Source organism: Ranitomeya variabilis, chromosome 5 (assembly GCF_051348905.1).
Source record: "Ranitomeya variabilis isolate aRanVar5 chromosome 5, aRanVar5.hap1, whole genome shotgun sequence".
NCBI classification, from domain to species: domain Eukaryota; kingdom Metazoa; phylum Chordata; class Amphibia; order Anura; family Dendrobatidae; genus Ranitomeya; species Ranitomeya variabilis.
In genome coordinates this window covers 175,868,149-176,156,506 of record NC_135236.1, presented here as the reverse complement: position 1 = coordinate 176,156,506, position 288,358 = coordinate 175,868,149, and the positions used below count along the sequence as shown (strand labels likewise).

The window sequence follows — 288,358 nt, the reverse complement described above, 5'->3', positions numbered from 1 at the left end:
TTTTTTGGGCGGATTTTTATGGTTGGCAGCCATCACACACTAAAAGACGCTTTTTATTGCAAAAAATAGTTTTTGCATCACCACATTTTGAGAGCTATAATTTTTCCATATTTTGGTCCACAGAGTCATGTGATATCTTGTTTTTTGCGGGACGAGTTGACGTTTTTATTGGTACCATTTTCGGGAACATGACTTTTTTTATCGCTTTTTATTCCCATTTTTGGGAGGCAGAATGAACAAAAATCAGCAATTCCTGAAATTCTTTTAGGGGGGCGTTTATACCGTTCTGCGTTTGGAAAAAGGATAAAGCAGTTTTATTCTTCGGGTCAGTACGATTACAGCGATACCTCATTTATGTAATTTTTTTATGTTTTGGCGCTTTTACACAATAAAAACTATTTTATATAAAAAAATAATTGTTTTTGCATCGCTTTATTCTGAGAGCTATAACTTTTTTATTTTTCTGCTGATGATGCTGTATGGCGGCTTTTTGTTTTGCGGGACAAGATGACGTTTTCAGTGGTACCATGCTTATTTATATCCGTCTTTTTGATCGCGTGTTATTCCACTTTTTGTTTGGCGGTATGAGAATAAAGCGTTGTTTTTTGCCTCGTTTTTTTTTTGTTTTTTTTACGGTGTTCACTGAAGGGGTTAACTAGTGATATAGTTTTATAGGTGGGGTCGTTACGGACGCGGCGATACTAAATATGTGTACTTTTATTGTGTGATTTTTTTTATTTAAAGAAATGTATTAATGGGAATTTTTTTTTTTTTTCTTTATTCAGGAATTTATTTTTTTTTTTTTTTTACACATGTGGAAATTTGTTTTTTTTCTTTGTCCCAGGAGGGGACATCACAGATCGGTAATCTGACAGTGTGCGCAGCACTCTGTCAGATCATCGATCTGACAGGCACATTGCAGAGGCTTGCCGGCGCCTGCTATGAGGAATTCTCAGCAGACGCCGGCAAGCAGGGTCATCTCATGACCCGGAAGGAGTCCCGCGGCCATCTTGGATCCGGGGACTCCTTCCAGGTCACCGGAGCAGCGCGATCTCATCGCGTTGCTCCGGTGGGAGAGCGCAGGGAGCCCCCGTCCCTGCGCGATCCCCCTCTATGCCGCTGTCACTGCGGCTGTCAGTAATGCAGTGCCGGCAGCGCAGTACTAGTACGGCGCATGTCGGGAAGGGGTTAAAGGTATCAATTGGAGATTTGCTGTGGAAGACTGGAGAAGATGGAAGTCTGCAGAGACGGCTGTGGATGAGAAAACTCATCATGGGGTTTTGACAAGATGAAGACAAGAAGGAGAACAACTCCAGAGATGACATCATCTATAAGGTACCTGGATGTAAATATTATTTGTGATACTAACTAATTCTCATTTATTTTATTTATGTTAGGAGCATTAAAATTAATCTAGGTTTGTGATGAGTCTGCAGTCATTCTACGTGACTGCAGATTCTGAATTCTCACAGTGCTCACTGCACGCTGTTTCTCTTGTGCCGGTGATTTACATACATGCGGTCACGCATTGACTAGACATGTGTGGCCTCACTCAATGAAAATGAACTGAGAGAGGTCAGACACGTGTAGTTGGAATGTGGCCAGAAGCATAAAAATCGTATGCTTGTGCTGGCATGACCGTCCACTCTTGCCACCGGCAAGGGAGAATCCTAAAAGTGTGCAGTGCATTCGTTGTGACATTTCAGAAGCCTGCAATGTCAGGATTCAGCTCTAGAGGTTCCAGTAGTCATCACATGGACACTTCACTCATATGCAACTTTTATAGTTATGGTCCTGTGACACCGAGCCTCTCTTCCCGCTTCTCTCAGTTTTTCACTGAACGTTGAGAGCATTAGGGAGAGCAGCTCGTCGGTACGTGACTAAGTGTGCAAATTTCATATGTACTTGGGAAAGGGGAGGGGGCACCAAACTGAATTTTGCCCCTGGTGCCAACAAACTTAGATACACCTCTGCCTTTGGTGGAGGAGGGGCCTTCAGCCACTTCCTCCACCAATCAGCATGTGAAACAGCTGGCGCAATTATGTAATTTCATTGCGTCAGCTGTGTACTCCAGAGAGTCTGCGCACCGGAGGCAGGGAGAGAAGCAGAGCGCCAGGGAACTGGACTAAGGTGAGTATGTGGTGGTCTTTTTTTTTTATTCTTATGTGTATGGGCTGTTTGGGTGAGCATGGGGAGGTTAAGGTGACATGGTGTTGCACATGGTGCTGCACATGGGGAGGCTATGGGAGCGACATGCACATGGGGAGGCTGTGTGGGCTTCATACAGTGTGTATACAGAGGCTGTGTGGGTCTCATGCAGTGTATATAGGGAGACTGGGGCTCATGCCGTATATGGGGAGGCTGTGTGGGGCTCATGCTGTATTTGAGGAGGCTGTGTAGGGCTCATGATGCATATGGGGGAGGCTGTGTGGGGCTCATACGATATACAGAAGGGGCTGTATGATATATAGGGGGATGTCAGCATACTTAACTCTGCTCAATATTAAGTGATACAATGAACATTAATAAAATTATCAGTAATGTAATAAATATAATATATCGATATTAATATTGAGCAAAATTAATTTTGGCCTATTGGTTCAGCCCTCCACAACAATCACGGTCTCTCATGTGGCCCCTTGGGAAAATTAATTGCCCACCCCTGCCCTATCCCCATTTCCTCCATATGAGGTCTACCATTCGATCTGGGGCTATTGTCTGCAGCCTGTTTATAAAGGGAATGTTTGGGGACAGCATTTATATCTTTATAAGCCTGGGGACTGTTGTGAATTCTGTTTTTGGCTCCCTCTGGTGGCTACTGGTGGTACTGGCTTACTTTTGTCTTTTATTTCCAGTGCACCTGTTCCCATCAGGGTTTGGGAGTTTCCTATTTAGTTTGGCTTCTCAGTCATTCTAGTGCCGGCAATCAATGTTATCAGAGCACCTCTGTTGCTTGCTACCTGCTCCAAGCCTGCAATTCAGCTAAGTTGGATCTTTTGTATTTTTGTGTTTGTTTTGTCCAGCACGCATTTATACACTCTTGCTGCTGGAAGCTCTAGTGATCTGGAATTACTACTCCGGTGTCATGAGTTGATATCGGAGTTAAAGTAATTTCAGGATGGCTGATTAGGGTTTTGAGGTGACCGCGAAGTCCTCTTTTGTATTTTCTGCTATCTAGTCAGAGGGCCTCTCTTTGCTGAACCTATATTCATACTGCGTACGTGTTTTCCTCTTACCTAACCGTTATTATATGTGGGGGGCTACTATCACTTTTGGGGTTTCCCTGGAGGCAAGTCAGGTCTGTGTATTCCTCTACTAGGGGTAGCTAGATCTCCGGCTGGCGCGAGACGCCTAGGGATAAAAAACGTAGGCACACCCCCCGGCTACTGTTATTTGTGTGTTAGGTTCAGCATCGCGGTCATCTGAGTTACCATCTTCCTAGAGCTAGTCCGTTTTTTGCCTAAGTCCCTGCCATTGGGAATCATGACAGTATTGCCGGCCAAAATGTATTAAAGGTATTGGCTGAAGAAAGAGAGAAAAAAGAAGTTTCTGACCCTTTTTTTTTTTTTTACTCAGAAGTTCTGTCTAGCCATAATTTCAATCTGCTGTTTTTTTTTTTTCTCTCCTCTTAACCCCTGAATGGCTCAGATCTCAGCTGTTGAGAAATGGATATCCAGAGTTTAGCTTCAAACCTGAATACTCTTGCTTCTAAAGTTCAAAATATCCAAGACTTTGTTATACATGCTCCTATGTCTGAACCCAAGATTCCTATACCTGAGTTTTTTTCTGGAGATAGATCTCGTTTTTTGAATTTTAAGCACAATTGTAAATTGTATCTTTCTCTGAGATCTCGCTCCGCTGGAAACCCCGCTCAGCAGGTTAAAATTGTTATTTCCTTGTTGCGGGGTGACCCCCAGAATTGGGCATTTGCATTGGCACCAGGGGATCCTGCGCTGCTCAATGTGGATGCGTTTTTTCTGGCACTGGGGTTGCTCTATGAGGAACCTAATTTGGAGATTCAGGCTGAAAAAGCCTTGATAGCCCTCTCTCAAGGGCATGATGAAGCTGAAATATATTGTCAAAAATTTCGAAAATGGTCTGTGCTTACTCAGTGGAATGAGTGCGCCCTGGCGGCGAATTTCAGAGAAGGTCTCTCTGACGCCGTTAAAGATGTCATGGTGGGGTTTCCTACGCCCACAGGTCTGAATGAATCCATGGCTATGGCTATTCAGATTGATCGGCGTTTACGGGAGCGCAAACCTGTGGCTGTGTCTTCTGAGCAGGCACCGGAGAATATGCAATGTGATAGAATTCTGTCCAGAAGTGAACGGCAGAATTATAGACGTAAAAATGGGTTGTGCTTCTACTGTGGTGATTCTGCTCATGTTATATCAGCATGCTCTAAACGCACAAAAAAGGTTGATAAGTCTTTTGCAATTGGCACTTTACAGTCTAAGTTTATTTTGTCTGTAACTTTGATTTGTTCATTGTCATCTATTACCGTGGATGCCTATGTGGATTCTGGCGCTTCCTTGAGTCTTATGGATTGGTCCTTTGCCAGGCGCTGTGGGTTTGGCCTAGAGCCTTTGGAAGTTCCTATCCCTTTGAAGGGTATCGACTCCACACCATTGGCTAGGAATAAACCACAATACTGGACACAAGTGACTATGTGTATGACTCCTGACCATCGGGAGGTGATTCGCTTCCTTGTGTTGCATAACTTGCATGATGTCTTAGTGCTTGGATTGCCATGGTTGCAAACTCATAATCCAGCCCTTGACTGGAAAACAATGTCTGTGTTAAGCTGGGGATGTCAGGGGGCTCATGGGGAAGTACCTTTGGTTTCCATTGCTTCATCTACTCCCTCTGAAGTTCCGGCATTTTTGTCTGACTATTGTGATGTTTTTGAGGAGCCTAAACTTAGTTCTGTCCCCCCTCACAGGGATTGCGATTGTGCTATAGACTTAATTCCTGGCAGCAAGTTTCCTAAGGGTCGTTTGTTCAATCTGTCTGTGCCTGAGCATGCTGCTATGCGAGAGTATATTAAGGAGTCCTTGGAAAAGGGACATATCCGTCCATCCTCATCCCCTTTAGGAGCAGGTTTTTTTTTCGTGGGTAAAAAAGATGGCTCCCTGAGGCCCTGCATTGATTATCGCCTGTTGAATAAGATTACAGTCAAATACCAGTATCCTTTGCCACTATTGACTGATTTATTTGCTCGTATTAAAGGGGCAAGGTGGTTCTCTAACATTGATCTTCGGGGTGCGTATAATTTGGTGCGGATTAAACAGGGAGATGAGTGGAAAACTGCATTTAATACGCCCGAGGGCCATTTTGAGTATTTGGTAATGCCTTTTGGTCTTTCTAATGCCCCTTCAGTCTTTCAGTCCTTTATGCACGATATTTTCCGTAAATATCTGGATAAATTTATGATTGTGTATTTGGATGATATTTTGATTTTTTCGGATGACTGGGAGTCGCATGTTCAACAGGTTAGGAAGGTTTTTCAGGTTTTGTGGGCCAATTCTTTGTTTGTAAAGGGTTCAAAGTGTATTTTTGGGGTTCAGAAGATCTCTTTTTTGGGGTACATTTTTTTCCCCTTCTTCTATTGAGATGGATCCTGTCAAGGTTCGGGCCATTTGTGATTGGACGCAGCCTACTTCCCTGAAGAGTCTTCAGAAATTCTTGGGCTTTGCTAATTTCTATCGTCGATTTATAACTGGGTTTTCAAGTGTTGCTAAACCTCTGACTGATTTGACTAAGAAGGGTGCTGATGTTGCCAATTGGTCCTCTGCGGCTGTGGAGGCCTTTCGGGAGCTTAAGCGCCGCTTTTCTTCTGCCCCTGTGTTGCGCCAGCCTGATGTTTCGCTCCCTTTTCAGGTCGAGGTTGATGCTTCCGAGATTGGAGCGGGGGCGGTTTTGTCGCAGAGAAGTCCCGATTGCTCAGTGATGAGACCATGTGCATTCTTCTCTCGAAAGTTTTCGCCCGCCGAGCGAAATTATGATGTCGGTAATCGTGAGCTCTTGGCTATGAAGTGGGCATTTGAGGAGTGGCGTCATTGGCTTGAGGGGGCTAGACATCAGGTGGTGGTCTTGACTGATCACAAGAATCTGATTTACCTTGAGTCTGCCAGGCGTCTGAATCCTAGACAGGCGCGCTGGTCGCTGTTTTTCTCCCGGTTTAATTTTGTGGTTTCATACTTGCCGGGTTCGAAAAATGTTAAGGCAGATGCCCTTTCTAGGAGTTTTGAGCCTGACTCCTCTGGTGATTCTGAGCCTACGGGTATCCTTAAGGATGGGGTGATTTTGTCTGCTGTCTCCCCAGACTTGCGACGTGCTTTGCAGGAGTTTCAGACTGATAGGCCTGATCGTTGTCCGCCTGGGAGACTGTTTGTTCCAGATGAGTGGACCAGTAGAGTCATCTCGGAGGTTCATTCTTCTGTGTTGGCAGGCCACCCTGGAATCTTTGGTACCAGAGATTTGGTGGCCAGGTCCTTCTGGTGGCCTTCCCTGTCTCGGGATGTGCGTACTTTTGTACAGTCTTGTGATGTTTGTGCTCGGGCCAAGCCTTGCTGTTCTCGGGCTAGTGGATTGTTGTTGTCCTTGCCTATTCCGAAGAGGCCGTGGACGCACATCTCTATGGACTTTATCTCGGACCTCCCGGTTTCTCAGAAAATGTCCATCATTTGGGTGGTGTGTGACCGTTTTTCTAAGATGGTTCATTTGGTACCCTTGCCCAAATTGCCTTCTTCATCGGAGTTGGTTCCTTTGTTTTTTCAGAATGTGGTTCGTTTTCATGGTATCCCGGAAAACATCGTTTCTGACAGGGGATCTCAATTTGTGTCTAGGTTCTGGCGAGCGTTCTGTGCCAGGATGGGCATTGATTTATCTTTCTCGTCTGCTTTCCATCCTCAGACTAATGGCCAGATGGAGCGAACTAATCAGACCTTGGAGACTTATTTGAGGTGTTTTGTGTCTGCTGATCAGGATGATTGGGTCTCCTTTTTGCCGTTGGCAGAGTTTGCCCTTAATAATCGGGCCAGTTCTGCCACTCTGGTTTCTCCTTTCTTTTGCAATTCAGGGTTTCACCCTCGTTTTTCATCTGGTCAGGTGGAATCTTCGGATTGCCCTGGAGTGGACACTGTGGTGGATAGACTGCACCGGATTTGGAGTCATGTGGTGGACAATTTGAAGTTGTCTCAGGAGAAGACTCAGCAGTTTGCTAATCGTCATCGTCGTGTGGGTCATCGTCTTCGTGTTGGGGACTTGGTGTGGTTATCTTCTCGTTTTGTCCCTATGGAGGTCTCTTCTCCTAAGTTTAAACCTCGGTTCATAGGTCCTTATAAGATTTTGGAGATTCTTAATCCTGTATCTTTTCGTTTGGACCTACCAGCATCTTTCGCCATTCATAATGTCTTCCATCGGTCGTTGTTGCGGAGGTACGAGGTACCGGTTGTTCCTTCTGTTGAACCTCCTGCTCCTGTGCTGGTGGAGGGTGAATTGGAGTATGTTGTGGAAAAGATTTTGGACTCTCGTGTTTCCAGACGGAGACTTCAATATTTGGTTAAATGGAAGGGATACGGGCAGGAAGATAATTCTTGGGTGACTGCCTCTGATGTTCATGCCTCTGATTTGGTCCGCGCCTTTCATAGGGCGCATCCAGATCGCCCTGGTGGTTCTCATGAGGGTTCGGTGCCCCCTCCTTAAGGGGGGGGTACTGTTGTGAATTCTGTTTTTGGCTCCCTCTGGTGGCTACTGGTGGTACTGGCTTACTTTTGTCTTTTATTTCCAGTGCACCTGTTCCCATCAGGGTTTGGGAGTTTCCTATTTAGTTTGGCTTCTCAGTCATTCTAGTGCCGGCAATCAATGTTATCAGAGCACCTCTGTTGCTTGCTACCTGCTCCAAGTCTGCAATTCAGCTAAGTTGGATCTTTTGTATTTTTGTGTTTGTTTTGTCCAGCACGCATTTATACACTCTTGCTGCTGGAAGCTCTAGTGATCTGGAATTACTACTCCGGTGTCATGAGTTGATATCGGAGTTAAAGTAATTTCAGGATGGCTGATTAGGGTTTTGAGGTGACCGCGAAGTCCTCTTTTGTATTTTCTGCTATCTAGTCAGAGGGCCTCTCTTTGCTGAACCTATATTCATACTGCGTACGTGTTTTCCTCTTACCTAACCGTTATTATATGTGGGGGGCTACTATCACTTTTGGGGTTTCCCTGGAGGCAAGTCAGGTCTGTGTATTCCTCTACTAGGGGTAGCTAGATCTCCGGCTGGCGCGAGACGTCTAGGGATAAAAAACATAGGCACGCCCCCCGGCTACTGTTATTTGTGTGTTAGGTTCAGCATCGCGGTCATCTGAGTTACCATCTTCCTAGAGCTAGTCCGTTTTTTGCCTAAGTCCCTGCCATTGGGAATCATGACAGGGGACCACTTAATAGATATAAATCCTTAGACAGTATGCAGGGTACGATGTCAGTGGGCAGGGCCGCCATCAGGACATTACTGCCCTGACTGGCATATGGGGCCCGGTGGGCAGAAGGGCCCCCGTATCGGGTCCCATCTCTTCTGCTCATCAGGCCCAGGCCCCAGAGGCAGGATTCTGCCAATGCAGTAACCAAACCTGCATCCGAGATGCAGGTTCAGTTACTCTATTACCATGGGGGCTCGCACGACAATAGTTAAAGCCGCCAGGCAATCGGAGGCTGGCAGCTGACGTCAGCGCGCACGTCGCTGGCGTATGATGTCATTGTCATTCGCCGGCAAATGCACGCTTAAATCGCCGTGAGGGATCTTCACTGTAGGAGCACGGCAAGGTAAAGAGAAAGGTGTTATTTATTTATTGAAAGTGGCAAGCCGCAATATGTTTCTCCGGCAGGATGGAGACACATGGACTATGTGTCTCCATCCTGCCCGGCGCAGAATGGAGACAAGGGGCAGGATGGGAGACACGGGGGCAGCATGGGAGTGGGAGACACAGGGGCAGGAGTGGAGACACGGTGGCAGAATGGAGATATGGGGGCGGGATGGGAGACATGGAGGCTGGATGGAGACACGGGGCAGAATGGAGACAAGGGGCAGAATGGAGACAAGGAGGCAGGATGGGAGACACGGGAGCAGGATGGGAGATGTTTTGGCGGCTTAAAAAATCTTTTGGCCAAAACAAAAGTTGCTGGCTATATGTGTGATCTGGTGATGTAACTGTTAATGTGTGATTGGTGAGAAGTGGAGTTTTTCCAAGAGAGAGCGGTGGGGCTGTGGACCGTTCTAGGGGTGGAGGCAGGGCTGGTTTGGAGCCTGGGCGGAGTCTCAAGTGGGCCCCAAAAATTTTGCCAGTAAATTCCTAGTGGCAGCCCTGTCAGTGGGTCTCCCAAGACAATATATAGAAGTCAAAAGTCCTTGCATCAGAGGTTTGGCACACCAAGTTCTTTTACTGGAATCTCACCTTCTGGAAAGTTCTTAGTCCTGTATGTTATAAATTTACTTTGTTCTAGGTCCAGCTCATACCAATGTTTTAAGCTACCCATAAGATTTATCTGTTACCATGGACTCTCCACCCACCCCACAATCTGGACCGTAACCACATGGTTGCTGGTGAGGTTTCCTCGGTCACAACAGGCAGAATCAAAAGTCTCTTAGTGAAAACAGCTATAGTTGAATGTCCCATGTGGGGTTAGGGGCACTCAGCATGTTTGGGCAAGTGATGCAACTGCCATCAGCATGGTCCAAAGGGGCATGGTCATCATCTTTGCTTCTGCCAGGGTTTAGGACCTTTTCAGTGGCAGAGATGGACCCAAGTGTATTTGCCTTGGAGCTTGACAGAAGTGGCACTGGTCAGTAGTACTTGAAATGGCTGACTGTATCTGGGTTCCTGTGATCTCCTCATGTGTCTCTTGACCACGATCCAGTCTCCTAGTGCCAGTGTGTTTGTGCCACTTATGTAGGGGTCTGGGATGGAGGAAACAGCATGATTATGAGTAACAGTTAGATGTTTATGCAAGACATATTCAGTGAGGGAACTGTAGGAGGCCTGTAGTTGCGGTGGGAAATGCAACCCTGTTTGAGGGACACTATCAAACAGTATTTCATACAGGAACAGCTTCTCTCTACCCCTTTGGGCAGTCCTCACTGAATGCAATGGAAAGCAATCTACCCAGAACCATTGTGTTTCTTCCATGCACTTCTGGATTTTTATTTCAGAGTACTATTAACTCTGGGGCACACTAGTTTTGTAGCTCCACTGCACACATAACACCCTTTGCTCCGGGGAAATTGGAGGCAAATCCTGGTGTTTGCCTGCCATACCACTGACTCTGACCATACAGCACCCGCTTAGACCCATGCGCTCTGTACGTGTGGGGGGGCCTGGGTCTGGAAGACCTCCAGTAGTTCGCGATCAATGGCCACTGGGGACGGTGCAGTGACAGTTTCTTCTGACAATAGGGGGCTTCTAGCACTTTTTGTAACTGAGTCCCCAAGCTGGGCCATGTCTGCTATGGCCAGTTTTCCAGTCAGAGGTAGTCGCGCTGCTTCCTTAGCCACCTGGTCTCCAACCAAGTAGGTAGGAAATGAGGATCGGAGCATATACTGTCCAGGGCTGTAGTGTCAGGTAAAGGAGACTACACAGGGGGCCTTCTTCTATTGGGTAGTCATCTCAGGGCCATTTGGAGTGAATTATATGCAGGCTCCAATTTTCTTCAACATGTCTGTCCCTAACAAATTTAAAAAAATACATCAGTGGAAACTAAAACCTGGTCACAACTGAAATTGAATCAAGAAAATTCAGTCGGATGGGCTGTCACTTTTAGTAATTCCTTGGATATCTTTTTGCATCCCTTTCCTGTTTTATACAGTTTAACTACCTTTTCCCGTAGATCCATTGACAATACTTTTGCTTTCCTCATGACTCACAATCCAGAAACATCAGTGGCTGGATGAAAGATGCAGAAGTCTGTCTGGATCCCAAAAACTCACTCAGCTTTTATGCACACACACACGGATTACAAGCAAACAGGTCACAGATGAGGATGTTATTTTAATAGACATTCAAACCCATTTGTGTCAACTTCTGTGCATGTTACCAGGCCCAAATCACTAGGGTATGTGAACTTTTGATCAGAGTCATTTGGATGTTTTGGGATGTAATAATGATTTAACAAGAGAAAACACAGTAGTTTCACCCATCCTCTAACCATGAGTGGAGAAAAGGTTTTGGTGTTATTCATATTCTCTGAAAAAAGGCCAAGAAAGCTAAAATTTTGACGGGGTATGTAAACTTTTGAGCACAACTGTATATATCTAAAGACACATTGAAACATATTACAGACCACAAATGATTCATACAAAAATTCAAATACCGGCAAAGGTCCAACAGAGATTGTCTTGCTCAGACCACCAATTACCCGTCCCAGAGCCCTCTGGGTAGCACTGAATTTGTCAGTAACACAATGGGTTACTCATCGCGGCTCATTCAATGATTCCAAGAGGGTTCCTTGCTGTTGGGTCCAAAGGTGGTCAAGTTCTAACAATCTGGGTTTTCGGCACCATGTACTAATGTGGAAACTTGTATGGAAAGTTTTAGGAGAAACTCAAAAGGTTTCACACGTTTGCCAGTTTTTATCAAATCAGGAAGTCAATCGATCAGAGACAAGAGCACACAAGCAGGGTCTCTTGGTGTACTGGCCTGTCTGATCTCAGAAGCCCAGTCACAAGTTTTTATTACAAGCACAGAGATAAGAAAAGTGGGAATGGATTACATTACCTACGACAGAAGATACCGTATATACTCAAGTATAAGCCGAGATTTTCAGCCCATTTTTTTAGGCTGAAAGTGCCCCTCTCGGCATATACTCCAGTAATTCCCAGGGGGTCAGAGGGGGAGGAGAAGCGGCGGCTGTCACATCATACTCACCTGCTCCCGACGCAGTCCCTGCTTCTCCGATGCGATGGTCTCTGGGCGCCGGCAGCTCTTCCTGTATTCAGCGGTCACATGGTACCACTCATTAAAATAATGAATATGGACGCGACTCCACTCCCATAGGGGTGGAGCACATAGTTATTACTTTAATGAGCGGTACCAGTGACCGCTGAACACAGGAACAAGCTGCCGGCCCGGGACAATGGAGACGCAGGGACTGCGCTGGGAGGGTGAGTATAACGGGGGAGGGTGAGCAATGCGATATTCACCTGTCCCCGTTCCACCGCCAGGCTCCGTCTTCCACGTCCTCTGGCTGTGACGTTCAGGTCAGAGGGTGCAATGACATGTTCAGTGCGCCCCCTCTGCCTGAACAGTCACTGCAGAGGCCTGGAAGACAGAGTGGAGCGCGGCGGTGGAACAGGGACAAGTGAATATCCCAAGTGCCAGGGGCCTGAGTGACGAGAGGTGAGTATGTCATTTTTTTGTTCTCATCGCAGCTGCAGCAGCATATGGGGCATAATCTATGGAGCATCTTATGAGGCCATCAACCTTTGTGCAGCAGCATATGGGGCATAATCTATAGAGCATCTTATGGGGCCATCAACCTTTGTGCGGCATTATATGGGGCATAATATTCTATGGAGCATCTTATGGGGCCATCAACTTTTGTGCAGCATTATATGTGGCATAATCTATGGAGCATCTTAAGGGGCCATCATTAACATTTTGTGCAGCATTATATGGGGCATATTTTAATATATAGCATCTTATGGAGCCCATCATGAACTTTATGGAGCATTATATGGGGCGTATTTTGTATGGAGCATCTTATGGGGCCCATCATGAACTGTATGGAGCATTATGTGTGGCTCCTGATTCAATATGGATATTCAAAAACACTTAACCTACTGATGTCTCAATCAATTTTACTTTTATTGGTATCTATTTTTATTGTTGAAATTTTCCAGTAGCTGCTGCATTTCCCACCCTAGGCTTATACTCGAGTCAATAAGTTTTCCAAGTTTTTTGTGGCAAAATTAGGGATCTCGGCTTACACTCGGGTCTGCTTATACTCGAGTATATATGGTATTTAAGCTGGGAAAAACAAAATCATAAATTGTGGATTCTGTCTAAATTCTTTTCTAGCCAGTTCTAACCAGCTTACTATACTTTCAGAGACACCCCCAAGGGTGGCTTGCATGTTAATGACCGGGCCAATTTTTATAATTCTGATCACTGTCCATTTATGAGGTAATAATTCTGAAACGCATACATAGATCCTGGTGATTCTGACATTGTTTTCTAGTGACATACTTTACTTCACATTAGTGGTAAAATTTCTTTGATATGACTTGTGTTTATTTGTGAAAAAAACGAAATTTGGGAAAAATTTAGAAAATTGCGCAATTTTCCAACTTTGTATTTTCATGCCCAAAAATCACAGAGATATGTCACACAAAATATTTAATTTCCCACATGTCTACTTTACATCAGCACAATTTTGGAATCAAAATTTTTTTTTGTTAGGAAGTTATAAGGGTTAAGGGTTTTACAACACCATTTTTTTTAGAGACCACATCACATTTGAAGTCCCTTTGAGGGGTCTATATGATACAAAATTCCCAAAAGTGACACCATTCTATAATCTGCAGCCCTCAAGGTGCTCAAAACCACATTCAAGAAGTTTATTAACCCTTCAGGTGCATCACAGGAATTTTGGAATGTTTAAAAAAAATGAACATTTAACTTTTTTCAAATTTTTTTTACTTCAGATCCAATTTGTTTTATTTTACCAAGGGTAACAAGAGAAATTGGACCCCAAAAGTTGTTGTATAATTTCTCCTGAGTACACGAATACCCCATATGTGGGGTAAACCACTGTTTGGGCGCATGGCAGAGCTCAGAAGGTAAGGAGCGCCATTTGACTTTTCAAGCAAAATTGGCTGGAATTGAGATCGGACACCATGTCGCGTTTGGAGAGCCCCTGATGTGCCTAAACAGTGGAAACCCCCCACAAGTAGCACTATTTTGGAAAGTAGACCCCCTAACGAACTTACCTAGATGTGTGGTGAGCACTTTTAACCCCCAAGTGCTTCACAGAAGTTTATAATAACACAAATCTCATGGCAGGGTAAACACACAGAAATAATAAAAATATATATATAAGAACCAAAGAATTATTAAATAATAATTACTGTGTGTACCAATATGGACTAGGTACCGGACATCTCGGCAAAACAAACACAGAGAAAGAACAAAAACACCGATAACATGCCCAAATTAGAAAATAATACGTTTATTTGAAATGGGGATACACCAATTGGTGGGGGAGGGGAAGGGGAAGATACCAAAAAAGAGGGGCACTGAGCCAGGAGACGGAAACATATAACTATAAAATACTCCAGTGATTCACAGTACTGAAACATATAACACCATTAACAGAAATAAATAATAAATGAATAAATATATATGAGTGACCACAAGGAAAAGTGCAGCAGGTATATAGCTAGAGATACATTGTAGACACAGTAAGGTGCCAGTGCAAAAAGTGACTCAAAATGGTAGCCACCGCTAATAACTATTCAATGAATAAAGTGCCTACAGTGCTAACAATTCATATGTCATAATAGCAATGAAATTAAGGCCATATATTACCTGTAAATGGTGTGGAGACCGTCTCCTGGATGTGCCCGACCCCGACGCGCGTTTCGGCGTCAGCCTTCGTCAGGGGGTAGTGGGGAAGTTTATAATGTAGAGCCATAAAAATAAAAACTCATATTTTTTCCACAAAAATGATGTTTTTGCCCCCAATTTTTTATTTTCCCAAGGGTAGCAAGAGAAATTGGACCCCAAAAGTTGTTGTGCAATTTGTCCTGAGTATGCTGATACCCCACATGTGGGAGAAAACTACTGTTTGGGCACAAATCGGGGCTCGGAAGGGAAGTAGTGGTGTTTTGGAATGCAGACTTTGATGGAATGGTCTGCGGGCTTCATATTGCGTTTGCAGAGCCACTGATGTGCCTAAACAGTAGAAACCCCCCACAAGTGACCCTATTTTGGAAACTAGACCCCCAAGGAACTTATCTAGATGTGCTCTGACAACTATGAACCCCCAAGTGTTTCACTAAAGTTTATAATGCAGAGCCGTGAAAATAAAAAAAAATCCTTTTTTTTCCCACAAAAATGATTTTTTAGCACCCAGTTTTGTATTTTCCCAAGGGTAACCGGAGAAATTGGACCCCAAAAGTTGTTGTCCAATTTGTCCTGAGTACGCTGATACCCCATATGTGGGAGAAAACTACTGTTTAGGCACACGTCAGGGCTCGGAAGGGAAGTAGTGGCGTTTTCGAATGTAGACTTTGATGGAAAGGTCTGCGGGCGTCATGTTGCGTTTGCAGAGCCACTGATGTGCCTAAACAGTAGAAACCCCCCACAAGTGACCCCATTTTGGAAACTAGACCCCCAAGGAAATTATCTAGATGTGTTTTGAGAACTTTAAACCACCAAGCGTTTCACTAAAGTTTATAACGCAGAGCTGTGAAAATAAAAAAAAAATTTTTACACAAAAATTATCTTTTAGCCTCCAAATTATTATTTTCCCAAGGGTAACAGGAGAAATTGGACTGTAAAAGTTGATGTCCAATTTGTCTTGAGTACGCTGATACCCTATATGTGAGGGTAAACCACTGTTTGGGAGCACGAGAGAGCTTGGAAGTGAAGGAGCAACATTTTACTTTTTCAACTCAGAATTGGCTGGAATTGAGATCGGACACTATGTCGCGTTTGGAGAGCCCTTGATGTGCTTAAACAGCGGAACCCCCCCAATTCTAACTCCAACTCTAATCCAAACACACCCCTAAACCTAATACCAACCCTAGCCACACCCCTAACCCTAATCCCAACCCTAACCTCATCCCTAACCCCAACACACCCCTAACCCTAATCGCAACCCTAACCATAACCCTAACCACACCCCTAACCCTGACAAACCCCTAAACCTAATCCCAACCCTAACCCCAACCGTAAATGTAATTTAAACCCTAACCCCAACTCTAGCCACAACCCTTAGCCTAACGTTAGCCCCAACCCTAACTCTAACTTTAGCCCCAACCCTAACGGGAAAATGGAAATAAATACATTTTTTTTATTTTATTATTTTTCCCTAACTAAGGGGGCGATAAAGGTGGGTGTTGTGAATTCTATTTTTGGGCTCCCTCTAGTGGTCACAAGCGGTACTGTGTAGTGTTGTCTTTCTGCAGGTTGGCTGCATCAGCTGGTTCGTTATCCTTGGTTGGTTTCCTATTTAGCTCACCTGGAGACTCAGTTCCTTGCCTGCTATCAATGTATTCAGTGCTCTTCAGATTCCTTGTGTCTACCTTGCTCCCAGTCTCTCCAAGACAAGCTAAGTTTTTGTTTGATCATTTTTTGATTATCAGTGTTCATTATGTTTTTAGTCCAGCTCGCTAAAATGTGATTTCCTCGCTTGCTGGTTGCTCTAGGGGACTGAGTTTCTCCCCCCACACCGTTAGTTGGTGTGGGGGTTCTTGAAATCTCAGAGTGGATATTTTGTAAGGGTTTTTTACTGACCGCATAGATTCCCTTTTCTATTTTCTGCTATCTAGTATTAGTGGGCCTCATTTGCTGAATCTGCTTTCACCCCTGTGTATGTGCCTTCCTCTTACCTCACCGTTATTATCTGTTGGGGGCTTCTATATCTTTGGGGATTATTTCTCTGGAGGCAAGAGAGGTCTTTTCTTTCTCTCTAGGGGTAGTTAGTTCCTCAGGCTGGCTCGAGACGTCTAGGATTTTTAGGCACGTTCACCGGCTACTTCTAGTGTGTTTGGATAGGTTCAGATTTGCGGTCAGTCCAGTTTGCCACCTCCCTAGAGCTTGTCCTATGTTTGTTACTTAGCTGGAGTAATTTGTGATCCTCAACCACTAAGGATCATAACAGGTGGGTTTGATTTACTATTTATTGCAGGTTTTTATGTTTGGCAGCTGTCACACACTAAAAGATGCTTTTTATTGCAAAAAATAGTTTTTGCATCACCACATTTTGAGAGCTTTCATTTTTCCATATTTTGGCCCGCAAAGTCATGTGAGGTCTTGTTTTTTGCAGGACGAGTTAGCGTTTTATTGGTGTCATTTTTGGGCATTTGACATTTTTTTGATCGCTTTTTATTACGATTTTTGGGAGGCAGAATGAACAAGGCAGAATGAACAAACACCAGCAATTCATGAATTTCTTTTGGGTGGGGTTTTATACCGTTCCGCGTGTGGTAAAATTGATAAAGCAGTTTTATTCTTCGGATTAGTACGATTACAGCATTACCTCATTTATATCATTTTTTTATGTTTTGGCGCTTTTATACAATAAAAACTATTTTATATACAAAATAATTGTTTTTGCATCGCTTTATTCTGAGGGCTATAACTTTTTAATTTTTTTGCTCATAACGCTGTATCGCAGCTTGTTTTTTGCAGGACAAGATGATGTTTTTGGTGGTACAGTGTTTATTTATATCCGTCTTTTTGATCGCGTGTTGTTCCACTTTTTGTTCGGCGGTATGATGATAAAGCATTGTTTTTTGCTTTGTTTTTATTTTTTTTTACGGTGTTTTGTTCACTGAAGCGGTTAATTAGAGGGACAGTTTTATATGTCGGGTCGTTATGGACGCGGCGATACTAAATATGTGTACTTTTATTATTTTTTTTATTATTTACGTAAAGAAATTTATTTATTGGAACAATATTTTTTTTTTCTTTATTTAGGAATTTTAAAAAAAATATTTTTACACGGTATAATAATTTTTCTTTTTAACTTTTTTACATTGTCCCAGGGTGGGAAATCACGGTATAAAGTCAGATCGCTGATCTGACACTTTGCACAGCACTGTGTCAGATCAGCGATCTGACAGGCAATGAAGGAGGCTTCTCAGGTCCTGCTCTCACCAGGCACTGACAATCCACCTCCCTGCAGGACCCGGAAGGACCGCGCAGCCATCTTGGATCCGGGGGTCTGCAGGCAGGGAGTACCTCAGAACAACGCTATCACATCCTCTTGTTCTGAGGGTCTCAGGGAAGCACCCAGGGAGCCCCCTCCCTGCGCAATGCTTCTCTATGCCACCGGAACACTGCAATCTTGTTTGATTGTAGTGTTCCGGGGGTTAAGGTGCCGGGAGCAGTCCGTGACTGCTCCTGGCACTTAGTCCCGGGTGTCAGCTGTAATAATCAGCTGATACCCGGCCGCGATTGGCCGCGCTCCCCTCGTGAGCGCAGCTGATCGCATATGACGTACTATCCCGTTCATGAGAATTAAGTCCCAGGTCACATGGACTGGATAGTACGTTCGATGGCAGAAAGGGGTTAACACAGATGCCTCTATATCAGATACAACACCCTGTGTTATTGCTTTTATGAATAAAACTTATAAAGCTAATACGAAAACACAAATTATCGAAGATATGTAAGTAGATTCAATTGTCTAAATAATAATCAACGCAAGGTATAAATATTTACCATAACATTACGCAACTATTGAAGAACCCAATTGTCTAACCTCTATGGAAGAACACTTGCATGATCATGGTCAAGATGACCGTTCACCATTTTTTTCATGTTTAACTGGACACATGATGTAATTTTGGCTGCAGAGAAGAACTTTTATTTTATTTATTTTTTTAATTTTGCCTCTCTGCAGAGATACTAACAATCAAAGTCTTTTGCACCTAATGACTTAACACCCAAATGGGTGTTATCAGATAGTTTTTATTGGGGGCGTGTACTTCATCTCCCTGTGTGATGCTGACCAATCGTAATCAGCTAACAAATAGAAAAAGAACACTCCATCACAATAACGTAGAACAAGTTTTTTTAGCGTATGATCTACTGGTCTAACCTTTTGCCGGAGTAGTGCTGGAGTAGATAACAAATGACTAATATCTCTCAGACAAGGTCCCTGTGGGGAGAGAGGCAGCACAGCTGACTTTAGGCTACGTTCACATTTGCGGTCAGCGCCGCAGCGTCGGGCGCCGCAGCGTCGCTGCATGCGTCATGCGCCCCTATATTTAACATGGGGGCGCATGGACATGCGTTGTGCTGCGTTGTGCGCCGCATGGCCGCAAGCGTTGGACGCAAGAAACGCATCAAGTTGCATTTTTTTTTGCGTCCAACTTTCGGCCAAAAAGGACGCATGCGGCGCAAAACGCAGCGTTTTAGCGTGCGTTTTGCCGCGTTTTTGTTTGCGTTGTGCGCTGCGGCGCCGACGCTGCGGCGCACAACGCAAATGTGAACGTAGCCTTAGATATTTCTCATTACAAACCTATCAGCGCTCCTCTTCTCTTAGCATTTTCACCTTTGCTTTACTTTCCTTCCCCCGGCTGCCAGTCCAGAGATGTGTCTATAATCACACTTATGTCTGTTGTGCTGCAGTTGTACTCACTCTGAAGTGACATCAAGCAGGTTGTCATTATGTCTCACACCAAAGCAGTTTATTATGGGCTACTCCTTTGTAATCACAAATAGCTAAATTAATGATTTAATGACAACCCTGATCTAACTGCGGAGTGATTACAAGTTGCTTTAGCACAACAGAACAACAGTGTGATTGGTGATGATGAGGGATACCTATGAGGATGAATACATTTTTTTCCCTGCCAAATGCAAGGTGAAAGTGTGTTGCTCAAAAGCAATCCAACTGCTGTGACGGTCAACCTGGGTTCTGAAAATGGCAATACCTTCCAATGATACTGCTCTATAAAGACTGGTTAACAGTCAGTGCAACATGCAGAGACAATGTCCTGTGATTAATTAACATACTTTTGTTATAGCTAAATAAGGGTTTAAATTTGTAAACTATTGTATCAGAGTGCAGTGTTTCTGTATCTTTGCATAACATCCATTAATTTTAATGGTGAAATGTGGCAGGTGCACAGCCCCCTCTCCAGTGTAACCTTGGAACTCCTTGTTCATGATGTTATTATTTCAGATGGTAGAAGTATACTGATTTCTGTAAAAATGACCAATTCTGCAATGATTGTAAAGGACATTAATTTGGTAACTGCTTGTAAACGAGAGTTGTCTTGCAAAATAAATTAAGCAATGGAAATACTTCCCTTTTTAAATAAAGGGGAAGTCTGCATGCATCATTAGTATACTTGGTATCAGCCCATACAAACATGGGAAAAAATGTATAGCTTTCTTCCATTCTGCATTTGTATTAAAGCACCACTCAGCGTTTTTTTTTTTTTTATTGCACAGCTGAAGTAATTCTACTGTCTCATACTCACCTGCCACGGCCTTCATCAATTTCCAGCGTGGCTTCAGTCCATTAACAGTGAAAAGTGACCTGTCGGCAGCTCCAGTGTTTCAAGGATCTGCACCGAGGTCACTTTTCAATTCAAGTCTATGACAGCCTCATTCAGGCTCTTATAGACTTGCATTGAGAGCTTGTGATGTAGCTTCTGACTTCCAGACAGGCAGAAGCTGCGCTCACAAGATGGTATCGCGGAACTGGAGAAGCACGAAAAAACTTTGATGACGCCGGAGGGTGAATATATGACCAGGAGCAGGAGGTTTACATTTAAACCGCCACTCCTGCACTGAAAACAAAATGCTGAAGTGGTGCTTTAACATATGTTTCCCCTAAGCATCTATAAAGAAACAAGGTGACAAAATTACGGTAGACAAATTTCAATTTTAAAATAAAAAAGTTCAGTCTGTAATAAATCTATAGAAGATAGCAAAACATCTCAAAATGATTTCCAAAGTCTTCAAAACACATCTTTTCTTTCCCAGGAATGTTAATTTTTAATGTATTCTTTACAGATCAGATGACATTTCAGTGAAACACAAACATTAGATAATCATAAGTACATCTAGAATGGATCTGCCAATAATTCAATGTCTCTATAATAACTGGAAACTTTAGGCATTTTATCTATCAACACACATACGGTATTATGATTTTTGGGTAAATTCCCCATATTCTTATTTGTAGAACCTGTTTAAGAGTGCTGCCAAACTGGTCTAGGTATTTTTCTGAAGGCCCCAGTTATAGTCTTTATGGCACATATGCTATAATAGTTTATTATTTTTAGTTAGAGTTGGTGCTAATCAATTCCTACTTCCAATTCCCTCAGCTACAACATTGGTCTTTGGTTGTGGTATAGGAGTCACAGTCCATAGGCCATGATAGTGTCTGTGGCTGCTGGAAGGTAGAGGGAGTACCGCCTCTTGCCTGTGGGCATCTGCAGCTCTTCTTTTGATTAGCCTGTCTGGCAGGTCGTCATCATTGCTTTATGATGCACATGTTATGTTGCACCAGTCCAGCAAAACAAAAGAATAACCATGGATGCCATCAGACACTATGGTGGTCAATGAAATGGAACGTGCGAATAAATTCGCACAAACTATATTTTTAGTATTTAATTACAATTATAAAACTCAAATGTATAATGGAAATTCAAGAACATACTTGGCCCATATCCCCAAATTGTCATCAAGTTGACTTAACGACCTTAGTCATAAATACTTAGCCAGTAATGAAGGAAACGTGTCATTAGAAAATGATCTATCATTTAAATGAGATTTTTATGTTAGTTGTTTTGATAATATATATTTTTTATTTTTGTTTAAATCACAATATATGATAACTAGAGTTAGTGAGAATTATTTGCATGTCCCATTTTATCTCCCATGACAGTCTTCTGTAACATCTGGATAGGAAAGTGAGTACCCCTTATTACCTAGAAGCATCCTAGGCTCTTCTTTTGAATATCTGTCCTGGCACCATGTTACATGCATCACACCACATCAATGATGTTGTGCCAGGCCAGATAATCAAAAGAAGATCCTTGGATGCCACACATTTGCACCAACTTTAATATTAACCCTTTCAAGACCTCAAGACTCAAGCTATTTATTTTTTTTTTTCATTTTTGAAAGCCCATCCCAAAGGTGTGCTTTACAGGAAGACTAAGATGGCAGCCATGGAGACCTTAAACAGGCCCTTGGCTGTCATGTTAACCCATTAGATCACCAATTTAACTGATGCTTCTAGTGATTGACAGCAATATTTAACCCATACATGCTACACATGACTTGTGACAAAAATGTACATCACATGTCATGAAGGGTTAAAAAAAAGCTTTACAATTTTCAGACTAGCCCCTTAAGCCTAATCTTAAGGCACCTTCACACTCAGCGACGCTGCAGCGATATAGACAACGAGCCGATCTCTGCAGCGTCGCTGTTTAGGTCGCTGTAGAGATGTCAAACACAGCAGCTCCAGAAGGATGCAGGAGCGATCCTGTGATGTAACGGTGACTCATTTATCGTTCTCACAGGTCGTTAGCTCCATGTAAAACATTGCTGGTGGAGCGCCCCCACTGCCACAGGGCCGAGGGACACCCGGTACCGGGCCTCTGTGTCTTAGTTCTGGGGTGGTCACGGTGGCTAGACCCGGTCCGTGACCCTGCTGAGGGGCGTCCAGCGAAGATAGAACGTGATGATGTTGGGGTGTGGGGTGCGTTGAATAACGAGGACACAGAGTTGCAGTCTCTTTACTGAAGGTCTCGAGGTACTCAATCCAGAGCACTGTTAACAGGGCTGTCTGAGACCGGCCGGTCCGAAGGCACATCAGTAGTCCCCTTAACAGGTGGGAATCAGCGTCTACCTTCTAGCGCCTGTGTGTTGTAGTCCTTCCCTGCTGAGCACCCCGGGATAGTCCTCACAACTGATTCTGTCTGTCTCTGATGTTCGTTCTCTCCGTCCCACAGATGATATGGTTAGGACGCACCCGTATGACGGGTAGGCCTGGAGTTCTTCCGGGACCCTAGAGTCGCCCCTCTCCCACAGCTGCCTCCGTTGTCTGCTTAGGTGATTTGGGTGAGACAGCCAACCTATAATTGGCTATCCTGCCGTGGTTTGCAGTAATGCTTAGAGTCTCTTACTTGCTCGGCGTTCCGGCCACCGACTGTTTGCGCCTCAGGAGGATGTTGCCTCGATCTTACAGCACGACTCCTTCTGGTCCTATCGCCTCTTTGCTGTATTCCCGTTTTCTCACTTTTTGTCCTTTCTTAGGAATCTGTCAGGATCCCATCCATGACAGGTCCTCTCTCTAGCTCTTCCCTGTTACTTCTCCCTGTCTTCCTGTCCAACCCCCAGTTTTACCAGAGTGTGAGGAGTGGCCTACTAGATAGAACCACTCCCCCTGGTGGCCGGAGTGTGTAATGTAGTGTGTGTGTTACCTGGTCAGGTGAACTCCTTTAGTGCAATCAGACGTAACATCACTCCCCTTAGTGGCAGAGCGACGTTACTGCAGCGACCAGGACTCTGGGCCGCTGCACTGGCATTGTTGCTTTTGCTGTCAAACACGATGATTCACGCCGACCTGACGACCAAATAAAGTTCTGGACTTCTAGCTCCGACCAGCAATATCACAGCGGGATCCAGATCGCTGCTGCGTGTCAAACACAACGAGATCGCTAACCAGGACGCAGCAACGTCACGGATCGTTGTCGTTCTCGTTGTAAAGTTGCTGAGTGTGAAGGTACCTTAAGACTTATATCTCTTGGTCTGTACAGGAAAACACATGGACAAAGGCTTCAATAGCCTTCGACAGATACTTCCTAATGATAGTACAATTGTTTGGAATGTAGCAACGTTATTGGTATTTTAATAGTATTATTACTATTGATTGCAATTTCTGGGTAAATTTTTTTAATAATATTGTATTGTTTGATTATCCATTAATGGTCCTTTTTGATCAAGGATCTTTGAATGTAAAAGAATTAAATTAAAATAAGGTGTTTGAATTTTCATTTTAAAAACACACATTTGTGTGGCGCCCCAGAGGTCCAGTCGCCACAGAGGTACTGCACCTGGGTCAGAGGTGTGGTGCTTTGCTCTCAGTTAAGGAAGGGACACTACCCAGTAGCCACACACTTACATCCAACACCAGACCTCTCAGGGCCCGGGAGGAGCTAGGTAGAGGGTGTGGGTGGGAAAGGGGAGAGTGACAGTTAGAGGGGTTGTAATGGAAACAGTAGGAGGAGTTGGGAAAGGTCTAGAAAGTTAGTCAGTCTGTGGGGAGAAGTGAAGCAGAGCAGACGTGAGAGATAGTTGGAGCTGGGGACTGGAGCGATGAGGAGCTCGCCCCAGCACCAGAGTGAAGAGAAGTGAGAGAGGAAGAAGGGGTCCTTGGGGAACGGGTAGTGAGGAATCCACCCGTGGGGCCCGTATCAACGCCGACCGTAGTTGGGTGGAGGGACCAGGTCACAGTGGAGGAACCAGCCCTCAGACTAGTGGAGAACTACAAGGCTTAGCTAGCCAGCCGGAGGCTGTGACATCTGTACGTGCCACAGCCACAACCACATACACTTGCTGAAAAGACAGCCACATAGGGCCAAGGGGACCAAGAGGACATCGCCCGACAGGATCTGGGACTGCTGGCTTGGGACACTGTGTGTGAAGGCGCAGGGCAGGAGAGGCAGGAGCCAGCGCAGTGAGACGGCCAGGGAAGGAACATCTGAAGGGGGTTCTGACACGGTGTACCCCAAATTACCTGAGAGCTGACTGGACCACAGACCCGGAGGACACAGCAACCAGCTGGGACTGCATTTAAGAACTGTGAGTAAAAGTGTGAAAACTGCACCCTGCTGTGTCCTCTGAATTATTTGCCGCATCACCTGCCATGCACTACGACCACCACCATCACATTTAACACCATAAGTGCCCTGGGGCCTAGCTCTACCCATGGAGAGCTGTACCAACTCTGCTGCGTCACCAACTGCCCCAGTGGACCTGCACCGCAGTGTCTGCTATTCATTGTCGAACACCACGGGTGGCGTCACGAACAATCACCCCCATAAACTTTATTCCCCTTTTAATTGGACTTTTATTGGTCGCCCAGGGCCATGGACCGGGTCACTGCTGCCGTGACCACCCCTTTAAGAACCGTCTGACCCGGCCTGAGTACCCCACGGCCCTGGCGGGCACTCCATTTGTGATACATAATATGTCATTTTATTATTTAGTAATATATACCGCCTTCATAATTAGTAAGAGCTGAATCTGAGTTATAAGATAATTGTGTAGCTGGTGAACACTACTGTTTTGAATATCATGGGTTGTTTATTTTGGATCATGTTGCCATTTGTGTGTGAGTTAATTATTCTCTATGGAGAAATGTTATGCCAAAATCTGTCTGACAAACTGCAGTAACGCTGAAGTTCTCAATAGGGGTGCGAACAACAAGCCAGTGTTGACTCCATTGTATCTGCGGTATTAAAATAACACTCATACCAATTTAAATGCTGATTTCTTGGCTATTTCCTGCAGTTCCATTCATAAGTGCTTTGCAGAGACTAGTTCTTATGTCTGCAAGCTCAGACTGTGGGATCGCTGTGGGTCCCAGCTATTGGATCACAAGTAATCAGAAAGTTATTCCTTATAACTTCATATTTTGGGAATAAATCTTCATGTGATTATTGCATTGTTTAGCTCTGTTGTGAGTAAAAGCAGGGGTATACATAGAAATTGTAACAAATGGAAATGGAGGCACAGATGATGAAGTACACATTCGTTTATTGAAAATTTTGTGAAACCACGGGACCACTACCCAGGAGGCTCTAAAGGGGGCATGCCTAAGCGAACACTGGACTCCTGTAGTAAGCCACCTCAAACAGGGCCAGAATGGAAGTTCGGGAGACGCCGGATACTACCTCCAGTTAGACCCCGGGTACGTGGCAGCTGACTCGGCCGGACTGGAGGGCAGGCAGGTACTGCAAGTAGCGGAAAACCAGTCAGGAGATAAGTGGCTCAAGCGGGTAGTGGGCAACAGCTGGCACGGAGAGAAGCAGGGGGTGCAGGCGTAGTCCCGGAAGGCATGGGAAAGCTTGGTAGGTACACTGAGGAAACAAACCAGAATTAGCAAGGTGCAAGTAGAGAATAACATGCAGGCACAGGGAACCTGGGAACTGGCAACGGGAAACACTTGTTGCTCAGGCACCTCCCTAAGGGCAGAGGTGCCTGAAATAGTACAAGACACTCAGCCATTGGCTGAAACGTAACTTTAAAAATGGCACGATATCTCTTTAAGAGACTGGGAGTGCGCGAGCGCGCCCTTAGTGGCATGCTAGGAGACCTGCGGGACGTGCGCAGGGTACCGGAAGCAGCAGCAGGAGCAGGCAGCGCGGGACATGGGAGATGAGCCCCAGGAGACCGGCATCCCCGCCAGGCACCGCTCCCAAACGGCAGCCCCGAGTCAACAGTTGAGGACCGAAGAGCGGACCGGAAACGGAATGGGGCCGCTACAGAAATCATGGGGCCCCATAACAGAAGTTTCCTCATCCCCCCCAAAAAAATGGCCACCACACACTGTATAATGCCATATTATCATACATATATCATACAATCATATTATAATGCCCACACAGTTCCCCCACATACATTGAGACCCCCTCATTAACCCTGACAGTGACTACTATAGTATGATGGTAACACAGTACATTCCATAAGTAGAACCCTCCCATATTATAATGCCTCCACAGTTACCCCACACACAGTTTCCCCACACATATTATAAGGCCCCCACAGTTACGCCCCACAAAATATGATGCCTCGACAATGACCCCACCAAATACTGTGATGTCCCCACTATTCTCTTACTCACATTATAAGGTCACCACAGTTACTCTCCACATAATATATTACCTCAATAATGATCCCGCCACAGCCTGATACCCCCAGTTACCCCACACCCATTATAAGACACAACAGTGACTCCCTCCTATAGTATGAGGCTATCCCACTTTCCCCCTCATACGCACACATTGCAATATCCCCCCAAAGTGCATTCAGATGAATACAATAGTAGAGAGATTTTGTTCTAAATCAAATACATGTGACTATACCTCAAATGGTGGCTTAGAAGCTCACCCTGCAGTCCTCAGTATCTCCTTATATCTAGCCAGAGACTCTCACAATGGATTGTATTGGTTGTTCAACTGTTTCTGTGACTCTCATAGATTTAATTGTAGTTAGACAAGCACACATGGGACCACTTCTACAGTGATTCACTGATTTAAATGGTGAGGGAGACTCCTTTGAATTGGTGAACTGGAGTCGCAAGACCAGAGCCGATGGTATATAATGTATGTATGATAGGAATGCTACTTTCAAGGTTTTCCACTTTGAAAGTAGAAATCGCATTGCATAACGCATCGGGTATTCTAGAATATGTATGTAGTTTACAGCCACGTAGTGTATAGCACAGCCACGTAGTATATAGCACAGCCAAGCAGTATATAGCACAGCCACGTAGTATATTGCCCAGCCATGTAGTATATAGCACAGAGACGTAGTATATAACACAGGCCACGTAGTATAGAGCACAGCGATGTAGTATATTGCCCAGCCACGTAATATATACCACAGCCACGTAGTATATTGCACAGCCCACGCAGTATCTAACACAGCCCACGTAGTATATAGCAATGTGGGCACCATATCCCTGTTAAAAAAAGAATTAAAATAAAAAATAGTGATATACTCACCCTCCGTCGGCTCCCCGGATCCAGCCGAGGCGTTTACGGATGCTCCTCGCGACGCTCCAGTCCCAAGAGTGCATTGTGGTCTCGGGAGATGATGAAATAGCGGTCTCACGAGACCGCTACGTCATCATCTCTCGAGACCGCAATGCATAGACTGGTCACCGAAGCTTCGCGAGGGGCGGGAAAGGCCTCGGCAGGATCGGGGGCCCACGGAAGGTGAGTATATAATGATTTTTTATTTTTTTATTATTTTTAGCATTAGATCTTTTTACTATTGATGCTGCATAGGCAGCATCAATAATAAAAAGTTGGTCACACAGGGTTAATAGCAGCTTTAACGGAGTGCGTTACACCACGGCATAACGCGGTCCGTTAATGCTGCCATTAACCTTGTGTGAGCGCTGACTGGGGGGGAGCATGGAGCGGGCGCCGGGCACTGATGGCAGGGAAGTAGGGAGCGGCCATTTTTCTGCCGGACTGTGCCCGTCGCTGATTGGTCGTGGCCATTTTGCCACGACCAATCAGCGACTTGGGATTTCTGTGACAGACAGACAGAAGGACAGACAGAAAGACGGAAGTGACCATTAGACAATTATATAGTAGATTAATAAGATCTGGGGATGCCTAATGGTTCCAGCAAATAAGAAAAGACTGACTCTCACTTCCAAATAGTTTGCACCTGTACACACCAGTTTTCTAACAGTAGCCATCTCCATGTGTAACCAGAAAATAAAGTTGCACTCTGCAGCGCTATAGCATGTTAACATGGAATATATGAAATTTCAATTAATGCTCTAGATAATAAGAAAAAATGGAGATGCTTAACACATAATTTAGCCAATTCATGAGGGTCCAGCAGCCAAAGATAAGGTGATCTCCGGTTGCTGTCAACCAATCTAATGTGAATCCTCTCCTAGGCCAAAGCCTGCATTTATGAGTAGTTAGGACCTTGCTGCAATTAAAACCACCACAGTCTGGAGGGTGGAGTGCTCGGTTAGAGAGCCAATATACAAATAACAAAAGACTGACTGTCGCTAGTCACTTCTCATGACCAAGCAGTGAGTCTGGATAATCAAGGAGTCCAAGGTCAGAAGCCAAGTGGGTACGACTTAAACAGAAGGAACAAAGGTATAGTCAGGTAACAATTAGAGCAGAAGGGGTTTACAGACGGATGGTCAGAACAACTTCTAAGGTCAGGCAACGAAAGATCTATAAAAAGAACCCAAGGTACATTGAGAGAAAACACATAGTAGCTGAATGTGCATCTGGCAAGGGTCTGGGAGAAACAGTTCAGTTAAGAAGCCTGGCAATCACCTGAGATAATGAACATCTGGAGACAGCCAGAGCCTCCCAGCCTTAGATTGGACAGCCAAGCTGTCAATCAACACACTTAAAGCTCAACACGCTTCTGCACCATCACTAGTTACAAGACTTTTACAAAAAGTAAATCCCTGGAATACCCCTTTAAAGGGAACCTGTCACCAGAAATAATGCTGATAACCTGCAGCTATTGGGTTAATCTGCAGGTTAACAGCGCTATGATGCTGTTTCAAGCCTGCACACAGCCAAATGCAGCAGAGAGAAAATTATCTTATTCTCCCCTCTGCCATTCGGTATTCAGTCATGGGTGACGGCGCCAGCGCTGGTTCAGTCATGCTCTGAGTATACAGAGCAGCCACTGTAACCACGTCCCTCGCCCTGACTGACAGCCAGCCTCAGTGTAGAGCCAGTGTTAGTCAGGGGAAGGAGTGCAGTTACATAGGTTGAAAAAAGACCTAGGTCCATCAAGTTTAAACTGTATACTCAGAGCCTTGACTGAATTGGCGCCGCACCACCCCTATGACTGAATACGGAATGCTGGCGGGAGAAAAAAGATCATTTTCTCACAAATGCATTCAGTTGTGTGCAGGCCCTGAACAGGATTATAACGCTGTTAACCTGTAGATTAAGCGCATATCTGCAGGTTAACAACGTTATTTCTGGTGACATGTTCCCTTTAAAGGGGTATTCCAGGGATATTCTTTTTTTAAAAGCCTTATGACTAGTGAAGGGCGAATGTGCTTGGATAACGTCTTATCCGAGCATGCTCGGGTGTTATTAGAGTATTTTGGGCGTGCTCGAAAATTATGTTCGAGTCCCCGCAGCGGCATGATTTCCAGTTGTTTGACAGCCTGAACACGTGGAGATTCCCTAACAAACCGCTAATCCATGCTTATGTTCAGGCTAACTGCCTCAAATGATACAGCCACGTGGAAACTCGAACATAATATGCAAGCACGCCCAAGATACTCGGAGAACACCCGCACATGCTCAGATAAGATGTTATCCGAGTACACTACAGACCAAAAGTTTGGACACACCTTCTCATTTAAAGATTTTTCTGTATGTATGTGGAAATATATACTTAACAAAAAAGTGTGAAACAACTGAAATTACGTCTTGTATTCTAGGTTCTTCAAAGTAGCCACCTTTTGCTTTGATGACTGCTTTGCACACTCTTGGCATTCTCTTGATGAGCTTCAAGAGGTAGTCACCAGGAATGGTTTTCACTTCACAGGTGTGCCCTGTCAGGTTTAATAAGTGGGATTTCTTGCCTTATAAATGGGGTTGGGACCTTCAGTTGTGTTGTGCAGAAGTCTGGTGGATACACAGCTGATAGTCCTACTGAATAGACTATTAGAATTTGTATTATGGCAAGAAAAAAGCAGCTAAGTAAAGAAAAACAAGTGGCCATCATTACTTTAACCCCTTCCCGACCTTTGACTCCATGTGGGCGTCATGAAAGTCGGTGCCAATCCGACCTGTGACACCTATGTGGCGTCATGGAATGATCGCGTCCCTGCAGATCGGGTGAAAGGGTTAACTCCAATTTCACCCGATCTGCAGGGACAGGGGGAGTGGTACTTAAGCCCGGGGGGGTGGCTTCACCCCCCCGTGGCTACGATCGCTCTGATTGGCTGTTGAAAGTGAAACAGCCAATCAGAGCGATTTGTAATACTTCACCATGAAAACTGGTTAGGGTTAGAACTAGGGTTAGCGTTAGAATTAGGCTATGTGCACACGGTGCGGATTTGGCTGCGGATTTGGCTGCGGATCCGCAGCGAATTGGCCGCTGCGGATTCGTAGCAGTGTTCCATCAGGTTTAAATCCAGGCGCGGAAATGCTGCGTTGTATTTTCCGCAGTATGTTAATTCTTTGTGCGGATTCCGCAGCGTTTTACACCTGTTCCTCAATAGGAATCCGCAGGTGAAATCTGCATAAAAAACACTGGAAATCCGCTGTAAATCAGGCACATCAGGGGTCTCCAAACGCAACATGGCACCACCATTGATTCCAGCCAGTCTTGCGTTCAAAAAGTCAAATGGTGCTCCCTCCCTTCCGAGCCCTGACGTGCGCCCAAACAGTGGTTTACCTGCACATATGGGGTACCAGCATACTCAGGACAAACTGGGCAACAACGATTGGGGTCCAATTTCTCCTGTTACCCTTGCGAAAATAAAAAATTGCTTGCTAATACATAATTTTTGAGGAAAGAAAAATTATTTTTTATTTTCACGGCTCTGCGTTATAAACTTCTGTGAAGCACTTGGGGGTTCAAAGGGCTCACCACACATCTAGATAAGTTCCTTGGGGGGTCTAGTTTCCAAAATGGGGTCACTTGTGGGGGGTTTCTACTGTTTAGGCATATCAGGGGCTTTGCAAACGGAACATGATGCCCGCAGACCATTCCATCAAAGTCTGCATTCCAAAACGTCATTACTTTCCTTCCGAGCCCCGGCATGTGCCCAAACAGTGATTTACCCCAAATATGGGGTATCAGCGTACTCAGGAGAAACTGGACAACAACTTTTGGGGTCCAATTTCTCCTGTTACCCTTGGGAAAATAAAAAATTGTGGGCTAAAAAATCATTTTTGAGAAAAGAAAAATTATTTTTTATTTTCATGTCTCTGCGTTATAAACTTCTGTGAAGCACTTGGGGGTTCAAAGTGCTCACCACACATCTAGATTAGTTCCTTGGGAGGTCTAGTTTCCAAAATGGGGTCACTTGTGGGGGAGCTCCAATGTTTAGGCACACAGGGGCTCTCCAAACGTGACATGGTGTCCTGTCATGATCTCCATGGCCAGAGAACTAGCATAAGCCTCTATAGGAACAAGCTCTTGGAAGATGTAACTGTACTGACCATGAACTAAACCTACCGCATCATCTAGAAGTAGCCAGGTAGCATGTCCTACTTTTTATCCCTATATGCCCAGCGCCGGCCGGAGAACTAAATAATGCTAGCAGAGGGAAATATAAGACCTGACTCACCTCTAGAGAAATGCCCAAAAAAAGGAGACAGAGGCCCCCCACATATATTGGCGGTGATATGAGATGAAACAACAAACGCAGCAGGAAAATAGTTTTAGCAAATTTGAGGTCCGCTTTCTAGATAGCAGAAGACAGAAAGCATACTTTCATGGTCAGTAGAAAACCCTAACAAAACACATCCAGAAATTACTTTAGGACTCTGGCATTAACTCATAATACCAGAGTGGCAATTCCTGATCAACAAGAGCTTTCCAGACACAGTAACGAAACTGCAGCTGTGAACTGGAACCAAAATACAAAAACAAAACATGGACGAATGTCCAACTTATCTAGTAGATGTCTGGGAGCAGGAACAAGCACAGAGAGGCTTCTGATAACATTGTTGACCGGCAAGCATCTAACAGAGAAGCCAGGTTATATAGCGACACCCAGATCTAATCAGAACAGGTGAACAGGGAAGATGATGTCACAAGTTCAATTCCACCAGTAGCCACCGGGGGAGCCCAGAATCCAAATTCACAACAGTACCCCCCCCTCAAGGAGGGGGCACCGAACCCTCACCAGAACCACCAGGGCGATCAGGATGGGCCCTATGAAAGGCACGAACCAGATCAGAGGCATGAACATCAGATGCAGTGACCCAAGAATTATCCTCCTGGCCATATCCCTTCCACTTGACCAGATACTGGAGTCTCCGTCTGGAAACACGGGAGTCTAGGATTTTTTCCACAACGTACTCCAACTCACCCTCAACCAACACCGGAGCAGGAGGCTCAACGGAAGGCACAACCGGTGCCTCATACCTGCGCAATAACGACCGATGAAAAACGTTATGAATAGAAAAGGATGCAGGGAGGTCCAAACGGAAGGAAACAGGGTTAAGAATCTCCAATATTTTATACGGACCGATGAACCGAGGCTTAAACTTAGGAGATGAGACCCTCATAGGGACAAAACGAGAAGACAACCACACCAAATCTCCAACACAAAGCCGAGGACCAACACGACGGTGACGGTTGGCAAAAAGCTGAGTCTTCTCCTGGGACAACTTTAAATTGTCCATCACCTGCCCCCAGATATGATGCAATCTCTCCACCACCGCATCCACTCCAGGACAATCCGAGGATTCCATCTGACCGGAGGAAAATCGAGGATGGAACCCCGAATTACAGAAAAACGGGGAAACCAAGGTGGCAGAGCTGGCCCGATTATTGAGGGCGAACTCCGCCAATGGCAAAAAAGCAACCCAATCATCCTGGTCAGCAGACACAAAACACCTCAGATATGTCTCCAGGGTCTGATTAGTCCGCTCGGTCTGGCCATTAGTCTGAGGGTGAAAAGCAGACGAAAAAGACAAATCTATGCCCATCCTAGCACAAAATGCCCGCCAAAATCTAGACACAAATTGGGTTCCTCTGTCAGAAACGATATTCTCAGGAATACCATGCAAACGAACAACATTTTGAAAAAACAGGGGCACCAACTCGGAAGAAGAAGGCAATTTGGGCAGGGGAACCAAATGAACCATCTTAGAAAAACGGTCACACACCACCCAGATGACAGACATCTTCTGAGAAACAGGCAGATCTGAAATAAAATCCATCGAGATGTGTGTCCAAGGCCTCTTAGGAATAGGCAAGGGCAACAATAATCCACTAGCCCGAGAACAACAAGGCTTGGCCCGAGCACAAACGTCACAAGACTGCACAAAGCCTCGCACATCTCGTGACAGGGAAGGCCACCAGAAGGATCTTGCCACCAAATCCCTGGTACCAAAAATTCCAGGATGACCTGCCAACGCAGAAGAATGCACCTCAGAGATGACTTTACTGGTCCAATCATCAGGAACAAACAGCCTATCAGGCGGACAACGATCCGGTCTATCCGCCTGAAACTCCTGCAAGGCCCGCCGCAGGTCTGGAGAAACGGCTGACAAGATAACTCCCTCCTTAAGAATACCTGTGGGGTCAGAGTTGCCAGGTGAATCAGGCTCAAAACTCCTAGAAAGGGCATCCGCCTTAACATTCTTAGAACCTGGTAGGTACGATACCACAAAATTAAACCGAGAAAAAAATAATGACCAGCGCGCCTGTCTAGGATTCAGGCGCCTGGCGGTCTCAAGATAAATCAAATTTTTGTGGTCAGTCAATACCACCACCTGATGTCTGGCCCCCTCGAGCCAATGGCGCCACTCCTCAAACGCCCACTTCATGGCCAAAAGCTCCCGATTCCCAACATCATAATTCCGCTCAGCGGGCGAAAATTTACGGGAAAAGAAGGCACAAGGCCTCATCACGGCGCAGTCAGAACTTTTCTGCGACAACACTGCCCCAGCTCCGATCTCAGAAGCGTCGACCTCAACCTGAAAAGGAAGAGTCACATCAGGCTGACGCAACACAGGGGCAGAAGAAAAACAGCGCTTAAGCTCCTGAAAGGCCTCCACAGCATCAGGGGACCAATTAGCAACATCAGCACCCTGTCTAGTCAAATCGGTCAATGGCTTAACGACATCCGAAAAACCAGAAATAAATCGACGATAAAAGTTGGCAAAGCCCAAAAATTTCTGAAGACTTTTAAGAGAAGAGGGCTGCGTCCAATCACAAATAGCTTGAACCTTGACAGGATCCATCTCAATGGAAGAGGGAGAAAAAATATATCCCAAAAAGGAAATTCTCTGAACCCCAAAAACGCACTTAGAACCCTTGACACACAGAGAATTAGACCGCAAAACCTGAAAAACCCTCTTAACTTGCCGGACATGAGAGTCCCAGTCATCCGAAAAAATCAGAATATCATCCAGATACACTATCATAAATTTATCCAAAAAATCGCGGAAAATATCATGCATAAAGGACTGGAAGACTGAAGGGGCATTAGAAAGACCAAAAGGCATCACCAAATACTCAAAGTGGCCCTCGGGCGTATTAAATGCGGTTTTCCACTCATCCCCCTGCCTGATCCGCACCAAATTATACGCCCCACGGAGATCAATCTTAGAGAACCACTTGGCCCCCTTTATGCGAGCAAACAAATCAGTCAGCAACGGCAATGGGTATTGATATTTAACCGTGATTTTATTCAAAAGCCGATAATCAATACATGGTCTCAAAGAGCCGTCTTTTTTTGACACAAAGAAAAAACCGGCTCCTAAGGGAGATGACGATGGACGAATATGTCCCTTTTCCAAGGACTCCTTTATATATTCTCGCATAGCAGTATGTTCAGGCACAGACAGATTAAATAAACGACCCTTTGGGTATTTACTACCCGGAATTAAATCTATAGCACAATCGCACTCACGGTGCGGAGGTAGTGAACCCAGCTTGGGTTCTTCAAAGACGTCACGATAATCAGACAGGAACTCAGGGATTTCAGAGGGAATAGATGATGAAATGGACACCAAAGGTACGTCCCCATGAGTCCCCTTACATCCCCAGCTCAACACAGACATAGCTCTCCAGTCAAGGACTGGGTTGTGAGACTGCAGCCATGGCAATCCCAGCACCAAATCATCATGTAGATTATACAGCACCAGAAAACGAATAGTCTCCTGGTGATCCGGATTAATACACATAGTCACTTGTGTCCAGTATTGTGGTTTATTATTAGCCAATGGGGTGGAGTCAATCCCCTTCAGAGGAATAAGAGTTTCCAAAGGCTCTAAATCATACCCACAACGATTGGCAAAGGACCAATCCATAAGACTCAAAGCGGCGCCAGAGTCGATATAGGCGTCAGTAGTAATAGATGACAAAGAGCAAATCAGGGTCACAGACAAAATAAATTTAGACTGTAAAGTGCCAATGGAAACGGATTTATCAAGCTTTTTAGTACGCTTAGAGCATGCTGATATAACATGAGTAGAATCCCCACAATAGAAACACAACCCATTTTTCCGTCTAAAATTCTGCCGCTCGCTTCTGGACAGAATTCTATCACACTGCATGCTTTCTGGCGTCTTCTCAGTGGACACCGCCAGATGGTGCACTGGTTTGCGCTCCCGCAGACGCCTATCGATCTGAATGGCCATTGTCATGGACTCATTCAGACCCGCAGGCACAGGGAACCCCACCATAACATCCTTAATGGCATCAGAGAGACCCTCTCTGAAAGTAGCCGCCAAGGCACACTCATTCCACTGAGTAAGCACAGACCATTTACGGAATCTTTGGCAGTAATTTTCAGCTTCATCTTGCCCCTGCGATAGGGACATCAAAGTTTTTTCTGCCTGAAGTTCCAAATGAGGTTCCTCATACAGCAAGCCCAAGGCCAAAAAAAACGCATCCACATTGCGCAACGCAGGATCCCCTGGTGCCAATGCAAAAGCCCAGTCTTGAGGGTCGCCGCGGAGCAAGGAAATCACAATCCCAACCTGCTGTGCAGGGTCTCCAGCAGAACGAGATTTCAGGGACAAAAATAGCTTACAATTATTTCTAAAATTCTGAAAGCTAGATCTATTCCCTGAGAAGAATTCCGGCAAAGGAATTCTCGGCTCAGATACCGGAGCATGAATAATAAAATCTTGCAAATTTTGTACTTTCGTGGTGAGATTATTCAAACCTGCAGTTACACTCTGAAGATCCATTATTAACAGGTGAACACAAAGCCATTCAAAGATTATAAGGAGAGAGAAAAAAAAGAAAGACTGCAGCATAGACAGACTGGCAAGTGATCCAATTAAGAGCACAGAGAAAAAAAAAAAAAAAAAAAAAAAAAAACTCTCAGCAGACTTCTTATTTCTCTCCTTTCTCAGCCAAGGATTTTAACCCTTTAGTGGGCCGGTCAAACTGTCATGATCTCCATGGCCAGAGAACTAGCATAAGCCTCTATAGGAACAAGCTCTTGGAAGATGTAACTGTACTGACCATGAACTAAACCTACCGCATCATCTAGAAGTAGCCAGGTAGCATGTCCTACTTTTTATCCCTATATGCCCAGCGCCGGCCGGAGAACTAAATAATGCTAGCAGAGGGAAATATAAGACCTGACTCACCTCTAGAGAAATGCCCAAAAAAAGGAGACAGAGGCCCCCCACATATATTGGCGGTGATATGAGATGAAACAACAAACGCAGCAGGAAAATAGTTTTAGCAAATTTGAGGTCCGCTTTCTAGATAGCAGAAGACAGAAAGCATACTTTCATGGTCAGTAGAAAACCCTAACAAAACACATCCAGAAATTACTTTAGGACTCTGGCATTAACTCATAATACCAGAGTGGCAATTCCTGATCAACAAGAGCTTTCCAGACACAGTAACGAAACTGCAGCTGTGAACTGGAACCAAAATACAAAAACAAAACATGGACGAATGTCCAACTTATCTAGTAGATGTCTGGGAGCAGGAACAAGCACAGAGAGGCTTCTGATAACATTGTTGACCGGCAAGCATCTAACAGAGAAGCCAGGTTATATAGCGACACCCAGATCTAATCAGAACAGGTGAACAGGGAAGATGATGTCACAAGTTCAATTCCACCAGTAGCCACCGGGGGAGCCCAGAATCCAAATTCACAACAGTGTCCGCTAATGATTGGAGCTAATTTTCCATTCAAAAAGCCAAATGGCGTGCCTACCCTTCAGAGCCCTGCCGTGCGCCCAAACAGTGGTTTACCCCCACATATGGGGTATCAACGTACTCGTACTCAGGACAAACTGGACAACAACATTTGGGGTCCAATTTCTCCTGTTACCCTTGGGAAAATAAAAAATTCCAGGCTAAAAATCATTTTTGAGGAAAGAAAAATTATTTTTTATTTTCACGGCTCTGCGTTATAAACTTTTGTGAAGCACCTGGGGGTTTAAAGTGCTCACTATGCATCTAGATAAGTTCATTGGGGGTCTAGTTTCCAAAATGGGGTCACTTGTAGGGGAGCTCCAATGTTTAGGCACACGGGCTCTCCAAACGCGACATGGTGTCCGCTAACGATTGGAGCTAATTTTCCATTTAAAAAGTCAAATGGCACGCCTTCCCTTCCGAGCCTTACCATGTGTCCAAACAGTGGGTTACCCCCACATGTGAGGTATCGGTGTACTCAGGAGAAATTGCTCAACTAATTTTAGGATCCATTTTATCCTGTTGCCCATGTGAAAATGAAAAAATTGAGGCTAAAATAAATTTTGTGTGAAAAAAAAGTACTTTTTCATTTTTACGGATCAATTTGTGAAGCACCTGAGGGTTTAAAATGCTCACTATGCTTCTAGATAAGTTCCTTGGTGGGTCTAGTTTCCAAAATGGGGTCACTTGTGGGGGAGCTCCAATGTTTAGGCACACGGGGGCTCTCCAAACGCGACATGGTGTCCGCTAAAGATTGGAGCCAATTTTTCATTCAAAAAGTCAAACGGCGCGCCTTCCCTTCCGAGCCCCGCCATGCGCCCAAACAGTGGTTTACCCCCATATATGAGGTATCAGCGTACTCAGGACAAATTGGACAACAACGTTCGTGGTCCAGTTTCTCCTTTTACCCTTGGGAAAAAAAATTGTTGCTAAAAGTTCATTTTTGTGACTAAAAAGTTAAATGTTCATTTTTTCCTTCCATGTTGCTTCTGCTGCTGGGAAACACCTGAAGGGTTAATAAACTTCTTGAATGTGGTTTTGAGCACCTTGAGGGGTGCAGTTTTTAGAATGGTGTCACTTTTGGGTATTTTCAGTCATATAGAACCCTCAATCTGACTTCAAATGTGAGGTGGTCCCTAAAAAAAATGGTTTTGTAAATTTTGTTGTAAAAATGAGAAATCACTGGTCAAATTTTAACCCTTGTAACTTCCTAGCAAAAAAAAATTTTGTTTCCAAAATTGTGCTGATGTAAAGGAGACATGTGGGAAATGTTATTTATTAACTATTTTGTGTCACATAACTCTCTGGTTTAACACAATACAAATTCAAAAAGTGAAAATTGCGAAATTTTCAAAATTTTCGCCAAATTTCCATTTTTTTCACAAATAAACTCAGAAATTATCGACCTAAATTTACCACTAACATGAGGCCCAATATGTCACGAAAAAAAGAATCTCAGAACCGCTAGGATCCGTTGAAGCGTTCCTGAGTTATTACCTCATAAAGGGACACTGGTCAGAATTGCAAAAACCGGCCGGGTCATTAAGGTCAAAATAGGCTGGGTCATGAAGGGGTTAAGAAATGAAAGTCAGTCAGTCCGAAAATTTGGGAAAACTTTGAAAGTGTCCCCAAGTGCAGTGGCAAAAACCATCAAGTGCTACAAAGAAACTGGCTCACATGAGGACCGCCCCAGGAAAGGAAGACCAAGAGTCACCTCTGCTTCTGAGGACAAGTTTATCTGAGTCACCAGCCTCAGAAATCACAGGTTAACAGCAGCTCAGATTAGAGACCAGGTCAATGCCACACAGAGTTCTAGCAGCAGACACATCTCTACAACAACTGTTAAGAGGAGACTTTGTGCAGCAGGCCTTCATGGTAAAATAGCTGCTAGGAAACCACTGCTAAGGACAGGCAACAAGCAGAAGAGACTTGTTTGGGCTAAAGAACACAAGGAATGGGCATTAGACCAGTGGAAATCTGTGCTTTGGTCTAATGAGTCCAAATTTGAGATCTTTGGTTCCAACCACCGTGTCTTTGTGCAATGCAGAAAAGGTGAACGGATGGACTCTACATGCCTGGTTCCCACCGTGAAGCATGGAGGAGGAGAGGGATGGTGTGGGGGTGCATTGCTGGTGACACTGTTGGGGATTTATTCAAAATCGAAGGCATACTGAACCAGCATGGCTACCACAGCATCTTGCAGCGGCATGCTATTCCATCCGGTTTGCGTTTAGCTGGACCATCATTTATTTTTCGACAGGATAATGACCCCAAACACACCTCCAGGCTGTGTAAGGGCTATTTGACCAAGAAGGAGAGTGATGGGGTGCTACGCCAGATGACCTGGCCTCCACAGTCACCAGACCTGAACCCAATAGAGATGGTTTGGGGTGAGCTTGGCCGCAGAGTGAAGGCAAAAGGGCCAACCAGTGCTAAGCATCTCTGGGAACTCCTTCAAGATTGTTGGAAGACCATTCCCGGTAACTACCTCTTGAAGCTCATCAAGAGAATGCCAAGAGTGTGCAAAGCAGTCATCAAAGCAAAAGGTGGCTACTTTGAAGAACCTAGAATATGACATATTTTCAGTTGTTTCACACTTTTTTGTTAAAGGGCACCTGTCACCCCGTTTTTTCAGTATGAGATAAAAATACTGTTAAATAGGGCCTGAGCTGTGCATTACAACAGTGTATTTTGTGGACCCCGATTCCCCACCTATGCTGCCAAAATACGTTACCAAAGTAGCCGTTTTCGCCTGTCAATCAGGCTGGTCTGGTCAAAAGGGCGTGGTGTCTTCCCCCAGATCTTGCTTAGTTTTCCGTTGGTGGCGTAGTGGTTTGCGCATGCCCAAGGTCCCGAATCCACTGCACAGGGGAGTTAAAAGAGCGCGATGTGCACTATTTCATTGGTGATCGGTGGGGGCGGCCATCTTCCTTTGGCCGCGCGTGCGCAGAAGCGGCGCTCTGCTGGTCGCGGCTTCAGGAAAATGGCCGCGGGATGCCGCGCGTGCGCAGATGGAGATCGCGGCGGCCATTTTCCTGAAGCAGAGTTCGCATCTCGGCTTCAGGAAAATGGCCACCGCGATCTCCATCTGCGCACGCGCGGCATCCCGTGGCCATTTTCCTGAAGCCGCGGCCAGCAGAGCGCCGCTTCTGCGCACGCGCGGCCAAAGGAAGATGGCCGCCCCCACCGATCACCAATGAAATAATGCACATCGCGCTCTTTTAACTCCTCTGTGCAGTGGATTCGGGACCTTGGGCATGCGCAAACCACTACGCCACCAACGGAAAACTAAGCAAGATCTGGGGGAAGACACCACGCCCTTTTGACCAGACCAGCCTGATTGACAGGCGAAAACGGCTACTTTGGTAACGTATTTTGGCAGCATAGGTGGGCCACAAAATACACTGTTGTAATGCACAGCTCAGGCCCTATTTAACAGTATTTTTATCTCATACGGAAAAAACGGGGTGACAGGTGCCCTTTAAGTATATAATTCCACATGTGTTAATTCATAGTTTTGATGCCTTCAGTGTGAATGTACAATTTTCATAGTCATGAAAATACAGAAAAATCTTTAAATAAGAAGGTGTGTCCAAACCTGTGGTCTGTACTGTACGTTCGCATATTACTACTTGTGACCCATCCCAGTCAGTGATTTGCTAATTGGGATTTTCTGGAAATGTGTCTAGAACGGAAGCAGAAAGCAGAGATCAGCATGGACCAGGTGAGTGCTAGAATAGGACCTGTGGGTGATTCACGAGGATGAGGATTATCTTTATTATTATTTTAGAGCAAATTATGGGAATTTAATAAAAAAAATTATTGCTAAAAAACATTTAAACAACTAAATTGTTTCTTAGGCTACGTTCCCACAATGAGCTTTGGGTGAGTTTTTGATGTTGCAGATTTTCTGCACCATTTCTGCATCCATTAAGTAAAATAGGTTACTTGCATTTTTTCAAAAATATGCAGACTGAGGCCGGCGTCACACTAGGCGTATGAAAATACGGTCCGTTTTTTTACGGCCGTAATACGCAGAAATTTCCCCAAAATAGTGATCCGTATGTCATCCGTAGGCAGGGTGTGTCAGCGTATTTTGCGCATGTCATCCTCTGTATGTAATCCGTATGGCATCCGTACTGCGATATTAATGGATCTATGGGCTCAAATATTCGTTAAAACATATACAGTCTATATATATATATATATATATATATATATATATATATATATATATATATATATATATATATATATATATATATATATATATCAGTGAGACATATATATATATATATATATATATATATATATATATATATATATATATATACTGTATTTATATTTAATTCAGCACTAGATATCATAAAAGCCGGTAATTCAATTGCCGGTTTTTCCTATCTCCTTCACAAACCCGACATGATATGAGACATGGTTTACATACAGTAAACCATCTCATATCCCTTCTTTTATTACATATTCCTCTTTACTAATGTAACAAGTGTCTTTGTGTAAAATTTGGGGGCTCTAGCTATTAAATTAAGGGGTTAAATCCCGAAAAAAATTGGCGTGGGCTCCCGCGCAATTTTCTCCGCCAGAGTGGGAAAGCCAGTGACTGAGGGCAGATATTAAGAGCCTAGGGAGGTACCATGGTTATAGGACCCCCCCTGGCTAAAAACATCTGCCCCCAGCCACCCCAGAAAAGGCACATCTGTAAAATATTCTGAAAAGTTCCCAGGCTCGAGTTCATATGAGTTCATCCAGCAGGGAGCGCATCACCGCGACTCGAGGTAACTACAGTACATTCCCCTGCACTTCATTCATTCACCAAGTTTTACAGACAGGAGCACAGCTGCATTAGCAGAGCTCCTGGGTGTAAAATGATTTAACCCCTTCAGATGGATTTACAGCGTGGGACAAGACTGAATGATGGAAGGTATGGAATATTGTTGTTTGGTTTTTTTTAACTTTGTTCCAGGTGACAAGGGTCTTCAGGTGGATTAAGAGTATAATAAAATATTAAAACAACATGTCTTTATTTCATTAAAATACTTTTTAATAATGTGTGTGTGTTTTATTAACCATTTCGTACTATTGGATTAATAATGGATAGGTGTCATAATTGAAGCCTCTCCATTATTAACCTGGCTTAATGTCACCTTACAATAGCAAGGTGACATTAACCCTTCATTACCCCATATCCCACTGCTACACTGGAGTGGGAAGAGAGAGGCTAAGTGCCAGAATAGGCGCATCTTACAGATGTGCCTTTTCTGGGGTGGCTGGGGGCAGATGTTTTTAGCCGGGGGGGGGGGGGGGGTCCTATAACCATGGTACCTCCCTAGGCTCTTAATATCTGCCCTCAGTCACTGGCTTTCCCACTCTGGCGGAGAAAATTGCGCGGGAGCCCACGCCAATTTTTTCCTGGATTTAACCCATTAATTTAATAGCTAGAGCCCCCAAATTTTACACAGAGACACTTGTTACATTAGTAAAGAGGAACATGTAATAAAAGAAGGGATATGAGATGGTTTACTGTATGTAAACCATGTCTCATATCCTGTCGGGTTTGTGAAGGAGAGAGGAAAAGCCGGCAATTGAATTACCAGCTTTTCTGCTATCTAGAGCTGAATTAAATATAAATATATAGATATATATGTGTCTCACTGATATATATATATATATATATATATATATACATATATATATACCTATTCTATGTGTACACATTTATTCAACCTATTCTATTCTATTCTGTCAGTGTGATTTTACTGTACCCCGCACTGAATTGCCTGCTTTTCTATAGAACTCCGCTGCGTATTTCTCGCAAGTCACACGCATGGTCCGTGTGTAATCCATAATTTTCTCGCCCCCTGAGACTTTCATTGGCGTATTTTTTGCGCAATACGCTGGCAAACGCAGCATGCTGCGATTTTCTACGGCCGTACAAGACCGTATAATACGGATCCGTAAAATACGGCAGATAGGAGCTGGGCCATAGAGAATCATTGTACCGTATGCAATCCGTATTTTCTGTGCCTCTCATTCGTCCGTAAAACACGCCAGTGTGACGCCGGCCTAAGGGTATGTGTCCACGTTCAGGATTGCATCAGGATTTGGTCAGGATTTTACGCAGGTAAAATCTGCACCAAATCTGCACCTGAGGTCACTGGCAGGTCACCTGCGTTGTTCATGCGTTGTTTGAGCATTGTAAGGACATTCTGCGTTCTGAAAAGACGCGCCGCATGTCCTTTTCCGCGGGTCTGCCGCATGCGTCTTTTAATGCATAGTGGAGACGGGATTTCATGAAATTCCCTCCACTATGCTGTAACATCTGGACGCTGTGTGTTTGACGCTGCGGCTCTACGCAGCGTCAAACACGCAGCGTTTCCTGAACTTGGAAACATACCCTTAGGGTATGTGCACACGTTCAGGATTTTTCACGTTTTTTCGCTATAGAAACGCATACATATGCATCCTATCATTTAGAATGCATTCTGCAATTTTTGTGCACATGATGCATTTTTTTCCGCGAAAAAAATGCATCGCGGTAAAAAAAGCAGCATGTGCATTAATTTTGCGGATTTTTTGCGTTTTTCCCGCTATTTAATGCATTGGGAAAAAAACGCACAAACGCACAAAAAACGCGTAAAAAAGTGCAAAAAACGCGAAAAAACGCATGCGGATTTCTGGAAGAAATGTCCGGTTTTTGTCAGGAAATTTCTGCAAGAAATCCTGAACGTGTGCACATAGCCTAAAAATTTCAACAAAATCTCATTGTGGGAATATAGCCTTATCATTACTTTCAAACAGTGGTTGCAACATTTATCAAAATGTTTAAAAAGTAACTCGCAAGACACTTTTACAAACTTCCCATTACATAGTGAATACAAGTGTAAAACTTCAAACTTCAGATTAGGTGATGTTTATGCCTAGCCTACCTCCACTGTATCCAAGACTGACTATACGTCTGATGGTGATGCATTGAATAAATATCTCCTCTGTGTACTAATCTCTTCAAGAAACGATGAGAAAACATTTTCCGATTGGACTGCCATCAGATTTCATACTTCTGGCTGATCAATTGCACTGTTATAGAAGATTCCAAATTTATGTCTGATCACATGGGTGACATTACTTTCTTATGGAAAAAAACACATTGAAAAGCCGCCATTTATTTTTGGAGCCATGTGAAGTTGAATTTTGTGACTTTTGATGTTTTTATAGCAGTTTTGGGGCGCTCCGCCAAACTTTTAAAAAATGGCAGACATTTCTTACATCAGAAAGTTGCTAATTGGAGTATGATTTCTGGCAAGGAATATGTTATTGTGAAGATGTGCCTAATTCATTAAGTGGGGTGCGCGTCTTAATAAATTTGGCGCAATTTATTCTTGCATGCCTCCCATTAAGGCCTCTTTCACACTTCCGTCTTTTGTCGTCCGCTGCAATCCGTCGGTTTAGGCAAAAAACGGATCCTGCAAATGTGCTTGCACGATGCGTTTTTTGCCCATAGACTTGTATTAGCGACGGATGGCCACACGTCGCGTCCGTCGTGCGATGGATCCATCGTGTTTTGCCGGACGCGACGCACAAAAAAAGTTCAATGTAACTTTTTTTGTGCGTCGTGTCCGCCATTTTCGACCGCACATGCGCAGCCGAAACTCCGCCCCCTCCTCCCCGGACTGCAGAATGGGCAGCGGATGCGTTGAAAAACTCCATCTGCTGCTCACGTCGTGCAGTAATTTCACAATGTCCATCGGTACGTCGGCCCAACGCATTGTGAAATGTGAAAGTAGCCTAAGACTAAAATAAGAAATGCCAATCTTTCTGAATCGGGGCCCTAGTGTATTTAGCATCCGGATATATCTGCATATATAGGTAATTTATTTATTGTTGCTTTTCTAGTTGTGCTTATTTTAACCATTCACGACCTTGGACATACAGTCATGGCCAAAAGTATTCACACCCCTGCAATTCTGTCAGATAATACTCAGGTTCTTCCTGAAAATGATTGCAAACACAAATTCTTTGTTATTATTACCATCATTTAATTTGTCTTAAATGAAAAAACACAAAAGAGAATGAAGCAAAAACCAAAACATTGATCATTTCACACAAAACTCCAAAAATGGGCCAGACAAAAGTATTGGCACCCTCAGCCTAATACTTGGTTGCATAACCTTTAGCCAAAATAACTGCGAGCAACCGCTTCCGGTAACCATCAATGAGTTTCTTACAATGCTCTGCTGGAATTTTAGACCATTCTTCTTTGGCAAACTGCTCCAGGTCCCTAATATTTGAAGGGTGACTTCTCCAAACTGCCATTTTTAGATCTCTCCACAGGTGTTCTATGGGATTCAGGTCTGGACTCATTGCTGGCCACCTTAGAAGTCTCCAGTGCTTTCTCTCAAACCATTTTCTAGTGCTTTTTGAAGTGTGTTTTGGGTCATTGTCCTGCTGGAAGACCCATGACCTCTGAGGGAGACCCAGCTTTCTCACACTGGGCCCTACATTATGCTGCAAAATTTGTTGGTAGTCTTCAGACTTCACAATGCCATGCACACGGTCAAGCAGTCCAGTGCCAGAGGCAGCAAAGCAACCCCAAAACATCAGGGAACCTCCGCCATGTTGGACTGTAGGGACCGTGTTCTTTTCTTTGAATGCCTCTTTTTTTCTCCTGTAAACTCTATGTTGATGCCTTTGCCCAAAAAGCTCTACTTTTGTCTCATCTGACCAAAGAAGATTCTTCCAAAACGTTTTAGGCTTTTTCAGGTAAGTTTTGGCAAACTCCAGCCTGGCTTTTTTATGTCTCGGGGTAAGAAGTGGGGTCTTCCTGGGTCTCATACCATACAGTCCCTTTTCATTCAGACGCCGACGGATAGTACGGGTTGACACTGTTGTACCCTCGGACTGCAGGGCAGCTTGAACTTGTTTGGATGTTAGTCGAGGTTCTTTAACCAACATCTGCACAATCTTGCGTTGAAATCTCTTGTCAATTTTTTTTTTCCGTCCACATCTTGGGAGGTTAGCCACAGTGCCATGGGCTTTAAACTTCTTGATGACACTGCGCACGGTAGACACAGGAACATTCAGGTCTTTGGAGATGGACTTGTAGCCTTGAGATTGCTCATGCTTCCTCACAATTTGGTTTCTCAAGTCCTCAGACAGTTCTTTGGTCTTCTTTCTTTTCTCCATGCTCAATGTGGTACACACAGGACAGAGGTTGAGTCAACTTTAATCCATGTCAACTGGCTGCAAGTGTGATTTAGTTATTGCCAACACCTGTTAGGTGCCACAGGTAAGTTACAGGTGCTGTTAATTACACAAATTAGAGAAGCATCACATGATTTTTCCAACAGTGCCAATACTTTTGTCCACCCCCTTTTTAATGTTTGGTGTGGAATTATATCCAATTTGGCTTTAGGACAATTCTTTTTGTGTTTTTTCATTTAAGACAAATTAAATGGAGATAATAATAACAAAGAATTTGTGTTTGCAATCATTTTCAGGAAGAAACTGAGTATTATCTGACAGAATTGCAGGGGTGTGAATACTTTTGGCCATGACTGTATGGACACTTCCAAGGTTGTGTTCCTGCCTTTGATGCGGGCTACGGCGCTGATCCCGCATCTTTCCCTGCACATGGCAGCTGATCTGATCAGCTGTCATGTGCCTCTAACAGCTGCGGGTGGATTCGAGATTCATCCACAGCTGTTAACAAGTTAACATGTGCTAGCCGAAGAATGTCACAAGACCTGCCCATCAGTGCCCCTGTCACGTGATCACGGGGTGCCGATAGATTCTCATGACACCAGGGGTCTGCAGAAGACCACCGTGCCTGTCATTGTAAATCTCCTATGAACGTTGGCCCATGGCTGGTGTTCATAGGAGATCATCATTTACGCAACACACAGGGGACCATTGAAGCAAGTAAAAAGTTTAAAAAATATATATTTTTTATTTTATTTATATAAAAAAAAAACACAAAAATTCAACTCACCCTCCTTTTGCCCCATTTAAAATAAAACTATAAAAAATACACATATTTGGTATCACTGTGTTCAGAAATGTCCCATCTATCAAAATATAAAGTAAATTAATCTGATCAGTAAACATTGTAACGAAAAAAAAAAATCGAAACAACAGAACTACTTTTTTTTGGCTGTTACAACATTGCAATAAAATGCAATAAGAGGCGATCAAAACATCGTATGTACCCCAATATGGTATCAATATAAAACCATCGGATCGAATTGCAAAAAATAAGCCCTCACCCAGCCTCAGATCCAAAAAAATGTACGGTAGATGCTGCGGTTTTCAGAAAATGGTGGCTTTTTTTTACTTTACAGATTTCTGATTCTTTTTTCACCATTTAAATAAAACAGAACCTATACACACTTGGTATCTGCCTGCTCGTACTTACCTGGAGAATCACAGTGGCTGGCCAGTGTTAGCATTTAGTGAACATTGTAAATAAAAACCCCCAAAAACTATTGTGAAATCGCCCTCTTTTGCAGTTTCACTGCACTTGAAATTTTACTATATGTTAAAATCAATTATGTTATTCAAAAGTACAATTCGTCTGAAACAAAATGGATGCAATACGCGACAAATATATGTATGTGTATATATATATATATATATATATATATATATATATATATATATATATATATATATATATATATACAGTTGTAATACACAGGACATGCTTACAGCCCTATATACAGATAATATGGTGGACGTATTTCATGCACAATGTTTTTGAATACAGTTGAGTGAATTGAAGATTAGCAGCAGCACATAAGAGGCGCAAAATGGACCCAAATTAGGCCACGTGCACACGCTGATTATTTGGGGAGTTTTTTACCTCAGTTTTTTGCCTCAGTATTTGTAAGCCAAAACCACGAGGGAACAATCAGAAGAAAAGTATCATAGAAACATATGCACCACTTCTGTATTTATCACCCACTCCTGGTTTTGGCTTATGACACCGTATTGTAGATCCATAACACACAGATCCATAATGTCACTGCAGGAGCGAGGACAAGCCCACACCAGTATTAACCACTAATGTCGGGGAATTCCTAGCACTGCTGCCCCTGATCCCATAGTGTTGGCGCGCTGTTGCTTTTCCCCCTTCCTCTGATTTGCGGAGCTCACTATGTCCCGGTACAGGACATTCACTAGCCGTAGTTCCTCCTGGCACTGACAGGGTTACAGTGACACGAGGAGGCAGAGTCACAGGCAGGGTTAGTGGGAAGTGCTGCCGTGACATTGCCACTCATCACAGTAACTGTCAGCAGGAGCAGAGAGGAGGCAGCTCTGAGGGAGAAACTGCGCCCCGGACCCGAGCAGACGCCCCACAGCTGCCGCAACACAGGAGCACAGCTCTGAAGGACAAGGAATGTAACCAGCGCATATGGCTGGGAGCGGGCGCAGGGCATAGTGCCGGGCTGTGGACACAGGTAAGTCCTGGCATATAATGTGCAGTGTAAAGGGCAGAATGGCACACCTGGCGCCCGCAGCTAGGGGGCAGTATCGGCCACCCAGTACCCAGGCTGTCTCCTGCCCCTAGTGCTGCCCTCCCGGAAATGTACCAGGGCACAGAGCAGAGACCTGTGCATACATACACCTCTGCCTGCCGACACTATGGAGGGAAAGTGCCAGCCTGCCCAGAGCCTGCATGGGGCACAGGTGCCATAGTGTGGAGTGGCACTGTCTACCACAGAGGTCTCTACAACTGGGAGGGCAGGCTACAGACAGAAGACCACTGCCAGTAAGTGCCCGCTGCGGGTTATGGCAGATGGTCCTGGTCCAGTACAGCCATTGCTTAGGAGTAAGGGATGGACAGACGTGTGGGGCGTAATACAAAGAGTGGAGGCACCTCAGTTTTAGGGCTCATACCCATTTGCGAGAAAAAAAACAGTCCGTAATCTGGACCAAAAAAACGGACGAGTGTCATGCGAGTACAATGCGATTTTTCTCACATAGCATCCGTATGACATCCGTATGACGTGTATGTAATGCGTTTTTTTTCTCTGCTAGTATTTTTCTACACTCATTTGCAGGACCTTTTACAGTGTTCTATGCCACAGAATGGTAAGGTATCTGTAAAAAACGGACGGCATACAGATGGTCCATATGCCATGCGATTTTTTTCTCGCACCCATTGATTTTTTCTCAGTCCGATTTCAGCTGAGAAAAAAATCGCAGATGAGATGTCGCCCATTGAATAATATTGGTCCAAGTGCAATCCGATTTTTTATCGCATTGCACTCGTCCGTTTTTCTCGCCAATGAGTATGAGCCCTTAGGCTGAGTTCCCATGATGAGAATGTGGTGCATTTTTTTCTGCTGGGTATTTTTGTGCAGAAAACCTGCAGCGTTACAGTTCCAGCAATGCCTCTGAGGTTAAGTAAGTCTCATGCCCCCGTGCAGCTTTCTGAGGCAGTGGAAAGTGACCTGCGGTGCGTTTCTGACCTCTGCAGCGCGTCAATTTCTCTTGCCGTAATTCTACATTTTACCTTCAGACTTTCCCCATAGACTTGAATGATGTGCGAAAAATCCACAGATGAAAACCACGTAAATGTTTTCAGTACACTTCAGCACAGTGTCGGACGGAGGTGACAAGAGCCCACCAATAATGCTACGTTCAGATTTGCGTTGTGCAGCGCAGCGTCGGGCGCAGCTGCGGCGACGCATGCGTCATGCGCCCCTGTATTTAACATGGGGGCGCATGAACATGCGTTTTCTTGCGTTTTTTGACGCTTGCGTCTTTTTTGACGCATGCGTCAGGGCGCAGAGGACGCAGCAAGTTGCATTTTTTTTGAGTCAAAAATCACAACGCATGCGTCGCAAAACGCAGCGTTATGCATGCGTTATGTATGCGTTGCGCCGCCGACGCGCTGCACAACGCAAATGTGAACGTAGCGTAACATTGACTTGGGGGGGGGGGGCTCTTTTCACCTGCCTGCAAATATTATACTACCTTTGTTCACAAATTTACCTATATATATAATAATAAACTGGGCAGCATGGTTAATGAATGATGAGATGCTGCTTTATTCTGTACAGAGTGAATGAAGTGAATTATGCCAAGTACTGCCCAAACAGTGGGGTTGGGGGCAGTGGGGTTGGGGGCCCAGATCTACACAGGGGCCCATCGGGGGATTCCCCTGTTACCCTGTGGGCCAGTCTGAGCCTGCTTCCGCACCTGACTTTATCAAAAACATTTGACCAAAACTAGGTAACGCCGCAGACAGGAAGTTTCCAAATCAAACTTTTATTTAAAAACCCAATATATAGAGAAGAGACAAAAACTGCAGAGGAAAAATGCAGCGTGTAGAAAAACGCACTTAAAAGCAGACGTACCATAATCTCATTTTGGTAATTGTGCAGAAATGCTGCAGAAAATTTTCACCATCAAAAAAACCCATCAAATACTCATTGTGGGAACTTGGCCATAGAGAAATAGAGAACAAGGGACATAGAAATAAAACTTTGATTTATAGCTCTGTTCTCACTGCAAATTTGAGGTGCATCTATGATTCTGCCCAGGGGTCCATCTGAATCCATGAAGGATAGGATTCAGAAAGGAACCCCATGGAGACATACTGTACATTGTCAGTATTTTCTGGTAGTGTCCATTTTTTTAGATGGACATAGGACGGACGTCTTCAGAAAACAGCACTATTGGATTTCATTTTTAATCATTACACTCTGCTGTTCCTAGCTGGGGTTCCATATGAATCCTGTGTTTCGGAAACCCCAACTGAGTATTAACTGCTCTGCATAAACTCAGTGTGAACAGGTCCTAAGAGTCATGTTGGGACTAAATTGGTGCACACATCTACTGAATCCCGTGCACAATCAAAACCGCTGCCAAGTTCCTAAAACAAACCCATAGAGAAACATATACTGTATTACTCCCATCTGTTTCTATGGAATGGAAGGCTAGAGCAGAGATCCAAAATCATCACACCATTTTCTGTTTTATGTAGACATAGAGTACAAAGTCTGAAATGGGGAAAAAAAGGTAAAATTCCACTTCGACTTTATACAAAGGATCAGTTTTCTCAATAGTCATCAAAAGTTATTTTGTTTCCAACCTGTTGCTGCTGCTTAAAAATAAACATTTGTATCTCTTTCGGCTCTCCCCTGCAGTGGTGATGTCACCTCGACAGCGCACATCACCACTGCAGCTAATCACTGAGCTCAGCAAACTTATGTCATCTACATCAGCAGAGCCGCTGAGCTCAGTGATTGGCTGCATCGGTGATGTGAGCTGTCGATATGATGTCACTGCAGCAGCAGCGGAGAGCTGGACCCAGGGTGGGTGACTACTGCTCTGTTCTTTATGTTACATATATAATACCATTTGGGTTACACTTTTCTTAAGGTGGAAAACCAATTTAATGATCAAGAAAGTGAAAACATGACCACTTAGTACAAATGATCAGAGATCTCAAATACTGCAGGTATTCAATCATTGTAGTGAATCCATTCCGAGACATCATTCATACCTCTGCATTTTACAATTCATTTTGTTATTAGAAGAGCCCTTCCAGAATAAGATACCGTAATCAAAGGTTGTCACATTGTTGGGACCATCAACCTTCAGCTGAAGGGGAAATGTGGCTGCAATTGTGAATTTCATTGCAGTGCCTCTACAGGGGAACGGAAGCATTACACAGTTCTCATTTAAATCAACAGCCTGTGCATGTAATGTGGTCTTGTGCCATGTGGTCTTGGGTCTTATCCTCACAGAGGGTCACTCTTTGAAACTGCTTTAACTAATTGATGAGAGACCTAAACAAAGGTCTCCTCTCTTTAAACTCAGAATTTGGAATCTTATTAGTCTATATTCATATTATGTGTTGATTTGTTTAAACAAATCCTCCAATCCAGTACTAGTCTGGTATTGTTTATTTATAATAAATTATTGATCTGGTTTTGTCTATTTCTAATCCAGCTTTGATCTGGTTAAACAAATCTTCTAATCCAGTATTATGTAGTCTGTCAGTGTTCACCAACTCATGCATTGCGCTTGCTTGGTACTGAACTGATAAGTGAGGAGGACTATTTTGTTTAAGTTACGAACCCTGTGTACTTACGACAGTAATAACTTCCTATATATAATTTTTTTATCAGATCTAACATTGGTCTTTTATTGATTATCTGATTCTTTTTGCACTTAGGGAAATTGGGTGGTTTTTTAAGTCATAAATAAATATAGTTTTTAAGGGGTTTATGTACACACTTTTTGCTCCTCTCCTTATAATATTTTTCTATACTTCTTAATATATACTTACCTTGTAATGTCTTCACATCCTGTTCCGTCCAGATGTGTCCGGATCCCAGAATTCCAAACGGCGGAAGTTCACCGACCTCCATATTGGAACACCCAAGTGATGGATGTCTCAATATGGAAACTACTGGTAGTACCAGCCTCTTGCGCGGTACCACCAGCGGAACACTGTCGCACCACACACACACACACACTGTATACTCCATACGCACCACACACACACTGTATACACTGTACGCACCACACACACACACACACACACACACACTGTATACACCATACGCACCACACACACACTGTATACGCCATACGCACCACACACACACACTGTATACTCCATACGCACCACACACACATTGTATACGCTGTACGCACCACACACACACACACACACTGTATACTCCATACGCACCACACACACATTGTAAACGCTGTACGCACCACACACACACACTGTATACGCTGTATGCACCACACACACACACTGTATACACCATACGCACCACACGCACCACACACACACACACACACACACATACTGTATATGCCGTACGCAGCCTCTTGCGCAGTACCACCAGCGGAACACCGTTGCGAACACGCCACCGCCGAGATCAGCCGAATGATTCATTGCCGCTGCCATCTTTGTACAGGAGGAGCGCATGCGCAGTTTTAATGTGACCGCCGCTATCTGTCTACACAAAGATGGCAGCGGTCTGATTTACTGCGCCTGCGTGAATTCCGCCCAGGCGCAGTGAATCATTCGGCTGATCCTGGCGGCAGATGCGCGACATGTCTACAGGCAGAGGAGCCGGTCACATTAAAGGGGATTTCCCACTAACGAACGTTCATTTTAAAAATTGACTGTGTCTGACCATGTACGGAGCATACCACATCTCCTGGGCAGGGGAGGAAGCAAAAGACAATACTGACATTACAGCAGGGGATCACAGAGGATTCATTTTCTCAGGTAAAATATGTCACTGACTGTTTTTAAACAATATTTTACCTCACAAAATGTATCTTCTGCGATCTCCTGCTGTAATGTCAGTATTGTCTTTGAGGGGAGAACACAGCACAGGAAGGAGAGAGACAGCAGACAATGCATATAGCACATGCGGTAGAGAGGTCAAAGAAGAGAGCACAGACGGGAGAAGTCAGCACATGGGGAAAGAGAGTGGATAGGTGGGTGACCACATGGGGGAGATTCTCAACGCTGCAAAGCCTGCCCCCATCGTGACATTACCGCCCTCCCGATGCGATCGCATCGGGCCTCCATCTAGTATATTCATATTATGCTAATGCTCTGCGCTGATCATTCTGCCTCTGCCCCCATTGATTTAGAGTACCCCAAAGATGTAGTAATAATTATGTACCTGTTCCAACTCAGGTAATTTTTTTTTAGTTTTGTTTTTCGCTTTTGTTTTTCATTCCCGTCATCCATAAGTCATATTTTTCCACTGACATAGCTGTATTATGGCTTAGTTTTTGTGGGAAAAGTCAACGTTTTGAATGGCACATTTTTTGTTACTGTGTAATATACTGAATTGTGAGGAACAAGTCTTTGTGGGGCGTTAAGGCAAACAAAAACATTCTACCATATTCAGTTTTATATTTATGGCATTTACTTCTGTAAAGATTACATGTTAACTTTATTCTGTGGGTCGCTATGATTATGGGAAATAACTAATTTCTAAATATTTTATATTGCACTGTTTTTTATCAAATTATTTTTTTCTGATTTATAAATAATAACATGTTTTCATGTTTTTTTTCACATCTCTGGCATTAAAATGCCATTGTTCCAGAAGAACCAGGTCTTTGAAATAGAAATGTGCAACATCTATATGTATTTATAAAACAAATACAGTATATAAAATGTTTCAATGATGCTATTCTCAAATTGTTGTCTCAAATACAGTTGTTCAGTCCTGTAAAACACCCCCACCCTTTCCCACACTCACAATATAGAAATGTTTGTTTTTCCTGGTACGATTGCCTTGTGTACCATACTTTACCTTTGTCACTGCTGCTGACAGGTTATTATGGTGTACTGGTAGCATAGAATATCAAAACCTGTTTTTATAGTTTTATTATCTTTTTATAATTCATGTTAGGCCTCATGCAGTGATTTTTCTCATATCAATGAAAAGTACACATAGATCACATATGTGAAATATTGGTGTCTGAAGCGATTTTTTACACACTGATGTCCTTTGAAAAGCCGGCAATTCAGCAGCATCGTACAGTAAAATCACAGTGGGACTCGATGGGATAGAATAGATTACATACAGTTTATACAAGTAGAATAGATATACAGATATCAGTCACACATACAATTAGTACAGTGCATGTGCATACATGTATTTAATTATTAATAGATTATTTTTATGAAAACATTGGCGTGGGCTCCCACTTCATTTTCTTAACCAGCAGAGGGAAAGCCGATGGCTAGGGGCTGATATTTATAACCTGAGGGGTAATACCCATAGATCTTCCCAGACTATTAATATCAGCTCACAGCTGTATACTTAGCCTTTACTGGCTATTCAAATGGGGGACCCCCCCCCAAAAAAAAAAAAATGATGTAGGGTCCCCCTATAATTAATCACCTTCCCAGTACATACCTTATTTTTCAGACTATATTATGCACCGGACTATAAGATGCACCTAGGTTTTAGAACAGGAAAAAAAATTAACCCCTTTACCCCCAAGGGTGGTTTGCACGTTAATGACCGGGCCAATTTTTACAATTCTGACCACTGTCCCTTTATGAGGTTAGAACTCTGGAATTCTTCAACGGATCCCGGTGATTCTGACATTGTTTTTTCGTGACATATTGGGCTTTATGATAGTGGTAAAATTTCTTTGATACTACCTGCGTTTATTTGTGAAAAAAATGGAAATTTGGCAAAAATTTTGAAAATTTCACAATTTTCCAACTTTTAATTTTTATGCCCTTAAATCACAGAGATATGTCACACAAAATACTTAATAAGTAACATTTCCCACATGTCTACTTTACATCAGCACAATTTTGGAACCAACATTTTTTTTGTTAGGGAGTTATAAGGGTTAAAAGTTGACCAGCAATTTCTCATTTTTACAACACCATTTTTTTTTAGGGACCACATCACATTTGAAGTCATTTTGAGGGGTCTATATGATAAAAAAAATAACCAAGTGTGACACCATTCTAAAAACTGCACCCCTCAAGGTGCTCAAAACTGCATTCAAGAAGTTTATTAACCCTTCAGGTGTTTCACAGGAATTTTTGGAATGTTTAAAAAAAATGAACATTTAACTTTTTTTCACAAAAAATTTACTTCAGCTCCAATTTGTTTTATTTTACCAAGGGCAACAGGAGAAAATGGACCCCAAAAGTTGTTGTACAATTTGTCCTGAGTACGCCGATACCCGATATGTGGGGGTAAACCACTGTTTGGGTGCATGGCAGAGCTCGGAAGGGAAGGAGGGCAATTTGACTTTTCAATGCAAAATTGACTGGAATTGAGATGGGACGCCATGTTGCGTGTGGAGAGCCCCTGAAGTGCCTAAACATTGAAACCCCCCACAAGTGACACCCTTTTGGAAAGTAGACCCCCTAAGGAACTTATCTAGATGTGTGGTAAGCACTTTGACCAACCAATTGCTTCACAGAAGTTTATAATGCAGAGCTGTAAAAATAAAAAATCATTTTTTCACAAAAATGATCTTTTCGCCCCCAATTTTTTTATTTTCCCAAGGGTAAGAGAAGAAATTGGACCCCAAAATTTGTTGTACAAATTGTCCTGAGTACGCTGATACCCCATATGTGGGGGTAAACCACTGTTTGGGCACAAGGGAGAGCTCGGAAGGGAAGGAGCGCCATTTGACTTTTCAATGCAAAATTGACAGGAATTGAGATGAGACGCCATGTTGCGTTTGGAGAGCCACTGATGTGCCTAAACGTTAAAACCCCCCACAAGTGACACCATTTTGGAAAGTAGACCCCCTAAGGAACATATCTAGATGTGTGGTGAGCACTTTGACCCATTAAGTGATTCACAGAAGTTTATAATGCAGAGCCGTAAAAATAAAAAATCATATTTTTTCACATAAATGATCTTTTCGCCCCCAATTTTTTATTTTATTTTCCCAAGAGTAAGAGAAGAAATTGGACCACAAAAGTTGTTGTACAATTTGACCTGAGTACGCTGATACCCCATATGTGGGGGTAAACCACTGTTTGGGCGCAAGGGAGAGCTTGGAAAGGAAGGAGCGCCGTTTGACTTTTCAATGCAAAATTGACAGGAATTGAGATGGGACGCCATGTTGCGTTTGGAGAGCCACTGAAGTGCCCAAACATTGAAACCCCCCACAAGTGACACCATTTTGGAAAGTAGACTCCCTAACGAACTTATCTAGATGTGTGGTAAGCACTTTGACCCACCAAGTGCTTCACAGAAGTTTATAATGTAGAGCCATAAAAATAATTAAAAAAAAATTTTCCCACAAAAATTATTTTTTAGCCCCCAGTTTTGTATTTTCCCAAGGGTAACAGGAGAAATTGGACCCCAAAAGTTGTTGTACAATTTGTCCTGAGTACGCTGATACCCCATATGTGGGGGGAACCACTGTTTGGGCGCATGGGAGAGCTCGTAAGGGAAGGAGCGCCATTTGTAATGCAGACTTAGATGGATTAGTCTGCAGGCGTCACATTGCATTTGCAGAGCCCCTGATGTAACTAAACAGTAGAAACCCCCCACAAGTGAACCCCATATTGGAAACTAGACCCCCCAAGGAACTTATCTAGATGTGTTGTGAGAACTTTGAACCCCCAGATGTTTCACTAGAGTTTATAACGCAGAGCCGTGAAAATAAAAAATAAAAAATGTTCCACAAAAATTATTTTTTAGCCCCCAGTTTTGTATTTTCCCAAGGGTAACAGGCGAAATTGGACCCCAAAAGTGGTTGTACAAATTTGTCCTGAGTACGCGGATACCCTATATGTTGGGGTAAACCCCTGTTTGGGCACACGGGAGAGCTCAGAAGGGAAGGAGCACTGTTTTACTTTTTCAACGCAGAATTGGCTGGAATTGAGATTGGACGCCATATCGCGTTTGGAGAGCCCCTGATGTGCTTAAACAGTGGAAACCCCCCAATTATAACTGAAACCCTAATCCAAACACACCCCTAACCCTAATCTCAATGGTAACCCTAACCACACCCCTATCCCTGACACACCACTAACCCTAATCCCAACCCTATTCCCAACCGTAAATGTAATCCTAACTGTAACTAGCCCCAACCCTAACCCTAACTTTAGCCCCAACCCTAACTGTAGCCCTAACCCTAGCCCTAACCCCAACCCTAACCCTATCCCTAGCCCTAACCCTAGCCCTAACCCTAATGGGAAAATGGAAATAAATACATTTTTTAAATTTTTCGCTAACTAAGGAGGTGATGAAGGGGGGTTTGATTTACTTTTATACCGGGTTTTTTAGCGGATTTTTATGATTGGCAGCCGTCACACACTAAAAGATGCTTTTTATTGCAAAAAATATTTTTTGCGTTACCACATTTTGAGAGCTATAATTTTTCCATATTTTGGTCCACAGAGTCATGTGAGGTCTTGTTTTTTGCGGGACAAGTTGTCATTTTTATTGGTAACATTTTTGGGCACGTGACATTTTTTGATCGCTTTTTATTCCAATTTATGTGAGGCAGAATGACCAAAAGCCAGCTATTTATGAATTTCTTTTGGGGGGGATGTTTATACCGTTCCGCATTTGGTAAAATGGATAAAGCAGTTTTATTCTTCGGGTCAGTACGATTACAGCGATACCTCATTTATATCTTTTTTTATGTTTTGGCGCTTTTATACGATAATAACTATTTTATAGAAAAAAGAATTATTTTTGCATCGTTTTATTCTGAGGACTATAACTTTATTTTTTCGCTGATGATGCTGCATGGCGGCTCGTTTTTTGTGGGACAAGATGATGTTTTCAGCGGTACCATGGTTATTTATATTCATCTTTTTGATCGTGTGTTATTCCACTTTTTGTTCGGCGGTATGATAATAAAGCATTGTTTTTTGCCTTGTTTTTTTTTTTAAACGGTGTTCACTGAAGGGGTTATCTAGTGGGACCGTTTTATAGGTCGGGTCATTACGGACGCGGTGATACTAAATATGTGTACTTTTATTGTTTTTTTTTTTTTATTTAGATAAAGGAATGTATTTATTGGAACAATATTTTTTTATTATTATTATTATTATTATTATTATTTATTTAGGTTTTTTTTTTTCCACACATGTAATTTTTTTTTTTTACTTTTTTACTTTGCCCCAGGGGGAGACATCACAGTAAAGTGACAGATTGCTGATCTTACACTTTGCTGTGCACGGTGTCAGATCAGCGATCTGACTTGCACTGCTGGAGGCTTCCCGGCTCCTGCTCTGAGCAGGCGCTAGTAAGCCACCTCCCTGCAGGACCCGGATGCAGCCCCGTGGCCATTTTGGATCCGGGGACTGCAGGGAGGAGACGCTCGGTACAAGGTGAGCACATCGCCTTGTACCGATCGTCTCAGGGAAGCACGCAGGGAGCCCCCTCCCTGCGCGATGCTTCCCTATACCGCCGGCACACTGCGATCATGTTTGATCGCAGTGTGCCGGGGGCGGTCCGTGACTGCTCCTGGCACATAGTGCCGGATGTCAGCTGCGATAGTCAACTGACACCCGACCACGATCGGCCGCGCTCCCCCCGTGAGCGCGGCCGATCGCTCTGGACGTACTATTCCGTCCTTGGGAAGTAGGGCCCACCCCACATGGACGGAATAGTACCTCCAATGGCAGAAAGGGGTTAAACGTTATGTGGGGTTAGGGCTGCTAAATGTTATGGGGGGGAGCTGCTGCTGACACTGCTATAAGGGGAAATGTCGCCTATCCTGGTGTATATATATATGCCCACCATCCTGATATATATGTCCCCATCCAGGTATACATGGCTCCCCATCCAGGTATACATGGCCCCCTTCCTGTATTACATGGTCTCCCATCCTGGTATACCTGGTCATCATCCCCATCCTGGTATACATGGCCACCATCCCCACCCTGGTATACATGGCCACCTCATCTCCATCCTGGTATACATACCCCCACCATCCTGTTATCCATAGCCTCCATCCCCATCCTGGTATACATGGCCCTCTCAACCCCATCCTGGTATATATGGCCCCCTCATCCCCATCCTGTTATACTTGGCCCCCCCATACCGGTATACATGCTCACTCCATCTTGGTATACATGATTACCATCCTTGTATACATCTCCCCCATCCTAGTATACATGGCCCCCCCATCCTGGTGTACATGGCCCCCATCACACTGCATACAAAAAATAGACCAGTCTACTTACCTTTCCTCCTCTCCCTTGCAGCGGTGTCCTGTTTTGATTCCAGCAGCTGTCTGCAGCATTTTAGCAGTGCATTACATCACTGCAATTCACTCTCACACGCTGAGGTCAGCTGCTGGAATAGTTACTGCATCCACGCCTGGGCTATGGGCGTGGGGAGCAGTGAACATTCATTTTCTTTTATAGCAGGCACACTGTTAGCCGCAGCCACTGGCTTCTTGCAGCGGCTGGGCGATCACATGTGCCTGCTATTAAAGAGAATGAATCTTCACTGCTCTCCATCCCATTGGCGTGGGGAGCTATGAATATTAGTTTTTGTTAATAGCGGACACACATGATCGCCCAGTGGCTGTCAGAGTCGACGGCTGCTGCTAATAGTGTGTCCGCTATAAAAAAAAATTAATATTCATTGCTCGTCACACCCATTGTCCCTCCCACCTATTGGCACCGGCTTCAGTGCAAAGAGATGGGAGGGACTATGGGCGTGGGGAGCAGTAAATATTCATTTTCTTTAACAGCAGGCAGTGTTACCAGCTCTTGCCTCCTGTGACCCGCTCCTCTGCCACTGTAGCTCCTCTCCAATCTGCAGGGGATATATATATATATATATATATATATATATATATATATATATATATATATAATTATTTATTTATATAGCACCATTAATTTCATGGTGCTGTACATGAGAAAGGGGTTACATACAGGGTTATAGATATCATTTATAGTACACAAATTTACGATGACAGACTCGTACAGAGGGGAGAGGACCCTGTCCTTGTGGATTTACATTCTACGGGATATATATTACATCCAGATTATAAGATGCACCTACCCATTTTCCTCCAAAATTCGAGGAAAAAAGTGCATCTTATAGTACGGTATGTGTAAGGTACTTCACAGATACACAAAAATGAGAGGTAGTGGGTGTCTGCATAAAATGTTAATTAGAATGAAAAAAGGTGTGCACTCAGATAAGGGTATGTGCACACGTAGTATGGTCCACTGCAGATTTTTCCACAGTGGATTTGATTAGGCTAAGTTCACACTAGCGTTGTGCGCCGCTGCGTCGGCGACGCAACGCACAACGCACGCAAAAACGCGGCAAAACGCACGCAAAAACGCTGCGTTTTGCGACGCATGCGTCGGTTTTTGCCGAAAATCGGACGCAAGAAAAATGCAACTTGTTGCGTTTTCTTGGTCCGACGCTTGCGGCAAAAAAGACGCATGTGTGGCACAACGCAACAAAAAAAAACGCATGCGTCCCCCATGTTAAGTATAGGGGGCGCATGACGCATGCGTCGCCGCTGCGTCGCCGACGCAAACCCGACGCACATTAGCTTAACGCTAATGTGAACGTAGCCTAAATCTGCAGGGCAAAAACGCTGTGTTTTTGTTGCAGATTTATCGCGGATTTACCGCGTTTTTTTTGCGGATTTCACGCCAGTTTTACACCTGCAGTTTTCTATTGGAGCAGGTGTAAAACCGCTGCGGAAACCGCAGAAAGAAGTGATATGCTGCGGAATGTAAACCGCTGCGTTTCCGCTCGTTTTTTTCCGCAGCATGGGCACAGCGTTTTCTGTTTCCCATAGGTTTACATTGTAATGTAAACTCATGGGAAACTGCTGCGGACCCTCAGCTGCGGAAACGCGGATCCGCAGCAAAATTTGCATCTTGTGCACATGGCCTAAGAGGAGTCAGGTGCAGGCTGAACCTGGATGTGGTAAAGTTAAGTCATAAATAAGTAACACACAGCCGCACTCAAGATGTAGATTTTCAAATGCAAAAATTAAATTACATTTTATTGTATTCACCACAGTAGCATAAGGATGTTGAGGTAACGTTTCGACGTTTGCCTACTACGGTGCCTCTTCGCTTTTCCACTGTGATATGTCCTCTCTTTAATTGACTACACAACAAGTGAGGTTTCATAAAGGCCCATTACGGGGTCGAAACGTTACATCAACATCCTTATGCTACTGTGGTGAATACAATAAAATGTCATTTAAGTTTTGCATTTGAAAATCTACACCTTGAGTGCGGCCATTTGTTACTTATTTATGCATAAAATGTTATGCAGATAAGTGACCAGAACGCCTAGTTGCATAACAACAAAATGCGAAAGAGGCCCACACAAGCAAGAGTGAGCTTCATTGTTTAGGAATACACTGTTGTACACCTTTTCAAAAGTTGGCAAGTTCAGTTATGAAATGAGCCATACCTTAATGATTTTGACCACCTCGGTTCAAATCTGACAATGCAATTTTTAGTTGGCTCTTGTTTCTATGATATCAAAGAGTTTTTCTTTTACTGCTACATATAACTAATGCAGAATAGTGTCAGTGCTTTGAAACATTATTTTTGCAAATTTAAAGATGCAGAATATTTTGTTATGCCAATTTTCTGATATTTATTTAGAGGAATCTTAGCGACAATTCAAGTAACTAAGCATGACTAAACACTATTGCTAATTATAAACAGTTAATGAAATTGCAGTACAAAATTTGGTCCTCATTCCATGACAACTCTTTTTTTGCTTGTCTCTTGTACTCCTGCATCGGATCATCTCTTACAATTGTCCAACAGTAATCTGCAACCATTGATGGATTCCATTTACCTTGATATCTTTTTTTCATAGCCGCAGTATCTTGGTGAACAATTAATGTGTCATAATAGCAAATAAAGGAAAAAGGAAAATAAACAATGCAATGTTGTTTAGTATATGTTATTATAAATTAATGCAATTCATACAAATTGATATCAATTCTATTTACCTCTTTAAATGTCATATATTGTTCAAAATTTATATCATAGCCTGTTAAAAGCAAAAATATGAGATTATCAGAATATGAAGCCAATAAACAGACATAAATCAAATGCCCAAATCAACTTATTTTTAGATTTGGAGGCCAGCTTCTTTAGCAATGACCTTTTGTGGCTTACCCTCCTTGTGGGGTGTGTCAATGACTGCCTTCTGGACAGCTGTCAAGTCAGCAGTCTTCCCCATGATTGTGGAGCCTACTGAAACAGACTAAGGGACTTTTTTAAACACTTAGGAAGCCTTTGCAGGAGTCTTTGTTAATTATTCTAATTTATTGAGATAATGACATTTGGGTTTTTATTGGCTGTAAGCCATAATCATCAGCATAAACAGAAATAAACACTTTAATGCTATAGCATAACTCCCGAGGGGTTTATTTCCCCCCCCCCCTGAGTCCAATGAACTGCACAAATAAAAACAGGAGGACTCGTGCTAAAAATAAAAAAGTCTTACTTTTTTCCTGCCCTGAAGTCCATGCAGGCAGATATGCTGAAGAGATGTCAATAAATAAACTGGACTTTGTTGACATCTCTTCAGCATATCTGCCTGCATGGACTTCAGGGCAGGAAAAAAGTAAGGGTACTGTCACACTCTGCAACTTTCCAACGATCACGACCAGCGATACGACCTGGCCGTGATCGTTGGAAAGTCGTTGTGTGGTGGCTGGAGAGCTGTCACACAGACCGCTCTCCAGCGACCAACGATGCCGAAGGCCCCGGGTAACCAGGGTAAACATCGGGTTACTAAGCGCAGGGCCGCGCTCAATAACCCGATGTTTACCCTGGTTACCATCGTAAAAGTTAAAAAAAACAAACACTACATACTTACATTCCGGTGTCCGTCAGGTCCCTTGCAGTCTGCTTCCCGCTCTGACTGAGTGCCGCCATAAAGTGAAAGCAGATCACAGCGGTGACGTCACCGCTGTGCTCTGCTCTTACTTTCCGGCCGGCAGTCAGTTAGAGCGGGAAGCAGACTGCAAGGGACCTGACGGACACCGGAATGTGAGTATGTACTGTTTTTTTTTTTTTACTTTTACGATGGTAACCAGGGTAAACATCGGGTTACTAAGCGCGGCCCTGCGCTTAGTAACCCGATGTTTACCCTGGTTACAAGCGAACGCATCATTGGATCGGTGTCACACACACCGATTCAACGATGACAGCGGGAGATCCAGCGACGAAAGAAAGTTCCAAACGATCTGCTACGACGTACGATTCTCAGCAGGGTCCCTGATCGCTGCTGCGTGTCAGACACAGCGATATCGTATGGATATCGCTGGAACATCACGGATCGTACCGTTGTAGCGACAAAAGTGCCACTGTGAGACAGTACCCTAAGACTTTTTTATTTTTAGCACGAGTCCTCCTGTTTTTATTTGTGCAGTTCATTGGACTCAAGGGGGGGGGGAAATAAACCCCTCGGGAGTTATGCTATAGCATTTATTTGTTTGGCACATTACCGCTGTTTCCTCACATAAGGGCTAGAATCAGCGCGACTACTTATATGCTATTTTTTGCATATATATGTTGTTTAGCTCCGAGTAATACAATCCAAGGTGGTGATTGTTGTAGTCGCTGCAGTTTCAAATTAACCCTATAGTATTCAGCGCCACTCTCATTCTTATTTTTCTTAGAAATAAACACTTGAAATAGATCACTCTGTTTGTAATGACTCTATATAATATAAAGGTATCAACCACTGAGGACTCTCAATTCTAAATATTTTTCAATATAATATATGAATTTCACTTTTTGTATTGAAGAACTGAAATAAATTAACTTTTTGATGATATTCTAATTTTGTGAGAAGCACTTGTATACAATTGTGCTCAAAAGTTTGCATACCCCAGCAGAATTTTTGCTTTCTTGGCCTTTTTTAAGAGAATATGAATAATAACACCAACAAAGTTTTCCACTCATGGTTAGTGGTTGGGCCATTTATTGTCAAACTACTGTGTTTTCTCTTTTTTAAATCATAATGATAACCCAAAACATCCAAATGACCCTGACCAAAAGGTCACATACTCCATTTCTTAATACCGTGTATTGCCCCCTCTAACATCAATGACTGCTTGAAGTATTTTGTGGTAGTTGTGGATGAGGTTTTATATTTTCTCAGATGGTAACACTGCCCACTCTTCTTGGCAAAAAGCCTCCAGTTTCTGTAAATTCCAGGGCCTGAGCAGGTAATCATCTCTGTTTCTTTCTCTGTGACTTTTTTGAAAAATATTTGGAGGATTTTTAAGTCCTCTTTTTGTGTCGGTGAGCCTGAATTCCACGGCAGTCTAGCATGAACTGCACACTTGAGATCTCCCCAGAGTGGCTCAATGATATTGAGGTCAGGAGACTGAGATGGCCACTGCAGAACCTTCACTTTGCTCTGCTGTAGCCAATGACAGGTTAACTTTTGAGCATAACTGTACCTTTGGCATGTGATATCAAGGTGTAGAAGCTAGATATGTCCCAAGTTACAAAGATTACTTCATCTGGTAATTTGGCAAGATTTTTTATGCAAGTAAGAAAATATCCTGTGTTAAGGAGAAAAGAAGTACTCTGTTTAATAAGTGGGATTAAGACTCTATCTAATAGTATGGCCAGTGCTGATAATATTCAATCGGTTGAAGCGACTATAGGTCTTCCTGCAAGTTTATCGAGTCGTTTATGATTTTTGGGTAGAACATTAAAAACAAGGATGATTTGATTATTTTTTTTGCTAAAATGATGTTTTCTTATCAATGTTTTGTAGTGTAAAGCAGTGATCAATTACCCTTTTGATCTTATCCTCTGTACATTTGGAGGAATTACTTGGCAACCTACGATAAACCTCTGTATTAGATAATTCTGAAAAAAAATTCCCATATATGCTTGGTTTTGCCCATCATTGCCGTTGCTCCACCCTTATCTGCTGGTTTGATGACTAAATTTTTATCATCTATAAGGGTCTGTAGGAGGGACAATGTGGGTGACTTCTGTCTATGCTCTTCCTTAATTCTGCCATATCTTTCTCCATCAGAGCTATGAACGTCTCTACCGGGTGACTATTTGGCGGCATAAAAAGAGCTACTGTGTCTAAGTCACAAACTCTGAAGATTGATAGGTATCATGGGAAGTGAAGGGTCTATCATTCTGTCTTCTTGTGAGAATAGTTCTTTTAATCTGAGATTATGGTTAAATTGCTAAAAATCAATTTCCAATTGGAAAAATTTGAATTGATATGTCATAATTAATAGAGTGCTGGATTCCATTTTTTCCTGTATTTTAAAGGGTTGGCACCCTATGCATGCACCTACCAACTGAAAGGTGTGCCGTACTTCTTCCTATTTTTGTATTGTCCATTAATACGAACACCCGCAAGGTACAAGGTACAGGCGTTGCCAAACTACAGCAGCGCCATGCATGCTAGTCAGACTCACAGCTCACTGTCTATAGACTATGTACATACAGAGCCAGGTGTGGGCAGGGACAGCTGTGGTGTGGGTGTGGTTAGCTCTCTTATCTCTGCTTCATGCTAAATCTAAGACCTCTGAATGTGTCAGCACTGCTGCACCCAGTAAACTAAGTGATACACCACTTAGTTGTACAGAGGGCCTCTTTGCCTACAATATGCTGCTCTCACATGAAGTAGTAAAAACCTACTGACAGATTTCCTTTAAGTAGTTGAAAGTATTAAACATAAAGTTGGATCCTTACATTGTAACTCTCACCAGACCATACAAATAAACTGAAATCTTTCACTAATCTCTATTAATATATACATTTATATCCATTATGGATTATTAATCTTTTTCATTTTTCTTTATCAGAGTCTAAACATATTTCAAGCTTTCTCCTGTTAACCCTCTACTTTTGTAACGCAGGCAGAAAACCGTTATGTGCCGATAAATTGCTTTTTGTGTTTTCTCAGTTCAAACATTTGCCCTGCAGCAACCAATTCAATTCCCAACATAACTAACATAGTTTGGGAAACATTGCTGCTTAAAGTGGTTTATTGAAATGAAAAGAATTACAAGGCGTGCAGAGACCTGTGGATGGGAAGCTTGAAGAAAGCTGGTGCCATTAACGAAAATACAATAATATTACTGTTTGATTGTAAGCTTGCGTGCAGGGCTCTCAGTCCTAATGTAACTATTTAAACGGTCTTACCTTGTATTGAGTTTATTGTCTGTATATGCCACCGCTAAATTGTAAAGTGCTGTGGAATATGTTGGCACTATATAAATAACATTATTATTATGATGATTTACAAGCATGCACAGGTGCTTTTCACAAAATCAGAATATCATCAAAAAGTTAATTTATTTCAGTTCTTCAATACAAAAAGTGTAATTCATCTATTATATAGAGTCATTACAAACAGAGTGATCTATTTCAAGTTTTTATTTCTGTTATTGTTGATGATCATGGCTTACAGCCAATGAAAACTCAAGTCATTATCTCAGTAAATTAGAATACGTTATAACACCAGTTTGACAAGTGATTTTAAAATCCAAAATGTTGGTCTACTGAAATGTATGTTCAGTAAATGCACTCAATACTTGGTCGGGGCTCCTTTTGCATCAATTATTGCATCAATGCGGCGTGGAGGCGATCAGTCTGTGGCACTGCTGAGGTGTTATGGTTGCTTTAATAGCAGCCTTCAGCTTGTCTAAATTGTTGGGTCTGGTGTCTCTCATCTTCCTCTTGACAATACCCCATAGATTCTCTATGGGGTTAAGGTCAGGCGAGTTTGCTGGCCAATCAAGCACAGTGATACTGTTGTTTTTAAACCAGGCATTTCCATCTCCAAAATGCTTGTTGGCAGACGAAAGCATGAAGTGCTCTAAAATTTCCTGGTAGACGGCAGTGCTGACTTTGGTCTTAATAAAACACAGTGGACCTACACCAGCAGATGACATGGCTCCCCAAACCATCACTGATTGTGGAAACTTCACACTAGACCTCAAGCAGCTTGGATTGTGGCCTCTCCACTCTTCCTCCAGACTCTGGAACCTTGATTTCCAAATGAAATGCAAAATTTACTTTCATCTCAAAACAACACCTTGGACCACTGAGCAACAGTCCAGTTCTTTTTCTCCTTGGCCCAGGTAAGGCTTCTGGTGCTGTCTATTGGTCATGAGTGGCGTGACACAAGGAATGCGACACTTGTAGCCCATGTCCTGGATACATCTGTGTGGCGGCTCTTGAAGCAATGACTCCAGCAGCAGGCTACTCCTTGTGAATCTCCCCCAAATTTTCTTTAAATACTATAATCACCCATCATTCCCCATGAGATTGAATAAATGTCTGCTTCACGGCTAAGCTGTTTTTGCTACTAAACAACTACTGTTGTTACATGGTAACCGTAGAATGGAAGGAATTTAGCAAACTGACGTGTTAAAAAGTTGGTATCCTAAGTCCATTCTACATAAAAAGTAAAGATAGCAGATTATATTGTAACTGCTTAACTATTGGAACTATTGGAAATAATCCAGGTTATAGGATTTTATAAGGGTTGCACTAGCAATATATCATTTCTTACACAGTACTTGCAAAAGTTTTAGGCAGCTGTGGAAAAAATGGTCCAGAATATGAATTCTTTCAAAAATAGTGTTAATAGTTTTTTTTTTATCAAATAACAAAACTCAAAGTGAATAAACAAAAAAGAAATGAAAATCAAATCAATATTTGGTGTTACTGCCCTTTGCCTTCAAAACCGCATCAATTCTTCTAGTTCCACTTGTACACAGTTTTTGAAGGAACTCAACAGGTAGGTTGTTCCAAACATCTTGGAGAATGAACCACAGATCTCTGGATGTAGGCTTGCTTAAAGGGAATCTGTCACCCCAAAATTGACCTATAAACTAAGGCCACTGGCATTAAGGGCTTATCTACAGCATTCTGTAATGCTGTAGACAAGCCTGAAAGATAAGAAAAATAAGTTATATTATACTCACCCAGGGGCGGTCCCGGTGCGGTCCGGTCCGATGGGCGTCGGGCTCCGGGCCTCTCTGACCTTACCTGGCGCCTGCGCACTGCAGTACTTTGCTCTGCCCTCAACAGGGCAGATAAAGTACGCTTGCGCAGGAGCCGCAGCAGGAAGAAAGGAAGAGGACAACATCGTATGAAGATGGGAGGCGCCGGACCCGGATCGCGACACTCATCGGACCGGACCGCAACAGGACCGCCCCTGGGTGAGTATAATATAACTTATTTTTCTTATCTTTCAAGTTACATCGAGGGCTTATCTACAGCATTACAGAATGCTGTAGATAAGCCCCTGATGCCGATGGCCTTAGTTTATAGGCCAATTTTGGGGTGACAGATTCCCTTTAAATATTTCTGTCTCTTCATGTAATCACAGATATCAATTCCAGGACTCCTTTACAACATTTCTCCACATTTGCCGACAACATTTGTACCTTACTGTATATGTTGAAAATAATAATTTGGATTGTGAATGTCCAATTTGGAAGATGTGCCAATACATATGTTACAACAAAACCACAATCTTTCCCAATATTTATATGGTAACATTAAAAGGACAATTTTTAATTTGAACAAGAATCAGACATGCCATGCAGCTGTTGCAGCCCTTGCAAATACTTTGATTCACACTTTGCTTGCAAATCAGTGCAGGAAGCACATAAGATGACTTGTCTTGGACAAACTAAAAATGATTCAATGGTTGCTGCCATGATGTATAGAGATAAAAAAAAAAAAAAAAAGATTCCGCACCATCTCCAGTGTGTTAGTCCGTGAAAATCGGACTGCACTCAGATGTCATTTGAGTGTGGTCTGATTTTTTTTCACGGATCTGTACACTTGGAATGCCAATTTTGATCCAACACTCAGATCAAAATCAGACGTGTCTGATTTTTTTTTTTCTGCTGACCCCTCAGTCCAAAGGAAAAAATTGGACATGTTCACAGCCCATAGGATTTCAAAGATAGGAATACTATCCAAGAAACCCACAGATAACAATCGTATGAGAAAATCGGTCGAGTGCATGAGCCCAAACACTGAAGAGGAAAAAAAAGGAAACATTTTAAGAACATTTAGGGGAAAAATAAAATGTCACGTTTCACATCTACGCATAGATTGTGTCATTGCTTTGCATAATATGCTACAAAGAATTATGAAAATGCAAGTAATGGTTTCCTTCTGCATTTGTGTGGCACGTGAAAGGCATGAATTCCAGGAAGCCCACTCATCATCACCCATTACATTTCATAGTCTGCAGACACTTGCAAAGTGACTGTGCATTTGCCTTTGCTACAATAGGGAATTGTTTATGGGGTGTGCTGAATCTGGGAAGTAAGTATAAAACGTAGGAGTTTACAATTATTGGTTTAGTTAGAAATTTGTAGAAATTCAAGGATCAAAGTAACTAAAACATTTAGGGTATGTGCACACGTAGAATAGTCCTCTGCGGATTTTTCCGCAGCGGATTTGATAAATCTGCAGGGCAAAAACACTGCGTTTTTCCTGCAGATTTATAGCGGATTTACCTAGTTTTTTGTGCGGATTCCACTGCGGTTTTACACCTGCGGTTTTCTATTATTGAGCAGGTATAAAACCGCTGCGGATTCCGCACAAAGAATTGGCATGCTGCGGAATGTAAACCGCTGAGTTTCCGCTCGTTCTTTTCCGCAGCATGCGCACAGCGTTTTCGGTTTCCCATAGGTTTACGTTGTACTGTAAACTCATGGGAAACTGCTGCACCCGCAGCTGCGGATCCGCTGCGGATTCACAGCAAAATCCGCAACGTGTGCACATAGCCTTAGAGGGAACTTGTCATGTCTGCAAATTGAGATTCTGATTTGGCTTTTATAATAAGTCATATTGCAAGACTCGTTAAAGGGTCGACTGTTACAGGTGGTGCTGTAGAATACAAGTCCTCTTCCTCTTTGAAAAGGTAATTTGCACTTGTACAAAAATGCTTTTTACCTGCAGATTTGGGGTAAATCTGCTGGTAAATGGACTTATATCCTCCTGAGAGCCACTCATTTTCAGTCATAGGGGAAGGAAGAAGTGGTAACAAATATTGCTCACTATGCTGTGATCAGTCATTGTTATCACGCCCCAGCACTTTGATTGACAGCTCACTCTGCACACAGATGCTGCACATATTTTGCAGAACTGTCAATGCAAGTTCCAGGGAGTGATTACAGCTGCCACTCACAGTATAGTCAGTACTAACTTTAACCACTCTATGCACGCCCCTTTCACTGTATGCAAGAGGCTCTCAGGAGGATATAAGTTAATTCCCTCCCTGTAGGTGTGCTTTCAGTATGGTGGCCAACATGTTACTTCCTTCAGTCTTGGGTTAATTGGAGGACAGGGTATCAAAACCCAGCATTAGTGTGCCATAGCATAGGGACCCTGTTCTGGATGCTGCTGTAATTCCCTGAAAATTCTGTTATAGCTGCTTATCAGTGTCCCTGTCAATTGATGGCAGGATGCTGATGTGGTACCATGACATCAGAAGGTCTAATGAAAATCCCTATGCCTGTCATGACGGTACTCCTGTGGACCCTGGCTTCTGGCTGGGAATCATAGGACAATATTATTTGTAATACTGTATGAATTACTGTGATGTTGCTATATATAGTGAAAGTGATCGGATAATTGTAGGTTCAAGTCCCTTAGTAGACTAACAAATACAATAAAAAGTGGGAAAAAAGCGATTAAAAAATCATGGAAATTGATATCACCCTCTTTTTTCCCCCATTTAAAATAAGATTTTACCTTTTTTTAAATGCACATATGTGGTATCACTGCACATATCTATAAACATAAAATTAATTAACCCGATCAGTAAATGCTGTAAACACACAGTAAAAGAAAAGAAGGGACAGAAGTGCATTTTTTGTTCACCACAACTCTTCAAAACATGCAGTAAGAAGTGTTCAAAACGTTGTTCTAGTGTTGAGCATTCCGATACCGCAAGTATCGGGTATCGGCCGATATTTGCGGTATCGGAATTCCGATACCGAGATCCGATACTTTTGTGATATCGGGAATCGGTATCGGGATCGATATTAATGTGTAAAATAAAGAATAAAAATAAAAAATATTGATATACTCACCTCTCCGACGCAGCCTGGACCTTAGCGATGTAACCGGCAGCTTCCATTCCTAAGAATGAGCGCTTGAAAGACCTTAGATGACGTCGCGGCTTGTGATTGGTCGCGTGAGCGGTCACGTGACCGACACGCGACCAATCACGAGCCGCGACGTCATCTAAGGTCTTTCAAGCGCTCATTCTTAGGAACGGAAGCTGCCGGTTACATCGCTAAGGTCCAGGCTGCGTCGGAGAGGTGAGTATATCAATATTTTTTATTTTTATTCTTTATTTTACACATTAATATGGATCCCAGGGCCTGAAGGAGAGTTTCCTCTCCTTCAGACCTTGGGAATCATACAGGATACCTTCCGATACTTGGTGTCCCATTGACTTGTATTGGTATCGGGTATCGGTATCGGCGATATCCGATACTTTTCGGGTATCGGCCGATACTATCCGATACCGATACTTTCAAGGACCCTCATACAGCTATGGGTAGAAATATAAAAAAGTTATGGCTCTTGAGAGAAGGATAGGAAAAAAAAAGTGCAAAAACAAAAAATTGCCTGGCCATTATGGTATATTACCACAAGGTGCCATTGCTGTGGACTTTCCAGTTAGAAAATCTGCTTTGATTTAACTACCAGTGTCATGCATGAGATTTCTAGAAACCTTGCTGCACACGATATGGACAGTATCCGATGCGTAAATTGACCTGAGTCGTGGATGTCAAATGTCTGTGGAGAGGCTTGGTCCTGAAAGTTCTTGTGGGTGGCATTTAAAGGGAATGAAAATAAGGCGTGATGCCAAGCAGTGATGAGCGATTATACTCGTTGCTTGGGTGGTCTCCGAGTATTTGTGACTGCTCGGAGATTTAGTTTTCCTTGCCGCAGCTGCATGATTTGCGGCTGCTAGACAGCTTGAATACATGTACGGATTCCCTAGCAACCAGGCAACCCCTACATGTACTCAGGCTGGCTAGCAGCCGTAAATCATGCAGCTGCGGCAAGGAAAACTAAATCTCCGAGCAGTCACAAATACTCGGAGACCACCTGAGGGTGCTTGGGAAAACCCGAGCAACGAGTATTCTCACTCATCACTAGTGACAAGCTCTTGTTAGAAGTATGCTTGTGGCAAAGAGAAGAGTTCTCTGCTAGTTCCAGAAGTAAAGAAGACCCCTAAAGATAGGTGAGGGTTGGCTCCAGAATTATGTTCAATCAAAGTGATGTATATATGCTGCTCAACACTCACTGGTCTGCGCTGAAAAGGTTTATCCATGGATACCTTTGCTTTATTATTGTACATAATTCCAGAATTTCTAGCTTATTATTTTCTTCTTGTTTTTTTTTTCTTAACTATAGTATTTGTATTCTCTTATGTCTGTAATTAACCACAAGAGCTGGCATCTTTTCTATGTTCTACTAAAAATGTCATCGTAATCGGCACATTTTGGTTTTTTTTACACCACACATTTCCGTTAAGCTATTTGGAAATGTTGTGGTAATTTAACCTATTCTAGCACAGAAGTAAATTCTTTCGATGTCCAGGTCTGGTCAGTTGCGGAGTAGCACAGATCTGCTCCATCAGCTGTATAATGTCCACTGTGTACTGCACATCCACCCCGTATTTGAATCAATAGAAGGCAGATATGCAGTACCTGGCCGCGGGGCGCTGATCCAATCCATGACCTATCCTAAAGATAGGCAATAAATGTTAAAGTCCAGAGCATCCCCTGTAAACAGTAATTTAAGGGTGACGCAGACATCTTTCCTGAATTAGTCCATTGTCATCCCAGTTTCATGTGTTTACTAGACACAATGCATTGTAATAATTAGATGGTAGAGGCAAGTGGAGCAGAATAGGAGGTGAAATTAGTAAGTATGTTGCAAAGTTAAAAACTTTTTTATTTTCTAAATATTCATGGGGCTCTTAACTCTGTCCAGATTTCTGACATCAGCAAAGATAGGAAGACGGCACTCACTAAGACAATGTAGAGATGATGACAGATCTGTTTTCCAACATTATTTCATGCGTAACCTATGGATCAAGATGTAGAGTGAAATTCTAGAGCAGTTTCCTTCTGAAGATTTTGCCAATGATTAAACATTGCTTTTAGGATAGCTTTTTTTGTCTAGTTTTGCACCTTTTTTTGGTTTGCACCCAATTCATTGTTGTATTTCGAAATCTATTTTATACGTGGTCACCTGTTTTGATTTGTTTTTTGTTTTTTTGTTTTCCTCTTTGTGGGCTGAGTTTAGCGACTTCAGGTGTTTTCCACTGATTCATCACTTTTTAAAATGTTGCTAAATTTGACACAACTTCACTCCTTTCCCCTGTAGTGTATTTTTTAGTACACCCAAACTTTGGTGCAATTTTTGCGACATTTGGATCTAATATGCAAGTTTTGGCATCAAAAATCGCGAAAACAGTTCAAGACAGGAAAAAAAAAAAAGTCCCTTTTTAGACTTTGTGCCAAATTAATGAATCACGTGCACCATTTTGATGAATTTGGAACCAAATAGGCAACTAATACCACAAGACAAAAAAGGAAAAGTGATTTAAAAAAAACACAAATGATGAATCGGGGCCATTGTTTCAGGATCTCTATGTATCATCTACTTACTGTATATTTAAAAAATAGTTCTCCAATTCTTGAGTCCGACCAAAAAGTTGTCTTATCCTATCAGGATGAGTCATTGTGAGAGGAAACATACTTCTAATGATGGATGATGATCCCTTTCAGCCAAACTCATCATGTGCTAAAAACACAACATTAATGTGATCTGCCGTGAAGGTGGAATTCCCCAATCTGTACTCTGTACTTCTGATACACCCAGTGACTATACCTACAGCTGAGATCCAAGGCAAAGGTTCAGTCTATGCCTGCAGATTTAAGTAGGTGAGATGCTACTTTTAGCTCCTAGGAAACCTTCCCAGGCTGGTTACACTGCATTCCTTTAGTGTCAGTTGTCATAAGCTAATCAGTGATCATGCCATATTGCGGTAATGCCTTGTCTTATTGTGTTATTAGTGTAGAGTGCTGCAGAGGCTCAATTGTTGGTGAGGTGTGCTTGGAAAGTGGTTTTGACAGAAATAAGCATATATTATGCAGACATTTCTATAGTTGTACTATTATTCCCTACCAATAGGTAGGTAGTCTCAGTTTTGACAGTCCTCCTGTTACAAATCTGTCCCTTCTTCAGCGCCGGCCCTTTCTCGCTTTGCCTATGACCTTCTACCTTTTCTGTGGTCCACACCAGGTTTCACAGGTTGCACAACTATGTTATCGCCGAAGGCCTTTTAAGGACTGCTATCACACCCACACCTATGTCTGTCTGAGTATTGATTATTGTTCAAAATATTTTTATTCAGAAAGAAGGAGAAATATACAAACATTATAAACATTATATGGTAACCATTGATAACAATGTCAACGTTCTACACCCCTCTCCCCATCGGTAATTCCATTACCTCTGTGGTGATACCACAGCAGTATACACATCAGTTTGTAAACAATTTGAGAGGGTTAAAGCAGGTCACCCTTATATAAAAGAACAAACACAAATAACAAGATACCGTAAGAAAAAAGAAGAATAGAAAGAAAGATAGAGAGAAGAAAGAGAGAAAGAGCAGATATCGGTGCATGTATAACGATAGAACTCCACCATCTCACAACTGAGGGGCGAGGCAGTACACCCTGTGTCACCCATGTCTGAAAATGTGCTTCTTTAAATTGTATTCATGGGTACCACTTCGCATACCAATTGACACCCGACCTGTCATCAAAAGCCCCCATCTCCTCCATCCTGCACAGCACATCCAATGCCTCCACCCAATCTATCCTCCTCGACGCTACGGGTGACCTCCACAATCTGGGTATGATTTGGCGCATTGCATTCATGAAGTACAGCAACATACTCTTCTTGTTTTTGGACACAGAGCCCGGGAAAATTGACAATAAAGCTATTTCCGGCGTTGCCTCTACTTGTTTGTTTGTAATGTGATTTATATAAGGCAAATATGTCGTCCCAGAGGGGTCTGACACCACTGCAACTCCACCATATATGTAACATGGAACCCACCGCCCCTTTACACCTCCAACAGGTGTCCGATATTGCTGGATCAATTTTGTGTAACCTAACAGGTGTTCTATACCACTGTGTTATAATTTTATAATTCAGCTCCTGGGTTCTACAAGACACCGACAGCCGATGCGCGCACGTGAAGGCCCTCACCCACAACTCAGGCGCAATCTCCTTGTGTAATTCTCTTTGCCATTGTACTGTACATCTGAGAGGCCCGTCTCCGACCCCCCCGGACACTATCAAACCGTATATCAAGGAAATAGAATGTGTCGGGCCCTGAGACATAAGACACAGCTGCTCAAAAGGAGTGGACATGTGGTACGAGCCCCCCAACCCCAGAGAGCCAATATAACTCCGGAGTTGCAGATACTGCAGCCAGTGCCCCGGCATTTGCCTCCCTTCACCCAGTATCTCTCTCAATGACAAAATATCTGTCTGGCTGGTCACGTCTCTAATACGAGGAATAGCCCCCCGAGCACCAGAGAAAACTATGGATGTTGAATGTTGTAATTCAGGGGGGAGTCCAGGGTTACCAACCAAGGGGGTTAATGGTCCAGGAATAGTCGCTAGGTGGAAACGCTTTGAAAAACGCCTCCATGATCTCACAATAGTGTATAGTGTCGGAGATATATCCAATTTCCCTAGGTCGATACAGTATGGTAGCCAAAAGGCTCCCAAACACATGTCAGGGGATGATTCATATTCAATGTCCACCCAGAGTTTGGTTGTCCTATTATGGAATATATCCAGGACACAGTTTCCAATAGTCGCCGCATGGTATGCTCGCAGGTCAGGCAGGCCCGCACCCCCGTCTTCCCTACGTCGGACTAACTGGGCATGGCTAATACGAGAGCGCCCCCTATGCCATACAAATTTCCTCATTATTTTATGTAGACCCAGAAAAAAGGACCCCTCCACATCCCACGGTATGGTCTGGAAAATATATAATATTTTAGGCAAGATGTCCATCTTAAGGGCATTAATTCTCCCAAACCATGACAGAGGCAAACGATACCAAGACTTCGTCTCTTTCTCTATCAAACCCCGAAGTGGAAGGAAATTAAGATCGAATAATTTCTGGGGGTCATCTGGGATGTGGACACCCAGGTATTTAATGGAATGTTTATTCCAGCGAAAAGGGAAACTGGCCCTAAGTTGCTCCACCTCACTATCCTGGATATTTATGTTGAGTAGTTCTGTTTTCTGTAAGTTAACCTTGAAGTTACTCAGCCTCCCAAATATTTCAAACTCCTCCAAAACAGACGGTAAGCTGACTCTAGGTGAGGTCACATACAATAAAAGGTCATCCGCAAATAGAGCCAGCTTATGCTCTGTATGACCCACCTGAATCCCCTTAATCGACTGATTGTGTCTGAGAGCATTAGCCAACGTCTCCATTACCAGGATGTATAGGTATGGGGAAAGTGGACACCCCTGTCTTGTCCCGTTTTTAATTGAGAACGGTGTCGACAACTCGCCATTTATTCGCACTCTAGCTGATGGATCATGGTAAAGAGCCATAATCCAATTCCTCATCCTCTGTCGTATACCTATTGCCTCCAGTGTAGCCTCTAAAAATCCCCAGTGAACTCGATCAAAGGCCTTCTCGGCATCCACTGATAACAGACATAAAGGGATCCCCCTGGCTCTGGCCTTTGAAATCAAGGATATTGTCTTAATAGTATTATCCCTGGCTTCCCTGCCAGGGACAAAACCCACCTGCTCTCTATGTATCAAATGTGGGATAAATGGATTAAATCTAAGTGCTAACATTTTAGAGTATAGTTTAACGTCCACGTTAATTAAAGAAATCGGCCGATAGTTGGAGCATAGTGAATGATCTTTACCCTCTTTGGGAATTACAGTAATGAGAGCCTGCGTAGCATGAAACGGAAAGTGGCATGTTTGTGAGATACTATTAAATGCCTTCCCCATGAGCGGAGCACATATATCCTGACATGTTTTATAAAACCTAGGCGTAAACCCATCTGGTCCCGGGCATTTACCTATTTTTAGGTTCTGAATAGCCCCCTTTAATTCTATTTCTGAAAAGTCCTGTTCCAAATTGTCTAGTATTTCTTCCTGTAAGATCCCAGGTGAATGTTTCTCCAGATACTCTACCATATGTTGCTTTAATGTTGGGGCTTTATTCCCTTGCTGAGTTAGATTATATAAGTTAGAGTAGTATTTTCTAAATTCCTCTAATATCTCTGTCGTAGAATGTACCAAAGTTCCCACTGATGAATTTATACTGAAAATCGGGGTCTGTATAAGTCTAGGGTGTAGGGATCTTGCCAGTAACCGTCCACTCTTATCCCCATATTCAAAGTAATGCTTACGTATCCTATCCCTTATAAATAGGGATTTTTGTTCTAGTATTACTAGAGCCTGTTGCCTCAAAGCTGATATTTCAGTTCTGAGAGTGTCACTTGCAGACGCTTTGTTAGTCGTCTCCTTAATCCCCAACAATGACAATATATCCGACCGACAGTTTTTGGGTCCTCTCCCTTTTCAGTCTGGCCCCATGAGTTATGAAAATCCCCCTCAGTACACATTTAAGGGCTTCCCATTTGATAGGTTCCGGTGTGGGATCCTGAGCATGGTCTATCGGAAAGGACTTAATCGCCTCCTTAATAGCCAACATACATATTTCATCCTTCAGAAGGTTGTCATTAAGTCTCCATGAATAGCCCCTATGTCCTCCTTTCCTCTGTACCCCCAGTTCTCCAAATACTGGCGCGTGGTCAGACCATAAGATAGTATCTATTGAACAGCCAGGTTTACTGTCCAACAAGTCATGAGAAATAAATAAATGATCTAGTCTTGAGTAACTGTTATGGACCACCGAATAATAACTATAGTCTCTGACCTCGGGGTGAAGTACTCGCCACTTGTCCACTAACTTGAGGGCCAACAGTTCCTTCCTCAACCTACGCAGTGCCGGGAGAGAGATCGAGGACCTACCCGATGACGAGTCCACCTTAGGATCCATCGTGAGATTGAAGTCTCCACCCAGTATGATACGAGAACCATCCGCGAACTCCGCCAGTGAACGCAGAACCCCGGAGCCGAAGTTCACCTGCCCCTGATTTTGAAAATACACATTAGCCAACGTATACACAGAATCCTGTATGGCAACCTTTAGAAACATATATCGCCCCTCCGGGTCTGTCCTCATGTCTACAATCCCAGGCTGGAATGACCTATGTAAAGCTATGGATACCCCGCATGCCTTACGTGAGGGATGAGGACAATGAAACCAGGCCGGATAGAACTTAGACACACATTTGGGTGTATTGGTAGCCACAAAGTGTGTCTCCTGAAACATAATTATTTTTATTTTTTTCTTGTGGAAACGGTATAACACCTGTCTCCTTTTTTCGGGTTTGTTCAAGCCCCTAGTGTTATAGGTGCAAAATGTTAGTTCCGACATCCGAACAGTAGAACAAAGCACACGGATAGAATAGGTATAAAGACAAAGAAAGAAACAAAAGAAAGGCGGGGGAGATAACACGCACTAATAAAAAAACAAATATAAGGAGAAGAAAAAGAAAAAATAAAATAAACAGTAGGTTATCCCAGAATGATAACCTCAATGAGATTCCTAATATGGACTTAAGTCTAAAGCAGTACTAAACTGCAATCCCTAGGTGAGGTAACGAGGTTGCACATGACGGACGACGAGCTCCTTACTACCCGGCATATGAAAATGAGACCTCTCGGGTCTTTTAGTAACAGAGACTAAGGTCAATATAAACATCTTATAACATTCAACAGTTGTCATAAAACATAGATCAAATAGAGAACAATAATTATTCGGAGTAAACAGACCATGCCCCCCTGGCCCAAAGCACCAAGGCCCCTATCGAAGGCAAATCCCAGTCTAACTATCTCCAGAGCATCAAACCAAGGCTTCAGAGGATCAATATCACCAGACAAGGCAAAGATTTCCAAGTGATCCCTCTGTGTTCATGTGGTCGATGTCTGATAACCACTTCCTGCCCGCCTCTGTCTCGACGTGACCGACTGCCACTGTTCCATAGAAGGAAAAGGCTTCAGATTACTCATAGCTGGCCAGTCTGGTAGTTTAATCTTAGGTATTTCCATTATTTCAAGAAACTTTGAAAGGTCTCCCATATGACGAAAGATTTCTGTTTTCCCCTTTCTCTTGGCTATAAGTTGAAAGAGATAGCCCCAGCGGTACTGGATGTTATTGTCTATAAGCACTTTCAACAGGGGCTTCAGAGCCCTGCGAAGCTGTAGTGTTCTGCGGGACTGGTCTGGTAGCACAATAAGAGGAGAGTCTTTATATAACAGAGAGCCTTTATCCCTGATTCCTTTCAAGATTGCCTCTTTTTCCTTATAGAAATGGATTCTACAGATGACATCTCTAGGTCTAGCCGGGTCAGTGGGCTTTGGACCCAGAGCCCGGTGTATACGGTCTATTTCGATCTTATCTTTATTCTGTAAAATGTCTCCAAAAAATTTCTGGGCCCATTTTTCCAGGTGAGACGGCTCCACTTCTTCATTGAGGCCCCGTATGCGTAGATTATTTCGTCTATGCCTATTCTCAATGTCATCTAAATGGGTAAGAATATCATTTATCTGTAATGAATGGTCCTGCAGAACTTGATGATGAGAATGTAGCTGATGGTAAAACTGATCCTGCGTGACTTCTATATCTGCAATACGGTGGCCAATCTGTTTAATCTTCTCTTTAAGAGAGCCCATGTCCTGCTTATGAGACGCCTCTAGTTTACCCAGCAGAGCGTCCATTTCTTGCCTAGTTGGAATGGCTCTAATGTGTGCTTTCCAGTCCCAGTCCTCATCTGGCTGGGCCATCTCAGAGGGCATAACGCTCCCATGGGCAGCAGAGCGAGAGGACAGCGGCGGTGAATTACGCCTGTTTTGTTGCATAGGGCGCTGGGCTCCTTCTCCATGTCTGGGTGGAGTGATGTCCTGATTCATGTCCTCCGTTATGGCACCCATCCCCTTCTTCTGCCCGTTACCTGCCGCCCCTCTGCCGTGCCTGTCCTCCATCTCCGTCTCCTGCTGTGCGCGTGGAGCTCCAGCCGGCGCCATCTTGGATGGTGTCTCTCCGGGCTGTAGCCTCGTGGATTGACCCATATAACGGGTGATTTCGCCTCCCTCTCTGTTCAGAGGCGCCGAGGCCGACGACGACCGCCTCCCACGCACCATCCTGAGTTCTCCGGGGTCAGTATTGTGTCTCTGCGGTGAATAAGCCGGGATTACGCCGGAGCTCGGTCTCTCTGCGTCCTATCCCGCCATAGGCAAGCCACGCCCCCTTTCTGAGTATTGATTAAACTAGTATTGCTACCCTGTGTTTCCGCGGTGGCTTCAGAAATTCTCCCTAGTGGCTATTTTCTTCTCTGACTTGTGCAACCTGAGTCTATCTTCTGGCTCAGGCTCGATCAGTAACCCTTCGTCTGCTATAAGCTTAATAAACTGTTTTCTGGACTTGTTCATATTTAAATGTGGCTGCTTCAGAGGGTATCTTCTCCATTAAACAATTTTGTTCCTTCATCCCTGCTGCCAATGGGTATTCATTTGTTTGCTGATTAGCCCGTCATCTGCTGTATGTATAACAAACTGCCCTCTATAGTTGTTAACACTACAAACATTGCTGCAATTTCTGGAATTATAGCTATATGTACACTACTACACTACCGTTCAAAAGTTTAGGGTCACCCAGACAATTTTGTGTTTTCAATGAAAACTCACTTTTATTAATCAAATGAGTTGCCAAATGAATTTAAAATCTAGTCCAGACATTGACAAGGTTCGAAAAAAAATATTTTTATCTGAAATAATAATTTTTTCCTTCAAACTTTGCTTTTGTCAAAGAGTGCTCCCTTTGCAGCAATTACAGCATTGCAGACCTTTAGCATTCTAGCAGTTAATTTTCTGAGGTAATCTGGAGAAATTTTACTCCATGCTTTCAGAAGCCCCTCCCACAAGTTGGTTTGGCTTGATGGGCACTTTTTGCCTACCATACGGTCAAGCTGCTCCCAGAACAGCTCAATGGGGTTGAGATCTGGTGACTGCGCTGGCCACTCCATTACAGATAGAATTGTTGTGAATTCTGCTTTTGGGTTCCCTCCGGTGGTAGTAGGTGGTAATGCAGTTGTCCCTGGGTTGCAGTCCTGGTCAGGTGTGTCTGCTGATTGCAGTTCTGACTGGGGTATTTAGGTGTGCAGGATTCATTAGTCCTTGCCAGTTGTCAATTGTTGTTGGGAGGTGTTGGACCTCTGCCTGGTTCTTCCTGCCTTTCTGCCAAATCAGCAAAGATAAGTGTCTGGGTTTTTTTTACTGTGGCACACATGCTGTGTGCTTCACAATTCAGTGCTCTTCTTTGTGTTTTCTTGTCCAGCTTAGACTGTGTCAGTATTTTCTCAGTCTTGCTGGATTCTCTGGAGTGGCAGATATACATTCCATGTCTTTAGTTAGATTGTGGAACTTTTTGTATTATCTGCTGTGGATATTTTTGGAAGGGTTTTAATACTGACCGCCTAGTAATCTGTCCTATCCTTTCCTATTTAGTTAGAGTGGCCTCTTTTGCTAAATCCTGTTTTCTATCTGCGTGTGTCTATTCTTCTCCTACTCACAGTCATTATTTGTGGGGGGCTGCCTATCCTTTGGGGGTCTGCTCTGAGGCAAGATAGCATTCCTATTTCCATCTATAGGGGTATTTAGTCCTCCGGCTGTGTCGAGGTGTCTAGGGTTTGTTAGGCACACCCCACGGCTACTTCTAGTTGCGGTGTTAGTTCAGGATTTGCGGTCAGTACAGGTTCCACCGACTCCAGAGAAAGTTTTCATGCGGCTCCAAGGTCACCAGATCATAACAGTACAACTGGCCAGTAATGAGTTAAATGCATCTCAGAAGAAGGGAAGAAAGGTGTTGAGCCATTTTTTTTTTCTGCAGTCTGTTTTGTCTTTTCTTCCCTCTTTATTTATGGGTGGCTGAGGAGTCTTGTGCCAGCATGGATGTTCAGGAATTAGCGTCTCGTGTAGACCAGCTTGCTGCTAGGGTACAGGGTATTTCTGATTATATTGTTCAGACTCCTGCTTTAGAGCCGAAGATTCCTACTCCTGATTTGTTTTTTGGTGATAGGTCCAAATTTTTGGGTTTTAAAAACAATTGTAAACTGTTTTTTGCTCTGAGACCGCGATCCTCCGGTGATTCCATTCAGCAGGTTAAAATTGTCATCTCCCTGCTGCGTGGCGATCCACAGGATTGGGCATTTTCCCTGGAATCTGGGAATCCGGCCTTGCTTAATGTAGATTCCTTTTTTCAGGCTTTAGGATTATTATATGATGAACCGAATTCTGTGGATCAAGCAGAGAAAACCTTGTTGGCCCTGTCTCAGGGTCAAGAGGCGGCAGAATTGTATTGTCAGAAATTCAGAAAATGGTCTGTGTTGACTAAATGGAATGATGATGCTTTGGCGCCAATTTTCAGAAAGGGTCTTTCTGAATCCGTTAAAGATGTTATGGTGGGGTTTCCCACGCCTTCCGGTCTGAGTGATTCTATGTCTCTGGCCATTCAGATTGATCGGCGCTTGCGGGAGCGTCAAACTGTGCGCGCTGTGGCGTCGTCCTTAGAGCAAAGTCCTGAGCCAATGCAGTGTGATAGGATTTTGTCTAGAACGGAACGACAAGGATTCAGACGTCAGAATAGGTTGTGTTATTATTGTGGCGACGCTTCTCATGTCATTTCAGACTGCCCTAAGCGGACAAAAAGGATCGCTAGTTCATTTACTATCAGTACTGTACAACCTAAATTTCTGTTATCGGTGTCCTTGATCTGCTCATTGTCATCATTTTCTGTCATGGCGTTTGTGGATTCAGGCGCCGCCTTGAACTTAATGGATTTTGAGTTTGCCAGGCGTTGTGGTTTTCCCTTGCAGCCTTTGCAGAACCCTATTCCTTTAAGGGGGATTTATGCTTCACCTTTGGCTAAACATAAGCCCCAGTTTTGGACACAGGTGACCATGCACATGGTGCCAGCCCATCAGGAAGATTGTCGATTTCTGGTGTTGCATAATTTGCATGATGTTATCGTGCCGGGTTTTCCGTGGTTGCAGGTACATAATCCTGTGTTGGATTGGAAATCTATGTCTGTGACTAGTTGGGATTGTCAGGGGGGTTCATAATGATGTTCCTTTGATGTCAATCTCCTCTTCTTCCTCTTCTGAAATTCCAGAGTTTTTGTCTGATTTTCAGGATGTATTCGATGAGCCCAAGTCCAGTTCCCTTCCACCGCACAGGGACTGTGATTGTGCTATTGACTTGATTCCAGGCAGTAAGTTCCCTAAGGGCCGACTTGTCAACCTGTCTGTGCCTGAACATACCGCCATGCGGAGTTATGTTAAGGAGTCTTTGGAGAAAGGGCATATTCGGCCATCTTCTTCACCGTTGGGAGCAGGTTTTTTTTTTTTTGTTGCTAAGAAGGATGGCTCCTTGAGACCTTGTATTGATTATCGCCTCTTGAATAAGATCACGGTCAAGTTTCAATACCCTTTACCTTTGCTTTCCGATTTGTTTGCTAGGATTAAGGGGGCTAGTTGGTTTACGAAGATTGATCTTCGGGGGGCATATAATTTGGTTCGTATTAAGCAGGGTGATGAATGGAAAACTGCGTTTAATACGCCCGAAGGCCATTTTGAATACCTTGTGATGCCATTCGGGCTCACTAACGCTCCATCTGTTTTTCAATCCTTCATGCATGATATCTTCCAGACTTATATTGATAAATTCTTGATTGTATATTTGGATGATATTTTGATTTTTTCCGATTATTGGAAGTCTCATGTGGAACAGGTCAGGATGGTATTTCAGATCCTTCGTGACAATGCTTTGTTTGTGAAGGGGTCTAAGTGTCTCTTTGGGGTGCAGAAGGTTTCTTTTTTGGGCTTTATTTTTTCTCCCTCATCTATGGAGATGGATCCGGTTAAGGTTCAGGCCATTCATGATTGGATTCAACCCACATCCGTGAAGAGCCTTCAGAAATTTTTGGGTTTTGCAAATTTTTATCGCCGGTTCATTGCTAACTTCTCCAGCGTGGTTAAACCCTTGACTGATTTGACGAAAAAAGGCGCTGATGTGGCGAATTGGTCCTCTGCGGCTGTCTCTGCCTTTCAGGAGCTTAAACGCCGATTTACTTCTGCTCCGGTGTTGCGCCAACCAGATGTTTCTCTTCCGTTTCAGGTCGATATTGATGCTTCTGAGATTGGGGCAGGGGCTGTTTTGTCTCAGAGGGATTCTGTTGGTTCTTTGATGAAACCGTGTGCCTTCTTCTCCCGCAAGTTTTCGCCTGCTGAACGCAATTATGATGTCGGCAATCGGGAGTTGTTGGCTATGAAGTGGGCGTTTGAGGAGTGGCGACATTGGCTTGAGGGAGCTAAGCACCGTATTGTGGTCCTGACCGATCATAAGAATTTGATTTACCTCGAGTCTGCCAAACGGCTGAGTCCTAGACAGGCTCGATGGTCCTTGTTTTTTTCCCGTTTTGATTTCGTGGTTTCGTATCTTCCTGGTTCTAAGAATATTAAGGCTTATGCCCTTTCTAGGAGTTTTTTGCCTGATTCTCCTGAGGTCCTTGAACCGGTCGGCATTCTGAAAGAAGGGGTGGTCCTTTCTGCCATTTCCCCTGATTTACGGCGGGTTCTTTAGGAATTTCAGGCTGATAGACCTGACCGCTGTCCTGTGGGGAAATTGTTTGTTCCTGACAGATGGACTAGTAGAGTGATTTCTGAGGTTCACTGTTCTGTGTTAGCTGGTCATCCTGGTATTTTTGGTACCAGAGATTTGGTTGGTAGGTCCTTTTGGTGGCCTTCGATGTCACGTGATGTGCGTTCTTTTGTGCAGTCCTGTGGGACTTGTGCGCGGGCCAAGCCTTGTTGTTCCCGTGCTAGTGGGTTACTTTTGCCATTGCCGGTCCCTGAGAGGCCCTGGACGCATATTTCTATGGATTTTATTTCTGATCTTCCGGTTTCCCAGAGGATGTCGGTTATCTGGGTTGTTTGTGACCGGTTTTCTAAGATGGTTCATTTGGTGCCTTTGCCTAAATTGCCTTCCTCTTCAGAGTTGGTTCCGTTGTTTTTTCAGCATGTGGTTCGTTTGCATGGTATTCCGGAGAATATTGTGTCCGACAGAGGTTCCCAGTTTGTTTCTAGGTTTTGGCGGGCCTTTTGTGCTAGGCTGGGCATTGATTTGTCTTTTTATTCTGCATTTCATCCTCAGACAAATGGCCAGACCGAGCGAACTAATCAGACTTTGGAGACTTATTTGAGATGCTTTGTGTCTGCTGATCAGGATGATTGGGTGGCCTTTTTGCCATTGGCCGAGTTTGCCCTTAATAATCGAGCTAGTTCGGCTACTTTGGTTTCGCCTTTTTTTTTGTAATTTTGGTTTTCATCCTCGTTTTTCTTCTGGGCAGGTTGAGCCTTCTGACTGTCCTGGTGTGGATTCTGTGGTTGAGAGGTTGCAGCAGATTTGGGCTCATGTGGTGGACAATTTGGTGTTGTCTCAGGAGGAGGCTCAACGTTTTGCTAACCGTCGTCGGTGTGTTGGTTCCCGGCTTCGGGTTGGGGATTTGGTTTGGTTGTCTTCCCGTCATGTTCCTATGAAGGTCTCTTCCCCTAAGTTTAAGCCTCGGTTTATTGGTCCTTATAGGATTTCTGAGATTATTAATCCGGTGTCTTTTCGATTGGCGCTTCCGGCCTCTTTTGCTATCCATAATGTCTTCCATAGATCTTTATTGCGGAAATATGTGGTGCCCGTTGTTCCCTCTGTTGATCCTCCGGCCCCTGTTTTGGTTGATGGGGAGTTGGAGTATGTGGTTGAGAAGATTTTGGATTCTCGTTTTTCGAGGCGGAGGCTTCAGTACCTTGTCAAATGGAAGGGTTATGGCCAGGAGGATAATTCTTGGGTTTTTGCTTCTGATGTCCATGCTGCTGATCTGGTCCGTGCCTTTCATCTGGCTCGTCCTGATCGGCCTGGGGGCGCTGGTGAGGGTTCGGTGACCCCTCCTCAAGGGGAGGGTACTGTTGTGAATTCTGCTTCTGGGTTCCCTCCGGTGGTAGTAGGTGGTAATGCAGTTGTCCCTGGGTTGCAGTCCTGGTCAGGTATGTCTGCTGATTGCAGTTCTGACTGGGGTATTTAGGTGTGCAGGATTCATTAGTCCTTGCCAGTTGTCAATTGTTGTTGGGAGGTGTTGGACCTCTGCCTGGTTCCTCCTGCCTTTCTGCCAAATCAGCAAAGATAAGTGTCTGTTTTTTTTTTTCCTGTGGCACACATGCTGTGTGCTTCACAATTCAGTGCTCTTCTTTGTGTTTTCTTGTCCAGCTTAGACTGTGTCAGTATTTTCTCAGTCTTGTTGGATTCTCTGGAGTGGCAGATATACATTCCATGTCTTTAGTTAGATTGTGGAACTTTTTGTATTATCTGCTGTGGATATTTTTGGAAGGGTTTTAATACTGACCGCCTAGTAATCTGTCCTATCCTTTCCTATTTAGCTAGAGTGGCCTCTTTTGCTAAATCCTGTTTTCTACCTGCGTGTGTCTATTCTTCTCCTACTCACAGTCATTATTCGTGGGGGGCTGCTTATCCTTTGGGGGTCTGCTCTGAGGCAAGATAGCATTCCTATTTCCATCTATAGGGGTATTTAGTCCTCCGGCTGTGTCGAGGTGTCTAGGGTTTGTTAGGCTCACCCCACGGCTACTTCTAGTTGCGGTGTTAGTTCAGGATTTGCGGTCAGTACAGGTTCCACCGACTCCAGAGAAAGTTTTCATGCGGCTCCAAGGTCACCAGATCGTAACATAGAATACCAGCTGCCTGCTTCTTCCCTAAATAGTTCTTGCATAATTTGGAGGTGTGCTTTGGGTCATTGTCCTGTTGCAGGATGAAATTGGCTCCAATAAGGCGCTGTCCAGAGGGTATGGCATGGCGTTGCAAAATGGAATGATAGCCTTCCTTATTCAATATCCCTTTTACCTTGTACAAATCTCCCACTTTACCAGCACCAAAGCATCCCCAGACCATCACATTACCGCCACCATGCTTGACAGATGGCGTCAGACGCTCTTCCAGCATCTTTTCAGTTGTTCTGCATCTCACAAATGTTCTTCTGTGTGATCCAAACACCTCAAACTTGGATTCGTCTGTCCATAACACTTTTTTCCAATCTTCCTCTGTCCAATGTCTGTGTTCTTTTGCCCATATTAATCTTTTCCTTTTATTAGCCAGTCTCAGATATGGCTTTTTCTTTGCCATGCTGCCCTGAAGGCCAGCATCCCGGAGTCGCCTCTTCACTGTAGATGTTGACACTGGCGTTTTGCGTGTACTATTTAATGAAGCTGCCAGTTGAGGACCTGTGAGACGTCGATTTCTCAAACTACAGACTCTAATCTACTTGTCGTGTTGCTCAGTTTTGCAGCGGAGCCTCCCACTTCTCTTTCTACTCTGGTTAGAGCCTGTTTGTGCTCTCCTCTGAAGGGAGTAGTACACACCGTTGTAGGAAATCTTTAGTTTCTTGGCAATTTCTCTCATGGAATAGCCTTCATTTCTAAGAACAAGAATAGACTGTCGAGTTTCACATGAAAGTTCTTTTTTTCTGTCTGGACCAAATGTAATGCTCTAGATTTTCAACTAGCTCAAAGGAAGGTCAGGTTTATAGGTTCTCTAATCAGCCAACCTGTTTTCAGCTGTGCTAACATACTTGCACAAGGGTTTTCAAGGGTGTTCTAACCATTCATTAGCCTTCTTACACAGTTAGAAAACACAAAGTACCATAAGAACACTGGAGTGATGGTTGTTGGAAATAGGCCTCTGTACACCTATCAAGATATTGCATTACAAACCAGACGTTTGCAGCTAGAATAGTCATTTACCACATTAGCAATGTATAGAGTGTATTTTTAAATCATTTAAAGTTAACTTCATTGGAAAAAACTGCTTTTCTTTCAAAAATAAGGAAATTTCTAAGTGACCCTAAACTTTTGAACGGTAGTGTATATTCTGTTCCTATGTTTGCATACAAACCTGGCTCTTTGTATTCTGGTGTGTCTTGCTTCACTAGTCTGTCTGCCATCCAGCTTATCTCGTTGTCCTGGTTCTCACTGTTCTACTTGTGCAAGTCCCGCTCACTGTGCCATTGCCTTTGATTTGTGAGTGCACCCTGACCTGCAGCTTAGTGAAGCCCTCACACCTCTACTTCCCCAGGATAGTACCAATTCTTACCCCTGGGCCACTCACAAATACACTGAAAAAAAACGGTCTTTCTTAGTCTCCCTTAATCAAGACATTTGGTGAAGAAGATGATGACATTCATTGGCCATTGAACATTGCCATATGAACAGAAAGATAAAAAGTTTTCACCTCTGTATTTTTCTAAACTATAGTCTGGAGCTGCCAAGTGGACTTTGCATTTGCATACATCATTCTTTGGGGAGTCAAAACGTACAATTTCCACTGATTTTACCACCGTTAACATTTTGTAATATCATAATCAATAAAACATTATATAACCCATGGATCTGCCATATATATTAATAGTGGTAAAACTGCTTTAAGGGTTGGAATATTTCTGTGCTTTATGCAATAATAATATAATATACAGTAGGTGTATTAAATGTAGATGAGTTTTTATAAATGTTTGTTACACTAGCTGGTGGGGAATATGTACCATATCTGTAGGACTTGTGTGTAGGCTGTGCTTCATCCTGGCAAACGCTGTCTGTCACAGATGGCTTCTCCTAAGCAAAATATTTCTTTTTGTACAAGTCTCTGGCAAAGATTGTCATACAGATGATAGTTTTTTTTGGAAGGTCTATAACTTTGTAACTTCTTTGCTTCTTCTGATTATAGAATGCTATGTTATACTTTGTTGCCTTATCAATAGAGGATATTATAGTTTCTACCATTGTAGCAAGGTTTGACCATGAATGATTGTAAACCATTCAGCTGTATGTACCATTTATAAGGGTATATATTTTCTTCACTTCCTGAGACCACCTTCTTTTTTTTACAGAGAAGCCGTGAACTTGACAGCGTGCAAAAAAGTGATCATCTTAATTTATAATTATGGGGTTTGCAACTGAATTTAGTTGTCCCAATGGACACAATTCTTTGCTTCGCCTGCAAGATTCTGAACTGAAATTGATGGAGTGTATGAGAAAGTGGATGATACAGCGTTCAAAGAGTGACAAAGAGTATGGCTCACAGCTTCACCAGATGTTCACGCTGATAGAGAAGCTGGATCAGTCATCAGTCTCTGGTTTGTCAGAGTACTCAAGTCCACTGAGTCAGGTAACATTTACTGTATTATTATGGAGAATGACCCTTGAGTGAAACTCTAAAGAAGAATTATCAGCTCTCCTGATATGTCAATTTTTAGCAAGTATTTGTATTTTTTATTAAATAAATAAAAGCTGGAGCATCTTTCCATAGAACTGAGTGTTGTGCTATTCTTCTGTTATTCTTTCAAGAAATGTAAAAAATAAACTGGGAGTAACAATTATCCTTGTCAAAGGGGTGTGTCACTTAACAGACTGAAACTGTCTGCATTGATTGGACAAGAGACACACAACCCACAATTGGTAACATCCAGTTGTCAATTTATTGATTTGTTTGTAGGAGGAATATCGGAAGAACAGCACATGCTGGAGTCCTAAGACGTAATGTGTCAAGATTGGAATATTATAAGGAATATAATTATTTACGAACTCAGACATGTCCCTTGTCAAATTATAATAAGATACTAATGTCAGTGGTGGCAAGGCGTGTAGTTTTATAGGAACCTGCAATCAAAGATTTCCCAAAGTAGTACAGCGTGTGTTATTACCTTTTTACATATGCACTTGCTGCAATTACTGGTGTGACTGGATGCCCTCTTTAGATATTAGTCATCTCCAAGCATGGAACTGTCACGTCTGTATTTAGTGTCTGGGCTGTAATGATGCCCACTGTTCCTTTAAGAGGTATTCCCATCTTGATCATTCATTATGTATAGTAGATGCTGGTTCCATCACTGGGACCCTCATCTGTCTTGAGAGTGGGGGTCCCTCTGTCAGAGGGGTGGTTGTCGGAATTGCCATACAAATGAATGGAGAGAACCACACATGTGTATGGGAATTTCAACCACCTCTCCACTGATAGCGGCACACATTAGACTTGTTCTGGAGATTCTGCAAATCCCTTATATTGCTATATATTCCATAAATGTACAAAATGGGAAATTTACACCACAGACCTCAATCAAGGAACAGTGGGTGGCAATTCATCCAAGACACTGAATACAGCATTGAACTATTGGTTAAAATCATATTTAGTGCAATTTCTTTATAGTGTTTATAATATGTATGTTATAAGGGTGCAAAGTAACATTCCAGAGAGTTGCCGCATTATTGCAGTTCAACTAATTGTCATCATCTTGATTTATATGTGATTCTACTGTAAAGTTTGCAGTGGTACAGACACAGTGCAGCTCGTTCTCACATCATTCTGTTCATTAAAAATACACACTTAAAATTAAGTAGTAATTTTTATAGTAGGATGGCATACCCTATATCTCCATTGCCACGTTATAGTATTTATGTTTAAATCACTTACATCCGGAGGAACTGAGCGCTGCTGCTCTCTTTCGGATTTATGTGGTACATTCGGAGCTTGGGAGAGTGAAATGGCGGCTGACTGGCTGCAGGAATCACATGACATAACAAAGTCATGTGATCCCCAGGAGACACAGTGCTGGCACTGCTGAAACAGCAACGTCACCGAAAGTGATTATACGTGTTATTTTACTGAGGGAAACATATGGATTGAGAAAGGATTGTGCGAATAGTGGACAACTCCTTTAAAGCAAGTATTGTCTGTACAGACAATGCTGCAGGGTGTGGTGTGCTTTATAAGAGCTGCAATGAATGGGAGCTAATGTGCAGAGAAATGTCATAGATTCTCATCATCTCAAGGAAGGGGTTACTGCCCCCTTAAACAGATTCTAGGGAGTGACTGCAGATGCAAACATCACCCTATCTTAGTTCATAGTGTGTAATGTTTCCATTCTGCTTTCACTTGGGATGCAGCAATACAATAGAGCTCTGTTGATATTGTTCCAGGCTACACAGCAAAGCTGTCGAGTGAAGTGCAGATGGCAGGAAAAATCTACACATTGTGTCTGCTCTAGTGGCCACTGAAAAAACTGAAATAGTCACTTAAAAACACTAATCCCCAGAAATATTTTTACTAATTTATATTTATAATATAAAGAAATTATGTGAGAAGTATGATATTTTCTGATGCTACATTGCCTTTAACCTTTACACAAAAACAAATCATATGGTCTAAAGCAACAATTCATAAATTACTTTTAATTTTCTAAACTGCATTGAATAAAATGGAGCCATGATTTTGACCTGTAGCAAAGACCAACATGGGCCCTTTTCAAGGCAGTTTGACAAATATGCCATGCTGACCATTTGTGAAAATGTGTTTATACGCATCCACCCACATACACAAAGCATGGTTGCCAATTGACAATTTTTTTTTTCTGGAAGGTGTATCAAAAAATCACAGACGGACAATGTTTTCTACAGACACATTGGAAAAGGACAATAATCATTATGAAGTGATCCATACCTACAACCCATAATTCTGATATGAAGCCATCAGCTGCCTTCACTGTAAACTGTAAAATTAAGACAATTACAGTCAAAATAATCTGTAAAAGTTTCTTCAGCCTCAAAAAAACATCACTGACGTCGCAAATATTTTTCACAGATAAAGCAAAAAAGTGCCCTATTTTTACGGACTGACCAGGAATTTCTGGCTGTTTGGCAACCCTGACACAAACCCATCTACTAATGTGTAGAGCGATATATTTGTACATGTTAGGGTACCGTCACACAGTACCATTTTAATCGCTACGACGGCACGATTCGTGACGTCGCAGCGATCGTATGATTATCGCTCCAGCGTCGTAGACTGCGGTCACACGTTGCAATCACGGCGCTGGAGCGATGCCGAAGTCCCCGGGTAACCAGGGTAAACATCGGGTAACTAAGCGCAGGGCCGCGCTTAGTAACCCGATGTTTACCGTGGTTACCAGCGTAAAAGTAAAAAAAAAACAAACCGTACATACTCACTATCTGATGTCCGTCAGGTCCCTTGCCGTCTGCTTCCCGCTGTGACTGTCTGCCGGCCGGAAAGTGAGAGCAGATCATAGCGGTGACGTCACTGCTGTGCTGCGCTCTCACTGTACGGCCGGATCTCAGTCAGAGCAGGAAGCAGACGGCAAAGGGACCTGACGGACATCAGATGGTGAGTATGTACGTTTTTTTTTTTACTTTTACGCTGGTAACCACGGTAAACATCGGGTTACTAAGCGCGGCCCTGCGCTTAGTTACCCGATGTTTACCCTGGTTACCAGCGAACGCATCACTGGATCGCTGTCACACACAACGATCCAGCGATGACAGCGGGAGATCCAGCGACGAAAGAAAGTTTCAAACGATGTGCTACGACGTACGATTCTCAGCTGGGTGCCTGATCGCAGTAGCGTGTCAGACACTGCGAGATCGTAACGATATCGCTACAACGTCACGAATCGTGCCGTCGTAGCGATAAAAATGCCACTGTGTGACGGTACCCTAACTCAGATATGTGTGTCACCTTCACTATAAAGGACAGATTTATTTACACAACATTGTGTTTTCCTGGCCGCTTGCCCTGCCTGAGTGCAAAGCAAACACCTGAGCAGCTTAGGGTAATAGTATATAAAACATACGGTAATTGCTTTTGTTATTACTCAACTGCACTTTATCCATAACGGAAGTGATAATCAGGGTTGGCAGCTGTCCAGAAATACTTGGATAGTCTGTAAAAAGGGGCGCTTTTTTGTCCCTGACCGTAAAGAAATTCAGATGTATCCGTGAAACTTGAGAAACTTGTACAGATTCTTAAGAATGTAGTTATCATCACTTTATAGTTTACTGTGACTGCAGCTAATATTTTCATATCCAAAATTTGTACAGATATCACGTAAAATATTACTGATTTACCCATATACTCGAGTATAAGCCGACCCGAGCATAAGCCGAGACCCCTAATTTTGCCACAAAAAAACTGGGAAAACTTAATGACTCGAGTATAAGCCTAGGGTGGAAAATGCAGCAGCTACCGGTAAATATCAAAAATAAAAATAGATACCAATACAAATAAAATTAATTGACACATCAGTAGTGTTTTTGAATATCCATATTGAATCAGGAGCTCCATATAATGCCCCATACAGTTCATGATGGGCCCCATAAGATGCTCCATATAATGCTGCACAAATGTTGATTATGGCCCCATAAGATGCTCCATAGACACATTTGCCCCATATAATGCTGCACAAATGCTGATTATGGCCCCATAAGATGCTCCATTCAGACAATTGCCCCATACAATGCTGCACAAATGCTGATTATGGCCTCAGAAGATGCTCCATACAGACATTTGCCCCATATAATGCTGCACAAATGCTGATTATGGCCCCATAAGATGCTCCATACAGACATTTGTCCCATATAATGCTGCACAAATGCTGGTTTTGGCCCCATAATATGCTCCATAGACACATTTGCCCCATATAATGGTGCACAAATGCTGATTATGGCCCCATAAGATGCTTCATACAGACATTTGCCCCATATAATGCTGCACCAATGCTGATTATGGCCCCATAAGATGCTCCATAGACACATTTGCCCCATATAATGCTGCACAAATGCTGATTATGGCCCCATAAGATGCTCCATACAGACATTTGCCCCGTATAATGCTGCACAAATGCTGATTATGGCCCCAGAAGATGCTCCATACAAACATTTGCCCCATATAATGCTCCACAAATGCTGATTATGGCCCCATAAAATGCTCCATAGACACATTTGCCCCATATAATGCTGCACAAATGCTGATTATGGCCCCATAAGATGCTCCATACAGACATTTGCCCCGTATAATGCTGCACAAATGCTGATTATGGCCCCATAAGATGCTCCATACAGACATTTGCCTTTGTGGAACCAGGAGAGGTGAATATCGCGCAATGCCCCCGTTATACTCACCTGCTCCTGGCATGGTTTCTGGACGTCTCTGGTTCTCCAGGTGCCGGCAGCTTCTTCCTTTGTTGAGCGGTCACATGGTACCGCTCATTACAGTAATGAATATGTGGCCCCACCCTATGGGAGTGGAGTCGGGTCCATATTTATTACTGTAATGAGCGTTACCACGTGACCGCTCAACGCTGGAAGAAGCTGCCGGCGCCCGGAGAACCTGGAACGTGCAGGGACCACACCAAGAGCAGGTGAGTATGATTAGACAGCTGCCACTCCCCCTCCTCCGCCGACCCCTGGGAATGACTCGAGTATAAGCTGAGAGGGGCAATTTCAGCCTAAAAAAATGGGCTGAAATTCTCGGCTTATACTCATGTATATATGGTACTTAGTTTTTAAATGTGTCGGTAAACATGTTGGCTGTCCATGATTTTTTTAGATCTGTCCAGAAGAAGAATTGAAGAATCAAGTTAGCAACTCTGTTGACAATATCCCCAGCACCCTTAGCCGCGAGGTCATAATTCATATATAATTTACTGGTTTTAAATGGATGTTGTAGTTTCTAGTAAATATATCTCAATACGTACAAGTCTAAAAATGATTAAGGTTGTGTTTTCTACAATTTAACATTTTTTCAGTTTAATATGTCATAGCGGGACTGATCACCAGTACTTCACCAATGGGCTAGAACAGGGGTCACAGGTTCTTTGTTTGGGGTGGGAAGTTGCCCGTTCACTGTCTTTTATTTGAGATACAGAATCCTAGTGCAATGAAGCAAACGTAAGGCGTAAGCAAAGAAAATCTTGACTTGCATTTCACTTGCGCACCAGCACTGTCATTCGGTGTAGGAGGGTATATAAACACTCCTTGAAAATTTAAATTGCAACACCAGAAGGAAGTAAATAACAGGATCTATAATCTTTAATGATATGCAAATGCTGAAAATGTAAGCAAAATTTTCAAAACATCCAGTTTATTCAGTACCGAGCATGATCTCCACAGGCAAAAATACACATCTTGGCATGTTATCGGTGAGGTTATTAATGGTTCTCTGAGAAATGTTCTGCCATGCTGAATGCTCTTGGGCATGCAAATCATGAAGATCGGCTGCTGAACAGCTCCCTTTGCAATTGCCAACTTTTGATGGACCAGATGTGCTCAATGGGATGCAAGTCCGAAGACTCTACAGACCATAGTAGCACAAGCCACGTGAGTCCTGGTGTTGTCATGTTAAAAAGTAGCTGTTGGGACACTTTACTTTCCCTCATGAAGGACTCTTCATGGTGTTTTCCACGTGATCTACAGACATATTTCTGCCTATCAAGACAAAATCAGAACTCATCGCTAGATGACCCCCATTCCAGTCTAACATAGTAACATAGTAACATAATTAGCAAGGCCGAAAAAAGACATTTGTCCATCCAGTTCAGCCTATATTCCGTCAGAATAAATCCCCAGATCTACGTCCTTCTAAAAAACCTAATAACTGTAAGATACAATATTGTTACGGTCCAGGAAGACATCCAGGCCTCTCTTGAACCGCTCGACTGAGTTCGCCATCACCACCTCCTCAGGCAAGGAATTCCAGGTTCTCGCTGCCCTAACAGTAAAGAATACTCTTCCATGTTGGTGGAAAAACCTCTCCTTCAGATGCAGAGAATGCCCCCTTGTGACTGTCACATTCCTTGGTATAAACAGATCCTCGGAAAGATATTTGTATTGTCCCCTTATATGCTTATACATGGTTATTTTATGGCCCCTCAGTCGTCTTTTTTCTAGACTAAATTATCCTTATTTTGATAATCTCTCTGGGCATTGTAGTTCCCTCATCCCCTTTATTAATTTTGTTGTCCTCATTTGTACTTGCTCTAGTTCCATTATATCCTTCCTGAGCACCGGTGCCCAAAACTGTACACAGTACTCCATGTGCAGTCTAACCAGGGTTTTGTACAGAGGTAGTATAATGCTCTCATCATGTGTATCCAGACCTTTTTTAATGCACCCCTTGATCCTGTTTGCCTTGGCAGCCGTTGCCTGGCACTGGCTGCTCCAGGTAAGTTTATCATTAACTAGGATCCCCAAGTCCTTCTCCATGTCAGATTTACCCAGTGGTTTCCCAATCAGTGTGTAATGGTGATATTGATTCCTTCTTCCCATGTGTATTTTACATTTATCATTGTTAAACCGCATCGGCCACCATTCGGCCCATGTTTCCAACTTATCCAGATCCATCTGTAGCAGAATGCTATCTTCTCTTGTATTGACTGCTTTACATAGTTATGTATCATCTGCAAATATCTATATTTTACTGTGTAAACCTTCTACCAGATTAATAATAAATTAATTATAAATATGTTGAAGAGAATAGGTCCTAACACTGACCCCCTGCGGTACCCCACTGGTCACAGTGACCCAGTTAGAAAATATACCATTTATAAACCACCCTCTGCTTTCCATCACTAAGCCAGTTACTTACCCATTTACACACATTTTCTCCCAGACCTACCAGTCTCATTTTGTGTACCAACCTCTTGTGTGGCACGTTATCAAACGCTTTGGAAAAATCAAGATATACCACATCCAATGACTCACCTTGGTCCAGTCTATAGCTTACCTCTTCATAAAAACTGATTAGATTGGTTTGACAGGAGCGATTCCTCATAAACCCATGCTGATATGGAGGTAAACAGTTATTCTCATTGAGATAATCCAGACTAACATCCCTCAGAAACCCTTCAAATATTTTACCAACGATAGAGGTTAGACTTACTGGCCTATAATTTCTAGGTTCACTTTTAGAGCCCTTTTTGAATATTGGTACCACATCTGCTATGCGCCAGTCCTGTGGAACAGATCCCATCACTGTAGAATCCCTAAATATAAGAAATAATGGTTTGTCAATTACATTACTTAGTTCTCTTAGTACTCGTGGGTGTATGCCATCCGGACCCGGAGATTTATCTATTTTCATCTTACTTAACTGGTTTCGCACCTCTTCTTGGGTTAGATTGGTGACCCTTAATATAGGGTTTTCTTTGTCTCCTGGCATTTCACCTAGCATTTCATTTTCCGCTGTGAATACCGTGCAGAAGAAGGTGTTTAATATATTAGCTTTTTCCTCGTCATCTACAATCATTCTTTTCTCATAATATTTTTAAGGGGCCTACACGTTCACTGTTGATTCTTTTACTATTGATATAGTTGAAGAACAGTTTGGGATTAGTTTTACTCTTCTTAGCAATGTGCTTTGCTGTTTACTTTTTGGCAGCTTTAATTAGTTTTTTAGATAAAGTATTTTTCTTCCTATAGTTTTTTAGAGCTTCAACGGTGCCATCCTGCTTTAGTAGTTTAAATGCTTTCTTTTTACTGTTAACTGCCCCTCTATATTGCCATCTTGCTTTGTACCCTTAAGAGTGTCAATGGAACACCTGTAGCCGGACGTCTGGCTCATAGCCCAATGTCATACAAACATCTTGTGTAGACACTTATGCCTTAGGCTTGATATGTGATGTCTAATGTCACTTTCAGTGCAGAATGGATCACTACTTGCCATTCCGCAAATCTGATGAAACCATGTGGGGAACACCATGAAGAGGCCTACGCAAGGCAACATCTCACTGCTCCTTCTCTCTGGATTATGGTGTGAGGTGGCATGATGTACGTTAGCCAGACCCATCTAGTATTCATTCCAGGTACACTGTCAGCTCAGTATTACATTGATTTCGTTTTGGAAATAGTGGTATGGCCAAATTTCCAAAGTGTGTCAGGAGCCATTTTTCAATATAACACCAGGCCGCATGTTGCTCATACTAGTGAGACCAGCCTGCATGGTCTAAATGTGCTACAGACCTTCAGCATCTCCAGAACTTTTCTCCCCTCAAGCACATCTGGGACGTCATTAGTCGGCAATTGCAAAGTGAGCTGCCAGCAGCGAATCTTGATTATTTGCTTAAGTACCTTCAATGATGGCAAAACATTCCTCAGACAACCATTAATGACCTCACTGATCGCAGCCAAGGTGTGTAAGTGGCACTCCTACTTGACAATGAGTAAATCAAGATATTCTGAAAATTTGGTTTCCATTTTTGCAATATTAGCATATCATTAACATGTGTATCCATCCTGTGATTTCAAGAAATCCAAGACTTTTACTTCCTTGTGTTATGATTTAAATGTTATGGCGTGTATACCGTATATCAAATCTTGTTCACTTCTGGTTTCTCTTCACTTCAGGGCACCAGATAAAAGCCCCTGGTGCCAGGCAATGTTAGGACTATGTGTGTGATGCCAAACACAGTGTCTTGATGGTAGCCAGCATCAGAAACTTTTTTACTGGGGACTTAAAATGATGCATGTGTAAAAATAATTGGCTTTATGACTGACAGTGTTATAGAGCATTGCAACTGATGCAATTATACAGTACTGAAAAATTATATTTTGAGTTTGTGATGAATAGGTGTTCTATTTATTTATGTATTTGTTTGTTAAGATTGGAGAATATGTATGCTCTGTTTTTTTAATTGAGTCTTCAAAATAAGATAATTTCAAAGGAGGTGGGAATACATTCATGAAGTTATCCCATGAGTTTTACTGATACCCAGGCATTTATTAGGCTTAAAGGGAACCTGTCACCTGAATTTGGCGGGACCAGTTTTGGGTCATATGGGCGGGGTTTTCGGGTGTTTGATTCACCTTTTCCTTACCCGCTGGCTGCATGCTGGCCGCAAAATTGGATTGAAGTTCATTCTCTGTCCTCCGGAGTACACGCCTGCGCAAGGCAATATTGCTGAACTTCAATCCAATATTGCGGCCAGCATGCAGCCAGCGGGTAAGGAAAGGGTGAATCAAACACCCGAAAACCCCGCCCATATGACCCAAAACTGGTCCCGCCAAATTCAGGTGACAGGTTCCCTTTAAGCCTTTCCAAATGTTACATGGATGAGTCCTATTCATCTTATCAATGTTGTAGAATAAATTACTCACAAAGTCCTGTATTTCAACCTGTAGCAAATGTAAAGAATTAATCAGCATGTTCAGAACTCATAAGTTAAAACATCATCTTACAAACATGACATAGTTTACCAATCTATTTATACAGATGGATGAGAAATCTGTAAATGATGAAGATGAGAAATCTGTATATGGTGGAGATGATGTTTTTTATACATTTATATATAGATGATATAATAGATTAAAAAGGTTTTTTATTATATTTGTTGTCATATAGAAGATGGAAGAATGCTGCTATTCTAAAAGACGTCATACTTAACTTAGAAAAATTAATCATGAATATGACATTAAACATTTATTACACTTGTTAAGTCACTATTAATATAACTTTCTGATAAAGCAATCCATATAATCTTACCTGATTGAACATTTCTAATTTCCATGGATTTGTGTATTTACTGTGTTTTTCAATGCCTTATGCTTTTTGAGGTTTGGCACTAGTTCTCTTTTTTTTCCACAATTCAATGAAATTGATGCTGTGTTAGTATACCTTAAATGCTTCTTATGCTGACATTGCAGCTTATATATTTATGAAATGTCATGGTTATACGAACGCTTATTTCTTAATTCACGTCTTAGATGAGGTTACAGCATAGTTCCTCTATTTTTAGAAAAATTCTGTTCAGCTAAAAAAGTCAGGTCACGTTAAGGGAGCAGTGGAGCACTTGAATTGTTCAGCAAACTTATCAGCAAAATCAATTGGACAGTAACACTTGAAAAAGGGGGTACAGCTGAAACAGGTTCCAACTACTAAATGTAAAGTTATATTGGCTCATAAGATCATTCAAGCTATTTACCAGTGACCTTGAGCAGAGTTAAAATATTGAGGCGTTATGAGGAAGCCAGTGTGCTTTGTTCAAACATTTCAAGAATAGAAGAAAAATGAGTGGCACTCACCACTGGCACATTATTTTGTGCTTGTTTATTCCAAGGTCATATGGGAATTGTCACGCACAGTGTAGGACAGACAAAGTGCAACACAAATGGATAAGGGGAAGGGGGACCCAACACTAGGGAAATGGAGAGTGGAGACCCCTAGGCAGATCTGACATCACCTTCTCTGCCCTAAGAGACCCTAAATAGGTTCCGCACCTATCACCGAGCAGGATACCTAGTCCCTGTCACACCCTAGCGGCAAGCTCTGCTTTGGGAAAGAAGGGGTGTATGCTGGTCGAACCCCACTAACACTAAAGAGAGCTAGGATATACAAACAAGGTGGAACACTTAGTTTGAGTGGACTCAGAGAGAAACACCGTCATCCTTCAAACTCCAAAGAGGACGCTAGATCACTGCTGCAGCTCCAAGCGTCAACAGGGAAGTTCAAATAGAAAATATCACCCGCAACTCCCAGGAAGTTGGGAGTGTTAAACAACCAGATCCAGGTGTGATCATTAGAGCCGGGGGAGGTGGCAAATGGGTCCTAGCATCAGAAGGACAAGGCAGAAGTCTGCAAAGCAAACTGCTGAGACCTTCTTCTTACAGATGAAGTGCAACGGTCTGCAGCCTCTGACACATCCGTGACAGGAATACAGAGTGAAGACACACAGACTGGGCTACAGCTGTTTTGCCTCACCCTTCCGCTGACTTGCCATGATAAGGACATCTGTGATTTCAGAACTTCCAGGGCAGACTAACACACCTGTGGCATGCACAGAGAGGAGGTAACGACAAGCTTAGGAAGATGACAGTCTATTGAGGTACAAGTCCAATGGACTGGAGGGTCACAACCTGGCTTCTCTGAACATCTTCATGGAGCCAGGTGACCCATGGGTCCCATTCCTGGCTTTCCCAAATGTATCCATGGGACTCAGGTGACCGGTGGATCCAAATCCTCACTACCCCAAATGTATCCACGGTTCAGTGATGATCTACGAAGCAGATGTGTATTTTGTCAGCTGGGGCCGTAGTCCCCTAAGATGACATCCTGTAGAATGGCATGCCTGTGTCCTTCGTGATGGAGCCATGATGTCTTGGCTGCTGTTTTGTTATAGGTCTCTGGTTCTTTGGATGTTTGGATGTCTGCATGTATATCTGTCTATGGAGGTATATGTTACAACTGTCCTTCAAGCCAGCATCCAGAGGTAAAGGGGAAGAATGGTGAGGAGATCAACTCGCATTGTATAATTATTTCATCTATTTGCATAGTTTTTCCTCCTCTAGTCAAAAAATGGCTTGCATGGACAATGTGTAATCAACATATCAGCAAATATTATTGTTCAATGACCCTGAATCACTAGTCACCCGATAATAGCACAATGTATTACAACAGTTTGTCAACTTACAAGTCAGTATTACAGGCTTATACAAACAAAAGTCTGTGTTTTCTTGACCAACCAGAAAGAATCACAAAAATTCAAAAGTCATCATATAGATAACAGTCTATTCCTCCTGACTTGCTGAAAATATACTTCTGGTTAATTAAGATAAAATTCTGTATCATCCCACTTGCATTTTACTAATTGAAATCCCTGGTGTTTGTATGCATATCAGTCTTTTCCATTCTCCCCTGCCCAGGAGATGTGGTATGATTAGTGATGAGCGAGTATACTCGTTACTCGAGATTTCCCGAGCATGCTCGGGTGGTCTCTCCGAGTATTTTGGCGTGCTCGGAGATTTAGTTTTCGTGCCGCAGCTACATGATTTGCGACTGCTAGACAGCCTGAATACATGTGGGGGTTGCCTGTATTTTATGGAATTCCCACATGTATTCAACCTGTCTAGCAGCCGCAAATCATGCAGCAGCGGCGATGAAACCTAAATCTCCAAGCACGCCAAACTATTTGGAGACCATCCGAGCTTGCTCGGGGAAATCCGAGTAACGAGTATACTCGCTCATTACTAGGTATGATCAGACCATGTTCCTGCATGGTAAGGCTGCTTTCACACTAGCGTCGGTACGGGGCCGTCGTGCTGCGTCGGCCCGACGTACCGACGCATACTGTGCAAAAAATGCCCTACGTGGGCAGCGGAAGCAGTCTTAGGACGCTTCCGCTGCCCCATTGCAAGATGTAGGGAGGAGGGGGCGGAGTTTCGGCCGTGCATGCGCGGTCGAAAATGGCGGTCTCGAGGCACAAAAAAAGTTACATGTAACTTTTTTTGTGGCGGCGGTGCACCAAAACATGACGCAACAGTCGCACGACGGTTGCGACGTGTGGCGATACGTCGCAATGCGTCGGTAATGTAAGTCTGGGGAAAAAAACGCATCCTGCAGACAACTTTGCAGGATGCGTTTTTTCTCCTAAACTACGCATTGCGACGTCCGCCGAAAAACGCTAGTGTGAAAGTAGCCTAAGACACGGCCACTACACAATACAAAGCTGGGGCACATTTATAAGATTATTTCAGCACAGGAACACTGTTTTATACACATCCAATTGTGCAACTTATTTTTATTCCAAGATCTATTGATTAAAATGCACATAAAATAGTCGCTGTGCTAAGTCAGTGCTGCGGCCCCTTCATTTCAGGACAAGTGTTCTATCACAGCAATCACAAAGTTATAAAAGAGCCTGGCAATATGCTATATTTTAAGGGGACTGTCCTTGACTTTAAAATTGATGGCTTATGCTTAGGATAGGTCATCAAAATCTGATTGCTGGAGGTGCGACACCCAGCACCTCCGTTGGTCAGCTGTTCCCGATGTCAGCCAGAACTGCTCAGTTATGAAGCTTTACGGCACAGCTCTGTCACCTGCATAGTGTCCGCACCTGGATACTGCTTATCTACCCCTTATTGATTTCAATAGGGGGTGGATGTGCAGTACCCAACCACAGTTACTATGCTGGCGACAGAGCTGTGCTTTGAAGCTTCGCAACTGAGCAATTCCAGCCAACATCGGGAACAGCTGATAAGCGGGGACGCCAAGTGTCACACCCCCGCCGATCAGGCATTGATGACCTATCCTAAGGATAACATTGATAGCTTAACATCTGGGACAACTTCTTTAATGAGATTGGAATAACTCTTCAAGAGCAGGAACAATTTCACTTCAGCTAATGGCATCCTGTAGGAATTCCTTTATATAACATATTTCCTTCTATTGGAAGTTATTTGTAATCCCCTATTACTCATTGAGTAAAATAGCTCTAACATTACTGATGAGCTGGTCTTGCCAGTTTTGTAGTGTGACTTTGAATCTTGAATTTCACTTCACAAATGCCTTCTACGCCTATTCCCATGTCTGTCTTTGTTCTCATGTGCTACAGAGGCTAAACTGTTACTGTCATTGAAGAGATTGGAGTAAATTAACAATTATGAGATCAGATGGCAAGATAAGCATGCAGATTTTTTATTTTCTCCCCCTCTTCTGATCCAATAACAATTCCAAGTACTTGATGACTATTAAATAGCATTGTCTATGGGAACACAAGCAAATCGCTGCCAGTGGATTCTGACTCACAAGCTCTTGGCACATGTATTCAGCATGAGTTACTACAGACTCATTTATAACTCTGTCAATGCTACAGTTTTTATTTTCAAGTTTATATCTCTCATTTTGCATAAATTGATATGTGTTTCCTGCTGAGTAAATATCATGAGCTCTTCTGGTAAAGAATGAGTGTTTCATAGATTTTTAGAGATAGTTCACTGAACCTTTCAGAACTTATTAAAAACAGAAAGTTCTGAAGTAAAAGTAAAACATGGTGTAATGATTCAATCTTGTAGTTCCTTCAAAGTGATTACTGACTTCCCCATGGCTTCTTTCACAAGTCTCCTTGGTTTCTTCTGGGAGTTTTGAAGAACAACGTTTTCTAGACTTTTGGTGGTTTGATGTGTAAGATGTCCAAACAACATAGTCGTGGGCGAGCTTCTGTTACCACTTGCTTTGGTATCCTACAGACAACATGTGTACATTTTCATACATATACACATCATGAGTTGCCATACAGGTGGAATGCCATCCTCTACTCTCTCACACATCCAGAATTTAGTCAGTATTTTACATCAAACTTCAAAGAGACCAGTAGCGCCAATCAACAACTACCTGAAGATATCGCACAGTCCAGTTGGCGATAAAGCGGCACCCTCTACAGAGCTGCACAAAAGATTCTACGGTAACGCTACAGATCCTTAAGGTAACTGTGCCTTATTTGTATATTATCCATACCGGACTTACGTACCTGAACCCTGAATGAAAGATTACGTTCCGGGACAGACTCCAATTTGAAGGGATTATTCAGCGCGGGTATTCTATTATTAATTATTATTTAGTATTTTACATCAGTATTTGTAAGCCAAAACCAGGAGTGGTTGAAAACTGAAGACGTGGTGACGTGTTTCTTTTATACTTTTCCTCTGATTGTTCCACTCCTGTCTTTGGCTTAAAAATAACGATGTAAAATACTGACCAAATACTGAACGTGTGAATGTGGCATTCGCAAGAAACTATGAAGGACAATCTTAATAAACTTGAAAATAATATCATCCAAATAAATAAGAAGAAATTCTAGAGAGACACTTTAGATTATAAAAATAATAATTGGAAAGAGAGAAAAACAATTATTCAACACCCAAATCTATTTCTAGATGTAATGACAATAGCAAATTATGGACAAGGGAATAAACATGTAAATTTTTCCACCACCGATTGTAACTCTACGGATTCCAACATGGATATTTCTGACATTAGCGAAGTTTCCTTCATGCATTAGCCCAATCAGAAAACGGAAAAGGAGAAGGGCTGGGAAGTGAGCCAGAAAAAAAATAGTCTTAAAGATATCAGGTCAGAGATAGAGGATGATGCAGCATGCCTCTCAAAATTAATGGATAGTGTTTTAGTTTTGAAACTTGCAGTATTGTCGATGGAGCAGATCGAGGTCCATGCTATGGGTCTTAATTTTGTCCCTAGCCACAACTTTAATCTGTTCCATACTATCTTGGATGTGAATAAATTTGTCTGTTCACTTTGGTGAGTATGTCGCATCTGCACCAGGGGAGGACACTATGTATTCAGTGATTAACTAATTTGAAGGTTCTTCATTTCCAGAACAGAATGTGATTATCACATTGAACCAACTCAAGTGTGAACAGTCAGTTTTGACTTTCGGTCTAATTAAGGAATACAATGTATACCCACTCAATGTCGGACTGGGGTGCAAAGGGCCCACCAGTAACCAACTTCAGGGGCCTACTTTTCAAATGTGACATAATCGTTGTTGGTGTTTTACAGCCGTCTGCACCCTAAGTGAGTGTAAGGATTCTGGACTTTCCTGGTGCCTGTTTGCCCTGATCCAAGATGGCGTCTTGGATCTCGCCCTGTCATGGAACTTCCTGTCTGTTCTGATTATTTAAGTCCGGGTCATGTGTTCTAAGGTGCCTGAGTATTTTGTGCTGCTGGCTCCTGAGCTTCTGCCGGTTTGCTGGTGAACTCTCTGCTTCTGCTCACTACTCGATGGTCTGCCTTTCTTTATTCAGCTACCTCTCGCCTCTGGAACTTCTGCGATGAGCTGCGCACCAGTGGAAGTGTCTTCTTTGTTTGCAAAACTTTTCCCAGTGTTGTGCCTCTTTGCACAACCACACCAGGTGAGCAAGACTCAAGTTGTGCTTGTCTCATCCAGAAATATTTACTCATCTGCTACGCTTAGATAGCGCTCTCCCTCTTTTCCTCTCGTCCTCTCTTTCCCAGGACTGCATTCACACAACGCATCATCTGTGAATTATTGGACTTCTACTAACAAGTACTGGCACATGTGTGATCAAGTTTTGCTAGACTTCCTCATTTTAAGTACTGTGTGCATTCGCACTATAACCTTATTGGACTTCCTTGTTTAAATATCTGTTCGCCTCTAAGCCTGCTGTTATTTACTTTATTGTGCTGAGACCTTGTTACTACTGCAGGAATATCTGCATGATGCTCTGTTTGCTATTTACTATATAGAGCTGAAGACCTCGTTACAATTGCAGAAATATCTGTGTCAATTCTGTTTACATTTCTTTTTCGAGTAAAACATTCTTTGCTGCAACTTTGTTCTCGGACTGGCTTTATCCCATGCTATTAGATTCCGTAGTACCCATATAATTATTACAGTGAGATACCCAGTGCCTGGGTAGATGAACTTGTTCAGCCATTAACCCATAAAATCCAGGTATTTCTCAAGGTTAGTGCCACATTGTTAAAAGCATTTCAGATGGCTCAGTGATTGTTTCTTTGTCACGTGTGATATGATTAACATTTTTACCATCATCCGCATGACAAGGCAATGATTGTACTGCAATAGCACCTGAGCCATTAAATTATTTCTAGCCAGGAACTAAACAATTTGTACTCACTGCAACTGAATATTTGTTGAAACACAACTTTATGTTCAACACGGAACATTTTTTACAAATGAAGGGCGCCCCTATTGGGTCATGCTTCTCACAGTCCCTAGCAATTCAGTTTGTGACATGCTGGGAAGAAGATTATATTTTTTTTCAGATAAAAATTAATTTTCTGCTGTGATGGCTTGTTGTGGATGATAGACTTTCAGTACTGTCAGGGTCATACTGATCTTCATACGGTATTTAAACACTGATTATTTAAATTTGCAGTTTACATGTATATTGCATTTTTGGATATACGGTACATCTGTACAGTCTTATGACTTCCAGTACCATCTATATGCCGATGACACTCAGATCTACCTCTCTGGCCTAGGTGTTACCTCTCTGCTGTCCAGAATCCCAGAGTGCAGAGCCCCAGAGTCCTGGTCGTTGCAGTAATGTCGCTCTGCCACTAAGGGGAGTGATGTTACGTCTGATTGTAGTAAAGGAGTTCACCTGACCAGGTATCACAGTCACACACCACACTTCACACTCCGGCCACCAGGGGGAGCAAAGGGTTCTATGTATAGGCCACTCCTCACACTCGGGTAAAACTGGGGGTTGGATAGGAAGTTAGAGGAGAACGCTACTGGGTGAGACCCAGGAAAGACCTCTCAGGCAGACAGGGAGAGAAGGAGGAACATCTGAGCTGCAGACAGAGGTCCCTGTCAGGGGTGGGATCCTGGCAGAGACTGAGCGAGAGATAGAACGTTACGGAGCTGCGCCTGCATCTCATTGCGGCAGCATCCTAAGAAAGGACAAGAAGCGGAGTATATTGTGGAGAAGTGAGAAACGAGATCACAGCACAAGGAGACAATACCGGGAGGAGTTCTGCCTTAAGAACGGCAACATCCTTCTGAGGCGCGTAGCCGGTGGCCGGAACACCGAGGGAGTAATAGGCTCTACGCATTACTTCAAACTACGGCAGGGCAGTTAATTCCAAGTTGGCTGTCCAACCTTTAACCTAATGAAGACAACGGAGGCAAATTGTTGGAGAGGGGCGTCTCTGGGGTCCCTATAAAATAGCTCCAGGCCTACCCCGTCATACGGGTCGTCCTATCCATATCATCTGGGGGACGTAGAAGAGAATATCAGAAACATACACGACAGTTGTGAGGACTATCCCGTGGTGCTCAGCAGGGAAGTACTACAACACACAGGCGCAAGTAGGAAGGCTACTTATTTCCACCTGTAAAGGGAACTCTGGATGTGCCTTCGGACCGGCCGGATTCAGCCAGCCCTGATAGCAGTGCTCTGGATTGTGGATGCTGAAGTCTACAGTAAAAGGTAAAGAGACTGCAACCCTGTGTCCTCGTTATTTACTGCGACCTACACCATCATCGTCTACCTTACTGGGAAGCCCTGGGGACATACTTCACCTGTGGGAAGGTATTCCATCTAGCTGCCATAACATCACCCCAGCGGACCCCTAAGCAGCGTCGGTCACCCTGACCGAACACCACAGGTGGTGTCACGAACACTTGACAAACTTCTTCACCCCTTTAATTGGACGCCCCTTAGCAGGGCCACGGACCGGGTCGGGCCACCATGACATCCCCAGAACAGAGACAATAGGGACCCGGTACCGAGTACCCCACTGCCCTGCGCCTGGGGGCGATCCAACTTTGGCGTCACAAACAGGATCTACTTAAGCCTGAAAATCAGGTCATGTGTGCCTAAGAACTGTGTCTGAATTGTGCTTGAACTGTGATTTATTGCAAAGACTGTGTATTGCCACTTGCCGCCAAAAATTCTCACCAAAACCACTGCCATTACAGCGCCACGAGGAGCGCAGGAGAAGAAGGGCTTGGAGTTGTGGGCGTGAACAAACTGAGAAGCGCGAAGAACAATGGCCGCCTAGTCTAAATATAACTGTATCTTGAGGACATGTCCGTCAGCGGCCGAGATCCGCCTCCTGATCCTCCATTGGGGGCAGAGGCCTGAGAGACGGGGCCGCCCTCGGAAGAGAGTGCGGGAAAAAGACCGAGAGGAGGGGACGAACATGGCGACCCCCAGGCAGCCACAAGGGGACATTCCGGCCCGACGTGGGGCTTCATCACCAGAGACGGACTCGGATCCGCCATTACCGAGGGGACTGACCTTTGCAGAGCTGCCCATGGGGAGGCCCAGCAGCCAGTCGCCAGATGACTGGGTGGCCGCGGCTGAAGCCCGGCAACTGCCGTTCTGTCGAGAGGCCCACCCTCATGTGGGTTCTCGGCTTGGCCACCCTGCGGAGATCCGCCTGTCCCCCGTTTCCCCCTCTTCACCCGCTCCGGACTTGGAGGACCCAAGGACCCCACCACCGGATCGTGAGTCGCGGAAACGGGATCTGAAGATTCTGCCCTGGATGGAACACCGGCGGCGCCTGGTGGCTGCGTGGAAAAAGGAGGCCCGACAGACGGCCTCGATCGACCTGAAGGACAACTTGAACGACTCCTCGCCGAGATGGGGAGTCTTTGTGGCCTTCAATCCCCGGGAAGGAAGGGGATTGATACAAGAAATTGGACTACCCGTGAGGGTCCAAGTCAACCGAGACGAAGTGGAACCCTGCCACACAGAGGATGACGCGGACCGCGATCTGCGCCCTGGAGATGCCGTGACCTATGATCGGTATCAGAAGCGGGGTAGCTGGTGGGCTCGGGACGTTCAGCGGTGCGCCACTCTCCTAGCGACGCCGGAAGCCCCGGAGACCGGGCCTGCAACAGAAGTGACCGCTGTTCCCGACCAAGCTGTGCGGACCCCTGTGCGGAACTCGGACTCCACCCTTTCCCGGCCAGGGAGGATGGTGTGCAGGGTAAGGCCTATGCTGTTACCCAAGTAAACCTCAGAAATCCGAAATGTATATAGTTAACTGTTTGTTTTTCTGTTTTGCTGCTAAACCCGTCTAGGGTTAATTCTTAAAGGGATCCCTTTGTTGACCCGGGATGCCTATTGTTTCAAGTTTGCACCAAGTTCATCACTGTTTGCAAAAGAACATTTGAATCATGAACTGCGCATGATTACAAACTGCCTGTACATAGTTTGCACCTTCTTAAAGGTGCCTTCTACTGGTTTTACAAAAAGAAGAGCTTTTTGAAGAGACTGTTCCTGATTACAGCGCGGAAGTTCTTACTTTAAACAGACTTGCAAATTGATGGTTTGCACTACCTCAAGAGACTTGGTTCCCCCTTAAAGGGAATGTGACTTGGTTCCCCCTTAAAGGGAATGTTCAATTGTTGCACTTAGCTTAAAACATGATATTGTTGCCTTAAATAGATAGATAAGTAATAATGTTCTTACATAGTAATAGTATGTAGTTAGTAAAGATAGTGATAATGAAAAGAAATGTTGATAATGTTCTTTGAATAAAACTAGAGTTAAAGTAATATTAGAATTTTATGAGAGAAAAGCTGAGGAAAGATGCAGTAGGCCCGGAGGGGTAGACAGATAGTCCTGCATATGTGAAAGTAATAGAGAAAAATAAAGAAAATGTTAATTTGTACTTGTGAGTTTTATAGCATGCCTTTAGTGGGGTATACGCCCTTAAAGGAAAAGTTTGCACTTAGTAGATAGTATGCCCGGCTGGGTAATAATAGTTATTTATAGCTAGTTATTTAATAAGTGTTATTTAAAATCTTAAGCACAATGTAAATATGTTTTTGGTTTGTAACGTTCAAGTGTTCTCACCTCCCATAAAGGGAAGCACTGTTATATTTAATTGTTTACAGCATTCCAAAATTTTGTATGTCTTTTGCTAACATGTATTGTTGTTGTTCTTTTCCCAGTTCGGGAGTACTGGATTTAACGGGGGGGGGGGGGGGGGGAGTGCAGCACCCCAGAGTCCTGGTCGTTGCAGTAATGTCGCTCTGCCACTAAGGGGAGCGATGTTACGTCTGATTGTACTAAAGGAGTTCACCTGACCAGGTATCACAGTCACACATTACACTTCACACTCCGGCCACCAGGGGGAGCAAAGGGTTCTATGTATTAGGCCACTCCTCACACTCGGGTAAAACTGGGGGTTGGATAGGAAGTTAGAGGAGAACGCTACTGGGTGAGACCCAGGAAAGACCTCTCAGGCAGACAGGGAGAGAAGGAGGAACATCTGAGCTGCAGACAGAGGTCCCTGTCAGGGGTGGGATCCTGGCAGAGACTGAGCGAGAGATAGAACGTTACGGAGCTGCGCCTGCATCTCATTGCGGCAGCATCCTAAGTAGGAAGGCTACTGATTTCCACCTGCAAAGGGAACTCTGGATGTGCCTTCGGACCGGCCGGATTCAGCCAGCCCTGTTAGCAGTGCTCTGGATTGTGGATGCTGAAGTCTACAGTAAAAGGTAAAGAGACTGCAACCCTGTGTCCTCGTTATTTACTGCGACCTACACCATCATCATCATCATCTACCTTACTGGGATGCCCTGGGGACATACTTCACCTGTGGGAAGGTATTCCATCTAGCTGCCATAACATCACCCCAGCGGACCCCTAAGCAGCGTCGGTCACCCTGACCGAACACCACAGGTGGCGTCACGAACACTTGACAAACTTCTTCACCCCTTTAATTGGACGCCCCTTAGCAGGGCCACGGACCGGGTCGGGCCACCGTGACATCCCCAGAACTGAGACAGAAGGGACCCGTTACCGAGTACCCCACTGCCCTGCGCCTGGGGGTGATCCAACTCTATCAGCCATATCCTCCTTCTTCTCCTCTTGCTTCCTCAAACTCAATGTGGACGAAACCGAACTAATTATCTTTCCTCCATCTCACACATCTTCCCTACCTAATCTATCTATCACAATAAATGAATTTACACTTTCCCCCGTACCGGTAATCCGCTGCCTCGGAGTAACTCTCCAAGCTCTCGCCACCTCTTGTCGCCTCCAGCTCAAAAATATTTCCAGAATCCGTCCTTTCCTCAACCCTCACTCTACCAAAATGCTTGTGCGTGCCCTCATCATCTCTCGCCTCGACTACTGCAACATCCTCCTTTGTGGCCTCCCTGCTAACACCAATGAACCTCTCCAGTCCGTCCTTAACTCTGCTTCCCGACTAATTAATCTCTCTCCTCGTTACACTCCTGCTTCCCCTCTTTGCAAATCCCTTCACTGGCTCCCAATTTCCCAGCGCATCCAGTTTAAACTACTAAAACTGACCTATAAAGCCATCCATAACCTTTCTCCCCCGTATATTTCTGTACTAATCTCTCAGTATCTTCCCTCACGTAATCTTCGGTCCTCCCAAGACCTCCTTCTGTCCTCCACGCTTATTCGCTCCTCACCCAATCGCCTCCAAGACTTATCCCGAATATCCTCCATCCTCTGGAATTCTGTGCCCCAACACGTCCAGCTATCCACCACATTTGAATCCTTCAAACAGAACCTGAAAACCCATCTCTTCAAATAAGCTTACAACCTGTAATGACCACACGGCCACTTCAACACCATCAGAGCTACTGCAACTCCCCGACCTACTGTCTCCTTCCCCATAATCCTGTAGAATGTAAGCTCGCAAAGGCAGGGTCCTCTCCCCTCTGTATCAGTCTGTCATTGTTAGTTTGTTTACTGTATGTGATATTTGTATTTTGATGTAACCCCGTCTCATGTACAGCACCATGGAATTAATGGTGCTATATAAATAAATAATAATAATTTGTATGAAGAACATACAGAGAAAACTACTATTTTTTGAGAAAAGATCTTGGACAACACATTTATGCCAAAAGTTGTCATCATACACACACTAAAATCGGTACCTCATGGAAAAATGTTAAGAAAAATAAGATCCTCTGATAATAAATTGTGTAAACATGAACAGTGAATATTCAACAAAAGATTATTGAAAGTATAGTAAACCTGTCTTTGATATGGTTATAGCAAAAGTCAATGGTAAATCATGAGACTCACTACTAAACTCTGTAGTTACCAATAGCAACAAAGAAAATGTTCAAATGAGTGTTCAGCACTCCTTATAGCACATAGTTAAATCAAAGTCCTTGTTTTCAGGTATCTGCTTGTCCTCTACAAGGATGATACTCTGAAACATACTTACTAATGGTGTCAAATGGTTCCAACAATGGGGCAAATCTTTAGAATTTTATCTCCCATCCTTTTTGTAGATAATTTGCTGAAAAAACATGGCTCAGTCTACATGGTTTCTAAAAGTGAAGGGGCAATAGAAGCAACGTTTGCAGCCATTTGATTACAACATTGGAGGTGCAGATGCCCCATGATGTGGTTGGTTGTATTAACAGCTCTATTAACTGCGCCCACCATGTTATCTGTTGAGTAACATTCCTTACGTGCAGTATCTGTTATGTAGTATGTACTATCAGGAAACATAAGAAAAGAATTGCAGAACATTTATCTTACATCTCCAAAAAATATACCAGTTATTAAGGGGTTACTAAACATTTTCTACAGATGCACGGTGGTGAACTCAGCTGTGGCAAGTAACAGGTGTGGGCAATATGAAAATTACACCTGAAACCAGATAGAAAGGGGAGAAGTTGACTCAATCTTTGTATTGTGTGTCTGTGTGTACCACACTAAGACATGGATAACAGAAAAAGAAGAGAACTATCTGAGGTCTTAAGAACTAAAATTGTGAAAAAATATAAATGATCTCAAGGCTACAAGTTCATCTCTAGATATCTTGATATTCCTATGTCCACAATGTGCAATATAATCAAGAAGTTTAGAAGCTATGGCACTGTAGCTAATCTCCCTGGATGTGGCCGCAGCGAATTGATGAAAGCTTACAACCCAGGATATCCGAATGGTGGATAAGCAGCCCCAATCAAGTTTAAAAAAAATTCCAGCTGTCCTACAGGCTCAAGGTGCATCAGTGACAGTGTGAACGAACCATCAATATTTGAATGAAATGAAACGTTATGGCAAGAGACCCAGGAGGTCCCTACTGCTGACACATAGACAGTATAAAGCTAGACTGCAGTTTGCCAAAATGTACTTGAGTAAGCCAAAATCCTTCTGGGAAAGAATCTTTAGGATAATTCAGAACAAGGCGCTTTTTGATAAAGCACATCATTACACTGTTTGCCAAAAACAGAATTAGGCCTACAAAGAAAAGAACTCAGTACCTACAGTCAATTATGGAGGTTCATATATGTTTTGGGGTTGTTTTGCTGCCTTTGGCACTGGATGACTTGAACTTGTACAAGGCATCATCAAATCTGAAGATTATCAAGGGATTTTGGATCGCAATGTAGTGCCCAGTGTCAGAAAGCAGAGTTTGCATCCTAGGTCATGGGTCTTCCAGCAGGACAATGACCCCAAATATATTTTAAGAAACACCCATAAATGGATGGAAACAAAGAACTGGAGAGTTCTGAAGTGACCAGTAATGAGCCCGGATCTAAATCCAATTGAATACCTCTCGAAAGATCTTAAAATTGCTGCTGGGAGAAGTAGCCCGCCAAACATGAGACCTGCAGCAGTTTGCAAAAGAACAATGGTTCAAAATTCCACTTGATATGTGCAAGAAGATTGTTGTTGGCTATAGGAAGAGATTGATTGCAGTTATTTATTTCAAAGGTTGTGCAACTAAATATTAAGTTGAGGGTGCCGACAATTTTGTCCAGCCCATTTTTGGGGTATTGTGTGAAATGATGTCCAATTTGCCTTTTATGCTCTGTTTTTTTTTTGTGTTGTTCCACTAAACATAAAGGAAATAAATGTGTGTATAACAAAACATGTAATTGCAATAATTTTCTGGGAGAAATACTTTATTTTCTGGAATAATTTCAATAGTGCCAACACTTTTGACCATGAATGACTCTGCAAAATATATGCATGCTAATATGCATGCATGTTAATATATGCTTTATTATATGTATTGAATAGTGTTAGTTTTAAATAGTTTACTATGGTTCAATATATTAGACTATGACCAAGGTCGCTGTGTACGCCAGAAACATGTAAGTCCGTAACCAATGGTGATTACATTTTTTATACACTTTAAAATTAATTTCTAATAAAGAAGGAGCAAGGCTTTTTGTATTTTCAGCAGTTGTGCCATAAACTACTTTTTTTCCAATTGTTATATGTCGAAAACAACCAATGTGCAATATAAGGCGACCTACAATTCTCTTATAAGTGATGATAAATCTAAATGGTTTTCCTCTGAGCTAGTTTATTTCTTCATGAACACTTTGAGTTCCCTATGGAGCTGTCCCCTAAAGTGCCTTCTAGGTATTATAGATGAGTTTATTGATGGGTCCTACAATAGAGTCTCTTTTAGATTTCTGTTTTTCTGCTCCAGGAAAATTGTAATGACATGGAAATGCGTGGAAAACCAAAGTATGCCCAATTGGCTGCCATTGGTCAATAAATATATTCCACTATATGAAGTCCTTTATACGAATAGGAGATGTATCTACAAATTTGATAAGGTATGGGGAAGGTGGTTAGTAATAGAAGACACTGCTCTATAGTATTACCAGGAGAGCTCTCTGCATATTTAGTTCTATCATATGTCTGTATAAGGTGTTGCTTAATGATATATCGGGGAAGTGGGATGGATGAACACCTGTAAGATATGGTGTTGTGTATGTGGTTGTATGTGTTGACTATTTGAATATCTGATTTTTTAGCTGTTAAATGTTTTCTGCGCTACTGCACAATATTCATCTAGAGCAGACCTGGGCAAAGTGCGGCCCGCGTGCCACATCCGGCCCTCTGGCTGTCTCAGTCCAGCCCGCAGACCGAGACAGCCGTGGGGCTGAAAACCTGAGGTCAGCGGGCCGTACCGTGCCCACCTGCTCGCTCGCTGTCTTCCGCAGTCAGCATTGGTGGAGGAGGGGCCTCCAGCCACTTCCTCCACGAATCAGCATGTGAAACAGCTAAGAGGTAAAGCACTGCTGCAATGTATGCACACCACACAAATATGAAGGATTATATACAAAACATATTTATTGCAAACATGAACACATCACTACAAATGAAATATCATTAAAACCAGAACATACACAATTGCAGCTTCCCTGACGAAGCTCCACTTGCTGGAGTGATACGCGTGGGTCATTTCTTCCACCCCTCTTGGACTTAGATTTGTGGTCCTCTGCCCTCGTTATACGCCACACGTCGGGTAATATAACTTTGTATCGATCACAGCCGATATCGGGTTTATTGTTGGCCTATTTTGATACGCTTGGGATTCTCCATGAGCTACCTCATGTGGTTTATCTCTTATATCCCTTATCATATGTGTTCTTGTGGTTTGGACCATGTGGGACATTTTTTCCTTATTTAGGGCTGTTTATATTGCCTCATGAGCCAATAGGTTTTAGGCTTTGTATATGTCTCTGTTATATCAGACATGTATTACACGTCCTGAAGGGTTGCAATTGTGTATGTTCTGGTTTTAATGATGTTTTATTTGTAGTGATGTGTTCATGTTTGTAATAAATATGTTTTGTATATAATCCTTCATATATGTGTGGTGTGCATACATTGCAGTAGTGCTTTCCCTCTTTTTTTGTATGTTTTCATTACTGCTGACATTTCACCCCTAGTTTGTTTATGATCTATATACATGGTTGTGTGCTTAGTCTTTTATGTACGTGTGAAACAGCTGACACGATGATGTCATGTCATCGCATCAGCTGTGTACCGCCAGAGAGTCAGCGCATCGGAGACAGCAACAGAAACAAAAGCAGGGCGCCTGGGAACGGGACAGAGGTGAGTATGTGGTGTTTTTTTTCATGTGTATGAACATGGGGATTCTATGTGAGTGAACATGGGGATTCTATGGGGTGAACATGGGGATTCTATGTGAGCGAACATGGGGATTCTATGGGGTGAACATGGGGCTTCTGTGGGGTGAACATGGGAATTCTATGGCGAGAACATGGGGATTCTATGGGGGTGAACATGGGTATTCTATGGGGGTGACATGCTGAACATAGGGAGGCTATGCGGGTGTAATGCTGCACATGGGGAGGCTATGGGGGTGTCATGCTGCACACGGGGAGGCTATGGGGGTGTCATGCTGCACATGGGGAGGTTATGGGAAGGCTGTATACTGTCATGCAATATATGGGGAGGCTGTGTGGGGCTCAATCAGTATATGGGGAGGCTGTGGGGGCTTCATGCAGTATATGGGAGGCTGTGTGGAGCCTCATTCAGTATGTGGAGAGACTATGGGGCTCATGCTGTATATAAGAAGGCTCTGTGGGGCTCATGCAATTTTTACGGGGAGGCTGTGTGGGGCCTCATGCAGTATATGGGGAAACTGGGGCTCATGTAGTACATGGGGAGGCTGTGTGGGGCTCATGCGGTACATGGGGAGGCTTTGGGGGGCTCAATCAGTATATGGGGAGGCTGTGGGGGCTTCATGCAGTATATGGGAGGCTGTGTGGAGCCTCATTCAGTATGTGGAGAGACTATGGGGCTCATGCTGTATATAAGAAGGCTCTGTGGGGCTCATGCAATTTTTACGGGGAGGCTGTGTGGGGCCTCATGCAGTATATGGGGAAACTGGGGCTCATGTAGTACATGGGGAGGCTGTGTGGGGCTCATGCGGTACATGGGGAGGCTTTGGGGGGCTCATGCTATACATGGGGAGGCTGTATGGGGCTCATACTGTACATGGGGAGGCAGTGCTTTGGCTCATGCTGTACATGGGGAGGCTTTGGGGGGCTCTTGCTGTACATGGGGAGGCTGTGTGGGGCTCATGCTGTACATGGGGAGGCTGTGTGGGGCTCATGCTGTACCTTGGGAGGCTGTGTGGGGCTCATGCTGCATATAAGAAGGCTGTGTGGGGCTCATGCAGTTTATGGGGAAACTGGGGCTCATGTAGTCATGTAGTGCATGGGGAGGCTGTGTGGGGCTCATGCTGTACATGAGGAGGCTTTGGGGGGCTCATGCTGTACATGGGGAGGCTGTGTGGGGCTCATGCAGTATATGGGGAAACTGGGGCTCATGTAGTACATGGGGAGGCTGTGTGGGGCTCATGCTGTACATGGGGAGGCTGTGTGGGGCTCATGCTGTACATGGGGAGGCTGTGTGGGGCTCATGCTGTACATGGGGAGTCTGTGTGGGGCTCATGTCGTATATAGGGAGGCTGTGTGGGGCTCATGTCGTATATAGGGAGGCTGTGTGGGGCTCATGCCGTATATAGGGAGGCTGTGTGTTGCTCATGCCGTATATAGGGAGGCTGTGTGGGCCTCATGCCGCATATGTAGTAGGCTGTGTGAGGCTCATGCTGTATATAAGGGGCTGTGGGGGGGTTCAAAGATATATAGGGGGAGTCAGCATACTTAATTATGCTCAATATTAAGTGATACAATTAATATTAATAAATTAATATTGAGTAGAATTAATTTCAAGCTATTAGTTCGACCCTCCACAACAGTCATGGTCTCTCATGTGGTCTCTCTGGAAAATTAATTGCCCACCCCTGATCTAGAGTCAGAACGTTGTTATTGACAAATTATTATTATACTAAGGTCTTGAAGTGTTTAAATGATATCCCATTAAATTGATGTGGCTTTAATGGACATTGACAATACTTATTACATCATTTGTATGATTCTAATGGCTGCTGTATATTGTTTTAAAATATGGAAAAAGCCTTTAAAAAAATAAAACAAGCATTACTTACCTGATGAAGCCTCTTGCACTCCAGCGTAATTTATCTGCTGGCAGCCAGACCCCAACAATTTAAAATGTGATGACATTTTTAACACTATTTAAATTGGGATCATTAAGCCCCACCCCTGGGCTCACTCCAAACTATGTACCTTTGGGTGGAATTTAAATAAGCTGCACCCATTTATGCAGACCGATTCCGAGGATTGTCCTGGCAAAATACAGAAATATTGTCAAGTAAACGGTAGAGCACATGAGTCTGACACTCACCAGACTAGAAAGTATTGCGTGGTTGCAGTGGACCACTGCAATATATCACATGATCCCTCAGGGCATTGTGACAGTGCAAGTCAGGTAGCTACTACATACACTTCTTGGGAATTAACTCACATAAATACTATCTAATTAATATTGCCATTTACCAAAGTGACATATTGTCTTCAAAATCTTTAGAACAGATTGTGAATAGTTTACAACAGTCACATATGATGTTTAAGAGTAAAAAAAGATTAGTTGTGATAGGAAGTTAAGATACTTTTGAATTTGAGGTTGTACTTGTGAGTTTAGAGAGTTCAGACTTTGCATATCATTTTGGTCAACAGTTCAGGCAAGTGTTCTTTGGTGTGGAGTCCCTGAGTCTTCCCCCCCCCCCCCCCCCGTTAAAATAAAAGCACTTATACTCACCTCCTGTGGCGGCATTTGCTTTCCCGGGCCTCAGGTTAAGTTGTTGTGTCATGTGAGCCTTGCACCCAATCGGTGCAGAAGTCACTGTACCCGCCTTCAGATGTTTCCATATATAGGAGGAAGTGAACAACCAGCCGCAGATCTCACTACCTCTTAATTACTTATGCATCTGAAGGTGGGGACAGTATCGCCAGCGCTGTTTGGGCGCAGGGCTCACATTGTATAACAACCTACTCACAGTAGCCCCAGGAACACAAGTGCCAATGCCGCTAGAAAGGTGTTGGCACGGGAGGTGAGTATAAGTGTTTTTATTTTAATGTGGGAAAACATTAAGATTGAGAAGGGGTTGTTCTAGTAGTGGACAACCTCTTGATTTATTATGTCTGATCATATGGCTATTCTCTTCTCTCTTTCTCCTCCCTACATACATCTCTATGATCACCACATATAGAACGTAAGACGCTGAGGAATTACTATTCAACTTCTTGTTACAATCAGAACAATGCTGGAGCCTACAGAGGGAAGTAACCCACTGGACCCCAATATTAAAGCAAACCTGTCAGCAGGATTTTGCTAAGTAAGCTACAAACACTGTCAGGTTGACACTGTTAATTTGACTAAATGATACCTGAGATGAAAAAATTCGTGCTCGTGCTCCTGGGTGGGACTGTAGGCAGAGTCTTATCTTCTGCTCTAAGCCAAATAAACCAAGAAGAGACTTGCCCAGAGACCGCCCTGAAGCACAAACATGCTCCTCATCAGAGAGAGAGATACAGACTGTGCTTCTCTGTGCTTCTCTGGCTTAGAGCAGGAAGATAAGACTCTGCCTCCAGTCCTGCCCTGGAGCATAGGCATATCATTAGCTGAAAACATCTGACACTAAGGCCATGTGCACACGTTCAGTATTTTTCGCGTTTTTTTCACGTTTTTTCGCTATAAAAACGTGATAAAAACGCGAAAAAAAAAAACGCTTACATATGCCTCCTATTATTTTAAGTGTATTCCGCATTTTTTGTGCAAATGTAGCCTTTTTTTCCGCGAAAAAATCGCATCGCGGAAAAAAAAGCAACATGTTCATTAAAATGCGGAATTGCAGGGGATTCCGCACACCTAGGGGTCCATTGATCTGCTTACTTCCCGCACGGGGCTGTGCACACCATGCGGGAAGTAAGCAGATTATGTGCGGTTGGTACCCAGGGTGGAGGAGAGGAGACTCTCCTCCACGCACTGGGCACCATATAAGTGGTCCAAAAATAAGAATTAAAATAAAAAACAGTCCTATACTCACCCTCGATGTCTTCCCGCCTCCACTGCACGCTGCCGTTCGGTTCCTGTAGCTGGTGTGCGGCGAAAGACCTGCCGATGACGTCACTGTCCTGTGATTGGTCGTGAGCGGTCATGTGACCGCTCACGTGACCGTGACGTCACGGAAGGTCCTGTGCGCACAGACCAGCTATAGGAAGAGGAGCCGGACGCCGGTGAGGAGATGTCTGGGTGAGTATAAGCATTTTTTTATTTTTTTTATTATTTTTAAACATTCTATCTTTTACTATAGATGCTGCATAAGCTGCATCTATAGTAAAAAGTTGGTCACACTTGTCAAACGCTATGTTTGACAAGTGTGACCAACCTGTCAGTCAGTTTTCCAAGCGATGCTACAGATCGCTTGGAAAACTTTAGCATTCTGCAAGCTAATTACGCTTGCAGAATGCTAAAAAAACGCGAAAAAAACGGAAAAAAAACGCAAAAAAAAAATGCGGATTTCTTGCAGAAAATTTCCGGTTTTCTTCAGGAAATTTCTGCAAGAAATCCTGAACGTGTGCACATACCCTAATTACACAAGGACCACAGGACGGATGTTTTCACCCCAGGTATCATTTTAATCAGTTTAACACAGCCAACCTGACAGTGTCTGTAGTTTACTTAGAAAAATCCTGCTGACAGGTTCACTTTAAGCATTAATCCTTTCACTACCCTCTATGGGGAATCCTTATATTAACTCCTAAACCAATCTAGACTACCAGGAAGACTGTAAATAACCATTTTTTGCCCAGCCACCAAGAAGGCATATATGATACTATAAATGTCTAAGATGAGAAAATCCTTTAGGGAATGTTCACATGGAGCAATTTTTTTCTATACTCTTTTTGCAACCATACATTTGAAATGTGTTATTTCTGCAGCATGTAGATGGTTTACTGCAAATTCCATTAATAATATTGGTACAGTCACAGGTTTTGTGCAACAAAATCAGCCATATGTGAGTACGGTATGTCGAAAATGTTCCAGTTATTAGTACATTTCTAGCCATTAATAATAGACTGACTGTTAATTATGAGAAATTATCTGATTGACCATGATGCTCATGAACAATGACATAGTATAAGGTGAAACAATTGTTTACCGAGAAAAAAAATCACTTAATTAAAGGTGTTGTCTTCCCAGAGACAAACTCTTTAATGTGAAGTCCTGAAGCCCTGGAAACAGCTGATGCCTTCAGGGTAAAATTCAGCCATCCATGTGGTATGTTGATCGTGAGATTTGGGATGTCGTCTGTCTACATATACTATAGCATATGGACAATAATTATCCTGATGGGACAACCAATTATCCAGTAACCTGAAATTGAAGAATACTTTATTTTCATGCCAGAGACCAACTGAGTTGTTTTTTGAAGGGTATGCTATCAGGAAGCATAGAAAAATGTATGTCCCAAGTTTTTTTTTTTACATAATATATACCCTATATGAACAGTATAAGTCATGGGGAGCCATGTAAGACAGTACAGTTCTTGGGACTTTTGAATTAAGATGTTAGAAATAAGAGACTGCACCGTTAGTAGCATGGTAAAACTTGAGCTATACCAATGTTTGAGAATGAATTTGCCTCTATTACATGTGGCTACAATTTGATCCTTTAGTTAAAACAAGTAAATTAGACCTGAATTCAAGAAACTCTCTCCATTTTGTCACCTTTTCCACATTCTTTTGCATTTACAGGCCTGGTCTACAGTGGTAACCCAGACAGAGAACCTGAGTCACATATTACGGAACCATTCCGACACTTTAAATTCCGGCCCTCTGAAGAAGCTCACTGATCTGATTAGGGAAAAACAGCAGCTGAAAAAGTCATATACTGAACAGTGGCAACTTCTCAACCAGGACTATTTGAAGGTAACTTATTCCATGTGCTTGGAAATTCGGGTTAGTGTACTGTATTGTTATTATTATTTGACAGGAGAATGAATTTCCATTGTGTGAATAAAGGGCTGGCACTATAGTAGTTTAATGTTCTGGCACAGGGAAAGGTCTGATCCTCTTTCCAGAAGCTGAAATTCCAAAAATGTTCCCTCTTTAAGAGTGTATCACAAGTCCTATATACTTAATGTCTGCAGTGTCACTAATCATACAGCCTGGATTTTCAGAAATGGTAAGGAGACAGAGTAGCAGTGGAACCAGACAGATACTTGTTTCATAATAATTCCACATTATGTTTTAATTAATTTCTGACCTTTGGTGTAAAGCTGTATTATTCATTAATTGTAGCTTGGTATGATAGCTACAAGTATTGGAGCAGACGTGCCTACCTGCTTGATTAATTTCTAACTATATAAGGCCATTGTATTTCAAAAGCACTGTACAAAGAATGCTTTCATGAACACCAATAATTGAATTCTTCCCTTAGTCAGTCGTGGATGTGTTTCTTAGTAATCTAATGAACGTTTTTTCCTTTGGACAAAAAAGACTATTTATAGATATGTTGTACGTCTAATAGCCTATGTTCAGTTGCAGGACCCATTATTTAAATGGGTTTTTAATTTCATAAATTGTCATCCATTTGCATTTGATCCGTCTGCTATATGCTTTGCCTGGATAAAAAAAACCAAGAAACAACTAGTCCGTACAAGTTCTTTTTCCAGCTAAATAAACGGATAACAGACAAAATACACACTTGCGTTTTATTTTTGAACTTTAAAGTCTATGGGAAACAGATCATTTGGCTTTCCATTTTAAGCAATGTGCGTGCCAAAAACCAGAGACCCGTCTTGAATGGAGCAAAGATGGGCATTCTCATTCTTAACTCATTTCATGGTCTATAGGACTGAAGGAGAAAGCGGAGCACATCGCTTATCTAACCATGGATTTTTCATTGGCAATTAACGGAGAGGACACTGAGGATGTGCACCACCGTATCACTCAAGACAGGGTTCTGCAGAGCTTGTTCTCAGGATCCATGTGGTCCAAGTTGTCAGACCTCCAGTGATAAGCACGTTTTCACAAATCTCCTTGGATAAGGGGTGTGAAGAATATTGGAGATATAATTTCATGTCAATCATTTATATCCTATTTGGCAGGGGATCATAAAACCTCCTTCCCATGTGCAGCTGTAACAGGACACATAGCTCAGCAGGGGGGTTAAGCCTCAAAAGGCAGTTAAGGCCCCGTCTCACATAGCGATTTACCAACGATCACGACCAGCGATACGACCTGGCCGTGATCGTTGGTAAGTCGTTGTGTGGTCGCTGGGGAGCTGTCACACAGACAGCTCTCTCCAGCGACCAACGATCAGGGGAACGACTTCGGCATCGTTGAAACTGTCTTCAACGATGCCGAAGTCCCCCTGCAGCACCCGGGTAACCAGGGTAAACATCGGGTTACTAAGCGCAGGGCCGCGCTTAGTAACCCGATGTTTACCCTGGTTACCAAAAAAAACAAACAGTACATACTCACCATCTGATGTCCGTCAGGTCCCTTGCCGTCTGCTTCCCGCTCTGACTGAGTGCCGCCGTACAGTGAGAGCAGAGCGCAGCGGTGACGTCACTGCTGTGCTGTGCTTTCACTTTACGGCCGGCAGTCAGTCAGAGCAGGAAGCAGACGGCAAGGGACCTGACGGACATCAGATGGTGAGTATGTACTATTTGTTTTTTTTTACATTTACGCTGGTAACCAGGGTAAACATCGGGTTACTAAACGCGGCCCTGCGCTTAGTAACCCGATGTTTACCCTGGTTACCAGTGAAGACATCGCTGGATCGGTGTCACACACACCGATTCAGCGATGTCAGCGGGACCTCAACGACCAAAAAATGGTCCAGGCCATTCCGACACGACCAGCGATCTCGCAGCAGGGGCCTGGTCGCTGGTACGTGTCACACATAGCGAGATCGCTACTGAGGTCGCTGTTGCGTCACAAAACTTGTGACTCAGCAGCGATCTCGCTAGCGATCTCGCTATGTGAGACGGGGCCTTAAGTGACAGAGTTCACACCTTGAGCCAGCTAAGATCAGAGCAAATGGCTTGATTGCAAAATAGATACCATGTGGCCTAACTGCTTTGCTGCATCAGCTATGATTTCAAAAGGAGAATATGGACTTATCGAGCATCCTGGTCACACACCGGTTACATTTTTGAGTTCTCTGGACTGACTCGAATGCCTTCCAGGGTCTTAATCCTTTCTAACACCACAGGGTGGGGAGATACTTAGAATGTTTGGCAGCAGCCAGGTAGCAAAGCTGTGTTTGGTCTCAGCGCACAGCAGGGGCCCAGAAAGATCCGATGGCGCCAAAACCGACTCCCAAACACCGTCCATTAAAGACTTATGACTCATCTTCTGTTTTGGAGATTTTAGCTGCTGGAGGCAAGGGGATTTAGGGGGGGTTTAGCCCAGAGGGAAGTGACCCAAAGGGGATAAAGGCTATTGTCATGCAATATGGCCTCTCTCTGTTATGCCTGCGGTTCACTTCGAAGGTGGAGGCCATGTCGAGTAACGTGCTGTGAAGGACCTAGGGACCAGTTATCAGCACATGCCCCCTGTGGACCAGCACACACATGGTCGAACATCAACCCGGTAATTGATATGATCCATCTGCTTATATCTTTTGTACTACCACTGTTTGTATTTCAATCAAAAGTAGGCAATATGTCTAAGCACACTATGACAATCCTAACTAACATGATACAACATCAGTAGAGACTCCCCAAAAGAAGGCATTAGCGCGGAAATTTGCATTGGGGACTGGGCAGTCACCTCTTATATCGGTAATAAAGATGTAACATGTGTTACTTTGCCTATTGATCTGTACTCTTCTAATGTTGTATCATGTTATTTAGGATTGTCAGACTTATTCCCACTTTGTCTACAATTTCATTTTGATAATCACACTGTCTTTTTAATCCTATATATTGTTATTCATCAGGGTTACTTTCTATATACGCGTGTAATGTAAATTATTCATTCTCCATTTTGGAGTGTGTTGCCACCTTTTACTATGGCTTAACTGTGTGTTTTATATCCATTTTAATATATCCCCTTTAAAGAGTTTTTGCTTTACATTTATTGTCATTTTGGTCTTAATTGCATCTTTTTGTATATGATTCACTGTTTGTATTTGCATATCTGACCACTGTATATGTATTACCTTTGTGTATATAGTGAATTGTCTAGTGTGCCCTTTAGGTGATTAAATATATAATTTAACCTTGAGCTGCTCTTTTATTTCGATCCACCAATCCACACTTCCGTTTCTCGGTTTAACTTTCCATGCTACCGGGGCTGGTTTCTGGCCCAATATAATCCCGTTAACGGACTGAGCTTATATCTAACAAGGAACTGGTGTCAGTCCTACCAGTCTGGCAGCACTCTGTTTCACTGGTGCTAGTGAAAAAGGCCTCTCAGCCTGTCAGGGTTGTGAGCAAGAGTTGTGCCATGTCAGTGACTGCATGGGCCACATCCTCTCACTACCCGTATCTCCCCACATTACGTGATCATTCTGATGTAATAGTGATGTCAGGCAGGGTGGCAAGGTGCTGGTTCATCAAACGGGATATACTAATATCTTGGGAATTATCCTTTAATGTTACAATGTGAGGATCTGAATTTGGGTTTGAGTTCAGTGTTATTAGTAGGCCTTATTCTAGGTCCTGGTGTAAAACAGTCGTGTGCTTGGAGATCATTGCTTGTTTGCACATGTTGGTGTGTGACTATGTTTTACATTGCTAGTGTAAGGGTACGACAGTGACTGTTGTGTTCCTGCTCCTAAAGACAATAATTGTGAAGTGTGAATACAGTCATGCATTTTTACTTCGTTTTATGGTGTCATGTAAAATGTATAGAGTGTAATGTAACTAATGTATAGTGCAATAGTTACTGATGTTGCTGTCTGTACTGCAAAGGTAATATCTAAGGTAACTGTTACACTCAGTTCAGGTATAAGGAAAGTATAGGATATAGTTTAGTGCTTAGGATAGAGATAGACAGTTACAGTGGGGCAAGATAAAAGTTAATATTTTTGGAATAGCTGAGATTGGGAAGGGATAGGGTAAGTATAAAAGGCAACTATTTCATGGTTTAGTGAGATAGTAAGAGCTAAAGTGTTTGTGAGAGACAAGGCCAATTTCAAGATGCTGTGGGCTGAAGGCACGTGAAGTACATATTGTTCTGGTGCTATGAGGTTGTACCGAATTTCATGCGGGCATTCCTGCAACGTTCAGGGCAAACAGCCCAAACTAGGCACTGAGGAGAGTGCCTTATTCCCTACCATATGGGGAAAGCTGCACGGGGAACCACGTGAGGGAAATGTAGTGTGTCTAGGGAATACTGCAGTGCCATTCGGGGAATCTCTAGGGCTAACAGGATGTGTTTGAAGTTTGAAAAAACTACATTGCAATAACTTGATACTGACAAAGTCATTTTCAATTTAAAATGTGCTGAATATCAACTATTGAAAATCAGACGTTACTTTTGAATTTTGGTTCAACAGAAAATCTAAAAAAAAATAATGAAAGTGGCCTGGGTAAAAATGATGGTACCCTTAAGTTAATATCTTGTTGCACAACCCTTTAACCCCTTAATGACCATTAATATGTCCTTTTTACTGACCTGAGATATAAGAGAATAGCACCCCCATACAGGTGACAATCCAGCTGCTGTTGACTGTACACTATAGCTGACAACTTGCTGCACCAGCCAGGATCAGTGTTGTCACCGCCCATATCTGTTTAAACCCTTAGATGCTGCTGTCAATAATGACTATATCATATAAATGGTTAAAAGAGTGTGGGGGGCTTCCTTTTTATCCCCATTGGCACCCTAATATCATGATTGTGTGGTCCTGGTGTTTGCCATGGCAATTCATGGCCAAATAGCGGCCTTAGAGTCTGCCGGCTACAGTGACCTGTTCAAAAGTTAGCGACATTTAGTTGGTAAAAATACACTTTTTCATTCCTATCATGCCACTTTGTATTAATTCCTGAAAAGCACCTGAAGGGTTAGTAAGCTACCTGACAGCAGTTTTCAACATGTCAGTGGGTGTTGTTTTTAAAATGGTATTAGTTTTCCAATATATAGGACCCCTAAAGTCGCTTCAAACCAGGATAGGTCCCTAAAAAACATTTTGTACATTTCCACGAAAAAATGAAAAAGTACTGCTACATTTTTAAACCTACTAAAATGCTAACAAAATAAACATAACATTTTACAAATGGTGCTGATTTAAAGCAGGCACGAGGGAAATTTTATTTATTAATGTTTTTGTGTAGTATGACTATCTGGATTAAAGGGATAATCATTCAAAGTTTGAAAATTGTTAATTTTTTTCCATTTTTGACAAATTTCTTAGATTTTTCATAAAATTTTCAAACTTTGTTGAAGCATTCCAGAGTTATTACTACATAAAGTGACACTGGACAGATTTAAAAAATTTGGCCTGGTCACTAAGGGGGTAAGGCAATTACTGCAAACAAACAATTTCTGTAACTCTCAATGAGACCTCTTCACCTGTCCACAGGTATTTTTGGCCACCTGCTCTTGAGAAAACTTCTCCAGCTGTCTCAGATGTGAAGGCAGTTTTTCTAGACTAAATTTTTCAGAACCTTCATCAGACGTTCAATAGCATTTAGTTCTCTCATTAGGGTATGTGCACACGTTGCGGATTCTCTGCGGATCCGCAGCGTTTTTTGCAGTGCAGAAACGCTGCAGATCCGCAATTGATTTACAGTACAATGTAAATCAATGAGAAAAAAAAAATGCTGTGCACACTTTGCGGAAAATCCGCTGCGGAAACGCTGCGGATTAAAGGAAGTAGCATGTCACTTCTTTTTTGTGAATCTGCAGCGTTTTTGTACCCATTCCATTATAGAAAACCACAGGGGTAAAAAACGCAGCAAATCCGCAAGAAAACCGCAGCAAAAACCCACAAAAAAACGCTGCAGAACCGCACAAAAAAACGCATGTGCATTTTCTGCCAGGAGAGGCAGAATCCGCACCAGAAATTCCTAAGCCTAATCCGCAACGTGTGCACATAGCCTAAAAGACCACTTCAGATTAGTCCAATGCTTTGCTTTTAGACATTTTTGGATGTTTTAGCTGTGTGGTTTGGGTCATTGCAATATTAGAGGACCCATGACCTGCGACTCAAACCAAGCTATCCGACACTTGGCAGCACATTTCGCTCTAGAATGCCCTGATAGTCTTGAGATTTTGTACTCTGCACAGATTCTAGACACCCTGTGCCAGAGGCAGCAAAGCAGCACCAAAATATATCCAAACCTACACCATTTTTCACAGTAGGTACAATGTTCTTTGTATGCTTAATTTTTGGGTCTGTGAAAATAGAGCTGATGTGACTTTTTCCAAAGCGTTCCAATTTTGTCTTATCTGTCGAAAGGACATTTTCTTAGAAACTTTGTGGTTTGTTAATAAGCATTTTTGGCATATTCCAGTCTTGCATTTTTATTATTTGCTTTCAACAGTGGTTTCCTCCTTATTCATCTTCCATGAAGTTCACTTTGGCCAAGACAGCAATGGATGGTGCAATCTGAGACTGATGCACCTTGACCTTGGAGTTCACCTCTAATCTCTTTGGAAGTTGTTTTGGGCTCTTTTGTTACCATACATAGTATCCATCTCTTCAATTCATCATCAATTTTCCTCTTGTGGCCACGTCAGTGCTATATACAATAAATGTCTGAATAATGTGTGCAACTGTAGTAACCGGAACATCAAGCTGTTTAGAGATGATCTTATAGCCTTTACCTTTAACATGTGTATGTATAATTTTCTTTATAATCTCCTGAGAAAACTCTCTACTTAGCTTTCTTTGGTCTATGTTCAGTGTGGTACACACTATGATACCAAACAGCTCAGTGACTACTTTTCACCTTTTAAATAGACAGACTAATTGATTAAAAGTTTGAAAGAAAAAAAAACCTGTGATGCTAATTACAGGACACACCATAATTTAACATGTCCCTATGGTCACATTATTTTCAATCTTATCTAGAGGTACCGTCATTTTTGTCCAGGCCAATTTCATCAGTTTACTTTACATTTTTCTGTTGAACCACAATATTAAACCTATGTTTGATTTTCCTTATGTGATATTTAGTAAATTTAAATTGAAAATTACTTTTTGTCAGTTTCAAGTTATGTCAGTATTTTCTGGTTCGCTGTTTACTGAATTTAATTTTCCTCAGTTCCATTGGTGACAATCCATACTTCCTGACTTTTCTGGTATGTCTGCTGCTTCCCTGCTATGTAATAGCAAAGTTTTGTATTCATTCCTGTCTGTTAATTTTTTACTATTTCTCTAATCTTACATGCATCACTGTTGCTCCTCCCCTCTGGTCTCACCTGGCCTTTGCTTACAGCATTGTCAAATGTTCAGCAGAAATATACTAGAAATGTCCCAGAAGTGACCAGAAGGTAAGAGCTACAACTGTTTATTAACTGTGCTTACCTCTTTATCTTCCACATTTACTTTTCACCACGCTTAATTATGCCCTTATAGTTTTTGTTCTACTAATCCTTACTCTACTTTGCTATCCCCAAACCTCAGCAGCTTCAAACTAATAACTATCTCACCTTCCCTCCCACCCCCGTCCACCTGATCTCATCTGCAGTACTGAAGGCTTCTACTAAAACACAAAACAAGCAGGCCACTCTCCTTCTCCCACCTCCTCTCCCTCTAATTCTCCTCACTGCTGGCAATATATTCCCCAATCCTGGACCTCCACAGCTGATGCCCCCCATTAATTTTCCCTCATATCATTCCCCACCTGCTAGAAACCACTGCAATCAATGCAATATCAAACCCATTCCTTTGACCCACTCCATTCCGCCACGCTCTTTCTCTAGAACACTTTGGAACGCCCGTTCCATCAAAACTAAACTTCACATCATTCAAAACTTCTTTATCTCCTGTAACCTATCCTTACTGGGCCTCACTGAAACATGGTTAACACCCTACTGACACAGCCTCACGGTGGCCTTCGCTTCACCCTCACTCCTGACCCTGGTAATAGATATGGTGAAGGAATGGGTCTTTTTCTTTCTAACAACTGCACCTTCAACCCAATCATACCTCTATGCACCCTTATCCTTTGTTTTTTTGAAGTGCATTCTGGCCGTATCTACTTTCCCTCCAACCTCCAAGTGGCTATCATATAACTAACCCCCTGGCCAAGTCCCTCCCTTTATTGATCACTTCTCCACCTGGCTTCTACACTTTCTCTCTGCTGACATTCCCAACACACTCACACCTCTCCAGTCCTCCTTAACTCTGCTGCATGACTAATCCACCTCTCTCCTCTCTATTACTCCGCTTCTCCCCTCTGCAAACCCCCTCATTGGCTTCCAACGTATCCAGTTCAAACTATTAACATTGACCTACAAAGCTTTCCAAAATCTGTCTCTTTCGTATGTCTCCAAACTCATCTCCCATTACCTTCCAATCTTCTCCGGTCCTCTCAAGACCTTGTTCTCTCCTCTACTCTTATACATTTCTCACCCAATCGCCTCCAAGACTTCTCCCAAACATCCCCCTTACTCTGGAATTCTGTGCCCCAACACATCTGATTATCTGCCAGTTTTGAAATTTTCAAACAAAACTTGAAAATGCATCTCATCAAGAAAGCTTCACCACCTCACCACCAGTGAAGCTGCCGCAACATCCCCATCCTATTGTCTTCCCATTATCTTATATAAGCCCACAAAGGCTGGGCTCTCTACCTCTCTATACCAGTCTGTCATTATAATAATAATAATCTTTATTTACATAGCACCAACATATTCCACAGCGCTTTACAATTAAACAGTTTCAACGGTCATAAGTAACAGCGTTAACAATAATATAATGATTAAAGCAAAATAAAGTAACCCTGCTCGTGAGAGCTTATTATCTACAATGAGGTGGGGAGATACAAAGTACAGGTGTGTATTTACAATGATGTATTTACAGTGAAGGTCCGGCCATCTTCAGGGGGTGGGGGATATGTGGAGTTAGTGAATGGGCTACACACGCACACTTACACATAAAATTACTTTGATTGTATTTTCTGCACTGTAATTTATATTTGTATTTTGTGGCTAGCCATTTCTTATGTATAGCACCATGCAATCAATGGTGCCCTAAATATAAATAATAATCATTTCAATGACTATTGAGGGTTGTTCTTACTTTAACAGAAAGGTACCAACAATTTTCTCCTTGTGTGTATTTATAACATTTCTTGTGGATGTGACATCTGAGGATGTATGCAGGATTTTGTCAGGAGGTTAGTTATAAGGCTTGGCCATAGACAAACACACATTCATGCACACAAAAACACATACACACACACACCCTTTGTCAGTCTCAATGCCCTCAAAATATAGTCCATATTTAAGCATATCCCTTAGTATCCTCATTTCAGTTCTAGCCGTAGTTTCCCTTAACAATAACAACCACATTACCACATTTCATTAATTTGTAGAGCCATAAAAGATAATTTACCACTTTTTGTATGAATTGCATCTATGCTTATGGTGAGGGGTTGACCCCATAACCTCTCACCCATTTTGTGTTTGTCTAGATTTGGATGCAATATACTATGTGACTTTAGAGATAGTGTGAGGCTAGTATGGTGCAGACTAAATAATGGACGTCTTAGGCCCTTTTAGTTGCCATGTTGCATATATTAGCAGAACCTTGGTTATTATGTTGTGATATACACATTATGAGATATGCAAGGATTCAAGTAAATCAGTTATCCCTAAACCGCAGTACTGCAAGGGACCACAAAAATAAATATAGGTCAAACTATTTGGTAGTTTTCTATTTTCTATTTTTTATTGTTCTGAATAATGGTAATTGGTCACTATGTCAATTTAACTGTGATTATAATAAGAAATTATAAATAAAATATGATTCCTTTCCATTACAAAATGTAAGTGATACACGATATTCATATTGCAAGTGTTTGATATTTCAAAAACAACTTCTAAGTATAATGTACCTCTGGCTTTTCATTCTATAGACGACTCAACAGGAACCTGAAAACTTGAAGACTCAATATCGTAGTAAAGTAAAAGATACAATACAAGCCAAAAAAAAGTACCAAGAGGCAAATAAAGGTGATTACTTCAAATTATAAACATTTAAAGCCTATAAGAGGTGCATGCTACATTTATTTTGGGTGAATCTAAAAAGAGCCAGTAGCAACAGACTGACCCCATACTTTAGTGAATGTGGGAGCAGTAGTGTTAGTCCATCTACAGATTGTATACCGGTATAGTCAGAACATATCCGGTATAGATATGTATTGATGTATACCTTTTAATTTGCAAACTGCATTGGGACATGTTGGTGCTATAGAAATAAAATTATTATTATTACTACCTTTTAACACCATTTGGTTTTTAGGTCTAAAATTCTGTGCTGATCATTTCATTATATATACAGTATATTCCTACCCAACTGCAGCATTCGGTTTGGGACACTTAAAAGTTCACTGCATACATATTTGTTGATAGGGCAAATTAACATCCATTTGTGGGGCTGCAAAACCAGAATTTGTTTTAAAGAGAGCCTGTTACTAATTTAAGCATGTTAAACTGGAATCCTTGAATAAGAACTGCAGAGCTGAGTAAAACATAATTTTTTAATTATTTTTTATTTCTTCTCTCTGTTATGGAGATACTAGCTTATAAAATTTAGGTTATAATTTATGGTATAGTTCAGTTGCGGTTTAGTAGAGATTTGCCTCTGGGGGCTTGTACTTCTTCCCCTACATGAGGATGACCAATCATAAGCAGACAGCATCATGCAAGCAAGGGAAAAAAGAACACACCCTTCTCTCTTTACTGACCTCTGTAGCTACTGTATTTACATACAGTAGATTTTAGTTGTATATCATTACAAACACTTCCAGATCTCATCTCGCAGCAGTCAGTATAGTGGAGAGAGTGAGCGCTGACAGCAATGTCAGATGAGATTTGATGAGATTTGGAAGTGTAGGCATAATGTCGGCCTGAGGCCACAGGCTCAAAAAGCTACCTCAGACAGACTTGGCACAAACCACGCCATCTGGCAGACTCCATAGAAATCCCAATACCCTTTAACCTCTGTTCAGGGACCTGGTATTACAATAGGACCCAGTGGAATGCTACCAGAGATGGGCTGCTTTCCAGAGGTAGGAATGGTTGCCAAGCAGGGTCAGAGCCGAGAGGTCACATCAAGGACAAAATCAGAATCCGTAATAATAGTTAGAAATAAGCTGGTATCAAACCTGGAATACACTAAACAAACCAGGAGGAGAAGACGCACACCTAGCTAGGGAGACACTAAGCTGTGTCTGGCAGCTTCAGCTTCCAGCAGCAAGCTAAAAGCTTTAATAGGGTACCTCTCAAGGGCAGTCCCTGGATTTGCAGCAGCTGACCAGAGGATCAGAGGCATAGGGACAAGGTACAGGGGGTCGAAGGCAAAGATGTGGTCTGACAGTCCAGGGTCAGGGCAAGCAGCACAGGTTCAGTATATGAGCTAGGTCAATACCAGGAGAGACAAAGCAAACATTCACCCATAGGATTCAGAGACTAGCAATTGGGAGCCAACAATCGGGCAATAAACCCCATGCTGCCTAGTGATAGACTGGGGAAGGCAAACCATGCAGAATACAGCAGGGTTAAATTCCTGCGGGATTTGGCTACTCCTCCCTATAGCTAGGTGAAGACTCTCTAGGAGCAGAGCTGGCAGTGGACACAAGTCAGTTCAGGGAGATGGTCTGACGCTGGCGAAGCAGAGTGGTGAACGCAATGAGTAGGGTGGTGCTGAGAAGGCATGCGAGACATCTGTTTGATACTTATGGTAGATTTAATAAAAACATGCAAAAAAAACCCCCCAAAATCTCAACGAATTAGCGGGAATAAAAGGAGAGAGAAAATTTGCCACTTTTGTCTTGGTGAAAAGTCCTCTTTAAAAGGAATCTGTCAGCTGAATTTTAGACTATAAAACCCTACATTATAGAGCTATTAGATGCAATACATGCTGAACGGGAGCAATTCATATATATCAACTAATAGATGATTAGATATACAGTGGGGCAAAAACGTATTTAGTCAGTCAGCAATAGTGCAAGTTCCACCACTTAAAAAGATGAGAGGCGTCTGTAATTTACATCATAGGTAGACCTCAACTATGGGAGACAAACTGAGAAAAAAAATTCCAGAAAATCACATTGTCTGTTTTTTTATCATTTTATTTGCATATTATGGTGGAAAATAAGTATTTGGTCAGAAACAAACAATCAAGATTTCTGGCTCTCACAGACCTGTAACTTCTTCTTTAAGAGTCTCCTCTGTCCTCCACTCATTACCTGTAGTAATGGCACCTGTTTAAACTTGTTATCAGTATAAAAAGACACCTGTGCACACCCTCAAACAGTCTGACTCCAAACTCCACTATGGTGAAGACCAAAGAGCTGTCAAAGGACACCAGAAACAAAATTGTAGCCCTGCACCAGGCTGGGAAGACTGAATCTGCAATAGCCAACCAGCTAGGAGTGAAGAAATCGACAGTGGGAGCAATAATTAGAAAATGGAAGACATTCAAGACCACTGATAATCTCCCTCGATCTGGGGCTCCACGCAAAATCCCACCCTGTGGGGTTAGAATGATCACAAGAACGGTGAGCAAAAATCCCAGAACCACGCGGGGGGACCTAGTGAATGAACTGCAGAGAGCTGGGACCAATGTAACAAGGCCTACCATAAGTAACACACTATGCCACCATGGACTCAGATCCTGCAGTGCCAGACGTGTCCCACTGCTTAAGCCAGTACATGTCCGGGCCCGTCTGAAGTTTGCTAGAGAGCATTTGGATGATCCAGAGGAGTTTTGGGAGAATGTCCTATGGTCTGATGAAACCAAACTGGAACTGTTTGGTAGAAACACAACTTGTCGTGTTTGGAGGAAAAAGAATACTGAGTTGCATCCATCAAACACCATACCTACTGTAAAGCATGGTGGTGGAAACATCACGCTTTGGGGCTGTTTCTCTGCAAAGGGGCCAGGACGACTGATCCGGGTACATGAAAGAATGAATGGGGCCATGTATCGTGAGATTTTGAGTGCAAACCTCCTTCCATCAGCAAGGGCATTGAAGATGAAACGTGGCTGGGTCTTTCAACATGACAATGATCCAAAGCACACCGCCAGGGCAACGAAGGAGTGGCTTCGTAAGAAGCATTTCAAGGTCCTGGAGTGGCCTAGCCAGTCTCCAGATCTCAACCCTATAGAAAACCTTGGGAGGGAGTTGAAAGTCCGTGTTGCCAAGCGAAAAGCCAAAAACTTCACTGCTCTAGAGGAGATCTGCATGGAGGAATGGGCCAACATACCAACAACAGTGTGTGGCAACCTTGTGAAGACTTACAGAAAATGTTTGACCTCTGTCATTGCCAACAAAGGATATTTTACAAAGTATTGAGATGAAATTTTGTTTCTGACCAAATACTTATTTTCCACCATAATATGCAAATAAAATGATAAAAAAACAGACAATGTGATTTTCTGGAATTTTTTTTCTCAGTTTGTCTCCCATAGTTGAGGTCTACCTATGATGTAAATTACAGACGCCTCTCATCTTTTTAAGTGGTGGAACTTGCACTATTGCTGAATGACTAAATACTTTTTTGCCCCACTGTATATTGTTAAAAATTGTGATATATACTGTATGTGTGCTATAGGATATAAATGGCAGACCAAAAGAGGAAACACTGAACATGTGGTCGATAATATTCTAAAACTAATAGCATTACAAATAAAACACCTTTATTAGAACAGACATGGTGAATGGTGGCACTCCTGAAAGAATAGTGCCTTCACTTACAGTACATAAAATAATACATACGCTTACATCTAGTGGTAAATGCACAGCATGATAAAAATATATAGTACAATCAAAGGTCAAACAGGTAAGAGGACAGCAGCATAAGATACATACACTATTGTTTATAGGTGCTGAAAATATAAAGAAATGTCCATATATGATTACAAAAAGGATCAGATGCTATACGTGGCGAGGAGTGAACCAATAGATGTATCAATTGATAACAATGTGTCAGGTGTCCGTCATAAGCAATAAAAGGACAATGCTATTATGCAACTCATGTATGTAAGGGTTTTACAGGTGTAAAGTAAGCCAATGGATTCTGACAATGATCTGTGTAACAAAAGCAACAAGGAGACAGTTACCTGTGTGATCAGCTGTGCAAGTTCAGCTCACTACCCCGACTCTCGTTTCAGAACTTGTCCTTCGTCAGTGGGTGGCCAGAAACCTCAGAGAACTACCTGGAATAAAACAAGAGCAAAAATTTGCCACTTTTGACTTGGTGAAAAGTCCTCTTTAAAAGGAATCTGTCAGCTGAATTTTAGACTGTAAAACCCTACATTATAGAGCTATTAAAGCACCACTCCAGCGTTTTTTTTTTCATCTCTAGAGTGGCGCTTTAAATGTAAGTCCCCCAGTCATATACTCACCTTCTGGCGTCTTCACCACTTTTCTTCGTCACTCCGGTTGTGTGGCGTCATCTTGTGAGCACAGCTTCTGACTGGCCGGAAGTCAGAAACTACATCACAAGCTCTCAATGCAAATCTATGAGGGCCGGAATGAAGCTCTCATAGACTTACTTTACTTACTGGCCAACAATCTCGCTCCATGAAACATTGGAGCGGCCGTCTGGTCACAAACTGCAGGAGACGGACCGGAGCAGCGGCAAAAACAGATGAAAACACAAGAAGGTGAGTATAAGGCAGGGGGCAGGGGACTTAGATTTTCACACCACTCCAGTGGTGAAATTAAAAGAAAACGCAGTAGTGGTGCTTTAAAAGAGAATCTTTGAGCAGGTTTTTTTGCTATCTAATCTGAGAGCAGCATACTATAGAAAAAGAAAGCCTGATTCCAAGGATGTAACACTTTTTAGGGTATGTGTTGTAGTTTCAAAACAAGCAGTGTTTTATCACTGCCTGACTGGGTCTCATGTGACAACAAGTCTGGCTAATCTATGTAACCCTTCCCCACCACTGATTGGCAGTTTGCTGACAAATCACAGTGAACACAAGCAGCTGCTAATCAGGGTGCTGGTGGGGTTAAACACGGCTCAGTAGTCTGAGCACTGCTACATCTACAACAGAGAAAACAGGGATTTTATTACAACTACACCAAGCAGAGAAGTGATACATTTCTGGAATCAGGCTTTCGCCCCTACATCATGCTGCTCTCAGATTATGTAGCAAAAAGCTGCTGACACATTCTCTTTTATAGCATGGTTTTAGTTCTGCAAGTTAATATTATTATAGCAAAATATACACTTTTCATTGTGTTCTTGCTGAATCATAATTGCCCTGAACAAGTCATCTGCGAGGAGCCATTTGCCTTAATAGTCATGTAGTTCCATTGTCTATAATATTATGTTTCCTGCACCTATTACTATACTTTAGCATTGTCTAGGGAAGTGAATGGAGCAGGCACAAGGCTGTTTATTTCGCTCTACAGTGCTGCGGCACTAGATAAGGAAGAATAAGTTGATTCATTATGTAATTTAACTGTTTCCACGTTATTGTATGGCACATTGTGATCCGTATTAAATATTCGGTGCAGTACTTATTTCAGAGTAAAAGACACTGGATATTCACTTTATAGTTGTAATCATAGGAAGAAATTTTGTAGATTAACATATCAGAGAAGAATCTCTTGTATAAAAAATAAATGCAATCTGAAACCTTTCATGTCTCTGAGAGGTAAGAATTCTTCCACGTTAAGCTTCAGAGAAATGCAGACATCTTCACTCATATTCTGTTTTATCTTTCTAGACTATGTCTTATTGTGTCTTTTCCAGACAGAGATCGTGACAAAACTAAGGAGAAGTATGTGAAGAACACTTGGAAGCTGCACACTCTCCACAACCAGTATATCTTGGCTATCAAAGCTGCTAAATTACACGACGAGCACCACCACAGTCTGAGCCTGCCCAACTTACATGAGTCCATGCAGACCCTCCAGGAGAAGATGGTGTTCATCATGTAGGCATAAACCAAATTGTATCTTTGATGGTTTCCTTAGAAGGTTGACCTATACATTTATTGTGTTATTTTTGATATCCTGTTATGTAAATGTAATATTTTATATTTTTGTCTAAAGTAAAATTACATAGTGTATTTTTCTTAGTAATGCCATTCTGCAAATTTTTCATAGGTAGTATGTGTTAATAGACCAAGACATATTTCTTTGTCGGCCTAGTATAAAACACTATATATTACGGTATATCCACTTAATGCTTTATATTGAGAAGCTTTAAAATAAAAGAATTTGCTATAATTTAGTCTGTGGTCATCTAATGAGACCACAAATTCGAAACTTACATCTCATCAATTTCTGACCTTAGCATTGTTTTTTTTTCTGAGTAGTCTGTGGATCAGTTGTCAGATGTGTAAGGTGTTCTGTGTGTTTTGCACAGTGATAGACCTTTAGAACTATTTTTTTCCATTTTAAGTCAAGCCAAATAAAATATTGCTATGGCAAACATATGGGGTTTATATCAGTGGTGAGATCTCAGGAGACTTCATCAGAAATTGCTTTCATGTGGCTGCTATTCATAGAATACCAACCTTTTTTTCAAGGGAATTTAAAAGAAAGGTTTGGGAAAGGGTCACAGGGAGCAGACTACTATGTCTATTTGCATATGTTGTTCTCAGCAGACTTGTCTGTGTCTTTCACTTACTTTTTTTTTGTTAGCAAAGACATCTTGCAAGAATACCACAAAATCACAAGTCTTGTACAAGAAGAAATAGCAGCTGTTCACCAGGAGATAAATAATGCAATAATAAATATCAATCCACGTAAAGAGTATGAAAACTTCATCCAGATGAACCGGTAAATAATACTGTCATGGAAGCAGATATTGCCGTCAGTGAAATGTATCAGCAGTAATGTCAGTGCATTATCATGCTTATTATCAGCCTACCCTGGTTTTATATAAATAAAGGCTGACCATTGTAGAATGGAAAATCATAAAACCTTGGTCACAATTTATTATTATTTTCAAGATCTCTGTAGTATTTTACTGAATAGAAGCACTCTTATTTACATTTAAAAGAACGCAAACCTTTTTGTAAAGTATACAACATTTCAGTGATCATTAAGGGGTTATTCAGGACAGTTTTTTAATTACTATTGAACTAAAAACCTAACAGGCAAGAGTAGTTGCTATCTACCTGCCTATTCTACCCAGTGCTGGCATAGAGGCAGTCACTGACTACTCTTGCCAGCAATTTAGCTTCTCAACGTCAACAGAGCTGCTTTTCTTCTTCCAGGCTGGTCTGTCAATGGGGCGTGACAGCCAATGTCATGCTGATTGACAGTCCGCTCCCCACATTTAGCAACTACCTTCCCGTTTGTTTTTAGGCCCTTTGTAAAAAATAAATTAATCCTGGATAAACCCCAAACACTACTTATCTTGAAAGCTACATTCAGCTCTAAGAGTAACATCTAGAGTTTCACCAGTAGTGCCATATAGCTCTCTCAGTAGTGACATCCAATGCCCCTCACACAGTAGCATTACCCAGAGCCCCCCATTACCTGTATAATAACCGTGAAAGCTTCTCCACAGTAATCACATTGAGACTTTGTCCACTGCTCAGTACCATACTTCCCACCTTACCCCTATATGGTATTCTTGCATCTAACAATCCCACCACACTATAGCATCCAGCTTCAAACACCCCCTCCACAAGCAGTAGCATCCTATTTCCAGTTTACCATATTTATCCTTCCACCCCCATTGGCCAGTATATGGTCATCCAGATTTGCTCTTCTGTGATGTTTTTTTTTCAATCTTTTTCAAAGGGACTGCATGGCAGCAGAATTACTAGTAAAATTCCCCATCTGGAGACCTGCTGTGTTGTAGACCTGGTGCTAATACACCAAGTGAGAAGACAGCCTCAAGCCATATATTGCTCCCGAGCCTAGGTTGGGAATTCCTGCATTATAAAGTTTTTTTTCAATTTATAAATACATTAGTGTCCTATTTTTATATGCAAGGTGTGAGGGGTGGAGAGTTGACCCCTGGTAGAACCATTGAACAGCAGAGCAAAGAATACCTATATTGTCTTCCTCCATGTTTGTCCAACCACAGGGAATTTGTTGTCAATATGTGCTGCACACCTCATACTTTTATACTTTCATCATGAGGCTGAGCAACATTTTTTTTGATAATGCAACTTTGGTTCAGGCCACCTTGCAGTTGTGATCTGAGGGTAGCCCTGAGTTTTACATGACCACCAAGGAGCAAGTTTTAGCATATCTGTAGTTGACAACATTTCTGGAAGTGTTTAATGCCACCATCAATTGTTCCACTGTCTTTCCTGGGAACACCTCCACTGATCCTAGGAATGTCCCAGACCCATCCAAGATGCTCACTGAGATATTCCCAGGGTTTACATAAAGTCCTCCAACAAGCATATCCAAGTGATATTTTGGCAAGTGCAACGACTGAAATGCTAGAGACAGAGAAATAAGATTTTAAGTGAATTTATAACAAAATGTTTAGGTTTAGAAATGAATTCTGCAGCTCCTGCTAGCTTGAGAATTTTGAATGAAATACGTCCTAAACCTAGGTGTGTTGTTACACAGGTCATCAGCAAGCCTACCACCTATGGTAACCTTTGATACAAGTTTATTAGATGAGACTGACAACCTTGAGGAAGAGGAACTTCAGCTAAATGACCTGACTATAGAGAATGTTCAGCATACGTATGTATGGGTGGGTCTTATATAGCTGTGTCTGGGTTTATGTCAGGATTTGTATCCATGTAGCCAAAATGTGTCTTTGTGTGTATGTACAAGTGCTTCTCACAAAATTAGAATGTAATCAAAAAGTTAATTTATTTCAGTTCTTCAATACCAAAAGTGAAACTTACATATTATATAGTCATTACAAACAGAGTGATCTATTTCTAGTGTTTATTTCTGCTAATATTGATGATTATGGCTTACAGCCAATGAAAACTCAAAAGTCATTATCTCAGTAAATTAGAATACTTTATAACACCAGCTTGAAAAATGATTTTAAAATCTGAAATGTTGGCCTACTGAAATGTATGTTCAGTAAATGCACTCAATACTTGGTCGGGGCTGCTTTTGTATCAATTATTGCATCAGTGCGGCGTGATCAATTACTGCATCAATGCGGCATGGCATGGAGGCGATTAGCCTGTGGCACTGCTGAGGTGTTATGGAAGCCCAGGTAGCTTTCATAGCAGCCTTCAGCTTGCCTGCATTGTTGGGTCTGGTGTCTTTCATATTCCTCTTGACAATATCCAATAGATTATGGAGTTAAGGTCTGGCGAGTTTGCTGGCCAATCAAGCACAGTGATACTGTTGTTTTTAAACCAGGCATTGATACTTTCGGCTGTGTGGACAGGTGCCAAGTCCTGCTGGAGAATGAAAATTCCACATCCAAAAAGCTTGTCAGTAGATGGAAGCATGAAGTGCTCTAAAATTTCCTGGTAGATGGCTGCGCTGACTTTGGTCTTGATAAAACACAGTGGACCTACACCAGCAGATGACATGGCTCCCCAAACCATCACTGATTGTGGAAACTTCACACTAGACCTCAAGCAGCTTGGATTGTGTGCCTCTCCACTCTTCCTCCAGACTCTGGGAGCTTGATTTCCAAATTAAATGCAAAATTTAATTTTATCTGAAATCAACACCTTGGACTACTGAGCAACAGTCCAGTTCTTTATCTTCTTGGCCCAGGTAAGACTCTTTTGGTGTTGTCTATTGGTCATGAGTGGCTTGACACAAGGAATGCAACACTTGTAGCCCATGTCCTGGATACGTCTGTGTGTGGTGGCTCTTGAAGCAATGACCCCAGCAGCAGTCCACTCCTTGTGAATCTCTCCCAAATTTGTGAATGGCCTTTTCTTAACAATCCTTTCAAGGCTGTAGTTGTACAGTTTGCTTGTGCACCTTTTTAAAGGGAACCTGTCACCCCCCTCCCCCCAGGCGTTGGAAACTAAAAGAGCCACCTTGTGCAGCAGTAATGCTGCATCTGACAAGGTGGCTCTTTTAGTTATTGGTGCTGTAACTGCAGAAATAAGCCGTCACTCAAGTCTTCTTGGCGCCGGGCGTCGCCTCCTCAGCGCTGTTTTGAAATCAGCCGGCGCCAGCGCTGAGGAGGCGGCGCCCGGCTCCAAGACCTGCAGAAAGACAACACTACACAGTACCGCTTGTGACCACTAGAGGGAGCCCAAAAATAGAGTTCACAACAGTACCCCCCCTTGAGGAGGGGTCACCGAACCCTCATCAAGCCCTCCAGGGCGATCAGGATGAGCCGCGTGGAAGGCACGAACCAAATCGGCCGCATGAACATCAGAGGCGACAACCCAGGAATTATCCTCCTGACCATAGCCCTTCCACTTAACCAAATACTGAAGCCTCCGTCTAGAGATACGAGAATCCAAAATCTTCTCCACCACGTACTCCAATTCGCCCTCGACCAGCACCGGAGCAGGAGGCTCAACAGAAGGAACCACAGGTACCACATACCTCCGCAACAAAGACCTATGGAACACATTATGAATGGCAAACGATGCTGGGAGATCCAAACGAAAAGACACCGGGTTAAGGATTTCCAAGATCTTATAAGGACCGATGAAGCGAGGCTTGAATTTAGGAGAGGAGACCTTCATAGGAACATACCGAGAAGACAGCCACACCAAATCCCCAACACGAAGTCGGGGACCCACACCGCGGCGGCGCTGAGCCTTCTCCTGTGACAACCTCAAATTGTCCACCACATGGTTCCAAATCTGCTGCAACCTATCCACCACAGAATCCACCCCAGGACAGTCAGAAGGCTCAACCTGACCCGAGGAAAAACGAGGATGGAAACCAGAATTGCAGAAAAAAGGCGAAACCAAAGTAGCAGAACTAGCCCGATTATTAAGGGCAAACTCGGCCAATGGCAAAAAAGTCACCCAATCATCCTGATCAGCAGAAACAAAACATCTCAAATAAGTTTCCAACGTCTGATTAGTTCGCTCGGTTTGGCCATTAGTCTGAGGATGGAAGGCCGACGAAAAAGACAAATCAATGCCCATCTTAGCACAAAAAGTCCGCCAAAACCTGGACACAAACTGGGATCCTCTATCAGACACAATATTTTCAGGAATGCCGTGCAAGCGAACCACATTCTGAAAAAATGGAGGAACCAAATCGGAGGAAGAAGGCAACTTAGGCAAGGGCACCAAATGGACCATCTTGGAAAAACGATCACACACCACCCAGATGACAGATATTTTCTGAGATACTGGAAGATCCGAAATAAAATCCATGGAAATGTGCGTCCAAGGCCTTTTCGGAACAGGCAAAGGCAAAAGCAAACCGCTGGCACGAGAACAGCAAGGCTTAGCCCGAGCACAAATCCCACAAGACTGCACCAAGAGGGGAAGAGGATGGGCGAATATGTCCCTTCTCCAAAGACTCCTTTATATAACTCCGCATCGCGGCATGCTCTGGTATAGACAAATTAAAAAGTCGTCCCTTAGGGAATTTACTACCAGGAATTAAATTTATAGCACAGTCACAATCCCTATGAGGGGGCAGGGCACTGGACCTGGGCTCATCAAATACATGCTGGTAGTCAGACAAAAACTCAGGGTCCTCAGAAGGAGTGGAAGAAGCAATAGACACCAACGGAGTATCGCCATGAATTCCCTGACAACCCCAACTTGACACAGACATAGCTTTCCAATCTAAAACTGGATTATGAGCTTGCAGCCATGGCAAACCCAAAACGACAACATCATGCAAATTATGCAGAACAAGAAAGCGAATCACCTCCTGATGTACGGGAGTCATGCACATGGTCATTTGCGTCCAATACTGAAGCTTATTCTCAGCCAATGGCGTAGCATCAATTCCCCTCAGAGGAATAGGAAATTCCAAAGGCTCCAGGACAAAACCACAGCGCCTGGCAAACGACAAATCCATCAGATTCAGGGCAGCACCCGAATCCACAAAAGCCATAACCGGGTAGGACGACAAAGAACAAATCAAAGTAACAGACAAAATAAATTTAGGCTGTATAGTACCAATGGTGACAGGCTTAGCGATTTTTTTTTAAGCGTTTAGAGCATGCTGAGATAACATGAGTAGAATCTCCACAGTAAAAGCACAACCCATTTTGACGTCTATAACTTTGTCGCTCAATTCTGGTCAGAGTACGGTCACATTGCATAGACTCAGGTCTCTGTCCAGAAAATACCGCCAAAGGATGAGCAGATTTGCGCTCCCGCAAACGCCGATCAACCTGAATGGCTAAAGCCATAGAATCACTCAGACTTGTAGGGGTGGGAAACCCCACCAAAACATTCTTAACGGCCTCAGGAAGACCTTCTCTGAAATTTGCAGCCAGGGCACACTCATTCCATTGAGTAAGCACCGACCATTTCCGAAATTTTTGACAATACACCTCTGCTTCATCCTGACCTTGATAGATAGCCAGCAACGCTTTTTCTGCCTGATTCTCAAGATTAGGCTCCTCATAAAGCAGTCCAAGAGCCAGAAAAAATGCATCTACATTAACCCCTTCGCGACATGCGCCGTACATGTACTGCGCATGTCGCATCCCCTGCTTTGATGTGCGCTCCGGCGGTGAGCGCACATCAAAGTCGCGACATGTCAGCTGTTTTGAACAGCTGACATGTGCGCGCAATAGCGGCGGGTGAAATCGCTATTCACCCGCCGCTATTAACCTGTTAAATGCCGCTGTCAAACTCAGACAGCGGCATTTAACTACCGCATCCGGCCGGGCGGCCGGATATGACGTCATCGCCGACCCCCGTCACATGATCGGGGGTCGGCGATGAGTCAGGAAGGTAACCATAGAGGTCCTTGAGACCTCTATGGTTACTGATCGCCGGTGGCTGTGAGCGCCCCCCTGTGGTCGGCGCTCACAGCACACCTGCATTTGAGCTACATAACAGCGATCTGATGATCGCTGTTATGTAGCAGAGCCGATCGGGCTGTGCCTGCTTCTAGCCTCCCATGGAGGCTATAGAAGCATGGCAAAAGTGGGAAAAAAAAGTTTTTAAAAATGTGAAAAAAATATTAAAAATATAAAAGTTTAAATCACCCCCCTTTCGCCCCATCCTAAATAAAACAATAAAAAAAAAACAAAACCTACACATATTTGGTATAGCCGCGTTCAGAATCGCCCGATCTATCAATTAAAAAAAAGCATTAACCTGATCGCTAAACAGCGTAGCGAGAAAAAAATCCGAAACGCCAGAATTACGTTTTTTTGGTCGCCGCGACATTGCGTTAAAATGCAATAACGGGCGATCAAAAGAACATATCTGCGCCAAAATGGTATCATTAAAAACGCCAGCTCAGCACGCAAAAAATAAGCCCTCACCCGACCCCAGATCACGAAAAATGGAGACGTTACGGGTATTGGAAAATGGCACTTTTTTTTTTTTTTTTTTTTAAGCAAAGTTTGGAATTTTTTTTCACCACTTGGATAAAAAATAACCTGGTCATGTTAGGTGTCTATGAACTCGTAATGACCTAGAGAATCATAATGGCAGGTCAGTTTTAGCATTTAGTGAACCTAGCAAAATAGCCAAGCAAAAAACCAGTGTGGGATTGCACTTTTTTTGCAATTTCACCGCACTTGGAATTTTTTTCCCGTTTTCTAGTACACGACATGCTAAAACCAATGATGTCGTTCAAAAGTACAACTCGTCCCGCAAAAAATAAGCCCTCACATGGCCATATTGACAGAAAAATAAAAAAGTTATGGCTCTGGGAAGGAGGGGAGCGAAAAACGAAAACACAAAAACGAAAAAGGGCCGCGACTTGAAGGGGTTAAGCAATGCAGGATCTCCTGGCGCCAGAGAGAAAGCCCAATCTTGAGGGTCGCCACGCAACAAGGAGATAACAATTTTAACTTGCTGAGCGGAATCACCAGAGGAACGAGGTCTCAGAGATAGAAATAACTTACAATTATTCTTAAAATTTAGAAACCTAGATCTATCTCCAGAAAAAAACTCAGGAATGGGTATCTTTGGTTCTGACATAGGGCTATGAATAACAAAATCCTGAATACTTTGCACCCGTGCAGTAAGATGATCCACACTAGAAGTCAGAGTCTGAACATTAATGTCTGCAGCTGAGCTCAAAACCACCCAGAGTTCAAGGGGATGAAAGAAGCTAAACAGACTGCAGCAAAGGAAAAGCGGGAGGAAAAAAAAAAAAAGTACTCGGGTCTTCTTTTTATCCCACTTCTGCGATGCATTAAACACTTTTTGGCCTGCTATACTGTTATGATCCTTAGTGGTTGAGGATCACAAATTACTCCAGCTAAGGCTACTTTCACACTAGCGTCGGGAACAACCCGTCGCTGTGCGTCGGGCCGACGTTCCCGACGCTAGCGTGGTCTCCGCCGCACAACGGGGGCAGTGGATGCATTTTTCCAACGCATCCGCTGCCCCATTGTGAGGTGCGGGGAAGTTCGGGGAGGTGGGGGCGGAGTTCCGGCGGAGTTCCGGCCGCGCATGCGCGGTCGGAAAAAGCGGACCGTCGTGAGCAAAAAACGTTACATGTAGCGTTTTTTGCTCCCGACGGTCCGCCACTGCACGACGCATTCGTCGCACGACGGGTGCGACGTGTGGCAATCCGTCACAATGCGTCGCTTCATGTTAATCAATGACGAAAAAACGCATCCTGCAAACACTTTTGCAGGATGCGTTTTTTCGGCAAAACGACGCATTGTGACGGAATGCAGTTAACGCTAGTGTGAAAGTAGCCTAAGTAACAAACATAGGACAAGCTCTAGGGAGGTGGCAAACTGGACTGACCGCAAATCTGAACCTATCCAAACACACTAGAAGTAGCCGGTGAACGTGCCTAAAAATCCTAGATGTCTCGAGCCAGCCTGAGGAACTAACTACCCCTAGAGAGAAAGAAAGACCTCTCTTGCCTCCAGAGAAATAATCCCCAAAGATATAGAAGCCCCCAACAAATAATAACGGTGAGGTAAGAGGAAGGCACATACACAGGGGTGAAAGCAGATTCAGCAAATGAGGCCCACTAATACTAGATAGCAGAAAATAGAAAAGGGAATCTATGCGGTCAGTAAAAAACCCTTACAAAATATCCACTCTGAGATTTCAAGAACCCCCACACCAACTAACGGTGTGGGGGGAGAAACTCAGTCCCCTAGAGCAACCAGCAAGCGAGGAAATCACATTTTAGCGAGCTGGACTAAAAACATAATGAACGCTGATAATCAAAAAATGATCAAACAAAAACTTAGCTTGTCTTGGAGAGACTGGGAGCAAGGTAGACACAAGGAATCTGAAGAGCTCTGAATACATTGATAGCAGGCAAGGAACTGAGTATCCAGGTGAGCTAAATAGGAAACCAACCAAGGATAACGAACCAGCTGATGCTGCCAACCTGCAGAAAGACAACACTACACAGTACTGCTTGTGACCACTAGAGGGAGCCCAAAAATAGAGTTCACAACAGACATCTGTCAAGTCAGCAACAGACTAAGGAACCTTTTTAAATGCTTAGGACGCCTTTGCAGGTGTTTTTTGATCATTATTCTAATTTACTGACATAATTACTTTTGGGTTTTCATTGGCTGTAAGCCATAATCATCAACATTAACCCCTTCATGGCCAGAGGTATTTTCGGTTTTGCGTTTTGTTTTTTTGCTCCCAGAGCCATAACTTTTTTATTTTTCCGTCAATATGGCCATGTGAGGGCTTGTGTTTGCGGGACGAGTTGTACTTTTGAACTACATCATTGGTTTTACCATGTTGTGTACTAGAAAACTGGAAAAAAAATCCAAGTGCCGTGAAATTGCAAAAAAAGTGCAATCCCACACTTGTTTTTTGTTTGGCTTTTTTACTAGGTTCACTAAATGCTAAAACTGACCTGCCATTATGATTCTCCAGGTCATTTCAAGTTCATATACACCAAAACTGTCTAGAGTCTTTTTTATCTAAGTGGTGAAAAAAATTTCCAAACTGTTAAAAAAAAAAAAAGCGCTATTTTCCAATACCCGTAGCGTCTCCATTTTTTGTGATCTCGGGTTGGGTAAGGGCATATTTTTTATGTGCTGAGCTGACATCTTTAATGATACTATTTTGGTGCAGATATGATCTTTTGATGGCATGTTATTGCATTTTAATGCAATGTTGCTGCGACCAAAAAAATGTAATTCTGGGGTTTTTACTTTTTTCTCGCTAAACCATTTAGCGATCAGGCTAATCCTTTTTTTATTGATAGATCGGGCGATTCTGAACGCGACGATACCAAATATATGTATGTTTGATTTTTTTTTTAATTGTTTTATTTTGAATAGGGCGAAAGGGGGTTGATTTGAACTTTTATATATTTTGTATATTTTTAAAAACATTTTTTTCACTTTTGGCATGCTTCAATAGTCTCCATGGGAGACTAGAAGCTGCCATAACCCGATCGGCTCAGCTACATACAGGCGCCTATGATCAGTTCGCCTATATGTAGCTGAATTACTTACCTGCTATGAGTGCTGACCACTGGGCGACACTCACTGCAAACCGGCAGTGACAACCATAGAGATCTCAAGGAGACCTCTGGTTGTCATGCCAACCCACTGGTGACCCGCGATCACCAGTGGGCGGATTTCTGGCGTGATTGCTGGAAGTGCATGTTAAATGCCGCTGTCAGCGTTTGACAGCGAAATTTAACGGGTTAATAGCAGCGAGTGGTTCACAATTCCACCCACGGCTGTTCCAGGCACATGTCAGCTGTTCAAAACAGCTGACATGTGCCAGGAAAGATGTGGGATCACCACGGGAGCTTACATCAAAGGGAGGGAGTCTGACGTTGGGTTAACAGAAATAAACAGTTGAAATAGATCACTCTGTTTGTAATGACTCTATATAATATGAGTTTCACTTTTTGCATTGAAGAACTGAAATAAATTAACTTTTTGATGATCTAATTTTGTGAAAAGCACCTGTATATGAATATATTGTATTTGTATCCCCATTGCTTACCCCTGCTCTGCTTTTCTAGGCTCCTAGCTGCCCCTTTGTTGGATTGCTAGTGGATAATGGTGGTAATCCCATCCATAACTCTCAAGACGGTAGCGGTCACATGATTTGCCCAAGTGAATGCCTAACCTGTGTTCATGGACACAGGCAATAAAAATCTCTTTAACCACGTCTTTAACCAATTTCTGCTACCATCAAAGCCGGCATAGTACAGCAGGCAACCAGGCAGAAAGTAAAATGCATAACCACTGCTATCTTGAGAGCTATCGACGGTAGCTATCACTATCAGTCAACTAGTTACAAATCCAATCCAAGGGTAGTGAAGGACTTTGAAATACAATGTAGGTAAGCAATGGGGGTCCTTAGAATTGTCTGTGTCAGAATAGAGATGTTTACGGTATTTTGACTATGCCTTCTAATATTTCTGTGTGGTTAAAATTTAAATTGCACAGTCATTTTATATATGCTTGGTCCACAAAACCAAAACTAGCATATTGCTTTATTGGATATTTATTGCATATTGTTATTTGGGGTCCATAAGGTTAGTTTGTCGAAGTCTCACAAGACAGTATTTTCTCTCATGCGAGAGAATTGGGCCCATTATACTAATCACACTCTGGTTAAACTCAGATCAGAGTTTGATCATAGTGTGATCCGATTTTCTCAGATGAGAAGAAGATGGAAAAAATGTCTCCATTCTGTCAGTCCATAAAACTCAGACCGCACTCGGATGTCATCGGAGCGTGGTCTGATTTTTGGGGACGGACTCATTGACTTACCTGGCCAAGTGCGATTCGAATATTGGATGTAAATCGAGCATGCTGTGATTATTTTACTCGGACAGACTTTGTCCAAGGGAAAAATCGGACATCTGCACGGCTCCATGGAATAACACTGATCTGACTGTGATCAGGTGCACTCGGACAGAAAATACGGTTGTCTTCACGAGCCCTTAGGCTGTATGCCCATAATGAGTTTTTGGTGAGTTTTTGAGGCTGCTCTTTTTTGCTGCAATACAATAGCAGTGTGTTACAGTTTGAGCAAAGTGAATGGGATTTATAGAAATTTCCTGCCTTCTGTGCTTTTTTTACTCAGTGTAAACTGACCTGCGATGCGTGTTTCAAATCTGAAACATCTAAATTTCTCTTGCTGGTACGCTGAGTTCTATGTGTGAATTTTTCCCGTAGATTTTCTTTAGATATGATAAATCTGCAGTTAAAAAAACGCGCATACTTTGTTAGTGCTTTTCGTGGCAGATATGCATCAAGAACGCAGGTAATCTGCACATGACTATATCATAACGTTTTGTCAAAGCCAAATACCATGGAGTATCAAAAACAAAGCATTTTTTGTTTATACATGACATATACAGCTGTGGCCAAAAGTATTGACACCCCTGCAATTCTGTCAGATAATACTCAGTTTCTTCCTGAAAATGATTGCAAACACAAATTCTTTGTTATTATTATCTTCATTTAATTTGTCTTAAATGAAAAAACACAAAAGGGAATGAAGCAAAAAGCAAAACATAGATCATTTCACACAAAACTCCAAAAATGGGCCAGACAAAAGTATTTGCACCCTCAGCCTAACACTTGGTTGCACAACCTTTAGCCAAAATAACTGCGACCAACCGCTTCTGGTAACCATCAATGAGTTTCTTACAATGCTCTGCTGGAATTTTAGACCATTCTTCTTTGGCAAACTGCTCCAGGTCCCTGATATTTGAAGGGTGCCTTCTCCAAACTGCCATTTTTAGATCTCTCCAAAGGTATTCTATGGGATTCAGGTCTGGACTCATTGCTGGCCACCTTAGAAGTCTCCAGTGCTTTCTCTCAAACATTTTCTAGTGCTTTTTGAAGTGTCCTGCTGGAAGACCCATGACTTCTGAGGGAGACACAGCTTTCTCACACTGGGCCCTGCATTATGCAGCAAAATTTGTTGGTAGTCTTCAGACTTCATAATGCCATGCACTTGGTCAAGCAGTCCAGTGCCAGAGGCAGCAAAGCAACCCCAAATCATCAGGGAACCTCCGCCATGTTTGACTGTAGGGACCGTGTTCTTTTCTTTGAATGCCTCTTTTTTTCTCCTGTAAACTCTATGTTGATGCATTTGCCCAAAAAGCTCTACTTTTGTCTCATCTGACCAGAGAACATTCATCCAAAACGTTTTAGGCTTTTTCAGGTAAGTTTTGGCAAACTCCAGCCTGGCTTTTTTTTATGTCTCGGGGTAAGAAGTGGGGTCTTCCTGGGTCTCCTACCATACAGTCCCTTTTCATTCAGACGCCGACGGATAGTACGGGTTGACACTGTTGTACCCTCGGACTGCAGGGCAGCTTGAACTTGTTTGGATGTTAGTCGAGGTTCTTTAACCAACATCCGCACAATCTTGCGTTGAAATCTCTTGTCAATTTTTCTTTTCCGTCCACATCTAGGGAGGTTACCCACAGTGCCATGGGCTTTAAACTTGTTGATGACATTGCGCACGGTAGACACAGGAACATTCAGGTCTTTGGAGATGGACTTGTAGCCTTGAGATTGCTCATGCTTCCTCACAATTTGGTTTCTCAAGTCCTCAGACAGTTCTTTGATCTTTCTTTTCTCCATGCTCAATGTGGTGCACACAAGGACACAGGACAGAGGTTGAGTCAACTTTAATCCATGTCAACTGGCTGCAAGTGTGATTGTTATTGCCAACACCTGTTAGGTGCCACAGGTAAGTTACAGGTGCTGTTAATTACACAAATTAGAGAAGCATCACATGATTTTTCGAACAGTGCCAATACTTTTGTCCACCCCCTTTTTTATGTTTAATGTGGAATTATATCCAATTTGGCTTTAGGACAATTCTTTTTGTGTTTTTTCATTTAAGACAAATTATATGAAGTTAATAATAACAAAGAATTTGTGTTTGCAATCATTTTCAGGAAGAAGCTGAGTATTATCTGACAGAATTGCAGGGCTGTCAATACTTTTGGCCACAACTGTATACCAAAAAGACACAAAAAACACTATAAAATCGCACGAACAAAATGTCCTCAAAAATGCAACCAAGCTAATTTACTGACTATGTGTTTAAATTCTGAACAAGAAAAACTCACCAAATGCTCATTGTGTGAACATAGCCTCAAAGTCCTAAACAAATTACAATGTGTCAGAAAACGTTGCATTGTGCTGTTTTTTCAGGCTGACATCCATTGAAGAGGAACTTGCAATGGTCACTGAAACAGTTAACATTAAACAAGACGCTGTACAACAGCTAAACACTGAGATTGTGTGTGAAGAAAGAAGTAAAGTCGACCAGTAAGGAGCATCATCAGTTTTACAAACATGCTAATATTAGATAGATGATGAAATCATGTCACTTTCAAGGACAGTTCATGATGCAAAAAAAAAAATTGTTAGGTCGGGGTCCCACTAGCGAATCACATCCGATGCGATATGCTAATGATACTTGGATCCTGCCCTGCTGCAATTTATATGGCTGTGTGCCATCTGATTTCAGCATGCTGCAATTTTTTTTCTTGTCCGATCGTGATCCGATAAGAGCAGGTAAAGAAGCCACAATTGCGAGCAGAACCATAGGCTTAAATTGGTACAAATGCAATCCGATTTTTAATAGAATTGAATTAGTCTGATTTAATCGGAAGTGGAAGCGAGCCCTTAGGCATATAGAAAATCAGTCCAATGTTGATCCAGAAAAGCAGGATGAGTGTCCTGCAAGTACAATGCAATTTTTCTCAACTATCATCCATATGACATGTTTTTGCAATCCGTATGCAATGCATTTTTAACATCAGCTTTTACACACTGTAATTTTCTGTCATTTAAAGCTAGTTTACAAACTAATAAAGCAATCTTATATACAGATATAGATAGATAGGATAGATGTGCTGTAGATATTTAATCTTACAAGCCCTCTACATATAATAAAATAGCACCCTTTAGTGCCTTTCATGTGGCACTAAAGAGTATTTAGCAAACAAATAATAAAAAAATTGTTTTAATAACCAGCTAAAGGACATCAGACAGCTGTAATCTGGAATTATTATTCCTGGAAGGGGACAATATCCATGGAGCGTTCCAGACTATTAACAGCTCACAGATGTCTGCGTGGCCTTTACTTGTTATTAAAAAAGTGATACCCCCCAAAAAATATATAGAGTGCTTCCTGGTTTAATAACCAGCAAAGTCTAAACAGACAGTTGTGGGCTGATAATAATAGGCTTGGAAGGGGCCATGGATATTGTCCCCCTCCCAGAATAATCCTACCAGCCCTCAGCTGCCCCAGAAATGGCGTTCATGGGATGTGCCAATTCTGGCTCCTAGCCTCGGCTGTTTCTGCTTGTCCTGGTACATTGGCAAGTGGGGAAGTGGGGTAATGGTTGTGGGGTTGATGTCAGCTGTCTAGTATCTGTTGAAATCAAGCCTAGTGGTTAGTAATGGAGAGGTGTCTATCAGACACCCCAATTACTGATCCCGTAGTCAAAAGAAATAAACACACACACATACAAAACCTCTGTGTGAACCACAGAAGACAGCATATGAGCCAGCCCGCTGTGAACCATTGTAACCTTAGGGAGTTCACCACAGTTCATAGCTGGCCGGCTCACTCAGAGGTTATCTTGAGAACCGCTGGCTGTGACCTGCGCTAACCTTACAGACGTCACCACTCGTCACTACTGCTGGCTCTCATGCTCCTCTCAGTGTGTTCAGCCGCCGTGGTGAATGGTAACATTACTGATGTCACCACTCATCACAGTCTCCGAATGTAGCAGAGTTGTGGATCGTCATGAGATGTCCATATTATGGATTATGGCGGACCCTGTGGATTATTTTATTTTGCTAATAAATTTGTTAAAAGAGGGTTATTGAATATGAAATAAAAGTGGTGCAGTGATTGGTTGCCATAGGCAACAATGAGTTTTTCCTCTAATATCAAGAAACCTCCCCTAACATATACTCTAGATGGGAACCTGTCATGTTGGATGATGATATTAACCTGTAGATATAGGGTTATTCTGTAGGTTAATAGCTTTAGGAAGGTGCTCAGCTCCATACTTAAAGTGCAGCACCAGGGAGAAAATGAACTTCATACCACCTGGAAGCCTTGAGATTTCAGTTAGGCCGGCTACCGGTAACGGAGATATCCGTGTCCGTGTGTGTACTACGTGTGGCAACCGTGTGCTGCATCAGTACCACAAAGACAGCCGCCGGGGAAGAAGCACTACAGTAAGCGCTGTTCCCTGGCGGCAGGTGCTGAAGCCACCTCCCATCATTATCCCCTGCTCTGCCGGCAAACAGAGGAGAATGATGAGTGTTATATTAACCCCTTTCTGTCATCGGACGTACTATTCCGTCCATGTGGGGTGGGCCCTACTTCCCAAGGACGGAATAGTACGTCCAGCGCGATCGGCGGAGCTCACGGGGGGAGCGCGGCCGATCGCGGCCGGGTGTCAGCTGACTATCGCAGCTGACATCCGGCACTATGTGCCAGGAGCGGTCACGGACCGCCCCCGGCACATTAACCCCCGGCACACTGCGATCAAACATGATCGCAGTGTGCCGGCGGTATAGGGAAGCATCGCGCAGGGAGGGGGCTCCCTGCGGGCTTCCCTGAGACGATCGGTACAAGGCGATGTGCTCACCTTGTACCGAGCGTCTCCTCCCTGCAGTCCCCGGATCCAAAATGGCCGCGGGGCTGCATCCGGGTCCTGCAGGGAGGTGGCTTCACAGCGCCTGCTCAGAGCAGGCACCGGGAAGCCTCCCAGCTTTGCTGTGTGATCGCCGATCTGACACAGTGCACAGCAAAGTGTCAGATCGGCGATCTGTCACTTTACTGTGATGCCCCCCCTGGGGCAAAGTAAAAATGTAAATTAAAAAAAATCCTAAATAAATAATAATAATACAAAAATATTGTTCCAATAAATACATTACTTTAGCTAAATAAAAATAAAAAAACAATAAAAGTACACATATTTAGTATCGCCGCGTCCATAACGACCCGACCTATAAAACTGTCCCACTAGTTAACCCCTTCAGTGAACACCGTAAAAAAAAAAAATAAAGAACGAGGGAAAAAACAACGCTTTATTATCATACCGCAGAACAAAAAGTGGAATAACATGCGATCAAAAAGACGGAAATAAATAACCATGGTACCGCTGAAAACATCATCTTGTTCCGCAAAAAACGAGCCACCATACAGCATCAAAAGCGGAAAAATAAAAAAGTTATAGTCCTCAGAATAAAGCGATGCAAAAATAATTATTTTTTCTATAAAATAGTTTTTATCGTATAAAAGCGCCAAAACATAAAAAAGATATAAATGAGGTATCCTGAAGAATAAAACTGCTTTATCCATTTTACCAAACGCGGAACGGTATAAGAGCCCCCCCCAAAAGAAATTCATGAATAACTGGTTTTTGGCCATTCTGCCTCACAAAAATCGGAATATAAAGCGATCAAAAAATGACACGTGCCCGAAAATGTTACCAATAAAAACGTCAACTCGTCCCGCAAAAAACAAGACCTCACATGACTCTGTGGACCAAAATATGGAAAAATTATAGCACTCAAAATGTAACGCAAAAAACATTTTTTGCAATAAAAAGCGTCTTTTAGTGTGTGACGGCTGCCAATCATAAAAATCCGCTAAAAAACCCGCTATAAATAGTAAATCAAACCCCCCCTTCATCACCCCCTTAGTTACGAAAAATAAAAAAATTAAAAAAATGTATTTATTTCCATTTTCCCGTTAGGGTTAGGGCTAGGGTTAGGGTTCGGGCTAAAGTTAGGGTTGGGGCTAAAGTTAGGGTTGGGGCTAAAGTTAGAGTTAGGGTTTGGATTACATTTACAGTTAGGAATAGGGTTGGGATTAGGGTTAGGGGTGTGTCAGGGTTAGGGGTGTGGTTAGGGTTACAGTTGAGATTAGGGTTAGGGGTGTGTTTGGATTAGGGTTTCAGTTATAATTGGGGGGTTTCCACTGTTTAGGCACATCAGGGGCTCTCCAAATGCGACATTGCGTCCGATCTCAATTCCAGCCAATTCTGCGTTAAAAAAGTAAAACAGTGCTCCTTCCCTTCCGAGCTCTCCCGTGCGCACAAACAGGGGTTTACCCCAACATATGGGGTATCAGCGTACTCAGGACACATTGGACAACAACTTTTGTGGTCCAATTTCTCCTATTACTCTTGGGAAAATACAATACAAAACTGGGGGCTAAAAAATATTTTTTGTGTAAAAAAAAAAAATATGTATTTTTTATTTTCACGGCTCTGCGTTATAAACTGTAGTGAAACACTTGGGGGTTCAAAGTTCTCACAACACATCTAGATAAGTTCCTTGGGGGGTCTAGTTTCCAATATGGGGTCACTTATGGGGGGTTTCTACTGTTTAGTTACATCAGGGGCTCTGCAAATGCAACATGACGCCTGCAGACCAATCTATCTAAGTCTGCATTCCAAATGGCGCTCCTTCCCTTCCGAGCTCTGCCATGCACCCAAAAGGTGGTTCCCCCCCACATATGGGGTATCAGCGTACTCAGAACAAATTGGACAACTGTTTTTGGAGTCCAATGCCTCCTGTTACCCTTGGGAAAATACAAAACTGAGGGCTAAAAAATAATTTTTGTGGGGAAAAAAAAAGAATTTTTATTTTCACGGCTCTGTGTTATAAACTGTAGTGAAACACTTGGGGGTTCAAAGTTCTAACAACACATCTAGATAAGTTCCTTGGGGGGTCTAGTTTCCAATATGGGGTCACTTGTGGGGAGTTTCTACGGTTTAGGTACATTAGGGGCTCTGCAAATGCAACGTGACGCCTTCAGACCATTCCATCTAAGTCTGCATTCCAAATGGTGCTCCTTCCCTTCCTCTCCCATGCACCAAAACAGTGGTTCCCCCCCACATATGGGGTATCAGCGTACTCAGAACAAATTGTACAACTGTTTTTGGAGTCCAATGCCTCCTGTTACCCTTGGGAAAATACAAAACTGGGGGCTAAAAAATAATTTTTGTGGGGAAAAAAAAATAATTTTTATTTTCACGGCTCTGTGTTATATACTGTAGTGAAACACTTGGGGGTTGAAAGCTCTCACAACACATCTAGATGAGTTCCTAAGGGGGTCTACGTTCCAAAATGGTGTCACTTGTGGGGGGTTTCAATGTTTAGGCACATCAGGGGCTCTCCAAACACAACATGGCGTCCCATCTCAATTCCAGTCAATTTTGCATTGAAAAGTAAAACGGCGCTCCTTCCCTTCCGAGCTCTCCCTTGCGCCCAAACAGTGGTTTACCCCCACATATGGGGTATCAGCGTACTCAGGACAAATTCTACAACAACTTTTGGGGTCCAATTTCTTCTCTTACCCTTGGGAAAATAAAAAATTGGGGGCGAAAAGATCATTTTTGTGAAAAAATATGATTTTTTATTTTTACGGCTCTGCATTATAAACTTCTGTGAATCACTTAATGGGTCAAAGTGCTCACCACACATCTAGATAAGTTCCTTAGGGGGTCTACTTTCCAAAATGGTGTCACTTGTGGGGGGTTTTAATGTTTAGTCACATCAGGGGCTCTCCAAACGCAACATGGCGTCCCATCTGAATTTCAGTCAGTTTTGCATTGAAAAGTCAAATGGCGCTCCTTCGCTTCCAAGCTCTGCCATGCGCCCAAACAGTGGTTTACCCCCACATATGGGGTATCGGCGTACTCAGGACAAATTGTACAACAACTTTTGGGGTCCATTTTCTCCTGTTACTTTTTGTAAAATAGAACAAATTGGAGCTGAATTAAATTTTTTGTGTAAAAAAAGTTAAATGTTCATTTTTATTTAAACATTCCAAAAATTCATGTGAAACACCTGAAGGGTCTATAAACTTCTTGAATGTGGTTTTGAGCACCTTGAGGGGTGCAGTTTTTAGAATGGTGTCACACTTGGGTATTTTCCCATCATATAGACCCCTCAAAATGACTTCAAATGAGATGTGGTCCCTAAAAAAAAATGGTGTTGTAAAAATGAGAAATTGCTGGTCAACTTTTAACCCTTATAACTCCGTAACAAAAAAAATTTGGGTTCCAAAATTGTGCTGATGTAAAGTAGATATGTGGGAAATGTTACTTATTAAGTATTTTGTGTGACATATCTCTGTGATTTATTTGTATAAAAATTCAAAGTTGGAAAATTGCTAAATTTTCAAAATTTTCGCCAAATTTCCATTTTTTTCACAAATAAACGCAGGTAATATCAAAGAAATGTTACCACTATCATGAAGTACAATATGTCACGAGAAAACAATGTCAGAATCACCGGGATCCGTTGAAGTGTTCCAGAGTTATAACCTCATAAAGGGACAGTGGTCAGAATTGTAAAAATTGGACCGGTCATTAACGTGCAAACAACCCTTGAGGGTAAAGGGGTTAAACTCCGAATGACAGCAGGTTGGGGCTTTTGGGACTCTAACCCCATCATCTGACAACTGCTGCCGCTAATAACAGTGACAGTAGGTGCGGATGATCGGGGTATTCCACAGCCGCCGGCTGCGATCTAAGGAAATAAGTGAATGAAAAACCTGCCGTGGGTTCCCCCTTATATTCTTAACCAACCAGAGAGAACTCACAGCTGGGGGCTTGGTTATCAAGAATAGAGGGGTCTCCAGCCTGTTTTTTTTAATTATTTAAATAAATAATTAAAAAAACCGGCGGTGCCGGATTCAGTTACCGCTGCTGACGTGACAGGACGGGACTTCCAAGGTAATTCTCACCAACAGCCGGCTCTCACAGTTAGGCATCTGGGATTTGGCTGTTAATCAGAATAACCTCAGAAGTCCCGCCCCATCTATAGAGCGGACCGGAAAATAAGCCACCACTCTATAGACGTGACGTCAAACGAGGGTTCTGAATCCCCTTGCAGGAGTGTCTGTGACCACTCTGTGCCAGGGAAGAACGGCACCATGCACAACAGGCAGGTAAGTAGCAACTACCTGCCTGTTAGTGCTTAGGTACATTTTTTGTTTTATTGTAAAGTCCCGGATATCCACTTTAAGTTCTTCATCTTCTCTGCATCTGTACTGTGATTCTCCAATGTAAGAGAATTGAATCACACTCAGATCAATCTCTTGACTTGATTCTATCAGAAGAGAGAATGTACGCCAACGTGAGCGAGCCCTTAATATGACAATATTGCAGCAGCCCACAGGAAATAATGGAGTCAAAACTGAATGTGATGCAAGGTTACTTGTAGCGTGAGACTTGTTTTCTTACCATTTATTAGTAATATTGCTTTCGGAAAACAGCAAAAAGGCAGAGATGCTTACCTGCCTAGGCCTCCAAACAAATGCACTATCAGGATGCAGTGGACCCATGTGGTAAGCGTGGGGACCTGTGACGTGGGTTACGAGCTTGCATATTTTGGCCAAAATATAAACTAATACCTCACATATTTTTTTTATATACTTATTTTATACTTTTTTCAGGGTGCATTTGGGCCCATTTTGTCTTGTAAACTGTGGTGTCTGTTCACATGGGGTGCATTTGGATAGCGCTAGGCAGCCCGCCTTAGCTAATAGAAAGGTGTCACTACTAGGCTGTTAACCTGGATGCTGTGCATCTCCATTGTGTGAACAGCACCACATACTAGTCTTTTATGTGCAGTAATATGCCAAGCAGCCACCCCCTCCATTAGTTTGGTAGGTTGTGAGTGGTTGCCTCATCGGTATTTCTGCACCTGTGTTGCCGCCATCTTGACCACATGGGTCCACTGCATCCTGATAGTGCATTTGTTTGGAGGCCTAGGCAGGTAAGCATCTCTGCCTTTTTGCTGTTTTCTGAATTTTTGGAGGATCTCTGAATCCTTTTTGTGCTATTGCTGTTTAATATTGCTTTCGCTCAGGAGATTCTCACTATAAAGCATAATGTTATTAGTAGCCAACCCCAGATATAATTAGAAGGATCAGTATGCCTTGCTTGGCAGTCCATATAAATGTATGCCACTAGTGTGCAATTCTTATGAAAATAGACAATATTCAGTAGCTATTTTTTTCCTATACATACACTTAAGGACACTTAAATGGTAAGAATAATAAGAAGCTTTGACCGTTGTTTTATTTTTTCACAGAATTTGCCTCCTAGCCAAGTGTCAGTCTCTTCAGGATGCAATTTTGCAATATAACATGTCACTGTGTAGCAAGATCAAGCTGCAGGGTCAGAGAGATATTCTAAAAAAGAAGATATACGAGCTTGGAGCCAGAGATCCACCCCCAGCACTCCAGCTGCAGGATGATGGACAATCGATTTGCTCAATTGTGAGTTTTTGCTTGTTTCAAATGAGAAAAAAGGCAAATCTAATCAAACTGAGTGCTGTCCATGGTCACATTTTATAACACATTTATCTCATTTGTAGATATCCCCTTTGATGATATGTTCACATGCAGCAGATTCAAATGAAAATTTGTAAGGAAAGGTTATTTCTGCAACATGCACGTGGATATCTTTTTTTTTTTATTAATATTTTCAAATGTGAAACAGTGCAAAGTACATACAGTATACATATGTGTTTCTACAATCCTTATTAACATGTATAATGCAGTCAAGTACAATTCTGCCACTAATCTGCCACATAGATATATATACTCCTACTTCAACTACACTTTGAATGACTTCCTATTGATTTCAAGCACCACTACAGCTTTTTTTTCTTATTTTACTTCGAACGCCACTCCAGCTTTAAATTTTTTTATTTTACCCCTGGATTTGAGCCACTAATCTAAGTTATCTGCACCTAATATACTAACCAGCTATCTTCTTCTGTTATCTGCGCCACTCCGGTCGGTCTCCAGTAGTTTGTGACCTGATGGATCGCTCCAGTGTTTGCTGGAACAGCCAGAAGTCAGAAGCCACAACTCAATGTGAGGCTATGAGAGCCCAAACGAGGCCAGAACCAGCCTCTCATAGACTCTGTCAGGTATCCACACCGCTGCCACCAATTTGTCACGATTCACACCTTGACTGTCACCCCTACGTCACAGATTGGGGTGACTTTAGGCCAACAGACGGCTATCACATGTGCAGGGGGCTTATCTTAGTTATCCCTCCACTGCTACAATGTGATGGAAAACACACACAAGGTTATTGACCTCTTAGTTTACAGCAGGGGCTTATTTTAGGTATCCCACTGCTCTTCAATATACCACGAACTGCAGGGATTTATGTATATCCCGCTTTACAGTTCCGCTTGAACTTGCAGCTCTCTGGCGCCCCCATTACCCTCAGGTCAGACTAGGTACTGCACCTAGGGTGATTAGTCGCCAGAAAGGCTGCCTGCTATGTACTGGCTATTGGGCACGCTGCAGCGAGGCGATATAACTACTCCCACTCAGGCAGGAACAATAATTATCAACGCCGCAGTCGCTACAACGACTCCCAAAGGCACAGCACACGGTATGCTGCCACCAGCTTCATTTAAACAGGTCCGAAGCTAACCCAAAACAGTAGCGTAATTCCCTTCAGAAGGCTTAAGGTACGTTTTAGAGCATGAAGAACGAATCTAGTATTTTAAATATTTTACTCCATTAAAGATTAAGGCAGTGTTTACAAAAAGGCATATAAAGATGTTACAATATGAGACAATTGAAAATGTACAAGGTAATTCTAAAATAAAGGGATTAAATGAGAAAAGGTAACACTCACATTTTCTCAGGACATTGCAGGCAACCAGGCTAGTGGGTGGAGTTCCCATATGTCCCAATGCATCAGGACTGGCAGTCAGGACTCCTCAGATAAGACTCAGACAGACTCTGGAGGCTGGGTAAAGTAGAGTCACTTAAATAACCACAGCCTTTTGACATCATGAACAGGGCTGGCTTCCTCAGACCCTCCTATCTCTTCAGTCTTAGTAAATTTAACACAAGTTTGTCTAATGCCTGTATCTCCGCTACAGAACATGTCAGAATCATAGCACACCCAGCATTCATCTTGTACTAACATTGGCGTTCTAATGAAACCAAATTTGGGTTTGATGGGATGCGTAGTTCCAGAGAAATCCATACTCTGTCCCTGTTGGAACTAGAAGCCCGCGTTTACTGTGGCCGATAGATCCGCCGATGGAGATTCAGAAACTGGATGTATTATTTTCCTAGCCTAAACCGTTGGCCCAATATCTTATCATATTAGAACAAAGACCCTCATGGATTTTGGAGAACTTCTATACCAGTTCTAGCTGGACAGATGGGAGGGGGACGAGTAAGTTGCTCAGAGCCTGGAATTTACAGCAAGAGCAATAAAAGCTCTTCTACACCCATTGAAAAGAAAAGCTAAATCCTGAAGTGAAGGGGGGTGAACGCCCACCCTATAGGTGCTGGCAATGAGAAACTAAAACTTATATTATATTTCAAACAATATTGTGACAGACTCACATTGAGAGCTTGGGACCGTTACCTCTGACTTCCAGTCAGTCAAAAGTTGTGGTCACTAGATGGCGGCGTAGGATGTTAGCGGCACCAGAAAAGCTGAAGGTGGCAGCCAGTAAGTATAATACTAGGGTCAAGAAACTTACATTAGTGGCACCACTTCAGCGCTGAAATAAAAAAAAAGTTGTGCGTCTCTGGAGTTGTGCATTAAAGGGAACCTATTGTGTGAAAAAAATGCTGTTAACCTGCAGATATGGGGTTAAACTGCAGGTTAATAACGTTCTGAATCTGCCCAGCGCATGCATTTAGAGCCCCGCTGCCAACATGAAATTAACATTATTACTCCTTCCAGCATTCGGTATCCGGTTAAAATGGCTACGCTGACGCAGTTTCAGTCACTGCTCTGTGTATAGACAGTGGCGGCTATAACCACACCCCAGCACTGACTGACAGGCGGCTCAGCATGAGGGTTGCAATGGGGCTAATCCTCATGTAAACCCAATACAGTGCAAATGGCACAATATTAGCAAGTATGTATCAAAATATGAATGTATTCAATATAATTGATGTTGCAGAATTATACTATCATCCACTGGCCCTGACAGAACTAGTATAAGTATATATATATATATATATATATATATATATATATATATATATATATACTTTAATGAGTTGCCATCAAGAAGTGATGAGTATTCGCCCAATACATGTTATGCTCCATCTTTTGTATTCACATTTGATAATGCAGTTCATAGGTAGGCACAAAAAGTGATGGCACTCAGCAGTCTTTTCAGTCTTCTTTTATTGATGCTTCACAGTGGATTCCAGTAGTATATTCTATGTGCAGGAAAGAGAGCTGGCATCAAGAGGTGATGGCCATACTGCATTCCACGCGCTTCTATGGGCCTCGCTGTAGAAAGTGTGTGAAACGCGAAACGGATGTCGTCTTTTGGCGTTAGCTCCATCTCCTGCAAATAGAAAGATTGATGTGCCAATAATGAAGGATTGAAAATATATCACTTTTATTTGTCTACATATGAAGAAACGCAATTAATATTTCTTAGCATTTTTTATTTTCTTATAGGACCGGGAGAGTGGTATAAATCACACTCTGGAAAATATAAAAAATCACATTTCTGGGATATTTCGACCAAAAATTTCTGTGAGTACCACATGTCTCTGGTTTTATTTCCCAATTTTTTTAAAATAAGCAACAAATAATCTGTTTCATAATATAGTGCACAAAGAATAATAACTGTTTTGCTCCATTTACTACTAAAACTCTGGATTGAGCGTAATATTGTATGATAATGTCCATCTGTCATTTTAGGTAAAACCCATAGTAACTTTTATTTCTTGAGTCATCATCATAATAAGCAATTGGTTTGGGGTTCCCACCATATGAGCATATAAGGATCCCCTTAATCTTGGCATTTCTACTTTTACCTGCTTTGTAAATTCTTGATGCTATGATTGTACGTACACACCATATAATAAATCAAGGCTAAAGAATTTCGTAATTGGTCAAAAGTAATAATTTTCAGCTTCAAGCTATGAGCTGGGGGGGGTTGTCCTTGCTAAATTGTATGCCCTACTTATGACTGTGTCATACCAATCTGATTGCCCATGTAGCACCTTTTGAAACCACATAGCAAAAATCTCACATGATTTTACCGCAAATTGATCTTTTGGCCTCAACCACAAGTGAAATACATGAATTTCACCCCCCTCATTCGTATAAGGCATGCAGGGCCCCCTCCCTCCCTCCCAAAAATTCAAAATATGTCAATCCATGGTAAAACCACATGGTTCTTGGGCAATTATGGCGCACAATCACCACCTATATGGGCCCCATTATTGTCTTAGAACCTGAACCGATTTGTTGTAACATGAAAAAAAATAATAATAACATAAAATGCGCAATTTGTTGTATTTTTATGATTTTTTATCCCTAAGGATGAGCCTACGTGGATAGGAAATTACAAAGGATAATATAAGGCTTATTTACCACATGAAAAAAAAATGGATACACAGCTGGTGAGCAAATGGCTAAATAATAAGAACATTAGACACAAACTGAGAGTTCTTCAAACAGGTCAAGAGGTACACTGCTGTGTAGAAATAATTTCACTTGCTTTGACATTTGTTTTCATTTTGGGTGACTGTCAAAATGTTCCACACTGAGTTAGGGGTTTTCCAGGATTACATATGTATGTTGTTCACATGAAACACAATGTGAACCATATCATATTATATATCATATGTAATGGTGTATTGTCTTGTGATTTGCACTTTGTGTGCCATGATCCTAGTTTCCTAGTATTCACCAGATACTTGGATCTAATAATGGTGGTGTGATATGGTGGTTTGTCCTTGCAGAGAAAAGTGATACATATGGTACATAATATGTGTATTTACGAGTGTAGAATAAATGTAAAACTCAGAACTCTGTGTGTTTTTAGACCTCATACCAGATTGCAATATGTTTTTTTACGACAGACCAGATCTTTGTGTTTTTAGACCTCAGACTAGATGATAGCGTGTTTTTAGAACTCCGACCAGATCTGTCACGTAGGGACTAGGGACTGGTTGCGCCTACCCAATCCCTCAATCTAGGGGCGCCCTAGTCTATCTGTCACGTGACAGAGAGGAGCTAGAAGACCGTAGCATTTGATTTCTTACTCCTGCCCTGATTAGAAACACTTCACCTTCATATTAAACGGTGTGAATGGAGCGCCCCCACGTAAGGGCAATGGGGTACTCGGTATCGGGTCCCTCGGTTCAGGGGATGTCACGGTGGCCCGACCCGGTCCGTGGCCCTTTGAGGGGCGTCCAATAAAAGGAAGAGTTTTTATGGGATAATGTTCGTGACCCCACCTGTGGTATTCGGTCAGGGTGACCGACGCTGCTTAGGGGTCCGCTGGGGTGATGTAATGGCAGCTAGATGGTATACCTTCCCACAGGTGAAGTGTATCCCCAGGGCTTCCCAGAGTGTAGATGAGGAATGGTGTGAGGCGCAGTGAATAACGAGGACACCAGGTTGCAGTCTCTTTACCTTTACTGAAGGCTTCAGTGTCCATAGTCCAGGGTAATGACCACAGGGTAGGCAGAGTCCGGCCTGTCCGAAGGCAAATCCAGAGTCCCCTTATCCAGGTGGAAATCAGTAGCCTTCCTCTAGCGCCTGTTTGTTGTAGTACCTCCCTGCTGAGCTTCTCGGTAAGGTCCTCACAACTGATGTTGGTGTTCTAGATGTTATTTCTCTTTCTCTCTGTCCCCCAGATGGTATGGATAGGATAAACCCATATGACTGGTGGCCTGAGGCTTTTTACAGGGACCCTACGATGCCCCAGCCCCCACAAGTTGCCACCGTACCTCCTGGGTATATGGTCGGGCAGCCAACGTGGAATTAACTGTCCTGCCAGTCTCTGAAGCAAGGCTTGGAGACGATTGCTTCCTCGGTATCCTGGCTACCGGATTCTGCGCCTCAGAAGGAAGCAGCTTGCTCCTAGCTGACCTCCCTCTGATATTCCTCTCCTGTGCTCTGCTTTCCTGCACACTCTCTGCAATATGTTCTCTTCCCAGGAGCTGTAGCACTTCATGCCACTGAGCTCCTCTTCCTCTGTCTTCGTGACAGGAACTGAACTCTGAACCCCTTTTCCCTCCAGATCAGGATGTTATATAGGAGAGTTCAACTCAAACAGGCTTAGAGCTCCCCCTTCTGGTCTGGAGTGTGAACATGTTGCATGCATTGTGTTACCTGATGAGAAGATCTCCTTTATTGCCTTCAGACATAACATCACTCCCCCTGGTGGAAGAACGACATTATTGCAACGACCAGAACTCTGGGGCGCTGCACTCCCCCCCCATTAAATCCAGTACTCCCGGACTGGGAAAAGAAAACAACAATACGTACGTTAGCAAAAGACATGCAAAATTTTGAAAAACATTAGAGCAATTACAAAACTTTGGCTTCCCTTTATGGGAGGTGAGGACACTTGAACGTTGCAAAACAAGTTTGTAAAAGGACATCTGTATTGTCTTTAGACAGATGAAACAAAGAAAGGCTCTACCCACATCAGTCACATGGGCAGAACCAGAGTGCACCTTGGAGGTGCCAAACTATTTACACAGAAAGTCTTTAGGTAAGCATTGTCCATTACCGCAATGTCCATTTTTATTTTTATTTTTTTTTTAAACCTGTAACAAAGATGACAATTCAAACATATAACGGCAATTATTAACACTTTTAATCTTTGTAACTAGCTGGGATTTGACCCTTGGTGCTACGTGTAGACCTGCGTGATTCCTGAGCTACTGTGTCTGTTGTAGCTTACCCACTAGTGCATGTACTATGTGTAGGTATACTAGGTAGTCGTCTGCGTGGTCTCAGATTTACCATGGGTCTAACAGTTTCACCAATAGCAGAGGGTGGATTTGCTAATTCGACTGCTGGCATGACGTTTTCTGTCGGAATCTGCTGTTGCTGAGTCACTGTTGAGATGACGGTTGCTGTTTGAACCTGTTGGTGCGGAGCCTCTTCAGGTTCTGGATGGCTCTGAGTCACATTTTGTTCTGGTGTTCCCAGCTGGGGAAAAGTCAAGACAGGTATCACAATGGCCTGATTTATTTGAGTCCAGGACTGGGGAAAATCTCCAAGAACAGTGTGTATCATCTTCTCTTCCATAGGTGGAGATGTTCCTGGATCCGTTTCTCTGTTCCTCAATTTATCAGGGCATTTCTTGAGATGGTCTCTGGATACTGCCGTCGAAGTTTCTCCTCCATCTTTGCTGATGAGACACACTTTAGTATTGTCAAAGGTGGATGGCAAGATGGTATATGCTTCTGCTTCCCACTGATCATCAAGTTTGTTCATTCTTCTTTTACGCTTTAACACTTGTTCACCTGATGACAAGGGAGCTGCAGGAGCACGTTGATTGTAGTCTTGCTCTTGTTTTTGTCTGGCTTGAGATAGACTTCTTTCAACATACTCTTGTACTTGACGGTACTTTTGCTGTCCTTCTGTATCCCAATCTGCATCAGATGATGGATTTTCTGGGGTTAGAACTCCCATGGCCAGATCAACAGGTAGTTTGCTGGATCTTCCTCTCATCAGGTATGCTGGAGTACAGTTGGTGGAATTCACTGGAATGTGGTTGTACAAATCTATCAAGTCTGGCAACTTTTCTGGACACAAGTTCCGTTCTTCCACAGGCAAGGTCTTCAGTAAGTCGATTACCACTTGGTTCATCTTTTCACACATTCCTTTAGTTTGTGGGTGATACGGTGTTGTTCTGATCTTTTTGCATCCGTATAAGTTGCAGAACTCTTGGAACACCTCGGCTTCGAAGGCTGGACCTTGATCAGTAAGGACCTTCTCTGGGTATCCGTGTGGCCTGCAAAAGTACCGTTGAAAGGCCTTGGCTGCTGTTCTTGCCATCAAATCCTTGACAGGTACAACCACCAGGAATCTGGAGTAGTGGTCTACAATGGTCAGAGCGTAGACATAGCTGGATCGGCTTGGTGTTAGCTTCACATGATCTAGCGCGACCACTTCAAGTGGCTGTTTGGTGACTATGGGCTGTAAACGAGCCCTCTGGCTGTCACGGTCCTTCCTGCGTAGGCTACATGGGCCACACTCTCAACACCACTTTTCGATGTTTTTTTCATGCCAACCCAGTAGAACCTTCCACGAAGTAGACTCTCCAACTTCCTCCATCCGAAGTGTCCTGCTCCATCGTGGTACGCTTCCAGAACCATTGGCGCATCTTGTCTTGGGACTACTATCTGCCATACCAACTCATGAGTGCGTGGGTCGATGCTTCTTCGGCACAGCTTACCATCGTAGATAAATAATTTGCCTTTCTCCTTCCACAGTTGTTGCGTCTCTTGTGGATCATCTGGGCCAGGGTGTGAACCTGCCTGCGTCAGGAGTTCTTTCGCCCGACGGACCGCGGGGTCACTATCCTGGGTCTCTGCCCATCCATGATGGGGCAGGGGATTCAGCGTGGCGTCCTGCTTGTTCTTGCGCCTGTTCCTCACATGATGGGAATACTGAGTGGCCTTGGGGCGATGGAAAGCTGGCAACTCTATTTCTTCGAGTGTTTCCGAGTCTTCTCCCGTTTCTGGCAAGTTGGGCATTCTGGACAATGCATCGGCATTCGCATTCTTGTGCCCTGCCTGGTACTTGATGGTGAAATCATAATTGGACAACCAGGCCATCCACCGCTGCTCTAAGGCACCGAGTTTTGCTGTGTCCAAGTGTGTCAGTGGATTGTTGTCCGTGAAGATGGTGAATTTTGCTGAGGCCAGGTAATGCTTAAATCTCTCCGTCACTGCCCAGACGACGGTGAGGTACTCCAGCTTAAAGGAACTGTAGTTGTCAGGGTTCCTTTCAGTGGGATGAAGTTTCCTGCTGGCGTAAGCAATTACCCTCTCTTTGCCTTTCTGGACCTGGGACAACACGGCTCCCAGTCCCATGTTGCTGGCATCCGTATACAGCACAAATGGTTGGTCATATTCAGGGTAAGCCAGTACCTCTTCTCCCGTCAACGCCAACTTCAAACAAGTGAAGGATCCCTCCAGTCCATCGTTCCAGTCAAATGGGGTATTCTTACCCTTGGTTTTCTTGGATTGGCCCACTAACAGGTCTTGCAATGGCGTGGCTTTCTTGGTGAAGTCTTTGATGAACCTCCTGTAGTAGCCTACCAACCCGAGGAACTGCCAGACTTCATGGAGGTTGCTGGGCTTCGGCCAGTCTCTGATCACAGTGACCTTGTCAGGGTCTGGGGCCACTCCTTCGGCACTCACTACATGGCCCAGGTACTGCACTTTGGGCTTTAACAGATGGCATTTGGACGGTTTTACCTTTAGGCCAAAGTTGGACAGGGCTTCGAACACCTTGGCCAGGTGCTCCAGATGGTCCTTATAAGTCTTGGAGAAGACAATGACACCATCCAGATACAGCAATACGGTTTCAAAGTTCTTGTATCCAAGATAGCACTCCATCATCCTCTGGAACATTCCTGGGGCGTTGCACAGTCCGAATGGCATGTAGTTGAATTCACAGAGACCCATCGGTGTGGTGAAGGCCGTCTTTTCCTTTTCCGCCTCTGCTACGGGAACCTGCCAGTACCCACTGGTGAGATCCAAGGTAGAGAAGTAGTTAGCAGATTTTAAAGCAGCTAAGGACTCTTCTATTCTGGGCAGTGGGTATGCATCTTTATGTGCAATGCGGTTTATCTGCCTATAATCAACACACATCCTCATCGTGCCATCCTTCTTCCTGACGAGGACTAATGGAGCTGCCCGGGAGCTACAACTATCTCTAACTACCCCAGCCTCCTTCATCTCTCGCAACATGTCTTTGGCACACTGATAATGAGCTGGAGGTAGAGGACGGTATCTCTCTTTAATGGGTGGATGATTTCCCGTGGCGATATGATGTTGAATCCCTTTTACCTGCCCAAAATCTAGGGGGTGTTTGCTGAATACCCGCTCATACTCATGAACCACCCTGTAAGCCCCCTGTTTTTGGTGTGATGGGGTAGAGTCAGTACCCACGTGTAATTTCTGACACCAATCTTCCATTTGTCCTGCAGAGCCATTGTCCTCTGCCTGGTTGGACGGGACCAAGGGTTCTGTTGCCTGTATCACATTATTATCAACAGCAAACAGTTTGGCAAGTGTGGCATATTTGGTTAGGTGGACCTCTTCCTCTCCACAGTTAAGGACATGCACTGGGACCCTCCCATTGCGGACTTCAACTACCCCTCTGGCTGTCAGGATTGTGGGCCTGCTGTCTGAATACACAGGTTCTACCAGGGCCTGATAGTCTTTACCTCTGAGGCCTATTGCTGCCCGACACCATATTAACATTTCACTCCTGGGGGGTATTGCAATGGGGATTGAATCACTCACTGTGGCACGGCCAATTTCTCCACCAGATAGTTCTACCTGCTGTCTCTGCACTAGAGCTTTGATTTCTTTCTGCAGGACACGTTGCTCACTGGAACCAGCAGTTTCAGCCACCTGTTGCAATAAGACAATAACCTCTGCAAGACAATTTTCTATGACATTAGTACCAATGGTCATCATGGGGTTACATTCACGTCGGTCAATATCAACAATTACAATTCCTTGGGCCTTCAATTCTACCCGCCCCACTTTAATGGTGACCTCTTTGTACCCCACTTGTGGCAATGGCTGACCGTTACTGGCTACTATGGTGAAATCATCATCAGGGCCACGAGTAATGTCGGTGTCTTCCCAATAACGTTTATAAAGGATGTAAGGCATAGTTGTCACCTGAGAACCGGTGTCCAACAGAGCGTTCATGGGGATACCGTCAATCACAATGTGGAGAACAGGTCGTCCTCCAATGTACTTCGCTCGCCAGATGTTTGGGCCTGGTCGTCTTACTCTTGGGGGTTGGCCCGCTGCCCCAGGGGTTGCTCGTTTAAATGGCAGTACCTTGCGATGTGGCCCGCCTGTTTGCAGCGGCGGCAGATGGGTCGTCTGTCCTGATGATAGCGATTGTCGTCCGTTCCTCTGGTCGGCGGGACTCTCCTCTGTCGTCGACAGGGAACATCCTCTGGTTTGGAAGCCAGCTTGATCCTCTCCTTGGGGGTCTCCTGCAAGGACTGCACGGTCCGAGCTAAGGCAGCAACGCTCTTGGTCAGCTCCTGCATCTGGAGGCGTAGTCCTGCAGGGGAATCGTCTTCCAGGGTCTGGGCATCGGCCTCAGCAGAAACTTGAGTATCTGGCGCCACCTCCTGGTGGTACGTGAGGGCTTGACGCCTAGGAAGTACTGCACGGCTGGGCTGTCGCTCCTGTAGCACTTGGATGGTCTTGTCTTTAAATTGCGCAAAGGCCAGGTCAGGATTCTGCATGGCCAGGAGGTGCAGTTGGGCCCTTTGGTTATTGCACAGGAGACCCTCAATGAACCGCTCCTTTAAGAGTTTATCTTCATCTTGCACGCTGTTAGGATCAACCTGCTTGATTGCCCGCAGTGCCTCCTGGAGATTAAGGGCATAGTCCCGTAGGCTATCCTGCGCTCTCTGCTTGCACCCATAAAACTTCAATTTGATTTCTGTGGGGGTGCGGGTGTCAAAGGTGGTTTTAAGCTTTTCAAAGACCTGCTGCACAGTCCCTTTATCCGCAGCGGGCCAGGACTTCACCTCTCTCAGAGCCGCTCCAAACAGTTGGCCCGTTACCATGTGAACCTTCTGAGGCTCTGTCAGGGGATAAAACTCAAGCAGGCTGCAGATTCCTTCTTTAAATTCAGTTAATGTATGCGATTCTCCAGAGTATCACGGGAGCCAAGCTGCTCCAGGTAGGTACGGCATGGAGAAGGGCATGATGGTCGTAGTAGCTGTGGCGGGGTCCGGCTGGCTGATGGAAGCGGCAAGCTCTGCGGGACCAGGTACAAGGCCTGTGGCTGTGCCTATTGCGGGGCCTGGGGGTATTGCTAGGCCTGCGGGCGCTTCTAGGTCTGCGGCTGCGACCGCCGCTATTTCCCCTCCCGGGTCGGACATGGCCGTTCCTCCCCTCTGCTAACCTGGTGGAAGTCGGGGCTCCTTTCCGGAATCGGCACTTTGCAGCGTCTCTTCTTGCGGTTCTGCTGCACGGCGTCTCAGCCACCCGTCTTCCTGCTTCACGCTCTTTTCGACTGGCTCCACCCACGAAGGTATGGCTCCTCCCCTCGCGCTCCACACGGCGCGGCAATAGCGGATTTTGGGGCAATTTTTGGCAGCAAATTGCAACAACAGTCTCTCAGCACAACAGTTAGGCACAGTTCTTTTAGGCGCACATGACCTGATTTTTTAGGCTTAAGTAGATCCTGTTCATGACGCCAAAGTTGGAGCGCCCCCACGTAAGGGCAATGGGGTACTCGGTACCGGGTCCCTCGGTTCGGGGGATGTCACAGTGGCCCGACCCGGTCCGTGGCCCATTGAGGGGCGTCCAATAAAAGGAAGAGTTTTAATGGGATAATGTTCGTGACGCCACCTGTGGTATTCTGTCAGGGTGACCGACGCTGCTTAGGGGTCCGCTGGGGTGATGTAATGGCAGCTAGATGGTATACCTTCCCACAGGTGAAGTGTATCCCCAGGGCTTCCCAGAGTGTAGATGGTGAATGGTATGAGGCGCAGTGAATAACGAGGACACCAGGTTGCAGTCTCTTTACCTTTACTGAAGGCTTCAGTGTCCATAGTCCAGGGTACTGACCACAGGGTAGGCAGAGTCCGGCCTGTCCGAAGGCAAATCCAGAGTCCCCTTATCCAGGTGGAAATCAGTAGCCTTCCTCTAGCGCCTGTGTGTTGTAGTACCTCCCTGCTGAGCTTCTCGGTAAGGTCCTCACAACTGATGTTGGTGTTCTAGATGTTATTTCTCTTTCTCTCTGTTCCCCAGATGGTATGGATAGGCCAAACCCGTATGACTGGTGGCCTGAGGCTTTTTACAGGGACCCTACGACGCCCCAGCCCCCACAAGTTGCCACCGTGCCTCCTGGGTATATGGTTGGGCAGCCAACGTGGAATTACCTGTCCTGCCAGTCTCTGAAGCAAGGCTTAGAGACGATTGCTTCCTCGGTATCCTGGCTACTGGATTCTGTGCCTCAGAAGGAAGCAGCTTGCTCCTAGCTGACCTCCCTCTGATATTCCTCTCCTGTGCTCTGCTTTCCTGCACACTCTCTGCAATATGTTCTCTTCCCAGGAGCTGTAGCACTTCATGCCACTGAGCTCCTCTTCAAGACTCTGTCTTCCTGACAGGAACTGAACTCTGAACCCCTTTTCCCTCCAGATCAGGATGTTATATAGGGGAGTTCACCTCAAACAGGCTTAGAGCTCCCCCTTCTGGTCTGGAGTGTGAACATGTTGCATGCATTGTGTTACCTGATGAGAAGATCTCCTTTATTGCCTTCAGACGTAACATCACTCCCCCTGGTGGAAGAATGACATTACTGCAACTACCAGAACTCTGGGGCGCTGCATGAATTTCTTTTAACAGTGCAGGGGTTAACCTGCTCAATTGAGAGCTCCTGGAAACTTCCCTGCATTAAGGCTCTCATCTGTGCACTGTTAGCTGCTCCCATCTCCTATATAAACTGGGTCCTGGCTAGCACTCATTGTCAGAGTTAGCTTATGCTACTTGGCTGGAGGTTGTTGTTGGTTATTATAGGAGAAGGCAGTTTGTGGGTTTATCTGTGACTATTTCTAGGTTTTGTGTGTGATAATTCCCTTTTTTCTCCTACTTTGGTTTAACCCCCATCCTCCACTCCCGAGTGCATTCCTCTGTTATATGTGTGAGTAAATGTCTATGTTTGGTATTTTTCGTTACCCCGGTTCGTATTACATTGTTAGTCTGGTTGGTGTATTATGGTACACTACTTCTTCCCTCTTCCCTGGGTGGGGGAAAAGAGCAGACTGAGGGTGGATTCAGGAGCTAAGGCAAAGTACGTGGCCCTGGTGTCTTTACCATTAGAAGTAATCTGGGGAACATGGCGAACTAGGGTGCCCCTAGTGTTAGGGTCAGGAAAGGTTCCCCTGGTCCTCGCACTACTAACAAGAGTCGCGAGACACCAACTTTAAAAGCTAAGCCAAACTTTTTTCAATTGCATTAAAATTGTAATTGGAGGCAAGCTTTTAAAACAAAATATGGATTAGTGCATTTTGAATGCTAGCCAGGGCCTAGTTTATCTAGGAGATGGGATTGGCTAACAGTTCACAGCTGAGTTTTAATGCAGGTAAGTTTCCAGGAGCTCTCAACTGAGCAGACTATCTCCTACACTGCTAAAAAAAAATTTATACAGTTTAATATGAAGGTGAAGTTGTTCTAACCAGGAGTAGGGGAAATCAGACCCTGCAGCCTTCTGGCTCCTCTCTGTCACAGTAAACCTGTGACACTGTCCCTTTCCTCTGGATTACTCCTGTAGGTGGAGACGCCGGGGTCACGTGCCTTGCTATGCTCCTATATTAACCATTATCTGTTCACTCCCCCACCCAGTGAGGTGTGAGGCCTAAGTGTATGGGTTAACACTAACCAGACAAACAGGGGAAGACAGACAGGGATAAATGAAAACTACAATCATACAAAATTCACTCACCAAATAACACAGTGGTACACAGCAGAGGTATAGGAAGGTGAAACCAAATAGGAGAGGATGAGGATGACCACACAAACAATCTCAATGCAACAATCTCGTGAACAACTCCAAATGCCTACTCCAAACACGAATCTCACCTCCAACTCCTAACCCGGCAGTAAGAACTATCACTGGCAATTCCGAAGTGCCAGTGGCAAGCATATATACCAGAGGGGAGTGGTCAACACTGAACAGATGAGACAATTCAGGTTGGAGAGCTCCAGGAGATCAAGTGAACTAATTAACCCTTTCTGTTGTGAATTTGGATTCTGGGCTCCCCCGGTGGCTACTGGTGGAATTGAACTGGTGTCTTCATCTTCTCTGTTCACCTGTTCCCATCAAGATGTGGGAGTCGCTATATAACCTTGCTGCTCTGTTAGTTTCTTGCCGGTCAACAATGTTATCAGAAGCCTCTCTGTGCTTGTTCCTGCTCCTAGACAACTACTAGATAAGTTGGACTCTTGTCCATGTTTGTTTTTGCATTTTTGTTCCAGTTCACAGCTGTAGTTTCGTTACTGTGTCTGGAAAGCTCTTGTGAACAGGAATTGCCACTCTGGTGTTATGAGTTAATGCCAGAGTTTTAAAGTAATTTCTGGATGGTGTTTTGATTAGGGTTTTTAGCTGACCATGAAAGTGTCCTTTCTGTCTTCTGCTATGTAGTAAGTGGACCTCAAATTTGCTAAACCTATTTTCATACTACGTTTGTTGTTTCATCTTAATTCACCGCCAATACATGTGGGGGGCCTCTGTCTCCTTTTGGGGTATTTCTCTAGAGGTGAGCTAGGACTAATATTTTCCTCTGCTAGCATTATTTAGTCCTCCGGCTGGTGCTGGGCATCTAGAATCAACGTAGGCATGCTACCCGGCCACTGCTAGTTGTGTGTTAGGTTTAGTTCATGGTCAGCTCAGTTCCCATCTTCCAAGAGCTAGTTCCTATATATGCTTATGCTATGATCTCTTGCCATTGAGATCATGACAGTTTGACCGGCCCACTAAAGGGTTAAAATCCTTGGCTGAGAAAGGAGAGAAATAAGTAGTCTGCTGAAATTTTTTTTTTTTTTTTTTTACTCCCCTTTGAATGGCTCTGTGTCCACCTGTTTGTAATGGATCTTCAGAGGGTAACTGCAGGTTTGAATAATCTCGCCACGAAGGTACAAAATTTGCAAGATTTTGTTTGTCATGCACCTGTATCTGAGCCGAGAATTCCTTTGCCGGAATTTTTCTCGGGGAATAGATCTGGGTTTCAGAATTTTCGAAATAATTGCAAATTATTTTTGTCCCTGAAATCTCGCTCTGCCGGAGACCCTGCACAGCAGGTCAGGATTGTGATTTCCTTGCTCCGGGGCGACCCTCAAGACTGGGCTTTTTCATTGACACCAGGGAATCCTGCGTTGCTCAATGTGGATGCGTTTTTTCTGGCCTTGGGGTTGCTTTATGACGAACCTCATTTGGAGCTTCAGGCAGAAAAAACTTTGATGTCCCTATCTCAGGGGCAAGATGAAGCGGAAATCTACTGCCAAAGATTCCGTAAATGGTCTGTGCTTACTCAGTGGAATGAGTGCGCCCTGGCGGCGACTTTCAGAGAGGGTCTCTCTGATGCCATTAAGGATGTTATGGTGGGGTTCCCTGTGCCTGCGGGTCTGAATGAGTCCATGACAATGGCTATTCAGATCGATAGGCGTTTGCGGGAGCGCAAACCAGTGCACCATCTGGCGGTGTCCACTGAGAAATCGCCAGAGAGTATGCAGTGTGATAGAATTCTGTCCCGAAGCGAGCGGCAGAATTTTAGACGGAAAAATGGGTTGTGTTTCTATTGTGGTGATTCTACTCATGTTATATCAGCATGCTCTAAGCGCACTAAAAAACTTGGTAAATCTGTTTCCATTTGCACCTTACCGTCTAAGTTTATTCTATCTGTGACCCTGATTTGCTCTTTGTCATCTATTACCACGGACGCCTATGTCGACTCTGGCGCCGCTTTGAGTCTTATGGATTGGTCCTTTGCCAAACGCTGTGGGTATGATTTAGAGCCTTTGGAGACTCCTATTCCTCTGAAGGGGATTGACTCCACCCCATTGGCTAATAATAAACCACAATACTGGACACAAGTAACTATGCGTATTAATCCGGGTCACCAGGAGATTATTCGCTTTCTGGTGCTGTATAATCTACATGATGATTTGGTGCTAGGATTGCCTTGGCTGCAATCTCACAACCCAGTCCTCGACTGGAGAGCTATGTCTGTGTTGAGCTGGGGATGTAAGGGGGCTCATGGGGATGTACCTGTGGTTTCCATTTCATCATCTATTCCCTCTGAAATTCCTGAGTTCCTGTCTGACTATCGTGACGTCTTTGAAGAATCCAAGCTTGGTTCGTTACCTCCGCACCGAGAGTGCGATTGTGCCATAGATTTAATCCCGGGTAGTAAATACCCAAAGGGTCGTTTATTTAATCTGTCTGTGCCTGAACATGCTGCTATGCGTGAATATATAAAGGAGTCCTTGGAAAAGGGACATATTCGTCCATCGTCATCTCCCTTAGGAGCCGGTTTTTTCTTTGTGTCAAAAAAAGACGGCTCTTTGAGACCATGTATTGATTATCGGCTTTTGAATAAAATCACTGTTAAATATCAATACCCATTGCCGTTGCTGACTGATTTGTTTGCTCGCATAAAGGGGGCCAAGTGGTTCTCTAAGATTGACCTTCGTGGGGCGTATAATTTGGTGCGAATCAGGCAGGGGGATGAGTGGAAAACCGCATTTAATACGCCCGAGGGCCACTTTGAGTATTTAGTGATGCCTTTTGGTCTTTCTAATGCTCCGTCAGTTTTCCAGTCCTTTATGCATGATATTTTTCGCGATTATTTGGATAAATTTATGATTGTGTATCTGGATGATATTCTGATTTTTTCGGATGACTGGGACTCTCATGTCCAGCAAGTCAGGAGGGTTTTTCAGGTTTTGCGGTCTAATTCTTTGTGTGTGAAGGGTTCTAAGTGTGTTTTTGGGGTACAGAGGATTTCCTTTTTGGGATATATTTTTTCCCCCTCTTCCATTGAAATGGATCCTGTCAAGGTTCAAGCTATTTGTGATTGGACGCAGCCCTCTTCTCTTAAGAGTCTTCAGAAATTTTTGGGCTTTGCTAACTTTTATCGTCGATTTATTGCTGGTTTTTCGGATATTGCTAAGCCATTGACCGATTTGACTAAGAAGGGTGCTGATGTTGCTGATTGGTCCCCTGATGCTGTGGAGGCCTTTCGGGAGCTTAAGCGCCGTTTTTCCTCTGCCCCTGTGTTGCGTCAGCCTGATGTTGCTCTACCTTTTCAGGTTGAGGTCGACGCTTCTGAGATCGGAGCTGGGGCAGTGTTGTCGCAGAAAAGTTCTGACTGCTCCGTGATGAGGCCTTGTGCCTTCTTTTCCCGTAAATTTTCGCCCGCTGAGCGGAATTATGATGTTGGGAATCGGGAGCTTTTGGCCATGAAGTGGGCTTTTGAGGAGTGGCGCCATTGGCTTGAGGGGGCCAGACATCAGGTGGTGGTATTGACTGACCACAAAAATTTGATTTATCTTGAGACCGCCAGGCGCCTGAATCCTAGACAGGCGCGCTGGTCATTATTTTTCTCTCGGTTTAATTTTGTGGTGTCATACCTACCGGGTTCTAAGAATGTTAAGGCGGATGCCCTTTCTAGGAGTTTTGAGCCTGACTCACCTGGTAACTCTGAGCCCACAGGTATCCTTAAGGATGGAGTGGTATTGTCAGCCGTTTCTCCAGACCTGCGGCGGGCCTTGCAGGAGTTTCAGGCGGATAGACCTGATCGTTGCCCACCTGATAAACTGTTTGTTCCTGATGATTGGACCAGTAGAGTCATCTCTGAGGTTCATTCTTCTGCGTTGGCAGGTCATCCTGGCATTTTTGGTACCAGGGATTTGGTGGCAAGGTCCTTCTGGTGGCCTTCCCTGTCACGAGATGTGCGAGGCTTTGTGCAGTCTTGTGACGTTTGTGCTCGGGCCAAGCCTTGTTGTTCTCGGGCTAGTGGATTGTTGTTGCCCTTGCCTATTCCTAAGAGGCCTTGGACGCACATCTCGATGGATTTTATTTCAGATCTGCCTGTTTCTCAGAAGATGTCTGTCATCTGGGTGGTGTGTGACCGTTTCTCTAAGATGGTCCATTTGGTTCCTCTGCCCAAGTTGCCTTCTTCTTCCGAGTTGGTTCCTCTGTTTTTTCAAAATGTTGTTCGTTTGCATGGTATTCCTGAGAATATCGTTTCTGACAGAGGGACCCAATTCGTGTCTAGATTTTGGCGGGCATTCTGTGCTAGGATGGGCATAGATTTATCTTTTTCGTCCGCTTTCCATCCTCAGACGAATGGCCAGACCGAGCGGATTAATCAGACCCTGGAGACATATCTGAGGTGTTTTGTGTCTGCTGACCAGGATGATTGGGTTGCTTTTTTGCCATTGGCGGAGTTCGCTCTCAATAATCGGGCCAGCTCTGCCACTTTGGTGTCCCCGTTTTTCTGTAATTCGGGGTTTCATCCTCGATTTTCCTCTGGTCAGGTGGAATCTTCGGATTGTCCTGGAGTGGATGCTGTGGTGGAGAGATTGCATCAGATCTGGGGGCAGGTGGTGGACAATTTGAGGTTGTCCCAGGAGAAGACTCAGCTTTTTGCCAACCGCCACCGTCGTGTTGGTCCTCGGCTTTGTGTTGGGGATTTGGTGTGGTTGTCTTCTCGTTTTGTCCCTATGAGGGTCTCTTCTCCTAAGTTTAAGCCTCGGTTCATTGGCCCGTATAAGATATTGGAGATTCTTAACCCTGTTTCCTTCCGTTTGGACCTCCCTGCATCCTTTTCTATTCATAACGTTTTTCATCGGTCATTATTGCGCAGGTATGAGGTACCGGTTGTGCCTTCCGTTGAGCCTCCTGCTCCGGTGTTGGTTGAGGGTGAGTTGGAGTACGTTGTGGAGAAAATCTTAGACTCTCGTGTTTCCAGACGGAGACTCCAGTATCTGGTCAAGTGGAAGGGATACGGCCAGGAGGATAATTCTTGGGTGAATGCATCTGATGTTCATGCCTCTGATCTGGTTCGTGCCTTTCATAGGGCCCATCCTGATCGCCCTGGTGGTTCTGGTGAGGGTTCGGTGCCCCCTCCTTGAGGGGGGGGTACTGTTGTGAATTTGGATTCTGGGCTCCCCCGGTGGCTACTGGTGGAATTGAACTGGTGTCTTCATCTTCTCTGTTCACCTGTTCCCATCAAGATGTGGGAGTCGCTATATAACCTTGCTGCTCTGTTAGTTTCTTGCCGGTCAACAATGTTATCAGAAGCCTCTCTGTGCTTGTTCCTGCTCCTAGACAACTACTAGATAAGTTGGACTCTTGTCCATGTTTGTTTTTGCATTTTTGTTCCAGTTCACAGCTGTAGTTTCGTTACTGTGTCTGGAAAGCTCTTGTGAACAGGAATTGCCACTCTGGTGTTATGAGTTAATGCCAGAGTTTTAAAGTAATTTCTGGATGGTGTTTTGATTAGGGTTTTTAGCTGACCATGAAAGTGTCCTTTCTGTCTTCTGCTATGTAGTAAGTGGACCTCAAATTTGCTAAACCTATTTTCATACTACGTTTGTTGTTTCATCTTAATTCACCGCCAATACATGTGGGGGGCCTCTGTCTCCTTTTGGGGTATTTCTCTAGAGGTGAGCTAGGACTAATATTTTCCTCTGCTAGCATTATTTAGTCCTCCGGCTGGTGCTGGGCATCTAGAATCAACGTAGGCATGCTACCCGGCCACTGCTAGTTGTGTGTTAGGTTTAGTTCATGGTCAGCTCAGTTCCCATCTTCCAAGAGCTAGTTCCTATATATGCTTATGCTATGATCTCTTGCCATTGAGATCATGACACCTTTCCCTGCCAGCAAGGAAAAAGTCTGCACTGTTTAAGAAGATAGTGAAGCAGTTCTAACTAGTGCCGGAGTTCGCAAAACCAGATGTTGCAATCTTTTGACCCCTCCCTGTCGCGGTATCCCTGTGACAAGATTGCAGTGTGTTTTTAGACCACACACCAGATCTCAGTGTGTTGTTAGACTTCAGACCAGATTCCAGTACATTTTTAAACCACACATGAGATCTCAGTTTGTCTATAGACCTCAGACCAGAGCCACAGTTATTTACTACTTCTTGCTCCATTGGCATGCAATACTCTTCACTTCAGGTCGTTGCACACAATACCCTGACATGAAGGAATTGCTCAATCGTTTGGAGTTAGGGTATGTTGATCAGAAGACTTGCCTGCTCTTCTAGGAATCTGGGAGTTGTCCTGAAATACCAGTCAAGTATTATTACTGTAAATCCCCTTCAGGTGGCTTATGATAATTTACGCTTGAATTGATTAAACTCATTCTTTTGTTACGACTACTTATTATTGACCTTCTGTGTACACTTTTGACTATCTCATGAGACAATCACCCTAAACCGCTTGAGCTGTCTATCTCATTTAAGAACCCTCTCTGTGAGAAATGGCTTTCTTAAATGCTCTCATATATCTCTATTAGACTGCTAGTTTACCAGAATTGCAGAAATAGTAATGAAAAGATGAACAGTGTTTACTTCATGTTTTGTATAGAGTAAAATCCTAAAGCTGAGAGTCCCAATAGACGTCTGATTGCTGAACTGTCAGGGATGTCATAGAAAACAAATATAGTTTTAAAGTAACATAAAGTGTTATTGTCAAATTCTTGAATGAGTAAAATTGGTAATTGTTTGTAAAAATATACAACGTAGCAATTTACTTCTTATTAGGGTATGTTTCCACGGTCAGTAAAATCTGCGGATTGGATGCTGCTTACAGCTGCAGCATCCAATCCGCAGCGGCCAGATGTTACAGCAAAGTGGATGGGATTTTATGAAATCCCATCTCCACTATGCGTGCAGGAACGCCTCTGGCATCCCTGCATATACGCACATGCGGCGCGTCTTTCTAAACCTCAGCATGTCAATTTATCTTGAAGAGATCCTCCGTCTCCGCAACATAAATATCACAGTCCAAAGTATAGGATGCGGTGATTCCGTATGGTTCAAAGAACACACTTCGCGTACAAAAGTCGGCAACGCTTTGGAAGGAGCGGCAATGTGCGGCGTCCAATGCGCTGCCGGTTTGTGCCCGTGGAAACCTACCCTTAGGGCTTGCACACATGACTGTAGATTCTCTCATGCAAGAGAATCGAGTCGATTATCCTTATGACACTCTGATCAAACACTGATCATAGTTTAATCCCCAAGTGTCAGTATAATATGATCTGATTCTTTCGGATGAGAGAATCGGAGCATACTTTAAGAAGATGGAGATCAAAATTTCTCAGTCTTCTCCATTCTTTGAGAACATGGAAATGTCATCTGAGTGCAGATCGATATTTTTGACGCACCCATAGACTTAAATTAGTGAGTGGCATCTGATTTCAAAGTGACTGTGCAACATGCTATGATTTTTGTCACTGCCAGATTCTGTCAGTGAAAAAAATCATGCATCAGCACTGCCGCATTGAATAACATTGGTCGGAGCGATATCTGATAAAACATCGCCTAGCACTCGTCTGGTGTTTATGCCGGTGTGAGCGAACCCTTAAAAATACTTTCTTTTTTCAAGAGCACAGAAATTTTTAACTATATTGTATCGGTTAGGGTTGGAGTTAGAATTGGGGTTTTTCAAAACTAAAAAAAAAAATGTTGACATATGACGGCTAGTGTTGAGCACAAGTGCTCACTACTCAAGTTTGAATTGAGTGGTCGTGTATGCACCGAATATATCGCGGATACCCACTTTTTTTTGTGTCTAACAGCCGGGAATCATGTGGGGGGGGGGACTTGAGTATGTCACTCGAGCACACGCAATATTTGGTGCATAACAGAGCACCCGATGCAAACAGTAGCGAGCACTTGCTCTCAACACTAATGATGACATATTCAATATGACAAACTAATGTTATCAAATTCTGTGTAACACCTGTGTGTTCAAAATGCACACAAAAAAGTGGGAGGACACCATAATACTAAAGAAGGGATCAACCTGTAGCATGTCAAAACAAATAGATACGTGTCAAAAGGAATGAAACATGCACAGATTCAGGGACCAACGTGAAAATATTCAATATTTTATTGATGTACAAAACCGCTAAAACTGATTAACCCCTTTACCCCCAAGGGTTGTTTGCACATTAATGACTGGGCCAATTTTTACAATTCTGACCACTGTCCTTTTATGAGGTTATAACTCTGGAACGCTTCAACGGATCCTGGTGATTCTGATATTGTTTTCTTGTGACATATTGTACTTCCTGATAGTGGTAACATTTCTTTGATATTACCTGCGTTTATGTGTGAAAAAAACGGAAATTTGGCGAAAATTTTGAAAATTTCGCAATTTTCCAACTTTGAATTTTTATGCAATTAAATCACAGAGATATGTCACAAAAAATACTTAATAAGTAACATTTCCCACATGTCTACTTTATATCAGCACAATTTTGGAACCAAAATTTTTTTTTGTTAGGGAGTTATAAAGGTTAAAATTTGACCAGCAATTTCTCATTTTTACAACACCATTTTTTTTTTAGGGACCACATCTCATTTGAAGTCATTTTTAGGGGTTTATATGATAGAAAATAACCAAGTGTGACACCATTCTGAAAACTGCACCCCTCAAGGTACTCAAAACCACATTGAATAAGTTTATTAACCGTTCAGGTGTTTCACAGGAATTTTTGGAATGTTTAAATAAAAATGAACATTTAACTTTTTTTCACAAAAAATTTACTTCAGCTCCAATTTGTTTTATTTTACCAAGGGTAACAGAATAAAATGGACCCCAAAAGTTGTTGTACAATTTGTCCTGAGTACGCCGATACCCCATATGTGGGGGTAAACCACTGTTTGGGCGCATGGCAGAGCTCGGAAGCAAAGGAGCACAATTTGACTTTTCAATGCAAAATTGACTGGAATTGAGATGGGACGCCATGTTGCGTTTGGAGAGCCCCTGATGTACCTAAACATTGAAACCCCCCACAAATGACACCATTTTTGAAAGTAGACCCCCTAAGGAACTTATCTAGATGTGTGGTGAGCACTTTGACCCATTAAGTGATTCACAGAAGTTTATAATGCAGAGCCGTAAAAATAAAAAATCATATTTTTTCACAAAAATGATCTTTTCGCCCCCAATTTTTTATTTTCCCAAGGGTAAGAGAAGAAATTGGACCCCAAAAGTTGTTGTACAATTTGTCCTGAGTGCGCTGATACCCCATATGTGGGGGTAAACCACTGTTTGGGCGCATGGGAGAGCTCGGAAGGGAAAGAGCGCCGTTTGACTTTTCAATGCAAAATTGACAGAAATTGAGATGGGACGCCATGTTGCGTTTGGCGAGCCCCTGATGTGCCTAAACAGTGGAAACCCCCCAATTATAACTAAAACCCTAATCCAAACACACCCCTAATCCCAACGGTAACCCTAACCACACCCCTAACCCTGACACACCCCTAACCCTAATCCCAACCCTATTCCCAACCGTAAATGTAATCCAAACCCTAACTTTAGCCCCAACCCAAACTTTAGCCCCAACCCTAACTGTAGCCTTAACCCTAGCCCTAACCATAGCCCTAACCCTAACCCTAGCCCTAACCCTAACCCTAATGGGAAAATGGAAATAAATACATTTTTTTAATTTTTTTATTTTTCCCTAACTAAGGAGGTGATGAAGGGGGGTTTGATTTACTATTTATAGTGGGTTTTCTAGCGGATTTTTATGATTGGCAGCCGTCACACACTAAAAGACGCTTTTTATTGCAAAAAATATTTTTTGCGTTACCAAATTTTGAGAGCTATAATTTTTCCATATTTTGGTCCACAGAGTCATGTGAGGTCTTGTTTTTTGCGGGACGAGTTGTCGTTTTTATTGGTAACATTTTCGGGCACATGCCATTTTTTGATTGCTTTTTATTCCGATTTTTGTGAGGCAGAATGACCAAAAACCAGCTATTCATGAATTTATTTTGGGGGGGCGTTTATACCGTTCCGCATTTGGTAAAATGGATAAAGCAGTTTTATTCTTCGGGTCAGTATGATTACAGCGATACCTCATTTATATCATTTTTTTATGTTTTGGCGCTTTTATACGATAAAAACTTTTATAGAAAAAATAATTATTTTTGCATCACTTTATTCTGGGGACTATAACTTTTTTATAATTTTGTTGATGATGCTGTATGGCAACTCGTTTTTTGCGGGACAAGATGAAGTTTTTCAGCGGTACCATGTTTATTTATATCCGTCTTTTTGATCGCGTGCTATTCCACTTTTTGTTCGGCATTATGATAAAGCGTTGTTTTTTGCCTCGTTCTTTTTTATTTTTTTACGGTGTTCACTGAAGGGGTTAACTAGTGGGACAGTTTTATAGGTTGGGTCGTTACGGACGCGGCGATACTAAATATGTGTACTCTTATTATTTTTTTATTTAGATTTTTTTTTTTTAGGAATTTTTTTATTTTTTTTTTACACTATAACATTGCCCGGGGGGGGGGGGGGGGGGCATCATGTTATAGTGTAAGATCGCTGATCTGACACTTTGCAGAGCACTGTGTCAGATCAGCGATCTGACTTACAGTGCCGCAGGCTTACCAGCGCCTGCACTGAGAAGGTGCTTGGTAAGCCACCTCCCTGATGGACCCAAATGCAGCCCCGCAGCCATTTTGGATCCGGGGCCTGCAGGGAGAAGAAGGTAGGAGACCCTCGGAGCACATCGCGTTGCTCCGGGGGTCTCAGGGAAGCCCGCAGGGAGCCCCCTTCCTGCGCGATGCTTCCCTATACCGCCGGAACACTGCGATCATGTTTGATCGCAGTTTGCCAGGGGTTAATGTGCCGGGGGCGGTCCGTGACCGCTCCTGGCACATAGTGCCGGATGTCAACTGCGAGGCCGCGCTCCCCCCATGAGCGCGGCTGATCGCTATGACGTACTATACTGTTATGATCCGGTGACCTTGGAGCCGCATGAGAGACTTTCTCAGGAGTAGGTGGTACCTATACTGACCGCAAACCCTAAACTAACACCGCAACTAGAAGTAGCCATGGGATGTACCTAACACGTCCTAGACACCTCGACACAGCCGGAGGACTAAATACCCCTATAGATGGAAATGGGAATTCTATCTTGCCTCAGAGCAGAACCCCAAAGGATAGGCAGCCCCCCACAAATATTGACTGTGAGTATAAGAGGAAAAACACACGCAGGCAGAAAAACAGGATTTAGCAAAAGAGGCACTTCTAGCTAAATAGAAAAGGATAGGACAGAATTCTAAGCGGTCAGTATTAAAATCCTAAAAATATCCACAGCAGATAATACAAATATTCTACATCTAACTGAAGACATAGAAAGTATATCTGCATCTCCTGAGAATCCAGCATGACTGAAAAATCCAAACAAAGTCTAAGCTGGACAAAAACACAATGAATTGCACTAAATTGCAAAGCACACAGCATGTGTGCACAGAGACAAAAAACCAGACACTTATCTTAGCTGAATTGGCAGCAGGGCATGAGGAGCCAGAGAGAGATGCAATCCCCTCCAAGTACAATGGACAACTGGCACGGACTCATGGATCCTGCACACCTAAATACCTAATAGAGCTGCAATCAGCAGAAACACCTGCCCATGATTACAACCCCAAGACAACTGCACTACCACCAACAACCACCGGAGGGAGCCCAAGAGCAGAATTCACAACACTATACCGTCGGTGGTCGTGCGGGCCTACCCCACCTCGACGGGATAGTACATCTAATGTCAGAAAGGGGTTACAAACATTAAAAAAAAAAAAACTGGTTCATACCCACCTAAGGGAAATAACACAGGTGTCAGTAGGTCTGGTCTGATTTTTTTTCTCTCAGGTGGGTATGAACTGCTTTGGTTTTTTTAAATGTTTTTAATCAGTTTTGGCTTTTTTTGTACATCAATAAAATATTGAATATTTTCAAAGTGGTCCGGGTATGTGTGCATGTTTCTTTCCTTTCGACATGCATGTGTCAGTTCAAAATGCTCACTATACCCCTGGATAAAATCCTTGAGGGGTGTGGTTTCTAAAATGGGGTTACTTGAGGAGGGTTTCCATTGTTTAGGCATATCAGGGACTCTCCAAATGTGACATGGCGACCACTAATTATTCCAGCAAATTTTACATTCAAAAAGTCAAATGGCGCTCCTTCCCTTCCGAGCTCTGCCGTGTGCCCAAACAATAGATTTCCCCCACATATGGGTATATCTGCATGCTCAGGAGAAATTGCACAACACATTTTGTGGTCCATTTTCTCCTGATACCCTTATGAGGAAAAAAAGTTTTGGTCTAAAGTAAAAAAAGTGAAAAAAGTTAAATGTTCATTTTTTTCCTTCTACATTGCTTTAGTTCCTGTGAAGCACCTGAAGGGTTAATAAACTTCTTGAATGTGGTTTTGAGCACCTTGAGGGGTGTAGTTTTTAGAATGGTGTCACTTTTGGTCACTTCACATCTGAGGTGGTCCCAAAAAAGATGGTTTTGTAAATTTTGTTGGAAAAATGAGAAATCGCTGGTCAACTTTTAACCCTTATAACGTCCTAACAAAAAAAACAGTGCTGATGTAAAGTAGACATGTGGGAAATGTTATTTATACAGAACTCTCTGATTCAAGGGCATACAAATTAAAAGCTTGAAAATTGCTACATTTTCTAAATTTGTGCCAATTTTCCATTTTTTACACAAATAAACGCAAGTCATAGTGAAGAAATTTTACTAGTATCATGAAGTACAATATGTCACAAAAAACAGTCTCGGAATCAGTGGCATCCATTGAAGTGTTCCAGAGTTATTAATTATCACAGACAAAAATATTATAGGTGTCCAGGAAAACAAAAATTATTCACCGAAACCCAGAACTACATAATCAGATAAATCTTATATAATAAAACATAACCTTTATTTTAAATAGAGATAAGAAACAACAATCACAATCTAAAAAACCAGAGTTCCAGAGTTATTACCTCATAAAGTGACAGTGGTCATAATTGTAAAATTTGGCCTGCTCATTAACCCCTTAATCCCGTATGACGTACTATCCCGTCAAGGTGACCTGGGACTTAATTCCCGGTGACGGGATAGTACGTCATACGCGATCGGCCGCGCTCACGGGGGGAGCGCGGTCGGGTGTCAGCTGCCTATCGCAGCTGACATCCGGCACTATGTGCCAGGAGCGGTCACGGACCGCCCCCAGCACATTAACCCCCGGCACACCGCGATCAAACATGATCGCAGTGTACCGACGGTATAGGGAAGCATCGCGCAGGGAGGGGGCTCCCTGCGGGCTTCCCTGAGACTCCCGGAGCAACGCGATGTGATCACGTTGCTCCGAGGGTCTCCTACCTCCTTCCTCCCTGCAGGTCCCGGATCCAAGATGGCCGCGGCATCCGGGTCCTGCAGGGAAGGAGGTGGCTTACCGAGTGCCTGCTCAGTGCAGACGCTGGTAAGCCTGCAGCCCTGTCAGTGAGATCGGTGATCTGAGTGCTGTGCACACTATCAGATCATCGATCTGTGATGTCCCCCCCTGGGACAAAGTAAAAAAGTTAAAAAACAAAATTTCCACATGTGTAAAAAAAAAATAAAAAAATTCCTAAATAAATAATAAAAAAATATATATATATTATTCCCATAAATACATTTCTTTATCTAAATAAAAAAACCAAAACAATAAAAGTACACATATTTAGTATCGCCGCGTCCGTAACGACCCAACCTATAAAACTGCCCCACTAGTTAACCCCTTCAGTAAACACCGTAAGAAAAAAAAAAAAAAACGAGGCAAAAAACAACGCTTTATTACCATACCGCCGAACAAAAAGTGGAATAACACGCGATCAAAAAGACTGATATAAATAACCTTGGTACCACTGAAAACGTCATCTTGTCCCGCAAAAAACAAGCCGCCATACAGCATCATTAGCAAAAAAATAAAAAAGTTATAGTCCTGAGAATAAAGCGATACCAAAATAATAATTTTTTTCTATAAAATAGTTTTTATCGTATAAAAGCGCCAAAACATAAAAAAATGATATAAATGAGGTATCACTGTAATCGTACTGACCCGAAGAATAAAACTGCTTTATCAATTTTACCAAACGTGGAATGGTATAAACGCCTCTCCCAAAAGAAATTCATGAATAGCAGGTTTTTGGTCATTCTGCCTCACAAAAATCGGAATAAAAAGTGATCAAAAACGGTCACGTGTCCGAAAATGTTACCAATAAAAACGTCAGCTCGTCCCGCAAAAAACAAGACCTCACATGACTGTGGAGCAAAATGTGGAAAAATTATAGGTCTCAAAATGTGGAGACGCAAAAACTTTTTTGCTATAAAAAGCGTCGCTGGTTTCACACTTGCGTTTTTGTCTGCAGCGTTTTTTGCACAAAAAAACGCATGCGTTTTTTCCCTATATTTAACATTGAAAACGCATGCGTTTTTTGTACGCGTTTGGTCGCGTTTTCAAACGCATGCGGTTTTTTCCTGCATGCGTTCATTTTCAGAAATACAACCTGCAGTATTTTCTTGCGTTTTTAAGCACATGCGTTTGCGTTAAAAACGCATGCGTTTTTATCGGAAAAAAAACAGAAAACACACTGAAAAGCCACCCACCACCATCAAGGTGATAAAGGGATCCAAACCCTAACCCTAACTCTACCCCTAACCTCACCCCTAACCGTTTAATGAACATTTTCTGACAGTCATAGTGCCACGTATTTAAGTGCCACGTATTTCAGTGCCACGTATTTCAGTGCCACGTATTTCAGTGCCACGTATCACGTATTTCAGTGCCACGTATTTAAGTGCCACGTATCACGTATTTCAGTGCCACGTATCACGTATTTCAGTGCCACATATTTAAGTGCCACGTATTTAAGTACCACGTATTTCAGTTGCACGTATTTCAGTTGCACGTATTTCAGTGCCACGTATTTCAGTGCCACGTATCACGTATTTCAGTGCCACATGTTTCAGTGCCACGTATTTAAGTGCCACGTATCACGTATTTCAGTGCCACGTATTTCAGTGCCACGTATTTAAGTGCCACGTATTTAAGTGCCACTATTTCAGTGCCACGTATTTCAGTGCCACGTATTTCACTGCCACGTATTTCAGTCACGTTTAGGGTTAGGGGTAGGGTTAGGGTTAGGGCTAGGGTTGGAGGTAAAGTTAGGGTTAGGGTTGGGGTTAAAGTTAGGGTTGGGGCTAAAGTTAGGGTTAGGGTTTGGATTACATTTACGGTTTGGATTAGGGTTGGGATTAGAATTATGGGTGTGTCAGGGCTAGGGGTGTGGTTAGGGTTACCGTTGGGATTAGGGTTAGGGGTGTGTTTGGGATAGGGTTTCAGGTAGAATTGGGGAGTTTCCACTGTCCAGGCACATCAGGGGCTCTCCAAACGCGACATGGCGTCCAATCTCAATTCCAGCCAATTCTGCGTTGAAAAAGTAAAACAGTGCTCCTTCCCTTCCGAGCTCTCCCGTGCGCCCAAAAAGGGGTTTACCCCAACATATGGGTTATCAGCGTACTCGGGACAAATTGAACAACAACTTCTGGGGTCCAAGTTCTCTTGTTATCCTTGGGAAAATAAAAATTTGGGGGGCTAAAAATCATTTTTGTGGGAAAAAAAAAATGTTTTATTTTCACGGCTCTGCGTTATAAACTGTAGTGAAACACTTGGGGGTTCAAAGTTCTCACAACACATCTAGACAAGTTCCTTGGGAGGTCTAGTTTCCAATATGGGGTCACTTGTGGGGGGTTTGTACTGTTTGGGTACATCAGGGGCTCTGCAAATGCAATGTGACGCCTGCAGACCAATCCATTTAAGGCTGCATTCCAAATGGCGCTCCTTCCCTTCCGAGCTCTGTCATGCGCCCAAACAGTGGTTCCCCCCCACATATGGGGTATCAGCGAACTCAGGACAAATTGGAAAACAAATTTTGGGGTCCAATTTATTCTGTTACCCTTGTAAAAATACAAAGCTGGGGGCTAAAAAATCATTTTTGAAAAAAAAAAAAATATATTATTTTCACGGCTCTGCGTTATAATCTGTAGTGAAACACTTGGGGGTTCAAAGCTCTCAAAACACATCTAGATAAGTTCCTTAGGGGGTCTACTTTCCAAAATGGTGTCACTTGTGGGGGGTTTCAATGTTTAGGCACATCAGGGGCTCTCCAAACGCAACATGGCGTCCCATCTCAATTCCAGTCAATTTTGCATTGAAAAGTCAAATGGTGCTCCTTCCCTTCCAAGCTCTGCCATGCACCCAAACAATGGTTTACACCCACATATGGGGTATCAGCGTACTCAGGACAAATTGCACAACATTTTTTGGGGTCCAATTTCTTCTCTTACCCTTGGGAAAATAAAAAATTGGGGGCGAAAAGATCATTTTTATGAAAAAATATGATTTATTTTTACGGCTCTGCATTATAAACGTCTGTGAAGCACTTGGTGGGTCAAAGTGCTCACCACACATCTAGATAAGTTCCTTAGGGGGTCTACTTTACAAAATGGTGTCACTTGTAGGGGGTTTCAATGTTTAGGCACATCAGGGGCTCTCCAAACGCAACATGGCGTCCCATCTCAATTCCAGTCAATTTTGCATTGAAAAGTCAAATGGCGCTCCTTCCCTTCCAAGCTCTGCCATGCGCCCAAACAATGGTTTACACCCACATATGGAGTATCAGCGTACTCAGGACAAATTGCACAACATTTTTTGGGGTCCAATTTCTTCTCTTACCCTTGGGAAAATAAAAAATTGGGGGCGAAAAGATCATTTTTGTGAAAAAATATGATTTTTTATTTTTACGGCTCTGCATTATAAACTTCTGTGAAGCACTTGGTGGGTCAAAGTGCTCAACACACATCTAGATAAGTTCCTTAGGGGGTCTACTTTCCAAAATGGTGTCACTTGTAGGGGGTTTCAGTGTTTAGGCACATAAGGGGCTCTCCAAACGCAACATGGCGTCCCATCTCAATTCCAGTCAATTTTACATTGAAAAGTCAAATGGCGCTCCTTCCCTTCCAAGCTCTGCCATGCGCCCAAACAATGGTTTACACCCACATATGGGGCATCAGTGTACTCAGGACAAATTGTACAACAACTTTTGGGGTCCATTTTCTCCTGTTACCCTTGGTAAAATAAAACAAATTGGAGCTGAAATAAATTTTGTGTGAAAAAAAGTTAAATGTTCATTTTTATTTAAACATTCCAAAAATTCATGTGAAACACCTGAAGGGTTAATAAACTTCTTGAATGTGGTTTTGAGCACCTTGAGGGGTGCAGTTTTTAGAATGGTGTCTGTCATGATTCTCAATGGCGAGAGAACATAGCCCAGCATATATGAGAACTAGCTCTTGGAAGATGGAAACTATACTGACCATGAACTAAACCTGCCGCACAACTAGAAGTAGCCGGGTAGCATGCCTACGTTTTTTAACCCTAGATGCCCAGCGCCAGCCGGAGAACTACCTAATCCTAGCAGAGGAAAAGACAGTCCTGGCTCACCTCTAGAGAAATTTTCCCAAAAGGCAGACAGAGGCCCCCACATATATTGGCGGTGATTATAGATGAAATGACAAACGTAGTATGAAAATAGGTTTAGCAAAATCGAGGTCCGCTTTCTAGATAGCAGGAAGACAGAAAGGACACTTTCATGGTCAGCAGAAAACCCTATCAAAACACCATCCAGAAATTCCTTTAAGACTCTAGCATTAACTCATAACACCAGAGTGGCAATTTCCGATCACTAGAGCTTTCCAGACACAGTAACGAAACAGCAGCTGTGAACAGGAACAAAATGCAAAAACACACAAGGACAAAAGTCCAACTTAGCTGGGAGTTGTCTAGTAGCAGGAACAAGCACAGAAGGCTTCTGATTACATTGTTGACCGGCAAGAAACTGACAGAGGAGCAAGGTAATATAGCGACTCCCACATCCTGATAGGAGCAGGTGAACAGAGGGGATGATGCACACAAGTTCAATTCCACAAGTGGCCACCGGGGGAGCCCAGAATCCAATTTCACAACAGTACCCCCCCCTGAGGGGGCACCGAACCCTCACCAGAACCACCAGGGCGATCAGGATGAGCCCTATGAAAGGCACGGACAAGATCGGAGGCATGAACATCAGAGGCAGTGACCCAAGAATTATCCTCCTGACCGTATCCCTTCCATTTGACCAGATACTGGAGTCTCCGTCTGGAAACACGAGAGTCTAAGATCTTTTCCACAACGTACTCCAACTCACCCTCAACCAACACCGGAGCAGGAGGCTCAACGGAAGGCACAACCGGTACCTCATACCTGCGCAACAATGACCGATGAAAAACATTATGAATCGAAAAGGATGCAGGGAGGTCCAAACGGAAGGACACAGGGTTAAGAATCTCCAATATCTTGTACGGGCCGATGAACCGAGGCTTAAACTTAGGAGAAGAAACCCTCATAGGGACAAAACGAGAAGACAACCACACCAAGTCCCCAACACAAAGCCGAGGACCAACACGACGACGGCGGTTGGCAAAAAGCTGAGTCTTCTCCTGGGACAACTTCAAATTGTCCACCACCTGCCCCCAAATCTGATGCAACCTCTCCACCACAGCATCCACTCCAGGACAATCCGAAGATTCCACTTGACCGGAGGAAAATCGAGGATGAAACCCCAAATTACAGAAAAACGGGGACACCAAGGTGGCAGAGCTGGCCCGATTATTGAGGGCGAACTCCGCCAAAGGCAAAAAAGCAACCCAATCATCCTGATCCGCAGACACAAAACACCTCAAATATGTCTCCAAGGTCTGATTAGTCCGCTCGGTCTGGCCATTAGTCTGAGGATGGAAAGCAGACGAAAAAGACAAATCTATGCCCATCCTAGCACAGAATGCCCGCCAAAATCTAGACACGAATTGGGTCCCTCTGTCAGAAACGATATTCTCAGGAATACCATGCAAACGAACAACATTTTGAAAAAACAGAGGAACCAACTCGGAAGAAGAAGGCAACTTAGGCAAGGGAACCAGATGGACCATCTTAGAGAAACGGTCACACACCACCCAGATGACAGACATCTTCTGAGAAACAGGCAGATCCGAAATAAAATCCATCGAGATGTGCGTCCAAGGCCTCTTCGGGATAGGCAAGGGCAACAACAATCCACTAGCCCGAGAACAACAAGGCTTGGCCCGAGCACAAACGTCACAAGACTGCACAAAGCCTCGCACATCTCGTGACAGGGAAGGCCACCAGAAGGACCTTGCCACCAAATCCCTGGTACCAAAGATTCCAGGATGACCTGCCAACGCAGAAGAATGAACCTCAGAGATGACTCTACTGGTCCAATCATCAGGAACAAACAGTCTACCAGGTGGGCAACGATCAGGTCTATCCGCCTGAAACTCCTGCAAGGCCCGCCGCAGGTCTGGAGAAACGGCAGACAATATCACTCCATCTTTAAGGATACCTGTGGGCTCAGAATTACCAGGGGAGTCAGGCTCAAAACTCCTAGAAAGGGCATCCGCCTTAACATTCTTAGAACCCGGTAGGTACGACACCACAAAATTAAACCGAGAGAAAAACAACGACCAGCGCGCCTGTCTAGGATTCAGGCGCCTGGCAGACTCAAGGTAAATTAAATTTTTGTGGTCAGTCAATACCACCACCTGATGTCTGGCCCCCTCAAGCCAGTGACGCCACTCCTCAAAAGCCCACTTCATGGCCAAAAGCTCCCGATTCCCAATATCATAATTCCGCTCGGCGGGCGAAAATTTACGGGAAAAAAAAGCACAAGGTCTCATCACGGAGCAGTCGGAACTTCTCTGCGACAACACCGCCCCAGCTCCGATTTCAGAAGCGTCGACCTCAACCTGAAAAGGAAGAGCAACATCAGGCTGACGCAACACTGGGGCGGAAGAAAAGCGGCGCTTGAGCTCCCGAAAGGCCTCCACAGCATCAGGGGACCAATCAGCAACATCAGCACCCTTCTTAGTCAAATCAGTCAATGGTTTTACAACATCAGAAAAACCAGCAATAAATCGACGATAAAAGTTAGCAAAGCCCAAAAATTTCTGAAGACTCTTAAGAGAAGAGGGTTGCGTCCAATCACCAATAGCCTGAACCTTGACAGGATCCATCTCGATGGAAGAGGGGGAAAAAATGTATCCCAAGAAAGAAATCTTTTGAACCCCAAAAACACACTTAGAACCCTTCACACACAAGGAATTAGACCGCAAAACCTGAAAAACCCTCCTGACCTGCTGGACATGAGAGTCCCAGTCATCCGAAAAAATCAGAATATCATCCAGATACACAATCATAAATTTATCCAAATAATCGCGGAAAATGTCATGCATAAAGGACTGGAAGACTGAAGGGGCATTTGAAAGACCAAAAGGCATCACCAAATACTCAAAATGGCCCTCGGGCGTATTAAATGCGGTTTTCCACTCATCCCCCTGCTTGATTCGCACCAAATTATACGCCCCACGGAGATCAATCTTAGAGAACCACTTGGCCCCCTTTATACGAGCAAACAAATCAGTAAGCAGTGGTAACGGATATTGATATTTAACCGTGATTTTATTAAAAAGTCGATAATCAATACACGGCCTCAAAGAGCCGTCTTTCTTAGACACAAAGAAAAAACCGGCTCCTAAGGGAGATGACGAAGGACGAATATGTCCCTTTTCCAAGGACTCCTTTATATATTCTCGCATAGCAGCGTGTTCAGGCACAGACAGATTAAATAAACGACCCTTAGGGTATTTACTACCCGGAATCAAGTCTATGGCACAATCGCACTCCCGGTGCGGAGGTAGTGAACCAACCTTGGGTTCTTCAAAAACGTCACGAAAGTCAGACAAGAATTCAGGAATCTCAGAGGGAATAGATGATGAAATGGAAACCAAAGGTACGTCCCCATGAGTTCCTTTACATCCCCAGCTTAACACAGACATAGCTCTCCAGTCGAGGACTGGGTTATGAGATTGCAGCCATGGCAATCCCAGCACCAAAACATCATGTAGATTATACAGCACCAGAAAGCGAATAACCTCCTGGTGATCCGGATTAACACGCATAGTCACTTGTGTCCAGTATTGTGGTTTATTACTAGCCAATGGGGTGGAGTCAATCCCTTTCAGAGGTATCGGAGCCTCCAGTGGCTCCAAATCATACCCACAGCGTTTGGCAAAGGACCAATCCATAAGACTCAAAGCAGCGCCAGAGTCGACATAGGCGTCCGCGGTAATAGATGACAAAGAACAAATCAGGGTCACAGATAGAATAAACTTAGACTGTAAAGTGCTAATTGAAACAGACTTGTCAGGCTTCTTAGTACGCTTAAAGCATGCTGATATAACATGAGTTGAATCACCACAATAGAAGCACAACCCATTTTTTCGTCTAAAATTCTGCCGCTCGCTTCTGGACAGAATTCTATCACATTGCATATTTTCTAGCGTTTTCTCAGTAGACACCGCCAAATGGTGCACAGGTTTGCGCTCCCGCAGACGCCTATCGATCTGAATAGCCATCGTCATGGACTCATTCAGACTCGCAGGCACAGGGAACCCCACCATAACATCCTTAATGGCATCAGAGAGACCTTCTCTGAAAATCGCCGCCAGGGCGCACTCATTCCACTGAGTAAGCACAGACCATTTGCGGAATTTTTGGCAGTATATTTCAGCTTCATGTTGCCCCTGAGACAAGGACATCAAGGCCTTTTCCGCCTGAAGCTCTAAATGAGGTTCCTCATAAAGCAACCCCAAGGCCAGAAAAAACGCATCCACATTGAGCAACGCAGGATCCCCTGGTGCCAATGCAAAAGCCCAGTCTTGAGGGTCGCCCCGGAGCAAGGAAATTACAATCCTGACCTGCTGTGCAGGGTCTCCGGCAGAGCGAGACTTCAGGGACAAAAACAATTTGCAATTATTTTTAAAATTTTGAAAGTGAGATCTATTCCCCGAGAAGAATTCAGGCAAAGGAATTCTAGGCTCAGACACAGGTGCATGAACAACAAAATCTTGCAAATTTTGTACCTTTGTGGCGAGATTATTCAAACCTGTAGCAACACTCTGAAGATCCATTTGAAACAGGTGAACACAGAGCCATTCAAGGATTAGAAGGAGAGAAAGAGAGGAAGGCTGCAGTATAGGCAGACTAGCAAGTGATTCAATTAAGAGCACACTCAGAACTAGAGGAAAAAAAAAAAAAAAAATTGTAGCAGACTTCTTTTTTCTCTCCTTTCTCAGCCAGTAATTTAACCCTTTTTTGGGCCGGTCAAACTGTCATGATTCTCAATGGCGAGAGAACATAGCCCAGCATATATGAGAACTAGCTCTTGGAAGATGGAAACTATACTGACCATGAACTAAACCTGCCGCACAACTAGAAGTAGCCGGGTAGCATGCCTACGTTTTTTAACCCTAGATGCCCAGCGCCAGCCGGAGAACTACCTAATCCTAGCAGAGGAAAAGACAGTCCTGGCTCACCTCTAGAGAAATTTTCCCAAAAGGCAGACAGAGGCCCCCACATATATTGGCGGTGATTATAGATGAAATGACAAACGTAGTATGAAAATAGGTTTAGCAAAATCGAGGTCCGCTTTCTAGATAGCAGGAAGACAGAAAGGACACTTTCATGGTCAGCAGAAAACCCTATCAAAACACCATCCAGAAATTCCTTTAAGACTCTAGCATTAACTCATAACACCAGAGTGGCAATTTCCGATCACTAGAGCTTTCCAGACACAGTAACGAAACAGCAGCTGTGAACAGGAACAAAATGCAAAAACACACAAGGACAAAAGTCCAACTTAGCTGGGAGTTGTCTAGTAGCAGGAACAAGCACAGAAGGCTTCTGATTACATTGTTGACCGGCAAGAAACTGACAGAGGAGCAAGGTAATATAGCGACTCCCACATCCTGATAGGAGCAGGTGAACAGAGGGGATGATGCACACAAGTTCAATTCCACAAGTGGCCACCGGGGGAGCCCAGAATCCAATTTCACAACAGGTGTCACACTTGGGTATTTTCTATCATATAGACCCCTCAAAATGACTTCAAATGAGATGTGGTCCCTAAAAAAAAATGGTGTTGTAAAAATGAGAAATTTCTGGTCAAATTTTAACCCTTATAACTCCCTAACAAAAAAAAATTTGGTTCCAAAATTGTGCTGATGTAAAGTAGACATGTGGGAAATGTTACTTATTAAGTATTTTGCGTGACATATGTCTGTGATTTAAGGGCATAAAAATTCAAAGTTGGAAAATTGCAAAATTTTCAAAATTTTCGCCAAATTTCCGTTTTTTTCACAAATAAACGCAAGTTATATAGAATAAATTTTACCACTAACATGAAGTACAATATGTCACGAGAAAACAATGTCAGAATCGCCAAGATCTGTCAAAGCGTTCCAGAGTTATAGCCTCATAAAAGGACAGTGGTCAGAATTGTAAAAATTGGCCCGGTCATTAACGTGCAAACCACCCTTGGGGCTTAAGGGGTTAAAGTCATTTTCATTACTGTTTTGTGAAGAAAATTATTTTGTTTCCTTTTTTGCCATTTATGTCCATAATTGGATTTTGAATATACAAACACATGCTTAGATCACCATGAGAGAATTATAGTGGATTTCTACACATTGCTGCATACATTTAATAAATGTTCCTGTAGTTGAAAATCAGTTTTGTTCAACTGAACAGAGTTGTTTTGGCAGCAAGCACATGATTGTATGCAAGTTTCATTCACGTAAATGGGAGAGGCACGGAAATATCTTCACACAACCTGCTGCATGTCAATTCCCCTATGGTGTATGCACACATGCCTTTTTCAGGTGGCCAAAAATGTCTGTTTTTCAAGTGGAAGACAACCTCTCCTTTTCTGCGATGTTATGTTAACCTGAAGCATCTTTTTTTAGTGTGCTTTGGTTGTTTTCTGAGTACTTTTTCTACATTTTCTCTGAAGGCGATTTTTGAAAGTATTTTCCAAGTGTATTTGGGGGGCATCTTTTGTACAAGCACTTTCCAGACTTTTTTTAGTCCTTGTAACAAATGAAGAAATTGCTTGCTGTTTATTAAGCAAAATCACTGACAAAGTGCTTAAAAAGATTCATGGCTGTCTTCCATACGTCAATTGAGTCTTCTTGTTGACTTTTCTTGTACGTATGGATCATCTTTCAAGTGGAAGCAGCCTGAAGAATGAGCAAGTCACTTTTTTTAACCGCTTGTCATCTTTAAAAACATTAAGTGGTTAAAAGAAATGTAAAAGCCTAAACATTTGAAGAGCAAATTGTTTTATATAGACAGACCCGCCCGAAAAGGATGTTCTGTGCAAATACCCTAATGTCTCCTTAACATTTGTTTGTTTTTTTCTTTGTGTTCTTTCTTTATGGCTTCATCCAAGAGTTTCATGTATTTTTTATAAGCTTTGCGGCTTTAGTTTTTTCTGTACACAAATGCTTCTTCATGCATGTTTTCTTATAAAGAAGAAGCCTATTGGGGAAACAAGAGAAAAAAGGCTACACCTAGAGCTTGCTGCCTTTGAAAAGACTAAGGCTACTTTCACACTAGCGTTTTTTTGCATACGTCGCAATGCGTCGTTCTGGCGAAAAAACGCATCCTGCAAAGTCGTCTGCAGGATGCGTTTTTTTTACCCATAGACTAACATTAGCGACGCATTGCGACGTATTTACACACGTCGCAACCGTCGTGCGACGGTTGCGTCGTGTTGTGGCGGACCATCGGCAGAAAAAAAACGTTACATGTAACTTTTTTTGTGTCGACGGTCCGCCATTTCCGACCGCGCATGCGCGGCCGGAACTCCGCCCCCACCTCCCCGCACCTCACAATGGGGCAGCGGATGCGTGGAAAAACAGCATCCGCTGCCCCCATTGTGCGGCGCTTGCACAGTATGCGTCGGTACGTCGGGCCGACGCAGCGCGACGGCCCCGTACCGACGCTAGTGTGAAAGTAGCCAAAGACTAAAAAGTATACCAGAACTACACCAGAAGTGTGAGACAACATCACACAAACTATTCGTATTTCATTTAATATTTTCCAGATGCCTTACAGCCAATATATGGCTACAACTTTTTATGCAACAAAAAAACAAGGAGGAAACTGCAAAACTCAGCTAGAAATGAATTCATAAGATGCAGATGATGAGCAAAGTGTGAAATTGCCCTAGAGATGAATATATCGGCCCCTGAAGAAGCCACCTGAGTGGCGACACGCATTGGGATACCATGTGTCCCTCTGACACTTGCACCTTACTCTGGTCCTGTTCTATAGGTATATGTCTGTGAACTTTGCTTGCAGCACTTTAACCACATGGCCGCATGTAAGCTTATTATTCCCACTATTTGCTCATAAGGAATTCTTTTTGTGCTTGCATCTATCCCCTGCCTATTCCTTGGTTGGTACTAGTATTGCTTACTTAGGCCGGCGTCACACTCAGCGTATGTAAATAGGGTCCGTTTTTTATGGCCGTAATACGCAGAAAAGTCCCCAAAATAGTGATCCGTATGTCATCCGTAGGCAGGGTGTGTCAGCGTATTTTGCACATGGCATCCTCCGTATGTAATCCGTATGACATCCGTACTGCGATATTTTCTCGCAGGCTTGCAAAACCGACATCTAATGGATTTATGTGCTCAAATGTTCGTTAAAACATATATACAGAGACACATATATATATATATTCTGTATTTATATTTAATTCAGCGCGAGATATGTGAAAAGCCGGTAATTCAATTGCCGGCATTTTCTTTCTCCTTCCCAAACCCGACAGGATATGAGATATGGTTTACATACAGTAAACCATCTCATATCCCTTTTTTTTTTTTGCATATTCCACACTACTAATGTTAGTAGTGTGTATGTGCAAAATATGGGCCCTCTAGCTTTTAAAATAAAGGCTTAAATGGCGGAAAAAATTGGCGTGGGCTCCCGTGCAATTTTCTCCACCAGAGTGGTAAAGCCAGTGACTGAGGGCAGATATTAATAGCCAGGAGAGGGTCCATGGTTATTGGCCCCCCCGTGGCTAAAAACATCTGCCCCCAGCCACCCCAGGAAAGGCACATCTGGAAGATGCGCCTATTCTGGCACTTGGCCACTCTCTTCCCACTCCCGTGTAGCGGTGGGATATGGGGTAATGAAGGGTTAATGTCACCTTGCTATTGTAAGGTGACATTAAGCCAGATTAATAATGGAGAGGCGTCAATTATGTCACCTATCCATTATTAATCCAATAGTACGAAATGGTTAATAAAACACACACACATTTTTTACAAGTATTTTAATGAAATAAGGACACAGGTTGTTGTAATATTTTATTATACTGGTAATCCAGCTGAAGACCCTCGTTCTGTAACAAAGGAAAAATAAAAAAACAACAATATCTCATACCTTCCGACGCTCAGGTCAAGTCCCACAAAGTAAATCCATCTGAAGGGGGTTAAATCATTTTACAGCCAGGAGCTCTGCTAAAGCAGTGCTGTATTTTCTGCGCTCATACGTCCGTAAAACTCGCCAGTGTGACGCCGGCCTTAATGCTTATATCCGTTATTCTGCTATCTTTATTGATTTTATTTTTTCCTTGCTGGTTCACTTTGATATGTGGTAGATGGACGTCTTCTCTTTTATGCTAGTAAGATTTCTTTGATATATCAGTCAATGTCCTGCATACTATGCGCACAGGACAACAAGAGATTCCTTTGTAACTCCCTTATACAAAAACTAAAGGAAATGTCGTCTTATACTTGGTGTCAAAATATTGTTTGATTTTTTTTTTTACAGAGACCAGAGCATATTACATTATATAGATACAGTATTTGGTGTATATTTAATCCACCTTTATATACATACATATTGGTGTATTTGTGTCTGTTGGGCTTGATTCCACCAATGGGTGTGTATTTCAAGAGTCTTTTTAAATGTTTTTAAAGTCCTTTGGTTTGTAGTATACTCTGATAAACAGTGTTGCTTATCTGGTGGTCCCTGAGTATTTGCATGTTTCTTTCCCCTTCCTCTGCTACAGTTTGTTGACATGCTTCAGGTCGATCCCATTTGATTTTTGATGGTGTCCTCCTATCCGCCTTCTTTTTATATATATCCTAGAGATTAATTCACAAGTGGCAGATGATGAGCAACGTGTGAAATTACCCTAGAGATGAATTCACAAGTGGCAGATGATGTGCAACATGTGAAATGATCTTGGAGATGATTTCACAAGTGGTAGATGATGAGCAACGTATGAAATTATCCTAGAGATGAATTCACAAGTGGCAGATGATGAGCAACGTGTGAAATTACCCTTGAGGTGAATTGACAAGTGGCAGATGATGAGCAACTTGAGAAATTATCCTGAAGATGAATTCACAAGTGGCAGATGATGAGCAACGTGTGAAATTATCCTAGAGATCAATTCACAAGTGGCAGATGATGAGCAACTTGTGAATTCATCTGTAGGATAATTTCACAATTGGCAGATGATGAGCAATGTGAGAAATTATCCTAGAGATGAATTCGCAAGTGGCAGATGATGACCAAGGTGAGAAATTACCCTTGAGATGAATTGACAAGTGGCTGATGATGAGCAATGTGAGAAATTATCCTAGAGATGAATTCACAAGTGGCAGATGATTCTGCCACTTGTGAATTCAGATGGTTCTAGGACCCCTACTTCTCAATCTATACACTTGGCCTGGGACAACTCATCCCATGGATTCTAGTACCACCTTTATGCTGATGACACTCAGATCTACCTCTCTGGCCCAGACGCCACCTCTGTGCTGTCCAGAATCCCGGAGTGTCTATCAGCCATATCCTCCTTCTTCTCCTCTCACTTCCTTAAACTCAATGTGGAGAAATCTGAACTCATCATCTTTCCTCCATCTCATAGATCTTCCTTACCTGACCTATCTATCGCAATTAATGACATCATGGTTTCCTCTGTACCGGATGTCCGCTGCCTCGGTAACCCTTGACTTTGCCCTGTCCTTCAAACCACACATCCAAGCTCTTTCCACCTCCTGTCGCCTCCAGCTCAAAAATATTTCCAGAATCCGTCCTTTCCTCAACCGTTAATCTACTAAAATGCTTGTGCATGCCCTCATCATCTCCCGCCTTGACTACTGCAACATCCTTTTCTGTGGCCTCCCTGCTAACATCCTTGCACCTCTCCAGTCCATCCTTGACTCTGCTGCCCAACTAATTCATCTCCTCGCTACTGCTCCGCTTCCCCCCTCTGCAAATATCTTCACTGGCTCCCCATTCCCTCAGCATATCCAGTTCAAATTACTCATACTAACCTGCAAAGCCATCCATGTTACGCCGCCTAATACTTACCTTTCTGGCCAGCGCGCTCCCGACACTCCTCCTCGCTCCTCTCCATCTGGATTCCCTGGTGCTCGTCCCTTCGGCGGTCTGCGCATGCGCAGACGGGCTCCGCTGGGGCTTCTGGGGGGTCGTGACCCATTAGCTCCTCCCCCAATATGGCAGCGCCCGTCGGGTATTTCTCTCCTGCATCCGTCCAGGTAAGACGCCTTTGCGTCTATTGTGTTTGTCGGCTTCTTGCCGGCATCGCTTTAGTTTCTTTGGCTCTACTAGTGTTTACCTAGTCCAGGTTCCTGTCTCATTCTCGTCTTCTCTGCCAGTCCTGTGTTCCTGCCGTCTCGCCAGTCCTGAGTTCCTGTCATCCCTGCCAGTCCTGTGTTCCTGCTGTCTTGCCAGTCCTGAGTTCCTGTCGTCCCTGCCAGTCCTGTGTTCTTGCCGTCTCGCCAGTCCTGAGTTCCTGTCGTCCCTGCCAGTCCTGTGTTCCTGCCGTCTCGCCAGTCCTGAGTTCCTGTCATCCCTGCCAGTCCTGTGTTCCTGCCGTCTCAGCCAGTCCTGGTTCCAGTCGTCCCTGCTGGTCCTGTGTTACTGACGTTCCCCATTTATCGTGTATCTCTTCCATACCGGTCAGTACATATTCTCTGCAGTCTCTGCCCCTCCAGTGTCTCTTCTGATCTGTTTGCCTCAGTGGCTCCTTCTCTCCCCTGTCCTCTGACCCATCTTTGGTCCTATCTTCAGTCGTCCCTTTGGCTCCGGCAGTTGCGGCTTCACCCTCCTTGGGCCTGTCCCAAACACTCCCTATATAGGGGGTGACTCCATCTTGTCCGCTCGCCTTTGGGGGCTCTGAAGCCGTGACCCAGAGGGTCCACTTCTCGGGTTCTAATAATCCATAACCTGTCTTCTCCATATATCTCTGAAATAATCTCCCGATATCTTCCCTCACCTAATCTCCGATCCTCCCAAGATCTCCTTCTCTCCTCCACACTTATTTGCTCCTCACCCAACCGCCTCCAAGACTTCCCCCGAATATCCCCCATCCTCTGGAATTCTTTGCCCCAACACGTCCGACTATCAACCACATTCGGATCCTTCAGACGGAACCGGAAAACCTCTTCAGGAAATCCTACAGCCTGCACTGACCCCGCTGCCTCCTCACCACTACCAAAGCTACCGCCTCACCAACACCAGAGTGCCTGCAACCCTCAACCTATTGTCTCCTTCCCCACCATCCTTTAGTATGTAAGCCCGCAAGGGTAGGGTCCTCGCCCCTCTGTATCAGTCTGTAATTGTTAGTTTGCTTACTGTAAGTGATATCTGTAATTCGTATGAAACCCCTTCTCATGTACAGCGCCATGGAATCAATGGTGCTGTATAAATAAATAATAATAATGATTAGCAACGTGTGAAATTATCCTAGAGATGAATTCACGAGTGGCAGATGATGAGCAAGGTGAGAAATTACCCTTGAGATGAATTGACAAGTGGCAGATGATGAGCAATGTGAGAAATTATCCTAGAGATTAATTCACAAGTGGCAGATGATGAGCAACGTGTGAAATTATCCTAGAGATGAATTCACAAGTGGCAGATGATGAGCAACATGTGAAATTATCCTAGAGATGAATTCACAAGTGGCAGATGATGAGCAAGGTGAGAAATTACCCTTGAGATAAATTGACAAGTGGCACATGATGAGCAATGTGAGAAATTATCCTACAGATGAATTCACAAGTGGCAGATGATGAGCAACGTGTGAAATTATCCTAGAGATGACTTCATAAGTAGCAGATGATGAGTAACGTGTGAAGTTATCCTAGAGATGAATTCACAAGTGGCAGATAATGAGCAACGTGTTAATTTATCCTACAGATGAATTCACAAGTGGCAGATGATGAGCAATGTGTGAAATTATCCTACAGATGAATTCACAAGTGGCAGATGATGAGCAACGTGTGAAATTATCCTACAGATGAATTCACAAGTGGCAGATGATGAGCAACATGTGAAATTACCCTAGAGATTAATTCACAAGTAGCAGATGCAGATGATGAGCAATATGTTAAATTATCCTACAGATGATTTCACTAGTGGAAGATAATGAGCAATATGTGAAATTATCCTACCGATGAATTCACAAGTGGCAGGTTTGTTACAGAAATTTATGTCACTAAAAGTCAGTTATATTCATCCACATGGGTTTGTTTTGGTGGTTACAACATGGAGTTTTGCAAGCTCCATCCAGATGATTGAGAAAATTGCAAACATTTCTGTGACAAATCTGCCGGGTGTGGAGTCACCGTGACAATGTCTGTGGCTCAACTGATCACATGATTATATTAAGTGATTAATTTAATATGGTTGCAATTCACCTTAGCTGTGATTTCTATATTAAGTGCAAGAGTGTACAATGTCAGGATCAGAGCAGAATTGTAACAAATCACATTATTCCCTCAACTAACATGTATTTCCTATCCCCACGTGATAGGTTTCATATAATTGGGGCCCCATCTTTGTGAACCCTATCAATTATTATAACATGCCCCCACTACTCATCACTGCAGTGACAAGAAATTTAGATAAAGTATTAAAAGGTTTTTCCCATCTTCGTAGATAGATATTGTTGAATAGTAAATTATACTGCTTATTGAAATGTGCAGCCGGGGTTAGGATAGTAACATTTTTTTCTTCATATAGCCAGTTGCCTATGAGACCGACCACCACTGCTGTCCAGCTTGTAAGCAGTGGACTGAAGCTGGCCAGGAAGTAACAGCACTCTCCAGCGATCCAGCTTCAAAACAGTGCTTGCAAGCTCTGTGCATGTTCTGCTGTCTAGTAGCAGTGGTCGGTCTCCAAGGCAATGAGCTGTAAACAAAAGAAAAGTGTTAAAGAAGCACTCCCACTAACATATGTATTGTTTAAATGTGTGTGTACACACATGTAATGTAGTGTGAGTGTATTAATATACTAACCTACTTCCACTCTCTCCAGTGCCGGTCTTCTGCTCTTCTCAGTGACGTCACCGCATATGAGATCTGCTGATTTAATCCACATTCGCTGTTACAATGAAAGCCTATAGACCCATGATGGTTCTAAGGCTTATATTATACAAGTCACTTCCAGATCATGCAGAACTCAGTGGTGACCTAGAGCAGTCTGCAGAGCAGTGACATCATTCAGGAGAGCAGAAGACCGGCGTTGCACACCGGATCAAGAGGCGGTAGGTGAGTATACTAATAAACTCACACTACATTACAAGAATACATACGGTATACGCATTCACACTACATTACAAGCATATATACTGTATATACACATTTAATTAATAAAAATGTTAGTGGGAATTCTTTAACAACTCAAGAACAGCTGGATATTTCAAATAGCATTAAATTGCAAAAATTGCTTACATTTACAAGTACTTTCCAACAACACCCATTTATGAAGATGGGAATATTCCTTTGATGTCTACAGGGCTAATGGAGACCCTCAAGCACTGTGCTCAGTTGTCCCTGTCAAGAGGATTTTTTTTTTATTTGCTAAACCCTTTAAGGTATTGTCATTTATGTAATTTCCTAAAGTACTTGTCTCATCAAAAACAGTCCCTATCCATATTATACCACAATTTTTATTATGCTACTTATTATACTTTTGTTGCACTACTTTTGGACATGGGGGCAGATTCATTCTCTTGACTCTACACTCCTCACAGCCACTCTAATGCCCCCTTTTCGAGACAGTATGCCGAAAATCCAAATCCTATCTGTTTTACAGTAGCACTGAAAAAAATAAATATATAGGATAATAAAGCACCATGGAAAACAAGTGGAATCATAAAGTATTACACAAATTGGAATTGGGAAGAAAATCAGGTGAACTCACAGGGATCAACTCCTCACTAGGAAACTTGTTCATAGGAAACTCCAGAAGTTACACCTTTATTATTAGTGTAGATTTACCATTGATTTTCCTGCACTATACATTTTTTAATAAAAGTTCAATTGCTTCTCACTGTTTTGCGCATTTCTATGCATGCTGCCCACATAATAATCAGGCTTCCTTGACAGACACTACTTGGTGCATGTAGTTTCCAGTTGCTTTGATGTTGATATTCTGTAATCGTTACATAAGACAGTCACTTCGTAGCATAGGTCTTTCCCCGTACCATCCAGTACGTCATGCAGCTCGTGCTTTTATCTGTCATTTTAAAATGTTTTTAAGACTTCATGATACTCTTCAGGGCAATTTCCTCATTTTTCTACCTCCTGTTCTGCTATATATCCTTCCTGTAGGGTTTTTGATTAACAAACTCCAAAGCAGAAGTGGTAAAATATTTTTTTTTATGATAACATCTTCCTCAATGGCTCATTGTTATTCTGTATTGTGAAGCCTTAATGCCTAGGAAACCATTGAGAATTTATTTGATAAGATTTTGGCCTATTAAAAAATGATTTGGTGAAGAAACTGCGGATGAACAGAGACACGTAAAACTAGATGAGCAAACAACAAAGATTTTTATCGTGCTTAGTCTCTGAGTTGATGAATTCACACTTAGTTTCCTTCTAGCCTAGACAAATGTGTGAGCTGAAAATGCATGAAAACTGGAGAGTAACATTGCCCTCTAGTGGTTGTCTGAGCTATTCTCTTGTTTTGCATGCCAGAAATGAAAATCCAAGTAAAAATACCATCTCTTATACTTTAAACTGCTACTTACTGAGTTATACAGTTGTGCTTAAAAGTTTACATACCCCAGCAGAATTTTTGCTTTCTAGGCCTTTTTTCAGAAAATATGAATGATAACACTAACATTTTTTCTCCACTCATGGTTTGTGATTGGCTGAAGCCATTTATTGTCAAACTACTGTGTTTTCACTTTTTAAATCATAATGACAACCCAAAACATCATAATGACAACCCAAAACATCCAAATGACCCTGATCAAAAGCTCACATACCCCATTTCTTAATACCGTGTATTGCCCCCTCTAACATCAATGACAGCTTGAAGTCTTTTGTGGTAGTTGTGGATGAGGTTCTTTATTTTCTCAGATGGTAAAGCTGCCCACTCTTCTTGGCAAAAAGCCTCCAGTTCCTGTAAATTCCTGGGCTGTCTAGCATGAACTGCGCGCTTGAGATCTCCGCAGAGTGGCTCAATGATATTGAGGTCAGGAGACTGAGATGGCCACTCCACAACCTTCACTTTGTTCTGCTGTAGCCAATGACAGGTCAACTTGGCCTTGTGTTTTGGATCGTTGTCATGTTGAAAGTCCAAGTATGCCCCATGTGTAGCTTCCAGGCTGATGAATGCAAATTTGCCTCCAGTATTTGCCCATAACGTGCGGCATTCATCTTTCCTTCAACTTTGACCAAGTTTCCCCAAAACTTGTGAAAAAAGGTCAAGACAGCAAAAATTCTGCCGGGGTATGTAAACTTTTGAGCACAACTGTAAAGTCAATATATTGTAACTTCCATATATATGTGACAGAATATGCACTAAAAGGTCACAAATATTTTGTCACGTCCTATTGCCACAGGTGTATAAAATTTGGCCCTTCGCCATACAGGCTACCTTTCCATTAGTGACTGAATAGCTCATTCTAAAGCGCTCAGTGATACCAGCTCAGTCCTGTAATAGTCACCGCTGTATCAATTCAGTTCATGAAATTTGTTCCTTCCTAAATATTCCACCATCAGCGGTTAGTTGTATTACACTGGTCAACAGCATTTTTGGTGCCAAAGATATTTCATCGAATTTAGGGTATTTTTGGGGTGCTGATTCTGAATATGTCATCAGTTTTGCCAGATTGGCTCAAGTTTTTGAGATTTTTGGTATCTTATTTATAGCACTTGTTGGTAAATGCGACGCATCATCTCATTAATTTCTTTGGATTAGTACTTGAACTGAGCAGTTCTCAATATAGTTTTGTGTTAATTAGTGTTCTAAAAGTTTGTTCATAGCTTGATTTTTGCACTAACTTTATGTTGTTGTCTGTTTTCCAGTGAAAAGCATGAACTCATCAAGAAGAAGTTGTCTTAACGATCCAGACTCATTCTGTTACATTTGTGGTGAATACACACTGCCAAAACATAGAAGAAACATAACAGACTTCGTAAAAAAAGTGTATTTTGCCTATTTTGGGGTTATGCTTGGGGACCAAGACAAGTTTTGGGCACCACACATAGTGTGCAAAGCATGTATCGAATTATTACGAAAATGGAGCAAAGGACAAAGAAAAAGCTTCAAATTTGGTGTTCCAATGGTGTGGAGAGAGCCAAAAAATCATCATGATGACTGTTATTTATGGTAAACACAGGTACAGGCACATCTTCACAATGAGGGACAGGCCTTCTTGCAGATTCCATGTTACTCCCATTTTCGTTTCTTATGCTTATTGAATCCTTGCACTTGCACTGCACAGAAATAACAGTCATCATGATGATTTTTTGGCTCTCTCCACACCATTGGAACACCAAATTTTAAGCTTTTTCTTTGTCCTTTGCTCCATTTTCGTAATAATTCGATACATGCTTTGCACACTATGTGTGGTGCCCAAAACTTGTCTTGGTCCCCAAGCATAACCCCAAAATAGGCAAAATACACTTTTTTTACGAAGTCTGTTATGTTTCTTCTATGTTTTGGCAGTGTGTATTCACCACAAATGTAACAGAATGAGTCTTGATCGTTAAGACAACTTCTTCTTGATGAGTTCATGCTTTTCACTGGAAAACAGACAACAACATAAAGTTAGTGCAAAAATCAAGCTATGAACAAACTTTTAGAACACTAATTAACACAAAACTATATTGAGAACTGCTCAGTTCAAGTACTAATCCAAAGAAATTAATGAGATGATGCGTCGCATTTACCAACAAGTGCTATAAATAAGATACCAAAAATCTCAAAAACTTGAGCCAATCTGGCAAAACTGATAGCATATTCAGAATCAGCACCCCAAAAATACCCCAAATTCATTAAAATATTTTGGACACCAGAAAAAATTTTTTTTTTTTGTTGACCTGTGTTATTGAAAAGTGGAAACGTTTAGGAACCAAAGCAACTAAGGCACGAAGTGGAGACCAAGTAAAGTTACAGAGAAGAGTTGCCAAGTGCTGAGGCACATAGTGCATAAAAGTCACTAACGCTCTGCTGACTCCATAACTGCAGAGTCCTTTTGAATTAACATCAGTGCTAAAATTGTGCATCAGGCACTTATGGCATGGGTTTCCAACTGTAGGCAAGCCTTCTCCCACCAAGCACAATGCTCAGCGTTGGATGGAGTGGTGTTAAGTATGCTGACACCGGACTCTGGAGCAGTTTAAAAGTGCGCTATGGAATGATGAATCACTCTTCTCTGAAATGTACAATTCGTAGAGAAAGGTTAATCTTGATGGACCTAGGTCTTTTTTCAACCTACTTAACTATGTATCTGTAACTGGCAGTCTGATGGACCAGTCTGGATTTGAACAAATGCTCAAACTTTACCAGCATGACTGCACTGTATCAACTGTACAATTTGGCGAAGGAGAGATAATACTATGGGGTTGGTTTTCAGGGCTTGGTCTTAGTTCCAGCAAAGGGAAATCCTAGTGATTCAGCATACCGAGACAATCACATACCCAGACATTTTGGATAATTATAGCTTCCACCTTTGTGAGGACAGGTTGCGGGAGGCCTTTTTGTGTCCCAGCATGGCTGTTTCCCAGTGCACAAAGCAAGCTCCATAAAGGCATAGCCTTGGACTCAACCCCATCGAATACTCTTGGGATGAACTAGAGTGTAGATTGTGAGCCAGACCCTGTCGTCCAACATTAGTGTCTGTCCTCACATATTCTCTTCTTGATGAGTACAGTTAAATTTCTCAGAGACACACTCCTAAACTTTGCAGAAAGACTTCCCAGAAGAGTGGAAGCTGTTACAGCTACATAGGGCGGGACTACCTCCATATTAATGCCTATGGGCTTAGAGTTAGAACTCATAAAAGTTCCTACAGATGAAATATATAGATGCCCCAATATTTTCATCTGGCTGAAATCTAACAATGGGTTTTTATTACTCTTTTGCATGCCGAAACAAAGATATTTCACATCCGCCCACCACATGTTCCTCTTCTTGCAGCTATTACACTAAACAAATGTTATCTTTTGTGTGCAAAGTCTAAGCAAATTATTATTTTATTTTTTTTAATTACTTCTCAGGAAATTTGTATATTTTAAGAGAAACTTCAATCGTCAGGAAGAGCAGCCACAGAAAATTAGACTTTACAATGACTGATCTCTCCTAACACTCAGATTGCCACTGGTTCCTAAATTAGAGATTTTATTAGTAGATGTGCGTATATTAGGCAATCGATGTGATACTGTGATACCCTTAGATTCACCTGTTGGGAGGCAGTGACAGGTATTATATGCGAGGGTCGCTATGTATCTACCAGGATGTGCATAGAAGAGTATCAAACTGCTGCAGTGCATTGCAGTCACAGGTATAGCTGTGGCTGCAGTGCAAAATACAAGTGTAGACCTGGTCAAGTTATTTGACCAAGGCAATGTTTAGGAAAACCCATTAAGGGCTTTTATTTTTGGAGCGAACTACAGGATGGTAGTGGGGCAGTTCGCTCCCTTCAGGCTGGGTTTTACAAGTGGCCCATGGCCACAGATTCCATTTAAAAACCCTGAAGTAAAGGGTTTGGGTGTGTCAGTGTTTGTTTCGCAAGCGACAGAGCAGGTGGCTCTGCAACTGCCGGCTGGTGTGAGGTAATACAGAGCCAAGAAAAGCAAACGTCTGGCACCCCTCAGCATGACACAGTGATGCAGTTACCCATGGCACCCGGTCTCAGTTACAGACTGTTTTGACGCTTCAGCTGCTTTCTGGAGGACACCATATGCTTTTTCACTTTGTGTGAGTTTTTGGACATTAAACACGTTTGCTTTGAACTTTTCTGGGTCACTGCCTCATTACTGCACGGTGTGGACACCGCTGCACTACAGTGTTTTATTATCATGTGTTTTGTGCATTTTACGTCCTTTTTAACAGTACCGTTGTTATTAAATGGTATCTGTCAGCAGGTTTTGTATCTAAAATGAGGACATCAAGAGGTAGGGTTAAAACACTGAATTTAATGATGTGTCACTTATCAAGCTATATGCTGTTGTTTACTTACAATTAAGGTTTCATCACTAGGACATTATCATTGCTGTGACAAACGTGAAAACTGTCCCCTCCCGTGATAAGCAGCTCACTGTCAATAGACAATTACATACAGAGCCTGGTGTGGGTGTGGTTAGCTTTCTCAGCTCTGCTGGATTGCTAAATCTAAGAACTCTGCACCCAGTACATTAAGAGATACTGTATATCCTTGGATTCAGGGTCTCTTTTCATACAATATGCTGCTCTCAGATGAAGTAGCAAAAACCTGCTGACAGATTCCCTTTAAATCTAAATTGTGTTAGTGATTGAATAAGGTTGGAAGTGATCATAATCTTTTCATGTCATTTGTTTTGCATAGCTACCACCTCTTTTACCATTGGTTCCAGAAGTCCAGAAGCCACTTAGTCAACAGAACTGGTACCATGGTGCTATTCCACGAACTGAGGTTCAAGGATTGTTAATAAACAACGGTGATTTTCTTGTTCGTGAAAGCCAAGGGAAACAGGAATATGTGCTGTCTGTGCTGTGGGATGGCCAGCCGAGGCATTTCATCATTCAGTGTATAGATGTAAGTTTCCAGGGTTACACAACATAATAAAACATGGGGACATTTTCTTATTCCTTTGATTTCACAAGAATTATTTGACCCTCTTACTGTTTTATGTGACGTTTACAGTGATGGAAGTAGCCCTCTTCGTATTTAGTGTTACCAGTGTATCTTGGTCCATGTCTCCTTGGGCACCTACAGATGTGTCCACCATTAACCTTTCTTTCATTGCATTCATTTATACAAGTTGGCATGATAGCAGATTAATACAATCTCTCCATCCAGTAAAAAGTACTTAATTAAACATATGTATTTTTTAACATGGCAGCTTTGATTGACAGATGGTAAACAGATGGCATTCATTAAAGGCACCCATCACGGCCATCTAGTTAAAAAAAAAAAAAAAAAAAAAAGGATGCATCAAACTATGCCAACTGAAGTCCTGTGATACAGCTCAAAATATTTAATGTTTAATGAAAAGTCAAAACATCCTGGTAGCTTCAGACAAATGTTCAGAATAATGTATCATGCGTGTGTAGATGAGGGTTCCCTGAAAAATGGACACAGGAAAATTGCCCACAATAAAATTGCGCACATGACAAATGCCCACAGGAAAAATTGCCCACACGGACAATTGCCCACATGGAAAATTGCCCACACGGAAAATTCCCCACACGGAAAATTGCCCACATGGAAAATTGCCCACATGGAAAATTGTCAATTGCAGCATCACAAAGTGTCAGATATATTATATTTGAGGTGCAAGGTGAGGATGTTCACATGTGTGATCAACTTGTGATTTACAGCTGACCTAGTGCAAAACTGCAAACATGCTGAAGCTCTGTGGTTTGTAGCAGTCTGTCATTCTCAGCAATAGATAGACCTAGTCTGCTCTCCTCTCTCACTGATTCTGCCTCCTCCCACCAGCCCAGAACAGCAGCACATGCAGAACCAGCAGCAGTGTGATCCAGGGGAGTCATCACTGCTATCAGTACTCACAAAAGAATCACTGCATTATCTGTGGAGTTACATGGGACTGCAGGTCACATCTAATACATTATCATCTCAGTGGGTGCCCACCAAAAGCAGGGTGCTGCGGGCTGAGATAGATGGTCCTGGAAGCCCAGAAGGCACAGGAGAAAATTGAGATTCTGTCAGAATCTGTCAGAGGAGCCAGAAGTCCCATAGCAGTGCCGCTCTCCCATTGATTTCAGTTGCAGTGAATCTGGCGCCTGCACTTCCTTCCCTGTCCACTTATGACTACCAAGAGTAAGAATGAACAGACCCCACCTAGTTATGTATCATACACATATACTGCAGGTGCAGGCAGGCATAGGATGGAAGGAAATGCAGAGTGGATTTGAATAAGGGTCTCTAGGCCCAGACACACCACACTGAGAGCGGAATAAGGGTCTCTAGGCCCAGACACACCACAATGAGAGTGGAATAAGGGTCTCTAGGCCCAGACACACCACACTGAGAGCGGAATAAGGGTCTCTAGGCCCAGACACCATAGTGAGAGTAGAATTATTGTTAGCACAGTGGAATGACAACTCCTAAGAACAGAATCCGTACTCTGGGACTAGGGATGAGTGAACCGAACCTGTAGAACCTGGAGAAGTAAACTGGGCCCAGAGACCTTTGTTGAAATCCATTCTGCATTTTCTTTGCTGCCTGTGTTGTGCTGTATTGTATTTCAATGGAGCCCATGGAAGTCAAGGACAATCACCCGGCAGCTAATTATTTGCAGGTTTGCAATGATTGATTAATAAACTTAAGTTATTATTGTTATTAGAACTCCTAAATAAACTGTTCTTAATAAACTTGTCGGTAGTTTTTTATGTGGGCAATTGTTGCCGACATTCTTCTGTGCTGCAGAGCATCTCACCTATAATTCTATACTATTCTCTGTTCTGCAGAGCATCTCACCTATAATTCTATACTATTCTCTGTTCTGCAGAGCATCTCACGTATACCTGCCTACTATCCCCCTGTCCTGCAGAGCATTTAACCTATATCTCTTTGCTATTCTCTGTCCTGCAGAGCTTCTCACCTATAATTCTATATTATTCTTCTGCCGTGCAGAGCATCTCACCTATAATTCTATATTATTCTTCTGCCCTGCAGAGCATGTCACGTATACCTGCATAATATCCCCCTGTCCTGCAGAGCATTTAACCTGTATGTCTTTGCTATTCTGTCCTGCAGAGCATCTCACCTATAATTCTATTTATTATTCTGCCCTGCAGAGCATCTCACGAATACCTGCATACTATCCCCTTGTCCTGCAGAGCATTTAACCTATATCTTTTCTATTCTCTGTCCTGCAGAGCATCTCACCTATAATTCTATATTATTCTTCTGCCCTGCAGAGCATCTCACGAATACCTGCATACTATCCCCTTGTCCTGCAGAGCATTTAACCTATATCTTTTCTATTCTCTGTTCTGCAGAGCATCTCACCTATAATTCTATATTATTCTTTTGCCCTGCAGAGCATCTCACATATACCTGCATACTATCCCCCTGTCCTGAAGAGCATTTAAACTATAGGTCTTTGCTATTCTCTGTCCTGCAGAGCATTTCACCTATAATTATATATTATTCTTCTGCCCTGCAGAGCATCTCATGTATACATGCATATACTATCCCCCTGTCCTACAGAGCATTTAACCTATAATTCAGCCTGTGGGCAATTTTCTGTGGGCATTTTTCACCTTGCACCTCAAATATCATGGATCTGAAACTTTGTGATGCTGCAATTGGCAATTTTCCGTGTGGGCAATTTTCCGTGTGGGCAATTTTCCTGTGGGCATTTTTCTGGTCACCGTAGATGAGGAAGCCTCTAACACTAATTTTCAGTTGTCTCTGAGCTAGGGGCTGGAGACTTGCTGCTAGATGTCTCCAGTACATCATATAGACACACTTGAAGGGCTCCTACTCTCCAGTCTCTATGTAGCACAAAGACAGAAGCATCGGCATGGAGCACATCATACAGCAGTACTGAGCAGTATAAGGGTGCGTGTCCACTGTCCGGATTAGCTGCGGATTGGACGCTGTGTACAACCGCAGCATTCAATCCACAGCATCCAGATGTTACAGCATAGTGGAGGGGATTTTATGAAACACGCACCCGATGAAACACACATTGTCAAATGGTTAGGTTTGTTCAGAATTAAAAAAAAAAAAAAAAATAGCATCACACCAGTCCATGAACTGTGTGTGTTTTTTTTGCTGCATAGGTCTACTAAAGTGAATGAGGTTAAACTGGGGTTACACAATCTATGGAAAAGTGCCGCACTGTTTTTGGAAAAAAAGTAGACTTATTTATTTATTTATTTATTTATTTTTTTAATCCTCAACAACCCCTTTAAGGAAGGACACACTTACAGTATATGGAGAAAAGGGCATTTGCCAGAATTATGCTCCTCAATATGAACACAACATTGGTAGATGTGATAAGAACTAACTAGTTATAGTAGTACCCTACCATAGAGAACTTTTTGGCTTATACTGTATATCCTTGAGAAATGAACACAAAAATTATACTTTCTTTTAACTTTTTTCATATTTGTATATTTATTTTATATTTCTTGTATAACTTGTTGATATAATATTAAATCAAGTATTGGCTTTTCTTTTTAATTTGCAATTAAAAGAATCTCTACAGACTGGAAGGAGAAGCATTTCCTACTATCCCTTTGCTAGTTGACAACTTTCTCAAGACTAGACAAGTGGTCACAAAGAAGAGTGGTGTTATATTATGTAAAGCCATTGTGAAGGTAATGTGAACAAAATATTAATAGAATATCTGCTTATTTGGATATGCACATGGAAATATAAGCTTTATGTGGTAGGTTGTAAAATTTGCATGAATGTCAAAGATTTTGAAATATGGGCCACACCTTATCCAAAATTTTCACGTTTGATAAACTACTATGTAAATAAAAGGTACAACACGTGGAAGAATCAGAGTAGGTTCTTACCTGAAGTATAGTTACACCGCAAACCTGGGCTAGGGCAAATTATATATGTTATGTACTCTTGGTGTATAAGTCAGATACTCAAATTATCACTATACAGACATATATTTCCCGGACGTGGTAGGAAAAATGACCATTCAGATTGAACACAAAAGCCAATCAGAAAATAAGTACCGTATATACTCGAGTATAAGCCGAGATTTTCAGCCCAAATTTTTGGGCTGAAAGTGCCCCTCTCGGCTTATACTCGAGTCATGATCGGTGGTGGGGTCGGCGGGTGAGCACTGTCATATACTTACCTAGTCCCGGCGTTCCTGTCGCTCCCCCTGCCTGTCACACGGTCTTCGGTGCCGCAGCCTCTTCCCCTGAGCGGTCACGTGGGACCGCTCATTAGAGAAATGAATAGGCTGCTCCACCTCCCATAGGGGCGGAGCCGCCTATTCATTTCTCTAATCAGCGGTGCCGGTGACCGCTGATAGAGGAAGAGGCTGCGGCAACGAAGACAGGCAGGGGGAAGGAGCGGGACGCCGGGAGCAGGTAAGTATCGCATAGTCACCTGTCCTCGTTCCACTCGCCGGGCGCTGTCTCCATCTTCCCGGCATCTCTCCGCTCTGACTGTTCAGGCAGAGGGCGCGATGACGCATATAGTGTGCGCGCTGCCCTCTGCCTGATCAGTCAGTGCGGAGAGACGCCGGGAAGATGGCGCCGAGGAGCTGCAAGCAAGAGAGGTGAGTATGTGTTTTATTATTTTATTGCAGCAGCAGCACAGCTATGGGGCAATAATGGTGCAGAGCACTATATGGCACAGCTATGGGGCAATAACGGTGCAGAGCACTGTATGGCACAGCTATGGGGCAATAATGGTGCAGAGCACTATATGGCACAGCTATGGGGCAATAATGGTGCAGAGCACTATATGGCACAGCTATGGGGCAATAACGGTGCAGAGCACTGTATGGCACAGCTATGGGGCAATAATGGTGCAGAGCACTATATGGCACAGCTATGGGGCAATAATGGTGCAGAGCACTATATGGCACAGCTATGGGGCAATAATGGTGCAGAGCACTATATGGCACAGCTATGGGGCAATAATGGTGCAGAGCACTATATGGCACAGCTATGGGGCAATAACGGTGCAGAGCACTATATGGCACAGCTATGGGGCAACGGTGCAGAGCACTATATGGCACAGCTATGGGGCAACGGTGCAGAGCACTATATATATGGCACAGCTATGGGGCAACGGTGCAGAGCACTATATGGCACAGCTATGGGGCAACGGTGCAGAGCACTATATATATGGCACAGCTATGGGGCAACGGTGCAGAGCACTATATGGCACAGCTATGGGGCAACGGTGCAGAGCACTATATGGCACAGCTATGGGGCAACGGTGCAGAGCACTATATGGCACAGCTATGGGGCAATGGTGCAGAGCACTATATGGCACAGCTATGGGACAATAACGGTGCAGAGCACTATATGGCACAGCTATGGGGCAATGGTGCAGAGCACTATATGGCACAGCTATGGGGCAACGATGCAGAGCACTATATGGCACAGCTATGGGGCAATGGTGCAGAGCACTATATGGCACAGCTATGGGGCAATGGTGCAGAGCACTATATGGCACAGCTATGGGGCAACGGTGCAGAGCATTATATATATGGCACAGCTATGGGGCAACGGTGCAGAGCACTATATATAAGGCACAGCTTTATGTGGAGTATCTATGGGGCAACGGTGCAGAGCATTGTATATATGGCACAGCTTTATGTGGAGCATCTATGGGGCCATAATGAACGGTGCAGAGCATTATATGTGGCACAGCTTTATGTGGAGCATCTATGGGGCCATAATGAACGGTATGGAGTATCTGTTTTTAATTTTGAAATTCACCGGTACCTGCTGCATTTTCCACCCTAGGCTTATACTCGAGTCAATAAGTTTTCCCAGTTTTTTGTGGCAAAATTAAGGGGGTCGGCTTATACTCGGGTCGGCTTATACTCGAGTATATACGGTAATAGAAAACCTTTATTGAATACCGTATTTTTCAGACTATAAGGCCAGGATCACACATGCGAGAAATACGTCCGAGTCTCGCATGTTAATGCCCGGCATTGCCGGCGTCACTCAGGAGCGGAACGTGCGGCCGCATAGCAATACATGCAGCTGGCACGCTCCGCTCCTGAGTGACAGGAGCAATGCCGGGTATTAACCCCTTCATCCCGAAGCCTGTTTTCACCTAAGTGACAGGGCCAATTTTTACAATTCTGACCACTGTCACTTTATGAGGTCATAACTCTGAAACGCTTCAACGGATCCTGGTGATTCTGACATTGTTTTCTCGTGACATATTGTACTTCATGATAGTGGTAAAACTTCTTCGATATGACTTGCATTTATTTGTGAAAAAAACAGAAATTTGTCGAAAATTATGAAAATTTAGCAATTTTCAAAATTTTCGTTTTTATGCCCTTAAATTAGAGAGTTATATCACATAATATAGTTAATAAGAAACATTTCCCACATGTCTGCTTTACATCAGCACAATTTTGGAAACATAATTTTTTTTTGTTAGGGAGTTATAAGGGTTAAAAGTTGACCAGCGATTTCTCATTTTTGCAACAAAATTTGCAAAACCATTTTTTTTACGGACCACCTCACACTTGAAGTGACTTTGAGGGGTCTATATGACAGAAAATACCCAAAAGTGACACCATTCTAAAAACTGCACCACTCAAGGTACTCAAAACCACATTGAAAAATTTTATTAACCCTTCAGGTGCTTCACAGGAATTTTTGGAATGTTTAAAAAAAATTGAACATTTAACTTTTTTTTTTACAAAATTTTTACTTCAGATCCAATTTGTTTTATCTTACCAAGGGTAACAGGAGAAATTGGACCACAAAAGTCGTTGTACAATTTGTCCTGAGTACGCCGATAACCCACATGTTGGGGTAAACCAATGTTTGGGCACATGGCAGAGCTCAGAAGGGAAGGAGCGCCATTTGACTTTTCAATGCAAGATTTGCTGGAATTGAGATCGGAACCCATGTCCCGATTGGAGAGCCTCTGACGTGCCTAAACAGTGGAAACCCCCACAAGTTACACCATTTTGGAAAGTAGACCCCCTAAGGAACTTATCTAGATGTGTGGTGAGCACTTTGAACCTCCAAGTGCTTCACAGAAGTTTACAATGTAGAGCCGTGAAAAAAATGTCATATTAATTTTCCCAAAAAATGATCTTTTCGCCCCAAATTTTTTATTTTCCCAAGGGTAACAGGATAAATTGGGCCCCAAAAGTTGTTGTGCAATTTGTCCTGAGTACGCTGATACTTCATATATGGGGATAAACCACTGTTTGAGCGCATGGCAGAGCTCGGAAGGGAAGGAGCGCCGTTTGACTTTTCAATGCAAAATTGGCTGGAATTGAGATCGGAACCCATGTCGCGTTTGGAGAGCCCCTGACGTGCCAAAACAGTAGAAACCCCCCACAAGTGACCCCATTTTGGAAAGAAGACCCCCTAAGGAACTTATCTAGTTGTGTGGTGAGCACTTTTAACCCCCAATTTTTTCACTAAAGTTTAGAATGTAGCGCCGTGAAAATTAAAAAATTATTTTTTCTTTCCACAAAATGATGTTTTAGCCCGCAATTTTTTCCCAAGGGTAACAGGAGAAATTGGACCACAAAAGTTGTTGTCCAATTTGTGCTGAGTACGCTGATACCCCATATATGGGGGGGAACCACTGTTTGGGCGCACGGCAGAGCTCGGAAGGGAAGGAGCGCCGTTTGAAATGCAGACTTAGATGGATTGGTCTGCAGGCGTCATGTTGCATTTGCAGAGTCCCTGATGTACCTAAACAGTAGAAACCCCCCACAAGTGACCCCATATTGGAAACTAGACCCCCCAAGGAACTTATCTAGATGTGTTGTGAGAACTTTGAACCAACAAGTGTTTCACTACAGTTTATAACGCAGAGCCGTGAAAATAAAAAATATATTTTTTTCCACGAAAATGATATTTTAGCCCCCACATTTTTTTTTCCCAAGGGTAACAGGAGAAATTGGACCACAAAAGTTGTTGTCCAATTTGTGCTGAGTACGCTGATACCCCGTATATGGGGGGGAACCACTGTTTGGCGCACGGCAGAGCTCGGAAGGGAAGGAGCACTGTTTTACTTGTTCAAAGCAGAATTGGCTGGAATTGAGATCGGACGCCATGTCGCGTTTGGAGAGCCCCTGATGTGCCTAAACAGTGGAAACCCCCCAATTCTAACTGAAACCCTAGCCCTAACCCCAGCCCTAACCCTAGCCCTAACCCCAACCCTAACCCCAACCCTAACCCTAGCCGTAACCCTAACCCTAACGGGAAAATGGAAATAAATACATATTTTTAAATTTTATTATTTTTCCCTAACTAAGGGGGTGATGAAGGGGGGTTTGATTTACTTTTATAGCGTTTTTTTTGGCGGATTTTTATGATTGGCAGCCGTCACACACTAAAAGATGCTTTTTATTGGAAAAAATAGTTTTTGCATCACCACATTTTGAGAGCTATAATTTTTCCATATTTTGGTCCACAGAGTCATGTGAGATCTTGTTTTTTGCGGGACGAGTTGACGATTTTATTGGTAACATTTTAGGGCACATGACATTTTTTGATTGCTTTTTATTCCGATTTTTGGGAGGCGGAATGAACAAAAACCAGCAATTCCTGAAATTCTTTTAGGGGGGGGGGGGCGTTTATAGCGTTCCACGTGTGGTAAAATTGATAAAGCAGCTTTATTCTTCAGGTCAGTACGATTACAGCGATACCTCATTTATATAATTTTTTTATGTTTTGGCGCTTTTACACAATAAAAACTATTATATAAAAAAAATAATTGTTTTTGCATCGCTTTATTCTGAGAGCTATAACTTTTTTATTTTTCTGCTGATTATGCTGTATGGCAGATTTTTTTGCGGGACAAGATGACGTTTTCAGCGGTACCATGGTTATTTATATGCGTCTTTTTGATCGCGTGTTATTCCACTTTTTGTTCGCCTGTATGATAATAAAGCTTTGTTTTTTGCCTTGTGTTTTTTTTTTTTTTTTTTTTTGCGGTTTTCACTGAAGGGATTAACTAGTGGGATAGTTTTATAGAGCGGGTCGTTACGGACGCAGCGATACCAAATACGTGTACTTTTATTGTTTTTTTAATTTACACAAATAAATGGATTTACTGGGAAATGGTTTTTTTTTTTCCTTTATTTGGGGATTTTATTTTTTTTTTTTTATACATTTTTTTTTTTTTTTTTTTTAATTTTCTACTATTGTCCCAGGGTGGGACATCACTGTATTACATCAGATCGTTGATCTGACAGTGTGCATAGCACTCTGTCAGATCAACGATCTAACAGGCAAGCTTAGGAGGCTTTCCGGCGCCTGCTCTCAGCAGCTCTTGCAGGCGCCGGCAAGCCAGGTCATTTTATGACCCGGAAGGAGTCCCGCGGCCATCTTGGATCCGGGGACTCCTTCCGGAGCAACGTGATCTCATCGCGTTGCTCCGGTGGGAGAGCGCAGGGAGCCCCCGTCCCTGCGCGATCCCCCTCTATGCCGCTGTCACTACTGACAGCGGCATCAGAGGGGTTAAATGCCCGCGATCGGGGCTAGCGCCGATCGTGGGCATTGCCGCGGGGTGTCAGCTGTCATATACAGCTGACACCCGCACCCGATCACCGCGGCGCTCAGCGTGAGACCGCGGTGATCGGTGCGCCGTACTAGTACTGCTGCTGGCACAAATGCAGTGCCGGCATCGCAGTACTAGTACGGCGTGTGGCGCGAAGGGGTTAACATACGAGACTCGGACATATTTCTCGCATGTGTGATCCCGGCCTAAGACGCAATCTTATCCTTAAATTTTTTTCGGGAAAATGGGAGTGCGTCTTATAATTTGAATACAGCTTGTCATGGGAAAGGTGGCAGGAGTCTGGCAATATTGTGGACTGATGCTGCAGCTTCTGGGTTGGGAGGAGGGGGTGGTATGTTTCACCAGGTCATTACGAGTTCATAGACACCAAACATTTCTAGGTTCTTTTTTATCTAAGAGGTGAAAAAAATTCCAATCTTTGTTAAAAAAAAAATTGTGCAATTTTCCGATTCATGACTAAGGGTGCTATGTCACCAGAAACGCGTAGATAGTGTTTTTAATTATATTGTGCTGTTGTTTTATCCTCTATTTTTTGATATGAAGTGAATAAAGTATCAAGACTTTGCTTTTTCACCACCTCGTTGAGCTGGATTTTTTTCTATTTCCTGCAATTTTCCGATACCCGTAGCTTCTCCATTTTTCGTGATCACGGATTGGGTGAGGGCTTATTTTTTGCGTGCCGAGGTGACGTTTTTATTGATATCATTTTGGTGCAGATACGATCTTTTGATCGCCCGTTATGGCATTTTAATGCAATGTCGCGGCAACCAACGTAATTCTGGCATTTTTACTTTTTTTCTCACTGCACCGTTTAGCGATTAGGTTAATCCTTTTTTCATTGATAGATCGGGCAATTCTGAACCCAGCGATACCAAATATGTGTATGTTTGATTTTATTTTTATTGCTTTATTTTAAATGGGGTGAAAGGGGGGTGATTTGAACTTTAATTTTTTTATTTTTTTCTATATTTTTAAAAACTTTTTTTTACTTTTGGCATGCTTCAATAGTCTCCATGGGAGACCAAAAGTTGCCATAACCTGATCAGTTCGCCTGTATATAGCTGAATTACTCACTTGCTATGAGTGCCAACCACTGGGCGGCGCTCACAACAAGCGAGCAGTGACAATCATAGAGGTCTCCCAGAGACTGCTGGTTGTCATTCCAACCCATCAGTGACCCGCGATCATGTGACGGGTGTCACCGGTGGGCGGATTTCGAGCACAGTTGCCGGAAACGTGACTTAAATGCGGCTGTCAGCTTTTGACTGCGGCATTTAATGGGTTAATAGCCACGTGTGGATAGTGATTTCACACGTGGCTGTTCCTGGCACATGTCAGCTGTTCAAAACAGCTGACATGTGCCGGGAAAGATGTGGGCTCACCACCAGAGCCCACATCAAAGGGAGGGAGTCAGACATCGGTGTACTATTACGCCTGATGTCGGAAGGGGGTTAAAGATCAAGAGGCATAATACCTGTATGGTTCAGACTGTGAGTGTGGTGTCTACTCTGACGGGCGTTCTGGTATGAACCTTCGTCAGCGGGTGACCATTTATATACGTGGATATATGTATAATTGTCTATAGGAATATTTGCACATACTGTAATAATTATTTTACTATATGCACATTAATCACCTTAAAATACAGTGGTAACAACGGCCATGATATAATCCTTAGCCATAGACACACCTGCCACAGCCCCTAACATGTGTTTCATGTGTCTGCTTCCTCAAGACTTGCATCCACCTGAGGAAGCAGACACATGAAAAGTGCATTGGACTGTGGAAAACGCTGTGAGTAAGAACTGTGTTTACATTTAATTGGAACATGTCACTTAATTTATGGAACCTGGCTGCACAATTGCATTCAGGTATGTTTTTCTCTAAAATGCTCCAGTGTTTCAGACAAAATATAGTCTGGCACCGCCCCTAGCCAGCTATTCTTTGCACCCCTTCAGGTGATTGACAGGTCTCTGTGCACACATTGGAGAGACCTGTCAATCAACTAGAGCGGTGTGAGAAGGCTGCTCTTAAAACTATAAGAGTATTTCAGAAAAAAACATACCTAGATGCAGTTGTGCAGCCAAGCTCTGATTTATGCTACCTGTGGTTTGGGCGGCCTGAATTAAATCACAAGTTCCCTTTAACTGTAATTTGGCACTGGAGTTATGATGCTCTTTTCACTCCAGTTCTTGGCTTGTACCTCGAGATAAAAAATTAGCAAGTTTTCACAGTCAGGCATTTGGCTATATTAATGATTTGGTTCTGTGAGTGTTAGACCTATTTTGTATTGTTGTGCTTGGTTTGAAGCCCTCTTTATGGACTGTTCCATAGATGGTTTTAAAATTTGTCTAATAAAGGTATGGCTGTATTTTTATGATAGTCTTTTTACTAGTTTTCTGTGTGTTGTACTATTGAGGAGTTCCTATCGATGTAACATATACAGTACTGTAAATTATTTTAAGTTAAAGCAAACCTGTCTGAAGGATTTTGCTAAGTAAAAAGGCCTGCCCACAGGCCGCCCCGAAGCACAAGCCATCTGTCTCTATGATGAGGAACATGTTTGTGCTTTGGGGCGGCCTGTGACCAGGTCTTTCCTTGGTTTCTCTGGCTTAGAGCAGGAAGATAAGACTCTGCTTACAGAGCACGGGCATATCATTACCTGCAAACTAGTAACACTAAATACACAAGAACCACAAGACGGATTTCTTCACACCAGGTATCAATTTAATCAGTATAACAGCGGCAACTTGAGACTGTCTGTAGTTTACTTAGCAAAATTCTGCTGACACATTTGCTATAAGTGCTGAATACTGTTTTGTAAGGCTATATGCACACGTTGAGTATTTGATTGCAGAAATTTCTTTAACGTATCTGCATCTCTAGGAATTTGTTAGCAGCAAAACGCAATGGAAAATATGCGCATTTTTTATGTGTTTTTGCATGATTTTTTTATGCGTTTTTGTACAGCAAAGAATGATTTTTGGAGCTAAATAAAGATATTTGAAAAAAAAAAGAAAAATTAAGTTAGTGATATAATTTCCTTATTCTTTTTCATGCTTATTTGCACCATCCTAGGCTAAAAATACCAGCTCTCGCCTTCCCCAGAAATGACATGTCGTATTTGAAGCGCCAATTCTGACGCCTAGCCCAGGCCCTTCCTGATGCCGTGGTGCAGTCGCATCACAGTATTGGGGTTAGGGGTTGGTGTCAGCAGCTGTCAGACACCAGGCCCTAGATTTAGTAATGAAGGTATGAGGTATGAGCCAGACACCCCATTGCTAAACCTGTAAGTAAACAGTTAAACACACACACACAAACACACACTGAGAATAAAACACTTTATTTGAAATAAAACAGACACACTTTAATGGGCAGCACAGTAGCTCAGTGGTTAGTATTGTGGCGCTGGAGTCCTGGGTTCAAATCCCACCAAGGACAACATCTGCAAGGAGTTTGTATGTTCTCCCCGCAAGGAATTACATGAATGTAATATCCAGCTCAAAGAAAAGGGGGTCCACACCGTCATTTGCACATAGTACACAAAAATTTAACAAAAACCTAAAGTGATGAACTGGAATATAGTTGGTATACATGCATCGTGTAGGCTCATGTTCACACTGGCCACTTTTTTTTTAAATTCTTTTTTTACCTCCATATTGTAGCCTAGTGCATGAAGATTAGTGGTTTTGACCCCTATACTTCTATACATTAACAGGGAAGTTTTAATTTGAAGGAAACATGTTTTCCTATTTTCTGATATCTAAACCTTGGGTGTATTTTATAGTCATCCTACAGGCCAAAAAAAACAGGACTTACGAATAAAAAAAATGTATCCAGTATTCCTGTCACTTTTTTTGTATACATTAAATTTTCTTGACCAGTCTTTTAAGTGTGATCAGAAATTCATTGTAACAGGTGCTTTTTAATGTTAGATGTTTAAGATATCTTTTCTCCGGTTTAGTCTCTAGCTATTGCTCAGTTTTCTTATTTCTTTTTTCTCACTGACTCGATATGTGAGATTCACTTATTCCATTTTACTGACAGCTGTTAGAGCCTTTAACAAATGGTCTTACTGCACGGAAATGTCTCATTCTGCTTTAATATGGGTGAGATCACCTTCTTCTTACAACTGCGTTTCACATCAGCGGGCTGGATATGTCACAAAAATTTATTGGTAGCAAAGGGAAATCTTGAAATGATTTAAAGATGTGCAGACGTGATTAAATGTGAACAATATTTTACACAAGGGTGAGACAGATTAGCTTTAGTGCACTGGATTTAATACAGACATCTATTTATTCATGGCTCTGATTTATACCTTAGAATGATTTTGTACTTTTCAGTTACAAAAATTAATCTTCTAACATTAGACTTAAGTGACATAGAAGAAAAGTTACTAAAGTATTACACTATGTTCCAAATTATTATGCAAATGACATTTTTCTCTGATTTTTCTAAATGGTTGGTGCAAATGACAGTCAGTCTAATAAAAGTCATCACCCAATAGAGTATACATCGAAATTTATTGAATAAACCTCCCAATGATAACAGTATAATCTCCAAAATGAATAAAAACTCAGAATGCACTGTTCCTAATTATTAGGCACAGTAGAATTTCTAAACATTTGATATGTTTTAAAGAACAGAAAATGCTCATTTGTTGAATTTGCAGCATTAGGAGGTCACATTCACTGAACAAAAAGCTATTTAACTCCAAAACATCCTAACAGGCCAAGTTACATGTTAACATAGGACCCCTTCTTTGATATCACCTTCACAATTCTTGCATCCATTGAACTTGTGAGTTTTTGGAGAGTTTCTACTTGTATTTCTTTGCATGAAGTCAGAATAGCCTCCCAGAGCTGCTGTTTTGATGTGAACGGCCTCCCACCCTCATAGATCTTTTGCTTGATGATACTCCAAAGGTTCTCTATAGGGTTGAGGTCAGGGGAAGATGGTGGCCACACCATGAGTTTATCTCCTTTTATGCCCATAGCAGCCAATAACTCAGAGGTTTTCCTTGCAGCATGAAGATGATTTTGCTCCTGAAGGCACGTTTCTGCTTTTTATACCATGGAGGAAAGTTGTCAGTCAGAAACTCTATATACTTTGCAGAGGTCATTTTCACACCTTCAGGAACCTTAAAGGGCCCTACCACCTGTTTCTCCATGATTCCAGCCCAAAACATGACTCCTCCACCTCCTTGCTGTTGTTGCAGCCTTGTTGGGACATAGTGGCCATACACAAACCATCCACTACTCCATCCATTTGGACCATCCAGGGTTGCTCAACACTTATAGTAAACAAGAATGTTTGGAAATTAGTCTTCATATATGTGTGGGCCCAATGCAACCATTTCTGCTTGTGAACACTGTTTAAGGGTGGCCAAATAGTAGGTTTATGCACCACAGCAAGCCTTTGAAAGAGCCTACACCTTGAGGTTCGAGGGACTCCAGAGGCACAAGGTGTAGGCTCTTTCAATCTGTTTGCTGCTTTGTAATGGCTTTTTAGCAGCTGCTCTCTTAATCCGATGAACTTGCCTGGCAGAAATCTTCCTCATTCTGCCTTTATCAGCACAAACACATTTGTGCTTAGATACAGCCACAAATCTCTTAACAGTACGATGATCACACTTAAGTTTTCGGGAAATTTCTAATGTTTTCATCCCTTCACCAAGGCATTGCACTATTTGATGCTTTTCAGCAGCAGAGAGATCCTTTTCTTTCCCATGTTACTTGAAAACTGTGACCTGCTTAATAATGTGGAACATAATTTTTCAGTAGTTTTCCTTTAATTAGAATCACCTGGAAAACTAATTATCCCATGTGTTTAAGATTGATTTCAGTGAACCATTGAGCCCTGAGACACAATACCATCCACGAGTTTATTTGAAAAACAAAACAATTAAATCTTTCACACTTAAATCCAATTTGCATAATAATTTGGAACACAGTGTATATACAGATATCTAAGATTTTTATACAACTGTGTCTCACTGTCAAGCAAAGAACTTACTTCCTAATTACTTTTTGTATATTGTTTTATTAGTTTATCCTTGTTGTTCCAGTGAAAGGTGAAAAGCACATGTACATTGGCCTACTTGCCCACGGGCTAACACAAGCAACTGTAGACCCCTGTACAAAAACAACACGCACCTATAGACATATGGGTGCTCATAGTCCCATTATTGGATGCACTCGCAACTTCTTGGGAATTTTTTACATGCTAAGTTGATATGAGAAAAAAAAATTGCACATCTGCACTGGCCCATAGTATAACATTGAGCCATCCAATAGCACTCAGTCGTGCTATACAGTAGGGAAGGAAAGTATTCAGACCCCTTTAAATTGTTCACTCTTTGTTTCATTGAAGCCATTTGGTAAATTCAAAAAAGTTCTTTTTTTTCTCATTAATGTACACTCTGCACCCCATCTTGAATGAAAAAAACAGAAATGTAGACATTTTTACAAATTTATTAAAAAAGAAAAACTGAAATATCACATGGTCATAAGTATTCAGACCCTTTGCTCAGTATTGAGTAGAAGCACCTTTTAAGCTAGTACAGCCATGAGTCTTCTTGGGAATGATGCAACAAGTTTTTCACACCTGGATTTGGGGATCCTCTGCCATTCTTTCCTGTAGATCCTCTCCAGTTCTGTCAGGTTGAATGGTAAACGTTGGTGGACAGCCATTTTCAGGTCTCTCCAGAGATGCTCAATTGGGTTTAGGTCAGGGCTCTGGCTTGGCCAATCAAGAATGGTCACAGAGTTGTTCTGAAGCCACTCCTTTGTTATTTTAGCTGTGTGCTTAGGGTCATTGTCATGTTGGAAGGTGAACCTTCGGCCCAGTCTGAGGTCCAGAGCATCTCTGTACTTGGCCACATTCATGTTTCCTTCAGTGACAGCCAGTCGTCCTGTCCCTGCAGATGAAAAACACCCGATAGCCTGATGCTGCCACCATGTTTCACTGATGGGATTGTATTGGGCAGGTGATGAGCAGTTCCTAGTTTTCTCCACACATACCGCTTAGAATTATCACCAAAAAGGTCTATCTTCATCTCATCAGACCAGAGAATCTTATTTGTCATAGTCTGGGAGTCCTTCATGTGTTTTTTAAGCAAACTCAATGCGGGCTTTCATATGTCTTGCATTGAGGAGAGGCTTCCGTTGGGCCACTCTGCCATAAAGTCTCGACTGGTGGAGGGCTGCAGTGATAGTTGACTTTGTGGAACTTTCTCCCATCTCCCTACTGCACCCCAGGAGCTCAGCCACATTGATCTTGGGGTTCTCCTTTACCGCTCTCACCAAGGCTCTTCTCCCATGATTTCTTAGTTTGGCTGCACGGCCAGGTCTAGGAAGACTTCTGGTGGTCCCAAACTTCTTCCATTTAAGGATTATGGAGGCCACTGTGCTCATAGGAACCTTGAGTACTGTAGAAATTCTGTTGTAACCTTGGCCAGATCTGTGCCTTGCCATAATTCTGTCTCTGAGCTCCTTGGCCAGTTCATGTGACCTCATGATTCTCATTTGGTCTGACATGCACTGTGAGCTGTGAGGTCTTATATATACAGGTGTGTGCCTTTCCAAATCAAGTCCTATCAGTTTAATTAAACACAGCTGGCCTCCAATGAAGGAGCAGAACCATCTCAAGGAGGATCACAAGGAAATGGACAGCATATGACTTAAATATGAGTGTCTGAGCAAAGGGTCTAAATACTTATGACCATGTGATATTTCAGTTTTTCTTTTTTATTAAATTTGCAAAAATTTCTACATTTCTGTTTTTTTTTCAGTCAAGATGGTGTGCAGAGTGTACATTAATGTAAAAAAAAGGAACTTGTTTGAATTTACCAAATGGCTGCAATGAAACAAAGAGTGAAAAATTTAAAGGGGTCTGAATACTTTCCGTACCCACTGTATGTTCGTGTGATCGAGCCCTTAAACTAAATCTGTATAAACAGATTGACAATTTTAATATCTCTGTAGTAATGGCTAATGTCTCAATGGGAAGCCTTGCTTATAAAAGTAAAAAAAAGCCATACTTACCCTCAGAATCCGCTTTCCTCAGCACTCAACACTGCCCCTCCAATGGTCTCTGGCTGAGAGGACTATGCAGACAATTATTGTCCTTCAGCAGTCAGGTTTGTCTCTGATGGTCAAAATGTAATCTCTTCCTGTTCATGCAAAGACCATGGATGCATCAGTGTTTGGTTTTATAAGTATTCCTTCCTACTGTTTTAAAATAGCGAAAATAAACCTTTTATTTCAGACCTGAATGGACTGGGATAACCAAGGGCTGGATACAGTGGAGTACCACACCACTCGGCCAACACCCTCACCTGGCAATTCGATTTCAGTGGTATCTGAATTCTTGGGATGCAGATACTGTTGAACATAATAGTGTAACAGTGAAATGTCTTCTCCCCTTCCATTATTCAGCCTGTGCTTCTGAGTTTCGGCGGAGCAGCCACAAAGACATCGCTGTATCTGTCCTGCTGCACAGTATACACAGTAAACAGCAGAGCAGCACATTGGGACTAGCTGAGTACTATTTTTTATCAATCAGTACTTGGGGACAGCTGTGGTGACATCATACTGTGTGGGGGCTGTAGAGATCATCATACATTGTAGTGGGGCTGCCAGAACATGTAGGGTCCGTCATGCTGTATGTGCAGGCCATCATACCATATTTGGGGAACTCTTGAGACATACTTTGTGGGGAGCTGTGGGGACATCATACTGTGTGGGGGCTGTGGAGATCATCATACTTTGTAATGGGGCTGCTGGAACAGTGGGGCTAGGGTTCATCATACTGTATGTGCAGGCCATCATACTATATTTGGGGAACTGTTGAGACATATGCTGTGGGGAGCTGTGGGGGCATTGTACTGTCAGTAAAACTTGTAGGATGGTTATCCTCCTGCATGGAGAGCTGTGGGGACCATCTTTCTGTGTGCGGGCCATTATACTGTCTGCAGGCTAAAATACTGTGTGTGGGGGGGCAGTGGTGGCCATCATGCTTTTGGGCCATCATACTGTATTGAGAAGCTGGGGGCATCACACAGTGTGTGTCAGTAGATTAGGGCATAATATTGTGTGAGAAAATTAAGGAGAGAAAAAACCTAGTAAGATCGGATTCCCCATAAAAGTCAAAGTTCGTAATTCTAATCGCTGCGACCGCTGCAGTCCGGTCCGATGGGCGTAGCGGACCAGGTCCGGCGCCTACCATCTTCATACGATGATGTCCTCTTCTTGTCTTGTCCTGCCGCGGCTCTGGCACAGGTGTACTTTGTCTGCCCTCTTGAGGGCAAAGCAAAGTACTGCAGTGTGCAGGCGCCGGGAAATCTCAGAGAGGCGCACTGCAGTACTTTGCTCTGCCCTCAACATGGCAGACAAAGTATGCCTGCACCGGAGCCACGGCAGGAAGACAAGAAGAGGACGTCATCGTATGAAGATAGGAGGCCCCCGACCGGACCGCGATGCCCATCGGACCCGAAATGAACCAGGACCGCCCCTGTTTTTCTTACCTTTCAGGTTACATCGGGGGCTTATCTACAGCATTACAGTATAAGCCCCTGATGCCGGTGGCCTAGCTCATATACGATTTTTGGGGTGACAGATTCCCTTTAATACGCAGTGGGGGGTTACATCAAATCAGTCACATATTGATCAGTAGTCTTCACTTCCACAGGAGCCGTTTAATGCTTGTTTGCAATAAGATGAATACAACACGGTGATCGACAATAGTGACCATCCACAATCTGCTGAACCAGAATAGAAGCACAAGATTTATTTCTACTTAAAAAATGGCATAGACAAAACAGCAAATCATAAGAACTTAGGAGCCCAGCAAGAGATCTCTGCAGCCCGACTGAGTTCCACCTTTTGTCTTCTTCCCAGGCATGGTAAACAAATGACATGATCTATCATTTATACTAACCACCCTTTCAGTCGTTGGTATTATTTAAAACAGCAGTAAAAAAAATTATACACATGCATTATTACAATTCTTAATCGGGAAAGAATTATTTTTGATTTTAAGAAGACTTGACAAAGTTATAAAAAAAAAAAAAAAAAAAAAAAAAAAACAATCGAAAATTAAATATAATTTTCTAATTAAATATTTATTGATATTTCTTTTTAGAATTTTTGTATAATTTTGATCATTTTTGAAATTTATTTTTAAATATAAGCTTCTTATAGATTCTATCCAGATTGACTTGACATATTGTCTGTGTTAGGATTTTCTTTTCTGTGCTGTTTAAATACCTAGGAGGGTGGTTAGTATAAATTATAGATGATGATGTAATTTGTTTACTATGCCTGGTTAAAAGCCGGAAAGGGAAACTCAAGTTGGATTGTTGAAATCTCTTGCTGGGCTGCTGAGTTTTTATGATATACTGTTTTATCAATGCCATTTTCTAAAGAAATAAATCTCTCTTTTTTCTGGTTCAGCAGATTTTCACTATTGTGGATCGCTGTGTTGCGTTAATTTATATTTTCTTCAGCACAAACTTATCGGCATGTATAGAAGTACAGACTAATGGTCTAAATGTGCCTGATTTGATGTTAAAGAAAAATCTGCCTATTAACATCTGTAGTAACAGTTACTTCAGAGATATGTTCCAAATTTGTGTTAACGCAGGGTCAGCGCCCCTGTACGTGTCCCCTTCCTCCCCCCTGCAGGGACGCTGGTGTGTTAACCTACGCATACATCTGTTTTTTCCCAGGACTTGCGCATGGCATGCAGGTCTCCTGGGAATGTGTTTAGGGCATGCGCATTCCCAGCCTCTGAAAGGGCCAGCGCACTGCTAAAAACGTCCTCAGCTAATATCTGGGATACGTCTGATATTTAAGGCACCTTCCCTTATTGGGAGGTGCTCAGCATCCATCCTACCATCTTATAAGTATGCCCACCGGAGAGCATGCTTATTACAGTAGATGGAAGGCAAGATTAGTCTGGGGAAATCAACACCCCACCAGACTAGTCCTCACGGATTTGCATAATGCAAGTACGGATTAAAAATTGATTTTACAATTATAGAGTAATCACTAAATTATAAGAAGGAGCTTGTTAGGATGTAGTAATAGGGTGAGGTAGAGGCATGGCGTTGGTGTGGGGGGGGGCTCTAAGGCAGCTGACAGGTTCCTTTTAAGATTATATATGATGTTTCTTGTAGCATTTCTACCTTTCCCCACATGGTAATAGTTAGGCGTTTGCTGTCATTATGCAGAAATCCCATTATGCTTTTCTGAGATATTATATGGCTTGTTATTATATTTTTATATGCATTCCATTAATAATGCAACCTTCTGATCTCTTTTCATGCCCTTGGTAGCATTCAGGAAATTGGTTTTTTAAGTAGAAGCAATTCAAGGGTAGAGTTTTTAAATCAGAATAGGCACAGTTTTGGATACACTGTATTTTGCATTATTCTGATGAAATTCCTCAGAATTCTATTGGAAACTAATTATAAATCCAAGAACATAGAGCTGACATAAGGAAAAAAACACAGAAACTTATTTTGTATTTGTTTTTAGACATCACAAACTACAGTCATAAGATGGTTTTCATACACACAGAGAGTGCATGCATCGAGCATCATTTGCAATGTGTTTCAGATTGTCGGACTGTCATTATTACTTGTCACAAAAGGGAAGTATGTCATTTAGTCTCAGCTGCTGAAGATGTGCCGATTCACAATTACGGACATCTTGAACTAATACCTCAGAGGCTTAGATATTTTAAAATTTACTCTGGAAATGTATTGGATTGTTATGTGCCGCAAAGTGATCTATGTGGGTTCAGATCTCACCAAGGAGAACTTTTGAATGAAGTTTGTATATTCCCCATGTGACAACATACAAGTTTCCCTTTGTTTTCTCACGAGTGATGAATTTTTCTCCCATATTCCTAAAAACATAGGAAACATAGGTTTTGTCAACATAGGAAACTTAAATTGTGAGCCCAAAGGGGTTGTCTGAGCTAATGATATTGATGACTTATCCCAGAGATAGGGTCATCACTATCAGATCAGTGAGGGTCTGACGTCTGGCATCCCCACAGATCAGCTGTTTTTAGCCATGGTTGCTGCCAGATATAAACAATGTATGGAGCCAGTACAAAACAGATCTTCTTGCTATCTAGAGGCCATTCACTAATGTAAATGGTTCTGTGCTGCAGTTCTCAGTAACGGCCACTACAAGGTGAGCAGCGCTGTTCTGCTCCACCTCCGTACACTATTTTCATCAATCCACAGCTGAAGCGGACAACTGCTGATCAATGGAGGGTGTTGGACCCTAACTGATCTGATATTGATAACATATTCTAAGTTCAATAAAGGGGTGGTTTGAAATACAAATAATTTTTTTCCTGACCTAAATGCCTATTTCATGCTGCAATCTAATCTACTTTCGAATATGCTTTAATTAAAAATTCCCTATCCTTCACTAACTACGCTATCTTATTGCTTTTCACTGCTTCTAAGTGCAGGTATTCTTACAATGCACACTGACAGTGTGAGTTGTTGCCGACTCGTTACTACTGATCTGAGCCGTGCTCACACACCGTCATTGTGCACATCGCACAATGGCAGCACAAGGACTAACCCAGCCCCTGCAATGAAGGTCATTGACGCTTCTTTACATGGAGGTTGCAGGGACTGTGGCAGTGACCGCAGTCTCTTCCCCCTGAAAACGCTTGGTTTCATGGAGGGGACAGGGCCTGTGAAAGTGACCACAGCCTCTGCCCCTGATAATGCTTTGGTTCATGGTAGGGGCAGGGACTGTGACAGTGACCGCAGCCTCCGCCCCCTGATGACGCTTCGTTCCATGGTTGGGGCAGGGGCTTTGGCAGTGACTGCAGCCTCCGCCACCTGATGATGCTTGGTTTCATGGAGGGGGCAGGGGCTGTGACAATGACCGCCGTCTCCACCACCTGATGACGCTTGGTTTCATGGAGGGGCAGAGGCTGTGACAGTGACCGCAGCCTCTGCCCCCGATAATGCTTAGTTTCATGGAAGGGGCAGGGACTGTGGCAGTGACCGCAGACTCCGCCCCCTGATGACGCTTCGTTCCATGGCGGGGGCAGGGGCTGTGACGGTTACTGCACCCTCTGTCCCCTGATAATGCTTCAGTTTAGTATCCCAGTGATTATCAATTAAACTGTCATAAAAAATGAAGTTGTAAAAAAAAAGAAAAACATTTAGATGGTGTTGTTGGAAGGATAGAGGCATTTTAATTAAATTATGTTGGAAAATTGATTAGATTTTATTATTAAATAGATAGGGATTTAGCATGAAAATGTATTTGTATTTTCGTCCACTTCTTTAATATCAGCCTAGACAATCACAATAATGTCTATAGAATACTATTTTAATGACCATGTAAATTTTCCTGCAGTCCTGTGAAAGGCATACATGTAGTCATGATTTTGCATCAGTGCCGAAAGACGAACTCTAGTCTACCATGATCTCCCATCTCCAAAATTCCATCTTTTCTTTATTTTTTTTTGCAGAAGAGAAATACAGATTCCAAAAACAAACACACAAAACAAAGCGCAGGATATGCTGTTCTCATCCATTTTTGTCTCTCCCATTGAAATATATGTATATATTTCAATGAAAGCACAAAAAAAATAAAAAGGGATGCTTTACAGGAACCAGCGATCAGTTGCATTTATAAGCATAGGAAACTGTATAAAATCGGATGATGTACGGATGTCAGAAAAAGACATGTGATGGTATCAGAATGGCATATGGGTAGCGATACCAATTAAAAATTGTCAGTTTTTTATCAATAAAAACCACAATTGTTTTGTATTACCCCAGGAACTTAACAGGGAATACCTAAGAGCAGGGACTTAACTACAATAGATGCAGGGGTTGAAGTCACACCCGGGCTCTAGAGTCTAGGGGGGCCAAAAAGTTCCTTTGGCCAATATTAAAAGCCTACTAATAATAAAGACTTGCAATAATTGGGGGCCACATTGGAGCTTTTGCATTGGGGCCCATGAGCTTCAAGTTATGCCACTGTCTTAGAGGGAAATAAATCCTGATTGGGGAAATTAGGTACTGAACTATCTTTTTGGAGATTTGCTTTATATATCTATTTTTTTTCTCTGCTCATTATCTCTTAGTTTACTTTAGGGATCCATAAGAAATATTGCCTGATAACCCATTACAATGAGTCACAATCCATTGGTTGCAGAATATAATCATTAAAATTCACAGTAATAAAATGGGTTTTACTTCTAATTGTATTGTGTTCTGTCTCCACAATATATATATATATATATATAATGTTGCACTCTGAAATTGAAATCATAATTAACAACGGCCCTTAAAACATCGGGGGAATGAAAACATGGAGAAACCAGATGAGAATTAAATAGTAAGATCCAGAGATGGAGGGCTACAATGTATCTCCTGCTACACTTAGAATATAATATTTCTTCTTCTTTTCTTCCTAAACAGGATAAATGGGTGCTGGAGCATGAAGAAGTTATCTTAGGAGAAAGGATTGGACGGGTGAGTAACATAAGCTTTTTAATTTGATTCCAACTCATTAAAATCTATCATATAGGAGGCAGCTGATAATAACACTGCGATGGAAAAAGCAAACAAAAAAAAATAAACAAAAGCTTAATTAAAACAACAGAATTCAATTAAATGTGTTATATCAAAAAGTTTATCAAGTGTAAACCTTATTACGGAGTCCATTGTAGAATTAATTATCTGCAAAGCAGATCTACCCGCTAGTGCCAAGATGTATAATCGTCTTAGAGAAATAATGGACTGCGACCATCCACCCAGCATCTTACTTATCTAGCTTGAGTAAATGTTCTTTAATGCAGTAAGCCACAACTTTGTATTCATAGTCCAGGGCATTTAAATGGGGGGCCGTGATCGGAATTCTGAGCGCAAATGCCAGCTGTCTGCACCTCTGCTGTCTGGACCAGGACATCGGTCAAGCAATTTCATAATACAAACTGAATACATTATTAAAAGGAACTTGTCACCCCCCCCAGGGCGTTTTTAAGTAAAAGAGCCACCTGCAGCAGCACTAAGGCTGCATTCTGTGAAGGTGGCTCTTATGTTTCTGATCCCTAGCAACACTGAAATATTGACTTTTATAAATTGCGCCCCATACCTGTATTGAGTCCTCAGAGGTATGAGGTCTCCCCGTTTCAGCCGCCTCCCAGCCATCCATCATCCCCCCTCTTGCGTCTGTGCGCCTCCTCCTGTGCTGCTGTTACCTGCCCGCCCTGCAGTGTGTTATGATGTATTCACACTGCGGGGCTGGGAATCTGGCGCCTGCGCAGTGGAGCGGGTCACCATGCTCCATTGAAGATAGTGCCGAAGTCTCGCGAGTCTTCGGCACTATCTTAAGTGGAGCACGGAGACCCGCTCCACTGCGCAGGCGCCAGATTCCCAGCCCTGCAGTGTGAATACATCATAAGGTATTTTATCGTAGGTATTTTATCTCTGCCCAGTTCTGCTGAATGACTTTCGGAGGAGAGGAGACGGCGGCGAGTCTGCTTGGGGAACTGTATAGTTGTCATGATTGCAAAGACATTGACCACACATCCAAAACTCATATATTGATCTATGGCGTCTAAGCAAAAATTTAACACAACTGAACATGAGTTTCTTAGTTAACATTCTGATCAGACTGTATGAAGCCACTGCCACATCACGGTGAACCTCTTCTTGCGTCCTTAACCTTAAAGGTGTGACACCATGCAGAAATCAGTGTCCAAGTGATACCACATCAGCAGGGGGAGCAATTTGGCTATCCCACAGTACTCATTCTCCAAGGCAAAGCACCTCAAAGCCCCAGGTCACACCTCACCACAGGCACAGCAGCAAAAATGGCCACCACAAAGCACCATCTAGTGAAAGAAACTAAAAAAACTCACCTGCCACATGTTCTCAGGCAGAAAGCTGAGGGCAAAATAGGCAATGCTCCTCTTCCAGTCTCCTGCTAATTAAAAAAGCTAGTTTTCATAAGTCTTTGTAATCAATCCTTAATCTAGATGGAGCATTTCTCATTATTCCCTCCAGAGATTACTCATCAGTGTAAAGGATGTGCTTATTACGTGGGGTGATTTCTGAGCTCTTTTCTCAGGAATTGTAGGTTCATCAGTTAGGTTTCTTTACATGGATGATAAAAAGGAGTTCACTATCTTCTGTGTATACAATCTTCATCCATAAATGCACATAAATCAGTTTGTTACTTGTGATGAGTGAACGTGCTCAGATAAGGTGTTATCTCAGCATGCTCGGGTGCTAACTGAGTGTTTTTGGCGTGCCCGAAAAATATGTTTGAGTCCCCGCAGCTGCATGTCTCGCGGCTGTTAGACAGCTGCAACAGATGTAGAGATTGTCTAGCAAACAGGCTATCTCTGCATGTGTTGCAGCTGTCTAACAGCCACGAGACATGCAGCCGCTGGGAGTCGAAAATATTTTTCGAGCATGCTGAAGACATTTGGAACACATACGACCATGCTCAAATAACACCTTATCCGAGCACGTTCGCTGATAACTATTTACTACATCAGAGTAATGCATTCAAAATGATAGTGTTTTATCAGCAGGAGATTATCACGAGTTGACTAGTTGTCTCATGCCATGTAGTTCTTTTGCTCTGTGTGTCCCAGCCCCCACCATTGATTACAAGCTTTCTGCCAGTATACAGTATACATAGAAAGCTTTCAATCAGTGGTGTGAATGAGGTTATATAAAAATCAGGATTCGGAAAACTGGGAGATCTGCATCAAAGAAATCAGTGATTTTATCAAAATGACAGCATGCAGCCCAGTAACTAACACAATCCTGGAATCAGGATTTCTGTCCCTACATCATGCTGCTCTCAGATAAAGGAATCTGTCTTCATGTGTTTGCTACCTCAACAGCTCGTTCAGGTGACCACTGCAAGCCAATGTGGTAGTTCACTGATGGTCTGTGTGGAAAAATCACAACATTCATTACTCTGATCCATATTCAGTATCAGACTCACCCATTATAAGGCCTCTGTCACACGTCAGTGTCTCCGGTACGTGTAGTGACAGTTTTCTCAGGTACCGGAGACACTGACATACGTAGACCCATTCAAATTAATGGGTCTATGCACATGTCTCCGTGTTTTCATGGACCGTGTGTCCGTGTTGAAAACACGGAGACATGTCCGTTTATCTCCGGCAGCACGGTCCGCAAAGCTACAGTAAGCGCTGTCCCCCCTTCGTGTGGTGCTGAAGGCGGTATTCATCTCTTCTCCCCTGCAGGAGAGAAGAGATGAAAAATCAAGTTTTTTTTTTTGTTTTTTTTTTTAATTAAAAATAAAGTTTGGGGGTCACCTCCCGCCTCCCATCCCCGTGCGCCCGCCCGCTTGCAGAGAAATACTTACCCAGCTCCCACGATGTCTCCTCTCAGCGCCGGCAGCTGGTCCTGTGTGAGCGGTCATGTGGTACCGCTCATTACAGTGATGAATATGTGCATATTCATCACTGTAATGAGAGGTACCACATGACCGCTCACACAGGACAAGCTGCCGGCGCTGAGAGGAGAGTGGAGACATCGCGGAAGCTGGGTAAGTATTTCTCTGGGAGGGGGATGGGAGGCGGGAGGTGACCCCCAAACTTTATTATTAACAAAAAAAAAAAAAAAAAAAAAACTTGATTTTTCATCTCTTCTCTCCTGCAGGGGAGAAGAGATGAATGCCGCCTTCAGCACCACATGCAGGGGGGACAGCGCTTATTGTAGCACTGTCTCTCCTGCATGGTCCATGTGGTCCTCAGGCTGCACACGGCTGCCGCACGTGTGCCACACTGATGTGCCATGTGAGCACACGGATAACTCCAGTACCGTTTTCTCCGGTACCGGAATTATCTGGACGTGTGAAACCGGCCTAAGTTATCATACCAGTTACCATCTGTAAGTCATGCATTATACACAAATACATTATAATCATAAAGATAGAAAACTGTATTTGTCCTTTATTATTTATTACATTGTTCCTGTAAAATACGGTTGTCCTACGCATGTACAAATGGATAAACATATTGCATGTGGACAGAAGAAACAGACACACAGATGGCATACGGATTGCAGACAGATGACAACACAGATGAAAAATTGTCATTTTTTTCATGATGTAAAAGGACAGTTTGTCATACTCTCATGTGAACTAAGCCTTAACGGGGTTGTCCTGTTACGTGTCTTTGTTGCTCATGGGCTCGCAGACTGATAAAATATCAACCTGAGCTTTTATTCACATTGCCCAGTTCCAGCACTGCCTCTCTGCCGCTGCTCCAGTATTTGTGTGGTGACGCCATGTTTATAGCACTTGGAACCACTGCAGACAATGACTGAGCACAGCAGCCCTGCTATTAGATAAGGATTACGAGTGCTGCTAATGTGACGCGGTCACGTCTACAGCCAGTCAGCAAAGACTAGAGCCATGCCGGAGAGGCAGCACTGGAGCCTGGGAGGGTGAGTAAAAGATCAGTCTACAAACCTATGGACTCCAAAAGCATTGAACATGACAGCTCCTTTAAGCTGTACACACATGGCTGATTTCAGCTCATTACAATCTACATTTATGACTTCTGTGGGGCTGTACTGTACGTCTGAGTGCACCATAGCATCCATCACATGGAGCATTACTGAGGTATTTCCCCCTAGATGCACCATACTGGACTCAGTGAGAGGCCTCACATATAGCCCAAGTGTAAGACCTGTAGGGATTCACTCGCTCAGGTGCATAGGAGGAAACAGGAGGCACATTCCAACAAAAGTTCAAAGGTTTATTGCTCCATAAACCACAGCAAAAAAAAAAACAGGAAACAAATAGCCTTTGGCTCAGGCATAGGGAAACAAGCGTCCTTTCCTTCAGGCTCAGTCCTGAAGCCTTAACTCACTGTGGAGGCTTGCCCCTCCACACACACAGACTCCTGTCTGTAGTGTCCGCCCTGGACACATGGAAATCTGTCCACCATGACAGACTCCCACACTCACTCCCATGTGCCAAACACACCTCCATTAAGTAGCCTGAAACCACACCCAGAACCCATCACATGATTAGACATGTGGTTGTGACATCACCACAGGTCCTGACACAAACATAGACAGGCATGGTTATGCCACTTACCCAGGGGTGAGGTATATGGGTAGCCAGACCCTCCCATCTCTCATAGCTACCCGTAACCCGGACCCAAATGTACCAAACAATTCCTTATTGCTTTATGTGCATTACAGAAAACACTCCGGGTTACATCACAGCGACAAGCCTTCTCTGTGATACATACCTCCCGTCGACTATCCACCCTTTAGCCATGCTACATACCTCCCCCCTCTGCCTAAAGCCATGGGGCTTGGCACTTGTCCTTAACCGACTAGAGACCCCTCTCAGTCGTCCCTGACAGTCAAACCGTCTGTCTAAGTCAGAGCCTGTTATTGAACCCTTGTCCTCTCGTCTGCTACAGGATCTCCTGCTTAGGTCACTTAACCCTGAGCTGACTGAGGCATCACTGCTTCTACCTGTTTCATCAGGCCACCTTCTCCCATGGTCTTTATTGCCTGGAGAGGAATCCATCCACTTTTCTCTATGTCCTCTGTTAGCTTCAGCTTGAGGACTTCCGGTCTTACGCAAAGTTCTTCGCCTCTCTGGCAGCTGTTTATTAACTTGCAGTCTCTCAAGTCTCAGCTGCTCTACCTCCCTTAGGTATGCCATGCGATATTCCAGAAGCATGCGGATATTTCTAAGACTCTCTCTGGATCCGACAACCAGGAACGGAACCATCCCATCTTCATCCATGACCTGGACCTCTTCATCAGCCGGTATCCTCAGTCTCTTCAGACCGGATTTATCCACCATCTCCTGCATCACTCTCCCAAGTTTCCCAATGACTTTCGCCACCAGAGCTTTGGGTACTTGGACTGTGTCTTCCACTAAGCCCAGCCGACTAAGAGCCTTCCTTTCACGCTCCAAACGTCGAACGGCTTCATCATTCTTCAAAATGATCTTCTGCTTTGTACGGAGGCAGTGTAGGTGCATATCCCTCAGGACAGCCACCCGCTTCACTGTGACTTCCCTAGTCGACAGTATGACCAATTGCTGAGTCTCAGGCGCCCAGTGCACACTACACGCCTCTACCGCCTTTCTAAATGCCTCATGCACACCCTTCCTGGCGCACGCTTCTCGCATGTCTTCGGGTACATCAATCACGGTCTTGAAGAGCGGGGTCTCACTCTCTTCATAGACAGATGGCTCCCTTTTTGCCTCTGACCTTTCCACCAAGACGTCTGTCACGACCGGGTGACTCTTGTTCCGCTTTTAGCACGAACTCTTCCTCAGTCTTTTCTTCCGCTTGAGCCTTCGCCAAGATGGGCATTGGCAACTCCTCTGCCAGGCAGCGACGTTCCTCCTCTCTCTGGAGAAGCTCCTGCTGATGCTTTTCTTGAGGCATTCTGAGAACAAAAAAACACCAGTATACACGCAGAGATGCTTACCTGTTCAAGGCCTCCAACAATTGCACTAACCAAGGTACAGCGGACCCAAGTTAAGATGCCAAATACACAGGTGCAATAATACCGATAAAGCAGCCACCCTACAATCAGGAATTGGCCGCTTGTGGTGGTTTTTTTTAGACTAGTACTGCCAATATGTAAGGACCCTTGACGTGGGTTGGCAGCTTTAATATTGTGGCCATAATATCGACCAATACCTTGCATACATTGTTATGTTTTTGGTGCACTGTATATTTTTCCAGGGTGCGGCTGGGCCCTAGATGGCTCTGTACACTGTGGCCTCTGTTCACACAGGATGCATTATGGTGAGCCCGCTATATGGCGTCATTAATAGGCTCTGAGCCATATACTGTGCATTCCTGTGTGAACACGCCACATACAGACTATTTGTTTGCACAGGTGCACCAAGCGGCCAATTCCTGATTGTAGGGTGGCTGCTTTATCGGTATTATTGCACCTGTGTATTTGCCATCTTAATTTGGGTCCGCTGTACCTTGGTTAGTGCAATTGTTGGAGGCCTTGAACAGGTAAGCATCTCTGCCTGTATACTGGTGTTTTTTTGTTTAGAATAGTGGAGGTCTTTCCTCTTATGGTGTTTTTTTTTTTTCCATTCTGAGCACATCCAGATCTTTCAATATGGCCCTATTCATGGCCTGACACGCTGATAGGTGACCTCTGAGTTCAACGACCTCCTTCTCTAGGTCACCCATTTTGTGCTCAATTGCTTGCCTCAGGACCCTTTCTTGTTCAACAGTTTCTTTAAGCAGCTCTATGTTATGGTCCTGCTCTCTTTTGGCCAGCACAGGTCGCACCACCAGTTCTTTAATTAAACTTTCAAACGGGGGCTCTTGCCCACCCACACTCTGCCTCTTCAGAGTTCCACCTGTTTCTGCATCGACCTCTATGGTCTCTCCTGGGCTCTCTGTCTGTTTACTCTTAGGTACCTCAGGACTCTTGGTAACTTCAGAGTTCTCCATCTCTTCAGCATCAGGTACTTCATCATACTGAGCCACTTCAGTCTTTCCAGGCATTGCAGATGTGGGTCTACTACAGGTCTGTTTTAACTCCAGCCCTACCTCTGTGCTGGGATTTGTCAGAGGTAAAGTGACCTCCTCATCAAAGAGAGTAACCTGATCTGTACCTGACCCTGTCTCTTCCTCATCATCTCTCTTCTCAGAGGGTGTAACCTGTCCCGCCTTTCTGCGGCCCCCGCGACGAGATGAAGATCTGTGATTTTTACTCGGCTCCTCCTTACTGCACTCTTTTCCCTTTGCGCTTGAGTCACAGTCTGAACAGGAGTCACCCCTTCTCACCCTGTCATCCTGGAACAACATGTCCCCACTTAAACAGGTGTCAGACCCACACTTTCTTCCAGTCACCCGGAACTCTGAACTATCGACCTTAGGTGTCACTATCTCCTTTTCACACATCACACCACTCGGAATCACTACAGCCGCCTGTTGTGGTGGGGCTCCCTTAGGGTCATTCCGTCTCTGTTCCGAGCAATCAGACACTCCCCTTTGCTCCCACAAGTCCCAAAACCTTTCAAAGTCCTGGCCTATTACAACAGGGAATGGCAAGTCTGAGACTACAGGTACATCATGGCTGGCAATAATAGTGGGCGTCTCAATGATTACCCTGGACACCGGATAATCCCTAGTGACCCCATGAACGCAGTGGACTTCCATCTTCCTTCCGGGAATCAGATAGACCGGGAGTGTGGCACTCACCAGCGTCACCAGGCTCCCTGAGTCCAGAAGTCCAGTCACGCACACTCCATTGACTTCTACAGAACAACTCTGTGACATCTTGTCAGACGAAAAGTCAGTACAACATTCTGAACATGCGCTGTTCTTACATTGAACCCGGCAACAGTTCAACAGCGCATTCGCCGCCGCCCCTTTTTGGGCCACCACCCCTATTTGGGTCGCCGTCCCCTTTTTGGACTCCACCCCCTTTTGGGTTATCGCCCCCTTGTGGACTATTTTCTCCTTTAGGGCCACCACTCCTTTTAGGGACTCCACCCCCTTTTGAGACGCAGCCCCTTTTTGGCCAACCATAATTATTTGGGCACTGCTCCATTTTTGGACTCCACCCCACTTTTAGGGACACCACCCCACTCTGGGGTACACCCTGTGGACTTCCCACAGTACTCTCAGGCCCCAGTTCGCACAGCACACCAATGTGACTTTGGCCTGGCACTGGCCCTTTAAGAGTCTGCACACTCTAAACCAGCAATGTCTTTTTTTTTTTTTTTTTCCTTTGCTGCAACTGCAGCTCCGGCTGCTGCGGAACCTCTTGCTGGAAATGCACTGCACGTAACCACCGCAGACTTCGTGGACCCGCCGATCCACAGCAACCTTCGTAACCCCGCCGAGCTACAGTTAGACGCCTTCAGTCTTCGTGGCCCCGCCGAGCCACAGCAAACACCTGCACATGTGCTTTATAGAAAAAAAACAGTCTTTCACTGACCCCGGTCAGTACAGCACACAGACTTCGGTCTGTTTCACACCCAGCTTTACAGCCCAAACACAGTTTTTCACTGACCCTGGTCAGTATCACACGGTTTCCAGACAGTTACCTGTTGGTGGCGGCCACACAGGTTCCCGGATCCGTCTTCTCCTCAGAGGTATCCACAAACTGCAGTTCTCACTGACACTGGTCAGTTTTTACTCATGGTTTTTCAAGACCATCCAATCTTCTGGCTCAGACCAGCCAGCGCTGCAACATGTGCTCCTTGGATCTTTGCCCGCATCCAAAACACCAATTGTAGGGATTCACTCGCTCAGGTGCATAGGAGGAAACAGGAGGCACATTCCAACAAAAGTTCAATGGTTTATTGCTCCATAAACCACAGCAAAAAAAACAGAAAACAAATAGCCTTTGGCTCAGGCATAGGGAAACAAGTGTCCTTTCCTTCAGGCTCAGTCCTGAAGCCTTAACTCACTGTGGAGGCTTGCCCCTCCACACACACAGACTCCTGTCTGTAGTGTCCGCCCTGGACACATGGAAATCTGTCCACCATGACAGACTCCCACACTCACTCCCATGTGCCAAACACACCTCCATTAAGTAGCCTGAAACCACACCCAGAACCCATCACATGATTAGACATGTGGTTGTGACATCACCACAGGTCCTGACACAGACATAGATAGGCATGGTTATGCCCCTTACCCAGGGGTGAGGTATATGGGTAGCCAGACCCTCCCATCTCTCATAGCTACCCGTAACCCGGACCCAAATATACCAAACAATTCCTTATTGCTTTATGTGCATTACAGAAAACACTCCGGGTTACATCACAGCGACAAGCCTTCTCTGTGATACATACCTCCCGTCGACTATCCACCCTTTAGCCATGCTACAGACCTTACAGGCTTAGGGCTCGTGACAAAACATCAGATCGCACCTGGACCACTGTGAGTCTATGGGGCCAAGCACATGTCTGATTTATTTCCTCGAACAGATTCTGACCAAGTAAAAAGTCGTTTCGTGCCCAAGTCAGGTCCAATATTCGGATCGCACACGGCCATGCAAGTCAATGAGTGCGTTGGAAACCATGGCCTGCACTCGGATGACATCTGAGTGCAGTCCAATATTCACAGACTGACAGAATGGAGAAGATGAAGTCATTTTTTTCCTTACCTTCTCCTTATCTGAATGAATCAGAGCACATTATTAGTGATGAGCGAATATACTCGTTACTCGAGATTTCCTGAGCACGCTCGGGGGTCCTCCGAGTATTTTTTAGTGCTCGGAGATTTAGTTTTCCTCACCTCACCTGAATAATTTACATTTGTTAGCCTGCATAAGTACATGTGCTGTGGCAAGAAAAACTAAATCTCCGAGCACTAAAAAATACTCGGAGGACGCCCGAGCGTGCTCGGGAAATCTCGAGTAACGAGTATATTCGCTCATCACTGCACACTAAGTAAGACATTTTATTTTTGGAGATGACTTATTAGGATAGAGATGTCTCAAAACTATCAAGCAATCATATTTTTCTTTTCATTTTCTGAAGGCAAGAATGTGACTGGCCTCTGATTCAATAAGATGTGGAATCTGATTGGTTGCCAAGGCAACTACTTCTTTTTACTTCTTCCTTTCCACACTTTTTGATACATCAAGACATTGACTTCTATAGGAACATTTTGCATGCATGCTTTTTGATTGGGAAGCGATGGGGATGAGGTTACCTGTGTCCAGTGGGTTTGGTGGATCATGTGTTATCTATATACTAGCGGTACATTTCATCATAATCATTTCTGTGCTGATAAGTAATGTAGATTGCTACTGAGAAGTGATGTTTGCAGAACAGGAAGTGGCAGCCTATTATTGGGCATAGCAGTCATACTGAACACTGCAAGACTTTAGAGTTTTTTGTTTAGATTGTGAAATAGGCAAAAATAACCAACAAAGTATTTTTCTAAAATTTCAGTAATTTTGATTATATAAGTTATGTCATGTAATTCTGATACTCTTTAAAGGGAATCTGTCACTAGGATTAACCCTCCTAAGCCATCGATATGGGCACACAGGTCATAGGAAGCTGAATAAAATGGCACCTTGATATCTGCAATCCAATTTCTTATTCTAGAGAAATACATATTTTTCTTCTTTGCAATTGAACTGGTCAGATCCCTGGGGCTGATACTGATCTGCATGAGAATCTGCCTCCAGGGCTTATTTAACATGAAAGGAGGTGTTACCAGTGTGAGCCGTGCAATGACTGACACTTTGCTCTCATACACACAGCTCTGCAGTGAGATCAGAAGTATCAGTACAGTAGAGTCCCCCTCTCACGGTGCTTCAAGGAACCTGTCACCCCCAAAATCGACGGTGAGCTGAGCCCACCGGCATCAGGGGCTTATCTACAGCATTCTGTAATGCTGTAGATAAGCCCCCGATGTATCCTGAAAGATGAGAAAAAGAGGTTAGATTATACTCACCTGGGCGGGCGGTCCGATCCGATGGGCGTCGCGGTCCGGTCCGGGGCCTCCCATCTTCTTACGATGACGTCCTCTTCTGGTCTTCACGCTGCGGCTCCGGCGTACTTTGTCCTGTTGAGGGCAAAGTACTGCAGTGCGCAGGCGCCAGGAAAGGTCAGAGAGGCCCGGCGCCTGCGCACTGCAGTACTTTGCTCTGCCCTCAACAGGACAGACAAAGTACACCTGCGCCGCAGCCGCAGCGTGAAGACCAGAAAAGGACGTCATCTGATGAAGATAGGAGGCGCCGGACCACGATACCCATCGGACCGACCGGGATCGCCCCTGGGTGAGTATAATCTAACCTCTTTTTCTCATCTTTTAGGATACATCGGGGACTTATATGCAGCATTACATAATGCTGTAGATAAGCCCCTGATGCTGGTGGGCTTACCTCACCCTTGGTTTTGGGGGTGACAGGTTGCCTTTCAGCTTACATCACACAGGCAGCCAGTATAGAGGACAGGGCAGTACAACAGAGCTGACAGTACTATGAGATGACAGCTGCAAATGGGATTGTAGTGAGACCAGGTTCATCTCTGCTGTACTGTGTTAGTTCTAATCTCTTTGCAGAGGTGCATGTGATTATGAAAACAAGCTCTCAATCTTTACATGGTCCAAACTTGTAATGTCCCCCTTTATTAAAATAATCTCTGGATGATATTGTGATTGTAAGAGAGTTGTGTGTGTACTATGGCTGCAGCAGAGCTGTGTGTTTACGTATGGCGTTTATAACATTCATATTACAAATATGTATTAGTATTATATCTATAATGACAAAAATGATGCTCGCTGTCCCACTTCTCTTTGAGTACTGCAGTTGAAAAAGTGTGGCATCTCAATAAGCAGCCAGGAAAGCAGATGAAGGGTCCGGCAGCACTCAGGAGAAGCAGGGTGCTGCTGTAAATTGTACTTTTAGCAGATGAGGAGTACAGTATGTGAAGCATGATGCACAGAGGAGCAGAAGGTGATGACAAAAAGACACAAAGATACAAAAAATAACAATTATTAATACATTTCCTAGGAGAAATAAAAGAGGAGCATAATCTTTAGGAGAATACAAGTATTTCCTAGAAACGATATGTAAGGAAAGCTTACAGATCCTTTATAAAACGTTGCAGGAAACCACATATGTTTGGGGAGGGAGCCATATACAAAAGTCTTTCATTTCTGAATGTAATTTCTCATACAGGGTAACTTTGGGGAGGTTTTCAGTGGACGTCTTGGTGCTGACAACACACCAGTTGCGGTTAAAACTTGCAGAGAAACCTTACCTCCGGACTTAAAGGACAAGTTTCTATCAGAGGCCAGGTAAGGACACTGATCTGTGTCTTTCTAACTGTATAGAATTTAATTACATTTTCTGCTACAGCTACAAAGCAGTGTTCCAAGCAAGTTATTCCTTTCCGAGCTCCACAACCATTAATTTCACTCAATTGCTCTCATCTAACGGACATATCCAGGCACTGCTCATTGATCTGACACAGTAACAGCATGTAGAGTCATTAGGTGCTGAGATTGTATATCAAATTACAATCAGTGGACACATTAATATTGATTCATTTTTCACCTGTGCTTTATACGCTCGAAAAGGCTGTCAGGTCGGGGCCTCTACAAAAGAACATTGCTACTCCTGGAAAATGGCATCAGACAAAGGTTTCCACCAGCGACTGTCACATAACATTTATACCTCCTGCCCGGCAAGTTACTGATTAACCAGTTACAAAAAAATAGGGAACCGGAACCTGTGGCTTGTACATAACATTTCTTGGCAGCATGCTATTTTATGTAGAGAGGAACTAATTTAATATTAGGACACATTTTATATCTTGTAGCACTAGCTTCTGCTTATATTTTTGTTTATGTGTGAATGCACAAAAACTAGCAATGGATATTAGTAAGGCCAGTTTCACATCACATCTTTGCGATGTCGGTGCCTTCTGTCTGATGCCCTGAAAAATGGGATTCAGGTGTATCTGCTGATGGGGGCACTGACTTTAATAAAAAGAGACAGTCACATTGGGCTGTGTCTGACCTCTTTTTGAGCAGTGTCCACCATTTTGAGGTGGGCACAAAAGAGGGTTGCCCACTTGATTTTTCATTTTCTCTGGAAAAATTCTCAAAAAAGACAGTGGTAGACAACTTTTTTAACAGCATATTAGATGACCATAATAAATCATTAAAACTATAAGTGATAAATGTCTACAGACCATAAATCCTATATGAAGACATTAGCTGCCTTCACTGTGAACAATAACAAGATGATAAATATAGTTACAAAAATCTGAAAGTCTTTCCAGTTTAGAAATAAAAAACAAGGACACGTCATTTTTTTTTTTTTTAAACAGGGGACAGGGAAAAAATTGCCCTATTTTTATAGACTGTCCAGGAATTTCTGCATGGATTGGGAATCCAAGGACAGAGCAGTCACCAATGTTTTGTGCCTATCTAAAAGGCCAGACACTGCTGAAAAGGAGGTTAGACAGAGTCAAAGGCCCCATCGGCAAATACACCTGAATTTTCAGGGTTTCGGATGGAAGCCCACACTGACATGGGGCAAAAATGTGATGTGAACATAACTTAAAGCTGGGAAATACTGGAGCTATCTGCTGTATGAAAAGACCAATCTATACCATTTTCTGATAACTACCAGCCCTACTTATGACATGAAAGATGGTGAATGAAGACATATATCAATTGATTTGTTGTGTTCGACTTATTTTTATTTGGGTTGATGTTGGGAACTGTTGTTGAAAAGTTGCTATCGCCAAAACAAAGGGTTTGCATTCCATTAATGAAATCTCTCAAGCTGGCCATTTCCATAAGATAAATCATTATAAAATTATGTGCAAATTATATTTTGAGATAGCTGGCCATATTCTTCTGTTTGCCAAAATCAGTAATCTGTCATGTTGAATTTCTTTTCCAGTCAGTTGAGGTAGCAGCTATAAAATGCATCTGTGGACTAAAATATACATCTGATTAAACTACATTTTAAGAAAGTTATCAATGACATTGGAAATTACATTCTTTTAAAATGCACTTTCATTTAAGATGACTATACAGAATACACTCTTAAATGAGTACATAAGCAAAAACACTATTCTACCATGTATATTTTATTGTGTAAATTTGTAGTGTCTTCTGACTCTAGCCCTTAATTTCCAGTTGCCTCTGAGCTAGTGGGTGGAGACTTGCTACTATGATGTCTCCCATACCCAGAGCATACAAAGACATAAGGAATTCCTGCTCTTCTGTCTCTATGTGGCACATGTTCTGTTCCATTAGCAGTGAAGAAGTTATTATATAGCACTACTGAGCGGTGTAGCTGGGAACCCATTCCTGCGGTGAAATAAAACATGTACTAGCAAGCAGAATGGCCTTCTATGTCTCTGCCTCTCACTCTGCTCCTCAACCCTCCTCCCTCTACCCTTTTTACAGACGTCTGTAATCTGACACTTTAGTGAGCTGTCAGTCCATTTTCTCTTGTACTAGACAGATTTGTGCAGTGTTTCAGAGTGAGTAAGGAGATTAGGATGCAGACAAGCGAAAAAGTAGCTCAAAATTGCAGAAAGAAACATTTAGCTGATAATATATCTTACATAGTTCTTTATATTCACTTGTACTACTGGATCATGTAAAGTTTGTTTAAACAAAAGCGAAATTTAACGAGTGCATATCACCAATCTGGGGCTGCCCTTTTTTATTTAATAAAACAATGGGCGGCCCATATTGGTGATTTTAAAAAAATATAATCCAGTAAGAAAACCTTGCAGAAGTATCTCTAATGTCCTCTGAAATGGCCTGACTTTCTAGCAACCTGGTTTTGAGATCCTTGCATTCAGAGTGGGATCTCACATCCCTTTTTAAGATCTACGGTATAGCGTGTGCTCAGTGTATGTAATATTTACCACCAGTTACCGGTAAGGGGATTTACATAGCTTATGTGTTTTTTCTCATCTCTGTGGTCTTCCCTTCAGCAGCTCTTCCTCTTCTACATATTGCTGCATTGACTGTCACGCCGGGTACCTACCTCACTATCTTCATACTTCTCAACATTAAAATTCCAAATCTCGAGACATTGTAGGTTTTTGGTATATGTTTTGTTGCGCAGTCCCAGGAAAAACAGGATACCGCAGCTGGCTGGTATGACTACATACTTTCTCCACAAGGGTTGTTGTAACATGGCGTTGGGTAGTCGTGGGCGAGGCACTCGTGTCTTATCCCTCGGCATGTTACATGAAAGTTGGGGTCCTGCCTGAGTGTGTAGACATGGCGCGTGCAGGCTGCTAGTAACCGATGATATTGGTTTGCCAGGACCTGGTGTTGGACAGTTCAATGAGGGAGACCACAATTTAAAAATATATATTTTACTGAACGGTAACTTGGTAGAGAACATATACAAGACAAACTGCTACACGGTCTTATGGACGTTTCTTTTACAACGCAAAGCATTTTCCACAGAGTTTCAATTCCTTATTTTCTCTATTGTTCTCTGTCTTTACTTGGCCTCTTTACTCTCTCTACTTGTCCTCTGTTTCCACTGTTTCTCACTACTTCACCACAACCCAGCTTGACACTACAGTACTGCTTAGAAAGAGTCATTTTATTCGTCCCGTGGTTCTGCTTCCCCTTCCCCTAATGGAGCTAGTATGGCTGATATTTATCTTCTCTAGTGCTGATGCTCTGGAACTCCTGCCTGGGGCATTTTACTCCTCTCACGTATTCAATTCTGTTTAGGCCTGTTACCTTCAAGAGTTATACACTCTGGGTCTTGTTCCTAGGCGTCCTCTCCCAGGATCTGTCTCCTGTAGATCACTATCTCTTAGTCACTTCTGTTCCAGATCTCCCTATCCCTTTCTTTCGGGCTCCTCTCACCTCAGGGACACCCACTATGTGGCACTCCTCACATTGGACCTTAGGTTCTCTTTCTATCCACTGCAGACCTAATCTATCTCAATACCAGGAAGTCCTTTCTGAATTTGCTACATAGCCCCTCCCTTTCTGGGTCAGTCTAAACTTTTAACTCTCAATGTCCCAGTCAACTACCTATTGCTGGGCAGAATACAGCTTCATCACTAACAATGGAAATCATTACATATACAAACATCATTAACTCATAACACTATTCAGTTTACACAGCACAACATTATACTTGTTTCTTCAAGGGGGAACGTGGGCAGTATGTTCCTTACATTGTCTGATTACTATGAGAACATATACATAGAACTGCTTAGGTCGCCCTAGGTCGCTGCTTCCCTTTGGCCTTAGCTTCATTCTGATGCAGATGTCAGCACCTCCGGCTAGAGGCTTTTAAACAATACAGTGTATTCCCAAGGCTTGGGACTCAACTCACCCTGGGCTGGCTGGCTGTTTACTACATACATGTAGCTCAGCCTGTTCTGTGTGCACCCATACCATGGACCACCACCCCAGTATATAAACACTACTAATAGACATTTGTATGCAAATAAAAAGCATACAACTGTTAGTGCCCACTCAGCACAGGTGTGGCAAAGGGTAGTAAGAGTAGGGAAATGGATTTGTATAAGTGGGCAGGTGACCCAGGCTCTTTCAGGCCTGGCTATAATTGTTATTATGTATTTATTATGCTTACTTACTTATGTTTCACAGCATTTTATAGATATCTTAATCACTGTTTCCATTGGGACACCATGAATAGCCTATCACTATGTCTTTGGAGTGTGGGAGGAAACTGGGGTATCCAGAGGAAACCCACACAAACACAGGAAGAACATGCATACTCCTGACAGATGATCTCCTTGGTGGGATGGTGGTCAGGACCACCCCAGCAATGCAAAGTAACAGTACTAACCACTGAGCCACCTTTCTGGCCTAACAGCACCTAGCTGTCCTGTCTTGGAGCGAAATTAGCTGCTCTAGAGCACGTACAAGTCAATCACCATGCAGAACTTGCTGACATTTACAATACGTTGGATTATGAGTTCCAATTAAGCATTGTATCACAGAAATATCCTCTTCAGATAGGTAAGCAGGAAATAAAGTTTAATCGGCTTCCTATATTTTCTGTTTTTCAATCCTGTAGTTAAAATTCACTCAGCGGACACACATTATAAAAATATTTCGTATTTGACACAGAATTACTTTCCATCCAAGTATTATGTTCTTCTACTAGGAAATAGGAAACTTGAAGCGTGGAATTTTTATTGTAGACCCAGAATGCTTAAGTCACCTAGGAGAAATTTTCTTTCATGCTGGAGGAGTCAAAGTTCTCCAATTTATGCAAACTTTAGTACAACTACGGTATTTATATTGTTCTTTGGCTGGGATTAGACATGGCAGAAGTCTGTGTTCTTTTCTAAGCTATGCGCCCTGGAAAGATAATAGTTAATAACAACTTAGTCTGTCCTCAAAGTCTGATGTTTGTAATGGATAGCTATATTCTCCAGTAACTTTTCAAAATAAGTTGGCATGTACAGTACAGACCAAAAGTTTGGACACACCTTCTCATTTAAAGATTTTTCTGTATTTTCATGACTATGAAAATTGTACATTCACACTGAAGGCATCAAAACTATGAATTAACACATGTGGAATTATACACTTAACAAAAAAGTGTGAAACAACTGAAAATATGTCTTATATTCTAGGTTCTTCAAAGTAGCCACCTTTTGCTTTGATGATTGCTTTGCACACTCTTGGCATTCTCTTGATGAGCTTCAAGAGGTAGTCACCGGGAATGGTTTTCACTTCACAGGTGGGCCCTGTCAGGTTTAATAAGTGGGATTTCTTGCCTTATAAATGGTGTTGGGACCATCAGTTGTGTTGTGCAGAAGTCTGGTGGATACACAGTTGATAGTCTTACTGAATAGACTGTTAGAATTTGTATTATGGCAATAAAAAAAGCAGCTAAGTAAAGAAAAACGAGTGGCCATCATTACTTTAAGAAATGAAGGTCAGTCAGTCCGAAAAATTGGGAAAACTTGGAACATGTTCCCAAGTGCAGTTGCAAAAACCATTAAGCGCTACAAAGAAACTGGCTCACATGAGGACCGCCCCAGGAAAGGAAGACCAAGAGTCACCTCTGCTTCTGAGGATAAGTTTATCCGAGTCACCAGACTCAGAAATCACAGGTCAACAGCAGCTCAGATTAGAGACCAGGTCAATGCCACACAGAGTTCTAGCAGCAGACACATCTCTACAACAACTGTTAAGAGGAGACTTTGTGCAGCAGGCCTTCATGGTAAAATAGCTGCTAGGGAACCACTGCTAAGGACAGGGAACAAGCAGAAGAGACTTGTTTGGGCTAAAGAACACAAGGAATGGACATTAGACCAGTGGAAATCTGTGCTTTGGTCTGATGAGTCCAAATTTGAGATCTTTGGTTCCAACCACCGTGTCTTTGTGCGATGCAGAAAAGGTGAACGGATGGACTCTATATGCCTGGTTCCCACCGTGAAGCATGGAGGGGGAGGTGTGATGGTGTGGGGGTGCTTTGCTGGTGACACTGTTGGAGATTTATTCAAAATTGAAGGCATACTGAACCAGCATGGCTACCACAGCATCTGGCAGCGGCATGCTATTCCATCCAGTTTGCGTTTAGTTGGACCATCATTTAATTTTCAACGGGACAATGACCCCAAACACACCTCCAGGCTGTGTAAAGGCTATTTGACCAAGAAGGAGAGTGATGGGGTGCTACGCCAGATGACCTGGCCTCCACAGTCACCAGACCTGAACCCAATCAAGATGGTTTGGGGTGAGCTGGACCGCAGAGTGAAGGCAAAAGGGCCAACAAGTGCTTAGCATCTCTGGGAACTCCTTCAAGATTGTTGGAAGACCATTCCCGGTGACTACCTCTTGAAGCTCATCAAGAGAATGCCAAGAGTGTGCAAAGCAGTCATCAAAGCAAAAGGTGGCTACTTTGAAGAACCTAGGATATAAGACATATTTTCAGTTGTTTCACACTTTTTTGTGAAGTATAAAATCCCACATCTGTTAATTCATAGTTTTGATGCCTTCAGTGTGAATGTACAATTTTCATAGTCATGAAAATACAGAAAAATCTTTAAATGAGAAGGTGTGTCCAAACTTTTGGTCTGTACTGTATGTGTATGAGGAATTAATGCTGATTTCTTTATACACTCCAGAAACATATCTCCGTCATTGCTATAGACAGTAAATGGAGCGGTGGTCCATTTATTGCTCTAGTTTTGAACATAGTGGTAGGGAAAACATGATGTAGAAAGCAGGACACAGATTAATACGTTGAATTGTTGGAGCAGGGTATAGAAAACTAAAAATTTTAGGAAAACCAAGGGAATGTGCACACAATACCTTTTTCGGGTGAGTTTTGGAGTGCTTAAATTCTACAAGGAAAGAACCTATGTACTGCAATGTTAAAATGACTTGCTATGCATAGGTGTAAGGGGGGGGGGAGGCGCAGTAGAAGATGTGGTTCCTCAGTTTTGTGTAGCACTTGTGACCAACTGTTGCCACCGAAAGATGGAAGAAGAGTTTCTGGAAGGATGGATCTAAAGTGATCACTTGGTCAGGTGGTAGCTGTGGCTCAGTTATTCATTTTAAAAGACTGGAGTAACAAGGTGGGAAAGCAATTGATGCCAACCACAAGGAGGTGTGAGCAGAGGGACGCAGAGGCTGAGCTACAGGGGGGTGCATGGGGACCGAGACATCGCGAGGCAAACATTGAGGTCCAGACTATGCCAGTCAAGGCCTAGGATCCAGACTCTGACCCGAAACCTAGCCTTCATCAGTCAAGGATAACAAACAGGCAATCCCTACATGTGCTGCTGCTGTCTAGCAGCCGCGGGGACTCAAACATCTTTTTCAAGCATGCCGAAGACACTCAGTTAGTACACGAGCATGCTCAGATAATACCTTATCCGATAAAGTTCGCTCTTCATTAGTTGACATATGTTCGTTCTTTTTGAGCTTTTCTCAAATGGTTCAGGCTTCAAAAGCCACAAAGAGGTTAAAAGAAGTTGGCCTGTTCATTCTTCGGGTGACCTTCACTTTGAAGCCGCTGACTATTAGGGCTTGCTCACACGAGGATAGATTCTCGGATGCAAGAGAGTCAGATCCAAGTATGATCAGAGTCAGTTTAGTGTGTTCCAACTCTCTTGGATGATAGAATCGTAGCACACTGTGAGGAGAAGAAGGAGAGCAAACGTTCTCCATATCCTCCATTCTATGAGTCTGCAGAAATCAGACCACACTCGGATGTCATCCGAGTGCAGTCCAATGATTTCCACTCACCCATAGACTTGAATGGGTGCGTGCCATACGATCTGCGCTGTAACTTGCTGCATGCTCCAATTTTTTTTCATGCTGAAATAGCACTCAGAACAATGTTATTCTATCTAATAAAACATCACATAGCACTCATCCAATGTATACACTCGTGTGAGTGAGGCCTAACATACATAATGTAGGAAAAAAATGTTGGTGACACAGCCATCACAAAATATAGCGCAAAAGACAGAAAAAAAAAAAACTCTTGAAGAAAAACACTGCTAGCATCATCCTGAAGATTCCTTTACTTAAAAAATTCAACAGGTAGGTCCTTACCTAGAGACTTCGTGTGTACATACCCTTGGTGGGGCTGTCCAGGCTTATGGCAAAATTCTGCATTCACTGTGTGTGACTGCAGACTGCTGAATCCTGACAGCGGGCGGTGCTCACACTGTCACTATTCCCTGTGCTATTCAGCGGTCACATTACCGGATGTATGCCATTTCTATACTTGTGGCCATTTGCCGATTAGACATGTCTGGCTTGTCTCGATTCACTTCTATTGAGAGAAGCCAAATGAGCCAAACTGCATACATCACGGGAAATTCAGGGGAATCAAGAATGTGCGCATAGTGTCATAATTCAGCTGTCTGCAGTCACATAAAGGACTTTTGTCCTAAGTGACACATCACTGGAATCAGTCTCTACAGCTCCTTTAAGACGCAGTGACTACAGGAGGCTCCTATGATGATAGCTAAATATTTTGCTCGAATAATGTAATGAACCCTTTAATGTACAGTTTGATTTTGTACAATGTTGGTCACAATTATTTTCTTTTATTCTAATCTCTATCACATTTTTGTCTTATTTGTTGACAGAATTTTGAAGCAATATAGTCATCCTAACATCGTCAAACTAATTGGCGTTTGTACTCAGAAACATCCGATTTACATTGTGATGGAGTTAGTACAGGGTAAGTTTATCAAGGTTCCTAGTACAGAGAAAAGTTACAGTGCCATCGTGTGGCAGAGGATGGTAATGCTCACTGATAATAGCACTTAGATAATAGTTAATTGGCCAGGTTTCCATATATCCCGGCCGCCCAGAACTGTTTTTTATGCCTCAACTGATAGCAGCTAATGCTTTTTCAGCGGTTACTACAGCACACAGCTGAGCTAGATCAAAAAATGCAACAGAGCTTTCTGATCTGAGTTTTTGAGCGATACACTGCAGCAACTGGTGTGCCAGATGAATATGTGCAATCCCATAGAAAACTATATGATCTGGTTCCACATCAGTTTCCCTCCAAACGTTACATTGCCTTGCTGGTGGAACAAATCTGTATTGCCAGATATGTGGAAACAAGGACTAATTACTGTATATTGGTAGCATGCCTAAAATTAAATATTACAGCACTTATGTGGTGCCTCCGTGGGACACTACAAGGATGGATGTGGCAGTTACATGATGTATTCCCATGGATGCTGCACATACACTGTCTTCTGCTAGTGCATGTGCCAGAATATTAAAGCTGATGGCCTAATGGTTCTTTTATATGCTTGGCAGTCAGTAGGCCCTATGGACGTATCCATCATTTCCCCATTCTTGTTAGGCCGGCCTCACACTAGCGAGTTTTACGGACGTATGAGCGCATAAACTACGTCCGTAAAACTCGCAAAATAAACGGCACAATTATTCTCAATGGGGCTGCTCCTATTAGCCGTATATTACGTTTCAGTATTATACGGCTTTCTACGGCCGTACAAAATCGCAGCATGCTGCGTTTGTCACCGTATTGCGCAAAAAAATCGCCAATGAAAGTCTATGGGGGCGAGAAAAATACGGATTCCACACGGACCTGCAGTGTGACTTGCGAGAAATACGCAGCGCTGTTAGTGAAAAGTCGGTAATTCAATTGCCGGCTTTTCATTTCTCCTGCACAAACCCGACAGGATATGAGACATGGTTTACATACAGTAAACCATCTCATATCCCCCTTTTTTTTGCATATTCCACACTACTAATGTTAGTAGTGTGTATGTGCAAAATTTCAGCGCTGTAGCTGCTGAAATAAAGGGTTAAATGGTGGAAAAAATTGGCGTGGGCTCCCGCGCAATTTTCTCCGCCAGAATGGTAAAGCCAGTGACCGAGGGCAGATATTAATAGCCAGGAGAGGGTCCATGGTTATTGGCCCCCCCGTGGCTAAAAACATCTGCCCCCAGCCTCCCCAGAAAAGGCAAATCTGGAAGATGCGCCTATTCTGGCACTTGGCCACTCTCTTCCCACTCCCTGTAGCGGTGGGATATGGGGTAATGAAGGGTTAATGCCACCTTGCTATTGGAAGGTGACATTAAGCCAGATTAATAATGGAGAGGCGTCAATTATGTCACCTATCCATTATTAATCCAATAGTACGAAAGGGTTAAAAAACACACACACACATGATTTAAAAGTATTTTAATGAAATAAACACAGCGGTTGTGGTAATAATTTATTGTTCTCTCAATCCATCAGGAACACCCTCGCTTGGAAAAATAATAAACGCACAAGATACATACCTTCTGGTGAACCGTCTCGTCCCACGAAGTAATCCATCTGAAGGGGTTAACTAATATTACAGGCAGGAGCCCTGCTAAATGCAGCTGTGCTCCGTGCCTGTAATCCCCGGGTGCTGAAAGGAAAGCAGGATCTGTACTTACATTGAGTCGCGGTGAGGCGCCCTCTGGTGGATGTTCTCATGAACTGCAGCCTGGGAACTTTTTCCCAGGCTCCAGGTCATATGAGGACATCCACCAGGGGGCGCATCACCGCGACTGAAGGAAATGTAGGTCAATGACCTACATTTCATTCATTCGCTGGGGAATTACAAGCACGGAGCACAGCTGCATTTAGCAGGGCTCCTGCCTGTAATATTAGTTAACCCCTTCAGATGGATTACTTCGTGGGACGAGACGGTTCACCAGAAGGTATGTATCTTGTGCGTTTATTATTTTTCCAAGCGAGGGTGTTCCTGATGGATTGAGAGAACAATAAATTATTACAACAACCACTGTGTTTATTTCATTAAAGTACTTTTAAATCATGTGTGTGTGTGTTTTTTAACCCTTTCAGACAATTGGATTAATAATGGATAGGTGACATAATTGACGCCTCTCCATTATTAATCTGGCTTAATGTCACCTTACAATAGCAAGGTGGCATTAACCCTTCATTACCCCATATCCCACCGCTACAGGGAGTGGGAAGAGAGTGGCCAAGTGCCAGAATAGGCGCATCTTCCAGATGTGCCTTTTCTGGGGTGGCTGGGGGCAGATGTTTTTAGCCACGGGGGGGGCCAATAACCATGGACCCTCTCTAGGCTATTAATATCTGCCCTCAGTCACTGGCTTTACCATTCTGGCGGAGAAAATTGCGCGGGAGCCCACGCCAATGTTTTCCGCGATTTAACCCTTTATTTCAGCAGCTACAGCGCTGAAATTTTGCACATACACACTACTAACATTAGTAGTGTGGAATATGCAAAAAAAAAAGGGGATATGAGATGGTTTACTGTATGTAAACCATGTCTCATATCCTGTCGGGTTTGTGCAGGAGAAATGAGAAGCCGGCAATTGAATTACCGGCTTTTAACACATATCGCGCTGAATGAAATCTAAATACAGAATATATATATATGTGTCTCAATGACATATATATATATATATATATACTGTATATATGTTTTCCCGAACATTTGAGCACATAAATCCATTAGATGTCGGTTTTGCAAGCCTGCGCGAAAATCTCGCAGTACGGATGCCATACGGATTACATACGGAGGATGCCATGCGCAAAATACGCTGACACACCCTGACTACGGATCAATATTTTGGGAACATTTCTCCGTATTACGGCCGTAGTACGGACGTATAATACGTGGCGTATTGTCTTACGCCCAGTGTGAGGCCGGCCTTATACAACTTATGAACACACACAAAACAAACAAAATGATTCCCCTGCTAACTCCCCTGATGCCACAGCGGTCACAGTCTTAGTATCACTGAAGTGGAAACATCTTACCAGCACCTGACTGCAGCAGCCACTACTGGCCTCACTGGTCACAAGTTGTACAAGCTAGCTTCCCCAGCAGTGAGACCATCCAGGCTGAGAACCACTGGTGACTGAGCTGCTGCGAGCGCAGTCTCAATGAGCAGCGGTGACATCGTGATCACCGCCAGTCACTAAGGCTGCGTTCCCAGCCGGGCTGAACTGCGGTGACCTCAGCACCGTGGGAAACAGTCAGTGATGAGGCCACCACAGTTCAAGCTCAGTGTCTTCACAGCAGATCACCGTGAAAAATTCTCATTCTCATTCACCAGTGGTTCTCAGCATTGACTGTCGCATCTTGGCACCGTCCAGGTTGAAAACTATTAATCCCCCAGACATGGATTATGGCGTGAGACAGAACGACTGACAGGTGAGGGATATTGTTGTTTTTAATTTTTGTTTTAGTACAGGAGAACGAGAGATTCAATGTAATGGGTGTTAGGTGAGTATAACTGTGTTTTGTTTTATTTCTAATAAAATATTTTATTCTGGCTGTGTCTTTATTTACCATGTAACTATAGGATTAGTAATGGAAAGGTATCTTATAGATGCCTCTCCATTACTAAGCTGTGAGCTTGATGTCACCTGAGAATACAAAGGTGACATCAACCCCACACATATGAACCCTACTTGCCACTCTCTATAGGGCAAGTGCGAAGAGCCAGGCAAAGCATCAGAATTGGCACATCATAAAGATGTGCATTTTCTTGGCAGCTGCGGGCTGCTATTTTTTAGGCTGGGGGGTCCTATATAAATGGCCCCTTACCAGCCGGAGAATACCAGCCCCCAGCTGTGAGCTTTAGCAAGGCTGGTTGCCAAAGATGGGGGTGGACCCCACAACTTTTTTTAAAATTATTTAAATAATTTAAAAAACAGCATGGGGACCCCTCTATTATTGATAACCAGCTTTGCCAAAGCTGACAGCTGAGGGCTGCAGCCCTCAGCTGTGAGTTTTGCCTGGGTGGTTATAGAAAATAGAGGGGAACCCATTCCATTTAAAAAATATATATATTTATTTATAGCAGGCGGCGGGTGATGAATACTACCATCAGCCGCACCTCCTGTCACTGTTCTCATTTGAATACAACTCTTATCATTCTCCTCTGCTCACACTGATCGCCAGCAGAGCAAGGGAGAATGATGAGAGCAGTATTAAGCACCCGGCACCGGGGAACAGCACTTACTGTACCACTGCTTCTCAGGTGCCGGGACGTGTCACACGGATGACATCCCAGTATGTCATCTGTGTGCAGGTGTGCGGGACGTTTTGTGGCCTGTGCTTCTGGTAAAAAATGGACATGTTTACATGTGGCTCACATGGACACATGGTCCATGGCAACACACAGATATGTGCACACCAACGTAGATTTCAATGTTTCTTCGTGTGTCAATGTCTCCAGTATATGTGAAAACTGTCACCACACGTACTGGAGACAGGGATGTTTGAAAGAGCCCTAATGGTGTTTTATATTGTATAGAATTTTAGTTATTTTGCCATTATAAGAAGGCACAGACAAGCAAGTCCTTTAAAGGGAATTTGAGAGCAGCAGACAGAGGCCTTGATTCCAGTGATGTGCCACTTACTGGGCTTCTTGCTATAGATTTGATATAACAGGCACGAGCGAGTGGTTTATCGCAGCTCGTGCCTGTAATATTAGTTAACCCCTTCAGATGGATTACATCGTGGGAAGTGATCGGACATCAGAAGGTATGTATCTTGTGCGTTTATTATTTTGCCAAGCGAGGGTCTGAAAATGGATTGAGAGAACAATAAATTATTACAACAACCACTGTGTTTATTTCATTAAAATACTTTTAAATCATGTGTGTGTGTGTGTGTGTTTTTTAACCCTTTCAAACAATTAGATTAATAATGGATAGGTGTCATAATTGACGCCTCTCCATTATTAATCTGGCTTAATGTCACCTTACAATAGCAAGGTGGCATTAACCCTTCATTACCCCATATCCCACCGCTACAGGGAGTGGGAAGAGAGTGGCCAAGTGCCAGAATAGGCGCATCTTCCAGATGTGCCTTTTCTGGGGTGGCTGGGGGCAGATGTTTTTAGCCAGGGGGGGCCAATAACCATGGACCCTCTCTAGGCTATTAATATCTGCCCTCAGTCACTGGCTTTACCACTCTGGCGGAGAAAATTGCGCGGGAGCCCACGACAATTTTTTCCGCCATTTAACCCTTTATTTCAGCAGCTACAGCGCTGAAATTTTGCACATACACACTACTAACATTAGTAGTGTGGAATATGCAAAAAAAAAGGGGATATGAGATGGTTTACTGTATGTAAACCATGTCTCATATCCTGTCTGGTTTGTGCAGGAGAAATGAAAAGCCGGCAATTGAATTACCGACTTTTCACAGATATCGCGCTGAATGAAATCTAAATACAGAATATATATATATGTGTCTCAATGACATATATATATATATATATATATATATATATATATATATATATATACTGTATATATGTTTTCCCGAACATTTGAGCACATAAATCCATTAGATGTCGGTTTTGCAAGCCTGCGCGAAAATCTCGCAGTACGGATGCCATACGGATTACATACGGAGGATGCCATGCGCAAAATACGCTGAAACACCCTGACTACGGATCAATATTTTGGGAACATTTCTCCGTATTACGGCCGTAGTACGGACGTATAATACGTGGCGTATTGTCTTACGCCAAGTGTGACTCCAGCCTAACAGTGAGTGCAGGCGGCGGCTGATGGGGGTATTCATTAACTGCACCCACTATAAATAAATAAAAAATCTGGTGCGGGTTCCCCTGTATTTTTGATAACTAACCAAGCAAAGCTCACAGCTGGGGGCTGCAATTCTCAGCTGTCTGTTAGCAAGGCTGGTTATCAAATCAAGAATAGAGGGGTCCCTATGATGTTTTTTTAAATCATTTAAATAAATAATTTAAAAAAAACGGCATTGGGTCCCCCCCCCCCCCTCATTTTCGACAGCCAGCCTTGCTAAAGCTCACAGGTGGTGGCTGGTATTCTCAGGCTGGTAAAAGACCATGGATGTTGGCCCCCAGCCTAAAAATAGCAGCCCGCAGCCGCCTATACCTATATGTTTTTTTTGTGTGTGTATTTTTGCAGTCTAGCTTCCCTAGGCTGGTGTCCACAGGTCGGGACCCGGTCTTTTGTCTGCCCTTATTCATGCACTGAGGTCAACTCTGACACATTGTAAGGTTTTTAATATTAGACAGCTTAGGACCATCCTGATCAGGGTCACCTTGCTGAAGGTGGGATGGCTTTTATGCTATTTTTGATCAAAAACAGTATTGCTAAAAACCCTGAGTTATTTAAATGCACTTTTGCTTTTTACTTATTTAGTTACAAGAGGGTTTATGTTCATTTTGCTTCTTGTAGGTTTTGTGCGCTTTATGGCCAATGAGAATATGTGTTTAGGTGCTGCATGTACACCGACTTAAACCAAGCTCAATTTCTGTGTTTTGACTTACACCTAATGTAGTAATAAAATAAGATGTAATCCTAGCTAGCCTAACAAGCATTGACAAACAAAGTGGAATAAGCTATTTTAATACTGTTTTTTAATACTGTTGCTCAGTTTCCTAATAGTGAAATGTTGTTGTTGGGGGGGGGGATTGGTTGTAACTTTGGGGAGTTTAGCTGAGGATTTTTTTTCTAATTAAAGGTGTAGAATTATTTTTTCACTTATCTCACTCACTCTGTCCTGTGATAACATTATATATGGGAAGATGTGATAATTTTTTGTCTCAGATCTATGATCAGATGATATGCTGACATCTGCAATAACGTTGTTCACCTGTAGGTGGAGACTTCTTGACATTCTTGCGGAATGAGGGCCCCAGACTGAAAACAAAGGAACTAATCAGGATGTCAGAGAACGCTGCGGCTGGGATGGAATACCTGGAAAACAAGCATTGTATTCACAGGTATAGACTCAAGGGTTATTGCAGTGGTATCTTATAAAAATAACGCGCAGCTTCAAAGTTCCTTCACACTCTCTTTTGTAGATATATCGATTGGTTTTTATATCAAGCAAACGATAAATGGCAATAACTGGACCTAGGTGAAATGCAGTGACAATTCAAGTACAATGTCTAATATACAGTATTGTACTTCTACATCGATCTCTGTGAAATATTTGACTTACAAAAGGAATTTTTGTCTAAAAGGACATTAATCTGTCACGGCCAGTTTTCACTTTTGCACTTTCGCCATTTCCTCCCCTTTGAAGAGCCATGATTTTTAAATGTTTTCATTAAAAAAAGCCACATAAGGACTTGTTTATTGCGGGATGAGTTGTAATTTTTAATTTAATTTTTTATTTTTCCATAAAATTGACTGAAAAAAAATTAGAGCAAATTCCAAGTGTGGTGCAATGGTGAAAAAAAAATAATTCTGCCATTGTTTTTTGGGTTTCTGTGTTAATTGCGCAGAAAAATGACCTGTCAACATTATTTTCCAGGTCAATATGATTACAGCAGTACCAGGCTTTCATATTTTTTTTGTCTGTTTGGTTCTTTTTTAATTTAAGAAGTGATAAAAATTTGTCAATTTGTAAAAAAAAAAAAAAAAGGAAATTGGTTTGCGTCAGCCTTTCTTTGAGGCCTTGTCTTTTGGCAAGCTGACAATATTAGCAATGTAATTTTAGGGTACATGCAATATTCTTATTACCTTTTAATGCGTTTTTTAGGGAGATCTGGTGTCCGACAAATGCAAATCTACTGTTTAGATTTTTTTTTTTATCTTTGTAACATTTACCAGATGTACCAGAAATGGCACCATTTGAATGATGTTGTCAGTGGTTGACATTAGCATTTATTTGGCAGAGAGGAGCACTCACTTCGGTCACTGCTGTTACCGGAAGGTGCCAGTTATACAGCACAGATGGGATCTGTTGGGTATGGTGTGGGCTCAGCTTCTGAGCCTGCTCCATACGTGCGAACCAGACATTCCACATACTGTTTTGTCCTACATATGGATGTGAAGACTAGTGCAGTGGCTCAGTGGTTAGCACCGTAGCCTGAGTTCAAATCCCATCAAGAACAACATCTGCAAGGAGCCTGTATCTTCTCCTGTAATTGAGTGGGTTTCCCCTTGGTACTGCAGTTTTCTCCTACACTCCAAAGACATAATGTTAGGGAATTTAGATTGTGAGCCCCAACGGGGACAATGATGACAATGTCTGTAAAGTGTCTGTGGAGTGAATTAAATCAATTAGTTAAATGATTATTTAGTGATGGATATTGTTTGATAGTGCTTGTAAATACAAGCATTTTTGTAATTTATTATATATAATATGAATTTACTTTTCAGCAGTTGTTTTCTACTTGCTGCATAGATTAGTGCACATTGCTTCTGCACTTTTTACAATAGAGCTTGAAAGCACTTCTCTGCAGCAATTTGGGATAATTGGACCAAATTTTTAGCTCCTGACTATGGTGGGCTTCAGTGCTATGGTGGTCCTCCTTTGCTGTAGGGGAAAAGCTGCCTCATATAGCAGTATCAGAGAGGACACCAGACGAAAAAATAAAGTCCTTTTTACGGACAATAAAACTTATGTACAGAGGGTTGCAGGACTAAAGCTTTCTGTTTTCTTCTGCGGTTATGGACGGCGGCATATTACTTGTGAGAAATGGTAGAGATGCACAGGACAAATTGGGTAACCCCATCTTCCCGGTACAGGGCCAAATGGGTCAATGTGTTTCGCTGTGCTTACTGCACCCTAACTGCATTCTTGTGAACAGCGTAAGGGAGCTGTGTACGGGAGGTCACACTAGCTACCACCTTACTGACGTGCCCCAGCCTGGCTGACTCCATATTCCTTCATGGCTGATCTCCAGGTCTGGCTAGCCCCACCGCTTCTTTTAGCTTTTCCAGTTATAAGTGCCCCAACTTGCTTGCAATGAGGAACTACCGCTACTGCAGGATTCTTACTGAGACTTGCTCCCTTTTTTTGTCCTGTCTGCCACACACACCCAGTGATGATAACCTTCCTCTCAGGGTGTGCTTTCTTGTCTTCAACTCTATAACAACGAACTATAAACCAAGAACTGAAACATAGGTCTCTACTACTCCTCCCCTGCTTATGGGCCAGCTCTACAGTTAACCCTGTCACCCCTGACTAACAGGAACTCCAGCCTCCAGATGGATAAAGTAATACAGTACATTTTCCACACATTAAACAACAGGGGTCTTGAGAGGGGTGTTACATCATCTTCTCCTCCTTTACATAATTTTCTGCCAATAGAGATTATTTTAATGGCAGCATGAACGATACAATCACTTAACTAGTATTTGGCATTATTTGGAAGCCGATAATCGACTTAAAAGTGTTGAAACAACATTCTTTCCTGATTACCAACACATCTAAAGGGCCTTTAAACACACAGATTCTTCAGATTCAGCTATTTGTCAATCTCAGAGCAGACCTGGCGAAAATAAAGACTGTTGGGAATCAGACAATGCCTGTGCAATGGCAGAGACCAGAGAGAGTGTGAGCAGGGCCTAGAGGTAGGAAATGCAGAGCACTTGTTCTTAAATTCCTAGTGGCCCCACCCTCTTAGGCCCTCATATGACTGCTCTGCACATTTTGTTAGGAAATTTTCAGAGAATTACGACTTCTCTGCTTCTTCAGCCCACATATTGATTTCCCTCAGATTTCAATGACTTGATAAAAACAAGCAAGCTGGGAGGAGATTCAATCAATAGTTCTTTAATGAATATGTACAAATGGGTCAACAAAAACAGACCGTGCAAACTTTGATTAATGGATGTTTGCTAAATTAAAAGGACACCCAACACCTCCTGTGTAACAGATATTATGTATGTTTAAACCAATGACAAAGCATGTGCCTACAGCTATATAACATCATTAGATGTATAATTCTGCACTGGAAATTCACCCGATTCAACCACCTAAAATGTTTTATCAGTAAGTTGGCATTTATTCAGGGGCGGACATATCATTGTTGCAATATGTGCAGCTGCACATGAGCCCAAGAGATAAGAAGGCCCACTTTCACCTTTAAATCAGGAAGCAGGTCCTGTCATAGACATAAAGAAGGTCTCATATACTGTTCCTTCACAGAGGCCCTCTTCTGTATGTGCCCTCCACTGTATTGATAACCTGCTTGCATTTCTTTTTTCTGAGATGTACTTAGTCTTAGATGCCACTTAGAGGCAAAAGATTTAAGACCAGCTAGGGATGGGCACCATCTATACAAAGATCCCATGAAGCTAATGCATTTACAAAAAAGCACATTTGTAAATATAGTGATATGGCTTCGTAGGCGCTTGTCACACAATAAAACTGATACCTTTTTTGTAGAGATCCTCTATGTCTGTCGTAAGAAATCTAGTGTAGACGCCATGTACAAATCAGGCTGGAAGTGCATTGGACTACACTGTTTTTCATTTTCCACAATGTCATTCTTTTAAATGCAGGGATCTTGCAGCACGCAACTGTCTTGTGACCGAAAAAAATGTCTTGAAGATTAGTGACTTTGGTATGTCAAGAGAAGAGGCAGATGGAGTATATTCATCCACTGGAGGAATGAAGCAGATTCCTGTTAAATGGACGGCGCCAGAAGCTCTTAACTATGGTATTTCTTTATACTCGGATTATGATGTTTCTCCAGGGCATTAGACTTATCTAAACTGAATTTAACAAAGGAAATAGTAGATCTAGTATAGATTGTCTGCAGACAGAGCCAAAACTAGGCTTTTCATCACATGTGCAAAAAGTATTGTTGGCGGCCCTATCCCTGTATTGAAATACCTTGTTAGTGTACCCCGATAGAGGCCCCTGATGGATGATCTTCTATATTATCTATACAAATAATTGTATAGAAATCTTGCAGAGAATGCAGGCATTAATTTCCTCCTGGTCACTTCCAATTTAATCTGGGACTTTGTTTGATTGCAGGATATAGCGTTCCTAATTTCCTGTTACTGAGGCACCTGCTGCAGTAGGGTCCCCTACAGCCATGTATTGTTTGGTGAATGGTTGGGAGACCACAAAGTAGGGTGGCTGATTTCTAGAGACACATAAATGAATCACTTATTATCTCTGCAGCATTGAAATTATAACACCAAGGAGGGAAAGTTGTGGAATTGTGAAAATCACAGGATGGATAGACATGTTAATGATATGCAAATAATAATAAAATGGAAACAACATTTTCAAAATATCTCAATTTATTCAGTATCAATTATGACTGCCATGCGCATGGTTGTCTGAGGATTGTTCTGCCACACTTCAAATCATCAAGATCTGCTGTTGGCAGCTCCCTTTGCAGTTGTTTACCAAAGGTGTCCAAGATGTGTTCAATGGGAGAAAAGTTCAGAGTCACTGCAGGACATGGTAGCACATTTAAGCCACAAAGGCTACTAACAGTAGCACAAGAAACATATGAATAGGTGTTGTTGAAAAAAATGACTACTAGGACACTTTTGGAGAAATGTCCATACCACTGGTTCCATGATCAAATCAAAGTAACATCAAGCTGTTAATGTACATGAAATGAAGACTAGAGGGGTCTGGTTACCATACATTATGCCATTTTACACGCTAGTCCCAGGAGTAGGATCTGTGTCATGTGATCTCTATTGAAGGCTTCATTATGGCATTGCCCACTTGGAAAAAAGTGAGAGTGATCACTGAAGAGGATAGCCCTCCATTTCAGCCTCTATTACCTTCTTTTTCTGCACCATGGTAGCCTCTTAGATGGTCCGAAAACACTGGAGGCCTTCAATAGGCAAGGTCACACCAGTCCTACTCCCAAGATTATGGTTTGGGTTGGCATAATGTACAGTACCCGGACCCCTCTAGTCCTCAATCCAGGTACACTAACAGCTCGATGTTACATTGGAGAAATGGCCAATGTAATCAAAGTGTCCCAGTAGCCATTTTTCAACACTACAACCCCAGGCTGCATTTTTCTCATGCTACTGTGAGCAGCCTCATATGAGGTGACTTTGAGGGGTCTATATGACAAAAAATACCCCACCATGACACCATTCTAAAAACTGCTGATGGTGGGGTTAGGCTTGGCTCCTGATGGACACCAGGTGCTACTCCAGGACAGACCACAGACTCGCGGCAGCTGAACCCCAAAGGACAGGTAGCTGAAACGGCCCAGTAGGAGACTACGACCGATATACAGACTGACATAGCAGGTACAGGCGAGTCCAGCTGGTATACAGAATGGTATGGCAGGTGCAGACACATCTGGCTGATATACAGACTGGAACGGGAGGTGCAGGTGGGTCTGGCTGATATGCAGACTGGCTCATCGCATCTGGCTGATATACAGATTGGCATGGCTGGTCCAGGCAGGTTCTGGCTGAAATACAGACTGACAAGGCAGGTACTAGCAAGGAGGTTAGGGACGGACAGAAAGAAACTAACAGAACTAGTGGGTACTAGCAGACAGGGACCTGAGAACTAACAAGCTTGTTGTAACAGACTAATAACGATACACAAGCACTTCCATGGAGGTGGAGGTGCCTTAAATAATGTGTCTCCCATCCATTGGCTGGGGACACTTTAGGACAGCACGCGCGGCCCCTTTAAGAAGAAGTGAGTGTGGGCACCCTAAGCATAGTGCCCGGGAATCTGTGACAGTGTGTGGACCCTGGGCAGCAGCCAGAGAGGAAGAAAGTGCTGGATGGGTGCTGCAGCGGTGAGTGAGTCTACGTCCCTGCCTGGGGAGAAGGGCAGCGTTCAGGGACGCCGGCGCTACAGAGAGTTCTTAATGTACATAAACAGTGGAAAACCCCCACAACTGACCCCCCCAAGGAACCTATCTATATGTGTGGTGAGCACTTTGAACCCCCAGGTGCTTAACAGAAATTTATGATGTTGAGCAGCGAAAATTAAAAATAATCTTATTTTTTCCACAAAAATTATCTTTTAGTCCCAAATTTTCATTTTCACACGGGTAACAGGAGAAAATGGATCACTAAAATTGTTGTGCAATTTCTCCTGAGTACGCCTATGCCCCATATGTGGAAGAAAACTACTGTTTGGGGGCACCGCAAGGTTTGGAAAAGAAGTGTGCTTTATCACTGTAATGCAAAAATTTGTGGACGGCCAAAAATCGAGTCCAGGTCATTGCCATGCGGAACAGTGGAGTTTTATACAAAACATCAACTCTCCAATATTAGCAAATTTATTGCTTCTTCTCTACCCCCATGTGAAGAACCAATCCCTAAAACTTGATCATTTCTATGGTATCTACATGGGTCCTGTTGGCAAATGATGAAGTGGGATTTTGGCAAAAATTGATGGACGTACAAATTTATCTGCAACACCATAAGATTTACAAAAATCCTCAGAGAAAAAAACTTTGAAGAAGTCAGTTTGTGTGAGACCGGTGTCAAATTGTATTCCTGATTGCCCTACAAAATCAGGAATCAGTGGCTCATAATTTTCGGGAGCTGAGGTCCATAGGGGGTCAGTAACGGTGGGCGCTGGTTCATTTTCGGTCCTGGGGCGTCTGCATGGCAGTTCAGTATCATAAGAGAAGGAGGAGTCAGAAAAATAAAGGAAGGTGTGATACAATCCCCCACTGTCAGTGTTGGAGGCAAGGAAAGTGTATGCCTCCTCCGCTGAATACCGGGTTTGGGACTAGCGGGACAACATTTTTTCACATATGCGGTGTTTGTGTGTGTACCAATTTTTTTCAGGTGTGTGTGTGAGTGCATGATGTAAACTTTTTTTATTTAGAAGAGAAAAAAAATACAGAAAGAAAAATATAAAAATGTGGTAAGATAAAATACAAATTTACTTAACGGACGTCAGTAAAAAACATTTGCTAGGATCCAGCCAATAATTGATGCTATTACAGCACCGATCGTAGGATGGACATTAGCGTTTTAGGCAGTTTCATTGCCTGAAACACTAAAAATGCTGTGATTGGCTGTTAAGAATTGTCCAGCCGATCACAGGAATCGTAGTTGAGGGAGGCGTTGCCACCCCCTGGGACGACGACTCCATGTGCCCTGCTGTAAGAAACAACAGGCGCCTTAATGCAATCACCATGCTAAGTGCATGGTGATTGCATTAAGGCGCCTGTTGTTTCTTACAGCAGGGCACATGGAGTCGTCGTCCCAGGGGGTGGCAACGCCTCCCTCAACTACGATTCCTGTGATCGGCTGGACAAGTGTCACAGTGATGGCATGAATGACATGACTAATATATACTGCGAATGTCGGAAAGGAGTTAATAACATCATTGATCGCAGCCAAGACGTGTAAGTGCATGCAGTTCTCATATTCTATACTGAATAAACCATTAATGACCTCATTGATCCCAGCCAAGTTGTGTATTTCTGCACATGGCGGTCATATTTGGCGCTGAATAAATCGAGATGTTTTTAAAATTTTGTTTCCATTTTTTAATCGTTTGCAAATCATTACCATGTCTATCCATACTGTGATTATCATAATTCCATGACGCTTCCTTTATAGTGTTGCAATTAAATTGTTGAGGATTGTATACTATAAGATAGGATTAAAGTGGAGAGGAGTGTATTTACATATTTAGTGTTCCCATTAATCCTTTGATTATGCATTTAAATAAATGGTAACATCCAATCAATCTTCATTTATATATCTTAATGGAGCCACAAACATAATTGCAAGTAATTTTATTTAATGTTCTTCTTTTTTTGGATCTCAAAAAATTTTGATTGGCTCAAATGTCATAGACTGAATTTTAATTTTTCATTTGGGAGTTTAATATGAGGATCTGATGAGTCTTCCTTACCTTCACTACTATGCACCTTGTTTAGAAACTGAAACAAAACATTGGCTTGGACTTCAAATCGCTGTTGGTAGGATTGACCTCATCTCAATGGGCTAAGGGCTCCACATGCTGAACACAATAAAAGCGTGAGCTGAAAGGCTTCAGATTTTGTGCCTTATGTTTAACCAGTTCAGATCTATAGATTATCCCATATTGTACAACCCCTGCAATGGGGAAGCTTTTGTCACCATAGATTGGTAACACCCTGTGCATTATTATTCTAGGTCGATACAGTTCGGAAACTGACATATGGAGTTTTGGAATTTTACTTTGGGAAGCCTTCTCTCTTGGTGCAGTCCCATATACAGCTATGAACAACCAGCAAACTAGAGATACTATAGAAAAAGGTAAGTGCTCTTCTCTGTGATAAGAATTAGAAATACAGAGAATAGATCTGACATACGGTGGGCTCCAGAATCTCAAGAAATAATTACAATCCACCATGACTGAGATCAATGTGATTGTTCTCACTGTACGGTATTCCCAGCTCTAGTGTGCCCAGCTTTGATCACCATGTGCTTTTCATGTCTCAGTATCTTGCCTTTACTGATCTTGTAGTCCATTTTCATGCAGTGCTGGATTCAGAACCCTGCTGAGTTATTGTTAGCTCTAAGCTCCCTTCTCCTACAGCCCCTCCTAAATCAGAACCTGCAATGGTTATTTGTATTCTGGAAAGTGTATTCTTTACCCCCAATACTGTACAGTGATCTGATGTAGAAAACAATAAATCTGCCATGCATTTCCGTATACAGTGCCTTGCGAAAGTATTCGGCTACCTGGAACTTTTCAACCTTTTCCCACATATCATGCTTCAAGCATAAAGATAACAAATGTAAACTTTTGGTGAAGAATCAACAACAAGTGGAACACAATTGTGAACTTGACCGAAATTTATTGCTTATTTTAAATTTTTGTGTAAATTCATAAACTGAAAAGTGGTGCGTGCAATATTACTCGGCCCCTTTACTTTCAGTGCAACAAATTCACTCCAGAAGTTCATTATGGATCTCTGAATGATCCAATGTTGTCCTAAATGCCTAATGATGATAAATATAATCCATCCACCTGTGTGTAATCAAGTCTCCGTATAAATGCACCTGCTCTGTGATAGTCTCAGGGTTCTGTTTGAAGCACAGAGAGCATCATGAAGACCAAGGAGCACAACAAGCAGGTCCATGATACTGTTGTGGAGAAGTTTAAAGCCGGATTTGGATACAAAATGATTTCCAAAACTTTAAACATCCCAAGGAGCACTGTGCAAGCGATCATATTGAAATGGAAGGAGTATCATACCACTGCAAATCTACCAAGACCCGGCCGTCCCTCTAAACTTTCATCTCCAACAAGGAGAAGACTGATCAGAGATGCAACCAAGAGGCCCCTGATCACTCTGGATGAACTGCAGAGATCTACAGCTGAGGTGGGACAGACTGTTTATTGGATTTATCAGTTGTACTCTGCACAAATCTGGCCTTCATGGAAGAGTGGCAAGAAGAAAGCCATTTCTCAAAGATATCCATAAAAAGTGTTGTTTAAAGTTTGCAACAAGACACCTGGGAGACACACCAAACATGTGGAAGAAGGTGCTCTGGTCAGATAAAACCAAAATCGAACTTTTTGGCAACAATGCCAAATGATATGTTTGGCATAAAGGCAATACAGCTCATCACCCTGAACGCACCATCCCCACTGTGAAACATGGTGGTGGCAGCATCATGGTTTGGGCCTGCTTTTCTTCAGCAGGGACAGGGAAGATGGTTCAAATTAATGGGAAGATGGATGGAGCCAAATACAGGACCATTCTTGAAGAAAACCTGTTGGAGTCTGCAAAAGACCTGAGACTGGGACAGAGATTGGTATTCTAACAAGACAATGATCCCAAACATAAAGCAAAATCTGCAAAGGAATGGTTCACAAATAAACGTATCCAGGTGTTAGAATGGCCAAGTCAAAGTCCAGACCTCAATCCAATCGAGAATCTGTGGAAAGAGCTGAAAACTGCTGTTCACAAACGATCTCCTTCAAACCTCACTGAGCTCGAGCTGTTTGCCAAGGAAGAATGGGCAAGAATTTCAGTCTCTCGATGTACAAAACTGATAGAGACATACCCCAAGCGACTAGCAGCTGTAATCGCAGCAAAAGGTGGCACAACAAAGTATTAAGTTAAAGGGGCCAAATAATATTGCACGCCCCACTTTTCAGTTTTTGAATTTCCACAAAAATTTAAATTAAGCAATAAATTTCATTCAACTTCACATTTGTGTTCCACTTGTTGTTGATTCTTCAGTCTTCACCAAAAATTTACATTTGGTATCTTTATGTTTGTAGCATGATATGTGGGAAAAGGTTGAAAATTTTCAGGGAGCTGAATACTTTCGCAAGGCACTGTATAAGACCAGGTAAGATGTTACGGACAGCCACATCAGATTGTAACATTTAGGGTTTGTGCACATGTTGGGTATTTGCAGCAGAGATTTCTACACCATTTCTGCAACTCTTTGTAGGAATATATGATGTGTAAGTCTTTGACTCGATTTTTTTTTACATGCGTTTTGGTTGCAAATTTTTCCCCGATCAGCACAAGTGAAATTTGCAGCAAAAAAGCTGAAAGAATTAGCATACTGCAGATTTACAATAAATCTGCTAGGAAAAAATAAGCAAAGGTTATGAGACTTCAGCTGCTGGAACAAGGAAATCCATCAGGTTTTGTGACAAATCCGAGCAGAAAAAAAAACCGTGACAAAACTGCAACATATACACAGACCCGAAAGTGGTGTTCCCATTTCCAGTGATTGTGCCATAAATGTACATAAGATTGGGGACCTTTACCTATCTTGAGAATAAGGCCCTGATGCACGTCACTGTTAAAGGATAGATATTTGGAATTCCCTTTCCTCGGAATTCCTTGGGCTGTCTTTTCATTTGTAAGGGATGTCCAACTACCTCTACACTTACAGAAACACTGAGTTAAATGTGGGACCCGCACCTAATTTACATTTACGTTATATCCTGTGGATATACCATAATTGTATGAGATGATTATACAAACCTGCCCCTCATAATGTAAATGGTCATTAATATATGAGTCAGAGGGAAAACTAATGGTGTGTGTGTAGAAGTATGTGTGCTAATGGACAAGCTGTACAACCAGGTTCTTTTCTATCAATTTGAGGTGACGTTATAGACAAAATCAGTCAATATTCTATGTTTAAATATTTAATTTCCTTTTGATTGCAGGAATCCGCCTGCCTGCCCCAGATATGTGTCCAGAAGATATTTATAAGCTAATGCTGCGATGCTGGGAATATGATCCAAGGAAACGTCCAAACTTTGGCACTGTACACCAGGAACTTATCAGTATCCGCAAGAAACACCGATGAGGCCCGTTGCTAACAGACTGTATAGGAGGGAGGGAGGCAATTATCAGCTTATTGATGGTTATCTGGTGGGATTTATTGAACGGACCTGCAGCACATAATGGACAGGGACATTAGTTCTGCTCTGTACAGTTAAGTTATTCATACTGCTCATGTAATTGACGTCACTAGACATTTTCTTCTTATCATAGGTTATGTTATTTGTTCAGCTCATCATCATTGCATCTCTAAAAAAAAAAAAAGTTTTCATACCAACATAGCAAAGTAATATAAGATGAATGTTTGTGCATCCTGCATCAGGATTACTTTTTGGAAATGCAAGAGGTAATGATAATGTGTATGGTGCTACACATATACAGAGCTCCACTAGTTTTTTAGCACAATCCATTATGATTTCACTATGTGCCCTTTATGGTTTTTCAGCTCTGCTGCATCTACAGAAAATGCTCAAGCTATTCACTATTTGCTATATACTGTATATATATCTTAGTAAAAACTGTTTATTATCTGTATGCACTTTCAAGAAAATATACATTTAACATGATCTAACTGCCCTATCTCATTGACTGAGTTGTAATAAATGATGGTTGCTTATTTTATGAGCTTAAATTGTAAAATAATTGTCTACATGGAGTATGTATCATGGTTATACGAGGTTTTGGGTTGTCATTATGATTTAAAAAGAGAAAACACAGTAGTTTGACAAGAAATGGCTTCACCCAACCACTAACCATGAGTGGAGAAAAAGTTTTGGTGTTATCATTCATATTCTTTGAAAAAAAGGCCAAGAAAGCGAAAATTCTGCTGGGGTTTGTAAACTTTTGAGCACAACTGTAGATTAGAGAAATATCATCTTTTCCTCTCTGAAACAGCACCAATCTTCTCTGTGGACTGTAACCAGTTTTGCTGCTCCACACTATTCACCCCCAGATCTTTTTTTCAGTTTTGCATTCTCGTTTTTCACTCCCCTCCTTCCCAGAGATATAACTTTTTTTTTTCCCAACAATATGGCCATGTGAGCGCTTATTTTTTGTGGTTTTGAAAAAGTTGTGCTTTTGAACGACACCATTGGTTTTACCATGTAGAAAATGGGAAAAAAATTCCAAGTGCTGTGAAATTGCAAAAAAAGTCCAATCCCACACTTGTTTTTTGTTTGGCTTTTTTGCTATGTTCACTAAATGCTATAACTGACCTGCCATTATGATTCTCCAGGTCATTACGAGTTCATAGACACCAAACATGTCAAGGTTATTTTTTAACTACCGTATATACTCGAGTATAAGCCGACCGAGTATAAGCAGAGATCCCTAATTTTGCCACAAAAAACTGGGAAAACTTAATAACTGGAGTATAAGCCTAGGGTGGAAAATGCAGCAGCTACTGGTAAATTTCAAAAATAAAAATAGATACCAATAAAAGTAAAATTAATTGAGACATCAGTAGGTTAAGTGTTTTTGAGTATCCATATTGAATCAGGAGCCCCATATAATGCTCCATACAGTTCATGATGGGCCCCATAAGATGCTCAATACAAAATATGCCCCATACAATGCTGCACAAATGTTGATTATGGCCCCTTAAGATGCTCCATACAGACATTTGCCCCATATAATGCTCCACAAATGCTGATTATGGCCCCATAAGATGCTCCATAGACACATTTGCCCCATATAATGCTCCACAAATGCTCATTATGGCCCCATAAGATGCTCCATAGCGATATTTGCCCCATATAATGCTGCACAAATGCTGATTATGGCCCCATAAGATGCTCCATTGAGATATTTGCCCCATATAATGCTGCACATGGCCCCATACAGATATTTGCCCCATATAATGCTGCACATGGCCCCATACAGATATTTGCCCCATATAATGCTGCACATGGCCCCATACAGATATTTGCCCCCATATAATGCTGCACATGGCCCCATAAGATGCTCCATACAGACACTTGCCCCATATGCTGTTGCTGCGATAAAAAAATAAAAATCACATACTCACCTCTCTGGCCCTCGGCACTTGCTATATTCATCTGCTCCGTGTTCCCCTGACGGCCGCCGCTGCGTCTTCCCCATTCTCTGCACTGACTGTTCAGGCAGAGGGCGCCGCGCACACTAATCGCGTCACCGCACCCTCTGACCTGAGCGCAACTGCAGAGGACAGGGAAGACACGGCGGTGGAATGCGGAGCAGGTGAATATCGCGCACTGCATTATACTCACCTGCTCCTGGCGCGGTCCCTGCACGTCTGTTCCCCGGCAGCTTCTTCCTGTAGTGAGCGGTCACATTACAGTAATGAATATGCGGCTCCACCCCTATGGGCGTGGAGTCGGGTCCATATTCATTACTGTAATGAGCAGTACCATGTGACCGCTCACTACAGGAAGAAGCTGCCGGCGCCCGGGAACCAGGGAACGCGGCAGGAGCAGGTGAGTATTATTGCACAGCTGCCGCTCCCCCTCCCCTACCGACCCCAGGGAATGACTCGAGTACAAGCCGAGGGGCAATTTCAGCCTAAAAAAATGGGCTGAAATTCTCGGCTTATACTCCAAGTATATACGGTGAGTGGTAAAAAAAAATTCCAAACTTAACCTAAAAAAAAAAAATTGCGCAATTTTCCGAGACCTGTAGCGTCTCCATTTTTCATGATTTCGGGTCGGGTGAGGGCTTATTTTTTGCGTGCTGAGCTGACGTTTTTAATGATACCATTTTAGTGCAGATACGTTTTTTTGAATGACCGTTATTGCATTTTAATGCAATGTCGCAGCAACCAAAAAAACATAATTCTGGTGTTTTGATTTTTTTTTCTCTCTACGCCATTTAGCGATCAGGTCAATTCTTTACTTTTTATTGATCGGGCGATTCTGAATGCGGTGATAACAAACGTGTAGGTTTGATTTTTTTTATTATTGTTTTATTTTTATTTTGAAAGGGGGATGATTTGAACTTTTATCATTTTTTTCATATTTTTTAAAACATTTTTTTTTTTTTTTTACTGTTACCATGCTTCAATAGTCTCCATGGGATGCTTGAAGGTGCCATAACTTGATCGGCTCTGCTACATAGAGGCGATGCTCAGATCGCCCCTATATAGCAGAATTACAGCATTGCTATGAGCGCTAACCACAGGGTGGCGCTCACAGCAATCGGCATCAACAACCATAGATGTCTTCAGGAGATCTCTAGTTGTCATGCCGACGCATCCAATGGTCGGAAGCGCTTGTTAAATGGCGCTGTCAGAGTTTGACAATGGCATTTAACTAGTTAATAGGCGGGGGTGGATCGCGATTCCACCCGTGCCTATTGCGGGCACATGTCAGCTGTTCAAAACAGCTGACATGTCCCGGCTTTGATGCGGGCTCACCGCCGGAGCCTGCGTCAAAGCGGGGGTTCTACCATCGGACGTACTATTCCGTCCGATGGCAGAAAGGGGTTAAATACGGCTAAACTGCAGGATTTATATAGCCATTTAGTTACCAGAAAAACTGTCTATTGGCCGTCACGGCATGCAATCATAGCTCAGCTCTTATTTCTTACACTGCTGTGGCAAGTGGTCAGCTGCGCTGGGATAGGTTGCTATGGGCAGCAATGTCACAGTTTTGATAAATGATGACGACTTTCATGTAATCTCTTTAAAGGGATTTCCCAGATCCGAAAAAAACCCTGTCCCCAGGCCCAGTTTGTGTAAAAAAAAAAAAAAAAAAACCCTATATTCCTGCTCCCCAGGTCCAGCACATTGTTTCTGCTGCTTCTCCCATTGTCACTTCAACAGTGCTGCAGCCAATCAGTGCGCTCAGCATCTCTGAGCGGTTCAAGCAGCCTACTTAGGCAGAGCCGCTGGGCTCAGTGTTTGGCTGCAGCGTTGTCATGTTATGTCACCCCTGCAGCCAGTGTTGTACTTGGGTGCCAAGGTTTCACCAGTAACCAACTCCAGGCCCCCAATTTTCAGCTACATACAAATGTGCCATTACCCTCAATCACAAATGTATATAACAATGATGTGGGTAGATTGATAAATGAATAAGATGCCGCCTTTGTCTGTACATAGTGATTCTAGTATGTTGTGCATATAAGGCCAGTCTCACACGTCCAGATAATTCCGGTACCGGAAAAATCGGTACCGGAGTTATCCGTGTCCGTGTGCTCACGTGGCACATCAGTGTGGCACACGTGCGGCAGCCGTGTGCCGCCCGTGTGCCGACTGGGTACCACATGGACCATGCAGGAGACAGCGCTACAGTAAGCACTGTCCCCTGCTTTGGGTGCTGAAGCCGCCATTCATTTCTTCTCTCCAGCAGCGTTCGCTGGAGAGAAGGAATGAAAAATCATTGTTTTTTTATTTTTTTTGCTGTTGAAATAAAGTTCCCGGTAACCAACCCCCTCCCACCCCCTCAAACCCCCTCCCACCCCCTGTGCGCCCGCCCGCTGGAAATAAAATACTCACCCAGCTCCCTCGATGCTTCCTCTCAGCGTCGCAGCTTGTCCTGTATGAGCGGTCACGTGGTGCCGCTCATTACAGTGATGAATATGCGGCTCCACCCCTATGGCTGGACCACAGAGTGAAGGCAAAAGGGCCAACAAGTGCTAAGCATCTCTGGGAACTCCTTCAAGATTGTTGGAAGACCATTCCCGGTGACTACCTCTTGAAGCTCATCAAGAGAATGCCAAGAGTGTGCAAAGCAGTCATCAAAGCAAAAGGTGGCTTCTTTGAAGAAGCTAGAATATAAGACATAATTTCAGTTGTTTCACGCTTTTTTGTTAAGTATATAATTCCACATGTGTTAATTCATAGTTTTGATGCCTTCAGTGTGAATGTACAATTTTCATAGTCATAAAAATACAGAAAAATCTTTAAATGAGAAGGTGTGTCCAAACTTTTGGTCTGTACTGTAGATATTCCTTCTATATAGAGATTTTATCAATTTGAGACCATTAATCGCCGCTGCTGTTTGCCACAGGGCCACTCATGGGGCTCCATTTGGGAGGTATGTGTTTCTGTGTTATTCTACATCTCTCCCTCTCTTCTACTTTATTGTATTCGACAATCTTTTTAATATTTTTCTTTATTATTTATCTGGTAATAATAAACATTGGTATTTTTACATTTAATTCAATGGTCTGCATTTTCCTTGTGTTGGTTACAGGTTTATAGACCCCAGACCCTGCTGTTATTTCTGAGAAGACATAATAAAGCAAGTTGATCATTAATGGCTACTGAAGCATCCTTCTGTTACTTAGATTTTGGTTGGCAAAAGGGATCTTGTCACATTAGGCATCCCACACGGTACTGAAGCTTGATGTTGTCTCAATATTACTATTACTTCTCCTTAGTGGCTCCTTCCAAGACTAAAAACATTACCGGAAATGTCTGTTCATCCAGTTACTGGCTGAGGCTTGTCACCGCTGTAGCCACTGACTGCGCCGGTGTTTCCGGTGTGCCGAAGATTGGACAAGACAGGAGAGACCAGCAAGTACCAGATGAGCACCGGAATGGTGCCTGCAGGGGATCAATGAAGGTATCACTTCTTATTTTATTTTTTTTTTTTTTTTACCAGTCTGAGCATTTTTTTCAGCTTTGTTGTCTCCGGTCATGTAATACTCAATTTCTTGAATCATTCAAGTTCGTGAAAGGAGCAATTTGATTAAAATAGCATATATTGGGATTTTCTGTAAGCGCTTCAACCATATCACTTTCATTCCAGCACTGGAATATCTGCAATCCAATAATGACAGAGATGCAACTACTTATTAGAGTTCCCTCTACATTGGATCCTCAAAAGAGATAAAACGACATGGTTAATAGTACATCAGAGCTCTCTGCAATTTTTAATAATTGCTCCCCAGTGTGTAAAATCTACAGCTCCAACAGTCACCAAGCTGGAATCCTGTACTACAAATCTCACTAATATTACAGGATTACTCGATGATAAATAGCTACTGCCGAGCTTACTGGATACTTGGTACGATAGACAGGGTGTTACATGAGCTGGGCTCTACGCCGCATAGAACTAATATGAGTGATCACAAAAGGACTTGCCACAGGAGGACCATTTTTATTATGTTAAAAGAACATTGTGTTCTGCTCTAGCGAACAAGAAGAGTGAGTCCATTCTATAATAAGACATATTACCATAATACCGGCGGAGAAAGTGGCGCTGTGCATCCGGCAAATAGACCAGAGAGTACAGCAGCTCTGTAATTGAAAATAAACACAACAGAAACCACAAGTCCGGGGTCTGAAAGTATGGACTAAAGGAGAGAAGGTAATGTTTATCTAAGTCATAGGAGTGTTAATGGACATGTCAATACTTCGAGAGAACTCTTTCAGAAAGGGCGGAGACTGTAGAATAAGAAGAATGGAGCGTCGTGGATCATCCTGACCAATTGTTCTGTATCCAGTATCCATCGTAGTCTTAGGGCCCCTTCACACTGTGCAATCAAAGTCTGAACGAGCGTTCGATTTGTGACGTTTATCCGTCCTCGTTCCGAGGTTGCAAAGTGTGACATGGCGTTACGATTTGCGACGCAGCCCAGCATCGTACGATGTGAAAGAAAGAGCAGAACTTTCTTTCGTCGTAAATGTCTCGCTGTGGCGGTCGAAATCGTAGTATGTGACGGCGGTCATACGAGCTCGTAATGCGACTACGTGGGTTGGGCTTCCGCATACCTGTCTCCTGATTGGGCGTGACGTTTTAGCACGCCCATGCTGGTAATACGTCACGCTCGGAGTCGTAGGACTATGGCGGTGTGAAGGGTAGCGTACGATTGCGACGCGTGACGTTCACATCGCAACTACGTCAGAAAAAGCGTTAACATCGTAGAGTGTGACCGCTGGCTACGAGCTCGTACTGCGATGTCGAATATGACGCAAATGCGTCGTAATCGTAGCAGAATCGACCAGTGTGAAGGGGCCCTTACACAGGGGGGTAATGATTGCAGTCGCAGACAGTGTGAACGTTAATGGGCCCGTGCAGGAGTCAGCGTGTCCGAGGAGCCGCATTTTGCTGAAGTGTATTGCGGCACAGAGACCGGCTGGGTCCCTGCTCTGCAATACACGCTGCCCGTCAGAGGCCGTCAGCTGATGTCAGCGTGAAAGTGACTGGAGGCGCATGGCAATGACGTCATTTGCTGCCGACAACAAACACGCTGAATTCAGCACCGGCTATAGAAGAGGACGCTGCACGATGTGGGAGCGGTGGAAGGTGAGTAGAATTGTTTTGGGGTTTTTATATTTGTTGGAGAAGAGTCACAAAACAGAGACATTATTACTAGAAGAAGCCAAGGATGGGGGACAATAAACCAGGATGGGGTACATTTATTATTGGAAGGGGCCCAGTATGGGGGACTTATTTTGTTGAAAGATGTCCAGGATGGGAGGCATTATACCAGGATTGGGGACATATATTAAAGGAAGGAAGGGGCGTACAATGGAGAACACTATACCCGGAAATGTTGACATTACTCCAGGAAGGAGCCCAGGGGGAGGACATTACCAGAAACGGGGACATTATTACAGGAATTAGCCAGAAGAAGGGACATTATTACAGGAAGGGGGACATTGTTACGAGGGCCCATACATCTGAAGTACATACAGATGGGGGCCGAAGTCCAAATTTTGCACAGAGCGGAGGCCCATTGGACTCTAGTTATGTCACTGGTTTTAAATATCCTATAACTGCAACATTTCCAAAAGGCAAACGCAATATAGCAATGTGTCTAGAACCCAGTGTGACTCTATGTCAATATATTTTCAGATTTATTCACATAACTAATTTCTTACTATGGCATAGATTATACAATTTTTGGAAACTGATTTTATATGAACCATACAATTCCATTTGTGGGCCTTGTATACTATGTCCATGTTCATTTGGCTTTATTTGTGCTTACTAGTTAATTATTCCATTTCTTATAATAGAAAGCTTTGTGTACCTTGATACCTATAGTACCTGAATTAAAGCGCCATCCATGTACCCCTATACATATTGAATGTATTGCTCTGATATTACAGAAATAATGATGATAAACACAGAACTAGACTATTTGGGTCAGTTGTTTTTTTGCCTATTTGCTGAAGCATACCCATAGTATACGGGGATATCTTAAAGGATCAGTGGTTGTTGAGAAACGTTATATTCTTTCTGTATGCTAATGATTTCTTCCAGGCTCCAGGGCGTGCAGTGCCTGGAAGAAATCCCTGCCTCCTGACTTCATTATACTATCACCCCCTCCCATGCATGTCAGTTATGGCCCCATAATCCTGCGCCCTGCACTCCCTCAAAAATCCATACCTCTTCCTCCCTTCCATTGGCGCTGCATTCAGGGATGTTCTTTTATTTCTGAATTTTGAAGGCAGGTCACAGCAGATTCAAGATGATATAAGTAAATACAGCAAATATAAATGGTACATTAGGATTGTCTGAATATTTGTTATTTTATAGGTAAGGTTAATCACAACAAACTATTGAAGCTAAAACATGTGTACAAATTAAAACAAAAATATAGCCATCAAACAAGAAAAATTTGAAAGCCTGCACAAACACAAAAACGCTCTAAAAATATAACCCCCATACTAACAGTGATCTTCTAATGTACACTATACATGTTATTTCATACAGCATTCTTACCTATATAAACAGCCAACGTAGCATAGCAAGAGTGATGGTGTGGGTCTGGAAAATAAGGTGATAACTATATAACCGGCTCCAGTTTTTGGCCTCAGTCCTAGATCTTCGTCTGTACTGGCTACCTTTTTCCTTTTGTTTGTTGTAATGTTTTGACTATGATTTTGTATCCTTTTTAATATGCTTTTTATCTGTTATCCCTGACCTTACAGATCTGAATGGAACAAAAAGGTAAATACCTCCAGCTCGGAGGTGCTGGAGCCTGGAGAGGAATCAGAAGTGGAGGCCTGAGCTTGAGGCCAGGAATAAGAGGAGCTTCTGGACAGCACCAGAACATCACAGCCCCTCGACACCTCCCCCTATGCACCAATAACCCCAGTGATGCTACAGCTGATGGTGGGCTCCCCACAATCACTGGTGTACTCGACATTGGAATACCTGTGAGTGATAATGAAAAGGAGGATTTTTGTCTTAGCCTGTTCCATTATTTCATTCAGATTCCCTTTTCTTTGAGGCTGCGGACCAGGGCTGCCCTCCAAATTGTGTTGGCTGTCATCATGCCACCAAGTTCCCCAAAGGCTGTTTTTTAATACTTCAAAAGGTGGCAGATTTCTGAGGCCAACAAAACCCAGCTATTGGAGTACCAAGAAGGGCAGTCAGCAGCCCCACCATCGCACCAGCACCTCCAGTGCCAGCATCATGTCAGCCACCAGCACCTCCAGTGCCAGCATCATGTCAGCCACCAGCACCTCCAGTGCCAGCATCATGTCAGCCACCAGCACCTCCAGTGCCAGCATCATGTCAGCCACTACCACCTACAGTGAGAGCATCTTGGCAGCCACCTCCAGTGCCAGCATCACGGCAACCAACAACCCCCTCACCACCATGTCTCCTGCCCTCCTTGCCCTTGTCTTTTTGTTTGGCATGACAGATAAAAGACACAAGACGAGGCCAGACAAATATCTGGGACACATGAATTGGGTCCTGATATGCCACCACAGCAACTAAATCTAAGTGAACCACAGCAGGAGGGTGTTTTCTTTGACCAGGACCAGCCATACCTAGCCAACCCACTGGACCATGGTGTTTTTCCACCCTTTAGTCCACTTCACTTAATAACTCCTATGTCTCCACTCCTGTTGCTGCTCACACACCTTTTCCAACACCTTTTTCCTGGCCCTAATAACAGTCCCGCACCTTTCTTATTATAATTTGTAAAATTTGTTTGTTGTTTGGTCTTCCCTTTTTATTTCTTTCTTGGGTTGTTTTTTTTTTTTTATTTTGGACATGGTGTATGACATAAATATGCCTTTTTATATTTGTAATGTTGTACCTTACTACACTGTGTGCAGAATTATTAAGCAAGTTGTATTTTAGAGGATTATTTTTATTATTGATCAACAACTATGTTCTTAATCAACCCAAAAGACTCATAAATATCAAAGCTTAATATTTTTGGAAGTTGGAGTGGGGTTTTTTAGATTTGGGTATCTTAGGAGGATATCTGTTTGTGCAGGTAACTATCACTGTGCAGAATTATTAGGCAAATTAATAAAAACCAAATATATTCCCATCTCACTTGTTTATTTTCACCAGGTAAACCAATATACCGTATATACTCGAGTATAAGCCGACCCGAGTATAAGCCGACCCCCCTAATTTTGCCACAAAAAACTGGGAAAACTTATTGACTCGAGTATAAGCCTAGGGTGGAAAATGCAGCAGCTACCGGTGAATTTCAAAAATAAAAATAGATGCTCCATACCGTTCATTATGGCCCCATAGCTGTGCCATATAGTGCTCTGCACCATTATTGCCCCATAGCTGTGCCATATAGTGCTCTGCACCGTTCATTATTGCCCCATAGCTGTGCCATATAGTGCTCTGCACCATTATTGTCCCATAGCTGTGCCATACAGTGCTCTGCACCATTATTGCCCCATAGCAGTGCCATATAGTGCTCCGCACCGTCCATTATTGCCCCATAGCTGTGCCATACAGTGCTCTGCACCATTATTGCCCCATAGCTGTGCCATATAGTGCTCTGCACCGTCCATTATTGCCCCATAGCTGTGCCATACAGTGCTCTGCACCATTATTGCCCCATAGCTGTGCCATACAGTGCTCTGCACCATTATTGCCCCATAGCTGTGCCATATAGTGCTCTGCACCATTATTGCCCCATAGCTGTGCCATATAGTGCTCTGCACCGTCCATTATTGCCCCATAGCTGTGCCATACAGTGCTCTGCACCATTATTGCCCCATAGCTGTGCCATACAGTGCTCTGCACCATTACTGCCCCATAGCT

The 288,358-nt window shown here is 43.0% G+C and overlaps 1 protein-coding gene across 1 annotated transcript; it reads left to right on the top strand.

Annotated features, from left to right (window-relative positions):
- Positions 1-48,574: 48,574 nt before the first annotated feature.
- On the top strand, positions 48,575-278,042 carry FES (FES proto-oncogene, tyrosine kinase). The gene is made up of 19 exons (XM_077263560.1): positions 48,575-48,805; positions 90,041-90,318; positions 122,687-122,860; positions 132,979-133,075; positions 138,833-139,016; positions 139,729-139,866; positions 141,625-141,744; positions 153,239-153,355; positions 161,168-161,354; positions 164,545-164,622; positions 213,508-213,717; positions 217,356-217,478; positions 237,854-237,907; positions 250,088-250,206; positions 259,008-259,102; positions 266,039-266,162; positions 269,680-269,837; positions 274,270-274,392; positions 277,283-278,042. The coding sequence occupies exons 2-19, from the start codon at positions 90,094-90,096 to the stop codon at positions 277,423-277,425; spliced, it is 2,469 nt and encodes an 822-aa protein (XP_077119675.1). The 5' UTR covers positions 48,575-48,805; positions 90,041-90,093; the 3' UTR covers positions 277,426-278,042.
- Positions 278,043-288,358: the final 10,316 nt, after the last annotated feature.

What these genes read in the sequence shown, in the direction of transcription:
- FES (XM_077263560.1), top strand. Translation starts at nt 90,094, where the DNA reads ATGGGGTTTGCAACTGAATTTAGTTGTCCCAATGGACACAATTCTTTG. An exon ending in GCCAGAAGCTCTTAACTATG is followed by an intron (nt 269,838 to 274,269) that starts GTATTTCTTTAT and finishes TTATTATTCTAG; the next exon opens with GTCGATACAGTTCGGAAACT. An exon ending in TAGAGATACTATAGAAAAAG is followed by an intron (nt 274,393 to 277,282) that starts GTAAGTGCTCTT and finishes TTTTGATTGCAG; the next exon opens with GAATCCGCCTGCCTGCCCCA.